Raw genomic sequence first — 288,358 nt, forward strand, 5'->3', positions numbered from 1 at the left:
CACTGAAGAACAATATTCATGAAGGTGAATCTCCTCTGCAGGTGGCCTGCAGAACTGAGATACGGTCCTTTAGGGTACAACTGGGTCAGGGATGTGCCCTAATTAGAGAAAAAGGAACAGGTTCCCATAAAGGCTCATGCTGCTCATTATTTTCTCTAGAGAGAGCACAGATGTCTACTCTCCTGAACAGGTTGGGAGTGACTAATGCACACCATGGAGACCTGGCAGGTAGTAGAGCTGAGATGACTTTTGCCATAGTAACTGACAGTGACAATTTTGGGAAGCGCTCCAAGCAAGTTAGGAAGTATAAAACAACTGTTGGATGCTTCTTTCCACATATCTATGTGGAACTTGTGAGGGAAATTTCCCCACTGTGTGTATTCCAATGTACGAGTTTCAACTTCAGGAACGTATCTCCCTCATAAAGGTTCTCCTTCAGTGTTATTATATTGAATAAGGAGAGAACATGTTCCCTGCATGTCTATGGCTTTACTTCATGTGAACTTTCCTGTGCCCAGGAAATGAATCAGCTGAAGGCTTTCTCAAATTTACTGCACTCTTAAAGCTTATCTGCTTTGTGAAGTTTGTTTTTAAGATTTATTTATTTGAGAGACTGTGTGCTGCCTGAGTGGGGGGAGTGGCAGAGGGAGAGAGAAAATGCTCAAGCAGACTCCTCTGCTGAGTGCAGAGCCCATCCTTGGTCTGAGGACCCTGAGATTATGATTCTTGCTGAAACCAGGAGCCGGAAGCACAACCAACTGAGCCACCCCCTGCAAGATGTCTGCCCTTGCCTTGTGAAGTTTTTAGTGCTGAACCAGAGCAGACCATTGGCTGAAGACTTCCCCGTGTTTGCCCAGCACAAGATGCCTTCCTGTGTGGTAGTGAATTCGGGTGCTGAATGAGGTTAAACCTTTAGCTGAAAGCTTCCTCATATTTGTTGCACTGGTGAGATCTTTCTCTGGTATGAATTTTTTGGTACTGAGCTAATTGGGCTCTAAAGAATTTCCCACATTCTCTGCACTCATGAGGGCTTTCTCCCATGTGGCCTCTTCTGTGTTGAATGAAGTCACAATCACCAGTGCAGGGTTTCCCATGTACTCTGCACTCACAATGCCTTTCTCCAGTGTGAACTCTTCTGTACAATAAAGTTGGAGCTTTGGCCAAAGAATTCCCCACATTTGCTACACTTAACAAGGCTTTGCCTCAATGTGAATCCAGTGTTGAAGGAAAATGGAGACAAGAGTGAAGAATTTTCCACACTAGTTGCATTTATAAGGATTTTTCCCAATGTGGGCTTTATTTTACTTTTTATTTACTTATTTTTCAAAAAAAAATTTTTTTTAGATTTTTACTTATTTGACAGAGACAGACACAGCAAGAGAGGGAACACAAGCAGGGGAAATGGGAGAGGGAGAAGCAGCCTTCCCGCCCATCAGGCAGCTTGACTCAGGGCTCAATCCCAGGACCCTGGGATCATGACCTCAGCCGAAGGCAGAGGCTTTAACCCACTGAGCCACCCAGGCACCCCAGGTTTATATAGCATTTTCAAGGCACTTTTTCATAGCTACATAGATATCTTGCGCCCCACTTTGACAGTTTAAACTTTAACTTTTTGCCACCCTGGCGTCGCCCTGGCGATTAAGTGAGATTTAGGTTTAGAAGAAATTTAACTTTACTTACGTTTCCTTCTGCCTCAGCCTCCTTCAGTTTTACGGTGGGGAGGGCGACCTTAGGCCATGAGGAACTGAGCCATTTGTCTCTGGAAATTGGGCCATTGAAAAGATGGCTTTTTTGTTGTAAATCACCAGGACTTTGGAAAACCAAGGGAGACTCCTGTCTTGCAGGATTGTGATCTCTGCAAGTTAACTATTTGTTTTTCTTTAACATTTGGTCCCCAAGGAGCCACTGTCTAACGGCCCTGGTGGTATATGATTAAGGTGGGGTTTTTTTTCTTTTCTTTTCTTTTTTTTTTTTTTTTTCAGATTTTAGCTAGTTCCTCTTATCTCAAATCATGTATGCCGGCCTTCAGGATGGCCATTCTTATGCTAACCCACTCTTACAGTGCAGGGTGCCAGCTTTTGCTTTGTCAAGATGGTTGTACTTATGTCAGAGCTAGACTAGAGGTGGGTACAGCCTTGTTTTTCTTGGCCTCCACACCTGGAGCTGGTTTCCGGGACTTGTTTTTAAGTCCCCTGGAGGAAGGGGAGCAGGGACAGTTTAAGGGTTAAACAACAAAGTTCTTGTTTAACCTCAATGGAAGCCTCTGGCTAAAATAAAAATATAAACTAGGTCCTTACAGGAGAAAGCTAGGGGTTAGGGCAGAAGGAAGGGCGAAGGAAGAGAGGGAGAGATGCACACTTCCCGCTGAGCAGGGAGCCTGAGGTGGGCTCAATTCCAGATCAGAGCAGATTGCCTGAGCCACGGCAGACCCTTAGCCCCCGCGCCCCCACAGTGTGGACTTTCTGACTCTGAAAGAAGTTAAACCTTTAAGGGAAGTCTTTCCCACATTCACTGCACTCCTCCAAGACCTTTCGAAACCGCCATAGAAACGCAAAAATGGATGGAAATGAAGATATACACACTAATGCTGCAGTAAGACTTGACTTTGAACACCTTTTTTCTTCCTCATTCTTGAGCCTCCCCCTCCCCCTCCCCAGTTTTCCTGTAGAATCCTTTGTTCCACAAACTTGGTGTCAGTGTTGCCCTCTGGCGGGCTTGAAGTATATATACACTTAGAAATGAGGTTGAGGGGGCGCCTGGGTGGCTCAGTGGGTTAAGGCCTCTGCCTTCAGCTCAGGTCATGATCCCAGGGTCCTGGGATCAAGCCCCACATCGGGCTCTCTGCTCAGCGGGGAGCCTGCTTCCCCCTTTCTCTCTGCCTGCCTCTCTGCCTGCTTGTGATCTCTGTCTGTCAAATAAATAAATAAAATCTTAAAAAAAAAAAAAAAAAAGAAATGAGGTTGAGATGTCCTTCCCAGCGCCGGTCGTTGAGACTGTTAGGTTTCCCCCCAAAATGGGTATCCCAATAATGGGTCCGTGATTAAAGGAGCGAAACGGATACAAAGCGAAGGTCAAGCAAAGCTTTATTTCGCGCCAAGCGTCAAGAATCAGACCAAGAGTCAAACAGACCAGTCAGGGTCGCCCCTTAGAGAGGACCCCTCCCTGCTTTCCAGACTAACTCTGATAGAGCCAAGGCCATGTGGTTGGGCCCGGCCACACACAGGTGGCTAACTTAATTACAATTCACCCCACAGTAGCCACGGAAAGTAGCCCATCACCCCGGTAGCTAGGAGACAGTATGCACCCCCAGATTGAATACCCCCACCTGGCCTACCCACCCTTGTACTTGGGCTTTGTTACCTGGAGCTGGTTTCCGGAACTTGTTTTTAAGTCCCCTGGGGAAGGGGAGCAGAGACCGTTCAAGGGTTAAACAACAAAGTTCTTGTTTAACCTCAATGGAAGCCTCTGGCTAAAATAAAAATATAAAAGAGGTCCTTAGGAGACCGCCCTGAAGACTTGATGAGCAAGGCTGGCAGCTCGCACCAGATTCCTACAGAAAGGGCCCAGATCCTGTATTTTCCTGTAAAACCCGTCAGCCTTTTAAAATCCCCAGCGGGTCGGTGTCCTAACCCGACCCAGGCGTCCAGAGGTCGGTTTTCCACAACGCTTTGTGCGGCGCGCACTCCGGCGCCTGGCTCCGAGGGGCTGCCCAGGCGGGACTGCGGCGGCGGCTCGCGGTTTCTGCCCCCCACCCACACCGGATGCCAGGGGGTGAGGGGCAGGCTGCGGGGACCCAGCGCCCAGGACCGCGAGGACGGCGGGCGGGGCCGCGCTCTCAGAGCGCCGGAATGCGCCCCTCCCTTCCCCCGGGACTCGTTTCCTTCATGCCCCTGGCATTTGCCAGACACCTAGTTGCCTCTGTCCTCCTCCCTTCTCCTTTATTTCCTTTCCCAGTTGCTTGCTTCCTTCCTTCCTCTCCCCGGCCCCGACCGCGCCCAACTGAAACAGAACCCGGCCTGGGAGCCCACTCTGAAGCGGAAGGACCTCCGGCGCGCGGCGCCCCGCGGACCCGCCCACTCCCGCTTGACTTCCGCTCTTGCATCAGGCGATGCACACTTTCTCCCGACAGAGGGCGCCGCTGTTGGCGCGGTGGCTCTCCCTTTCCCCCCGGAAGAGGGTGGCCGACCAGGGCTTTGGTCCGGCCGCGCTCCCCCTAGTGGGGAAATAGTTTCTTTAGTCCTGAAGGTAGGTTGTGGTCGCAGAGCGCAGCTTCCTCGACGTAGTAACCACACTTTGCAGATAAGGCTGCCAAGAACGAGGGATTTGTCCAGGATCCCAGGGGAGTGTCCGTCCAGTTCAAACCCTCATTCCCGGGAACCGTGCCTGATTCATAACTTGTTAAAACTGTTGGCCTGGGTGGCTGTGTTTGCACCAACGGGCTTTCCGCGGTTTGGACGTCTTGGGAGAGCCGATCCTGAGCTAGTCAACAACCAATCAGATTCTCTCTACACAACCTGAGCAGTACTGAGGGATGGACGGGTTCCCTAACTGTAATGAGAGGAGCTGGGATCCCGAGATCATGCCGAGCTGACGAGGACGTTTCCTAGGTCACGGGAGTGTGCTGGCTTGGGATTCAAATCCAGCCCTATCTCATCCCAAAGTCAATTATTTTCCAGAAATAATAAGTATGTATATATTAGTAATTAGATGGAGGAAAAAAAACTCATAAGGAACCTGAAAATGCTACAGCTGCTTGCGGAAAACTAGGAAGACTTGAATAATGGGAAACGTGTTAGGAGAAGAAAGGACATAAAAGCACCCTGAGACCGGGACAAAAGTTAACCAAGCTCCTACACTGCATTCTTGACTACATTTGAGGCTCCTACTACCCAACATTATAACACGTTGTTTCCTTCCTTTCTTCACCTTTAGACTGTGAATTCCTCCAGGGCAGGAACTTGGTCTTTCTCTTTAATCCTAACAATAGTATGGCATATCGTAGACATTCAAAAAAGTTTGGAATGGATGAATGACATCACTCAAATAAGGAAGTTATTTCATTTCTGAGCCTTATTTTAGAACTTGAGAGCACACCCTTCCCAAAAGATGAATCATGAAAAGAAGAAAGATCACATTGTTGCTAAGAGGAATTAAGTCCTCAAGTTTCTTCAGTAATAACCAAATTGTCTAGGTGGGCCCAGCACTGTTGTTTTAAGATCTTGTTCAATCCATGTTAGGAAGTGTAGGCAGCCATGGACCCAGCTAGAGGCCAGGGATCAAACCAGGCCCTGACTCGTGCCTCCTGAGTATCAGTTGAGTTGCGCTTGAGAAAGAGCCTGAGCTATGGACCCTAAGACTCTCTGATGTGACTGCCTGCATGTATTAAGAGGCCAGACTGGGTTGTACATTTAACTGTTACAAGATTACCCGGTACTTGCACGGATTACAAATTGCACCATTGTAAGCTCACGAATTGCTAGTTAAAGATTAGCTAAGTAGACAAAATTACTGGCGTCGGAAGATCCGCTACCAGCGCTTGGGAAATGGGTTTCGTCAAAGCTTAAGGAGTTTCATGTGAATGCTACGTGTGTATGAACAATCAACCGAAAATAGATACTTCCTTATAGTTGTTTCTGTTAACTGTATAATGCTTCACAGCCTTGAATAAAATTGGCACTGCTTGGACATCATCCACTGTGTCCCTCCTGTCCTCATTTCTTTACAAGTCTTATTCTCCCTCCCTTCTCTTACCCTCTCGACCCTGCTCGTGTCGTCGCACCGGCTGCGACAAGTGGCACCCGAACAGGGACCTGAGCACATACAAGAGGAGCTCAAGTTTTTAGGTAAGTGGTTGCTGGTATTCAGGTAAGAGGAGCCCGGACTCTAAGGGTCACAACAGGAGTACAATAATATGGGGCAGTCGCAGTCTATGGAAATGGTCTTCTTTTTTTCCTTTTTTTTTTTTTAATATTTTATTTATTTATTTGACAGAGAGATCACAAGTAGGCAGAGATGCAGGCAGAGAGAGAGAGGGAAGCAGGCTCCCCGCCAAGCAGAGAGCCCAACGTGGGGCTCCATCCGAGGAGCCTGGGATCATGACCTGAGCCGAAGGCAGAGGCTTTAACCCACTGAGCCACCCAGGCGCCCTGGAAATGGTCTTCTTTATGACCGCTTTGCAGGCCCTTATGAAGCATAAAGGGTCCAAGGTCTCTAAAAAGGTCTTGCAGCAATTTTCCTACAGCGTTTCAGAATTGTGCCCATGGTTCCCAAAGGAAGGAACTGTAAGTTTGGATGCATAGCAAAAGGGACTCTGACTTTATCTCTCTCTGTTCCTCCTAATAGACATGGGGGGCTTCTCCCTCACTCATTTCCTGTGTTAATGGCTATAACTGAAGCCAGCTGAGGCTAGTCTAACTCGAGACAGAGACTGTAAGGAATATTCCCAAGCAGCTGCCGAAACTCTCTTTGTTTTGGGGAAGTTTCCCTGTCTTCTCTGGCCCGACTTGGACTGCTTAACCCCTCCCTCGTTCCAAGTGGAGTGGGCCCAGGTGGAATGTAAATCAGTATTGGAACTAAGTTAAGTTTGTTGGTTTAATTAAGATAGACATGTCTTTGAAATTACAGCAGTAAATGTGAAGCTTTGATTCTATCAAAGTTTATTGAAGGTCAAATAAGCTCGTGTTATTTGTTAAAATCTGTTAGCAAAGAAAAGACTAAACTGATGGTTAATTGTCTGTCTCAAAGTTTTAATGGGTAATTGCTGAAAATAGCTTTCAAGTCTTTAGTAACCTAAAAGTTTAAAGTTTTGGTTGGATGACAAATGGATTTAAATTATGGACATCTAGCTCTTAACCAAACAGGATAAAATGCTAAATCATTAATTACTAAACATAGGCTTGTACTTTTGATTTCTTACAGAAAAAAAAATTTAAATCTGTTGGTAAACATGTTTTACACTTAACTGATTCATAAATTTGCCATCTAAAAAATTCTATTGTAATAGTTCACAATTGGTTAATACTTAGTCTTCACTAGAGATTAAGGTGTTTCTTAAGTGATTAAGAGTACAAGTGATGCCTGGGTGGCTCAGTGGTTTAACGCCTCTGCCTTCAGCTCAGGTCATGATCCCGGAGCCCTGGGATCGAGCCCTGCATCGGGCTCTCTGCTCGGCAGGGAGCCTGCTTCCTCTCTCTCTCTGCTTGCCTGTCCGCCTACTTGTAATCTCTGTCTGTCAAATAAATAAATAAAATTTTTAAAAAAGAGTACAAAATTCTGCTAACTGTAAGACTGATAAAAATAAAGAAAGCAACTCTATGGAAAACTAAACAATATGTAAAAAATATTTTAAAAATGGAAATATATTTTATTAAAGATAAAAGATAATTTTGTCCTAAATAAGATGGTTGTTTAAAAAAAGAAAATGGCTTGGGACAAAACCTGAATGCAAAAAAAAAGAAAAAAAGGTTGTAGGTTTATGAAGGAAAACCTTCAGAAAAGGACAAAAAGACCAGATGCCTGATCCTGTTTAAATAAAAAAGAAAGAAAAACAGCTCCCAAGGTGATTTAACACTCTCCTAACATACCTCCAAATAGATTATACTTCCAAGTGAAAGGACCACTTGGCCTTGAGAGATTAGGAAAGCAGCCCGACCTTGAGGAACTGAGAAAACACCCCATTACCATCCCCCATTGCCTTTAACCATAGAGACTCACTCTTATTCGTAAAGAATGAAAGGGGAGACTGATCACCTCCCATTAGCCAGGAATACCCAGAGTGGGGGTGTCCAACCTGTCTGAATCTAAAAAGTGCCTGACTACGTAAATCTGCCTGTATGGCTCCACTGCCTCGGCTATGGAGTCTGAGTGGGCTGCACCCTGAGTCTCTTGGGGTATCATATGACATAACCGATCATCTACTCCATGGAGTAGCCTGGTCTGGGGCTTATATGGACAGACATTAGCTAAGACACTCCTAAGTTCCTACGAGGGATGCGAACAGGACAGCATCTAAAAGATCCCCCTCCCTTTGTCTGCGACATCATTCACAATGGGAGGGAAACCCAGTAAACCCACTATCTTAAGACTGTATGTGTTTAAAAGGACAAAGTTTTCTAAGGTTAATTGATCTGTTATGGTTTTCTCTTTGCCTGTCCAGAAAACCCAGTTTCTATGTTTTGTTTCATCAGGTGTTTAACATCCCTAATTATATTTAGGCATGTGTTTTAAAACTTTCTAAGGTTTTAGCAATTGTTGAGAAAATTTAAATTATAAATGAGATCTCTCTTTTTTTTAAGATTTTATTTATTTACTTGAGAGAGAGAGACAGTGAGAGAGAGCATGAGTGAGGAGAAGGTGAGAGGGAGACGCACACTCCCCATGCAGCTGGGAGCCCGATGCGGGACCCGATCCCGGGACTCCGGGATCATGACCTGAGCCGAAGGCAGTCGTCCAACCAACTGAGCCACCAAGGCGTCCCTAAATGAGATCTCTTTGACTCATAAGGCTTTCCCTTGGTGTACTAAATTACTCAGTAAATACTGCTAAACCAATAATAAACCTTGGGTTGCATTTGGGTAAGTGCTGTAACTACTCTAAGAGTTCTATACATTTCCTAAAGTTTTAATGTTTTGATAAGGTCATCACCTGGTAACTTAACCATATCTATTCTGAGTTTTTGTCATTTGTAATTGTTTTAATTCTCTTATAAATTCTGTCTTAGAGGAAATTGATATGGGAGACTTTCAGGACAAATAAATATATTTGATATATTTGATAACTGAAATGGGTAAGAATTTCCAGAACTAACTAAAACTGCATTCACCAGATTTAGTAACATGGAACTAAATAAACTAAAAGATTATAGTGTTACATCTCTTAATGTTTTGTCTTATTTTAAACATTGCTGGTTCTCTAATGTTTACTCTTCCAGACTAGGGATATATATATATTTTTTCTTAAGATATCTGTGACTTACAAAAATGTAAAAATGTTTATTTGCAAACAAATCAGAGCATTCAACTTTTCTCTCTATCTGAACCCTCTGAAACCAAAAGGTCTCAGTAAGTATTCTTTCTTCATTTTTCCTGCTTTTGGCCGTTTAAAATATATATATGTCTTTATAGACACCTTTTCAGGATGTGTGCACACTACTGCCCACTCAGGAGAAGCTTTTGTAAATGTGTAAAATCACCTCTTTTCTGCCTTCTCCCAAATGGAAACTCCTAAAGCCATTAAAATGGACAATACTCTGCATATGCTTCTAAGGCCTTTCAAAAATTCTGCCAAATTTTTCAAATTACACATTCATTGGGGATCCCTTATAATTCCCAAGGACAAGCTATTGTTAAAAGAGTTAATGGAATCCTCAAATTTTACCTCAAAAAATTAAAAGAGGGGGAGATACTATAGGGAACAGTGAAATATTCTCCTCATATGCATTTAACTTTAACTTTTGTTTTTTTTTAAGATTCTATTTATTTATTTGACAGAGAGAAATCACAAGTAGACGGAGAGGCAGGCAGAGAGAGAGAGGGAAACAGGCTCTCTGCTGAGCAGAGAGCCCGATGCGGGACTCGATCCCAGGACTCTGAGATCATGACCTGAGCCGAAGGCAGCGGCTTAACCCACTGAGCCACCCAGGCGCCCCAACTTTTTATTTTTTAAATTTTTTGAGTGTTGATGAAGGTCGCACAGCAGCTGAATACTTTTGGCATCTAGATTTATCTCCTCTCCCTTATACTAGGTGGAAAGACCCCCTGACAGGCACTTGGAAGGGTCCTGATCCTGTCCTCCGCAGAGGGCGCGGTTTGTCTGTGTTTTCTCTCAGGATGAAGATACTCCATGCTGGCTTCCAGAAAGGTGGTGCCGAATCCTCGCCTCTCCACCAGAGCATGGCTCGCCTCACGCTGAATGGCCAAGGCAGATGAGGAAGGAGAAGACGTCTCCCCACTACAACCAGGGCCTGATAGGGGTTCTCCTGAACCAGGCCCTGGAAATAGCAAATCAAACTCAACCCAATGAAGCATTGATCACTACAGTATTAACATTATTAGCTATGGTTGGCCTCCCTCATAGTGAGGCCACCATTCATTAGGCATATTTGCCTAATCCACCCACTATAAGGCCTGTCACTTGGGATGATCCCACTTCTTGGGTGCGTACTAATGGCCCTAGTTATCTTGAGGGAAGTAGTGCTGATGGTATAGAATCTGCAGAGCATTTTATTAATTGGACAGGCTTAGGGCTCAAGTACCCATATGCTTCCAGCTGCCCTTTTCTGGCTATGACCTCATCAAGGGACATGTTATAGTGCAGTCTAGGTCCCATATAGTTACTTATCTTGTAAGAGATATAGTAAGTGGAGTTAATGGGTCTAATCCTGTGATAGGGGTGGAAAAATGGATTGTTTATGGAGTCGTGGGAAATAAGACTCCTAATATGCCTCTGAAAGGTATGCGCCCTCCTGGTTACCCCTATTGCCCTCAGTGGTTGAATTATTCCTATGCAGGCCCTATTTGGACGACTTGTCTCTCAAAAAAAGGCCTATGATCATTTCTCCTCAAGGCGTTCCTGATTTCTCCATTACGGATTGGTCAAGGAAGACTAGAGAAGAACTGCGAGATACCGCCTTTCCACCTAATCTGCCAATGCATAATGTAACTATCCCAGGTGGAATCTTCTCTACTGCGGGAGGAATGTTCCATTCAGAACTGTGGAAGTTAGTTACTACTATGGGACCTCTTGGGGAGCAAGTAACTAGGAATGGCTACATCCTCACTCTGAACATCAATTTAACCTTACGGGCGTGCGTCCCAAGGCCTTTCTTGTTAGTAGTAGATTCAGGAACCATAAATTCAACCTCCTTTTCAGGGAAACACTTCTATAACATCCGATGTAACAATTGTGTATTGACTAACTGTTGACTTGTAACATTGCCTTTACCGAGTACTAGTCTACAATAGTGTTTGTAACTATGCAGCCCCCATATATGCTACTGCCTGTAGAAGTAGAAGGACCATGGTATGCTAATTATGGTTATCAGTTTGCTCTTGAAATGCAGCTACAACTTAAACGGATCAAGCGCTTTTTAGGCTTATTGATAGCTGGAATAGCTGCGTTAGTAGCCCTGATAGCTATGGCTACAGTAGCCCTCAGTAGCTCTGTCCCAAAGTGTTCATACTGCCGAACATGTAAACAATTTTGCAAAAAATGTCTCATATGCCTTAGCTACACAAGAACATATTGATAAGAAAATTCTTAGCCGCTTAGATGGGTTAGAAGAAGCAATAGAATATTTAGGAAGCCAATTGTCTATTCTCAAAACTCAAATGTTCTTGGTCTGTCATGGAGGATTTCAACTTATCTGTGTAACTCCGTTAAAGGCAAATAATATTACATGGGACCGAGTAAAAAGACATCTTCAGGGAATATGGTATCATACCAATGTTAGCCTTGATATAGCAGACCTGCAAAAGGATATTTCAAGCATCAGCCAGTCTCATTTGGACTTAGTCCTGCTGAAGTAGTATCACATATTTTAAGTAGCCTACATGGTTTAATCCCAGGAATTTAGTGAAATATTCATTCTGGCTCTTTTTTTTTTTTTTTAGATTTTATTTATTTATTTGACAGAGAGAAATCACAAGTAGATGGAGAGGCAGGCAGAGAGAGAGAGAGGGAAGCAGGCTCTCCGCTGAGCAGAGAGCCCGATGCGGGACTCGATCCCAGGACTCTGAGATCATGACCTGAGCCAAAGGCAGCGGCTTAACCCACTGAGCCACCCAGGCGCCCCTCATTCTGGCTCTTTATTGGACTTTTTATTGTTTTGTTTACTTTCATTTTGATTTGGTGCATTGTACAAATCCGTGCAAGACAGCACAGGTTTTGTATGAAGGCTCAAATGTATTTCCTAGATCTAAAAACAAAGAATGGGGGAGATGTTGGCAGCCACGGACCCAGCTAGAGGCGAGGGATCAAACCAGGCCCTGACTCGTGCCTTCTGAGTATCAGTTGAGTTGCGCTTGAGAAAGAGCCTGAGCTATGGACCCTAAGACTCTCTGATGTGACTGCCTGCATGTATTAAGAGGCCAGACTGGGTTGTACATTTAACTGTTACAAGATTACCCGGTACTTGCACGGATTACAAATTGCACCATTGTAAGCTCACGAATTGGTAGTTAAAGATTAGCTAAGTAGACAAAATTACCGGTGTCAGAAGATTCGCTACCAGTGCTTGGGAAATGGGTTTCGTCAAAGCTTAAGGGGTTTCATGTGAATGCTACGTGTGTATGAACAATCAACCGAAAATAGATACTTCCTTATAATTGTTTCTGTTAACTGTACAATGCCTCACAACCTTGAATAAAATTGGCACTGCTTGGACATCATCCACTGTGTCCCTCCTGTCCTCATTTCTTTACAAGTCTTATTCTCTCTCCCTTCTCTTACCCTCTCAACCCTGCTTGTGTCGTCACACCGGCCGCGACAAGGAAGTTGTGCTGGCACAGCTGAGAAAGTGTGACCATGGTGCTTAAAATCAGACACAATGATAATGTAAGAAGATAAAAATTTAGGAGGTTTCTTAGGTGTTGTCTGGAACATCTTTCCACTCTGATACTTCTCTGATGCTAAATCTGCTTTTAGGGATCAAAGAAATGTGAGAGGAATTCCTAATGCCAAAGCTTAAAGCCAAAGTCATGAGAGAATTCTCGACTTAAAGTTCCTATTTAGAAACCGAGAGAAAACAAGAATTGGAGTTTTTAATCTTAATCTCGTGTTCAAGATTGCATGGTTTGTTAGATGTCAGACCAGGGGACTGGCTTCCAGGCTGTACCCCAGAGGTCACTGTGCAGTTCTCTGAGGACAGAGGCTACGTAATTTTACTCAGCTTCATTCATGTGCTGAATGAAGGAGGGAATGAATGAATGTGCTCTACCCTAGGGGTGTAGATGAAAGGGAAGAGCACTGTCATTTCTCTAAAGATGGAAAGCTTTAGAATTTGGGGGAGGGGAAAATAAATATTTATTTCAAAAATAAACTTTATCAAAACAAAGGCAGAAAAAATGTTTTGGATGTCAGAAAGATCTATGTTAGGGGCACCTGGGTGCCCCAATTGGTTAAGCATTCAACTATTTTTTTCTTTTTTAAAAAATATTTTATTTATTTGAGAGGAAGAGAAAGAGAGAGAGCATAAGCAGAGGGAGGGGCAGAGGCAGAGGAGGAAAAAGCAGATTCCCCGCTGAGCAGGGAGCAGGACCTAAGCCAAAGGCACAGGCTTAACCCACGGAGTCACTCAGGTGCCCCAAGCATTAAACTCTTGATCTCAGCTCCATTCTTGATCTCAGGGTCATGAGTTCAAGACCCATGCTGGGTGATGCACTGGGTGTGGAGACTATTAAAAAAAAAAAATCTATGCTATGTTACTAAATAATTTGTCACTAATTTCAAGGGATAATTGAAAATTATCTTCTGGGGGCGCCTGGGTGGCTCAGTGGGTTAAACCACTGCCTTTGGCTCAGGTCATGATCCCTGGGTCCTGGGATCGAGTCCCACATCGGGCTCTCTGCTCAGCAGGGAGCCTGTTTTCCTCTCTCTCTCTTCCTGCCTCTATGTCTACTTGTGATCTCTGTCTGTCAAATAAATAAAATCTTTAAAAAAAAAAAATAAATAAATTTCTAAAAAAAAAAAAAAAGAAAGAAAATTATCTTCTGAAATGTTGACATGTCTGCATCAGAAACATCAGGGCAAAACGCTTGAGTGTGAAGTCTGCGTTGCCTGAGTCCTTTCCTACTCATCTGAATGACTGAGGAAGTTATTCAACCCATGCTGTGAGTCCATTTTGTATTTGCAACATGGAGCTATTAACAGCATACAAGGTTGTTGTGAGACATAACTAGTTAATATACAACTGACACAGTCATACATCTCATTTTCTGCCACCAAGTCCTGTCTCCCTAGTCAGTTTTGCCTTAGATAAATGTTTCTCTTTGTATTTGGTTTATCCCTCCTCCTCCACTTATGGTCCTTTCTTTTCCTCTCACTACCTTTTCTACTTTTTCTCTTTTTTTCATTATTTCTCTCTCTGCCTGACTGGATTTCTTCTTAATATTCAAATACTGCTCCCTCACTTAAAAAAATGACTGATAGCGGGGTGCCTGGGTGACTCAGTGGGTTAAAGCCTCTGCCTTTGGCTCAGGTCATGATCTCAAGGTCTTGGGATGGAGCCCCACATCGGGCTCTCTGCTCAGCAGGGAGCCTGCTTCCTCCTCTCTCTCTGCCTGTCTCTCTGCCTACTTGTGATCTCTGTCAAAATAAATAAATAAAATCTTTAAAAAAATGACTGATGGCTATGAACTTTAGTAAAACTTCAGAACAAAAAACTTAATAACTGTTAAAATTCTGTTTTCTTTATTCCAAACTATTTTCTGATCTTTGCCATGATCATCCATCCTTTTTTTTTTTTTTTTTCTTTTACATTTTAAAGTCAGTGAGTACTTTCACGTTATTTTAGTTCTGGTTTTCTTCACCTGATATAGCTTCATACTAAAGGGGATCAGCATATGCCACTTTGACGTAAGGATTATTTTGAGTTGAAGAAAACTGAGAATCAACAGATGCAGAAAGAAGCCTTTTTGGTGCCTCTGTTATCTCATTAAAAGCAGAAATTTCTGAAAAATGAGGCTGTTGTAAATCCCTCTTCAGGATGGGTTTACTCCCAGAAGAGAGAACAAGAGTAATCCTACCATAAATCAAATGGTTCGTGGCCGTGAAGAAGATGGAAAAGATCACTCACACATTCATAAACAGACGTTATCACAAACTTTTTTTTAAATCTCCAGTTTGTTCTTCTAAAAACCCATTTAGCTTTCCTAAAGAAACTTATTTTTTCTTCCCACAGAAGCCTTTCCTCCACTCTCCTCATTCCCCTACTAAGTTAGGTAGATAAATCTCTAACATACATATGGGTAAAACCTTTTTTCTCCTGTCAATCTGTCGTTTCTCAGTTTAATTTGCAGGTCCTCAGGAAGTATATCTAAAGGTTTACTCCCTAGACAGTTCATATGTCACGTATCCATCTAGACCATATCCTTACTAATTTTTGTGATTGTGATATCATATACCATAATTTATGTTGCATTCACTTGTTGTGGGGCATGTTGTTTCTAACTTTGCACTTTTTTGAACTCTTTCCTTCCCTTGTACCACTTCCCTATACTACTTTGCCTTCTCTGCCATGGAAGATATACCAAACATACCAATACATGATTATGTAAAAATATATAAAATTTGCTGTATTCGTTGTCCAGATCCTTAGACTTGTGGAAAGAAAAAGAAAAAGAAAAATCAGGCCGTGTTGCCCTCTGAATTGATTGTACGTACATTTGTCATTTTATAAACATTTACTAACAGCGGCACAAATGTCCCAGGCAAGGGGCGCTTGGGTGGCTCAGTGGGTTAAAGCCTCTGCCTTCGGCTCAGATCATGATCCCAGAGTCCTGGGATCGAGCCCCGCATCGGGCTGTCTGCTCTCTCTCTGCCTGCCTCTCTGCCTACTTGTGATCTCTATCAAATAAATAAATAAAATCTTAAAAAAAAAAAAGTTTAAAAAAAATGTCCCAGGCAATAAAGAGAGGTGAGTTTGGTCTGCCTAATAAAGACTTACTTTGATTTGAGCTTTCCTCTCCTAGAGCTTTTTGTGTCTCCAGTTCAGTAAATAACAAGTATGAAGAGTTAACAAGGACAGGTCATCATAGTTACTAATTTTTTGTTGTGCTGTATGGCTTTTAAAACTTGGAAGCAGGGACGCCAGGGTGGCTCAGTTGGTTGGACAACTGCCTTCGGCTCAGGTCATGATCCTGGATTCTGGGGATCGAGTCCTGCATCGGGCTCCCAGCTCCACGGAGAGTCTGCTTCTCTCCCTGACCTTCTCCTTGCTCATGCTCTCTCTCATTGATTCTCTCTCAAATAAATAAATAAATAAATAATAATTAAAAAACAAAACAAAACTTGGAAGCAGCCACTGAAGCACATTTGGCGTTTCAAAGTTCTGCTACAAGTGTGACTTTATTTTAGGTCATGTTTATAGCTCTGTTTATATTATCATTTGGTTTATAATGCTGATTATAAAGCCTTGATTTTAATAACTACTGTTTGAACAACCTCATATTGTCAGACTACAAAAACCTAGAATGAGGCCTCAACTCTCAGAAGTTTATAACTGGCAAAATGAGAAACCAAATTTGTAAGTGCTGAGGAACTTGTAAATAATCATTGTGAGCCTTGATGATAAAGATATGGAACACAGAATTTCATTGTTTTTTTTTTTTTTTAAAGATTTTATTTATTTATTTGACAGACAGAGATCACAAGTAGGCAGAGAGGCAAGCAAAAAGAGACAGAGAAGCAGGCTCCCGGCCGAGCAGAGAGCCCGATGCGGGACTCGATTTTAGGACCCTGGGATCATGACCTGAGCCAAAGGCAGAGGCTTTAACCCACTGAACCACCCAGGCACCCCAGAATTTTCATTCTTATTAAACAGTTGCTAAGTCTTGGTTTGCTTCTAAGCCTTAAAGGAAATTAGGAGGAACTTTTCCATACCCTGGAAAATAGAAATAGATAAAGCCTCTGCCTTTGGCTCAGATCATGATCCCAGGGTCCTGGGATTGAGCCCTGCATTGAGCTCTCTGGTCAGCGGGGAGCCTGCTTCCTCCTTTCTCTCTGCCTGCCTCTCTGCCTAGTTGTGATCTGTCTGTCAAATAAATAAATAAAATCTTTAAAAACAAAAGATTAAAAAAATAGATTATGGCAAATTTCTTTAGATTCCTTCTAGAGAATTCTGAAGATGCCATTATAAACCAATACAATATGGAAAACAAAAGTTTGGGATACCAGAAAAGGCCCTTTCATAATTTTTTTTTAAATAAAGATTTTTAAAAAGTTATTTATTAGAGAGAGAGCAGGAGCAGGGGGAGTGGCAGAAGCAGGCTGCCCGCTGAGCAGAGAGCCACACCTGGGATCATGACCTGAGCCAGAAGCAGATGCTTAACTAACTGAGTCACCCAGGTGCCCCAACCCTTTCATAATTTCAATGGCTAAGCAAGGAAGTGTTCTTTGTTACAGCCTCTCAGAGCCCTGAGGAATGGTTAAAGACGGGGAAATTGGACTGGCAAAATATTTATCTGTGAACCACATTCCCTACTACTCTTCCTTGTTAATTTGGAATGCATTCCTCTCCACTGCCCAACTATTGATTCTGTTAAAAAAGAATCACTGATAGCTAAAAGACTTCAACTTTGAAGTAGGGGATAATGCTGGCTGTTTCAAACCTTTCTCACTCTCTAATTCCAAGGATTTCAATACATGCTTCAACAAGATTGGGGATTAAATTCCATCTACACTCTTAGGGATATACATTTTTGGAAAGAAATAATGGAGGTCTTCAAGAATGAATATCCATTACTTTTGCTACAACTTCTCACCTTTGGCACAGTGCTGTATTAGAAATAAGGGACCTTAACTGGCCTTTTCTCTCTATAAAGAAATAGCTGGGATTTCACAGAGGTTCCAGGAATGGTTGGTTTGCTCCTTGTTTGCAAAATATTATGCATTGTTGGATAGTGTGCTAAGTCAATAGAAGGATTTCCATTCAATAAGCTTTTGTCCCATGCGTTCTACCTTAGTTTTCAGCCAGAAAATTTCAAATCTTGTTGCATAAAAGTCAGGAGGTCCTCAGGCATTTTATTCCAACTTTTTAGAAACATTTTTGTTTGTTTGAGATTGGTGATTATCTTTGATTATTCAATATATACAAAAATACATGATTATATTCTTGGGAAAAATTTATGACTTTACTAGTACATTTTATTAAGCATCTAAAGGTATACTAGGCACAATTCTAGGGACTAAGGATTTATTCACGAACAAAGCAAGTAAAAAGCCATGCCCTCATAGAGTTTACATGGTAGTGGAAGGAGAAAAGCAAACACAAGAAATAGGAAAATTATACGTGTCAAAAGGTGGTAAGAGCTCTCAAAAAAATAAGCAGATCAAGAATGCTAGTAGAACTGCAATTTTAATTTGGGAGGTCTTCTCTCACTGAGAAGTTACTATCTGAAGAAAAACTGAAAGGCAGTGAAGGAATGAGCCATATATATAAATAGGGGAAGATCATTCTGGGTAAAGGGAAGAGCTAGTGCAAAGATCCTGAGGCAGGTCAGTATATGTACGTTTGAGGTGCAGCAAGGAGATCGGTCTGACCACATTACAGTTAGCGAAGGGGAAAGTGATAGCAGAGAAGTTGGTGTGGAAGAGATAAAGGGCTTTGGCTTTTACTCTAAGAGAAATAGGAAAATATATAGATACACATTGGGAAATCTTTAAACAACAGAGGTGTATGTTGTCAACAAGCCATCCCTACCTCCTGATCTCATACTAACCAGAGATTGCTGCCATTTTGAGTCATGTTTTTCAAAAGTTTTTTCTTTTTTTTTTCCAGAATTTTTTTCTATGTGATTATACATTGATGGGTACATATAAAAACATGCAGTTTTATTTTATAATGTGTTAGCAACTTGTTTTTTACAATTAATGTATCTTGGAGATCTTTCTTTGTCAAGACAGTACATATATTTCTACCTCATTCTTTTAAACTGTTGTATAATATTCCATTGTATGCCTATGCTACATTTTATTTACATTTTATTTAACCATATCCTTACTGGTAAACATTTAGATTCTAATTTCTTTGCTACTTTGTTACTTTCCTTCCCTCAGTCCCTTGCTACCTTCCTTCTTTTCTTTTCTTTTTTTTTTTTTTACTGCATTACTTTTGTCTTAATATTATATTTAATAACATAAAATTATATTGCATGAAATACAGGAGAAAATATGAAAATTAGTTTGTGTTACTTTCTGTCAGAAAAGCAGTATTTGTTTTCTTAAATTGGAATCACTTAGTTTTGCCACAGTGGAAGAGAGGCTTTAGTTATTTCTTAAGCAAGCATTTATCTAATGTTTATCATTTTGGAATAAAGGGGAATCCTGAGAGCTTACCCCCATTACTCTGAACCTTGCTAGGAACTCACTGGGTCATCTTAGCCAAGTCAGCCAAAGGTCTACATCAGTGGAACTGAGGATCTAGGATCCCTAATCTATGCTCGGTCTTCTTTCTCCCCCTACCTGCTTTCTGAACCAATCTGACTTTCAGCCAGCTCTCCTGTTAGGGCACGTGTGTTAGTCTTGTCTGCCTAACCCATGGAGGACAGATACTGTGTCATGTATTCCATTTTTCCCGCAACAATGTCTAGGTGATTCTTAGAATCACGGTTTTTTTTTTTTTTTTAAAGATTTTATTTATTTATTTGACAGAGAGAAATCACAAGTAGACGGAGAGGCAGGCAGAGAGAGAGAGAGAGAAGCAGGCTCCCTGCTAAGCAGAGAGCCCGATGCGGGACTTGATCCCAGGACCCTGAGATCATGACCCGAGCCGAAGGCAGCGGCTTAACCCACTGAGCCACCCAGGCGCCCACGGTTATTTATTTTAATATGTCTTAATTATCCTTAAAATTGTATATGCAAAGTTAGCTCTATTTGGTTTAAAATAAACCTTGGAAATGGCAAGATGGAAGTAGAGGGTATTATGTTAAGCAAACTAAGTCAATCAGAGAAAGATAATTATAGGGGTGCCTGGGTGGCTCAGTGGGTTAAAGCCTCTGCCTTCAGCTTGGGTCATGATCCCAGGGTCCTGGGATTGAGCCCTGCATCGGGCTCTCTGCTCAGGGGGGAGCCTGCTTCCTCATTTCTCTCTGCCTGCCTCTCTGTCTACTTGTGATCTCTGTCTGTCAAATAAATAAATAAAATCTTAAAAAAAAAAGAAAGATAATTATCATATGATCTCACTCATATGTCAAATTTAAGAAACAAGGCAGAGGATTATAGGGGAAGAGAGGAAAAAAATAAATAATATAAAACCAGAGAGGGAGACAAACCATAAGAGACTCTTAATCAGGGCGCCTGGGTGGCTCAGTGGGTTAAGCCGCTGCCTTCGGCTCAGGTCATGATCTCAGGTTCCTGGGATCGAGCCCCACATTGGGCTCTCTGCTCAGCAGGGAGCCTGCTTCCCTTTCTCTCTCTCTCTGCCTGCCTCTCTGCCTACTTGTGATCTCTGTCAAATAAATAAATAAAATCTTAAAAAAAAAAAAAAGAGACTCTTAATCATAGGAAACAAACTGAGGGTTGCTGGGGGGGAGGGAGGAGGGGGAGTAAGGTAACTGGGTGATAGAATACACCTTGGAATAAAACTTCTGCCATCTGTACAGATTTATCAACATATCTTTTAAATGTACCATTGAGGGATATCGGGGTGGCTCAGTTGGTTAAGCATCTGCCTTTGGCTCAGGTCATGATCCCAGAGTCCTGGGATCAAGCTCCACATCTGGCTCCCTGCTCATCTAGAAGCCTGCTTCTCCTTCTCCCTCTGCTGGCTGCTCCCCCTGCTTGTGTTCTCTCTTTCTGTCAAATAAATAAATAAAATATTTAAAAGTAAGTAAATAAATAAATATATCATTGATTAGGAGGTTTGTAACTTTGCCCTGGTTGCTTTTTACCTTTAGGCCTTGCTTAATACAAACATTTGTGCTACTAATAGAATGTACACGTGCCTTGCTTAATTACATTCCAGGCAAGATACAGCATCTCTGCTTTGCCTATGTGCTTACATCACAGTAGAATGGTCAACTGTGCAATAACTAGGAAAATTATCACACAGGATTACAGTAATACCACATAAACGATTTCTCAGCCTTATTCATGTTTATGACAAAGAATGAAATGACGTTTGTATCCTCAGTGGTACTCAGTGGGTATCAATAAATGCTGGTTTCTCTTCTCTCTTCAAAAGGAAATAATCAGCTTTATAAATTTAAAAAGGAGGGGTGCCTGGGTGGCTTAGTTGGTTGAGTGTCCAACTCTTGATTTGAGCTCAGGTGATGATCTCAGGCTCATGGGATTGAGCCCCACATTGGGCTGCATGTTGAATGTGGAGTCTGCTTAAGAGTCTTTCTCTCTCCCTCTCCCTCTGTGCCTCCCCCTGTTTGGTCTCACTCTCTCTCTAAAAAAATAAAAATTATAAAAAGAAAATGTAGAACACATTAAATAGCAGTCCAGATATATCCACAAAGATGGCAGAAATTTTACTGCAAGAAGAATAATCTCGGGACACCTGGGTGGCTCAGTGGGTGAAAGCCTCTGCCTTCCGCTCAGGTCATGATCTCAGGGTCCTGGGATCGAACCCCACGTTGGGCTCTCTGCTCAGCAGGGAGCCTGCTTCTTCCTCTCTCTCTGCCTGCCTCTCTGCCTACTTGTGATCTCTGTCAAGTAAATAAATAAAATCTTTAAAAAAAAAAAAAGAAGAAGAATCTCATATATTTCAAATACTCAAAGATGTGTTATGTGATTAAAATGTAAATTTATTTAAAAGAGTTATCTATGTTATTCTTGGCCTTATATATTTTCTCTTCAGGGGTTCCTAAAGTGCAACTACAACCATGAGGGAGGAGGGATCCTCCCCAGATTAAAAACTGATCCCCACATTAAAAAACAACAGCAACAACAAAAAGAACCAACCGTGAAGGAGCTATTTCTTTATGATTACAGAGTTTCTGTTTGGGGAGATGAGAAAGTTTTAGAAATAGATAGTAGTGGCAGTTACATAAACTTCTGAATGCAATTCATGCCACTGAACCAAACATGTAAAAACGGCTAAAATGCATATTTTATTTTACCACCATTTAAAAAATAATAAAAATAAATAGAATTTCTTAACACATCCAGATTTTTTTTTTTTTAACTTTCATTTCAATCATTATTTATTGAATGCCGGAAGAAGGTGGAGGAAAACAAATATATTTATTGAGTGCCTGATTTGTGCTTAGGTATGAGCAAAAGCAGACTCAGAATGGTGACTTAAATATAAAGAGAACTTAAATCATGGTGAGCTCAGTCGCTGACATTTTGCACATCTCATATCATTGTGCCAGTCTCTGTAGAGACGGCATCATTGTGCTCAGCCTTTTGTAACTGGGGAAGCATGGGTGAAAAGACTTGTCAAGACTAGTGAAGAGAGAGGGACCAGAAGTTCTTAGTTAATGTCCTATTATTTCACTTAATACCATCACGTTTTCAGAAGATGAACTACTTATTTAATACCGTCTTACCTTCCTATTCTATTTCTGGGTTAGAAAAGGAGAACATTAGAAGACTAGCATGTTTGAAATATAGCTGCTCTCTCTTCCAATTGCTGGTGGGTCTTTGCCTTGAAACCTAACTCTTGTCTTTGCTTTGGTTTCTTTCACTTCCTTTCAAACGTGTTATCTTCTTGTTTGCACTTTTTTTGCTAGAAGGCAGGGCCTATGAGAGGAGACACCCCCCACCTCCATTTCGTCAGAGCTAGCGAAAGACAGGAAGTTTACACAGAGCACAACTATTTGCTAGGATTGGTTTTGATTCTTCCTCAAGTTGTCGCTAGTGTCGGAGATGCTGTTACCAGGTTCTGCTGCACAAAGAGAAAGATAAAACTATCTCTCTGACACGTGCCTTTTCTCTCTTCCCCATCCTCTTGCCAGGAACGCCGGAAAAGGATCCCAGACAGATTGGAGGCATTAGGTCGTCGGTTTGAATCTGAGTAGTCCAGAAAAAAATGTGGGTAATGCTGGGCTCCTGGGGGAGAAGGAAGGAAATCGGGGAGAGATGAGAACTGTTCATTCTCCACACACCCCCCCCCCCCCGGCTATTTCCTCAAGGCTAGTTTCTTTGGAAAGTCTTGGTCTTTTTGGTCCTTGCAGGACCTTGCTGAGGGGCTGCTACATTTTCTCCCTTGTTCTTTCCCTTGTGTCCCAGGGCTGGCAAGAGTAAGCTCCTGGAACTTTAAGGGACATGGATCTGGGGCTGAAGTCTCTATAGGAAAACCTACCAGGCTAGAAGTCTCCGTCTCACCGCTGCCTTCCTACGAAGGTTGGGCTGCTTTCCATCCAGCATCGCACGTCCTAATTGAAGTGAGTTGTCTGTTTTTATTTTTTCAAGTGTTCGGAGTAGAGAATCTTGGTTCTTTTTGGATTGCTCTTTAACAAACGTGTCACCTAAATCAGTACTTCTCATCCTTTAATGTGAATATGAATCACTTGGACATTGAGTTAAAAGGCAGCAGAATTCCGTGGGTCTGGTTTGGGCCTGAGACTCTGCATTTCCGACAGACTTGCAGGCAGCCTCAGATCTGTGGGTCCTTGAACCACACCTTGAGTAATAAGGGCTTCAGCCCTCTAGGTTTTTTTGCTTTGGGGGGAAAAGGATTGGGAGGATGCTGGTGGAATGAAGGTATTTAACTAGGTATGTGATTTACGAAGAGCACCTGAAAACAAAATCAGTCCCCATGCATTACCTTGGTTGTATCTGCTCAATGGACTATCTCTAAAATTGGGGGTTTCTGTTCAACAGTTCCTAGATGGGGTAAGCCAAGTCACTCCAAGTGAGAGAGAAAGTTGGTCTGCTCCCTAGATTGTGTGGGTCACTTTAGGCAGAGCCAGAAATCTTTTTTTAATTTTTACAATTTAGGGGATTAAGTGTCCTACCACACCTCAACAGGTACAGCTAGCAGTTACTTTGATCATTTCAGTTTCAGTTAAAAATTATGCATGCTCGAAAAATAACTGATGTCTTCCACCTACCATTTTGAGGTATAAAGATTGTAAGGCCTATGAATCTACTACAAGATTGAACATCAATTCAAGTAAGGAACATAAGTAATGTGTTTTGTTTTCTTCTGAGAGGCCTTTTATCTCTCCTGGTAGTAGCTCCCTCTCTTAAATGATTCACATTTATCTGATAGTCGAGTTTAGTCCAAAAGAGACAAACTAAGAAGGAAAAAAAATGAATAGATAGGAAGTCTACCTATTCTGTCCGTAGTTGAGGGGAGAAAATAGCAATGGGGAAAAAAGTAAAGAGTGTGGTGGCCTGGGATGTCATAGCTTCGGGAAATGAATAGAAGAAGCCCCAGCTTAGAAATAGAATTCTGACCCACAGACACATGGGAGTTCTTCCGGAATAGGAGCTCATCGCTTCCTCAGCCGGAGAAATATGCTTGAAACAGAATAAATTATAAATTGTGTTGTGATGAATGAACATGCCGAAACTATGTCATGAAGTCGGGGAGTAGGCACTGGGGTCAAGGGTCCGAGGAATGCGCTGGCCTCGTGAAGCGCAGTGGGAACCCATGAAACCATCCCTGAGGGAGAATTGCTTCTCTTTGAAATAAGCTTTGAATAACATCCCTTTCGAACACTGTGGTATCGCCAGAGGTGTTACTTAAAAATTTAACAACTGTGTGGCACAAACTTTGACCAGTCAGAACAGAGGTTTTTGTAAACAGCCCGCACAATAGCAACTGCTAGGCAGTGAGAATGTCTGGGACTGAACATTGGCCGAAGCTGTTACAGGTTTTAATTAAACTTTTCAGGGGGGGATAAATTGTAAAGCCACAGATGAGTTCAGATATATTAATGGTATTCCACCACCATCTGCCAAAGCTCTGGCGCCATTTTCTCAGCTGAGGCCACTTCCCTCTGTTCTCTCTAGTCAAGCCCAGAGCAACCTCTCCTTCCAGCTGTGTATCTCTTCCAACCTACGCTGAAGAGAAATCTTGAGTCACTACAAGACTCAAAATCCTACCCGCTTCCTGAGTAGAAGGGAAGATATATGCTGCAGTAAGGAGTTCCAGCAGGAAAACAAACTTTATCACCATGTTATCCTTCCATACAAAGCATCGTCACATATCTTATCCCACATGATTTTCACAACCATCATAGGGAGCAGGTCAAAGGGCTTATTATTCTAACTTGTTAGTGAAGAAATTGAGACGCTGGTTAAGCCATTTCTTACAAGGCACACAGTTGGTTAGTGGGAGTGCTAGATGTGAGCGCCAGCCTGATGGCTCCAAGGTCAGGTTTATCTTGTACTTTCTTCAACCTCTCAGGACCTTTGACATCCTGTAGTGATCTGTATAGGTCTGCTTTCTTTTTACGTCGGACTTAGAAAATTTTGTACGCTAAAAAGAGTTCTGTTTCTACTTCTTTGTCATTGGTGCTCATGCTTGTCTTAAGCTTTGCCTCCATTAAGGTCTTCACTCTGCAGGAATAAATATTTTAGAGCAAACTGTCTCAAACTCAAACTTTATCATGCTTAAAAATCACCCGGGGAGGGTGCATGGGTGGCTCAGTCAATGAAGCGTCTGCCTTCGGTGCAGATGTTGCTTCTCCCTCTGTTCTTCACGCCCATCTCATGCTCTATCTCTTTCTCACTCTATCTCTCTCCCTCAAATAAATGAATAAAATCTTAAAAAAAAAAAAAATCACCTGGATTGCTTGCTAAAACTCAGCTTCCTGGGCCCTACCTCCAGAGATTCTGAGTCAGTGGGTCAGGTCCCAGGTATAGAATTTGCATTTCTTTAAAGATTTTATTTATTTATTTATTTATTTATTTGTTTGTTTATTTGACACAGAGAGAGAGATCCCAGAGAATTTGCATTTTTAAATTTTTTTTATTTTTTATAAACATATATTTTGATCCCCAGGGGTACAGGTCTGTGAATCGCCAGGTCCACACACCCCACAGCACTCACCAAAGCACACAACCCCCCAATGTCCATAACCCCACCCCCTTCTTTCAACCCCCCTCCCAGAATTTGCATTTCTAATAAAATTCTAGATGAATCTGATGCTGCCAGCCAGTGGTCACCCTCTTAGACTATAGGAGCAGCTTGTCAGTATTTTAAAAGAATATATTTATGATTTATTGAAGGAGCACAATGTGCTTGATAACACAGATTATAGAGCCAGAATTTCTGGGTCTGAATATTGATGACCTCACTTAGGCAAACTGTGCAGTCCTGGGGAAGTTAACCTTTTGTGTCTGTTTCCTAATCTACAAAATGGAGACAATGGTATGACTTACCTTCGAAGTGAATTCTGAGGCTTAACTGACTCAGCAGCGCAGGGCTTTTGCTCTATGTGTTTGTTGTTTTATTACAGGTCTTGCTCAATTCATAATTGTACTTTATAACAGAGACACAAACAATAAGAATTCACATAGATATTAAATACCCTTCTTTAATGTAGGTGGTATGCAGGGCTTAATCATGAGTCAAACATGCTCTTGTGAGGGTTTTTGTGAGTTAATACCCCACGTCATCAGCTAGTACTTCCCACCAAGGGGAGAGAGAGCGTATGATGCTGAGAAGTTGGCAAGGGTCTGCTCACTCAGGGCCTTATGTATCATCCCAAGGGTTTGGACTTAACAGTGATAGAGTGGTAGTTTGAAGCTGGGGAGTGCAATCATAGTTACATTTTAGGAGTTGTCTTGCTGCAATGTGGGGGGTAGTTTCGAAGGAGGTGAGGCTATAGACAGAGGTGTTTGAACAGACTGTGGCAATCATCCTGGAGACAGTGAATAAAGGCTTGAACTAAAGCAGTAGGGTAGGGCACCTGGGTGGCTCAGTGGGTTAAGCCGCTGCCTTTGGCTCAGGTCATCTCAGGTCATGATCTCAGAGTTCTGGGATCGAGCCCTGCATTGGGCTCTCTGCTCAGCAGGGAGCCTGCTTCCCCCTCTCTCTCTGCCTGCCTCTCTGCCTACTTGTGATCTCTGTCTGTCAAATAAATAAAATAAAATAAAATTAAGCAGTAAGGTAAAGCTCTGAGCATCTCTCATGATTCATTCAAGTGAGGGAGTGGAACATAGGTCATGACTCAGGAAATATGATCTGTATTAAAACTCCTTAGCTCTCACTTCCCTATATCAGAAGTCCACGGAGGCTGAGGATGGAGTCTATGTAGTCCCAGCCCCTAGCTCCCAGAAGGTCCCTGATGGATGTTTGGTGAGTGAATGAGAGAGAGTAAGTCAAATTTTCCTTGTGTTCTACAGGTTTCTGTGATCTGGCTCTGACTTACCTCTCCAGCCTCAGCTCCTTCCTCCTCTCTAACCTTTATTCTGGTCACACAGGCCTTCCTTTAAGCCTTTGAAAATGCCCAAATGTGACTTCTAGTCCAAAGAGTGTCGAAATACTGCCTCTGGAGAGCAAATCTGTCCTGCCACCAATTAAGATAAAGTGTTTTTGGAACACAGCCGCAACCATCTGATTCTCCCCATTACTCCATAATGGCAGGTGGAGTAATTGTGACAGAGACCACATGGCCTTTGAAGCCCCAGGTATTTTCTATTTGGCCCTTTATAGAAAAAGGTCACCGATTCCCTACTCTAGTTCTTTCTAATTGCTGTGACCTCTGATCTAAAACTCTAACCTCAACAAAATTGTAGTAATCAAAAAACAGTGGTGGGGCACCTGGGTGGCTCAGTGGGTTAAGCTGCTACCTTCGGCTCAGGTCATGATCTCAGGGTCCTGGGATCGAGTCCCGCAGCAGGCTCTCTGCTCAGCAGGGAGCCTCCTTCCCTCTCACTCTCTCTGCTTGCCTCTCTGCCTACTTGTGATCTCTCTCTGTCAAATAAATAAATAAAATCTTAAAAGAAAAACCCAGTGGTAATGGCATAAACAAAAAATACAGACCAGTGAAATGGAATAGAGAGAATGTCCAATGGGGAAAAGACAGTCTTTTTGACCAATGGTGCTGGGAAAACTGGATATCCACTGCAAAAGAACTGTCAGACCCTTACCTTATACCGTATACAGAAATTAAGTCAAAATGAACCAAAGATCTAACCATAACAGCTAAAAGTATAAAACTCTTAGATGAAAACAAGGGGGAAAAGCCTCGTGACAGTGATTTCTCGGATATGACACCAAAAGCACAGGCAACAAAAGAAAAACCGATCTTTGAGCTTCTTCAAAATTAAAAACTCGCAAGTCTCAAAGGACATTATTAAGAAAGTGGAAAGCCAACCCACAGAATGGCAGAAAATATTTATAAATCATGTATCTGATAAGGGGCTAATATCTAGAATATATAAAGGATTCCTGCAGCTCAACAACAAAAGCCAAACACCCGAATTATAAAAGGCAGAAGGACTTGAGTAGACCTTTCTCCAAAGATGATCTAAAAATGGGCAGTAAGCATATGAAAAGATGGTTAACATCACTAATCATGAGGGAAATGTAAATCAAAACCATAATGAGATACCACGTCATACCCAATAGGAAATAATAATAAGAAAAAAAAAAGAGGAAAATAACAAGAGTTGGCATGGATATAAACTGGACCCTTCGTGCTTTGCTGATGGGAGTGTGAAGTGGTGTAGCCACTATGGAAAAGCTTGGCAATTCCTCAAAAGATTAAACATGGTGTTACCATACGATCCAGCAATTCTACTTCTGGGTATATACTGAAAGAATACAAAGCAGGCACTCAAATAGAGATTTGTACACTTGTGAGTAATACAAGTGTCTCATCAGTAGAAGAACACCACAAAATGTGGTCTATGTTTATAATGGAATATTTGTTTTAAAAATTCTAACACATGGATGAACCTTGGTAACATTATGCTGAGTGGAATATGCTAGTCATCAAAGGACAAATAGCATATGACAAACAAACCTTTGTATGAGGGACCTACAGGAGTCAAATTCATAGAAACAGAAAGTAAGATAGTGGTTACTACCAGGGTAAGGGGAGAATGAGGAGAATGAGGAGTGATTGTTTGCGGCTACAGAGTTTCAGTTTGGGGAAATGAAAAAGTTCTGGAGACGGGTGGTGGTGTTCGGTGTCACAAAACTCTACTCAAAAGTGGGAAATTTTATGTTATAGATATTGTACCACAGTGAAAGAACAAACGAACAAACAGGTCTTTGCATGGCTGGTTCTTACTCTTCAGTTTTCAGCTCAAGTGATATTTCCTCAAGAAGGCTCCCATGACTCTGTCACTTCCTTGTTTGACATACCACTTTCTGAAATGATCATATCTATCTATATCTATCTATCTATCTATCATCTGTCTTCATTAGAATGTAAGCTTCCTGAGGAGAGAGTCTTTGTCTAATTCAAAGCTATATCCTAACACTTATATCTTGGCACATAGTAGATGCTCAGTAAATATTTGTGGACTAAACTACAGTTGACCCTTGAACAACATGGGTTTGAACTGTGTGGGTCCACTAATACATGCGTTTTTCCAATAAATATATTGGAAATTTTTTTTGATATTTGCAACCATTTGAAAAAACTCACAGATGAACTGCATAGCCTAGATCTATCAAGAAAACTGAGAAGTTAGGTATGTCATGAGTGCATAAAATATATGTAGATATTATTTTGTCACTTACTACCATAAAATATATAAAAATCTATTATAAAAATTTAAAATTTATCAAAAGGTATGTGCACGGGGATGCCTGAGTGACTTAGCTGGTAAAGCATCTTACTCTTGGTTTTGATCCAGGTGGTAGTCTCAGGGTCATGAGATTGAGCCCTGCATCCAGCCCCGTACTCAGCATGGAATCTGTTTCAGGCTCCCTCTCCTCCTCTTATACCCCGTCCCCACCCCAACTCTCGCTCTCAAATAAATAGATCTTTTTTAAAAAAGTATCTACACAAATACAGACCATACGTGGTGCCATTTGTGGTCAAGACAGATGTAAACAAATGCAAAGATGCAGTATTAAATCAGACCTACATAAAATTAACTGTAATACATACTATATACTGCAAGAATTTTGTAGCCACCTCTCCTAGCTATGGCAGTGAGCTCAAGTGTTGTCAGTATCCACTTAAAATGCCGTGTTACAGTAATAATCTCCATATGACCCATTTGTCTCTCCAGTATATCGTGTGTCACAGTAAAATGTGTTCTCTCACAGTTCTCACACATTTTTCATGATGCTTAGTGCAACACTGTAAACTTTGAATAACACCATGCCATTAGTGATGCTCAAAGCGCTTGCAAGAAACAGAGGAAAGTCATGACATTATAAGACAAAGTTGAATTGCTTGATATGTACTGTAGATTGAGGTCTGCAGTGTGGTTGCCTGCCATTTCAAGATAAATGAATCCAGCATAAGGAGCATTAAAAAAAAAAGAAAGAAAAAGAAAAAGGAAATTTGTGAAACTGTCACTGTAGCTACACCAATGGAGGTGAAAACTTTGCACTTCTTTGCAAAATACATTTTTATCTCATATTGAAAATGCAGCTCTTTTTTAAAAAAAAGATTTTATTTATTTATTTGAGGTAGAGAGAGAGTGAGCATCAGCTGGGAGGGGCTGGAGTTCAGAGAGAGAAGGAGAAGCAGACTCCCCGCTGAGCACATAGTCTGAGGGACTCCATCCCAAGACTCTGGGATCATGACCTGAGCCAAAGGCAGACGCTCAACTGACTGAGCCACCCAGGTGCCCCTAAAATGCAGCTCTTATTTGGGTACAGGATTAGTGTAAGAAAGGCATATCAGTAGACTCTAATATGATTCTAGAAAAAGTGTGGTATCATTTTATGACAGTTTAAAGCAAAAGGAAAATGAAAGATCTAAAGCTGGAGAACTTAATAATAGCAAAGGATGGTTAGATAATTTTAGCAAGAACTTTAGATTAAAAAATATCAACAGGAGAAGCAGCTTCCACCAACCAAGAGGCAGCTAGAGAAGTTCTCAGACCCATTAAGAAAATCATTGAGGAGAAAGGGTATCGCCTTAACAGGTTTTTAATGCAGACCAAAGTGACCTGTTCTGAAAAAAAAGTGTCACAAAGGACATTTATTAGTAAGGAAGAGAAGCAAGCCGCAGGATTTAAGTCCGGAAGGGAGAGGCTGACTCTGTGATTTGGGTCAATGCAGTTGGTTTATGATCACGACTGCCTTATGTATAAAGCTGCTAACCCCTGAGCTGTGAAGGGTAAAGATAAACACCAGTTGCCACTGTTTTGTTTGTCTAGCAAGAGAGCCTGGACAGGGAGAACCCATTTTCTGGATTGGTTCCATCAAAGCTTTGTTCCTGAAGTCAGAGAAGTACTATGCCAGGAAGGGACTGCCTTTTAACATTCTTTTGATTTTGGACAATGCCCCTGTTCACCCCGGACCCCAAGAATTCAACACCAAAGGTACTGAAGTGGTCTGCTTGCCCTCAAATGTGTCTAATTCAACCTCTAGCTCATGGCGTCATAAGGACCTTTAAAGCTCCATACACACAGTGCTCTGAGGAAATGATTGTCAACATTGTGAAAGAGAATTGGAATAGAGAGAACATCATGAAAATCTGGAAGGATCACACCATTGGAGGTGCTACTGCTATTATAGAAAAAGCCGTACAAGGGGTGCCTGGGTGGCTCAGTGGGTTAAAGCCTCTGCCTTCAGCTCAGGTTATGATCTCAGGGTCCTGGGATTGAGCCCCACATCAGGCTCTCTGCTCTGCAGGGAGCCTGTTTCCCTTCCTCTCTTTCTGCCTGCCTCTCTGCCTACTTGTGATCTCTGTTTGTCACATAAATTAATAAAGTCTTTAAAAAATATTTAAAAATATTTAAAAGAAAATAAAAAGCCGTAAAAGCCATTGAGCAATGGCTTTGTAAAGGCTTTTTTTTTTTTTTTTTTTTGAGGCTTTGTAAAAGCCTCAAACAATGAATTTGTGCTGGAAAAACTGTTCCCAGATGTTGTGCATGACTTCAAAAGATTTACAACAGAGCTAATCAAGGAAATTATGAACAAGATTGTGAATATGAAAAAAAAAAAAGTAGAGGGTGGTTGTGATGAAGGGTTTCAAGATATGGACCTTGGAGAAATTTAAGAGCTGATGCCAGAGGAATTAACAGAAGATGACCTGATGGAGATGAGGGTTTCCAAATCAGTGCCAGCCAGTGAAAAGATGATGAAGCCTTTCCAGAAAACATACTGACATTAGACAATTTGGCAGAAGGGTTCTGATTATTCAAGACATCTTTTGTTGTGTTTTCTTTTTTAAAGATTTTAATTATTTGTCAGAGAGGGGGGGGAGGGAGAGCACAAGCAGGGGGAAGAGCAGGCAGAAGGAGAAACAGGCTCCCCGCTGAGCCACCCCCCCACCCCACCCCCCACCTGTCCCTAGCATTTGAGCTGAAGGCAGACACTTAACAGACTGAGCCACCGAGGCATCCCTCAAGACTGCTTTTCAGTTCTTTTACAACATAGACACTGAAAGAAAAGCAAATGGTGAAAGGATTGGTACTGGTTAGAAACATATTTAGAGAAAGGAAAAAGTAAAAAAGTCAGACAGAATTACCTGTATTTCTGTAAAGTTACACCAAGTGTGCCTGCCTCTCCTGCCTTCCCTTCCACCTCCTCCACCTCTACTGCCTCTGTCACCTCTGAAACAGGAAGACCAAACCCTCCCCTTCTTCCTCCTCTGTCTACTCAACATGAAGATGACAAGGAAGATCTTTGTGATGGTTCACTTCTACTTAAGGAATAGTAGGGCGCCTGGGTGTTCTCAGTTGGTTAAGTGACTGCCTTTGGCTCAGGGCGTGATCCTAGAGTCCCAGGATTGAGTCCCTCATCAGGCTCTCTACTCAGTGGAGACCCTGCTTCTCCCTCTCCCACTCCCCCTGCTTGCTTGTGTTCCCTCTCTCGCTGTCTGTCTCTCTCTGTCAAATAATTAAGTAAAATCTTAAAAAAAAAAAAGAATAGTAAATAGTCATCATGCTGTACAGTTAATAAGCAACTGTTGTCTATGGGTGTGTGTCTTTGTGTGAAAATCTAATAACTGTACAAGAGCTGTATTGAGACACTTTGTGTCATTATCACCATCATTGCCTGAGTGTTCATCACATAGAACACTGTGTGCAAGAACTGTATGGAAGTGGATAACCTTTCAAAGACATAAGGTGAATGATATTTAATGTAAATTTAATATTGTAGTAGTTGTCTTTTTTTTAAGATTCTATTTATTTATTTGAGAGAGAAAGTGAACAAGAGAGAGAGAGAATACAAGCAGGGGGAGTGGCAGGCAGAGGGAGAAGCAGGCTTCCTGCTGAGCAGAGAGCCCAATGTGGGGCTCTATCCCAGGACACTGGGATCATGACCTGAGCCAAAGGCAGATGTTCAATTGACTGAGCCACCCAGGTGCCCCTATCTTTTCATTTTTCAAGTCTAATTTTAGTAATACATGTAATATCTATAGTGTTTTGTTTCAGATAAGACAATATGGAAGTGCAGTCACTCTGGAGAACAGTATGGAGGTTCCTCAAAAAGTTAAAAATAGAGCTACCCTATGGCGCAGCAATTGCATTACTAGGTATTTACCTAAAGGATACAAAAATACTGATTTGAAGGGATACATGCACCCTGATGTTTATAGCAGAATAGCCAAATTATAGAAGGAACCCAAATATCCATCAACTGATGAGTGGATAAAGAAGATGTGAGATATCTATCATCTATCATCTATCTATCTATCTATCTATCTATCTATCTATCTATCTATTACTCAGGCATAAAAAGAATGAAATCTTGCCATTTACACCAATGTGAATAGAGCTAGAGAGTATAATGCTCAGTGAAATGTCAGAGAAAGAGAAAATATGACTTCACTCGCATGTGGAATTTAAGAAACAAAACAACTGAGCAATCAGGAAAAAAGAGAGAGAGAGAGACAAACCACGAAACAGATTCTTAACTATAGAGAACAAAATGATGGTCACCAGAGGGGAGGAGGGCCTGGGTTAAATAAGTGATGGGGATTAAGGAGAGTGCTTGTTGTGATGAGCATTGGGTGCTGAATGGAAGTGCTGAATCACTATACTGCTCACCTGAAACTAATATTACGCTGTATGCTACCTAACTGGAATTTAAATAAAAACTTGAAGTCAATATTGATGTAGGCAGTGAGAGAGGATCTTGTAATCAGACGATGTAAACTTATAGTATCAATAACAGTAAAGTGCTATAAATGTATTATCTCTTCCTTCTGATTTTAAAAACATTTTCTTTAGTTCACTTTATTGTAAGAATACAGTATGTAATACATGTAAACATATAAAATATGTGTTACTTGGTTGTTTCTTGTAAGCTTCTGGTCAATAGTAGGGTATCAGCAGTTAAGTTTTTAGAGAGTCAAAAGTTGGATTTTCAACTGCACTGATAGTTGGTACCCCCAACTCTGGAGTTGTTCAAGGGTCAACTATAATAAAAACAGTTTAATGAGAAAAGAGAAAGGACTCCACCTGGAGGTTGTATTAGTAAGTGTATTCTGTGGGAGTTTTAAACGTACAATATTAAAGTCAAAGCCAAAGGGAAAATGTAACTTCAGTAGTATTAGTTGTGATGGTGGAGCAGGAAGACATGAAAAGAAGTGAATCAGACATATTTGTATAAAATATTTCCATATGAAGTCCCTCCTTTCCATGTAAACTCCTTTCTCAGCCTCCTAATTCCCAAGACTTGAGCAATTCCTCTGCTTCCTCTCCATGTATCACCCGTTCATTTACTTACTGTCTATGGCTGCTTTCATGCTACAGTGCCAGAATGGAGTGGTTGCTATAGCAGCATGACCCACAATCCTAAAGTGTTTACTCCCAAGCCTTTTACAGGAAATGCTTGCCAACCAATACCTAATGTAAAGACAATAGGCTGGAGATACTTGCTAACTATTCTCCAAGAATTTTCATGACATTCATTCAGGTCAATTTAGAAATAATTGCTGAGCACCTACTATGTTTCAGGCACTGTCCTAGGCATCAAGGATAGAACAGTGAATGAAATAGAACCTGCTCTTGTAAAGCTCATCTTCCAGTGAGAGAAGACAGATAATAAACAATAACCAAATAATGTAGTATGTTAGGTGAGAAGGGCTAGAGAGAAAAGCATAGTAAGGGAAGGGGTAATTAGGAAGGCAAAGGGAGGTTTCACAATTTTGATTTTTTACTTATTGATTGATGGACTGCACGTGTGTGCCCACCTAAGCACTGAGGGAGGGACAAAGGGAGAGATCATCTTTTTTTTTTTTTTAAATTTATTTATTTGAGAGGAGAGTGAGAGAGAGAGCATGAGGTGGGGGAGTGGTGGGCAGAGGGAGGAGGAGAAGCAGACTCTCCACTGAGCAAGGGGCCCAATACTGGGCTTGATCCCAAGATGCTCAGATCATGACCTAAGCTGAAGACAGATTCATAACTGACAAGCCACCGGGCACCTCTGAATTTTCATTTTTTTTAAAAAGATTTTATTTATTTATTTGACAGAGAGAGATCACAAGCAGGCAGAGAGGCAGGCAGAGAGAGAGGAGGAAGCAGGCTCCCTGCTGAGCAGAGAGCCCGATGCGGGGCTCGATCCCAGGACCCTGGGATCATGACCTGAGTCGAAGGCAGCGGCTTAACCCACTGAGCCACCCAGGCGCCCCTGAATTTTCATTTTTAATGAATTTCTAAGTGAAGTGAATGGTCACTGGTCCAGGGAAACACCTTAAATAGTATTGCCTCAAAGAGATTTGCTTGGTGACTATACACTAGCTGAAAGGAAATACCCAGTGATTCTGGGAATTATTAAATACTGCTTCTGAAATGACACTGACTCCCAGGAACACAAAACACCACCAACTTCAAAAATTCAGCATAGCGGAGCACCTGGGTGGCTCAGTGGGTTAAGGCTCTGCCTTCAGCTCAGGTCATGATCTTAGGGTCCTGGGTTCAAGCCCCGCAGAGGGCTCTCTGCTCAGACGGGAGCCTGCTTCCCCTCTCTCTCTGCCTGCCTCTCTGCCTACTTGTGATTCTCTCTCTGTCCGTGTCAAATAGATAAATCACACCTTTTAAAAAAATTCAGAGTAGCAGCTTATGGAGATGAGCAGATAGAAGAAGTCTTGGCCTAACTTAGTCTAACTTTGGGGCCCTGCATGGAGTAACAGCTATGATGGCAGGAAGCATCACATGGAATCCCCTGGACCTGCCCTCCCACTCCTGCTTCCTATGTACCAAGACATGAACCAAAAAGTAACAACACATCCTCTGAGAGGATTGTGGGGATTAATGACAGCAACAGAGATGTAGGATACTGGGGTGGGGATTCCTCTAGCCTTTCTGTGTACCTCACCTGTTCAGCTGGTACAAAAGTCAGATGGATCATACAGGATGCATTAGATTATTCTAATTTTTTAAAAAAGATTTTATCTATTTATTTGACAGAGACAGTGAGAGAGGAAACACAAGCACGGGGAGTGGGAGAGGGAGAAGCAGGCTTCCCACGGAGCAGGGAGCCAGATGAGGGCCTCCAACCCAGGACCCTAAGATCATGACCTGAGCTGAAGGCAGCCAACTGAGCCACTCAGATGCCCTAATATTATCTTTTTTCAAAAAGCTTTTATTTATTTATTTTAGAGAAAGATAGGAAGCATGAACGGGGGAAGGGAAAAGGGAGAGGGGGAGAGAGAATCATAAACAGACTCCGTACCAAATGTGGAGCCCGACACGGGGCTCGATCCCAGCACCCTGAGATCATGACCTGAGCCTAAATCAAGAGTCAGTCACTTAACTGACTGAGCTACCCAGGTGCCCCAGATTATTATGATTCTAACTGGGTGGTGATTCCAATCTCAGCAGCCACTCAAGATGTTGTATCTTTAGTGGAGATGATCAGCACAACACCTGGTACCTAGTATGCAACTCTTGACTTATCAAATGTTTTCTTTTCCTTTCTAATCAATAAGGAAAATCAAACACAATTTGTATTTATTTAGATAGCAGTCACAACAGTATACATTTATGTTCATGTCCCAGGGGTTTGTCCTCTCTCTCTTTCCTCCCATCCTAATTTAGTTGAGAGGCACCTTGACTGTCTTGATATCCCAGAGGACATCGTGCCGATCCTATACATTAATGTCATTATGCCAGCTGGATCTGGTAAGCAGAAAGAAGCAAGTATCAAAAATACCTCATTTACATACCTGATTTCAGCTCAGGTCATGATCCCAGGGCGGTGAAACTGAGCCCTGCTTTGGGCTCTGTGCTGAGCGTGGAGCCTGCTGAAGATTCTCTCCTTCCAAGGTGCCTGGGTGGCTCAGTTGGTTAAGCATCTGCCTTTGGCTCAGGTCATGATCTTGGGCTCCTGGAATTGAGCCCCAAGCAGGGCTTCCTGCTCAGCGGGGAGTCTACTTCTCCCTCTTCCTCTGTCCCTCCCCATGCTCAATCTCTCTCATGCTCTCTCTCTCAAACAAATAAACTCTTAAAAAGAAGAAAATTCAGAGACATTACCCTATGGGGTACCCAGTCCACTAAGTCAGAATCTCTGGGAGTGGACCTCAAGAATCCGTGTTGTAATAAGTTCTCAGCACATTTAAAAAGGCACCGGCTTAGATCAGTAGTTCTCAACAAAGAGTGATTTTGATCCTCAGGTTAGGGTTGACAAATAAAATATAGGGGATCACAGTTAAATTTGAATTTCAGTAAGAAACAAATAATTTTTTTAGTATAAATATACCCTAATCAATAGTTTGAATCTGAAGTTCAAATTTCATCTGTGTTTTTATTTCCTAAATCTGGTAACCCTACTCTCCAGAGGATATTTGGTAATGTTTAAGCAAACATTTTGATTGTCCCAACTGGAGAAAAGGTGATGTGTGTGTGCTACTGGCATCTTATGGGTAGAAACTAGGTTCTGCTCTCGAACATTCGACAGTATACAGGACAGTACCCTCCCCGCTGCCACACCAAAGAAATACCCAGGCCAAAATGTCAGTAGTACGGAGGTTGAGAAATGCTGGCTTGGAGGAGGATTTATGATATACCATGCCTATGGCTGTGTTGCAGGATCTTTTCTCAATCTCCCAGATTTTCCCTCTTGTTGGGGCTCTTAGTCTCTGAACTGACTTAGGTCTGGGTATTGGGTACAAGGCATCCTTTGGCAACTTCAGTTAGGTTCTGCAGACTTAGATTTTTTTTTCTTTTTTACTTTGTCCTTTTTAAAATATATATATATATATATACATAAGATTTTATGTATCTATTTGAGAGAGAAAGAGAGCACAAGTAGGGGAGAGGGGCAGAGGGGGAAGGAGAAGCAGGCTCCCTGACCCAGGATCACGACTCCTGCCAAAGGCAGAGGCTTATCCAACTGAGCCACCTAGGCCCCCCTAGGTTATTTTTTTTATATATACATATGTCAAGCAGCATATTATTATGCTGTTGGTTTATGATTTCTTGGAAATCTGTGCCCCAGTGGCACAAACCAGAGATGGTAAAAAAATGCCCCATCTGTGGTTTGTTGTAGTCACTGCCCCCTATTCTCTCAAGCAGCCCAGTGCTCTGCGGAGCCTTTCCCATGCGGAATCCCTATATTTCCACTGAAATAAGGGCACATTTTCACCAGAGCCTCATCTGCCAGTATCTCTGAGCTGCAGAGCTCTTCAAGGATGCTGAGGCCTGCCTCACTCATGCATATCCCAATATCTTGGTGAAAGGGGTGTCCTTTAGACCTTCCCAGAGGGTTCTAGTCGGGAGGTGGCTGGGACAGTTGCACGTAATGGAGCCATTCCTATTTTCCCAAAACGTGCATTCCTTTGCCTACAGGATGCTGAGAATATCTGGCATTTCAGTTTCGTTAACTCAGTGTTATTGTGGAGTCCCAGCTTTCATTAGCCAACCTTTTCAAAACTGTTAGCACTCTCCCCATTACTCCAGCCAGCATGTTATATTCAAACCCTGGAGGAGGGTGCCCATGTCAGTGACCTTGGCCTAACTGAGTATATTTTATCTCCATTGGCTTAACACTTTTAGAATCCATACCTTCAGCTGCTCCCTAGGCTTCTGCTGATACATGTTGGCAAAATCATACAACTCTGTTGGGGAATAGGCTGCCTCCTCCTGGGGCAGGCTGGTGTGCTCTCTCAGAGGTATGGCTCCAGTTTCTACTGGTGCTTAACAAAACTCTAAAACCGAGAGGCCTAAAACAACAACAATTAAATGGATTTGAGAGGGAATGGGAGAGGGATCGCTGACGCAAGTATAGAGGACTCCTTTGAAGAGTTTTGTTGTATAAGAAGGCAGAGCTATATAGCAGTGGTCATAAGGTGTGAGATGAAGAGAGATGTTGAAATGAAAGAAATAAAAAATAACATGGCTGCATGCCATTGGAAATGATCCAGTAGTAAGAGATAAATATGGTAGAGACATATCGATATATCAGGATATGGTAGATAGATACACAGATACAGATAGATCCTATGTATAGATCCTACCTATCTATATCTATATACTATATCCATATCTTATCCATATATGTTGATGTATAAGAGAATTTAAGGGATTTACTGCAAAATGGAGACACTGTCTTAAGCCTTAGACAGAAGCATAGACATTCATCTAGGCCAAAGTAAAAGGAGCAAAGGCAGAGTATGTTGGTACGTGGGCAGCCATGGTAGAGAGAATCTAGAAGTCTCTTTTGCTTGCTTCAGTTTTCTCAGTAAAGTAAGAAATAAGGTTATCAGCTGAGGATGACTATGAGAGAAGGTACTGAGCAGGAAGAAGACATTGTGACATATCAAAATAGGGAAAAAAGAAGAATGAATGGTCTAGGGAAGTAAAGTATGAATTGCTGGGCACTACTGAGCACGAAGATTCTTCTTCTTCTTCATTTTCTTCTTTTCTTTTCTTTCTTTTTTTTTTTTTTTAAGATTTTATTTATTTACTTGACAGAGAGAAATCACAAGTAGATGGAGAGGCAGGCAGAGAGAGAGAGAGGGAAGCAGGCTCCCCGCTGAGCAGAGAGCCCGATGCGGGACTCGATCCCAGGACCCCGAGATCATGACCTGAGCCGAAGGCAGTGGCTTAACCCACTGAGCCACCCAGGCGCCCCCATCATCTTCTTCTTTTCTTAAAGAAAGCTCCATTAAAAAAAAAGAAAAGAAACTTTCAAAAAAAAAAAAAAAAAGAAGAAGAAGAAAGAAAGAAAGAAAGCTCCATGCCCAACGTGGAGCCCAGTGTTGGGCTTGAACCCATCACCCTGAGATCAAGACCTGAGCTGAAAGAATCAGCTGCTTAGCCAACTGAGACACCCTGGCATCCCCCAGCGTTAAGATTCTTGATCATGAATTGAAAATCAGAAGAACCACTATTCTTCTCTGTTTTCCTCTATCCACATTTAGTGTTAGGCACAGAGTCGGGGAGATGTGGATTTAAGGGAGTTTGTAGTTTAGTCAAGCAAATGACAATGCAAAAGAAGAGCAAGGGAGTTTGAGGGTGTTTGCTAGGCTGTTACTATAATGAATAATTGGGTTTTCATCTGGTATGGAGACTAAAGTGAACAATGGGGGATGAGGCACAGTGAAATACTAGCAAAATTAATGGATTATATATTCTTATAGGGGTCAAAGATTTGTTGGGATCGGGTTCCTAGAAGAAGCTGGGCGGAAATACGAAATTTGGTGGTCAGAGAGCAAAATGGTACTAGTGTGACAGTGTCTCTGGTGACCTGGGAGTGCACAACTGGAACAGGGTGGAGAATAAGGGCATTGGAGGAGAGAAGGTCAAGGTAGTAAGAAGCCAGGGTGTCAGGAAAATCACTTGTATGTGTATTGATTTCACCAGGAAGCAAGACAGAAATAGTGTTCTAGAGAGTGATGGTGTACCAGGAACTAAAGTTACTCATAAATGGAGCAGGAGGGTCCTAGAGTTTAGAGTTAGCAGCAACCGTAAGAGGCAGGCAGTAATAAAGTCTGATGACATGAAATTCAAAGCTGCGATCTTAGTGGGGAAATTAGTAGATGATCCACTTTGAGATGTTCACATTTTGCGGTGGTTTCTCCTCCCAGAATAAGCAATATCAGAATGTAAAATTCCCCAATGTCACCTTAAGTAAAATGCATTTCCATAAAGACTTTTCATGCTTTAGGGAGACCTGGGTGGTACAATCAGTTAAGCGTCTGCCTTGGGGTCTGATCATGATCCCGGGGTCCTGGGATCGAGTCCTGCATCGGGCTCTCTGCTCAGTGTGGAGTCTGCTTCTCCTTCTACTTGCTGCTCCCCTTGTTTGTACTTTCTCTCTCTCTGTCTCTCTGTCAAGCGCCTGTGATCTCTCTAACAACCCCTACCCCGCCCCCCCAAAAGATTCTTTCATGCTTCAAACACAAGAGGGCGTCAGAGTCTACCAAGGGATTATTTTTGCTTCTCTAAAGCTAGGACAACCATAGTTACTTTTGAGAGTGAAAGGGGACCAAAAAACTCAGTATATTGCAAATATCATATTCTTTTGCATCTAAAATTCATCACTTTAGGGGCGCCTGGGTGGCTCAGTCAGTTAAGCGGCTGCCTTCGGCTCAGGTCATGATCCCGGGGTTCTGGTATCGAGCCCTGCATGGGACTCTCTGCTCAGTGGAGAGCCTGCTTCTCCCTCTCCCTCTGCCTGCTGCTCTGCCTACTTGTGCTCTCTCTCCATCTTTCTAATAAATAAATAAAATCTTAAAAAATAAAATAAAATAAAATTCATCACTTTATTATTATTTTATATACCAACATTATAATCCCTGTTAATTAAACTGAATATAAGGTTTCCCATTTACATAAAGTTTTTATTTTCTACTTATTAAACTTTGATTAGAGGTTTTCATTGAGGGTTTATGTTTTAATCATATGTTGCTTTGTACATACCAAAAAAGAAAAAAATAATAAAATTAAATGGTTTGGTTATTCCTAAAACTTCTTCACCTAAAGAGATGAACTCTTCTGAATCACATTTGACTCAGTCATGGATGTCTTTGGTTCTTCACACAACAGTGACCTTTGTGCCTTCAAGAGTGTTGGGAATACAGCTACTTCAAAGAATCCATAAACTGAAAGCCACTGTTGCTGGGCTGGGCAGCTTTTGGCAATTATACAGAGCTGGCTTAGACTAAAGCCCCAGGGACATTGCTAAATATATCACATCACCTCCTTCTGAGGTTTATATGATTGCTAGAGGGAAAGAGTGGTCCTCTACTGTTTCAGCAATTTTCATTCAAGTTACTGATGACCTTTCTATAAGTTTTGACCTACAAGTTTTTGACACTTTGAACATTCAGGCCCATACAGACCATGACAGCAACTATGCCATGACTGCCACCTGGCAAACAGGAATGAAAGATACCATTGATTAAAAATCTCACAGTGATTTTAGTGATGTTAAGATGGAAGAACAATGAACATCTTAGAATCAACAAGTATGGTAGATGATTTTTATTAAAGTTCAATTTAAGCCTCCTCTTTCTATCTTCCCCAGGGAGCAAGAGAGTTTCCAAACTATTAAAAGTAAAAATAAATATTGTAATGAGCAAATGAAAACCAAGGTAGAAAAGGGAAGAATAAAAGAATACTAAACAAACAAATGATGATGAGCTCTAAGCATAAATGTTACCGCTCCCTGTGAAGCTTCCACCCCCACCTCTGCTTACTAGGAGGGAGAGGAGAAGGAGCATGGGCTCTAAGTGCTGGGACTTCCCAGCTGTTAGTGCCAGAGAAATTGACCAAATGCCTTTGATCCTGTTTCCTTCCCTGTAGGCTAGGAGTAACGGTGTTCACCTTTCCTAGTGTTGGTGAGGGTTAACTGTGATTATGTCTCAACAAAGTTTCTTTTTCTTTTCCTTTGAGCTACTAAGCTTGTGTGTCACCCATGAGGCATATATTTCACCTACCTGCTTTGCTTGTGTACTTTTATCTCTTTGGCTTGTACTTCAAGTTTGCCCTGTTCATTGTACTGGTTCTCATACCTACTATTTGCCTATCATCCTTCAGTGTCTCAACCATGTTGAGACTGACTACCCAGCACCTCCCCTTCCCCCAACGACCTCCACCTCTGAGTTCCAACACCTAGTTTGTTGGGATTGTCTGTCAGTATAGTTTCTGGTGGTAACTCTCAGTCTAGCAGTCTCTACAGTTTGATCAGCCTCCTGTCTGATGCTGTCTGCATCTTGTGTAAGTCCTGATGTCTTGCTGGACAAAGCCAGGTGTTCTTGGGGATCTAGAAAGCAGAAGAAGAACCAGGAAACTAGAAATGGACAAGTGTCTCTGTACAGTAACTGAGTCAAAACTGAAATTCAGATTTAGTTTATACACTTGAAGGGTGGGTATGGCAAGAGAGGTTGACATAGTATCTGGACCTCAGCAGGACCTTCTAGGCTAAGTCTGAACCTTGGGGAAAGAAGACCTGTGAGTAAAAGCTGATGGTCTGTGTTCAAGAGTGACATGTAAAACTTGGGTGCGATACATTAAGAAATAGATATTATGTCTTTGTCCCTCGTTCCTGACACAGCTTCTAGAACATTGCAATTTTCTGACTGATAAGGGTGATAGAAATATTTGTCTGTGTTTCATAACAAGCCCTTTTCATTCATGTCTGAGTTTATGCTAATAAGATGACTTGTGGTGGGCCCCAAGAGGATTCAAGATGGAGGCTGGCTGCCTGAGAAACTAACCAGGTGATTAGAGGGTTGGAACCTCTAGTCTCACCCCCTAACCTCCAGGGAGGGGAGAGGGACTAGAAATTGAGCTCAGAAACCAACAACCAATGGTTTAATCAATCATGCCTACATAACAGAACTGCTATAAAAACTGCTAAATGATGGGGTTTGGAAAGTTTCAGGTTGGTGAACACATCACGGTATTGAGAGGGCAGCATGCCCAGAGAGGGCGTGGAAGCTCTGTGCCACTTCTTCCATACCTTACCCTATGCATCTCTTCTATCTGGCTGTTCTTCCTGAGTTGGATCCTTCACAGCAAACTGGTAAATAAACTGTTGTCCTGTGTTCTGTGAGCTGTTCTAACAAATTATCAAACCTGAGGAGAGGACTGTGGGAACCCCTGGTTTACAGCTGGTTGGAAAGAAGTACCAGGATGTGAAACCGGCCTCAGTAGTGAGGGCAGTTTTGTGGGATTGACCCTTAACCTGTGTCATCTATGGTAGTTCTTGGTAGTCGGTGTCGGAATTGAATTTAATCATAGGACACTCAGTTCACATCTGAAGAGTCAGAGAATTGGTTGGTGTGAGGAGAACAAGACCCTACATAATTGGTGTCAAGCGGGTTCTTTTTGTTTGTTTGTTTTTGTTTTTATGTGTCAAATGTTTTGAGTAACAAGCAAAGTATGCTGTCTCTCTCCAGTTCTGTGGGTTCATGCAGTGTTCTGGCACAGTAGGGGCTGAAGGAAATGAAGCCTTCTTCTGACACTTTCATTCAGATTTTGGAGCCCTGGAAGATAAGCACCGCTGTAGGGCATGTCCCTGTTTTTATGTAAGTCAGCTGCAGTAGTGAAGCTCTACTGTCAACTGCTTTGTGGACACTAGACATTGAGGGGCCCCAGTAGAAAGGTGTTAGGAGATTTATATCAAAATGTGATCCCAGGGGCACCTGGGTGGCTCAGTCGGTTAAGCATCTGCTTTCGGCTCAGGTCATGATCCTAGGGTCCTGGGATCCAGTCCCATGTCAGCAGGGAGCCTGCTTCTTCCTCTGCCTGCCACTCTCCCTGCTTGTTCTCTTTCTCTCTCTGTGACAAATAAATAAATAAATAAAACCTTAAAAAAAAAGGAATGTGATCCCAGAAAGTACTTGGAAGCTGGAGGTCCTGCATCGTGGAGGAAAGGGCATAAATCAGCAATAGTCAAGTACTCCCCATGCATGTGTTCATTTTTACCCCAAAGCTGGTGCTTCTTGGAGAAATTTCAAGTCATGCCAATAACCAAGAGTACATGGTCCAAACAACAAAGCTGATAAGCTTGGCCTGTCAGAATTCTGAAATGGTTATTGAAGAGACAGTACATCGGTACATGGGCACATAGAAAGAAGGAGAACCAGGATAAAGATCACAAGAACCACTTGTACCAAACTAGTTATACTTCTTTTCAGAATAGTGGTTTTACCTTATTAAAGGAGTTTAATCTGGAGTATAGTTTCCATAGACTATCAAAGAGACAACCCCAAAACAGTGAGTGACATTAGAAATAAAATATAAAATTACAGGGGTATTTTCTCTTTCTTAATATAGTTGAGATTTATGTAAAATTCCTAAAAAAACAGGGTAGTCAGTCATCAAATGCAATCATTCATTAATGGTTTCTTCCCTAGAGGGTGCCTTTGGAAAGGCTTGACTTTGAGAATTGTTAGTGAAAATAGATGCATTTCATTTCATCCTGGCAAATGCTTCAGGAAATTGCACCTGTTTGTTTGTTTTTTTTTGTTTTTTTTACCAAGCCATGGGCACATTAAGCTTAAATAATTATGACTTATTTACAAAATGATGACAGTAGGCATTCCTCTACAGATTGACTCAAAGACCTAATACTTTACTTCTGTTTCCCACCTCTACCCTTTCCTGACCAACACAGAGATTTTTTTTCCTCTTCCCTCATTACAATTAAGAGTGAATTTAAGTTCTCCTCTCTGTGTAGCTCACAGTTACTCACCATTTAGTGTTGAGACCTTTTCATGGACGTCAAAGAAACCAGACCATAGAAGGCCCAGTCAATTATTTTCTCAGGCAATTCTGGGCCCACTGTAGCACACTAAAGAGGAGGGAAATATTGATCAAATCTACCCTGTCTTACCCTTACACATTGCTTTTCAAGGTGTGGTCCACAGATTACCTGTATCAGAATCAGAATCACCTGGTGGTGTTTGTTTAAATCTAAATTTCTCTCTCTTTTTAAGTAATCTCTACATACAATGTGGGGCTCAAACTTACTGAGATCAAGAGTCACATGCTCTTCTGACTGAACCAGCCAGGCCTCCACCCACCCCATCACTGTCGAAATCTAGATTTCTGACTTATTGTGTACTGAATCAGAATCTCATCTGAGGATGTATTTGTTTAGGATTCTTAATTTTTGAGAAGTACCCCAAGTGATTCTGATGTGCCCTGAGCCAACTGTTATGGTTTTATAATTAGGTGTATCAGTTTAAGTTTAGTTAGTATGCCTAAAGTTATATTTAAGAATTTGCCAAAAGAGGCAAAGAGCACAGTCTAGGGATTTTGACCCAGAACTTTTTTTTTCTTCCAAGCTGTCTATATTAATTGCTAGGATCATAGAAATAGGTCTATAATGCTCTGTTTTAACGTACAAATTTTTTTGTTTGTTTAAACTTGTAATTAAAATATTGCCGCTTGCTAGTGAAATTAGAAGTTTGAAGGAAGAACAAAATGAATAGTGAATACATTGTTAATTTATGTATTTAATGCATTTAATTATGTATTTAATAATTATATATTTAATAATGCAACTTAATTAATTAATTAAAATGTCCACATATTACTAGAATTAGTCCCTAGATCTAGATTATCCAGTCACTGGACATAAATCAATTAATTTTTGAGTATGCCTAAGATAACAACTTTAATTTTAGAATATATAATATTGAGAATTCATCCTGATAAGAACTAGATAACCAGACTCTGTATTGAGACCACCAAAAGCAATAAAATTATCTTCCCTTTAAAAGAACAAAACAAAACAAAACGGGTGCCTGGGTGGCTCAGTAGATTAAACATTTACCTTCGACTCAGTTCATGATCTTAGGGTCCTGGGATGGAGCTGTGCATTAGGCTCTCCACTCAGCAAGGAGCCTGCTTCTCCCTCTCCCTCTGCCTGCTGGTCTGCCTACTTGTGCTCTCTCTGTCAAATAAATAAGTATAAGCTTAAAAAAAAAAAAAAAAAAGACCTAGTCAACAGTTTGAAAAGACTAGATGTTAAAGAAGCTGAATCAGTAATTACTAACCTTCTAAAACACTGAGTACATGGCCCAGGTGGGTTTACTGGGGAATTACACCAAACATTTAAAAAAGATTATACCACCTATCTACCATATCTTGTAGATAGAAGCCAAGGGAATACTTCCTAGTTAATTCTAGAAGGCCAGCATTATCCTAATACTAAGACCAGACAAAGACATTAGAAGAAAAGAAAACTATAGACCCATATCTTTCATGATATAAATGTAAAAATTATCAACAAAATATTAGTAAATTAAATCCAACAATGTGTAAAAAGAATTACACATCACTTGGAGTTATGCACCAGGAATTATACCTAATTGGGATTTATCCCAGATATGCAGGGTTGGTTCAACATTTGAAATGTAATCCATCACATCAACAGGGCTAAAGAAGAAAAAAAAAATCACATAATCATATCAGCAGAGGCACAAAAAAACATTTGACAAAATCCAACACTCATTCATCATCACAAACTCTCAGTAAACTAGGAATAGAGGAGAATTCTCTGAGTTTGATAAAAATATCTACAAAGAGCCTACAGCTTACATCATACTTAATTGTGAGAAACTAGAAGCTTACCCAATAAGATCAGGAACTAGGCAAGAATGTCCCTTCTCACCACTCTTTTTCAACATTATACTGGAAATCTTAGTGATGGATGCAGTAAGACAAGAAAAAGAACAGGGGCACCTGGGTGGCTCAGTCAGTTAAATGCCCGCTTTTGGCTCAGGTCATGAACCCAGGGTCCTGGGATCAAGTGCCACATCGGGCTCCCTGTTTGGCGGGAAGCCTGCTTCTCCCTCTCCCACTCTCTCTGCTTGTGTTTCCCCTCTCACTGTATCTCTCTGTGTCAAATAAATCAATAAAATCTTTTTAAAAAAGAACAAAAGTTAGGCCAATTGGAAAGGAAGAAATAAAACCATCTTTGTTTGCAAATGACATGATTGTCTATGTAATAAATCAAAAGAATCAACAACAAAAACCCCTAGCGGTAGTAAGTGATATAGCAAGTTTGCAGTTAATCTACAAAAGTCAACTACTTTCCTATGTACCAGCAACAACCAAGTGGAATTTGGAATTAAAAACAAAATACAATTTATATTAGCATCTCCAAAATAAAATACTTAGGTATAAGTCTAACAAAATATGAACAAAATCTGCAATGAGGAAAGCTGTAATAGTCTAATGAATGAACTGTAAGAATAACTAAATAAAAGGAGAAAAACTTCATGTTCATTGATGGAAAGACCAGTCATTATCAAGTTTCCAGTTCTTCCCAACTTGAACTGTAGATTCAATGCAATTGCAATAAAAATCTAAGCAAGTTATTTTATGGTTACCTACAAACTGATTCTCAAGTTTGTACAGAAGTGAAAAACCCAGAATAGCCAACATGGCATTGAAGAAAAAGAAAAAGTAAAAGGATTGATACTACCTGACTTCAAGATTTACTATCAAGCTACGATAATCAGGACAGTGTGGTATTATCAGTGAAAGAATAGAAAAATAGATTATGGAACAGAATAGAGAGCCCAGAAGGAGAACCATGTAAACATAGTCAGTTTATCTTTGACAAAACACACACACACACACACACACACACACACACAAACAAGGGCAATACAATGGAGCAAATAGTCTACAGACTATTGAAGATAGTCTTCAATAAATGGTGCTAACAAATGGACCTTCCCATAAAAAAATTAATCTAGATAAAGACTTTACACGCTTCACAGAAATGAACTCAAAATGGATCATAGACCTAAATGAAAAACAAAAAACTCCTGAAAGATAACATAGGAGAAAAGATAGGGGACACTGGATGTGGCAATAACTTCTTAGATATAACACCAAAGGCATGATTCATGAATAAAAGTCATTAATAAGATGGACTTGATCAAAATTAAAAATATGTGGCCTGCAAAAAACAATACTGGGCAGAGTAGAGGGTGCTTGGGTAGTTCAGTTGGTTAAGTGTCTGACTCATGATCTCAGCTCAGGTCTTGATCTCAGGATCGTTAATGCAAGCTCCACATTGGCCTCCATGCTGGGGGTGGAGCCTACTAAAAAAACCTCCAAAACCCCAAATCAGTTTCAAGAGAATGAGGAGACAGACCACAGACTGGGAGGAAATATTTGCAGAAGATACCTAATAAAGGGCTGTTATCTAAAATACACAAAAACCATTTAAAACTCAACACTAAGGGGCGCCTGGGTGGCTCAGTGGGTTAAAGCCTCTGCCTTCCGCTCAGGTCGTGATCTCAGAGTCTTGGGATCGAGCCCCGCATTGGGTTCTCTGCACAGCAGGGAGCCTGCTTCCCTTTCTCTGCCTGCTGCTCTGCCTACTTATGATCTCTCTCTCTCTGCGTCAAATAAATAAATAAAATCTAAAAACAAAACAGAACAACAAAAAACAAAACCTCAACACTAAGAAAACAAAAGATCTGATTTAAAAACACACAAAAGACCTGAACAGACACCTCACTAAAAAAGTTATACTGATGACAAATAAATGTATGAAAAGGTGCTTCACACCATATCTCATTATGGAATTACAAATTAAAACAGCAAAAAGGGGTGCCTGAGTGGCACAGTCAGTTAAGTGTCTGCTTTTGGCTCAGGTCACAATCTCAGGGTTCTGGGATTGAGCCCCACATCAGGCTCCCTACTCAATGGGGAGCCTGCATCCCCCTCTCCCTCTGCCTGCCACACCCCCGATTTGTACTCTCTCTATACATATATCAAATAAATAAATAAAATCTTTTAAAGATAACAATGACCACAAAAAGACTTTACTACACACCTATTAAAAAGACCAAAATCCAAAACACTGACAACACCAAATGCTGACCAGGATATGAGAAACAGGAACTCTCATTCATTTATAGGAATGCAATTGGAACAGCCATTTTGGAAAACAGTTGAGCACTTCCTTCCATACTCTAAACATACTTCCTAAACATACTCTTACCATAGAATCTACCAGTTGTGTTTTCTAATATTTACCCCAAAGGAGTTGGAAACCTGTTCTCACAAAAACTGAATGTGGAAGTTTATAAGAGCTTATTCATGATTATTAAAACGTGAAAGCAACCGGGATGCCCTTCAGTAGGTGAATGGATAAACTGTGGTACATCTAGACAATGGCATATTATTCAGTGCTAAAAAGAAATGATCTATCAAGGTATGAAAAGACACTGAGGAAACTTTATGTTTTAATTACTAAGTAAAGAAGGTAATCTGGAAAGGCTACATACCGTGTGATTCCAGTAGTTAAAGGCAAAACTATGCAGGTAGTAGAAAGATCAGTCATGGCAGTAGGATTTTTAGGGCAGAAAATCTATTCTGTATGATATTACAGTGGTGGATACATGTTATTATATACATTTGTCAAAATCTATAGAATGAAAAATAATTTTTAAAAAATAGAATAGACCAAGGACCAAAAAAAAAAAAAGTAGCATGTATAGCACCAAGAGTGAACTTAATTGGGCGCCTGGGTGGCTCAGTGGGTTAAGCCGCTGCCTTCGGCTCAGGTCATGATCTCAGGGTCCTGGGATCGAGTCCCGCGTCAGGCTCTCTGCTCAGCAGGGAGCCTGCTTCCTCCTCTCTCTCTGCCTGCCTCTCTGCCTGCTTGTGATCTCTCTCTGGCAAATAAATAAATAAAATCTTAAAAAAAAAAAAAAGAGTGAACCTAATTTAAATGATCAACTTTGGGGTGATTATGATGTGTCAATGTAGGTTCATCAATTGATCAACAAATGCACCACTCTGGTGGGTTATGTTAATAGGGGAGGAGAGTGTATTTGTGAAGGGAGTAGAGAATATATGGGTAATCTCTGTACAGGCATACCTTGGAGATATTGAGAGTCCCTGACCACCACAATAAGGTAAATATTACAATAAAGCAATTTAAATGAATTTTTTTGCTTTCCAGTGCATATAAAAGTTATGTTCATATTACACTGTAGTCTATTAAGTGTGCAGTAGGATTATGTCTTAAAAAAGCACAACAAAGGGCTGCCTGGGTGGCTCAGTTGTTAAACATCTGCCTTCGGCTCAGGTCATGATCCCAGGGTCCTGGGATCAAGCCCCACATTGGGCTCTCTGCTCAGCGGGAAGCCTACTTCTCCCTCTCCCACTCCACCTGCTTGTGTTCCCTCTCTCACTTTGTCTTTCTCTGTGAAATAAATAGATAAAATAATCTTCAAAAAAAAAAAAAACACAAACACAACAAAGTACATACCTTACTTATCATTACCTTTTTGTTGTTGTTGTTGCAAAAAAGTAGTTTTATTAAAGCCCAGGGACTGGATCCGTAGGCTGAAGGATCTACCCAGTACATACCTTAATTTTAAAAAATACTTTATTGCTGACACACCTGGATGGTGCAGTTGGTTGAGCATCTGACTTGGTTTCAGCTCAGGTCATGATCTCAGGGTCATGAGATTGAGTCTTGCATCAGGCCTCATATTCAGCACAGAATCTGTTTGGAACTCTTTCTCCTCTCCCCCTGCCCCTCCCCCCCCCATGCTCTCTCTCTCTCTCTAAAATAAATAAATCTTTGGAAAAAAATACTTTATTGCTAAAAAAATGCTAATCATCATTTGCGCTTTCAGCAAGTCCTTTTTGCTGGTGGAGGGTCTTGCCTCAGTGTTGATGGCTGTTGACTCATCAAGGCGATAGTTGCTGAAGGTTGGGGTAGTCATGGCAAATTCTTAAAATAAGACAACAGTCAAGTTTGCTGCATCAGTTGGACTCATCCCTTCATATGACATTTCTCTGTGGCATGCAATGCTGTTTGGTAACATTTTACCCCTAACAGAACTTCTTTCAAAATTGAAGTTAATGTTCTCAAACCCTGCTGTTGTTTTAGCAAACAAATTTATGTAATATTCCAAATCCTTTGTTGTCATTTCTTTTTTTTTTTTTTTTTTAAGATTTTAGTCATTTGACAGAGAGATCACAAGTAGGAAGAGAGGCAGGCAGAGAGAGAGAGAAGGAAGCAGGCTCCCTGCCGAGCAGATAACTGGATGCAGGGCTCTATCCCAGGACCCTGAGATCATGACCTGAGCTGAAGGCAGAGGCTTAATGCGCTGAGCCACCCAGGTGCCCCCTTTGTTGTCATTTCAACAATCTTCACAGCATCTTCACCAGGAGTAGATTCCATCTCAAGAAAACATCTTTGTGGCGCCTGGGTGGCTCAGTGGGTTAAAGCCTTTGCCTTTGGCTCAGGTCATGATCTCAGGATCCTGGGATGGAGCCCCTCATTGGGTTCTCTGCTCAGCAGGGAGCCTGCTTTCCCCCGCCCCCTCCTGCCTCTCTGCCTACTTGTGATCTCTGTCAAATAAATAAATAAAATCTAAAAAAAAAAAACAAAAAAAACAAAAAAAAAAAACAAACCAAACCACATCTTTTTTGCTATCCATAAGAAGCAACTCTTCCATCTATTCAAATTTTATCATGAGATTGTAGCAATTCAGACACATCTTCAGGCTCCATTTCTGATTCTAGTTCTCTTGCATTTTCCATCACATCTGCAGTTAACTCCCCTCCCTCAAGTCTTGAACTTTTCAAAGTCATCCATGAGGATTAGAATCAACTTCTTTTAAACTCCTGTTAATGTTGGAATTTTGACCTCATCCCATGAATCACAAATGTTTTTTGTTTGTTTGTTTGGTTTGTGGTTTTTTAAAAGATTTTATTTATTTATTTGACAGAGATCGAAAGTAGGCAAGCAGAGAGAGGGGGGGGGGAAGCAGGCTCCCCGCCGAGCAGAGAGCCCAATGTGGGGCTCGATCCCAGGACCCTGGGATCATGACCTGAGCCAAAGACAGAGGCTTTAACCCACTGAACCACCCAGGTGCCCCGAATCACAAATGTTTTTAATGGCATCTAGAATGGTGAAACCTTTCTAGAAGGTTTGTAATTGACTTTGCCCAGATCCACAGTGGAATGACTATCTATATGGCAGCTATAGCCTTATGAAAAGTATTTCTTAAATAATAAGACTTGAAAATTGAAATTACTCTTTGTCCAGGGGCTGCTGAAGGGATGTTATATTTGTAGGCATAAAAACAACATCAATCTTATTGTGTATCTCCATCAGAGCTCTCAGCTGACTGGGTACTTTATCAGTCATGGTTTGGAAGGAATCTTTTTTTTCTGAGTAGTAGTTCTCCACAGTGGACTTAAAATATTCAGTAAACCATATCATGAACAGATATGCTGTCATCCAGTTTTTGCTGTTTGATTTTAGAACATAAGCAGGTAGATTTAGCATAATTCTTAAAAACCTTAATATTTTTTGTGAGCATTGGTTTCTATTTAAAGTTATCAGTTAATAAGAGAATCAGCCTGCCTTTGAAGATTTGAAGCCAGGCATTGACTTCTCATTAGCTATGAAGATCCTAGATGGCATCTTCTTCCAGTAGAAAACAGTTTCGTCTACTTGGAAAATTTGCGGTTTAGTGTAGCCACCTTTATTAATTATCTTAGCTACATCTTCTGTAGTTTCTATTCATCTTGTCCTTTTATGTTATAGAGATGACTTCTTTCCTTGAATCTCATGACTCAATCTCTGATACTTCAACTCTTCTTCTGTAGCTTCCTCAACACTTTCAGCCTTCACAGAATTGAAAAGAGTTAGGGTCTTGCTCAGGATTAGACTTTGGCTTAAGTGGATACTGTGGCTGGTTTGACCTGTCCAGACTACTCATACATTCCCCATATCAGCAATAAGGATCTTCCACTTTCTTATCATTTATGTGTTCACTGGAGTAGCACTTTTTGTTTCCTTCAAGAGGTTTTCCTTTGCATTTACAATTTGGCTAATTGTTTGGCACAAGATGCCTAGTCTCAGCCTATCTTGGCTTTTGACATCCTTCCTCACTGAGCTTCATCATTTTTAGCTTGATTTAAAATGAGAGATGAATGACTCTTTCTTTCCCTTGAACACATGGAGGCCATTGTAGAGTTATCAGTTGGCCCAGTTTCAGTATTGTTGTGTCTTCGAACAGAGAGGCCCAAAGAGAGGGGGAGAGACAGAGGAACAGCGTCGGTGGAGCAGTCAGAATACCACATTGATTAAGTTTATGGTTTCATATGGGCATGATTGGTGGTGCCCCAAAACAATTGCAATAGTTTTATCAAAAATCATTGATCACAAATCAATAGAACAAATATAATGATGATGAAAAAGTTTGAAATATTATAAGAATTACCTAAATGTGACTCAGAAGCACAAAGTAAGCAAATGCTTTTGGGAAAATATTGCTGATAGACTTGCTTGACCTAGGGTTGCCACAAACCTCCCCAATTTGTAAAAATGTAGTTACCTGCAAAGCACAATAAAATGAACCTGTAACTTCCACTCAATTTTCTTGTAAACCTGGAACTGCTCTAAAAAATAAAAAACTCTACTTTAAAAAATACAAAATAAGGAAAAAATTACTTTGAAAATTGTGGCCACATAGATAAAACTATAAACAAATATCCATATTCAATCTGATATCCTTTTTGTATCAGAAAAAGTATGGTCCTAAAAGCAAGAATATGAAAGAATAAAGAATTTATTAAATTTTAAAAGCTTTAAAAATAGAACCAAAATGACAATTACATTAAGGTTACCTCCCACGATTAAAAAACAAAGCAAAACAAACAAACAAAAACGGCAGCATTCTATCAAGGCTAGAAAAAATTGCAGACTTTGGTCGGCAAGCGTAAGAATTAGCTAATACATGAGGTAAATGCATGGATATCACAGTAACTCTCTTGAAGGTACCAAATAAATTACAGATTAGGGCCAGGGCAAGAAATCAATCTGCAGAAATCTCTGGTTTCCAAATTAGGTTAGATCAACTAGTTGCTAGGGTATCTGCCAACAGTGCTCAGGGGTAACATACAGTTTTCTTAGTGTTAAAGCTTGAATGTGAATTCTTCCACTTGAAAAGAATTTGGGATTAAAGAATGTTCACCACCTCTTTTTTTTATTTTATTATTTAATATAATTTGGCCTATTAAAGTATGAGACTAATTTTGTCAATCTAATTTTAAATGTGTAATTAAATAAGTGATCTAAGCTTTTGATTTAAAGTTGAAACTTTACTCAGTTTTTAGAAAGTAATAGAACACTGAAAAAACTAAGGTTAACTGTATTATGACCTTTATGCACACAGTCTATTATGCTCTGTGGTTTCAGGTGTGCAATAACTTGCCCAAGGGTTTAATCCCAAGAATGTGGGATTAAAATGTGTTTTTTTTTAATATAGTTCCTTACCTAATAAATATGTAATATAAATTTAAGCAAACTTCTATTTCATATATTTATAAACTCTAAAGTAAAAAAATGAACATTTTGTGGAGTTTGTATTTTGCATATTCAAGGTGAGAATGAAGTTTCAAATAAAACTGTAATATTAAAAAAGAAAAAAGATTTTAGTTAATAAGTAGGAGCCTAGGATCCAGCCCTGATTATACCACTTGGTAGTACACCATATGACATCATCTTATAGAATCTGTTACCAATGGTGATATTAAAATGTGATTTCTATAAAAGTATCAGTAGGTAGGAAGTCCAGTTGAATTCACGCAGCAGCTAGTAACTCTATACTGTTAAAGACCCAGGAAAAACTAATAATATTTATCAGCCTGTTAGTATTATTTAATGCACTTGGCAGATTTCTCCATTGGATGCAGAGTGTGATAGGGGTCTTCAAAAGAATAGTCATACCGGGGCACCTGGGTGGCTCAGTGGGTTAAAGCTTCTGTCTTCAGGTCAGGTCATGGTCCCAGGGTCCTGGGATCAAGCCCCGCATCGGGCTCTCTGCTCAGCAGGGAGCCTGCTTCCTCCCCTCTCTCTCTGCCTGCCTCCCTGCCTACTTGTGATCTCTGTCTGTCAAGTAAATGAGTGAAAAAATCTTAAAAAAAAAAAGAATAGTCCTACCTTAAAGCTACTTGTTATGCATTTAAAAACAACACTACACTATAAAGAGAAAAGAATGAGTTTCTCCCCATACCTAGCATAGTATCTGGCATTTAGTAAACCTCGTATGTATTTGTTGAATGAATGGAATGATTTAGCTGAGGGATTAAGATGTAAACATCTCAAAGTTAGATGATACTATGAGATGGTGGTTCTGGAAGCGTGTAAGAAGGAATAAGTGATAAATTGCCAATGAATGAAAGTGAGAATAAGTGTTAAGAGCTCAAAGTTCGGAGAGACCACTGGGGGCTGGAGTGGTCAAGGAAGGCTTCATAGAGTAGGTTAGTCTTAGAACATGTGATTTGAAAGTGTAAGAGTGGGGAATGGCATGGGATGCAAGACGACAAGCAAAGGAACGGAAGTGAGAAAATAAGATGCACGTGGACTCTCTAGCATGGCAGCCTGGCTGTCTTAGAAAAGAAGAGGCAGGAAAGGCCTCTTAACACCAGGGTGTGGTGGTCATGCTTCTCAGGCTCAGGAGTTTGGACACGATGCTTTCCGTAAAGAGGAGAACAAATGGCTTTTCAACAGGCAATGGTAATACAGAAAGACTTTGGTGGTTCTGGAATAAAGGTAATCCTGGGGTCAAGGTGTAGGGTGGTTTGGGTGGGATTAGAGGAGTGAGTGCTGTTGGCAGAGAATACTTAGAACACAGATATAAGGTAATAAAGGGCTAAGCCACAGTTAAGGTCAGAGGTTATGGGAAGAGATTCCTTCGACATTATAAAGGAAGAAGTAAAGGGACTGATGACTACATAAAAAGGAAGGACAAGAGTGTATGAAAGTGGAAGACAAGGGTAAATTTTCAAAAGAAGCATACATCTGTAGGTTGTTTATATTTTTAGTTTTGTTGTTGTTTATTCCAAATGTCTTGGAATCAGCCTCTATAGCAGAAGGTAGTGTGGAGAAAGGTTGACTTTTTCAACAGAGAAAAGAACTTTTTACAAATCAACATGTAACTGGAATGCATTACTCCTAGGGGTTTAACTCTTAGGTATTTTAATATTAGAATCTTGGCTTTCCAAATAAATGCAGTAAGAGTTAAGCAACGCGTACGGAGCGGGATAATGTATATTCTGAGAAGCTGGAATGTCGCAGTCTGCTGGGGTCTTTGGGAGACTTTTCAACCATTTTGTAAGGAAGAGCCTGAGACACAAACAGGTTGTGCTTCAGCAAAGAGGATAGGAAGTCGAGTTCTCTGCCAGTGCAACTGAAGGGAACAACTACAGGAATTTTTTTTTTTTTGGCATGTTTTTTAATGTGTCACTGCTGGTAAATATGCTTTAGGAAAGGATGAGTAACTCCTGGCCAAAGAGGAAGCAGCTTTAAAGAAAGCAAAGACAAAACAAAGAATTGGCAGGACTCTTCAGAGGCTGGCTAGTATTGTTCAGGCCAGACTGGCCTTCCTGTTTTGTGGGATTCTCAAACAGCTTTTGTTTTTAGCTGACAAATATTGTAGCAGCTTAGGACCTGGATTCCCTGTCTATTTCTTTCTTTCTTTCTTAAGACTTTATTTATTTATTTGACAGACAGAGATCACAAGTAGGCAGGGAGGCAGGCAGAGAAAGAAGGGGAAGCAGGCTTCCCACTGAGCAGAGAGCCCGATGCAGGGCTCAATCCCAGGACTCTGGGATCATGACCTGAGCCGAAGGCAGAGGCTTAACCCACTGAGCCACCCAGGCGCCCCCTTCCCACCTATATCTTAACTACAGGGGAAACAATGAACTTAATGAACTCATTGTTTTTTAAGTCTTAGTTTTAGTCCACGATTGGCGGGGTCCAACAGCGGCAGCATCCACCTCTGGGGGGCATTCTCGTCCTCTGCTCATTTGGCGTGACCTGCGTGAATCCAGGCCCTGATGCCTTCTACTTTTATTGCCATGGGGGTGGTCAGAATGACACCTCCCTTCCAGCGAGGCTCCGGGTTTCCCACTTGGTGGCGGTGTATCCAAACCAAGTCCCTGGGTTGGTAAGGATGTGGCTCCACCTCCGTCTCCGTCTCTGCATGGGCAGTCCGGATCCCTGAATGGGCTCTTTTTAAGACAGACCGTAATGCCTGCAGTGACTGGAGTACAGACTGAGCAGTCATTTCTGCTATAGCAACCTCTTGTAATCAAGGGCAGAGGGGTGGGGTGTCTCCCGAACATTATTTCAAGTGGGGTCACCTTATTTAAGTAGGGTAGGGTGTACATCGTGCCCTGAGGAGGGCAAAGGGAAGGAGATCCACCCATTCACCACCAGTTTTCAGAATTAACTTTGTCAAGGTCACTTTAAGAGTCCAATTCATTCTTTTTACTTGGCCAGAACTCTGGGGCCGGTAAGCACAATTTAACCCCCAACTAGTGTCCACAGCTTTGGCCAATGCCTGCGAGACTGAACTCACAAATGCAGGGCTGTTTTCTGACCCGATCACAAGAGGTAACCCAAACCTCTAGTAGCTTTTTGGCTATCACTCCTGCCATCCTACTGACTATGCCATGACAGAAAAGTCTTTACCCAGTCTGAAAAGTTATCTGCAAAAACTAAAATATACTTGTGCCCATATTTTCCTGGTTTCATCTCTGTAAAATCTATTTCCCAATAAATTCCTGGTTCCTTACCTCTTTCTCTTTTCCCTCTTCCCATTCCAGTTCTTTCCTCATTTACCACCTGACATTGAGCACATCTATCAACCACATCTTGAGCCAACTCCCTAATTTAGAAACCTGGAACTGCTTGTCTATAAGCTCTTTAAGCTTTGCGTGTCCCCAAATGAGTGCCCTAATGTATTTGGCTTACTAATTTCTTCTAGTTTTTGAGGAAGAATTAACTTTCCTGTTCTAGTCTTAGCCCAATTCCCTTTTTAGTCTAATTTAGTCCATTTCTGTAAATATACTTGCATCCTTGACCAGGAGGGCCATGGCAGCAATTATGATGTTACAAGGGGGAACCCAGATGCTACTGGATCTAGCTTCTTGCTAAGGTAAGCTACTGGCCTTTGCCAAGGCCCCAGAGTTTGAGTCAAAACTCCTTTAGTCACCCCTGCCTTTTTATTCACATACAAGTGGAAGGGCTTGGTAACGTCTGGGATGGCCAATACTGGGGCACTCAGTAAGGCCCAAAATTCCCAAAATTCTCCTTCTGCCTTAGTTGTCCACTCTACCATAGTGAGTCTTTCCTTAGCCAGTTCGTAGAGAGGTTGTGCCGTCTCTGCGAACTGTGGTATCCATAACCTGTAGTAGCCCACCATCCCAAGAAACTCCCTCATGGAGAACAAAGCTTAAATAAGTGGTGTGGCTCTGACAAAGCTGTGCTTTTATTGCTGACACCTGCTACCCTTTTTCCTGCAGGATCTGTAAGAGAGTTCTCGTCCCCCACAAGCATGACCCATAGTCCTCAGCGGCTATTTCCATTATTCTCACTAACTCAGTCAGATTCTTCCTTTCAAATCCTTCAATTTTCTGAAGTTTTCTCCTTATATCTGGGGCTGACTGACTGGCAAAGGCAAGATCGTCTACATGAGTTATCATGCAACTTCTCTGAAGTTTACCTCAAGTTATCTAGTTTAGGTAAATAAATATTTAAAGACAATCAAATCTAGAATTTAACATCCAGAAGGGTGTGTTATTAAAACCTAGTTTTTCTCTCTAAAATAACCTTCATTCCCAGAGATATCCAAATCAGGACTAATTCATTTGAAAAACAAGTCCAGTTTTACCAAACTTGGCCTAATTATTTACATAAGCTCAGCAAGAACAGTAAGTAATCATATGGGTCTTTTAGAATCTGCTTTGCTGGAACTTCTTATAAGGAATCTCTAGGTTGAACTTTTAGTAGTCTCTCCGGGCCAGAAGCCAAGCCACGTACTTGCCATTGGACATGCCTGCAATACCTGTCAGATTGGGCGAATTACTCTTCCTGAGGTGCGCAGAGTATACTGAGCCTCCAGCTCCTACCAGGAAATGACATTCTTTACTCACCTGGTGAGGCTGCTGGGAACTCTGTAAGCAAGGTATCAGGCCAACAGTTCCAAAGGGCTTTATGGCTCTAGGTTTTATAAAGTCAACCTTAGTTCCTTCAAGTTGTCTGGTTGTATCTGAGTCTTTTCAAATATGGTATTCCAGTCAAAGCCCTGGTAAAATAACCAGAGTTTCCAATGGTGTCCTGTTACAAGGAGAACAGATTCTTATTGAACTTATGCAAATGACTGATTGCCAAGGAAGAAAGAATACTTACTGAGACCTTTTGGTTTCAGAGGGTTCAGATTGAGAGAAAAGTTGAATGCCTTGATTTGTTTACAAATGAGTACTTTTACATCTCTGTAAGTTACACATAACTTAAGAAAAAGTTTCCCTAGTCTGGAGGAGCAAACATTACAGAACCAGTCATGTTTAAAATAAGACAAAACATTAAGAAACACAACATTACAACCTTTCAATTCATCTAGTCCCATGTTACTAATTCTGTTTTAGTCCGATTGCAGCCCTTACTTCTGTAAATTCTTACTCATTTCAGTTCCCAGGATTTTAACGTATCAAAGACCTGTATTTGTCCTGAAAGTCTTCCCATACAAATTTCCTTTAAGGCGGAATTCATCTTACAAGAGAATTAAAACAATTACAAATGACAAAAACTCAGAATAGATATGGTTAAATATCAAGTGATGACTCTTATCAAAACATTAAACTCTAGGAAATGTATAGAACCTCTAGAGTAGTTATGGCATTTACCCAAATGTAACCCAAGGTTTATCATTGGTTTAGCAGTACTCCCCTGAGTAACTCAGCATATCAAGGAGAAGCCTTATGAGCTAAAGAGATCTCATTAAAAACTCTGGGCAGGCAAGGATAAAACCATTTACATTTTTTAGCAGATCTATTAACCTAAGAAAATTTTGCCCTTTTATTAAACAGAGAGAAAACCAGCTTTTTGTTTTTGTTTTTAATATTTATTTATTTTACAGAGATCACAAGCAGGCAGAGAGAGAGAGAGAGAGAGAGAAAGAGGAGGAAGCAGGCTCCCCGCTGAGCAGAGCGCCCGACATGGGGCTCTATCCCAGAACCCTGGGATCATGACCTGAGCAGAAGGCAGAGCCTTTAACCCACTGAGCCACCCAGAAAACCAGTTTTTTATACCACTGTCTTTCCTTTTTATTTTTAAGCATGCAGTCTTAAGATAGTGAGTTTTCTGGCTTTCCCTCCCATCGTGAATGACGTCGCAGACAAAGGGAGGGGGATCGTTCCGATGCTGTCCTGCTCGCGTCCCCTGTGGGAACTTAGGATCGTCTTAGCTAAGGTCTGTCCGTATAAGCCCCGGACCAGGCTACTCCGTGGAGTAGATGACCGTTATGCCATATGATGCCCTGCGAGACTCAGGGTGCAGCCCACGCAGACTCTGTGGCTGAAGCGGTGGAGCCATACAGATAGATTCACACAGTCAGGCATTCTTCAGATTCAAACAGGTTGGACAGCCCCCCCCCCCCCATCCCTGGCTAATGGGAGGTGATCAGTCTTCCCTTCCATTCTTTACAAATGGATTTAGCTCAGACAGTGGCCCTGGGGCTGTTTTCCTTTCTTTCTTATTCAAACAGGATCAGGCATCTGGTATTTTCCTCTCCTTTTACTTATCTCCTACTTTTCTACATACAGAGTTGCTTCCCTTATTTCCTTCTATCTTAGTTACACTTAGAATTTTGTACTCTTAGAAATACCTTAACCTCTACTGAAGACTAAATATAAACCAGTTGTGAACTGTTACAACAGAATTCTTTAGATGGCAAATTTATCAATCAGTTAAGCACAAAACATGTTTATCAACAGATTTCAAAAGCACAAACCTAGTTCCAGCAACCAGCACTCTAGCATTTTACCCCATTTGGTTTAAAGTTTCAGGTTACCAAAGACTTTGAAAGCTACTTTAATAATTACCCATTAAAACTTCGAGACAGACAATTAACCATCAGTTTAGTCATCTCTTTGCTAAGATTTACTACTGTTAACTCAAAAGACATGTTTATCCTAATTAACCCAACAAACTTAACTTAGTTCAAATACTGATTTATGTTCCACCTTGGCCCACTCTACTTCAAATGTTTACCTGAGACCTGGGTGGGAAGACCCAGAGTGGGGGGCGTGTGTTAGGTCCAGGGGGTGCTCTTCTTGTTTTCCCGACAGTGAAGAACAGAACAAAGTGCCACCAGAATGCAGAGAAAGGGTTCCTAGTTCTAGGGCTCATCAGCTCCAAGAGACAGCTCCAAGAGAGGAGCAGACGCCATTCTTTCCCGCCAGCAAGTGGGGGAGGGGCTAGGCAGTCCCCGTCGGGCCAGAGAGGGCAAGGAATGTCCCCGAAACAAAGTTTGTTTTGGCAGCTGCTTGGTAATATTCCTTAAAGTCTCTGTCTCGAGTTAAACTAACCCCAGTTGGCTCCAGTTATAGCCCTTAACACACAAAATGAGTGCGGGAGAAGCCCCACATCTATTAAGAGGAACAAAGAGATGAAAGTCAGAGTCCTCTTACTCTCTGCTTGCCCCATTCCTTCAAACACAACAAACAGCACAGCAGACAGCAAAAAGACAAGACAAAGACAACCGAAGGCCCAGTGGTTCTTACCCAGAACCTGCTGCTGGTGGGAATTTTCTCCATCCCCTGCAAACAGAATGAACAACAGGACAGACAACAAAAAGACAAAACAAAACCACAGGCCCAGTGGTTTAGAACCAGAGGTGACCACCTAGGGAGACTTGAGCCCCCTGACTGTGACCACCTAGGGGGACTCTAAATCCCCAACTGTCTAGGGGGACTCGAATCCCCTGGTGATCTACCAGTGGAGGGAAGGGGCATCCCCGCATCCTCTCCAGCTCTAGGGAGCATGGCTGTGTCCAGCTTCTCCCCGGTGGGCTATACCTGGAGCTCTGCAACCAAACAGACAGACCGGATCCCAGAGTAAAATCTGGAGATCAACCAGACTGACAGACCTCCGGAGGCTTTTCCCAGAAATTCAGATGCTGGCTCAGTTCTCATTTAATCCTGGCAGAGCCCCCATATGATACGGCCCCCAATAATGGGTCCATGATTAAAAGAACGAGACTGATACAAAGCAAAGGTCAAGCAAAGCTTTATTTCATGCCAAGCATCAAGAATCAAACTGAAAGTTTGGGGCTGAACCTCTTACAAGAGAGGGCCACCTTTCTCTGTTTCACAGACTAGCTTTTTTTTTTTTTTTTTTAAAGATTTATTTATTTGACAGAGAGAAATCACAAGTAGACAGAGAGGCAGCCAGAGAGAGAGAGAGAGGGAAGCAAGCTCCCTGCTGAGCAGAGAGCTCGATGCAGGACCCGATCCCAGGACCCTGAGATCATGACCTGAGCCGAAGGCAGCGGCTTAATCCACTGAGCCACCCAGGCGCCCCCACAGACTAGCTTTTAAGGGCAAAGGCCATGTGGTTGGGCCTGGCCAGGCACAGGTGGCCAATGAGATTGTAACACACAGAGGAAACTCCACAGTCATGTTAGGTCACACATAAGTGACCAATTGAATTACAATTCACCCTATAGTAGACATTTGACTTAGCCTATCACCTTGTTAGAATTGGTGCCCAAAAGGCTCCCAAAGAGCGGGGCCCATACTCCTTGGTAGCTAGGGAGACAGTATGCAACCCCCCACTGATTGGATGTCTCCACCTGGCCTGACCCACCCTTGTATCTGAGCTTTGTTACCTGGGGCTGGTCTCCAGGACTTGTTTTTAAGTAAGTCCCCTGGGGGAAGTGGGGGCAGGGACAGTTTAAGGGTTAAACAACAAGGTTATTGTTTAACCTTGATGGAAGCCTCTGGATAAATAGGTCCTTACAGATACCACCAATAACATTTAACTGTCCTTTCTCAAGTTTAAAGGAAACCTAGTTTCTTAGGTGTAGCTCTCAAGTTATTTTGGAACTCCAATTTTGAAAGACTACAATTAAACCACTTTGAAGCAATAGTCCTACCATCTGTTAACTACAGCCTTCTTGAGGAACCAGCCGTGCTTCTCCTTTTGCCCCTCTGTCCCTCCCCCTGCTCATGCTTGTTCTCTCAAATAAATAAAGCCTTAAAAAAAATCTCTTTTGAAATTTGGCTGAGTTTTAAGTAGCCTATGGAACTTTAAAAAACCCCAAAGTCCAGGCCAAACTTATGTAGGTTAAACCAGAATTTCCAAGAGATTCCAAAGTGCAGAGGGGTTGAGAACAAGTTCTCAATCCTTGATTTGCACATAAGTCACTGTAGGATTTTTAAAAAAATATTTTGTTTATTTATTTGAAAGGGAGAGAATGAGAGAGCACAAGAATGGGGAGGGTCCAAGGGAGAAGCAGACTCCTGGCTGAGCACAGAGCCTGATGCAGGATTGACCCTGTGACTCCAAAATCATGACTTGAGCCAAAGGCCGTCCCTTAACCAACTGAGCCTGAAGAGCTTGATGAAAATGCTGATTCTAACTCTGCAGATCTAGGGTCGAGCCCAAGAATCTGCATTTCTAACCCACTTCCCAGATGACGCCCACGCTCTTTCTTCTCTGGCCTCTCAGTAGCAAGGGAGATTAGACAGATGGTCCAGATCAAACCTGGGTCCAGATCACACTCACCTGAGAGTCTGTTAAAACAGCAAAGGCCTAGGGGCGCCTGGGTGGCTCAGTGAGTTAAGCCGCTGCCTTCAGCTTGGGTCATGATCTCAGGGACCCGGGATCGAGCCCCGCATGGGGCTCTCTGCTCAGCGGGGAGCCTGCTTCCTCCTCTCTCTCTGCCTGCTTGTCATCTCTCTCTGTCAGATAAGTAAATAAAATCTTAAAAAAAAAAAAAAAACACCAGCAAAGGCCTAGACCTCTTCCTGCTTCCAAGAAGCAGCGCCTCCGTGTTTTTTGTTAGCTTCTAGGTGATTCTGATGCAGGTTAAGACCCAAGAACTGTGGGTCTGAATTGCTGTCTGATCACGGCCCTGCCTGTCTGAACTTCCTTGTTGCCTCTCTTGTTTCCTTTTCTGTACCTTCTGAAACCCTAGAATACAAGTACCAGAAGAAACAAAAAAAACCTAAAATAATGGGTTTTAATGTAGTCTAACATTGGGTATACAAAATACATTACTCAGTTTGAAAAAAAAGAATAGGTCTTGTGGCAGATAAGTCCTGACAAACAACTGTCTAAGGAGATTTAACATTTTATTTGCAAAACCTCATTTGGACTCATGGTATGCAAGAATCTTTATCTCCCTCAATTTTCAGTCTTTGATCTCCTCAATTTAAGCTCAATCTACTATATTTGGTGTTTTCGCATATTTTAAGGACAATTCTACTTAAAACTATAACAGTATCACCAAATAGCCTTATTTAAATAAGTATATCAAAATAAATTTTCTGGGGTGCCTGGGTGGCTCAGTGGGTTAAAGCCTCCACCTTCAGCTCAGATCATGATCCAGGGTCCTGGGATCGAGCCCCACATTGGGTTCTCTGCTCAGTGGGAAGCCTGCTTCCCCGCCCCACTGTCTGCCTGCCTCTCTGTCTACTTGTGATCTCTGTCTGTCAAATAAATAAAGTCTTAGAAAAAAAAAGAAATTTTCTGGTCTCTAGATCATATTTTGTCATAATATGCTCTTTCCTACCATATCTTAGGGCCCACACTTGTGATGTATTAAGAAAATCTGTAGTTTTCCCCCTCACCGACAGATATAACATCTCCAGGCATGATGGACTTTATAAAATATTGTGTTGATTTTTTGTTCTTTTAATATTAATAATAGTAGCTTACATTTATTGTGTACTAACTACCTGCCAGATGCTTTTCTAAACACTTTATATGGTTTAACTTACGTTGGGCTCCCAGCAACCTAAGAGATGGGTGTCCCTTTTTTGACAGATGAGGAAACCAAGAAGTTGACCAAGGTGACAAACTGTGACAGAGTAGGACTGAGAGCTGAAACCTACCAGTCTTGCTGACAATTTCTGTGTCATATTCATTTTAGTGTTTTTGTTTACCTGCATGTGTCTTTTCATTAGAAGCCTGTATGTCTAACTTTCCCTCTGAATAGGCTTCATTTTTGGGGAACAGTTTTAGATGCACAGCAAAATGGGACAGAGGTCAGAGTGTTCCCACATATAACCCCTGCCTCCACATGGGCACTGCCTCCTGTCCTAGTGATATGCCCATCCAGAGTGGCACATTTCTTTAAGTGATGGATAGGCCTTGGTAGCATTATCACTTATCATGCAAAGTCCTGAGGGTATTTTAGGGTTCACTCTTGGTGTTGAAAGTGACATGTATCCACCATTATAGTATCATGCAGAAGGGTTTCACTGCCCTAAAAATTCTCTGCACCTTAACTATTTCCCTCCCTATCCCCTCCCTCTGCCAATCACTCATCTTTTAACTGTCTGCACAGTTTTGCCTTCTCCTGAATGTCATATAGTTGGAATCATACAGTACGTAGCCTTTCCAGATTGGCTTTTTCTTTACTTGGTAAGAGGCATTTAAGTCTCCTCCACATCTTTTCCTGGCTTGATAGCTCATTTCTTTTTAGTCCTAAAAAAATATGTCATTGTCTGGATGTACCACGGTTTATTCATCCATTCAACCTACTGAAGGACATCTTGGTGGAGGCTTCTAAATTTACACATTGCGAATAGAGCTGCTACAAATTTCTGTGTTCAGATTTTTGTGAGCTTATATGTTTTTAGCTCATTAAAGTGAATGTCAAGGAACATGATTTACTGGACCTGTGGTAAGAGTATGTTTAGTTTTGTAAGAAACTGCCACTGTTTTTCTTAACCCACTGAGCCACCCAGGCGCCCCTGCCACTGTTTTGCAAAGGTGGCTATGCCAATTTGCAGTCCTAGTAACAATGAATGAGAACATTGGCATCATCTGCATTTTAGATTATGACCTTTCTAATAGGTGTGTAATGGTGTCTTATTCTTGTTTTAATTTACAATTCCATAAAGACATATAATGTGGAGTATCTTTTCATATGCTTATTTGCCATCTTCATATCTTCTTTGTGTGGTATCAAGGTCTTTGGCCCATTTTCTAATTGGGTTGTTTGTTTTCTTATTGTTGGGTTTTAAGATAAAAAGCAGTGGTAAAAGGGGACATCCTTGCTTAGTTCCTGATCCTAGTGAAAAGGCTTCTAGTTTTTCAAGATTAAGTGTAAGATTAGCTATAGACTTTTGTGGATTTTTTTTTTTTTAACCAAATTGAGGGAGTTCTGTATTCCTAGGTTGCCGAGAGTTTGTAATCATGAATGGGTGTTGGATTTTCTTGAAAGCTTTTTGTGTCTCTATTGATGTGATTGTGACTTTTCCTCTTTAGTTTGTTGATAGCTAGATGATATTATCCAAATATATATATTCTTTATATACATATTTATACATTGTTGGTTTCATTTTGTTATACTTTGTTGAAGGTTTTTGCATCTATACTCATGGGAGATATTGCTCTTTTTTTTTTTCTTGTTTTGTCTTTTCTTTCTTTTTTTTTTTTTTTTAAAGATTTTTTATTTATTAATTTGACAGAGAGAAATCACAAGTAGGCAGAGAGGCAGCCAGAGAGAGAGAGATAGGGAAGCAGGTTCCCTGCTGAGCAGAGAGCCCGATGCGGGACTCGATCCCAGGACCCTGAGATCATGACCCAACCGAAGGCAGCAGCTTAACCCACTGAGCCACCCAGGCGCCCCATTGTTTTGTCTTTTCTTTCAATGTTTTCTTGTAATGTCTTTTTCTGGTTTTGGTCATAGGGTAATGTTGGCCTCATGGACTGAGTTAGGAAGTATATTTGACTCTTGAACAACACAGGCCAAGGGATGCCTACTTTCTGCACAGTTGAAAATCTGCATATAACTTTTGACCCTTAAAAACTTAACTACTAATAGCCTATTGTTGACTGGAAGCCTTACTGATAACATTTTATACTGTTTTCTTACAGTAAAGTAAGCTAGAGAAGAAAATGTTATTAAGAAAATTGTAAGGGGGGGGCGCCTGGGTGGCTCAGTGGTTTAAAGCCTCTGCCTTTGGCTCATGTCATGATCTCAGGGTCCTGGGATTGAGCCCCACATTGGACTTTCTGCACAGTGCAGAGCCTGTTTCCTCCTCTCTCTCTGCCTGCCTCTCTGCCTACTTGTGATCTCTGTCTGTCAAATAAATAAATAAAATTTTCAAAGAAAAAAAATCGTAAGGGGTGAACCTGTGTGGCTCAGTCAGTTGTTCAAGGGTCAACTCTATTCTCTTGGCTTCTATCTTTTGAAAGAGATTGTGGGGAATGGATATAATTTCTTCCTTAAATGTTTTGTGGAATTACCCAGTGAACCCATCTGGGCCTGGTGCTTTCTACTTTGGTAAGTTATTAGTTATTGATTTAAAGTCTCTAAAGATATAAGCCTATTTTAGATTTTCTGTTTCTTCCTGTGTGAGATTTGGAAGATTGTGTCATTCAAGGAATTGTTATATTTCATCTAGATTATCAAATTGTTGGCACAGGTTGTTTATGCTATCTTTTCTTATTTCCTTAATGTCCATAGGATATGTTGTAATGTTCATACATTCCTTTTGATATATTGATATCAGTATTAACATTGTATAATTTCTCTTTATTTTTATTTCTTAGCTTATCTAGAAGCTTATCAACTCTGTTATTCTTTTAAAAGAAGCAACTTTTTGTCCTTCAATAATTTTCTCTGTCAATTTCCTGTTCTCAGTTTCATTATTTTGTGCTATAATTTCATTATTTCTCTTTTTTGCTAACTTTGCATTAATTTTCTCTTTTTTTTTGAATTTCCTGAAGTTGAAACCCAGATGACTGATTTTAGTTCTTTTTTTCTTTTTTAATATATGCATTTAGTGCTGGAAATTTTCATCTCAGTATTGCTTTTGCTACATTCGACATGTTTTTATAAGATGTATTTTCATTTTCATTTAGCTCAAAATGTTATAAAATTTCTCTTGAGATTTCTTCTTTGGCTCATGTGTAATTTGAAAGTATATTTAATCTTCAAATATTTGGGGATTTTCCATTTATCTTTATTAATTTCTAGTTTAAATCCATTATGATTTGAGAGCAGGCATTGCATTTTATGACTTTTTTCCTTGAAAATTTTTAAAGATGTGGTCTAACTTGGTGTTTGTTCTATGTGAGTCTTAGAAGAATGTGTAATCTGCTGTTTTTGGAAGAAGTAGTTTATAGATGTCAGTTATACCCTGTTGATTGATGATGTTGTTGAGTTCAACTATGTTCTTATTTTCTATGTGGTGAATGTGTCCATTTCTGATAGAAGGGTATTACGGTCTCTAACTAGAATTGTAGATTCCTCTGCTTCTCCTTGCAGTTATATCAATTTTTCCTCATATATTTAATGCTCTGTTGTTAGGTGCCTACTCATTAAAGATTATTATGTCTTCTTGGAGAATTGACCCCTTTATCATTATTTAATGCCCCTTCTTTATTCTTATAATGTTCCTTGTTTTGAATGCTGCTCTGTCTGAAATCAATATAAGTAATTTGTCTTTTGATTAGTGTTAGCATGATATATCTTTCTTTGTCCATTTATTTTCAATCTATATGTATGTTTATATTTAAAGTGGGGATGCCTGGGTGGCTTAGTCGGTTGGGCCTCTGCCTTTGGCTCAGGTCATGATCCCAGGGTCCTGAGGTTGAGTCCCACATCAGGCTTCTTACTCAGTGGAGAGCCTGCTACTCCCTCTGTGCTCCACTCCCCCTGCTCCTGCTCTCTCTTTCTGACAAATAAATAAATAACATCTTTAAAAAATAAAAATAAATAAAAATAAGGTGGGTTTTTTAAAAAAGACACTGTGTAGTTCTTTTGACCCAGTTTGACTATTTTTATCTTTTAATTATTATATTTGGGCCATTGATGTTTAAAATGATTATTTTATTGTTGTATTTGGATTAATGTATAACTTGTTATTGTCTTATCTTTATTGCCTCTTTCCTTTTTTAAAAAATATTTTATATATTTATTTGAAAGAGAGAATGAAAAAGAAAACATGAGCAGGGGGAGGGTCAGAGGAAGAAGGAAGTAGGCTCCCCGCTGAGCAGGGAGCCCTAGAGGGGCTTAATCCCAGGAACCTGGGATCATGACCTGAGCTGAATGCAACACTTTTTTTTTTTATAATTAAAAAAAATTTTTTTTTAAAGATTTTATTTATTTATTTGACAGAGAGAGAGATCACAAGTAGATGGAGAGGCAGGCAGAGAGAGAGTGGTGGCAGAGAGTCCGATGTGGGACTCGATCCCAGGACCCTGAGACCATGACCTGAGCCGAAGGCAGCGGCTTTAACCCACTGAGCCACCCAGGCGCCTTAAACTTTTTTATAAACATATAATGTATTATTAGCCCCAGGGGTACAGGTCTGTGAATCGCCAGGTTTATACACTTAACAGCTCTCACCATAGCACATACCCTCTCCAATGTCCATAACCACACCACCCTCTCCCTACCCTCCTCCCCTGGCAACCCTCAGTTTGTTTTGTGAGATTAAGAGTCTCTTATGGTTTGTCTCCCTCCCGATCTCATATTGTTTCATTTATTCTTTTCCTACCACCCAAACCCCCCACATGCATCTCCACTTCCTCATATCAGGGAGATCATATGATAATTGTCTTTCTCCGATTGACTTATTTTGCTAAGCATAATACCCTCTAGTTCCATCCACGTCATTGCAAATGGCAAGATTTCATTTCTTTTAATGGATGCATAGTATTCCATTGTATATATATACCACATCTTTTTTATCCATTCATCTGTTGATGGACATCTAGGTTCTTTCCATAGTTTGGCTATTGTGGACATTGCTACTATAAATATTCAAGTGCATGTGTCCCTTCGGATCCCTATGTTTGTATCTTTAGAGTAAATACCCAGTATTGCAACTGCTGGGTCATAGGGTAGCTCTATTTTCAACTTTTTGAGGGACCTCCCTGCTGTTTTCCAGAGTAGCTGCACCATCTTGCATTCCCACCAACAGTGTAGGTGGGTTCGCCTTTCTCTGCATCCTCGCCAGCATCTGTTATTTGCTGACTTGTTAATTTTAGCCATTCTGACTGGTGTGAGGTGGTATCTCATTGTGGTTTTTAGTTGTACTTCCCTGATGCCGAGTGATGTGCAGCACTTTTTCATGCGTCTGTTGGCCATCTGGATGTCTTCTTTACAGAAATGTCTGTTCATGTCCCCTGCCCATTTTTTTGATTGGATTATTTGTTCTTTGGGTGTTGAGTTTGATAAGCTTTTTATAGATTTTCGATACTAGCCCTTTATCTGATATGTCATTTGCAAATATATTTTCCCGTTCTGTCAGTTGTCTTTTGGTTTTGTTAACTGTTTCCTTTGCTGTGCAAAATCTTTTGATCTTGATGAAGTCCCAATAGTTCATTTTTGCCCTTGCTTCCCTTGCCTTTGGCGATGTTTCTAGGAAGAAGTGCTGCGGCTGAGGTTGAAGAGGTTGCTGCCTGTGTTTTCTTCAAGTATTTTGATGGACTCCTTTCTCACATTGAGGTCCTTCATCCATTTTGAGTCTATTTTCATGTGTAGTATAAGGAAATGGTCCAGTTTCATTTTTCTGCCGGTGGCTGTCCAATTTTCCCAACACCATTTGTTGAACAGACTGTCTTTTTTCCATTGGACATTCTTTCCTACTTTGTCGAAGATTATTTGACTATAGAGTTGAGGGTCTATTTCTGGGCTCTCTATTCTGTTCCATTGATCTTTGTGTCTGTTTTTGTGCCAGAACCATACTATGAATACAACACTTAACAAACTCAGCCACCTAGGTGCCCCTATTACTTTGTTCTTTGTTCCTGTTTTTGTCTTCCACCTTTCTCCCCCTTACCAGTTATGACATTTATGGTTTTAATTAGGCATTTTATATGATTCTATTTTCTCTCCTTTGTTAATATATAGATTATGTATTTTTTTTTCTTTTTACTTTTTTTAGAGGTTGCCTTCAAATTTCTGACCTATATCAATTTCCTTTTCTCTAAAGTACTTCTTTTAACATTTCTTGCAAGGAAGGTAAACAGGCAACAAATTCCCTCAATGTTTGTTTGAGAAAATATTTCTTGTTCACTTTTGAAGGATGATTTAATAGGATATAGAATTCTAGGTTAATGTTTTGGGTTTTCTCTCTCAATAATTTTTTTTTTTAAGATTGTATTTATTTGAGAGAGAGTGAAGGAGAGAGAGAAGGAGCAGGGGGAGGAGCAGAGAGAGAGAGAAAGAAGCAGACTCCTTGCTGAGCAGGGAGCCTGATGTGGGGCTCCATCCTGGGATTCTGGGATCATGACCTGACCTGAAGGCAGACACTTAACTAACTGAACCACCCAGGTTCCTTTCTCTCAATACTTTAAATATTTTCCTCCACTCCCTTCTTGTTTGCATCGTTTTAGAGAAGATAGATGTAGTTTTTATCTTTGGTCCTCTATCTATAGCTTCTTCCTTCTTTTTCTTTTGTCTTTTATTTATTATTATTATTATTATTATTAAAGATTTTATTTATTTATTTGACAGACAGAGATCACAAGTAGGCAGAGAGGCATTCAGAGAGAGGAGGAAGCAGGCTCCCCACCGAGCAGAGAACCCAATTTGGGGCTCGATCCCAGGACCCTGGGATCATGACCTGAGCTGAAAGCAGAGGCTTTAACCCACTGAGCCACCCAGGCGCCCCATTGTCTTTTATTTTTATAAGACTTTTTCTCACAAGACTTTTATTTTCTGCAGCTTGAATATGATATGCTAAGTGTAATTTATTTGGCATTTATCTTGCCTTGTGTTCTCTGAGTTTCTTGTGGTTTTGTGGTGTTATATGCTGAATGTTTGCATTCCCCTCATTATTAAGAGGTGGGGGGGTCTTTGGGAGGTGATTAGGTCACAAGAGTAGAACCTTTATGAATGGGAATTAGTGCTTTTATGAAAAGGTACATGAGAGCTTGCTCTGACTTTGTGAGGATGCAGTAAGGAGACAGCCGTCTACAAACTAGGATGCTGGCTCTCACTGGAACCAAATCTGCCTGCACCTTGATCTTGTATTTCTCTGCCTCCAAAACTCTAGAAATAAACCAGTCTGTAGTAATTTGTTGTAGCAGACAACTAAGACATGTGGTTTGACCTTAATTTGGGGGACATTCTCAGTCATTATTGCTTCAAGTATTGCTTTTGTATCTTTGTCTCTTTCTTCTCCTATGGTATTCTTATCATGTGTATGCTGTGTGTTTTATATATGTACCACAGTTCTTGGATATTCTGTTCCCTTTTTTTCCCTTCAGTCTTTTTTCTCTTTACTTCCAGTTCCCATTGACATATTATTTTTTATTTTTTTTTTAAAGATCTTATTTATTTATTTGACAGACAGAGATCACAAGTAGGCAGAGAGGCAGGCCGGGGGTGGGGGGAAGTAGGCTCCCCGTTGAGCAGAGAGCCTGATGTGGGGCTCGATTCCAGGACGCCAGGATCATGACCTGAGCTGAAGGCAGAGGCTTTAACCCACTGAGCCACCCAGGCACCCCTCCACTGACATATTCTTAAGATCAAGATATTCTTTCCTCAGTTCTGTTCAGACTACCAATGAGCCCATGAAAGGCATTCTTCATTTCTCTTACAGTGTTTTTATGCCCTAACATTTTTTTTTGATTCTTAGAATTTTCATCTGTTTACATTATCTATCTATTCTTTCAGGTTTACTTTACTTTTATTTTATTTTTTAAAAAAGATTTTATTTATTTATTTGAGAGAGAGAGAGAAAGCATGAGAAGAGAGAGGTCAGAGGGAGAAGCAGACTCTCTGCCGAGCAGGGAGCCCCATGTGGGACTCGATCCCAGGACTCCAGGATCATGACCTGAGCCGAAGGCAGTTGTTTAACCAACTGAGCCACCCAGGCATCCCTTAGTTTTATTTTTAAAAATATTTTATTTATTTATTTGAGAGAGACAGAGAGGCAGAGAGAGAGAAAGAGCATAAGTAGGGGGAGCAACAGAGGGGAGGGAGAAGCAGACTCTTCGCTGAGCAGGGAAGACCAATGCAGGGCTTGATCCCAGGACCCTGGTATCATGACCTGAGCCAAAGGCAGATGCTTAACCAACTGAGTCACCCAGGTGCCCCATCAGGTTTACTTTCTTCATGAGAACACTTACCAATTGGGGTGTTTAGGTTTCAGCTCAGGTCATGATCTCAGGCTCATGGGATCAAACCCCACATTGGGCTTTGTGTTCAGCACACATTCTGCTTGAGATTCTCTTCCTCTCCCTCTATCCCTCTCCCTGCTCACATACACTCTCTAAAATAAATTAAATCTTAAAAAAAAAAAAAAAAACGCTTACTGTATTAATCATAAGTTGTTTTAAATTAATGATCTGGGGACACCTGAGTGGCTTAGTCAGTTAAGCCTCTGCCTTTGGCTCAGGTCAAGAGCCCAGGGTCCTGGGATTGAGTTCTGCATCAAGCTCCTTGCTCAATGAGGAGCTTACTTCTCCCTCTTCCTGCTGCCTTCCCTGCTTGTGTTTTCTCTATCTCTGTCTCTATGACAAATAAATAAATAAAATTTTTTTTTCCAAAAGATTTTATTTATTTACTTGACAGATAGAGATCACAAGTAGACAGAGAGGCAGGCAGAGAGAGAGAGGAGAAAGCAGGCTCCCTGCAGAGAAGAGAGCCTGATGTGGGGCTCGATCCCAGGACTCTGGGATCATGACCTGAGCTGAAGGTAGAGGCTTTAACCCACTGAGCCACCCAAGTGCCCCAAATAAAATCTGTTATGGTTGCAGAAAGCCTCTGAAGTAAACCTATTTCTGCATTTGCTTTGGCTGTACATATTGAGAAAAATAAGATTTGCAGACAAGTAGTGAGAAATGGTTTCAGGTTTTTGTATTGTTTGGGCCATCTTAATAATTTATGATTTTTCTTTGATTAAACAGATGACAAGAGAGGATGTATTCTGAAATATACATAAGCACCCATAAGTTAGCACAAGGGCTTCCAACTTGTTAAACTTTGGTAGAGAGCAGATGAAAGAGCACTGCATATTTTTGTACACTTTCTTAAATGTTTTGAATAAATAAGGAAATACTTATCTTTATATTTAAGATAAATGCATTTATTGGCTTTTTAAAAAACTGCTTTGTTGAAATTTAGATACCATAAATTCTAACTGTAAAATCCAATGAATTTAGTAAATTTACAGACTTGTGTAGCCATTACTAATCCAGTTTTGGAATCTTCCTATCACCTCAAAAACCTAGCTGCAGTTCTATGCTTCCTGGTGCCAGTTACACCTCCTGTACTCCCTTCCCTTATTTCCCAACCTTCCAGTGAAAAGGGTAGTTGGTCTCCTGGAAGCTGATGTGCTAGTGTCTCGGTAAAAATATCCATGATCTGTGTTCCTGTAAAAGTGACCACTATAGGGATGCCTGGGTGGCTCAGTCATTAAATGTCTGCCTTCAGCTCAGGTCATGATGCTGGGGTCCTGGGATCGAGTTCTGCATTGGGATCCTTGCTCAGTGGGGAGCCCACTTCTCCCTCTTCCTCTGCCATTTCCGCCTGCTGTGCGCTCTCTCTCTGACAAATAAATAAAATCATAAAAAAGTGTCCAATATAGCTATAGAACTTGTAGTGAGAGGTAAAAGCTAGAAGTGATTTTGTCACTGGGAGGCCTGTGAGCAAATTCATTTTATGCACTGTGTAATAATGTATAATTGGTGCTGAAGCGTGTTACATGGTGAACTGGAATGTTCCTGTGGTATCAGAGGACCATTCTTCTGATGTCCAGCATTTTCAACATCTAACGAAATCTTATTGATTGGCAAGTTGCAGGTGACATTGTCTATGGCCTTTGATGCCTACCAGAAGGGAGACTTAAAATCCCAAAGGAGGACATACTTGTCAGTTTTGTTACTGAAACTTCTGCTAGTGGTTTGACACACAGAATCCCATGTATAGTCAAAGAATAATTGCTGTCTTTCACAAACTCTCATAGTGTTTGTTTCTGAGAGAACCCTTTTTGCTCCTTTGAAACTGCTGGAAAAGTTGGCCTATTTGTCCCTCAGCAAAAGAGGCAACACTATCCAGGACTTTTGGCAGACTGACTTCCTGGGATTTAAAACTCTCCTTTTGTGGAGCTGTTAAGGTGACCAGGCTCTTTCAGAAAAATGCAGGTGACATCTGTCTGGTATGCTCACTAAGCCAAGTATGGAAAAAGCACTATAAGAGTAGTAGACCTTATTCATAAAGTGTTTGGTGACAATGGGGAGCTGGTTATATTGAAATGTACTATGGCCTACTAGTAAAGAAGTCATATGGATAGGTTTGGGTAGAAGTTTCTTGCTCAATTAGCAAATGAGGGAGACCTGCCAATTGTCTGGGAGGGCCAGGAGTGGAGATCACACAGTTCTCCATAGCTGACTCCATGTTGCAAGACCATATTGCTGAACAGGGGGATCAAGAAGAAAGACCCTCTTGCTGAGATCTGTGCAGTGTGGACTGCTGTCACCTGATGTGTTCGATACCACCTCCTACCTAATCCTTTATCCTTTCGGAACAAACAGGCTTAGATTCTTAATGTGCCCCTGATTTAATGCTGGCCCAGCCACAAGCTCTATTCCTTGTGTTGTCCCCCAAACATTCATGCCCTCAGCTCTGTCCCCCAGGGGCCTTAGCCAACATGGAAGGCCTGAGGGCAGGGGGCCAGCCTGGGCCCAGGAGTCTGAGGTTGTGTGCTTAACCCAGGTTCAGATCTCTGAGACTCGCAGGCCGGCACACTCTGACGCAGCTCTGGTGAGGCCAGACAGCCCTGGTCAAGTCCATAACATCTGCTTTGCTGAAGGTGCCACGAGGCAGACCCTCTGTCCCCAGGTCTTTAGGCCCCTTGCACACCGTCAAGCTTTGTCTCCTCCCCACCTCCCGTTGGCCTTCTCACTAAGTACCTTTTCCATGCTGCCATTTAGATGGAGGAAGACCTGGAAACTTTGAAACCTTGTGAGCCACCCCCACCGCTGCATCTGCAAACACCAGGACTGCCCCCCCCCCGCCCCTCAGGGGTGGGCAATGCTGATGGGTGATGCTGATGGCATCATCACCGCAGGAGCAATTAAGACAGGGACCACGCCGGTTACTTAGGGAAGGTTGGTATGTGGCATTACCACTTAACGAGGACCCAGAGCTTCTGCCCAACTACTGACCTTGATAAACAGTGGATATTGATTATTGACGTAAGCGGGTAAATGCAGCTGAAAACAAGACAGGAGCAACTACTTTCAGTGATGTGGTGCAGTCAGGCTACTGCAAAGTTCTGGAGAAAGGAAAGCTCCGAAGGGAGTCCGTTATCAGGAGGGCCCAATTCTTCACAGGAGAGCTAAGAAGATGAAGGTTATCTATCGGGGAGACTAGATGGGAGTGGGTGCTGTGTCTGGTAGCTTGAAGCCACTTTGGGGGGGGGGGTTCTTAATGCTAACAAAGGCTAAAAAGAAAAAAAAAAAAAGAATGAACGGACCTAGGGCAGGGATTCAACCCCCCTTCTCTAGCTGACACTGATCAAAGTTTGTTGGGAACTTGATGGAACTTAAAGTTGTCAGTACCATCAGTCCTTAGCGACAATGGGGCACAGGTTAGCGTGGTTCCTAGAGTATCCCACTGGCATAGTCCAAATCTAGTTTGGAGGTGGAGACAAATATCCGATTGGACCGTGGACTGATGCGAGCATCTGGCTGAGCTCTTTTGAGCCAATATACAGAAGATGTAACTGAAAATGCTGAAGGCATTATAGGAAGTAGATTTTTAAAAAATTCCTCAAGCCGATTTGCAGTCATTCCCCTTTCCCACCCCAAGCCCCAGACAACCCCTAACCTGCTTTCTGACTTTATACCTTTGCCTTCTCTAGGCATTTTGCTAAATGGAATCTTTTTTTTTTTTTTTTTTTGCCTGGCGTCTTTCACTGAGCATGTTTTTGAGGTCCATCTGTCTTATAGCATGAATCATTCATTTTTATTCCTGAACAGTATTCTATTGGGTGGATATACCAAATTTTGTCTGTCTTCTTGCCAGTTGACAGACATTCGGGTTGTTTCCAATTTTGGGGTATTGTGAATAATCCCCCTGTTTACAGGTTTTGTGTGAATATATGTTATTATTTCCTTTGCATAGATTCCTAAGAGAGAAGTTGCTGAGTTATGGTAAATTTATCTTTCACTTTTTGAGAAACTTCCAAACTATTTATCCAAAGTAATTGTACCATTTTACATTCCCACCAGCAGTGTTTGAGGATTTCAGTTTTTCTACATTCTCTCACTAACACTTGTTAATTGTGTCTTTTTGATTATAGACATTTCTGCTGTATGCAGTGGGATCTCATTGTGACTTTAATTCGTATTTCCGTGATGACTAATGATGTTGAACATCTTTTCATGTGCTTATTGGTCATTCAGATATTTTTACTGCAATGTCTACATAAATCTTTAGCCCTTTTTTTTTAAAAAAATATTTTATTTATTTATTTGACAGAGAGAGATCACAAGTAGGCAGAGAGGCAGGTAGAGAGACAGGAGGAAGCAGGCTCCCTGCCAAGCAGAAAGCCCAATGCAGGGCTCGATCCCAGGACCCTGAGATCATGACCTGAGCCGAAGGCAGAGGCTTAATCTACTGAGCCACCTAGGCGCCCTTTAGCCCATTTTTTAAAAAGATTTTATTTATTTATTTGGGAGAGAGAAAGCGGGAGACAGAGCATGAGCAGAAGGGGAAGGGCAGAGCGACAGGGAGAAGCAGACTCCCTGCTGAGCAGGGAATCCAACTTGTCTGCTAAAGGCAGACTGACTGAGCCATCCAGGCACCCTCTTTTGCCTGTTTTTAAAACCAGGTTTTTTGTTTGTTTGTTTTTTGTTTTTTATATTGAGTTGTAAGTATTCCTTATAAATTCTGGATATTAAATTATTCTTCTATACTACACTTTAAAAAATAAGCAACTCACTTCTACCCTCCATATCCCAATCTCCTCTGTGTTATTCCTTGTGCTCCAGAAGTAAGTGAAGCCATATGATAATTGACTCTCTCTGCTTGACTTATTTCACTCAGCATAATCTCTTCCAGTCCTGTCCATGTTGATGCAAAAGTTGGATATTCATCTTTTTTGATGGAGGCATAATACTTCATAGTGTATGTGGACCACATCTTCCTTACCCATTCGTCCATTGAAGGGCATCTTGGTTCTTTCCACAGTTTGGAGACTATGGCCATTGCTGCTATGACAATTGGGGTACAGATGGCCCTTCTTTTCACTACATCAGTATCTTTGGGGTAAATACCCAGTAGTGCAATTGCAGGGTCATAGGGAAGCTCTATTTTTAATTTCTTGAGGATTCTCCACACTGTTCTCCAAAGTGGCTGCACCAACTTGCCTTCCCACCAACAGTGGGAAGGCAAGTTGGTGCATTTCTCCCCACTTTCTCCACATCCTCTCCAACACATGTTGTTTACTGTCTTGTTAATTTTGACCATTTTGGCCATTCTAACTGGTGTAGGGTGGTATCTCAATGTGATTTTGATTTGAATCTTCCTGATTGCTAGTGATGATGAACATTTTTCATGTGTCTCTTAGCCCTTTGTATGTCTTCTTTGGAGAAGTGTCTGTTCATGTCTTCTGCCCATTTTTTGATGTGATTATCTGTTTTGTGTGTGTTGAGTTTGAGGGGTTCTTTATAGATCTTGGATATCAGCCCTTTGTCTGTACTGTCATTTGCAACAGTACAGACATTTTGCACAATACTTTATTTTTTGCAATTTTTAGTAAAAATTTCCAAAGTGAACAAAAAGATACTGTATAAAACACAGTGGACATAAACTGACAGTAGTATTAGATCTCATTTGTCTTGATCCTTTTGTTTTACCACATCTTGATTTGCAGTGGAAAGGGTTCAGTGCATGTATCTCTTGTCAGAAAACATTTAACTTAGACTCAAAATAAAATAGGGCAGTGTGTACCTGCCAAAACCCTACCACAGGATAACATTACAAGCAAAAAATGTATATGTTCCAAAGTCTACCACACTCAAGAAGTTACTAAGAACTCTTGCAGCCCTTTGTACTGTCATTTTCTCCCATTCCATGGGTTGCCTCTTTGTTTTGTTGACTGTTTCCTTTGCTGGGCAGAAGCTTTTGATCTTGATGAAGTCCCAAAAGTTCATCTTTGCTTTTGTTTCCTTTGCTTTTGGAGACAGATCTTGAAAGAAGTTGCTGTGGCCGATGTTGAAGAGGTTACTGTGTATGTGCTCCTCCAGGGTTTTGATAGATTCCTGCCTCACGTTGAGGTCTTTTATCCATTTCGAGTTTATCTTTGTGTATGGTGCAAGCTTAAGAGACCTTCAGACACCATCAAGTTGACTAACATATGCACTGTAGGAATATAAGAAAAAGAAGAGAGGAAAATGAACAGAAAGAATATTTCAAGAAAATGGCTGAAAAAATACCAAAATTTGATACAATATATAAATGTACCAATTCAAGGAGTTCAAGTCCGAGTAAAATAAATCCAGAGACCAGCATCAAGATCTAATTGTCAAAAGAAAGGCAAAGAGAGAATCTTGAAAGCAATTAGAAAGAAACAAATCATCACATGTAAGTGATCCTTTGTAAGAGTCTAAGTGGATTTCTCAATAGAAACCTTGGAGGCCAGAAGTAGTGTACTGATATATTTAAAAAGATAAAAGAAAAAACTGTCAACAAAGAATCTTATATCTGGAAAACTGACTTTCAAAAATGAGAGAAAAATGAGAATATTCCCAGATAACCAAAAGCTAGAGATTTGTTACCATTAGAACTGCCCTGCAGGGGGCGCTTGGGTGGCTTGGTGAGTTGGGCCTCTGCCTTTGGCTCAGGTCATGATCTCAGGGTCCTAGGATCAAGTGCCCCAGCGGGCTCTCTGCTCAGCGAGAGACTGTTTCCCCCCTCTCTCTGCCTCTCTGCCTACTTGTGATGTCTCTCTCTCTGTGCCAAATAAATAAATAAAATCTTAGAAAAGAAAAGAAAAAAAAAAAAAAAAGAACTGCTCTGCAAGAAATGCTAATTAGGAAATCCTCCCAGTAAAAATAAAAATGTTCCAGGGGCACTTGGATGGCTTAAAAAAAAAAAGCATATGCAGTGTTTACATTTTTAATTTCACTGCAGAATGGATCTATAAATGTATGAATGTTATTTATTGATTTTGGGGAAAAAAATCCCTGCTATGGATACAAGTTGTTTGTCAGATAGATTTGTAAATATTTTCTCTAAATGGCTAAAGTATCTTAAAAACAACATTTACATGAAAGGTTGTGGAGTCCCTGAAGCCTTTCCTTGGTACCCTAGGATTATCAGACCACAATTTGAAACCCTCTGCTAGTGAGCAAGCTGAGTAACTGATCTCCAGCTGAGTCAAAGGGACTTTACAACTAACCAGACACCTTTTAATTCTGTAAATGAACTCAATGACTTAGTTGCATTGCCTGTATGCAAGGTGTTTGGAGCACTGGAGGCCGAGCTTAAATTGAAGAAAAACAATACCATCGGGAATCATCAAGTTCAGGTAAGGCAACAGAACAAAGAGAGAAAGTCATTATTTCCTGATAAGATTGAGGTTTTATTTGCTGGCTCGTGATAAAGCAATTTAAACATCAAAGAGAAGTGAGGAAGAACTGAACTCTGCAGAAACCCAGGCTTTAATAATAGAAGTCTACCTCAAGGATTTTTGTTTTAAATAACAGCAGCAACAACAAAAAACTCTTGCTGTTAAGGGAATTAGATTGTTTGCAGTGTATAAGGGCGAACTTTGTACATTTCCCTCAAACCACCCCCTGCTTCCTTTGCATTTATGATTTACATACATTTCTTTTTTTGTATACCTTATTAAACTAACCTCATTTGTTCATTTAACAGTGAATTTACTAAGTACCCATTAAAAAGCTAGAAACTGGCTTTAAAATGTAATTCACAATGTTTTAAGGAAAATATTTAAGGAAGCATTTATAAAATCATGGACATATTTTATAAGTACGTATATTTATAAGTTTAAATAATACCGTGAAATAAAAAATTGTTTCTTTGAACAGATCAACAAAACTGACAGACCTTTAGCTACACTAACTAAGAACAAAGAGAGAAGATTCAAATTACTAACAACAGTTGGGACATTACTACTGATTTTACAGAAATAAACATGTTATAAAAGAAAACATGTTATAAAAGAAAATGCCCATCAACAAATTAGGTAACCTAATTAAGAGGGACAAATTCCCAGAAACATACAATCTGCCAAATGAACTCATGAAGAAATTGAAAAGCTGAGGCACTTGGCTGGCTCAGTTGATGGTATATGTTACTCTTGATCTCGGAGTTGTAAGTTCGAGCCCCATGTTGGGTGTAGAGACTACTTAAAAATAAAATCTTAAGGCAACCCTCTTGGGTCCCCTTCTTCTTCAGGAGTTTTGTACTATTGTTCAACAAACTTTGCTTTGCTGCCCACCAAAAAAAAATTTAAAAACAGAATAATAAGTAAACAAACAAATAAATAAAATCTTAAAAAGAAAAAGAAATAGAGAACCTGAATAGACCTACAACTGGCAAGGAGATTGAAACAGTAATAAAAACCTCCCAACAAAGAAAAGCAATGGACCAAGCTACCAAATATTTAAAGAACCAACACCAATCCTTCTCAAACTCTCCAAAAAATTAAAGAGAAAGGAACACCTCCTAACTCATTCTGTGAAGTCAGCATTCCCTGATACCAAAACTACATAAAGACACTACAAGAAAAAAGGAATGGTAGGCTACTATCCTTTGTGAATAAAGATGCAAAAATTCTTAACATAATACTAGCAAATCAAATTTAGCAACTTATTAAAAGGATCATAAACCATGACCAGATGGGATTTAACCCTGAAGTGTTAGGATGGTTCAACTTATGAAAAACGATCAATGCACTATACCACGTTATTAGAATGAAGGGAAAAAAAATTATAGGATAATCTCATGGTGCAAAGATATACTCAAAGTATCTTTACAAAGATACACCCTTTTATGATAAAATTAACACCCTTTTATGATAAAAAAAAAAAACCTCAATAAGCTAGGAATAGAAGGAAACTTCCTTAACATGATAGAGGCCATATATGAAAGATTCACAGCTAACATCATACTTAGTGGTGAAAGACTGAAAATTTTACCCTTAAAATCAGATACAAGACAGGGGCGCTTGGGTGGCTCAGTGGGTTAAGGCCTCTGCCTTTGGCTAGGGTCATGGTCCCAGGATCCTCGGATCAAGCCCTGCATTGGGCTCTCTGCTCAGTGGAGCCTGCTTCTCTCTCTCTCTCTCTGCCTACTTGTGATCTCTCTCTGTGTCAAAAAATAAATAAAATAAAAAAAAATCAGATACAAGACAAAGATGCCTCCTTTTCCCACTCCGATTCAACACGGTATTGGAAATTCTAGCCAGAACAATTAGTCAAGAGAAAGAAATGCATCCAAACTGGCAAGTAAATAAATTATCTCTATTCATATAGTATGATCTTTTCTTTCTTTCTTTTTTTTTTTTTCCCCAGAAGAGAGAGAGAATGTGCACACATGGGGGTGTGGGAGAGTGGAGGGTAGAGGGAGAGGGACAGAGAGAATCCCAAGCAGGCTCTACTTTCAGCATAGAGGCTGTTACGGGGCTCAGCCTTACAACCTTGAGATCATGACCTGAGCTGAAATCAGAGCTGGATGCTTAACCGACTGACCACATAGGCACCTGATGGTATGATCTTATACATAGAAAACCCAAAAGATTCCACACACAAAAAATGTTTTAGAGTTAATGAATGAATTCAACAGCGTTGCAGCTACAAAATCAACCTGCAGAAATCACTTGCTTTTCTATACCACATCAATGAAAATCTGAAAAGAAAATTAAGAAAACAATTTTGTTTACAATTGTATAAAACACAATAAAATACTTAGCGGTAAACCAAGAAGGTGAAAGACCTGCACACTGAAAACAACAAAATATTGCTGAAGGAAATTAAAGAAAACATAAATAAGTGTAAAGACATCCTGTGTCCATGGATGGACACAGTGCATGTTAAGATGACAGTGCTACCCAAAATGACTTACAGATTGCGTGTAATTATCAAAATCCCAAGGGCATTTTTTGCAGAAACAGAAAAACCCATCCCCAAAATGCATCTGAATCTCAAGGGACTAGCCAAAATACTCTTGAAAATGAAGATCAAGTTAGAAGTCTCACACTTTCTGATTCCAAAACTTACTTCCAAGCTAGTATAATCCAACAGTGTGGTGCCGGCATAAGGACAGGCATATAGACCAATGGAATAGAATTAAAAGCTCCAAAATAACTCCGTGCCTGTATGCTCAATTTTCAACAAGCGTACAAAGGTCATTTAATGGGAAAAAGATAGGAGGCGACATCATGGCTCAGAGGGTTTGGCCTCTGCCTTCACCTCAGGTCATAGTCCCCCGGTCGTGGGATTGAGCCCCGCATCGGGCTCTCTGCTCAGCGGGGAGCCTGCTTCCCCTTCTCTCTCTGCCTACCTGTGCTCTCTCAATCTCTTTGTCAAATAAATGAATTAATAATTTTTTTAAAAAATGGGAAAAAGAGGGACGCCTGGGTGGCTCAGTTGGTTAAGCAGCTGCCTTCGGCTCAGGTCATGATCCCAGCGTCCTGGGATCGAGTCCCACATCGGGCTCCTTGCTCAGCAGGGAGCCTGCTTCTCCCTCTGCCTCTGTCTGCCATTCTGTCTGCCTGTGCTCGCTCTCTCCCTCTCTCTCTGATAAATAAATAAAATCTTAAAAAAAAATGGGAAAAAGATACTATTTTCAAGAAATGGTGTTGGGAAAACTGTATATTCACATGCAAAAGAATAAAGTTGGATCTTTTCCTTACACCATGGACAGAAAACACTCAAAATGGATCACAGACCTAAAGGTAAGAGCTAAAATTGCAAAATCCTTAGAAGAAAACATAGGTGAAAGTCATTATGATATTGGATTTGACAGTGATTTCTTGGATGTGACACTGTTGCTTATTTCATGGGACACTTTTCATCCTTGGCTCATGACCATTACATGACAATAACAACCCTCAAACATGACCACAAAAAGGCTACTGGACATTTCTAAACATCCTCTATGTGTGTGGGGAGAACATTATGAAAATGTTTATGAAATACATATGATAATGAATGAAAGTAGTTGCTTTCTGAAATTTGTTTCAAAATAATTTGTGGGAGGGTAGCTGGGTGGCTTAGTCAGTTGAGCATCTGCCTTCAGCTCAAGTCATGATCTCAGGGTCCTCGGATTGGAGCCCCGCATTAGGCTCCCTGCTCAGTGGGGAGTCTGCTTCTCCCTCTCCCTCTGTCCCCCCACTTGTGCTCTCTTTCTCTTTCTCAATAAATAAATAAATAAATAAATAAATAAATAAATAAACAAAACTTGAAAGCATTCTTCAAAAAAATAATTTGTGGGAAAGGAAAAGAAAAGGGGAATATGAATAAAAATTAAGATTGGCCGCTAGTGGCTGATCCGTGCCTTGGGCCTCATCATATTTTTTCCTACCTGTGAAATGTTTGTAATTTTCCATAATAACATGAAAAAGTAAAAAAGATGACAGATATATTTGAGGACTTTTGTTTTTTGCATGTTTGCCCCGTTAGATGCTCTGAAACCGTGCAGTTATATGATATCTAAAAATACATCATTAAATATTAAAACCCACTTTAAATGATTAAGTCCACTAGCATCAGTAATAGAGCAAAGACCAAGCAGGTAAGCTAATTCTTGAGGCCGCTGGGTATCTGAGATATACACTGGTCTTTGTGATCTGAACTGCATTGCACAGAGGGCACAGGGCCAAAGCCTTGAGTTTGCATAAAATGGAAGCATAATGCCTAGACCTAGGAGAAGTATACCTTCAGAGAGGTCAAACTAGAAAAGAAACCCACCCTGCAAAGGCAGGCCACAAGAAAACATTGCTATCTTGGCCCACACTATGAATGGACATTTTAAAAAGAAGGGAAAAAAAAGTCCCCTGAGAATTTGTAGCAATGGGCCAAATCTTAAGCTACTTGAGAGCTGAATCTATATTCTTTGCTTGACCCCAAAACATGCACCTATAATGTAATTATGAGGATGGGTAATATCCCCAGATGTCTGAGAGAAGGAAATCCAGACTTTTCCAGATGACTGTACCCTCAACTAGGCCTCAAAAAATTCCTACAGGTAGATTGCCCAAAAAACTTAAAAAATTAGAAAACGAACATCAGTGAGCAAGCCATCGGTAACAGAGCCGGAACCACAAAGACTTCAGAGATTATAATTATCAGAATTAAAATGAAAAATAATTCTGCTTGAAGTGCTGTAAAATGTAAAAAAAAAAAAAAGATACTGAAAACATGAATAAGAATAGGAGACTATCAAATAATTAGGCCAGTTTGAAGAAGAACAAAATATTGCTTTTAGAAATGAAAAGAATCCCTAATCATTGAAGTTAAGAATTTGGATAGAAGATAAATACAACTGCACAGAGAACAGAGAAGATGTATCTGTGAAGAAATTATCTAAGATACAACACAGGGAGATGAAGATGTGGAAAACATGTGAGAGCTAAGAGACGTGGAGGAGTAGAAAGAAGGCCCAGCAGCGTGTACATGTGTCTCCCTATTTCCTATAAATGGAGCAGCCTTAGCCATAGCTTAGTAGTGACTTTTTTTTGTAGGATTAACATGATTTAATTGAATATCAGATTTTTTTAAAGATTTTATTGATTTGACAGAGAGAGAGAGAGCCCGTGCGCCCAGACAGTCAGGGGGAGGGGCAGAGAGAGGGAAGCAGACTCCCCGCTGAGCCAGGAGCCTGATGTGGGGCTTGATCCCAGGACCTTGCGATCGTGACCCGAACTGAAGGCAGAACTTAACTGACTGAGCTACCCAGGCACCCCCCAAATCACTCACAAATTGCTGAGTTTGGGAAGGCCAGGATAGTAACTTGAATCTCACACACTTCTCTTGAGGACATATGTAATTTAGGGAAGCCCTGTTACTGAGCAGGGAGCAGGGGAAGCACAGAGCTTATCCAGTAGTGTTGAAGACCTTCCCAGAGGCAGCCCATGAGACCAAGCACTTCCCAGTCAAAGAGCCACATCAGTGGCTCTCAGTGCCTACTGCCCCCTTGACTGTGGGGAGACACAGAGACCTCTGACAGGCACTAGGGAGGCAAGGAGGGCTGGAGGAGCTTCCCCACCAACATGCTGTGTCTCTGCCTAAGTATCCCCCTCACACAACAAAGCCACACATCCCTAGGCAGAGCTGAACAGCCCTGTCTCTCACCACCTCCACCCTTTTTTAAGTGGCCACCCTCATCCCTGACTCTGGCCCTCTGCTTTGTGTGGTTTGAATTCCATTGACCAAACTCCTTACCACCATTCCCTGCTTCTAGACCTAACTCCCTCAACCTGCAAGCTTTAGTACAATTCTTACCATTTGGGGTTTCTTTCATGGGGATCTCTATCTTGGATTTGCAACTGCCTAGACTTTCTTGTTTTTCTTCTTTTATGTTGATAAGTGTGGTTCAGGGGGACTTTGTAGGGTGAGCAAATTCATTCTACGTTTTTTGTCCAAACTTTTTTTCTTAGTAGTTTCTTTTCTTTTCTTTTTTTTTTAAGATTTTTATTTATTTGTTGGACAGAGATCACAAGCGGGCTGAGAGGCAGGCAGAGAGAGGGGGAAGCAGGCCCTCCACTGTGCAGAGAGCCCAATGTGGGGCTGGATCCCAGGACCCCGAGATCACCACCTCAGCCGAAGGCAGAGGCTCAACCCACAGGTGTCCCTTCTTGGCAGTTTCTATAGGAAATAATGGTGTAATTGTTTCTTATATCAGCTGAATGCAGAGCCAAAATGTGAGCCTAAGTTCTTTACTAGCTTTATCACCTGGGGTAGATTGGTTAATCTCATTATGCTTTAGTTTTGTCTGCAACATAGAGATTTTATTTATTTTTTTAAAGATTTTATTTATTTATTTGACAGAGATCACAAGTAGGCAGAGAGGCAGGCAGAGAGAGAGGAAGGGAAGCAGGCTCCCTGCTGAGCAGAGAGCCCCGACGCAAGGCTCGATCCCAGGATCCTGGGATCTTGACCTGGGCCGAAGGCAGAGGCTTAACCCACTGAGCCACCCAGGTGCCCCGCAAAATAGAGATTTTAATAGAATCCACCTAAGGGTATTATTATGAAGATACAGCAAGGTTTAAAAACAAAACAAAACAAAAAAGACCCTCACAAAACTTAAAGGCATTGAGAACAATCCCCAGCAAGTAGCAAGTACTTAATAAATATTAGCTGTTATGATTGGCATTGGGTAAAACATTTTCCAAATACGCATGATTTTATTTTTATCTTTATTTAACCCTGTAACATAGGTATTATCACCCCTAATATGAAGAAAGACATTGAGGGCACCTGGGTGGCTCAGTGGGTTAAGCCGCTGCCTTCGGCTCAGGTCATGATCTCAGGGTCCTGGGATCGAGTCCCGAGTCGGGCTCTCTGCTCAGCGGGGAGCCTGCTTCCCCCCGCCCCTCTCTCTCTGCCTGCCTCTCTGCCTACTTGTAATTTCTCTCTGTCAAATAAATAAATAAATAAAATCTTTTAAAAAAAAAAGATATTGAGACACAAAAGGGTCAAATAGCAAAAACTCTCAAGGTGAGATAAAACTTGAGTCCATCTAGATCGGCAATGGCTTTGTTACTCAGAGAATAATGGGTGTATGTTTCCTACTCTAATAAGGGTTATGGGCGAAGTGTTTGGCTTTGCTGACATCATCTATGATAATATTAAGCATGACACCCAGATGTGAAAAAATTCTAAGTGTAATGAATCCTGTGTCCTTTAATGCTCGTTACACTTTGACTTCATTCACAACCAAGAACAAATTCTTCCCTCTGCAGGCAATAAAGTGTTTATAGTACTCAGTAATGTATCATGTGAAAGGGGTCAGCCACTGATGAAACCCTCATCCAGTTTTATAGCCTGGCAGATTTAGGTTAAGGGTGGAGAGGCCCCTGAATTGCATATGATTAACTTGCTTTTATTATTAAGTCGATAAATTTTTATCAGTTAACTATTGTGTTCAAGACTCGGAGAGAGGCAATGTGTAGGACATACACAAAGGGGGAGGGGAGGAGGGCATTACTTTCTCACAATTTCCATTACTGACACCATAAGGTCTTTAGCTTCTCAGGTTCAGGGTCTGCAGTCAGCTCTAACTCCTATGTCTTTCACCTTCAATATTCTCTGTTACCAGGTACTGTAAAGTTCTCCTTCACAATGTTTCCCTCATGCCCCTTCCCTCAAAATTTTTTCCTCCTTTGTTCTAGCTCAGTGGTTTTTTGGTTCATTTCCAAACTGATTTCTCCCATAACCCCCATCCATTCTATATGTGGACAGATCAGTCTTTTTAACACTATTTTGACAATATCATCCCTTTACAGTAAACTTTCATGAATTTTTCACGCTCCGGATTCCCTTTCGACCTGTCCTTTCCTGGCTTCACTTTCCTATGACGAATCATTTCGCACACTGAAGTCCTTACTCCGTTTTTCTGTGCCTTGTCCACCTGGCCAAACCGTGTTTTCAAATTTATTCGACCTTCTAACCTCTCTCTCTTTATGAATGGGAATTCTTTGTGAATGGGAAAGCAATGCCCACTCGTGGCTTTGATCCTGCTACATTTGCAGAATGCAGTCTTCGGGGTCCCTGGTGTTGCTGTGCGCTCCTTCCAGGTCCCTTACTGCTATTGGGAGGACAAATTTTCCCTCCACCAATTCAGATCCCGTGGGGTGGGGGAGGAGCTTGAAAGTTACCTGACAACAGATTACAGTAGAAAAGATAAGGTTTGTGAGGTTTCTATACCAACTAATGGGGGCAAAGAGGGACAGGAAAGAGGACTTCCACTGGATAACCTAGGGCTTTTCGAGAAACAAATGAAAGTATGACTGTTTGTGATAGTGCTTGTTTATGCAATTTCTTATCCAGGTGTGAATGGTTGGTCTTTTTCCTAGCAGTGAAGCTCCCCTGAGAGGGGATTTATGGTGTTTTCCTCTCTGAAGTCCTTGCCTTTAGTCAGAAAAAGGAAACTCCAAGAAGGCTGCTTTCAGCATCAGTTGTCTCTCAAATGTCTTCGGTTTAAAATAATATTCATAAGAACTCTGTGGGGCTGGGTGGTGATGCGGGGAACAAGGGCAAAAAGAAATGTAGGTAAAAGTAAATTTTCTTAGAACCTGTAGCCCACTGACAAATACTCGGGGCAGGCCGAGGACAACAGTCCTCCAGGAACTCCCATGTGAATGCCTTGCTAGAGGGAAAAACCACCTTAGCTTGACAATAGCTAGGCCGCCAGGATTCTGTGAGTCTGCATGAAAATCCTTTTGGAAACTACCCCTAGCTTTACCTCCCCCAATTCCATAGTATATAATCAGTTGCTCCTCACAATCCCTTGGCAGTCCTCTCTGCCCGTAGCTCCTGTCCCCGTGCCTTAATAAAAATACCTGTTTGCACCCAAGACATCTCAAGAATTCTTTCTTGGCCTTTGGCTCGGAACCCCAACATTTCCACATTAGCTATTAGCATCCTCTTTGTTTTCTTAGGGCCTTGTATTAGGCAGAATAATGGCCTCCTGAAGATGTCATGTCCTTTTTTTTTTTTTTTTTAAAGATTTTATTTATTTATTTGTCAGAGAGAGAGAAAGAGAGAGAAACCAAGAGAGCACAAGCAGGGGGAGAGGCAGGCAGAGGGAGAAGCAGGCTCTCTGGAGCCTGAGCAGGGAGCCCAATGCAGGACTCGATCCCAGGACCCCACGCTCATGATCTGAGCTTAAGGCAGACACTTAACTGAGCCACCCAGGCAACCCAGATGTCATGTTCTAATAGTCAGAAGGTAAATGTGTTAGTTTGCCTGCTAAAGGAGAATTAAGTTTGACAATGAAATTAAGGTTGCTAATGAAATGACTTTAAGGTAGAAAGATTATCAGGGCTTATCCAGTGTGTCTAAAGTAATCACAAGAGTGCTGTCAAAGTAGAAGAGGGAAGCGGAAGGAAGATACGGTAACAGAAGCAAGGTCAGAGTGATTCTCTGCTGTTGGCCTGGAAGCAAGAGGAAGGGACCATGAGTAAGGGATGCATCTGCCCTTTAAAATCTGGAAAAAGTTCCAGAAAGGAATACAAACCTGCTGGCATCTTTGATTTTAGCCCAGTCAGGCCCAGTTTGGACTTCTGACCTATGGAAATGTAGAATAACACATTTTATTGTCTTAAGCCATTAAGTTTGTGGGAATTTGTTATGGCACCATAGGAAACAAATAGAGGTCTATTTCAGGGTTAAGTCCCTTGTCTTTGCTTTCACATGATACCTTCAGCAGATCCTCCAGCTTCAGAGAGAAAGTGTACTTCTTTCCATTTTCTTTCTTTCCCTTACTAAAACACTCATCTGCATGAGGACTCATCCTCACTCCCTTTCTTTCTGCCATAATTAAAAGAAATTTCCTTTTCTAATGCTAATTCCTCTTTCCCTTTGTAAGGGACCTGATCACACCAGTTAACTACCGTTTCTTCTCTGTGACTTCCTCTTGGTGTGCAAACATATTCCAGCCTGCCTAACTTAACCAAATAAGAAATATATTCTTTGAACCCCAAGATGGTTTTTTTTTTAAAGATTTAAAAAATTTATTTATTTATTTGACAGACAGAGATCACAGGTAGGCAGAGAGACAGGTAGGCAGAGAGGCAGGCAGAGAGAGAGCAGGAAGCCGGCTCCCTGCTGAGCAGAGAGCCTGATGCGGGACTCGATCCCAGGACCCTGAGATCATGACCTGAGCCGAAGGCAGAGGCTTAAACCCTGAGCCACCTAGGTGCCCCCTAAGATAGTTTCAAGAGACGCTCCTTTCTCTTACCTTCTTGTTATAGTGAAACCTTTGGTAAGAGTTATCTACACCCTGTTTCTACTCCTTCACTTACTCATCAGTGTTCAAGCCCTTTATAGGCTGATCTTTCTCTTCTGGAGTTCATCAAATGTCTCTAGTGGCTCTAAAAAGAGCCATGGGGGAACTCAGTGCCTACAGCCACCTGTACTGTTTTTTATTTGCTTTTTAAAAATGGTTTTTATTTGGGAGTAGTGAAAATAAATATACTGGACCCATTACAGGTGTTATACACAAATGCCCCCAGGTCCATAATAGGTTCTGTCTGAAACCTGGACTTGTAAGGGGAAAATTGACCCTGAGAAGTTCACCACTTGAAGTGCTGAGGAAGGTACTGAGTCCTTACCAGCTCCTCGCCCTTGGTGGTCAGGCTGGAGAATAGACCGAGAGCTTGGGGCAGCTGGGAAAATCTAGGATGGTATTAAAACTCCTATGAGAAAGAGGAAGAGAGCTTCTCGTTTGGTCTGTATGGGAACTTTGATAGTAGAGTGACTGTTTCATGGCGTTACAAGTCCAGGAGGTTTGCTCCTTTAATGAGAATACTGTTTTTGATTTGGCTTTGGTTGCCATTCTTACAAGAAGCCATACCATTTATCAGCATTAAGCGAATCTGTAGCCTTTGCCTGTGTCTGTTGCTGACTTTCCACCAAACATGAATACCTGGCGAAAACCACACAGGATGTGTATTATCACCTCCTCCTCCCCCACAAAAAGAAAAACTTCCCATTATTTTTGGAGTTTTCAAGAAGTGAGGCTTCATTGATTCCATGAAAGAGTCTGTCTGCTCCCTTCCCCTGAGGGCATCTTCCCTATTTGTCTGTCCTTACCTGTCACAAAAGCACTTGGCGACACCTTACTCCTGCCAGGGGCGCATTTGAGATCTTCAATGTGTGTTTCACAGGTATGGACTCCAGATGGCCCCAGAGCTTTCCATTAGGATTGTAAAGAAATCGTTACTTTTGATAATTCTGTGGTTTGATTGGAAGGCTTGTAAAATAGGACAGTGACTTCAACTAACTTGGAGACAGCCCAGCAGATCAACGTTCTTCAGAGAACCAGTCTCCTCCTTCCTTGTTCTGCAACCTAAGAACTTTATAGAGAGAAATGGGAAAAGGCCTTACATAGGAAATTTATAAATAAACCACAAATGATCATTAAACATTAAAAAAGTTTACTCTCACTAAATCTAAGAGATGTAAATCGAAACACTGCCATTTGTTATCAGATTTAAAGAGATTAAAATTATTACTCTATCCAGTTTTTTTTTTTTTTAAAGATTTTATTTATTTATTTGACAGAGAGAGAGATCACAAATAGGCAGAGAGACAGACAGAGAGATGAGGAGAAGCAGGCTCCCTGCTGAGCAGAGAGCCCTATGCGGGACTCGATCCCAGGCCCCTGAGATCATGACCTGAGCCGAAGGTAGAGGCTTAACCCACTGAGCCACCCAGGCGCCCCTCTATCCAGTTTTCGTGAGAGCTCAGGTGAACAAGTGACCTTTTTTTTTTTTTAAGACTTTTATTTATTCATTTGAGAGAGAGAGAGATCACAAGTAGGCAGAGAGGCAGGCAGAGAGAGGGGGAAGCAGGATTCCTGTGAGTAGAGAGCCTGATGCAGGGCTCAATCCTAGCACCCTGGGATCGTGACTTGAGCCGAAGGGAGAGGCTTTAACCCACTGAGCCACCCAGGTGCCCCAGGAAGGTCATCTTTATGTTCCTTCTTCCCTATACTCTGTGACATAAAACACTCAAACACTAAAAGAGAAGACAGGGAATTTGAAGATGATTAGCCCAAAATAAAATGCTAACATAAGCTAAAATGACGCATTTCTTAATAATGCAATGCATTCATGAAAGGCTGACTCTAATCTGAATTTATCAAACAGAATTTGATGGCAGTGATCAGCTGTAGCGAGTGTTAGAGTGAGAATAGGAATTAATGTAATTTTAGCGAGCATATACACTGATTTATCAATATGAAAAAATCAAACTCCTTTAAAAATTCTACTAAAAATAAGGTAGAAAATTTTTTGTTTTAGTGATTTTTAGCCCTATTTTAGGTGAGGTTCTGTCTTTAAGTATTGTCATATATTTTTTACTGACTAAAACACTGGCATTTTATTGATTTACTTTAAAAAAAACTTTTTTTTTTTTTTTTAAAGATTTTATTTATTTGCCAGAGAGAGAGAGAGTGTACACACAAGCAGGCAGAGAGGCAGGCAGGGGCAGCAAGAGAAGCAGGCTCCCTGCCGAGCAAGGAGCCCCATGTGGGACTCGATCCCAGGACCCTGGGGTTATGACCCTGGGATCATGACCTGAGCTGAAGGCAGCAGCTTAACCAACTGAGCCACCCAGGCGTCCCTGATTTACTTTTTTTTTTTTTTTTTAAGATTTTTATTTATTTATTTGACAGAGATCACAAGGTAGAGAGAGAGGAAGGAAAGCAGGCTCCCGAGGAGCGGAGAGCCTGACGTGGGGCTCAATCCCAGGACCCTGAGATCATTACCTGAGCCGAAGGCAGAGGCTTTAACCCACTAAGCCACCCAGGTGCCCCCTGATTTACTTTTTTAAAAAAGGTTTTATTTGGGTGGGGGGAGAGAAATAACACAAAGGGGGGTGGTAGGCAGAGGGAGAAGTAGGCTCCCTGCTGAGCTAGGAGCCCCTCTCCGAGACTCGATTCCAGCCCCAGGACCATGACTTGAGCCTAAGGCAGATGCTTAACTGGCTAGCCATCCAGGCATCTCTTACTGATTTACTTTTAAACAAAATTCTTTTTTCTAAAATAAAAGTTGTATATCTGCACTAAAAAATTTTAGAAAATTACACTAAAATAGAAGAAAAAAAAGAACCATAATGTCACAACCCAGAAAAAAAAATTTTTTTTCTTGTATTGCCAGCTATTTTCTATGCATAAGGTTTTGGTTTGTTTTTGTTTTACATATTACACAGTGCTATATTCAACCTATTGTCCTGTTTCTTTTCTAAATGTGCTTTTCATCAATTTTATGTATATGTTCCCCCCATTTTTACAAGTCCCCTCTTGGAATTGCCTTTAGAATTTGCTAGCAATTTAAAAAATCTTTACTGACATCAGTAAAATTTTGTTCTTTAGTGGGTGTTTTTAAATTTTGCAAGCAGTTATTAAAAGCCGTCTCTGAAAAATTTTTCTCAGTCCTGGCCTAAAATGACAAATATATTTGTATACAGGTCTTTAAATGTCTTTTAAAATTTATTAATTTATATTTTTAAAGATTTTATTTATTTTTTTGACAGAGAGATCACAAGTAGACAAAGCAGCAGGCAGGGAGAGAGGGGGAAGCAGGCTCCCTGCCGAGCAGAGAGCCTGATGCAGGGCTCCATGCGGAGGTCCATCCCAGGACCCTGAGATCATGACCTGAGCCCAAGGCAGAGGCTTAACCCACTGAGCCACCCCTGAAACTTACCCTTTTTAAAGTAGTCTCTGCACCCAACATAGGGCTTGAACTCATGACCCTGAAATCAAGGGTCACACACTTCACCAACTAAGCCAGCCAGATGCCCTGTGATTAAAGATTTCCTGTAAGGGGTTAAGAATTAACAGTTAAGGGATGCCTGGGTGGCTCAGTTGGTTAAGCAGCTGCCTTTGGCTCAGGTCATGATCCCAGTGTCTTGGGATCAAGTCCCACATCCGGCTCCTTGCTTAGCAGGGAGCCTGCTTCTCCCTCTGCCTCTGCCTGCCACTCTGTCTGCCTGTGCTCTCTTGCTCCTCTCTCTCTGACAAATAAATAAAATCTTAAAAAAAAAAAAAGAATTAACAGTTTAAAAAGAGTTAACAGTAATACCTGGTGTTGCTTTAAATAATTTGATTTTTGTTTGTAAACGCAAATCAGAAAGTAGATATAAGTATTAATTTTCAAGGGCATCTGCAACAGGCAATTTTTGGGAAGGTCATAAACACTCATAAAGCCTGATAACCAAACCCTTTCTTGAATATGCACACTTTCCAGCTTTCTCACATGAACAGTATTACAGAGAAGTATTTATTACAAGAGCGTGCAGGTACACATGGGTGGCTCAGGCGGTTAAACTGCTGCCTTCAGATTAGGTCATGATCCCAGGGTCCTGGGACCAAGTCCCATATCAGGCTCTGTGCTCAGCGGGGAGCCTGCTTCTCCTTGCCACTCTGCCTACTTGTGTCCTCTCTCTCTCTCTCTCTCTCTGATAAATAAATAAATAAATAAATAAAATCTTTTAAAAATGTGTGCAGAATACACTCAAATCGTTCGAAGTAATATTTTCATTCAACTTGTTCCTCGCCCCTCCCCCCCGTATTAGATTCAATTCCTTAAGTTATTGTTTTGGGGAGTAATCACCTAATTTCTCAGAAGCTCATTCTATAGAGACCTACTTGCTCTCGGGGTGGGCAACGTATTTGATAGGAAAAAAAAAAAAAAAACCCTCGGTGTCAGCGTCCCTCGGAGCTTAGGGCGCGGGACACAGACAGTGAGCAAATCCGTCCAGGTTCGAGCTCGTATCCATCAGCCCCGGTAGCGTCCTGTGATTACCAGGGCTAATCACCACTGTCCCTTTCGTACAGACCCGGCAAGGCGGGATTTTGGGGTTTGTCCATGCGCGCTCTGGGTGAGTCAGCTCCGTGACCTGGGTCCCGCAACAGGATGGCCCTCGAGCCAGTGTCCTGTTTCGTTTCCTGGCCGCCCACCCGCGCGCTGCTCCGCGGCGGCCGTAGGGCGCTTTATCGCGGCCAGGCAGGCGGCGCTACTCCTCTGGTCGGACCCCGAGGGAGCCGCCGCCCTGCGCTCTCCCGGCCTGCGGCGGGGGGATAACGAAGGCGAAGCCGGCGTCGGCGCTGCCGGCGCTGCCGGCGCTCGCCTCTTCGCAGCCCTGGCCGCCCTGGCCCGCCGCTCCCGACAGTTACTGTGCCCCGGCCGCTAGCTGCGCGTGTGAGTGCGGGCCAGGCGGGAGCGCGCGGACACCGTGGGTGGGCCGTCCGCCGAGCCGAGCGCGTGGGTCAGGGCGGGTCGGCCGGCGCGGTGGGGGTGGGGTGCGCTGTGCGCGCCCGCGGTGTCCTGAGTCCCGCGCGGTTGGACCTGGAGTCCGGAGCGCGCGGGAGCCAAGAGGGAGTCCCAGACAGTCCTGCAGAGACTGGGAGTCGCGGGAAGAAAGCAGCCTGGAAAAGAGCCAGGGAGGTGTTAGAAAAGCTCTTCCCGATTTAGAAAGCACGGTACAGATGCTTGATGCTATTTTTAAGAGCTGCTTCCTTAGGGTATTTGGAAGGTTTGGCTGACTCAGCTCAGCGTCTATATAAACAATTGTTAGGGCTCTGCCTCTGGACACACGGACTCTGAGATCGAAGACCTCGGTGGAACTGAACCTCTACTAAACTGAGTGAGTACATGGTGAAAGCCATTTGGGATGTGTGGCTTGAAAGATCTGGTGGGTATTGCACGGACATTTGATAGAAAATAGAAAACTTCAGTTGAGACGACTAGGTTTTAGTTAGTCCTTCCCAATTTCACTTGGAAATGACTGTGAAATCCAAATCCAGATTTCAGACCGTTTTTTTTCAGAAATCAGTGCCTTGGTGCCAGCTGATTTTGTTTCCGGTGGTGTGTCTTAAGAACTAGACGGTAAACTGGCTTTCTCCAAATGTGTGGAACAAGAGTTGATAGATAGTAAATGGGTAAAAACTTAACTAAGCACAGAAGTTACTACAAGGTAGGAGAGAAATTTGTTAATGTTAGTACTTTTAAAGGGATTAACCAATCATTTTGTCTTTTTTTTCTTAGCCCCAGGGTAGGTATGTGTATATATATGTACCTATACATGTATATATACTTTGAAAGATTTTATTTATTTATTTGACAGAGACACAGCGAGAGAGGGAACACAAGCAGGGGGAGTGGGGGAGGAAGAAGCAGGGTTCTGGCCTAGTGGGGAGACCATGTGGAGCTGGATCCTAGTACCCTTGGATCATGACCTGAGGGGAAGGCAGATGTTTAACCCACTGAGAGACCCAGGCGTCCCAGGACATAAAGTTTTGTCCACAACTTTTGAGTGGCTTGCTAAAAAGTTATTGAGCTCCCTTTTGTAATTGTGTGTGTGTGTGTGTGTGTGTGTGTGTGTGTGTGTATAGTTGGTTTTTAATGATTGACTTCAAAAAGTTAACCAGCGTATTACAGTTATTATTAAACATTGTACTAGAGCAGGGCACCTGGATGGTTCAGTTAGTTAAGCGTCTGCCTTTGGCTCTGGTCTGGTCATGATTCCAGTGTCGTGCTCAGCTTAGAGCCAGCTTCTCTGTCTCCCCCTGACCCCCACACATGCTCTCTGTATCTCAAGTAAATAAATAAGATCTTTGGAAAAAATAATTCTGAAGAAGTTAGAACAATAACGAAAAATACAAGATCAAAAAAATTAGATTGTAAATTTACAGTTACAAAAGTAACTAATGTTGCCTAGTTTTATTTTCTTGCCTAGCAGTGGAAATATAAAAGCTCATTCCACTTTTAGAAAGAAACAGATTTATAGTATAAATGTGTGTTGGTTATCTTTTTTCCAGCCCCAGTGCATTCAGCAACAACTCCCTTAGGAAACACGTTCTTTTGTATTAAGATGCTGTTAAAATACACTTAGAGCCAAGATCTATTTCTGCATTTATTTTTATTAAGCATCCATGAAACATTTGAGGTGAGCATTAAGTATTCCAAGTGGAAAATAAAATAGTGTAAAGGAAAGCACGTTAAAATGGACTTGGATAGATGCTGTGCAAATTAATGTTGCCTCTGGAAGCCATAATAAAAAGGTATGATCAGTCACACAAATCAATGAGCATAAAGGGGGAAACGTATCAGCTCCATAGAAAAGCTTTTCCTAACATTTACAAAAGATGCAAAGGAGACTGTAAATGGCATGGGAGAGCATCCTGTGTGCCCATCCATGTAGTACATGCAGTAGTGCATTTTCTAGGACCGTTCGCTGTAGTTGCAATTTTCCTTACCCTAAGGGTAATAAGAAACCCTTGTGGTGTCTGAGACCTTTGGTCACACATGCTGTTGTTTGATGGTTTGGGGTTTATTAAGGGATAAATCTTTTATATTTTATAGATGGATGATTTTATAGATGGATGGATGGATCTAATGTTCTTTAAATACACCGTATTTAGGGTGCCTGGGTGGCTTAGTCATTAAATGTCTGCCTTCGGCGCAGGTCACGATCCTAGGGTTTTGGGGTCCAGCCCCACATCAGGCTTCCAGGAGGCCTGATTCTCCTCCCACTCCCCCTGCTTGTGCTCCCTCTCTCACTGTGTCTCTCTCTGCCAAATGAATAAATAAAATCTTTAAAAACAAAACCAAAATACCCTATATTTGTCTCTGTTGGGAGTTTTTGATAGAAGTTTGGCAGCAGTTAAAGGTTATATCAATAGGGAAGGCTTAATCTGTGTTGCTTACTGGGGTGATAGGTTAGGGTTGAGATTTTTTTTAGTGAAAATTAAAAGAACCTGAATGACTATCGTCTCTATAGGATATAGGATACATGGGTCTACCCACAGGAAGCTAAAATTTGTCCTTTAAAATATCAGTTCCCAGCTCACTCTAGGTTGTGAATCAGTGATAATAAAGTGTCTGGATGGTTCGGACTTTATTTTTTCCCCCGCATCACAGAGCTCACATATCCCACAGTTCATCTACTTAAAGTATGGTGTGTAGAACCATCACATTTCTTCATCCTCTCCCCTCGAAACCTACGGGCAGGTACTCCCCCTTCTCATGTCAGGCTCGCCCCCATTGCTTTTTGAAGCAGGTATTCTGCGTCGCTGAGAGACCGTTAGAAAGTGGGTATCTAATTTTTGAGCCACACTATTAGCTTATTCATAGAGATGAATACTCATTCAGAGAGTCCTAATGTGGGACGTTAGTAGTGTCCTGGTTGTTTGGTTTATTAAGGGATAAATCTTTTATATTTTATAGATGGATGATGGGTTGTTTAAAAACCCAGGCAGGGGGTTTGTGAGTAAAGCCAAACTGCAGTTCTTTTTTTTTTTTTTTTTTTTTAATAAAGATTTTATTTATTTGTCAGAGAGAGCGAGCGAGCACAGGCAGACAGAGTGGAAGGCAGAGTCAGACGGAGAAGCAGGCTCCCTGCGGAGCAAGGTGCCCGATATGGGACTCGATCCCAGGACGCTGGGATCATGACTTGAGCCGAAGGCAGCTGCTTAACCAACTGAGCCACCCAGGCATCCCCAAACTGCAGTTCTTATCACGATTCCGAAGACCTTCTGTTTTTGATAGAAGGGCGGAGCAAAATCTTGGCCAGGTCCGAAACTCCACGAAGGAGGTTTCTTGCACTTTACTGATCACCAGCCCGATCTTTTTGGGTTTGCAACTGAAAAAAATCTTACTACTCTTCAGACAGGAGCTGGCTGGAGATTAGTACTTGGGGTCAGGTTAGCATTAGGTCGTTGTCATTTCACTGGTATTAAATTCTTCGAGGTAACTGGAAGGGTAAAATTGGAGGAATGTTCCCTGGAGCTACAAACCACCCATTGTATTCAGACATAGAGGTAGATACGCATCTCCCCACCCCTCAGGGAGATTTGTTCCATCTTACCTCATAGAGTGCTGTCCCAACCCAGAGGCAAATTAAAGTGTTTTGAATTTTTCAACAAAAAGCAAATTGCTGTTTTTCTCCCTTCACTATTTCCACCCATATAAGTGATGTGGTTTTGAAACATAGGTGAGGTTTGCTAGGATGAGGTCTGGAGCCAATGACCAGGAAAGAATTCTTGAGACATCTTTGGTCCAAAATGGCCGTTTTATGAAAGCAAGGGAGCCCCAGGGGCAGAAAGAGCTGTTCAGGGGTTGTGAGGAACAATTGATTATGTACTATGGGGTTGGGGGAGATAAGGAAAAGTAAATGAGGTTTTCAAAAGAACTTTCATCTACTAAAGAGGACTTACAAGATCCCGGAGGCCTTGCCATCATCAAGTTAAGGTTTTTCCCTCTAGCAAGACATAAACATTAAGAGAGTTAGGGCTTTCAGAAAGAATGTCACACAAGTCCCTCCATGAGTGGGGGGCGGGGGAGGGTTGTGGTTTGCAGGATGTCAGCTTGTGTTTTGTCCTCAGCTAGTCTGCTTCCTCAAGGAAGAGGACAAATCACTTCTGGAGAACAATTTTACACAAGGGAAGCTTCTTGCTCTTCCTTCTCAGTGTAAAGTGATATAGCCGTTGAAGCTTGGCTTTTAGGAGTCTCTCACAACCTTCATGTCATTTGAATTTCAGCTAATCATAAATATGCCAGAGTAACAAGAAAGAGATGTTATAGTTGTGTCTATAAAACACTATAAATGTGTCATAAAACACATATAACAAATGTATTATAAAACAATGCTTTCCAGAATGCCTACAGCGGTGGTTGGGTTTGTATAGCTCTTGTTGAAGTTTTCAAGAACACAGATGACATTTTTAATTTAATTTAATTTTTTAAAAGATTTTATTTATTTGACACAGAGAGAGAGACAGTGAGAGAGGGAACACAAGCAGGGGGACTGGGAGAGGGAGAAGCAGGCTTCTGGTGGAGCAGGGAGCCCCATGCAGGGCTTGATTCCAGGACCCTGGGATCATGACCTGAGCTGAAGGCAGACACTTAACAACTGAGCCACCCAGGTGCCCCCAGAGATGGCATTTTTTTTAAAAAAAAGTTTTGTTTTGTTTTTTTTCTGAAAGAGAGAGAGAGAGAGAGAGAACAAGAGAGCACAAGTGGGGGGGGGGCAGAGGGAGAGGGAGAGAGAATCTCAAGCCGACCCTGTGCTAAGTGCAGGGCCAGACGCTGGACTGGATCTCACAACCCTGAGATCATGACCTGAGCTGAAACCAAGAGTCGGATGCTCCACAGACTGTGTTGCCCAGACAGCCCCAAAGATGGCATTTTAAGTCTGACATTATGCTTCTGTTATAAATACTGAAAAAAGATTGGGGTTCTTTGATTACTGATTTTTATGTGCTGTTTTGAAGTAATTTTTTAGGCTTCCTGAAAAGTTGCAGAAAAATATGGTACAGAGAGTTCCCGTAACATCTTGTGAAACTGTAGTTAAATTGTCAAAACGGATAGATTCACATTAGTGTGAGATTATTTTACTGTTATTGAAACTATAGACTTCTTCGGAGTTCAGTGGCTTTTCACTATCCTTTTTCTGTTTAACATCCAGTCTATGAACTTGTGAAGAGTACTGGTCAGTTATTTTGTAGGCTGTTCCTCAATTAGTACTTGAGGTTTTCTCATGATCACATTGAAGTTACGCATTTGGGGAAAAAATACCGGAAGGAATCTCAGTGCGTCATGTCCGGGGCCTGTGATGTCTTTTTGCTGATGTAAACCTTGATTAAGGTGCTGTTTGCCTGGTCCCCAGTGGAAAGTTATTTTTCTCTTTGTAATTAGTAGATATCTTGGAAGAGAAGCTCGGGCTGTGTGAGTATTCTGTTTCTCCTTAAACTTTTATTCACTAATTTTGCATCCATTGGTAGAATTGGATGTACATTGGACTATATTGTTCTTATTTATTTAAAAGATTTTATGTATTTATTTGAGAGACTGTGAGCTTGAGCATGAGTGGGGAGGGGTAGAGGGAGAGGAGAGAGATAATCTCTGAGCTTAGCATGAAGCCCCTGACATGGGGCTTGATCCCACACCTGTGAGATCACCACACGAGTCGAAACCAAGGGTCAGCTGCTTAACCCACTGAGCCACCCAGGAGCCCCTGTAGTTTATTGTTCTGATGGTGGTCATACATTTTTTTTTTCTCATTCTTCTGTGTTTACTGATTAGAATTTTTTCCCCCATTTATTTGTTCAACTATTTGTATCAGTACAGATGCATGGAGAGTTGTTATTTTATGGGTTGTTATTTAACTTGCTGCTCAAACTCTTCCAGCTTTGGCCACTAGAACTTTCTTTCAGGTTGGCCTCTGTGCCCTTCTAACATTCCACTTGCCCCCTTATCCCAACTCTAAAAAGCTTTAATCTTACTTGCTGGTACCACAGAATGCTCTAGGCTCGTTTTGTATTTTCTGTGTCCTAACCCTGGAATCAACCATTTCTCTAAGACACTCTGGTTCTTTATTTGAGAAACCAAGATCTGGGCACTAAGAATGTTACTGGAGTTACTTTGGGCTTTTTAAGTTTAATAAATTTGTGACCTAGCAAGTGCATGGGTACAAATGGGATAATGCTTTTTATTTTTTTTAAGACTTTATTTATTTATTTGACAAAGAGAGAGACACAGCGAGAGAGGGAACACAAGCAGCGGGAGTGGGAGAGGGATAAGCAGGCTCTCCACTGAGTAGAGAGCCTGATGCAGGGCTCTATCCCAGGACCCTAGGATCATGACCTGAACTGAAGGCAGCCACTTACCGACTGAGCCACCTGGGTGCCCCCGGATAATGCTTTAAATATCAAACATTATAGAAGACCTCAGTGTAGTTGACAGTTTAGGGTTAGTCTCTTATGGGAAATAAATAAAATTGTCAGGGTTTCGAGTTTTTCTCAAGTAGTGACCTGTAAGTGCTTACAAAACAAACAGAATGAACACAAAACTTTAATTTATTAGGCTCTAAAAGGAAAGCAGGAATTTAATTGTTGTTGTTAAGTAGCTTAGTTAAATTACATTTTTGACTAATGGCTGAATATATGTAAAGGGGACATCTGCATAGGTCCTATCTTTGTACTGTGCAAAATGTCTTTAAATCATAAGGAGAGTTGAAGGTTAACTTTGGGTGCGAACAGAGGGAGTCCTGGGGTGTTGTCTTGAGATAAATAGAAGCAGTAGGCTGGAAGGATAGGAGATGGATAAAAGATGAAAAAGATAGGTGGGTGAGAAGACAGTTCCAAGGTTGTGTGTCTGCAGGACTTAGATAGTAGGGAGCACGAGATCAAGGGGCTGAGGAGACCAAGGACAAAGATCCTTAATTTGGATTTTTGAAATTTACTGCAGCTGCCAAGATCCTAAACTTTACAATTGTGTGTGACAGTGTAAATCCATCAGTGCCTCTTGGAAAGAGTTTACACTTGGGTGCTCCATCAAATGTGGGTCTGTAGTGTTTTTTTAAAAATCAAAAAGCAGTACGTTATCATATTAGGTAGACCCCAGGAGGGTGGGGTTGTTTGCAATCCTCAAGAGTCTTGTTTATGGTTCTGAGTTTTCTAACTGAAGATCTCTCTCTCTCAGATGTCTTACAGGCTTCTAAAACTTACCACATTGGAAGTGAGTCCTTGAGTTTTTTTTTTGTTTTTTTTTTTAAAGATTTTATTTATTTATTTGACAGAGAGAGAGATCACAAGTAGGCGGAGAGTCAGGTAGAGAGAGAGAGAGAAGCAGGCTCCTGCTGAGCAAAGAGCCGGATGCAGGGCTCGATCCCAGGACACTGAGATCATGACCTGAGCCGAAGGCAGCGGCTTAATCCACTGAGCCACCCAGGCGCCCCGAGTCCTTGAGTTTTTGATGTCCCCTCTGTCATTACCGAGGCTTATCCTCTTGTCCAAGCAGGTGAGAGCTGCTTTCTTCTAACTGGCCCCTGTGCTCTGCTTGCCATGTACCTGCCAGAACAGCAGTTTAAAAACTTAGTTCAGGGGGTGTCTGGGTGTCTCAGTGTGTTAAAGCCTCTGCCTTCGGCTCGGGTCATGATCCCGGGGTCCTGGGATCGAACCCCACATCAGGCTCTCTGCTTGGTGGGGAGCCTGCTTCCTCCTCTCTCTCTGCCTGCTGCTCTGCCTACTTGGGACTTCTGTCTGTCAAATAAATAAATAAAATCTTAAAAAAAACAAACAAACAACTTAGTTCAGATCAGACATCTTGCTTAAAAGGCCTGGGTGGCTTCTCACTGATCATACATGCCTTCCATGATGAGTTCTCTGTTGCTCTGTCTGGCTGACCTTGTGCTTCACACCATGTTTCCCAGATCACTCTGCCGCAATGCTGTGGGGGCCTAGACTGCCATTCTGGGCTTGTTTCCTTGTCCCGGAGACTTGAGCAGTCTGATTCCAACTCTGTTGCTGAGCAGACTTTAGACCTGAATATGGTGTCAACAGTGGATGCCTCAGGGTGGATTTGTCAAATCACAGATCATGTGAATACCCACTGATTGATAGATGACTTTTGAAATGCAGGGGGTAATTTATGGAAGTCAAAAGTCAGATTTTAAGTTCCCTTTCGAACAATGCTCTATACTCTTCCTGCTTTTGTTTTCTGTCCATAAGTTTTATAGTAATCACCAGACAGTGACTTGAGACCCCCTAACTCCAGTCAGGATTGTAGTCTCTTGGCATCGTAGTAAATAGTTGAAGGAGGTTTGCCTACACAGCGTGTCCTTGTGACTGCGAGGCAGTGTTGAAACTCTCCATTTACTCGTGTTAGCATTAAGGAAAGAATGTAAGAGGAAGGCCCTGAATTCTTGACCTGAGGCTCTCCTGGCTTCTTCTAGTGTGAGCATTAGTCATAATTGTGGGCAGGTGTCTGGCTAAGGACTTTAGAATTAACCTGTGAACTTTTCTTATCTCTCTGCAACTTTTATTGTATTATGCATTCTGTTTACAGTAGACTTTCAGATTGTAAGTATGGTGAAGAGTGACATAGAGGAGAAGGTCATTTTAAAATGCAGGTTATCATCCTTATAGTCAATATGGCAACATCTATGGCAGAAGACTGTTCGAACTTTTCAAAAAAGTAAAAATGTGGCTTCACTAGTAGAAAACAAGAAGAGAGAAAAGGTGGCATCCGTCCGATCACCAGAATAGGGACAGCTGGAAAGGGGAAAAGAATCTCATTATTTAAAGCCCTTCGATCATGCTTGAAAGGATTTTTCCAGCTGGCTAAGTGATATTATCAGGCCAGACAGCAGAGTAGGCTGGGTTCGAGTGACTTGTGAAGCCCTTTGTATGCTTCTCTTTACTTTATTATGTTATTGTACCCATTATCAACAGTGTATTCATAATTCAATTCATATTTTGTGTGTCTGATTATAAATTTTATAGCATCTGATTTGACATTTAATGTAAATCCATTTGATTTGAATACGGTGGTGTGTGTGTGTGTGTGTGTGTGTGTGTGTGTGTACGCGCGCCGTGTGTACAGTTTAGTTCCATTGGTCTTGGGAAACTAGCTCTACAGATATATGTAGACATAAATGTATAAGGGCTGGTTTTTTTTGCAAAGTGTCACATACTTGCCTCTTATTAAATTGCTGACTTCAGTGTTATGTAAAGATATTTACAGACTAATTTCAGAACACAGTTAAAATATTGTGGAAATTGCAGCTTAGTAAATGTTTTGGGAGACATCTGGCTGGTGTAGTCAGTTGAGCATCTGACTCCCGGTTTCAGCTCAGGTCATGATATCAGGGTCGTGAGATTGAGCTGAGCCCCGTATCAGGCTCCGCACTCTGCATGGAGTCTGCTTGGATCTCACTCTTCCTCTCTCCTTGCCCCTTCCCCCTCACACTGTCTCTCTTTCTCTCTCTCTCTCTCTCAAGATAAATAAATAAATAAGCCTTTAAAAATAAATATTCTTGCAGTAGGTCTAGGATACAGAAAGGGATAAGAACGCGATGAGGATCAGCAGATGTTCTGGGAGGAGGGAAGGAACAACAAGGTGGGAAGGCGGTTTTTGCGATAGGGAATTAAGTTGTTTTTGTTTTTAATACAGTTTTTAATAATTATTTGATACAGAGAAAGAGATCACAAGTAGGCAGAGAGGCAGGCAAAGAGTGGGGGGAAGCAGGCTCCCTGCTGAGCAGAGAGCCTGATTCGGGGCTCAGTCCCAGGACCCTGAGCTGAAGGCAGGGAGCATGACCTGAGCTGAAGGCAGACACTTAACCCACTGAGCCACCCAGGGGCCCCAATTTTGGTTGTTTTTTATGTACAAAAGAAGATAATGCTAATCCAATGTTAGCAACACATATGTCCAGAAAGCTTCTGACCATAGGGAAAGATTAATGTTTACTTGGAGGCAGTTTTGGTGATTCCTCTAAATGCAGTATACGGTCTTAACTGGAGATCAAGCCCTTTGAGGTTAATATGGTGCTATGGTTGTTGTATTTTCTTCTTTTGTAATTATTGCTGTATGTTTTTTGTTTCGTCTTGGAGTAATGCATTGTTCCATATTGGTGTTAGAAATAAAAAGTTGTCTTTTTTGTGTGTATGTGTATAATGTGCCTTAGCTGGATGGTGTGCCTTGGTTATAGCTATCTAATCTCTAGATGTGTGCCTCATGAATTTTTGAAGCCCTGCCATCTCCCTGAGGAAGACGGTTGGGATCCTCTTGAGCAGCTCCTACAAGTGTGAATCGCAAACTTAATCCCATCACAATGAAGGGACTCTTTGTATGCACACACTTCTGAAATGTGATCAAATGGGTAAATTTTAGCCATCTTCCTTGCATGGGCATGGGTGGTCTTTGGGGTACTTTAGCTCCAGTTGGTGCCTTTTACTAGCAGAAAATCTCACAAAAAAATCTTATTAGAGGATTTCATCTTGAGCCAATGTCCTATTTAAATTTGATTATGTTATTTGATTTTCTGTAGGAGTCTTAAGGATTAGTGGCTTCCTCAGTGCTAAACCTCCCGTGGAGATGGTAATAGAAGTGATTGCTGGTGTTAGAACTGGCATATTTTGGCTTCTGATGACATGGAGACATAGCTTAAGAAATTTATAAAATCAAGATGTAAGTGTTATAAATGACTTGAACCCCATATTTTTGTTTCCACTGTTTTCACCTATTTAAGAGAATAGGATTTTGGCTAATTATTACCATTCATTGTGTTCACAGATTAGAACTAACCTATTTAGGGGCACCTTGGTGGCTCAGTCTTCCGCTCAGGTCACGATCCCAGATTCCTGGGGTCAAGCCCCTCATCAGACTCCCTGCTCAGCCCTCTTCTCCTCACCCCGCTCTCATCCTTTCTTACTTTCTCTCTCTTTCAAATAAATAAATAAAATCTTAAAAAAACCACACACAACTAAGCTATTTACCTTTAATTTCCTGGGTGCCAATCTTTGGGTGGTTCCTACTTTTCCAGTTTCTAAAATTGAATCAAATGTTATACTGTGACAGCAATAGAGCAGGTTTTGGGTGCAAAAACATAACTTAGTTAATACTTTGGTTTCTAGCAATTTTACTACGAAATGCCCAGGTGTGATTTTCATTTATTTATCCTGCTTTGATGTTCCTAGAGCTTCTTCAGTTTGTGGCTTAATAACTTCATCAGTTTTAGAAAATGCATGCCAGGATTCTTAAAATTTGATTCTGCTTTAGTTTTTCCACTCCCAGGTTTCTAGTCTCATGTATGCCAGAATGTTTTCATCATATCCCGTTTGTTTCTTAGGCTCTTTTATTTTTAAGAGATTTATTTATTTATTTTAGAGGGAGAGAAAGAGAGAGCATGAGCTCCTAGGAGGGGCAGAGGAGAGACAATCTCAAGCAGACTCCATGCTGGGCATGGAGCCCAACGTGGGGCTCAATCTCATGACCCTAGGATCATGACCTGATCTGAAACCAGTAGTTGGATGCTTAACTGATGGCACCACCCTGGCACCCCTCTTGGGGTCTTTTGTGGCATTTTCATCCTTTTCAGTCTGGAGGACACCCCCCACTACCATGATGTTGATCATTTTCATCTATGCTTCATTCTGGATGCTCTCTGCATACAAGTCTCCCAGTTCCGCTGATTCTCTTTTCTAAAATGTGCCTAAATTGCTGTTAAACTCATCTATTGATTTTTTTTTTTTTTTTAAATATAAATTCTAGTTTTTGGTCATTATCTTTTCATTCATTTTCTTAAAGATAAAGATTTACATATCTATAAAGATATGTCAATGTCTGATTAGTCTGCATTACCTGTGGGTATATTTCTATTTTCCTGTTTTCGGAACATTAGGTCCTATTTTCTGGCATGTCTGGTTATTTTTTATTGAAAATTTGGATGATGATAACTTTTAAAGTGGATTTAACTTTTTTCTTGCACGCAAATCAAGTATGAATGGGTCACTTTGATTGTGTAGAAGTTGATCTGTTTCTGGGTTGCCGATATTCTCAGGGCATAGCCCTTCTGGGACTGCAAAAGCTTAAGGTTTCCAGTTGATAACTTGCAACTCCAAATTTCACATTTATAGGCCTAGGAGATGTTGAGGGAAAATGAACAAACTTTTTAAAAATTTGAAAGAGAGTCTTGTCTGGTTTTGGAAACAGGATAATGCTAGCCTTGTAGAAGGAGTTTGGAAGTTTCCTTCCACTTATAGTTCTTGAAATACTTTGAGAAGAATAGGTATTAACTCATTTAAATGTTTAGTAGAATTCCTCTGTAAGGCCACATGAAACCATGCTCAATTCATTGGCATATAATTTTTCATGACATTCTCTTATAATTGTTTGCATTTTTGTGATGTTGGTTGTTACTTCTCCTCTCTCATTTGTGATTTTATTTATTTGGGTCCTTCTCTTCTTTTTGATAAGTTTGACTACAGATTTATCAATTTTATTAATTTTTTTTTCAAAGAACCCAAGTCCTGGTTTCATTGATCTGTTCTCCTATTTTGTTTTTCTCTTTGCTTCTATATCATTTATTTCTGCTTTGATCTTTATTATTTCCCTTCTTCTGCAGGCTTTAGGCTTCATTTGTTCTTTTCCAAGCTCTTTTATGTGTAAAGTTAGGTTGCATATTTGATATTTTTCTTGCTTCTTAAGGTAGGCCTGTATTGCTATATGCTTCCCTCTGATGACGACTTTTGCTGCATCCCAAAGGTTTTGGATTTTCATATTATCATTTTCATTCGTTTCCATGTATTTTTTCTTTCTTCTTTAATTTTCTTATTTTTCCATTCTTTAGTTTGAGGTTCTTTAGCCTCCATGTATTTGTGGTCTTTCCAAATTTTTTCTTGTGGTTGACTTCAAGTTTCATAGCATTGTGGTGTGAAAATATGCATGGTATGATCTTAGTCTTTTTTGTACTTGTTGAAGCTTGATTTGTGACCTAGTATTTGATCTTTTCTGGAGAATGTCCCATGAGCATTTAATTTTAGTAAAATTTTTATTTATTTATTTATTTATTTATTTATTTTTAAGATTTTATTTATTTATTTGACAGACAGAGATTACTAGTCGGCAGAGAGCCAGACAGAGAGAGAGGGGGTAGCAGGCTCCTGCCAAGCAGAGAACCTGATGTGGGGCTCGATCCCCGGACCCCGGGATCATGACCTGAGGCAAAGGTAGAGGCCTTCACCCACTGAGCAACCCAGACACCCCCCCATGAGCACTTTAAAAGAATGTGTATTCTGTTGCTTTATAATAAAATGTTCTGAATATATCTGTTAAGCCCATCTTGTCCAGTGTGTCATTCAAAGTCATTATTTCCTTGCTGATTTTCTGCTTAGTTGATCTGTCCATTGGTGTAAATGGGGTGTTAAAGTCCTCTGTTATTATTATTATGTTGTTATCAATGAGTTTCTTTATGTTGGTTAATTGTTTTATATATTTGGGTGCTCCCAAGTTGGGAGCATAAATATTTACAATTGTTAGATCTTCTTGTGAGATAGACCGCTTTATTATATAATGCCCTTCTTTATCTCTTGTTACTATCTTTGGTTTAAAATCTAGTTTGTCCACTAAAAAGAGAACTACAAGCCAATATCTCTGATGAACATAGATGCAAAAATTCTTGACAAAATGCCAGCAGATTGTATCCAACAGTACAGTAAAAGAATCATTCACCACCATCAAGTGGGATTTATTCCCAGGTTGTAAGGGTGGTTCAATATTATAAATCAATCAGCATGATAGACCACATTAATAATAGAAAGAATAAGAACCACATGATCCTCCCAATAGACGCAGAAAAAGCATTTGACAAAGTACAGCATCCATTCTTTTTTTTCCTTTTTTTTTTAAATTGAATTTCTTTTCAGTGTAACAGAATTCATTGTTTATGCACCATACCCAGTGCTCCATGCAATATGTGCATTCCATAATACCCACCACCAGACTCCCCCATCCTCCTACCCCCTGCCACTTCAAAACTCTCAGATTATTTTTCAGAGTCCATAGTCTCTCCTGGTTCATCTCCCCCTCCAATTTCCCTCAATTCCCTTCTCCTCTCCATCTCCCTATGTCCTCCGTGTTATTTGTTATGCCCCACAAATAAGCAAAACCATATGATAATTGACTCTCTCTGCTTGACTTATTTCACGCAGCATAATCTCTTCCAGTCCCGTCCATGTTGCTACAAAAGTTGGGTATTCATCCTTTCTGATGGAGGCATAATACTCCATAGTGTATATGGACAACATCTTCCTTATCCATTTATCCGTTGAAGGGCATCTTGGTTCTTTCCACAATTTGGCGACTGTGGCCATTGCTGCTATGGAAATTGGGGTACAGATGGCCCTTCTTTTCACTACATCTGTATCTTTGGGGTAAATACCCAGTAGTGCAATTGCAGGGTCATAGGGAAGCTCTATTTTTAATTTCTTGAGGATTCTCCACACTGTTCTCCAAAGTGGCTGCACCAACTTGCCTTCCCACCAACAGTGGGAAGGCAAGTTGGTGCATTTCTCCTCACTTTCTCCACATCCTCTCCAACACATGTTGTTTACTGTCTTGTTAATTTTGACCATTTTGGCCATTCTAACTGGTGTAGGGTGGTATCTCAATGTGATTTTGATTTGAATCTTCCTGATTGCTAGTGATGATGAACATTTTTCATGTGTCTCTTAGCCCTTTGTATGTCTTCTTTGAAGAAGTGTCTGTTCATGTCTTCTGCCCATTTTTTGATGTGATTATCTGTTTTGTGTGTGTTGAGTTTGAGGAGTTCTTTATAGATAGTGGATATCAGCCTTTTGTCTGTACTGTCATTTGCAAATATCTTCTCCCATTCTGTGGGTTGCCTCTTTGTTTTGTTGATTGTTACCTTTGCTGTGCAGAAGCTTTTGATCTTGATGAAGTCCCAAAAGTTCATTTTTGCTTTTGTTTCCTTTGCATTTGGAGACATATCTTGAAAGAAGTTGCTGTGGCTGATATCGAAGAGGTAACTGCCTATGTTCTCTTCTAGGATTTTGATGGATTCCTGTCTCACATTAAGGTGTTTTATCCATTTTGAGTTTATCTTTGTGTACGGTGTAAGAGAATGGTCGAGTTTCATTCTTCTACATATAGCTGTCCAATTTTCCCATCACCATTTATTGAAGAGACTGTCTTTTTTCCACTGTGTATTTTTTCCTGCTTTGTCGAAGATTATTTGACCATAGAGTTGAGGGTCCATATCTGGGCTCTCCACTCTGTTCCACTGGTTTATGTGTCTGTTTTTGTGCTAATACCATGCTGTCTTGGTGATCACAGCTTTGTAAAGCTTGAAATCAGGTAACGTGAAGCCGCCAGTTTTTTTTTTTTTTTTCTTTTTCAACATTTTCTTAGCAATTCGGGGTCTCTTCTGATTCCATACAAATTTTAGGATTATTTGCTCCAGCTCTTTGAAAAATACCAGTGGGATTTTGATCAGAATGGCATTAAAAGTATAGATTGCTCTAGGCAGTATAGACATTTAAACAATGTTTATTCTTCTGATCCAAGAGCATGGAACGGTGGTTCCATCTTTTTGTGTCTTCTTCAATTTCTTTCATGAGTGTTCTGTAGTTCCTTGAGTATAGATCCTTTACCTCTTGGGTTAGGTTTATTCCCAGGTATCTTATGGTTCTTGGTGCTATAGTAAATGGAATAGATTCTCTCATTTCCCTTTCTGTGTTTTCATTGTTAGTGTACAAGAAAGAAACTGATATCTGTACATTGACTTTGTATCCTGCCACATTACTGAATTGCTGTATGAGTTCTAGTAGTTTGGGGGTGGAGTCTTTTGGGTTTTCCATATATAGTATCGTGTCATTTGCGAAGAGAGTTTGACTTCTTCATTGCCAATTTGGATACCTTTTATTTCTCTTTGTTGTCTGATTGCTGTTGCTAGTACTTCTAATACTGTGTTCAACAATAGTGGTGAGAGTGGGCATCCTTGTTGTGTTCCTGATCTCAAAGGGAAGGCTGTCAGCTTTTTCTCATTGAGGATGATATTTGCTGTGGGTTTTTCATAGATTTTATGAAGTTCAGGAATGTTCCCTCTATCCCTGTACTTTGAAGTGTTTTAATCAGGAACAGATGCTGGATTTTATCAAATGCTTTTTCTGCATCAATTGAGAGGACCATGTGGTTCTTCTCTCTTCTCTTATTGATTTTTTCTATCACATTGATTAATTTGTGAATGTTAAACCATCCTTGCAATCCAGGGACGAATCCCACCTGGTCATGGTGGATAATCCTTTTAATGTGCTGGTGGATCCTATTTGCTAGGATCTTGTTGAGAATCTTAGCATCCATATTCTTCAGGGATATCGGTCTGAAATTCTCCTTTTTGGTGGGGTCTTTGCCTGGTTTGGGGATCAGGGTAATGCTGGCTTCATAAAAAGAGTCTGGAAGTTTTCCTTCTGAAAAGTTTCCTTTTGAAGTTTTCCTTTTTGAAACAGCTTCAGGAGAACAGGTGTTATTTCTTCTTTGAAAGTTTGGTAGAATTCCCCAGGGAATCCATCAGGTCCTGGGCTCTTGTTTTTTGGGAGGTTTTTGATCACTGCTTCAATCTTGTTACTAGATGTTGGTCTACTCAGGATGTCAGTTTCCTCCTGGTTCAATTTTGGAAGTTTATAGTTTTCCAGGAATGCATCCATTTCATCTAGGTTGCTTAACTTATTGGCATGTAACTGTTGATAATAACTTCTGATGATTGTTTCTTTTTCTTTTTTTTTTTTTTTTTGATGATTGTTTCTATTTCCTTGGTGTTAGTTGTGATCTTGCCCTTTTCATTCATAATTTTATTAATTTGGGCCTTCTCTCTTTTCTTTTGGGTTAGTGTGGCCAATGGTTTATCGATCTTATTGATTCTTTCAAAAAACCACCTTCGAGTTTCATTGATGCGTTCTGCTGTATCTCTAGTTTCTATCTCATTGATCTCTTCTCTAATCGTGATTATTTCCCTTCTTCTGTGTGGAGTTGGCTTAATTTGTTGTTGATTCTCCAGTTCTTTAAGGTGTAGAGACAGCTGGTGTCTTCTGGATTTTTCAGTTTTTTTGAGGGAGGCTTGAATGGCTATGTATTTCCTCCTTAGGACTGCCTTTGCTGTATCCCATAGATTTTTGGGCCAAAGTGTCTTCATTGTCATTGGTTTCCATGAATTGCTCAAGTTCTTCTTTGATCTCCTGGTTGGTCCAAGCATTCTTAAGCAAGGTGGTCTTTAGCTTCCAGGTGTTTGAGTTCCATCCAAACTTTTCCTTGTGATGAGCTCCAGTTTCAAAGCATTGTGATCTGAGAATATGTAGGGAATAATCTCAATCTTTTGCTATTGGTTGAGCCCTGATTTGTGACCCAGGATGTGGTCTATTCTGGAGAAGGTTCCATGTTCACTTAAGAAGAATGAGTATTCTGTTGTTTTAGGGTGGAATGTTCTGTGTATATCTATGAGGTCCATCTGGTCCAATGTGTCATTGAATACTCTTGTTTCTTTATTGATTTTCTGCTTGGATGATCTGTCTATTATTGAGAGTGGCATGTTAAGATCTCCTACTATTTATGTATTTATATCAATATGACTTTTTATCTTGATTAACAGTTTTCTTATGTAATTGGCTGCTCCCATATTGGGGGCATAAATATTTACAATTGTTAGATCTTCTTGGTGGATAGTCCCTTTAGGAATTATGTAGTGTCCTTCTGTATCTCTGACTACAGTCTTTAGTTTAAAATCTATTTATCTGATATGAGAATTGCTACCCCGGCCTTCTTTTGAGGCTCTTTGGCATGAAAGATGCTTCTCCATCCCTTCACTTTCAGTCTGGATGTATCCTTACGTTCTATATGGGTCTCTTGTAGACAACATATGGATGGGTCCTGTCGTTTTATCCAGTCTGCAGTCCTGTGCCATTTTATGGGCACATTTAGGCCATTCACATTAAGAGTAATTATTGAGAGATATGTTTTTATTGACATCATGTTACCTTTGAAGTCTTTCGTTCTGTAGATTGTTTCCATATATTTCTGTTCAATGATATTCTTAGGATTTTTCCTCTTTTATAGAACCCCCTTAATATTTCCTGCAGTGTCACCTTGGTCATTGCATACTCTTTTAAACCTTGTGGGTCTTGGAAACTCTTTATCTCTCCATCCATTTTGAATGTCAGTCTTGCTGGATAAAGTATTCTTGGCTGCATGTTCTTCTCATTTAGTGTCCTGAATACATCTTGCCAGCCCTTTCTGGCTTACCAGGTTTCTGTGGACAGGTCTGATGTTATTCTTATGGGTTTTCCTCTGTACGTAAGGAACTTCTTTGTCCTAGCTGCTTTCAAGAGGTCCTGTCTACAATTATGATTCCTCATTCTTACTATCAGGTGTCTTGAGGTCTTTCGAGATTCTGTAATCTTGGGGGGAGACCATTCTGTCTCTGGTACATGAACGCTGGTTCCATTTGTGAGATTGGGAAAATTTTCATGGAGAATTTGTTTAACTGTATCTTCTAGTCTTCTTTCTTTCTCCTCTCCCTCAGGGATTCTAATAATTTTGACCTTGGAACGTTTCATGGTGTCATTTATTTCCCTAATTCTGTTTTCGAGGCTTCTGAGCTGTTTGTTCCAAGCTTCCTCCTGATCCTTTCTCTCTGTTTGTCCTCCAGATCACTAATTCTATCTTCTGTCTCAGTTACCCTAGCTTTTAGAGAATTTAGATTAGATTGGAACTCATTGAGAACATTGTGAACATCATCCCTGGTGGCTTTCACTTCTGCCGTGATCAATTCCATTTAGTTATCCATGGTTTTCTTCAACCTAGCTATTGCCCAGATAATTGTTAGCCTGAATTCCCTTTCTGACATATTGTCTATGTCCATAGCCATTAGCTCTGTTGCAGAAGGCCCAACCTCTGAATTTTTCTTCTGTTGGGCATTCCTCCTCCTAGTCATTTTGGTGAGAGATGGCTGAATGGATGTAGCTGAATGTATCGATCGTGGTGCAGGCAAGGTGCACCCTGGAACGCTTCTGAGCAATCAGGAGTCCCCACCCAAAATAAAGAAAAAAGAAAGAAAGAAAGAAAGAAAGAGAGAGACAGGAAAAAAGAAGAAATATAAAATAAAAGAGAAGGCCCAGCCCAAATGGGCTCCAGGGTAAGATTTATGAAGTATACAAACAAAAAGACTGATAAAGTAGATGACAAGAGAAAAAAAATAAATACGTAAAAACAAAACAAAAAAAAGAACCTCGTCAAAAAGAACCCCAAGTATAAGATTTATATACTACCAGGACAAAAACAAATACACAGAAACACTGGTGGAAGAAAAAGATGGGAGAGTGGTTATAAATTCTCAGTGTGGGTGAGGAAGGTTATTTTGATTCTTCCTGGATGTATCTTGATATATTTGTTAAAGGACTCAGCTTTCCTAAGATAAAGGGGGATTAAAAACTGGTTTACCTATAGGGGTAGCATTGACTGGGGAAAGGGGATTACCTTGAAGTTTAACACTACATGAATATTTTAAAATAAAAACAAAAAAATAAACTAAGCTAAAATTAAATTAAATTGAAAAAACTTAAAAATAGAAAAGCAAAAGAAAAACACAGGTATATGTATCAAAAAGTTCAGGTTAAAAGATTATTATGAATTTGATGTACTGGACATCTCACAGTGATGGTAAATAGATTAAAAAATTATCTATAAGAAAAATGAACCAGAATAGTGGGAACAAATTAAAAATAAAAGTTGTATCTATGAAGTAGTGGTGGTTGTTCTCTTGTTGTTGTTGTTGCTGTTTTTTGGCTGGCTTTCTGGAGGAGAGTCCTGCCATGTGGTTTTTCAGGCAATGATGTTCCCTGTGTTAAGTCCTGCCCCCATCAAGGGAGTGGGCTCTGAGGAAACCTGTTATTCAGGCTTTGATCTCTGGAGGGTTTTTTTGTTGGTTTGTTGGTTTGTTCTTTTGTTTTCTCTTGCCTTGGCACCTTTTGATAGTTTTTGGAGGTTTAGAGGAAAACAAACTGCCCCCAGACCTCCCTTTCAGAAAGAAGCCTCAGTCTGGTCCCCTCTGGGTGCTCCAGAGCACGTAAATTCCCCCTCGGCTTCTGGCAGAGCACGTTCCCAGTCACGGTCTCTGGGGTCACAGGAACTCCCGCTTGTATCCAAACCATGATAGCTGCTGCTGTCTGGGAAGCTCCAGACCTCCAGAGGGGTTCCAAGCAGCGAAAGCACGCTGAGGTTTTCCCGCTGGCCCCGGGCTGGGAGTGCTCAGACTCTCCAGGTCTGAGAGTGCTGGCTGGCACCTGCATGCACCTCTCTTGGGTGTGTGTGTGGGGGTGGATGTGTGGGGCACGACTCAGCCTCTGGTAGCATGGTGCTCACACGGAGAGTGCAAAAGGCTGTGGTTCTGCTGGCTGGTGAGGCTCCCTGCCCCCCACAGGAGCCGCCACCCAGATGCTCTCCGGCATGCTGGTGGCTCAGGGACCAAGACCTGGCTTCTTCGCCCACACTCTCTCTGGCTCAGTGCCAGGGGTGGCTGTCCTGGGTCCGGGGACTCAAGCCCCTATCCCTAACTGCCCCGATTCCCACAATTTCCCCCCACGATCCTTTGCTCTTTTTGAGTGCTTTCAACCAGTCTCCAAGTTAAAGCTGGTCCCCAATGGCAGGGCACTCTCATATTGAGGTATTACTTTCCAATGGGTTTTTTCTGGTGGCTCCCTCCCCCTTTTGCCTATCTTCCAATATCAGTCCAATGTTCCCCTTCTGCTTTACCTGCCTACTGGCATCTTCTGCCCCCGTAGAGATCCAGAAGTGTATAACTCTAATCTCAAGCTGATTTCATGGTTGATCAGAGTTCTTTGGTAGGTAATCAGTTCACTTTAGGGTACAGGTTGAAATGGCTCCTCCTCCTGCTTCCCCACCATCTTGTCTCCCAAAGCATTCATTCTTGATAAAAGCCCTCAGCAAAGTAGGGATAGAGGAAACAAACCACAACATTAAATAAAGGCCATATATGAAAAACCCACAGCTAATGTAATCCTTAATGAGGAGAAACTGATAGCTTTTCTTCTTTGGTCAGGAACAAGATGAGGATGTGCACTCCCACCACTGTTTTTTTTTTTTTTTTTTTTTTTTAAGATTTTATTTATTTATTTGACAGAGATCACAAGTAGGCAGAGATACAGGCAGAGAGAGAGAGGTAGAAGCAAGTTTCCTGCTGAGCAGAGAGCCTGATGCAGGGCTTGATCCCAGGACTCTGGGATCATGACCTGAGCTGAAAGTAGAGGCTTTAACCCACTGAGCCTTCAAGGCTCTCCTCCACCACTGTTCTTTAATAGTCCTGGAAATCCTAGCCTCAGCCATCAGACCACAAAAGGAAATAAAAGGCATCCAATTCAGCAAGGAAGAAGTCAAATTTTCACTCTTTGCAGACAGCATACTCTATATAGGAAACCAAAGACTCCACCAAAAACTTGCTGGAACTGATAGACAAATTCATTGAAGTTGCAGGATACAAAATCAATATAGAGAAATCTACTGCATTTCTATATACCAGTAGTGAAGCGGCAGAAAGAAAAATCAAGGAATTGATCCCATTTACAACTGCACCAAGAACTGTAAGATACCTAGGAATAATTGTAATCAAAGACCTAAAATATTTGTACTCTGAATACTATAGAACATTTATGAAAGAAATTGAAGATGGCACAAAGAAATGGAAAAACATTCCATGCTCATGGATTGGAAGAAAAAATATTGCTAAAATGTCTATATTATTCCAAGAAATTTACACATTTACTGCAATCCTCTTCAAAATACCAACAACATTGGGCGCCTGGGTGGCTTAGTGGGTTAAGCCGCTGCCTTCGGCTCAGGTCATGATCTCAGGGTCCTGGGATCGAGTCCCGCATCAGGCTTTCTGTTCAGCAGGGAGCCTGCTTCCTCCTCTCTCTCCCTGCCTGCGTCTCTGCCTACTTGTGATCTCTGTCAAATAAATAAATAAAATCTTAAAAAAAATACCAACAACATTTGTCACAGAACTAGAACAAACAATCCTAAAATTTGTATGGAACTACAAACACCCCAAGTAGCCAAAGAAATTCTGAAAAGGAAAAGCAAAGTTGGAGGCATTTTGATTCTGGACATCCAAGTTATATTACAAGGGGATAGTGATCAAAACAGTATGGTACTGGCACAAAAACAGACACAGAGATCCATGGAATAGAGTGGAAAACCCAAAAATGGACCCATAACTATATGGTCAGCTAATCTCTGACAAAGCAGGAAAGAATGTACAATGACAAAAAGACAGTCTTTTCAACAAATGCTGGTCAGTAAACTGGACAGCAACATGCAGAAGAGTGCAACAGGACCACTTACTTACATCAGACACAAAAATAAATTCAAAATGGATGAAAGACCTAAATGTGAAATAGGCAACCATCAAAATTCTGGAGGAGAACATAGGTGGTCACTGCTTTGCATTGGCTATAGGAAATTTTCCCTAGATGTGTCTCCTGAGGCAAGGGAAACACAAGCAAAAATAAACTATTGGGACTACATCAAAATAGAAAGTTTCCGCATAGGGAAGGAAGGAGACAACAAAACTAAGAGCAGCTTTCGGTATGGGAGCATGTATTTGCAAATGACATATCTGATAAAGGGTTAGTAGCCAAAATAAATAACTTACCAAACTCAACACCCCCAAAAAACCGCACAAACAATCCAGGTAAAATATGGGCAGAAGACATGCATAGACATTTTGATGCATGAAAAGAAAATTTCAAAGAGAAAGGAAAAGAGTTTTATTTAAGCCCAAGTTAGGACAGCTGCCTGGTATATGTAATCTTCACAAAGAAGATAGTGCCTTGGGGAAGAAACGTTTGGTGCGGAGTTATATATGGGTTTTACATAAAGGGAAACAAATCATGGCGATGAAGGATATTCCTTAAATGTTACAGATTCTATGTTTTTAGCATGTGCATGGCCATATGATTTTATAATCTTATGGGAATCAGGGAGGTTTGTTTTGTTTTTCTTGTTTTTATGTTTGGAATACTCCTTGGTAATTTTTTGAATGATGCAGATACACAGTGTGCGCCTCAGGCAGAAAGGGAGCCTATGCTTTGTGATTTTGCTGAGTCATTTTGACCTTGGTGGCAAATGTTAAAGTGTAGCTTCCTGGAAGCCTAAGAACAGGGCCAGCAAACAATAAAAGGTGAAAATTTCCTTTATCATTTCTGCCTTTAAAAAGATTTTTTTTTTTAAAGTGAGCTCTACACTCAATGTAGGGCTTGAACTCATGACCTCAAGATCTAGAATCATATGGTCTACTGGCTAAGCCAGCCATGCACCTTACATTTCCCCCTTTGATCAATAATTTTTCCTCAGGAATCACTGGATGGTCAGCTTTATATTTTTATGTCTCTTGGTGCCAGGGTTCCTAGCTTGTCTGTCCTGGGTCCCTTAAGTCCTTTGTTGCTAGGTATGAAAAAATAATTATATATAAAGTAATAATAATAATAAATAAAAATAATATATATATTACCCCCCAAGGGGTCCTTCTTGCAGGGAACTTATTGTAAAGAATGGTGGGAAGGCTTGAAATTTATGTATGTTCTCTATTAAGTCCAGTTAACAAGCAGATATAGTAAGTGTGCTTGGCTTAGGTTGTCTGGTTTTGCACTTGGTATAGCATTTATAACAAAGATACATGGACAGTAAAAGAATTCACTGAGTACAATTTGAAGGAACCAATGGGACACATTGTCAGAGAAAGCTAGTGTGCACAAGCAGGTAGAGTGGCAGGCAGAGGCAGAGAGAGAAGCAGGAACATGTGCACTGAGGAAACACATGTGTAAAATAGATTCCCATGTTTACTTTGGGGGTGGGCAGTTAACTTCAGAACGGGGAGAAAATTCTGTCCCTCACCAGGAGGTTATTTTAGGGCTCTGGGTATGCTCTGAGAGCTGGGGTAACCTGGGTGGACCCATTGTCTCAGGAATGGAAGGTAGGGCCTTGTTCTACATAGGCGGGAGCCACACCAGTTGCCCTTGAGTTGGGGCTTCTGCAGAGACGGCTAGTGAGTTTGTTAGAGGGGTCTGAAAAGACACGACAGCTGATTGGGGTAACAGTTCTCTGAAAAACAGGCTTTAAACTTAATGCTAGTTTTAACTGCATCAGCCCTATGGGGAACAGTTTCAATTCTATCTTGAACTGAGGTCATTTCTCAACCTTGGATTGGGACGATGAATTGTTTGGGTAGTTGATCTCCTCAGGTGAAGTAAATTTCTGATAAGAGAGCACTTCTGTAAATCTCAGCTGTATTATGCTTGTGTGCAGGGTTGAGCAGAAGTTTTTTGTTGTTGTTGTTTTGTTTTGTTTTGTTTTAACATATGGGTCACAGCAGCATGAGAAATAGAAGCAACATGGATTCAGACACGCTAAATTTTTCTCTGTTGTAATTCCCCATTGTCCATGTTTTATTTCATTTTTATGGAGCATGGGCAGAGGTCTGTAACTGCTTCAGGCTGATAGAGGGCACAGTAGGGCTTTGGAATAAAAGGATTTGACATGGTGTAGTATGTAACTTGGTTTCTTGTTTTAATGGAGGGGATATTGGAGGTAGTTGGTCATCTGAGAACTTCGATGTTTTCCTGCATTTTTTTGGCACTATATATAACATTGTTGACTTTATCCTGAACTATATTCCAAGCTATAGTAACAGTAGAGTTAAACCCAATGTTCTCATTCCCTCTAAAATTGATCTGATACCTATGGTTATCCAAGATAATGTCACTAAACCAGTCCCAGCCACCTTGAAACAAAAGTTGGTGGGAGGGGGTGGGGAGTGGTAGTCAAGAGCCTGTTGTGGCCAAGTGGTTCCCTGTTTGATTCTATTTATATGGATTCTTATTTCTGAGGAGGAGCTAGTAGAGGTGTGACCATTGGTATTGGCTGCCAGGTAGACTTTGCCTTGTTTAGCAAGCAATCAGGTAAATTACCAAGAGGCATTTCTATGGAAACCAGAGAAAAACCCAGGTTAAGGGTTGGAACAACTTCGAATCCCAGTGTCTGAGTCCTGAACACCGCTAGTGAGATTTCTAGATATCAGGCTCAAATGGAATGAGAACAGGCAGCAGCAATCTGACGGATTTTTCTGCTTTGTTGTTAGCATGTGTCTGGTGATCCTTCTGTGTGGCCCATAAAGCAACAGGCACTAAGATGGTCTATATATGTTATAGTGTATATATTATACTGTACAAATACAGCAACTTCTTTAAAGTTTATCTCAAGTTGTCCAGCTTCAGTTTGCCAAGCTTCGGGAAAAAGGGCAATTTTCATTCCTAATGATTTTAAGGCTAGAAAATGGGAGGAGATTAGGAACCTTGGTTTGGAGAATCATAGCCAGATGTTGGAGGAAACCAGAATCAAGCCCAGTTTTATAGGCAAACAACAAACACTCAGATATTTAATCAGAACTAAATCTAACATTCCAAGGTGTGTTGTTAAAGTACAGTCTCGAAAGTGATCTTCATTCCTGTCAAAGATAGCCAAATTAAGACCAATTTGTTTGTAAAGTAAGTCCAGTTTTAACAAACTTGGCTGAATTATTTACAGAAGTACAGCAAGAATAGTAATCGAACATATAGGTTCTTTTAAATACATACATCTGCTTTTTTGGAACTTTTATAAGGAATTTCAGATTGCACCTTTAATACTTTTCAAGGCCAAGAGCTCAGCCAAGTGTTTGCCATCAGATTCTACTGCACTGTCCATTGGTATCAGTGAGTTCCTCTCCTCTTGAGGTTCTCTGAATATCCTGAGGTTTCTTGCACCTGCCAGGAGTGGCATTCTTTACTACTTGGTAAGGCTGCTAGGAGGTCTGTAAGCAAGGTGTCAGGCCAACATCTCTAAGAGGCTCTGCTGGTACCATTTCAGTCAACTGTACTTCCTTAAAGTTGTCTGGTCATATCTGAGTCTATGCATGTGTCTCTCAAATAGGACATTCCAGTCAAAGCCTTGGTAATATAACCAGTGTTTCCAGTGGTGGCCTGTAACATGGAGAACAGATTCTTACTGAACTTATATAAATAACTGCCATGAAAGCAAGGCTCATCACTGAGAGTTTCTAAATTCTGGAGTTTTCGGGTAGGGAGAAAAGAGAAATGTTTTAATATGTTCACGAAGGAATATTTTACCCTATTTTTGTAAGTCATAGGTATCTTAGGAGAAGTTTCCTTAAATCTGGAAGAGCAGAGAACCAGCAGTTTTAAACCAGAGTTATAAAAACCATAATTATTTTTTCTTAATTCATTTAGTCCCTTTTAATTAATTTCAGTTTTGTCTGAGAGCAGTTTCTTTGTTAGTGCTGGAAATTTAGTTGTGTTCTGTGATCTTAAGGGTATCAGAAACTTACATTTGTCAAAAGTCCTTTTTGTGAATCTTCTTGGAGTTGAAACACATTCTGCAAGAGTATCAGAATAATAACTGTCAATGACTAAAGACTCAAAAATGGATAGGGTTAAAGATCTGAGGAGAGCTCATTATAATGCAGTCAATAAGTAAATCTGGTTATTTTTGAGACGCCTAAAATTTTAATATTTCAGTAATTGGAATTTAAAATGATGTCATTATTCTGCGTCATATTAAAGCTTTAGGAATTTCATATAATTTCTGGAACAGTTATGTAGCATTTACCCACATAATATAATCTCAGAAGGTTATGACAGTGTTTCCCATGTAACCTAACATAGCAAACAAACAAGCCTAATTAGTCAAAAAACCTTTATTTAGAATTTTAAAGTTTTGGAGAGTTTGTTGAGAATATAAAAAAATTTTAAAGCACATGCCTAAATACAATTGGAGATCATTGCAAAACTTAAACTTTGTGATCTGTTTAACTAAAGTGGCAATAAAAGCTTCTATACAAGGTTTATCTACCTCTTAGCAATCATCAGCTCCTTTAATACTGGCACATTTTAGTTTTCTCAAGTAATTAAAGACCTGATAAAAACAAAAAAACTTGGTTTTACAGGGCAGATTAAGAAAAAAAAAAACTTTGTAATTTCTTATCAAGAGCAGACCAACAATCCAAGAAAACCTTGTTTTTTTAACAGAGAAAAAAAACCAGATTTTCATTTTATACCAGTGTATTTTTTTTTCATTTTACATTTTTATTTCAATTCCAGTTAGTTAACCTTCAGTGTTATATTAGGTCTCAGGTGTACAATATAGTGATTCAGCGCTTCCATACATCACTGGGTGTTCATCACTAGAACTGAAGCCCTTAATTCCCATCACCTATTTAACCCAGGCCCACAGCCTTTTTCTTCTGGTGACCATCAATTTGTTCTCTATAATTAAGAGTCTGTTGCTTGCTTGCTTGCTTGGTTTTTTTAGATTTTAGTTTTAAGTGCTCTCTATACCAATGTAGGGCTTAAACTCTCAATACTCAGATCAAGAGTCGCACACTGCACTGACCAAGCCAGCCAGGATGCCCAAGAGTCTCTTTCTTTCTTTTCTTTTTTTTTTTTTTTAAAGGAATTATTTATTTATAAGAGAGAAAGAGAGAGAGAGGGAGAGAGAGAAAGAGAGAGCACGAGCAGGAACATGAGCAGGAGCCGGGGAAAGGGTAGAGGGAGATAATATCCAAGCAGACTCCCGCCGAATGCAGAGGCCGATACTGAGGTAGGGGGGTGCTCAGTCCCATTCGTCATGAGATCAGGACCTGAGCTGAAATCAAGTGTTGGACACTTAATCGACTGAGCCACCCAGGCACCCAAGAGTCTATTTCTTGGTTTCTCTCACTCTTTTATTTTTTCCCCTTTGCTCATTTGTTTTGTTTCTTAAATTCCACATATGAGTGAAATCATATGGTATTTGTCTTTCTCTGACTGATTTATTTTGCTTAACAATACTCTCTTGCTCAGTGTCATTGCAAATGGCAAGGTTTCATTTTTTTTATTGCTGAGTAATATTCCATTGTGTACATTTATCCATTCTTCAATTGATGGATACTAGGACTGCTTCCATATCTTGGCTATTATAAATAATGTTGCTGTAAACAGAGAGGTGCATGTATCCCTTTGAATTAGTGTTTTTTTTTTTTTTTAAGTATTTATTTATTTATTTATTTGACAGAGAGAAACCACAAGTACACTGAGAGGCAGGCAGAGAGAGAGAGAGAGAGGGAAGCAGGCTCCCTGCTGAGCAGAGAGCCCGACACGGGACTCGATCCCAGGACCCTGAGATCATGACCTGAGCCGAAGGCAGCGGCTTAACCCACTGAGCCACCCAGGCGCCCCCTGAATTAGTGTTTTTGTATTTGAGTAAATACCGGTAGTGTGATTTATTGGGTCATAGGGTAATTGTATATTTAACTTTTTGAGGAACCATACTGTCTTCCAGAGTGGCTGCACCAGCTTGCATTTCTTTCAACAGTGCACAAGGGTTCCTTTTTCTCTACATGCTCGCCAACACCTGTTGTTTCTTCTGTTGTTGATTTTTAACCATGCTGACAGGTGTGAGGTGATAAAGTATTGTAGTTTTGATTTGCATTTCCCTGATGGTAAATGTTGATGAACATCTTTTCATATGTCTGTTGGCCATCTGTATGTCTTCTTTGGAGAAATGTCTGTTCGTTTCTTCTGCCTATTTTTAAATTGCATTGTTTGTTTTTTTGGGTGTTGACTTGTATCAGTTCCTTGTGTATTTTGGATACCAACTCTTTATTAGATATATTAGTTGCAGATATCTTCTCCCATTCTGTAGAATTGCCTCTAGTTTTGTTGATATTTCCTTTGCTGTGCAGAAGCTTTTATTTCAATAGAGTCCCAATAGTTTATTTTTCCTTGCCTCAGGAGACATATCTAGAAAAAGGTTGTTATGACTGATGTCAAAGAGGTTACTGTCTGTGTTCTCTGCTAGGATTTATATGGTTTCAGTTCTCGCATTTAGGTCTTTCATCCATTTTGAATTTATTTTTGTGTCTTGTGTAAGAAAGTGGTCCAGTTTCATTCTTTTGCATGTTGCTGTTCAGTTTACCCAACAGCATTTGTTGAGGAGACTATTTTTTAGCCATTGGATATTCTTTCCTGTTTTGTTGAAGATTAGTTGGTCATATATTTGTGGGTTCATTTTTGGGTTTTCTATGCTATGTGTCTTAATTTTGTGCCAGTATCATACTGTTTTGATTACCACAGCTTTGTAAATATAACTTGAAGTCTGAATTGTGATGCCTCCAACTTTGCTTTTCTTTTTCAAGATTGCTTGGACTATTCAGGGTCTTTTGTGGTTCTATACAAATTTTAGGATGGTTTGTTCTTTGAAAAATGCTATTGGTATTATGATAGAGATTGTGTTAAATGTCTAGATTGATTTGGGTATAGACATTTGAACAATATTTGTTCTTTTTTTTTTTTTTTTAAAGATTTTTATTTATTTGACAGAGAGGGGAGGGACACAGAGAGGGAATATAAGCAGGGAGAGTGGGAGAGGGAGAAGCAGACTTCCTGCTGAGCAGGGAGCCCAATGTTAGGCTTGTTCCCAGGACCCTGGGATCGTGACCTGAGCTGAAGACAGATGCTTAACTGATTGAGCCACCCAGGCGTCCAGTATTTGTTCTTCTAATCCATAAGCATGAAGCATGGAGTATCTTTCCATTTCTTTGTGTTGTCTTCAGTTGTTGTTGTGTGGTTTTTTTTTTTTTTTTGGTCAGTGTTTATAGTTTTACAGTATAGGTCTTTTATCTCTTTCATTAGGTTTATTCCTAGATATCTTATTATTTTTGGTGCAGTTTTAAATGGGATTGTTTTCTTAATTTCTCTTTCTGCTGCTTCATTATTGGTGTATAGAAATGCAGCAGATTTCTGTACATTGATTTTTGTATCCTGTGACTTTACTGAATTTGTGTATCAGTTCTAGGAATTTTTTGGTGGAGTCTTTTGGGTTTTCTACCTAGAGTATGCTGTCTGCAAATAGTGAAAGTTTAACTTCTTCCTTACCAGTTTGGATTACTTTTACTTCTTTTTGCCATCTGATTGCTGTGACTAGGACTTCCAGTACTATGTTGAATGAAAGTGGTGAGAGTGGACGTCCTTGTCTTATTCCTGACTTAAGGGGAAAAGCAAACTGGTATAGAAAAAGAACAACAAACAAAAGCTAAAACCAGCATAAGGAAGAAGATAATAAAGATGAGCACAGCAATACATGTTATAGTAAGAAAAAAAGAATAGATCAATGAAACCAGGAGCTGTTTCTTTGAAAAAATTATCAAAATTGATAAACCCATAGCCAGACTTACCAAAAAAGAAAAAAGAAAGGACCCAGATAAGTAAAATCACAACTGAGAGAGGAGAAATAACAACCAACACCACATAAATAGAAACAACTATAAGAGAATATTATGAAAAACTGTAAGTCAACGAATTGGACTACCTAGAAGAAATGGATAAATTCTGATGTTTAGTCAGTGCTGACCACGCATGAAATTCTTTTCCAAAGATTCCCCTTCACAAACCTTCTACAACTTTCCTTTTCTTTCAGACTTTGTTGTAAGCCTTTCCTTTTTTTTTTTGTTTTGTTTTTGTTTTTGTTTTTGTTTTTGAGAGAGAAAGCAAGAGAGGGAGAGAGAAAGTGTAAAAGTGTTGCAGGGGAGAAGTAGAGGGAAAGAGAGAGAATCTCGGGCAGGTTCCATGCGTGCAAAGCCCTTTGTGGGACTCAATTTCAGGACCTCGTGATCATGACCTGAGCTGAAATCAAGAATGGGTCGCTTAACTGACTGAACCACCCAGGTGTCCCCCCCCCCCCCCCCGGGCTCTGAGCCTTCCCGTGTAAAATAATCAGTCTTTTTGGGACAAAATTATTTTCTTTTCTCTCAATAAAAATATATTTTCATTCTGTATACATTTCTCCCATGTCTCCTGGTTTCCTACATACAGAGCTGTTTTATCATTTTTAGCAGTCTCAATTACATTTAGCAGTTTTTTGTTTTTTTAAAAAATATTTTATTTTTAAATAATCTCTATACCCAACGTGGGACTCAAACTCAAAACCTCGAGATGAGATCAAGAGTTGCATGCTTTACTGACTGAGCTAGCCAGGTACTCTACATTTTGAAATCTAACTTTTTTCTTTTTTTCCTTAGAGAGTGGGGCTGGGGGCTGGGAGAGAAGGAGAGGAAACGAGATAATCTTAAGCAGGCTCCACACCCAGTGTGGAGCCCCACTCAGAGCTCTATCTCATGACCCTGAGATCATGACCTGAGCAGAACTCAAGAGATGGACACTTAATTGAGCCATCCAGGTGCCCTCAGAATTTTAACTCTTAGAAATCTTATTCTCCAGTGAAAGCTAAGTAGTAAATAGGTGTGAACTGTCTATTACACTAGAATTCTTTAGACTGGCAAATTTATGAATACATTTCATAATTTTTAGAAATTTTTTCGTGGTATGTTTTTAATAAAGTATAAAACATGTTTACTGACAGACCCAAATATCTTAGTTTCTCTGTAATATATAAGACAAAAGCAAAGAGATCTTATGTTTAGTATTAAATGTTTCTGTATTTTATCTTATTTGGAAAAACTTAAATATCCAATGAAGTCAACCCAATTTATCATATAGATGAGCAAAACTTCAAAGTTTTAATTTACCAGAGATTTTGAAGGCTATAAGCTTTGTTTAGCCTATTTGCTCTTGACAAGTGCCCATGAAAACTTCATGAGACAGACAAGTTTAGCTATCATTTTAAGTTAAACATGAATTTAATAAATTCAGGTAGAATAAAGGCTGATTTTCTGCTTTATATTTGATGTCGACAACTACAAAAATGTCCATTTTAGTTAAGCCAACAACTTTGAATTAGCTTTAATACTCAATATGTTGCACCTGTGTCCACTCAACAATTTGTTCCCTGCTGTCAGTTTTCCCTGGGGTTCCTGCGGAGGAAATATGAAGTGAGTGGTTTAAGTTCAGGAGTTACCTCAGGCCTCGTCATGCTGATGTAGGTTTTGCTCCAGTTTGAACTTCATAAGGAGGAGGCCCAATAGCCTGGGGGGCTTCGGGCTCCTGGAGAGTGAGGGTGGGAGGAGCAGGAGTTGATGGTGGGGGAGGTGCCGGGGATGGTCTAGGAGCTGCAGCTTCAGCGGCCCAGGTGGTGGTACCGGAGCAAGAGGAGAGGTGGAGGCAGAGGTGTTAAGGCTGCTGCCTGCGAGGCCAGAGACGGATTCCAAGTCTGGACTCACTTGCTCTTATCTTCATTTCCTGTCTCTCACTCCTGCAGAAAGGGCTTTTTCTCTGCTTGCTTCTCAGGTCCCTGAAGGAGGTGGAGGAGCTGGCAGTGGCTTGGGCATTGGTCCTTGTGTCTGTGTCTGGCCAGGTGGTTGTAGGATTTCCAGGGTCTGCCTCTCTTCCTCCCCCATTCCTCATTATTTTGACTCCTTGGGAAGGGGGTCAGGTGTCGGAAATTTTTGTCTACTCTCATCTCTTCAGACCATCAGTTGGGTTCCTTCCCGTGAGGTAGCTTTATTATGGAGTAACATAAAAGCCTGAATGTATGGAATTTTATCCCAGATTGATGTGAACCTGAAAAGCATTAGAGTTGTTTTTACCTTTGAGTTTTAGAATGCCCATTTCTACAAGCTCTTGCCTTTAAACTTCATGAAATAGAGCTCCTTCACAAATTAATTCTAGCAATACCATCTGGAAGTAGAGAAAATAATCTCATTGGTAACAGATATGGATATACATACACAAAGGAGCTGCAAACAAAATTGAACTTCTGTTTCAGTAATCTGTGTGGAGAGGACATGAAATTCCCACTTTCCAAGTACCCTCCTTTTATTAAAGCAAGTCTGATGGCGAAATAGCACTATTTATGATCCATTAAGTAGTTATTTTCCACTGCCAGTTAGAACCTGGTCAGTTTTGGCCACAGGTAGCAACAGAGAAACCAAATGAAGCTCAGAGGGAAGAACAAAACAGAACAATACAAAGCAAATGAAGCCCAGAGTACCTTCTCCAGCATTGGTTCCTCCTCAAAAACCAGGAGCTTTGCTGATTCAACCAGATGGCTTGTTAGTTTCTGCCTGCTTAGTCTTAGAGCTGGCTTTCTTTAATTTTGTGCACAAGAAAACTAATCCTGACATATCCAAAGAACTGCACTTGGGATCTGAGACTCAGGTTATCCTTAAATTTTCCCAATAGTACGCACTTGCAAGTACACGATCTACATGTATTGTACCTCTAGCCTGCCGGAGTTTCCTGTGGGGGATGATTGTTTTTCCAGGGGCTGGGCAGCTTATGAAGCATGGTTCCCCATTCCTTTTGGTTTCAGTTTTATTTCTAGAATGAGGCTTGAGTAAGAGCTAAGAGTATTAAGTGTGGTGCATTGAGAGGGGACTGCTTGTGAGAGATACTTTCAAGACTTGTGATACACCCTCTGGTGTGTCTTGGATTCTCTCAGTGAGGTCTAGGACTGTTAAGGGGGCTGGGATCACTGAATGATCAGTCTTTATGGGTGTGTTCTTGGATTAGCCAATGATTAATTACCTTATGAGACAGGACATTTCCTATGGGACCCCTATAGTTCTCTCTCTCTCTCTACTAGGCTTTCTGTCACCTGAAAGCCTCATTTGGCCACAAGGGGGAAATGTCCCTATTCTTCAAGAGCTGAGTGAATCAGTCTCTCATATTTCTAGCCAGAAAATTTACTCAAGCCTTATGTTAATAGTAAATCGATAATATAATGCCAAATTAAAACAGCCCACCCATCAACTCCAACTCCTCTAGATTATGCCCACCTAGAGAACATTCCCTGTAACCTTCAACAATTTGAATAAAAGTCAGGACTATCAACTCAAATTAAGGAGGTCCAGATATCAGGAGAGCTCATCTGACACATTTGTGAGCTGAGAAGTCAGAGGGCCATAAACCCAGCTGGTACCCAGGGCCAAGTTACAGAGGACCCCCCAGGTGATCTCACGAGAGTTGCTCTCATATCCAGTTGAGTGCACCAGGAAATGTCAATACAAAATGAATAAACCTTTTACAAATTTTTAAAGAGAAAGGAAAAGAGTTTTATTTGAGCCCAAGTTAGGACAGCTGCCTGGGATATATTATCTTGACAAAGAAAAGAGTACTTAGGGGAGGAAACGTTTGGTGCAGGGTTATGTATGTTTTCTACATAAATAGTTACAAATCATGATGTTGAAGGACATTACAGAAAGTTCCAGACTTTATCTTGTGACTTTAGCATTTTAAGGCTGTATGACTTTAATCTTATGGAAAGCAGGGAGGTTTGTTTTGTTTTTCTTATCTTTTTGTTTGGAATACTCCTTTTGGTTATTTTTTGAACACGCAGACATATGTGCTCCAGGCAGAAAGAGAGCCTTTGCTTTGAGGTTTTGCTAGTCATTTTGACCTTAGTGGGAGATGTTTAAGCACAGATAGCTTCCCTGAGGGTCCACAAACATTAAAAGTTGGGAATTTCCTATATCGCTGGCTGCTTAAATATTTGCTCAGCTTTTTAGCCTCTAGCACCTTCTTTCTGTCTGTTTTTTCTGAATTTTACCCCACAAATTGTGCGGAATTTGCCTTGATAGGAAAGGGCACAGAATGCTAGGTTTGCCTTTGTGTTCCCTGCTTTCCAGGAACGTGGCCCTGCAAGTTCTGCTTTGCTTACTCTCATCAGAGAGAAGTTTTCAAATAGTTGCCCCTTGTATTTTATTTATTTTTATGGTTGTTCTTAGGAGAATGCTTGGTTTGGAACAGCTACTCCATCATAGCCGGATAAAAAGTTCTTTGTGGATAACTCTGATTTTTTAAAAAAATTAAAGCTGGGATTATCAATTATACTTCAATTAAAAAACAAAACAAAACAAAAACAACTGAAAACAAAAATGAAGTTTATGGACATTTCACATTTCAAACCTGCTTCACAAACTATTAAGTATCTAAATCTTTTATAACTTGTCCAATGAAGCATTTTTAAACTCCTTTTATAAATTTAATACTGTTTTTGTTTTAAATTCTTTACCTGCTTCACTATTAGTTTGATTTTCTAAATCATTTTTATACCTAATTCTAAATCTTCGTAGAGTTTAAATATATTCACCCATTATGGAAATGATTATGTCATCCTGAGCAATTTTGTTGGAGATTATTTTCTTGGCTAATTGAGGGAGTATAACAACCAGGGGTATAAAGTCTGGAGCTATAAATTCAGAGAAATTTCTCTTGTCCTTGACTGTCAGAATTAACCCCCTTTTTTGTAATAACTATGTCTAAAACTTCTAAATAAAACAAAAACAAAAGCAGGATGATGGTGATCATGTGGTCTTCCCCTAATCTTGAGTTGTCTCGTAATATGCTTTTCAAACCAGGCAAGTTTGTCTCCCATTCATCTTTCTTCTGCTTCATGAATTTTGATTAATTTTCATATTCTATATTTACTTACTAAATGTTTAATTGACATTGAGGAGTTTATACATTTAATTGACATTAGGGGAGTTTATGCATTCAGAGTTGTGTCTGCTTCCCTAATATAGCTCCCATGCTTGTTCTTATCATAGCAAGATGGACTGTTCATTGCAAATGGAAGCATATATTGCATTGCAGTTTAAAACAGACTTATTTTTTAAAAATGCTTAATAACATTTTATTGAATCTACTGTATCAAAAAAAATTTTTTTAAAGATTTTATTTGTTTATTTATTTGAGAGTGTGTGAGCACATGCATGCATGCTGGTGGAAGGGTCAGAGGGCAAGGGGGAAGGAGAGAATCTCAAGCCAACTCTTTGCTGAGCACAGAACCCATGAGGCTCCATCCCAGGACCACAAGATGATGACCTGAGCCAAAACCGAGTCAGATGCTTAACTGTCTGAGCCACCCAGGTGCCCCCAAAAAACATTTTCAAAATTTTTATTTATTTGTTTTTTATTTTTAATATATGATGTATTGTTTCATGGGTATAGGTCTGTGATTTATCAGTCTTACACATGCCCTCCCCAGTGTCTATTACCCAGTCACCCCATCCCTTCCACCCCCCTCCATTCTAGCAACCCTCAGTTTGTGTCCTGAGATTAAGAGTCTCTTATGGTTTGTTTCCCTCTCTGGTTTCTTCTTGTTTTATTTTTTCCTCTCTTCCCCTATGATCCTCTGCCTTGTTCCTTAAATTCCATATATCAATGAGATCATATAATTGTCTTTCTCTGATTGACTTATTTTGCTTAGCATAATACCTTCTAGTCCCATTCACATCATTGCAAATGGCAAGATTTCATTTTTGGTGACTGCAATAGATAGATAGATAGATAGATAGATAGATAACACATCTTCTTTATCTATTCATATATCCATGGACATCTGGGCTCTTTCCATAGTTTGACTATTGTGGACATTGCTGCTATAAACATTGGGGTGCAGATGCCCCTTTGGATCACTGCATTTCTATCTTTGGGGGAAATACCCAGTAGTACAATTGCTAGGTCATAGGTACCTCTGTTTGGAACTTTTTGAGGAGCCTCCACAACTGTTTTCCAGAGTGGCTGCACCAGCTTGCATTCTTACTAACAGTGGAGGGAGGTTCCCCTTTCTTCCCATCCTCACCAACATCTGTTGTTTCCTGACTTACTAATTTTAGCCTTTCTGACTAGTGGAGGTGGTATCTCATTGTGGTTTTGATTTGTATTTTCCTGATGCTGAGTGATGTGGAGCACTTCTGCAAATGGTCTGTTGGCCATTTGGATGTCTTCTGCCCATTTCTTGAATGGATTATTTGTTCTTTGGGTGTTAAGTTTGTTCAGTTCTTTATAGATTTTGGATACTAGCCCTTTATCTGATATGTCGTTTGCAAATATCTTTTCCCATTCTGTCAGTTGTATTTTGGTTTTGTTGACTGTTTCCTTTGCTGTGAAAAGGTTTTTGTATTGATGAAAAAAAAGCTCTTTGTATTGATGAAATCCCAGTAGTTCATTTTTTGCCTTTGCTTCCATTGCCTTTGGTGATGGTCTAGGAAGAAGTTGCTGTGGCTGAGGTTAAAGAGGTTGTTGTCTGTGTTCTTCTCTAGGATTTTGATGGATTCCTGTCTCACACTGAGGTATTTCATCTATTTGAGTCTGTTTTTGTGTATGGTGTAAGGAATTGGTCCAGTTTCATTCTTTTGCACATGGCTGTCCAATTTCCCAACACTATTTGTTGAAGAGGCTGTCTTTTTTCCATTGGACATTCTTTTCTGCTTTGTCAAAAATTGGTAGACCATAGAGTTGAGGGTCCATTTCTGGGCTCTCTGTTCTGTTCTGTTGATCTATGGGTCTGTTTTTGTTTCAGTACCATACTGTCTTGATGATGAAAGCTTTGTAATAGAGCTTGAAGTCTGGAATGGTGATGCTACCAGCTTTTCTTTTCTTTTTCAACATTCCTCTGGCTGTTCAGGGTCTTTTCTTGTTCTATATAAATTTTAGGATTATTTGTTCCATTTATGTGAAAAAATTGATGATATTTTGATAGGGATTGCATTAAATGTGTAGATTGCTCTAGGTAGCATAGATATCTTCACAGTATTTTTTCTTCCAATCCATGAGCATGGAATGATTTTCCATTTCTTTGTGTCTCCTCAGTTTCTTTCATGAGAATTTCATAGTTTCTGAGTACAGAGTCTTAGCCTCTGGTTAGATTTATTCCTAGGAATCTTATGATTTTGGATGCAATTGTAAATGGTATTGACTCCTTAATTTCTCTTTCTTCTGTCTTGCTGCTGGTGTATAGAAATGCAGGTGATTTCTGTGCATTGATTTTATATCCTGCCACTTTACTGAATTCCTGTTTGAGTTCTAGCAGTTTTGGGGTGAAGTCTTTTGGGTTTTCCACATATAGTATTATATCTTCTACAAAGAGTAGGAGTTTGACTACTTCTTTGCTGATTGAGATGTCTTTTGTTTCTTTTTGTTGTCTGCTTGATGAGGCTAGAACTTCTAGTCTAGACACATTGCCAAACTGCAGTGGTGATTGTGGACATCCCTGCTGTGCTCCTGACCTTAGGGGAAAGCTCTCAGTTTTTCCCCATTGAGAATGATATTCGCTGTGGGTTTTTCATAGATGGCTTTGATGATATTGAGGTATGTATCATCTATCCCTACACAGTGAAGAGTTTTAATCAAGAAAGGATATGGTACTTTGTCTCATGCTTTTTCTGTATCTATTGAGAGGATCATATAGTTCTTGTCCTTTATTTATTAATATAGTCTATCACATTAATTGCTTGTGGATTTGAACCAATCTTGCAGCCCAGGAATAAATCCCACTTGGTCATGGTGAGTGATCTGTTGGATCCTACTGGCTAGTATTTTGGTGAGAATTTTCGCATTTGTGTTCATCAGGGATATTGGTCTGTAATTCTCCTTTTTGGTGGGGTCTTTGTCTGGTTTTGGAATCAAGGTCTCATAAAATGAGTTTGGAAGTTTTCCTTCCCTTTCTGTTTTTTGGAATAGTCTCAGAATAGGTATTAATTCTTTAAATGTTTGGTAGAATGTCCCTGGGAAACCATCTGTCACTGGGCTCTTATTTGTTGGGAGATTTTGATGACTGCTTCAATCTCCTTGCTGGTATGGCTCTATGCAGGTTTTCTATTTCTTCCTGGTTCAGTTTTGGTAGTTTATATGTCTCTAGGAATGTATCCATTTCTTCTAGACTGTCTAATTTGTTGGTATTCTGTGCTCATAATATGTTTTAATTTTATTTTTAAAGAGATTTTATCCTTTATTTTTTATTTTTTTAAAGTTTAAAAAAAAATTATTTATTTGACAGGGAGAGGCACAGCAAGAGAAGGGATAAAAGCAGGGGGAGTGGGTGAAGGAGAATCAAGCTTCCCGCTGAGCAAGGAACACGATGCAGGGCTCAGTCCCAGAGATCATGACCTGAGCCCAAGGCAGCTACTTAATGACTGAGCCACTCAGGTGCCCCCATAATATTTTTTAAATAATTGTTAGTATTTCTCCAGTGTTGGTAGTCATTGCTCCTCTTTCATTCATGATTTTATTAATTTGAGTCCTTTCTCTTTTCTTTTTGTTTAAGTCTGGCCAGGGGTTTATCAGTCCTATTAATTCTTTCAAAGAACCAGCTCCTAGTTTCATTGATCTGTTCTACTGTTCTTTTGGTTTCTGTTTCATTGATTTCTGCTCTAAACCTTATTATTTCTCTTCTGCTGGGTTTCATCTTTATTTGCTGTCTTTTTTCTCTTGCTACTTTAGGTGTAGGGTTAGGTTGTATGTTTGAGATCTTTCTTGTTTCCTGAGAAAGGCTTGTATTGCTATACACTTCCCTGTTAGGACTGTCTTTGCTGCATCCCAAAGATTTTGAACAGTTGTGTTTTCATTTTCATTTGTTTCCATGAATTTTTAAAAATTCTTCTTTAGTTTTCTGTTTGACCCATTCATTCTTTAGTAGGATGCTCTTTAGCCTTCATGTATTTGAGTTCTTTCCAACTTTCCTCTTGTGACTGAGTTTGAGTTTTAAAACACTGTGGTCCAAAAATATGCAGGGAATGATTCCAGTCTTTTGGCGGTTGAGACCTGATTTGTGACCCAGGATGGGATCTATTCTGGAGAATATTCCATGTGCACTCGAGAAGAATGTGTATTCTGTTGCTTTGGGATGGAATGTTCTGAATGTATCTGTGATGTTCATCTGGTCCAGTGTGTTATTTAAAGCCCTTATTTCCTTATTGATCTTTTGCTTAAATGATATGTCCATTTCAGTGAAAGGGCTATTAAAGTCCCCTACTATTATTGTATTATTGTTGATGTGTTTCTTTGATTTTGTTATTCATTGGCTTATATAATTGGCTGCTCCCATGTTAGGGGCATAAATATTTACCCTTCTTGTTAGATCTTCTTGTTGGATAGATCCTTTATTTTTAAGTATGATGTAAGTGTCCTTCCTCATGTCTTATTACAGTCTTTGGTTTAAAATCTAATTTGTCTGATAAAAGGATTGCCACCTCAGCTTTCTTTTGATGTCCATTTGCATGGTAAGTGGTTTTCCACCCCCTCACTTTAAATATGGAGGTGTCTTTGGGTCTAAAATGAATTTCTTGAAGACAGCATATTGATGGGTCTTGGTTTTTTATCCATTCTGATATGATGTGTCTTTTGATTGGGGGCATTTAGCCCATTTACATTCAGTGTAACTATTGAAAGTTATTAATTTCATGCCATTGTATTGCTTGTAAGGTGACTGTTACAGTAAATTGTCTCTGTTCCTTTCTGATCTATGTTACTTTTAAGCTCTCTCTTTGCTTACAGGACCCCTTTCAGTATTTCTTGCAGGTCTGGTTTGGTGATTGCAAATTCTTTTACTTTCTGTTTGTCCTAGAAGCTTTTTATCTCTCCATCTATTTTCAGGGACAGCCTAGCTGGATAAAATATTCTTGGCTTCATATCTTTCTCATTTAGTACCCTTAATATATCATGCCAGTCCTTTCTTGTCTGCCAGGTTTCTGTGGATAGGTCTGTTCCCAATCTAATGCTTGTACTGTTGTAGGTTACAGACCTCTTGTCCTGAGCTGCTCTAAGGGTTTTCTTTTTGTCTCTGAGATTTGTAAGTTTTATTATTAGATGTCGGGGTGTTGACCTATTTTTATTGATTTTGAGGGGGGTTCTGTGTGCCTCCTTGACTTTGATGCCTGTTTCCTTCCCCAAAGTAGGAAAGTTGTCTGCTATAATTTGCTCCCATATACCTTCTGCCCCTCTCTTTCTTCTTCTTCTGGGATTCCAGTTATTCTAATATTGTTTAGCTCTATGGTATCACTTATCTCTCGAATTTTCTTCTTGTGATTCAGTAGTTGTTTGTCTCTCTTTTTCTCAGCTTCTTTAGTCTCCATTATTTGGTCTTCTATATGACTAATTCTCTTTTCTGTCTCATTTAGCCTAGCAGTTAGGGCTTCCATTTTTTAAAAAGATTTTATTTATTTATTGGACAGACAGAGATCACAAGTAGGCATAGAGGCAGGCAGAGTGAGAGGGGGGAAGCAGGCTTGCCACTGAGCAGAGAGCCCGATGTGGGGCTCGATCCCAGGACCCTGGGATCATGACCTGAGCTGAAGGCAGAGGCTTTAATCCACTGAGCCACTCAGGTGCCCCAGAGCTTCCATTTTTAATTATACCTCATTAATAGCCTTTTTGATTTTGACTTGGTTAGATTTTATTTCTCCAGAAAGGGATTCTCTAGTGTCTTATTGCTTTCTTTCAGGCCCAGGTAGTATCTTGATAATCATTATTCTTTACTCTATTTCTGACTTACTAATGTCCATATTGATTAGGTCCCTGGGAAGCTGTTCTTTTTTTTGAGGTGAGTTTTTCTGTTTTGCCATATTGTCCCGAGAAGAACAGATGACTGAGAGAACAAAATACTAGAAGGGAAACAATGACCCCTGAGAAACATTCACTAAAAAGATCAGAAGAGACATGAAACTGGGGGGAAAAGGAAAAAGAATATGATCAGGATAATGAATAGAAGAGAGCCATACACTAGATTTTGGGTGTGCTTTGGTCTGTTAGAAGAAACTGCCTCCCAAAATTTTAAGAAAAGAAAAAAAATACATATATACACATATAAAAATAAGGTGAAATACTATGAGGGGATGGAATATGAATGTAGAATGAAAATTTAAACAGATTTTGAAAAAGAAATTGATAAGTTGGTTGAAAACAGAAAGAAAATTTTTTGAAAAGGAGAATGTGATCAGGTGGGTGAATAGAACAGAGCTATACACTACACTTAGGATATTTTGGTCTGTTAGAAGAAATGTGAATAGAACTGTACGCTAGACTTTGGGTGTATTTTGGTCTGTTAGAAGAAACTACCTCCCCAAATTTTAAAGCAAGAACAAAAGATACGTATATATTTGTCTTTTTTCTTTATATATATATATACACACACACACAGATATATCTCTGTATATATATCTGTATATCTATCTGTATATCTATCTATATCTATATCTGTGTATATATATATATCTATATTTCGAGTATATATATGTAGATATACAGATATACTGTATATCTATATGTATACATCTGTGTATCTATATATCTATACATATTGTATAGATATATACACTCAAAATACAGATATAGATATAGATATATATACACTCAAAAAATAAGGTTAAATACAATGAAGAGAAGATATGACATAAAAATGGAAATTAAAAAGATTTTCTAAAAGGAATTGAAAAGATAAGTTGGTTGAAAAAGGAAGGAAGAAAATTTCAGAAAAAATAAATTAAAAAAAGTTAAAGTTGAAAAACTAAAGAATCATGGGGAAAAAGCCATGAATTCTATGTGCTATATTCCCCTAGTGCTGGCATTTTGCAGTTCTCATTGAGTGGTAAACTTGGTCTTGGCTGGATGTTCTTGCTGATCTTCTGGGGAGGCACCTGTTGCACTGATTCTCAAATGCCTTTGCCAAAGGCAGAATTGCACCACCCTTGCCAGGGGTTAGGCTTGGGGCCCCACTCCTCAGTGTGCCCTCTGAGAAAAGCAGTCAATCCCTCCTGTCTCCTGGGTCTGAACACTCTGTGCTCACCTTGCCTGTGACCCAGCAATTCTCTCCCTGGTACATAGCCCTGTTTGGAGTCTCCAAACCCAGCAGATTGCTGCAGTGCACTCCCAGGGGGTAGTTGGGGAGTCTCCCCAGATCTGCCGCTTGTTTAGCCCCTGTTTGAGGAGAACTGGCCCAACTGTGCCATGATCACGCTTTATAGCCACCCCGAGCTGAGAGCCCACTCCTCAGCTCAGTCTTTGCAGTTGGCTTCTCTGCTCTGATTCCTGGGAGCTCTGTCTCACTCAGGCAACCCCAGTCTTTCTGTGACCCCAAGTGTCCTCAGACCACACTATCCCACTGTCCCACCAAGGGCTCCAGCCCCCCACTCCTGCTTACCTACCAAAGGAATGTCCTTCACTGGAGCAAACTTCTAAAAGTTCTGATTTTGTTCTCCTCTACTATCACTTGCTGGGAGCCAGCTGACGGAGGCTCCCTTCCCCCATGGTCTATCTTCCCATATATCACCTCGGATTCACTTCTCTACACATCCTACCTTGAGGAAAGTGGTCACTTTTCTGTTCATAGAGTCGCTGCTATTCTTTTCTTTGATCTCCTGTTGAGTTCATAGGTGTTCAGAATTGTTTGATAACTATCTAGCTGAATTCCTGGGACCAGACCAAATTAGGTCTCCTACACTTCTGCCATCTTGGACCACCTGTGCCCCCCAAATATTTTTCTTTAAGCATGTAATCAGTGTAAAAGTGACTAATGAGGTATTTTACATTCTTTTAAAGTTTAGATCTTCATTTTTTTAAATTGTGATATAGTTGACATATACCATTATATTGTTTCAGGTGTGCAAGATAATGATTTAATATTTGTATATATTGTGAAATGATCACCACAATAAGTCTAGTTAACATCTATCACACACAAAGTCACATTCTTTTTTCTTGTGATGAGAACTTTCAAGATCTGCTGTTTTAACAGCTTTCAAATATACAATGCAAATTATTATCGATAGCCACCATCCCAGGACTTACTTATTTTATAGTTGGAAATGTATACCAAAATGGACTTGTTTTAAGTGTCCTGTTACTGGTGTTTACAGTCTCATTTATCTAGACTATCAACTTACTATTGCTTTTCCCTTTGCAGAAAGGCGGAAACTCTCCAGATGTCTTCCGAAAATGACCAAGTTTTTATCCCAATGCCACGAAGAAACACCAGTGACCTCTCCAAGATGACCTCCAACAACCAGAAGACCTTTACTGAAGTAGCGGTGTTAAGTTTTCATAACATTTACTATCGAGTGAAAGTGAAGAGTGGCTTTCTTTTTGGTCGAAAAACAGTTGAGAAGGAAATACTAACAAATATCAAGTATGTGCATGAACTTGTATTAAAATAGCCTTATTGACATACAATGAGCTTTATAGGTTTTGCTTATTGCAAATAAAGGTCTTACGAACATTTGTGTACAAGTCCATACAGACATACAGACAAATGCTTTTATTATTGTGTGGCTAACCTCAGAGTGAAATGGCTGGGTCACATCTTAGGTATATGGTTAACTTTAAAGGAACTGTCAAACTGTTTTTAAAGTGGTTGTTCCATATCCATCAACTTTTGTTTGAGAGACCAAACAATGTGTTGTTTGTTTTTTTCTGGGTATGAGCTCGGGTTCTCTAGAAAGCGACTGTCTGTATGATTTACTAGTTCTTGGTCGTCGGGATATAATTGTCCTCTCCAAGCTACCGTTTTCTGATATGTGAGGTGAAGAAAAATATGGCTGTACCTTACAAGCCAAATATTTTTAGGTCCTTATGCACTTTATGTCCTTTATGTTCCAGATGCTAGAGTGAGGTAGTTGAAATGACAGTTGAGGTAGTTGAAATGACAGTATGTTGTAAAAGTACCTTGGTTTTCAAATACACTTATTTCAAATGAGTGGTCTGTTTATGTAGTAGTTTATGCCATGTACTTAATGCTTCTCTCCATTACACAGGCAGAGATTATTTAAATATAAAGACAACTATAACTTTGCTTAAGCTGTGTAGCTGAAGTCCAAAGTGATAAGAGAAATCAGGAATTGAATCAGGTCTTGATTAGAACCAACTGACCTTTCTGAAAAGCTGACAAGTTCCTTGTGAAACATATTAATCAAGAAAATATTGGTCACTTTGGATATTGTGCTAATGAATGGAAGATAAAGGATTTGAATACACACAGGTGGAATAGATTTAATCATACTATGCGAGTGTACATTTCTCCTGCTTATGTTTTAAAGCTACTAGATTAGTAACTTGGTACAACACAAGTGTTATCTGATCAATGCTTCATAAAGTTTTATGGCCCCATGGTATGCATTTTAGCAACAGATGAGTTCATTCTAGGTTGAATGTGCATAGCTAGGTTCATAAAAACTCAGTCAAATCTTGCAGTTCTTTCTGATTCTATAGTTAAAAGGACAGGAGGGATTGGTTTTCTTGCTAACTCACATTTCTGGTTTAGGCATCTCTGAGAGAGGTCATCCCTGTTTTTGCTGCAGTATCTCTAATCTTTCCCCTATCTGCTGACTTTACCTAAGTAGAGTTTCTGAGATGGGGGAAGATTGCTCTCCTATGTGTGATTTTTTATTTGTGTTTGATAGTGCCACCGCCATTCACACTAATTACTGTATTTCAAAAAACCTGGTGAGAAGCTTGGTTTTTGTTTTTTTCTGTGGACATTTTGTAATCTCATTTATAGAACTGAGTAACTAGAACCTGATTTCCTCTTGTGGGGGGAGGAGTGAAGAAGATAAAACAAAATCTTTTTTTTTTTTAAAGATTTTATTTATTTATTTGAGAGAGAGAGAGAGAGCATGAGAGTAGAGAGGCCAGCAGGAGAAGCAGACTCCCTGCAGAGCAAGGAGCCTGATGTGGGACTCAATCTGGGGACTCCAGGATCATGACCTGAGCCGAAGGCAGTTGCTTAACCAACTGAGCCACCCAGGTGCCCAGATAAAACAAAATCTGACTATGAGAATTCAAAAATATGAGACCTTAATTCCTCATGAAAATCTTTCTGTTATACTTAGTTTGTCTCCATGCCCAGCATTTGAGCTTTCCCTCATCCATATGAGGATATATGGAAAATATGATCCATTCCAGTAGATGTGTGCAGTCATCATGGAAATTCAATATACCATTTGGGAATTTGTTAAATTGATAATTTATTTTGACATAATTTTAAACTTAGACCTCGTACTTTTCACCCCTATGCCTCACCTGTTAACATTTCACTGCATTTGCTCATCACATTTAGTTTTTATATACTCATTATCATTGGTATTTTTCTAAAGGCAAGCTCCCATATGATGTTTTATTATCCCTAACTCCTTTGGTGTATGTTTTCCAGAAATAAGAGTCCTCTTTTCTGTAATCACTCAGTAATCATTTTGGAGCAGCCGAGGGGGAGTGCAGCCTCATAGTGAATACAGTGGTGGGTGCTAAGAGACCCTCGGTCACCTGTGCTCTTAACACAGTTGATTGACCACCACATCATGTCTCCTTTGTCTCATCCAACCTAGTATTTCTGTCTCATGCCTTAACCTTGATTACTTGGTCATGTTGGTGCCTACCAACTTTCTCCACCATAATGTTACCATTTTCCACTTTGTAATTAATAAATGCTATGAAGGGAGATAAGACATTATCCCAAAACAGTATTCCTCGTTAATCTTCACCCCACCAGCTTCAGCTCCCATTGACTCTTCCCGCCCGAAGTGACAGTATTGATCACTATGATAGTTATCAAAGGGTGATTTTCTCTTTTCATTCATCTCTTCTGCATGGATCAATTTGAAGTCTACTGAAAGAAAAAAGCTTTATTCGCCATCTCATTCAGTATAGACTCATGGATTTCATATTCAGTGGTAATGCACTATTATCATTATTCTTCTTGACACTCCCATTGTTCCTGATTCGGTTAGTGGGAGACTTTCCTTTATTTTTTTTTAGCTCATTCTTTTGAGATGTCCTCTTATTTGAGTAGTTTTTGGCACAGAAAGAAGTTTCAGACTCCCTGAATACTTATCTTGCTTCAGACCTGGAATCAGCTATGGTTCCTTTTTGTGGAAGATGGTATTTACACACCATGAACTGGGTGCTTGGAATATTGGTTGCTGTTGGGATGCCATATGTTCTTAGCCCTTTCAGTGGGTAGACCTAGCGAGCATATGTCTATATATGTATACACACATATGCCTATACTTTTGCCTCTATATCTGTATATATAGATTAAAACCTAGGACTTCTCATTAATACCGCCAATTGTAATCTAATAGCCCATGGTTCTTTCCACATTTCTATGTTTGTAAAACATCTAAAAAAGTGAAAACCCTGGCTCTTGTTATCCTTGATACACTTACTGATTTGCTCATTTTTCTTATTCTTTAATACAAGGAATTAGCCTACCCTTCAGCTGTCACCTCTCTTCCTCCCATCTCCCTTCACAGCCTGTGTTCTGTTATAGCTGTTGAGTTTTTCCCACTTCTTCACATTTTTTTTTTGCAAGCTTGCCTTTTTGTTTTCCTGTAATTCTCATTTATAAAAATGCAGAGACTCATTTATTCAACAAATTTTAGATGCCTGCTAGGTGCTTGACATTGTGCAAGATGCTATGACATAGATATATCCTCTGCTCTCAGAAAACTTCTAGTCTAATGGATTCAGACAAGTAGAGCATGGCACTGTGTTATTCTACCATGATGGAAGCCCCTAAACTTAAATTGGAGGGCCAGGGGCATGAGAGAGAGTGTCTGTGAGTGCCTTTGTGTGTGTGTGTGTGTGTGTGTGTGTGTGTGTATGTCGGGTAGGGAGGAAAAGTGCACCAAGCAGTGGGAATGACATGGACTTCTCCATAAAATGAGACCAGAGGATTAACCATTATGCATTAAAATGTAATCGTTGGGACCTCAGTCCGTTAGCTGGGTTTCACCTGATGTGTTCAGCATTTAATAATCTATTTAATGATCTACCTTGTAGACTGCTGTGCTGCATGCTATGGTGTGGTGGGGGGAACCCGAGATGGCACCATTCTTGTTGACAAGACTTTATAGTACAAGAGTGAAACTTCCCTGGACGCAAATGCTGTAAAGCCATAAATAAGGGTGGAAAATGAGTTTTGAGGGATGATAGTAGAGTGGAGGGCGGGGTGAGGGAGCAAGGGCATTGTAGACCATAAACCAGGACAGAGGTCAACAGCCTTTCTGTAAAGGGACTGCTAGTAAATATTTTCCACTTTACGGGCCACTCTTCAGTGCGGCAGCTCCTTGGTCCTGTCACTGCAGTGTGAAGGCAGTCATGGATGTAGACGAATGAATGCGGCTCTGCTCTAGTAACACTTTATGAACAGAACAGGTGACTAGCCATTGGCCAGTCCCTGGCCTAGAGTGCAAACTCCACAAGTCCTAGGCTTTGTTTTATCCTCAGCTCCATCCCATGTCCTAGAAGAGTGTCTTACCACCTGTAGTAGTTACTGCTAGGTGAATGGAGGGAGAATTAGCCCCTTCTCCCAGCTGGAACTCTTTCTTGCATTTGTGACTGGACAGGACTGTTGTTTTCTGTAATGCAAGGGTCTAGTGCCAAAGAAAACCCAACTCAGGGAACTGAAAGATTGTCCTAGCCTGTTCACATTCAATTTTGGGTTGATCATTTAGGATTGTTGGTCTTTATTTGAGTAGATATTTTAAAAACCTGGAAAAGTTTCCTGACAATGACATGTTAGTGAATATCAAGCTGATTTTTGGTCATTTTAGAGGAAGTTACTTGGTAGCTATTAATATAGTTCCTGGGTAGCTTTTTTTTTTTTTTTTTAAAGATTTTATTTATTTATTTGAGAGAGAGGGGGAGAGCATGAGCGGAGAGAAGGTCAGATGGAGAAACAGACTCCCCGTGGAGCTGGGACTCCAGGACTCCGGGATCATGACCTGAGCTGAAGGCAGTTACTTCACCAAACAAGCCACCCAGGCACCTACTGGGTAGCTATTAATAAAGAAGATCCATCAAAAGCTACAGATAAATGCATCTTGAAAGTTCACTTAACCAGTGTGTCTTTTTATACTGTGGGGGGTGGGTGGGGAAGATAGCACTGAAAGCACAAGAGATCTTTCTGTTCTACAGCTTGCTCCCACTTTATCAAATTCATTTTTTTGTTGGGTCTTTCAGTGAGAGGCACCTCAGTTCATGAGCAGAGTGAGGGCTACCTTCTCTCTTAGCCTCCACCAGCCATTCTATACTTGTAACAGTTTAAGCACAAGAGTCAGTAAATGCTGAGGTCCTCTGTGGTTGAGGAACTGGGGTACAACTGCTGTGTGATGTTCAGCACTCCTGGTTATATAACCTTAGGATTGGCCTCTGAGAATCATTGCCTGGGAATGAAATAGATTTCAGCTTTGGAATAGATACTATTTTTATTTTGGGATAAATTTTGATTTATCTGTTCCAACAGAGATTGGGCATAGACACCAAGGTTTTGAAAAGGCTTTTCCAGCTTTTCCAGGTCTCTATTTTATCATGCCTGTTGAGCTGGAGAGACCCTACTTTTTTTTTTAATTTAATATATTTTAAAAATATTTTATTTATCTATTTTAGAGGGGAGATGGGGCAGAGCCAGGGGGAAAGAGTATTAAGTAGATTCCACACTGAGCATGAAGCTCAATGTGGGGCTCAATCCCATGACCCTGAGATCAGGCCCTGAACCAAAACCAAGAGTCAAATACTTAACTGACTCTACCCTGTGGGTGCCCCTGGAGAGGGCATAGTCTCCATTCTCCCTTTTCTAGTCCATTTTTCCTTGCCAGTTTACTGGTTACCTTCAGGATGAAATTCAAACTACTTACCTTCTTTTTGAGTCTTAGCACAGTAAACCCTGCCTTAATTTTTTCTACCTTCTTGCTCTCTATCTGGATATTCACTGCCCTTAAACATCGTGGTTTGTCTGGGACATGCTGTGTAGACTCCCATGCCTCTATATCCTTAAAGGTTGTTCCCTACAGAAAGCGGCATCTACCAGTTCTATGCTGAGAATTTTCCAGTCCACCTACCTGATACTTTATAAGGGAGAGAATAGTATATCCTGAGGGTACATATTTTACTTTTCTAATTCAGTAACAATTTTGTGACAGTTAAGAATTGGTATTTTGTATTTTACCCATGAGGTGCTTTATTCTTAGCCATTGAAATTCTACTTCACATATATTGTTTCTTAATCTGACGAGTTTTAAGTGGTGAGAAGGCTACTGGTGATTCTAGAAATCCCGTTGACTTATTAATTGTGTAGAACTTAGAGTAGGTAGCCACAGAGGTGACTTGAAGTAAATCAGTTAATGTCATCAAACATTAGTTAAGACTTGTTACATTCTTTACACTGTGTTAAGAGGGGTAAGTGTACAGATATGTTTAATCAGAATCTGTGACTTTAAGGAAACTTGAAATTTCTTGTGTTCTTTTTCAAAGACTATAAATGGTTTAGAGAAGAAGTGAAAGGAGCTTAGAGGGACCCAAGCCATTTTTCTTATAGGTCTTGACTAGTGATTAAGATCCTTCGTGTGGGGGGCGCCTGGGTGGCTCAGAGGGTTGGGCCTCTGCCTTTGGCTAGGTCCTGGTCTCAGGGTCTTGGGATCGAGCCCCACGTTGGGCTCTCTGCTCGGTGGGGAGCCTGTTTCTCCCTCTATCTGCTTGCTTGTGATCTCTCTCTAATGAATAAGTAAAATCTTAAAAAAAAAAATCCTTCGTGTGCTGGACTTATGTTAATTGACATACATTAATGGACATAACGTTAATTGTCTTTTTCCTTTCAGCATTGGTTTGTGCTTGCTTTCCGTCTATAGTTTAATCACTTTCATTGAGCATATGAGATACAGACTCTAAATTTATAGAACCGGTTTTGAAGTGGGCTGATAAACTGATGTGTTCTGTGCTTACAGTGGCATCATGAGACCTGGCCTCAATGCCATTCTGGGACCCACAGGTGGAGGCAAATCTTCGTGAGTATAATAGTAGAAGTCAGCTTTTCCTTTGGGGTTTTAATGTGCTTTTCAGGATGCCTTTCATGTGAGCAGGTATGTGTTGAGCGTTTGCTGCCTTTCTAGTGTGGTTCTAGGTGCTGTGGATAACATGCATGATGCCAGCTTGGGGCTGGTTGTCCCAAGGACTGGGAAATCTTGGTCAGCTTACTAACAGCACATGATAACAAGACATGACTGGCATACAGCTGTCGGCTATGATTTGAGCTAATGGGGAGGGAAAGGAGAGAGAAGAAAGTTGAAGGTGGGTAGATAGAGCCAAAGGCCCAAGTGAAGACTTACTTCTTAGACAAAGGAGCGCATTGTCTGACTTGAGAGAACCCCCCCAAGGTCACACGACCTGGAAGGTTGCTGGGGAAGTCTGTGCTGGAGCAGCCAATGGTGACTTGGTTCCATGTTTTTGAGTTATACTGTAATATAAACTAAAAAAGGAAGGTGAAAATTGAAAAATATAAGTAATTTTATGATGAATCATGAAATTCTACACCTGAAACCAATTTCATCATATATGTTGACTAACTAGAATTTAAATAAAAATTGAATTCAAGGAAGTACCTGAAAAAAACAGAAAACCATATACCTAATTTTAGGCAATCCATGGAATTTCTTGATCAGTCAATATTCTAACTTGAGCAGAATTTGGATTTAGAGTAGCTGAGAGATACAGCCTGAAATGGAGAAAAACAACAACGTAATATGTCCTCTCATAGGTTGTTAGATATCTTAGCTGCAAGGAAAGATCCAAAAGGATTATCTGGAGATGTTCTGATAAATGGAGCACCTCGACCTGCCAATTTCAAATGTAATTCAGGTTATGTGGTACAAGTAAGTATTTGTGGATTTGTATTTTAGCCTTCTTCTATTTCTGTATGGGCAAATGCCTTGGTTGATAGATCAGTGTACTTCCAGCTGACATGTTCATGGAACCAGTTTCCTTCACACCAGCTTTTCATAATCCCTTGTTTAGATTCGGAGTGGTGTTAAATGAAGAGGCAGGAAGAATCTGAAATCTAACCGCTGTAAGGGCAATGATATCCATTCTAGTTATGATTTCCACAAGACACTACTATTCTCCTTTTTTGCCCTACCTTCACCTCTCTCCTTCCCCTAACTTAGAAAGATGTTTTGCTAAATTTGTATAAAGCAGTCTGGACATGTCTGGTAGTAGTAATCGTAATTACAACCTGTGTCGACTTGGATGTACAGATGGGGAATGAAAATTATGCCATCTGCTTTTCCAGCTGTCTGTATTTGGAGTTACTGTCATTTGTCTACCTGCAAGATCACCATTAGCTAGAACTTTATGTTGGATATGGTATTCTTGGGGAGGAAGTTACATGTGCTTAAGTGTGATAGTACTAGAAAAAACCTAATATGTCTTGTTAAAATGCCATTTTGCTTCAAGGATGATGTTGTGATGGGAACTCTGACAGTGAGAGAAAATTTACAGTTCTCAGCAGCTCTCCGGCTTCCAACAACCATGACGAGTCATGAAAAAAATGAGCGAATTAACAAGGTCATTCAGCAGTTAGGTCTGGATAAAGTGGCAGATTCCAAGGTAATGTGGAAAAACCAGATGGGGTCATAGCCAGCATTAAGATCTCACCTGTGTGGATAGCATAACTCTTACTCAAAAGTTTTCTACAATGTGCGTGCTCAGAAGTGGCTGCTTTCTGTACTATAGAGAAATGCGACTCGTTAGATAATGTGAAGATGGAAATTAAAGAACAACCTAAAAATGTTTGGATCCTGGAAATGAAGTGTGGGAGGGTGGTCCAGTGTGTAGAAGTGCCTTTGCAAGGAACACAAGGCCCTTTCCCCATGATTATAGCTCTTGATGCTCTCACACTGTTTGTCAGGTCTCAGCTGTAGCTTTCCACTAACTTTCCTTCTTCCTGCTTTCTTTCCCCTTTTAGCTCTCCTTCCTCTTCCTCCAGGAGACTTTGTGCCGTTGCTTTTGAGGTATATTTCCGGAATTCTTAAATGACAAAAATCCAAGGGTTCTGGCTCTATGTTTCACTTTGCTGTAATTTGGCTTTCAAAATTCTATTTCGTCAAAGTGGAGTTTCTTTTTTTCTTTCTTTCTTTCTTCTTCTTCTTCTTCTTTTTTTTTTTTTTTTAAAGATTCTTTATTTATTTATTTGAGAGCTAGAGCAAGAGAGCACGAATGAGAGAGGGGCAGAGGGAGAGGGAGAAGCAGATTCCCTGCTGAGTGAGAAGCCTGATGCGGGGCTCTATGTGGAGCTTGATCCCAGGACCCTGGGATCATGACCTGAGCCGAAGGCAAACACTTAAGTGACTGAACTACCCAGGTACCCCAGTAGTGTTTATTTCTAAGTTGTGTAGCATCTGAGTTGTTTCTCTATAGACTTTTCTTTGGTACTTTTGTTTCTCATTCCTTTCTTCCTCTCTTCCTATCTTCCTTTCTTCTGCCAGTACTTACTTACAGGCTGTGTGTTATGTGCTGGGTTCTTAGGTTTTAGAGATACCAGTTGTGGGCAAGAGAGACAAAAATAACTCCCTTTTGTGGTTATGTAGAATCAGGAGGAAGAAACGAGATGAACAAGGGAGTTTTATAGTTGATGACTAAGGATGAAAGATTTGCCTGGAACTTTTGAAGCTTTGGGTGAAGATGAGCTTTTTAAGATTATGGTGACTATTGTTTAGCATTCTTTTTTTTTTTTTTTTAAAGATTTTATTTATTTATTTGACAGAGAGAGATTATAAGTAAGCAGAGAGGCAGGCAGAGAGAGAGAGGAGGAAGCAGGCTCCCTGCTGAGCAGAGGGCCCGATGCGGGGCTCGATCCCAGGACCCTGAGATCATGACCTGAGCCAAGGCAGCAGCTTAACCCACTGAGCCACCCAGGCGCCCTTAGCATTCTTTTTTTAAGATTTTTTTTTTAAAGTAATCTCTACACCTGAGTTGGGGTTCGAATTTGCAACCCTGAGATCAAGAGTTGCATGCTCTGCTGATTGAGCGTGTGGTGGTGATAGTTTAATTCCCCTGAATATATATCCCTTACTTGGAAATAATAAAGAATGGGGGTTTCTGCTCATTATTGCTTCATGTCATATTGTCTGACATTTTAGAAAAACATAAAATGTATTTTGCTTGTATTTTGTTCAAAGACATAGCGCTGAGATGCCACCATTTACCATTTATTTTTGTTTTAGAAGTTTATGAGTTTAGGTTTCCTTTGTCTTGGCTCTGTTATTTGATTTTGTCTTTTTCTTAAGGTGCATTCCAATCTTTGCCTTTAGGTTAAAGTTCTTTACCAATAGGCAGTCAATTGCCCTAACTTCCTTGCATATAATTCCAGGAAAAATGAGCTAAAGGTAGTTGTTGACTTCTTGGAATTTATTTAATTGACTGAAAATAAGTTTAAAATTTTTTACTTTTTATGAAAATTTAAATATAGCAGAAATATAGTGAGTAGTCTAATTACTATCATAATTACATGTTTATAGTATAATTAGTATAATGGTATGATTACAAATATTATTCATGTAGATTTCCCAGTTGTTAACATCTTATCCCATACTAGCTTTGGTGTTTTTTCTGAAATATTTTAAAGAAAGTTGTAAATATCATATTTTACTCCTGACTACTCATTTTGCATCTTTTTTTAAAAAAAGATTTTATTTATTTATTTGAGAGAGAGAGATCACAAGCAAGCAGAGAGGCAGGCAGAGGGAGAGAGCCATATTCATTCACATTTTCCCAGTTGTCTCCAAAATATCTGCTATAGCTCATTTGTTATAGGATCCAATCAAAGGCATGAGGAACACTTCCTTGTTATCTCTTTGAAGACTTTATTTTTTTTTTAAGATTTTATTTATTTATTTGACAGAGATCAGAAGTAGGCAGAGAGGCAGGCAGAGAGAGAAAGAAGCAGGCTCCCCGCTAAGCAGAGAGCCTGATGTGGGGCTCAATCCCAGGACCCTGGGATCATGACCTGAGCCGAAGGCAGAGGCTTTAGCCCACTGAGCCACCCAGGCGCCCCTGAAGACTCTTAATATAGGAATTCCTTTCTACTTCCTGCCTCCCCAAACCTTCTTGTTTTCCCTGCCCCCCTACACAATGACATTGACTAGTTGAGAAGACTGGGCCAATTGCCCTATAGAATATTCCAGCTTCCGGATTTGTCTGAAAGAATGGGTCAGGAATTCTGTAGTGAGTTGGGATACAGGCAGGGTCAATTTGGGAAGCCTTGTGGTCATTTAAGAGGTGCTAATGTGGTGTGATAGAAAGTGAACTTTCCCATTTGCATCCCGCCCACAGGACTATTAGAGGGTTGGTGAGGGAGGGTGTAATACTAATAAATTCTACATGCTTTCCCCTTTTCCTCTCCTACCTTTGTCTCCCTTCTGCTTTGTGATTTCATTATGCCAGGGCCATATGTTTTATTGTTCCAACTTAACTATCTTAAAACTAACTATTTGACTTGATAGGGAATGAGAAGTACTATTAAGCATGGTGTTCATATCAGGCTTGGCCACTTCCCGACCTGAGCCTCAGTTTGCTCATGTTATTAGAGAGAAACCTACCTCTTCTCCCATAATTTCATTTATTTGTTATTTGGAATAAGTGAGGACAATGAGATAAAGTGCCTCTTATAGGGCTGGCATGTTGTAGGACCTCAACAAATGGTAGTAGCTGTGGTTGTAATTGTTAATGATGTTATTTGTGCTTTAGGTTGGAACTCAATTTATACGTGGTGTATCTGGAGGAGAAAGAAAAAGGACTAGTATTGGAATGGAGCTTATTACCGATCCAGCCATCTTGTTCCTGGATGAGCCCACCACTGGCTTAGATTCAAGCACAGCAAATGCTGTCCTTTTGCTCCTGAAGAGGTAAATGCGATGGGAACATTTTTCTTCCACTCATCCAATATCAGATCCCCTGCGATGCACCAGGTAGTATTCTCAGTGCAGGAAGTTCAAGAGTGAACACAACAGACAAAATTGTCTTCCTTCTTTGTTGGAGGGGAGTAGTCAACTGACAAATAGAAGTGTTTCAAGAAAAATGAAGCAGGGTAAGAGTGTAGCAAAAGATGGCTGTGGTGGGAGTGGGGGTGCTCTATTATATAGCAGGGTGGTCAGGGAAGACCTCACTGATGTGACATGTGAGCTGGGAGCAAGGGAATGGGGCCTGGATGTCTGGGGAAGAGAGTCCTTGCTGGAGGGAAGAGCTGTGGGTCCTGAGCATGCGTGATGTGTTTGGAAACATCAAAAGAGTCGGAAGGAACTGAACCCCAGTGAACTAAGGGTAATGGAGACTGCTTACTGATTCGTTTGCTGGGGCTGCCATAATGTAGGACCACAGGTACACAGGTGACTTAAACAACAGAAGTTTAGTTTTTCACATGTTTGGGAGGCTAGGAGTCTAAGTAAGATAAGAGGTCAGCAGGATTATTTCTTCTGAGGTCTCTCTCCTTGGTGCAGGTAGCTGTCTTCAATGTGTGTCTTCATTTCATTTTCCCTCAGTGCATCTGGGGCCTCCTCTCCTGTTCTTATAAGGACAATGATCCTTATTAGATTAAGGGCCACTCATATGACCTTGTTTAACCATAATTACCTCTTCAAAGACCCTATCTCCAACTACAGGTATATTCTGAGGTACTAGGGGTTAGGACTTCAACATGAATTGGAGGGGAGGACAAAATTTAGTCCATAACAATTAGAATAGGACATGAGATGGAATTGAGAGGGTGGCTGATTATGCAGGCTTTGTAGGCCACAGTAAGAACTAGGGCTTTTATTGTCTCTAGGTAACATGGAAGCTTTTAGAGAGTTCTAGAACAGAGAAGTGGCAGCTGTGTAGAGAAAAGAACTGTATAACTGGGCAAGGTGAATGCAAGGAAACTAGTCAGAAGGCTGTTTGTATTAGCTTGGTTGAGATATGATACTGGCTTTGAGTAGGGTGGTAGTGGTGAGGTGGTGAGAGAGAAGTCATGGATTCTGCATCTATTCTGAAGATAGAACCAACAGGATTAGTACATGAATTGGACGTGAGGTGTGGTTTTATCGAGAAAACAAATTTCTAAATTTTAGGGCCTAAAAAATGGAAGAATGGAGAAAATAGTTGCATTTACTTTTATTCTTCCAGTGGGAGGAATATGTCGATAGGAGAAATTTCAGAGGCTAAATTTTGGGCATCTAAAAAAATTTAAAAAATTTTTTTGACCTTACAGAAGAGTTATAAGACTAGTACAAAGAAATCTCATGTCTTCTTACTGAGATTTCCCAACTTACTATTTATCTGCATTTGCTCTCTCTCTAACCCTCCACCCCACATAGTCTTTTCCTGACATCATATACCTTCACCCCTAAATACTCTGGAGTGTAACTCCAGGAGACAAGGACGCCCCTCCTACACTACCACGGTCCACACCTCCCAGCTGCAACGTCTCCATTGTTGCCATCACCACCATCCAACCCATAGACTTCAGTTGGACTTCACCAGTTGTCCCAGAACTATTTCTTTCTCCTTTCTGACTCACAATGTTCTCTAGAACCTCTTGTTTAAGTATTTTCTAATCCTGAATAGTTTTTCAGTATTTGCTGGCTCTCGAGTCCTTGTCTGTCTTCAAGAGTCCATTTCGTAGAGTGGCCCTCAACTTGGATGCCCCCAGGGTTCTCTCATGACCAGACTCAGGCCATGAGTTCTTGGCAGGGCTACCACAGAAACGATGCCGTGTTCTGCATATATCAGGGGCTAACTGATTTTGACTTCTTCCACCGTGGGTGATATTCATGACCACCACCTGGTCGTGTTGGTGTCTGCTGGGTTTACCTGCTATGAAGCAACTCTTTTTCCCTTCATGACTGGTGGGTATTTGAGATGATCAGATAATATGTCTGTACCCTATTCTTCAACAAATCTTCACCCACCAGTTTTAACATATACTAGCAATTTCTGCCTCTATCAGTTACTTGTATGATAGTTGCCAAGTGATTTTCTATTTACATCTTTCCTTCTACATATATTAGTTGGCATTCTACTGTAAAGAACTTTTCCTCCTTCCCCATTTATGTTTTCTCATATTCTTATTTTCGTTAATGGATCAGTGGATTATATAACTTACATATTTTATGATTAGATTAGCCCTTATTTAGCCATTAGAAGCCCTTCCAGTCTGACTTTTGTGTCCTTTTGACATGTTCCCTGATCATTCTTCAAACAATTCTTTACTTTATGGTCAACAAGGTGTTCCAGGCTCATCTTGTACTTTTCCTGTGTCTGGGGAGTCCTGGTACCTTCTGTTGTAGTCAGAATTTAGAAACCAAGATCTAATTACTTAGTGTGCTCACTGCTACTGTCACTTCATTGCTTCCAGACCAACTTAGCAGACATACCTAGGAAATACTTGTGTACATGTGTGTGCTTTATGTCTGTGCATATATAACACAGAAATATGTATCTGTATTTTTTTATTAAAGATTTTAAGCAATCTCTACACCCAGCATAGGGCTCAAACTCACAACCCCAAGATCAAGAGTCGCATGCTCCATGGACTGAGCCAGCCAGGCACTCCTAGTTCTATATTTTATATGGGAAATATTTAGAATATTATTTTATTATGTATTCATGTGTATATAGTTTGAATAGAATGATACATGCAAACATACATCTGTAATTATTGCTCTGTTAGCCTGTGTGTATCAAAAAACCCATGAGTGCATAATATTTCCAATCCAGTCTAACACTTGAATGTTCTTTTTAGTCTTTGCCATTTCCGTATTTGTAAATGATATTTTTAAAAGATATTATTTATTTATTCCACAGAGAGAGGGAACACAAGCAAGGGGAGTGGGAGAGGGAGAAACAGGCTTCCTTCCGAGCAGGGAGCCTGACGTGGGCCTCGATCCCAAGACCCTGGGATCATGACCTGAGCCGAAGGCAGACGCCTAATGACTGAACCACCCAGGTGCCCTGTAAATGACTTTTTAAACAGGCAAAAACTTGCTGCCATTATCTCAATACATTTACTTACTTTCTAAGCCAGGTAACTTAATTGTTAAATATAACTGATGATCTAGTCACGCTGGCCATGCTTTCTGCCCACCACCTCTGGGACTGCTCCCTACCACCCCAATTTTTTAAAAGCTACCACACACATTCTCTTCCTGTGGCATCCCCTCCTTGTCATTGCTGTGCTTTCTCAGACGCTCATGCCCTCCTAATCAGGTCTCTGTGCCAGGGTAAGAAGAAATGGGAAGATTTTAGACATCTTAAGTTTGAGATGGCAGTTACACAAAAAAGTGAAGATGCCAAGTAATGGGTCAGGTTCTGTTAGGGAATGAATGTTATCTTTCAGTGTGTTAACAGTGTTCATTAGAGGATGGTGGAATGCTCTGGGCTCTGTCATGTTTTATCCTGTTCTGCACTAGTTAGCACATAGGCATCTTTCCCTGGGCTGGAGGGCTTTAACCTAGAATTTTTGACACCACTGTGCACACTGATCACTTGGATCTTGTTAACATCAGATTGCTTCCATTGCTCTGAGATGGAGTTTGAGTCTTCCTGTCTCCCAGGAGATACTGATATTGATGTCATTGGTCCTTAGACCACAAAGCTCTCATGGAAGCACTTCTTTGCTTTCAGTCCTTCACTGGCTTTTTCTTGCCCTCTGACGAAAGCTGCAGCTTCTGAGTGAAGGGACTCCTCATGGACTGGTTTTGGGGGGCAGTCTCTTTTTCATAGCTTCTTCCCCTCCCCCTGGCCTCGATCCCCATGCACACATCCGGGCTTTGCAATGACACGGAAGTACTTGTAATCTCCTTAATAGACCTTGTTATTGCATAGTCTGTTTGCCGTCTTCCTTCCGCTTGACTACAATTTCTCTTCTTGGCTTACTCTGGTTGGCCCCATTGATGCACTACTTATGTTATCTTCAGAGTGGGTTACGGTCTTGCATTTAGCTTATAAGGAACCCTCAGCTTCTTTTATTCCACACTGTACTGAAATGGTTGAATCTACTGGCCTGATCCTTTTTAAGGCAGAGTAACCTTGTACCTACTGCTAACATGCAGTAGGTGCTTAGAAAGTGCTTAAATTGATATGATACCACTTATAAAATATTTTCAATAATGACAGGTTTTCAAAAGTGATTTTGGCCTTTTGTTTCTTCTATCCGTGAGTAGTACCTCCCATGTCAATGTAGTTTAGCAATGTTTTGGCCTTGGAATCAGACCAGGGATCAAATCCCAGCCCCGCCCCTTACTGTGACCTTAGGGTCAGTCGTTCAACACACTACATCTCATCCCTAACATAAAGGTACCTAACATACTGGTACTGCCTAGTAACAGTATTGTGAGAAGTAAGATAAGTATGAAAGTATATAATAGCAAAGACATTGTAAGTACTCAGTAATGTTAATTGTATCATTAGGGCAAAAGAATGAAAACCAATTCCTACAAAACGAGGAGATTTAAATGATCAGTGAAAATGGGGCATACATCCATCATTTTAACATTCAGTCCATGATATGTTTCCAAACTTGAGTTTTCTTTTTTTTTTTTAAAGATTTTATTTATTTATTTGACAGAGAGAAATCACAAGTAGATAGAGAAGCAGGCAGAGAGAGAGAGAGAGGGAAGCAGGCTCCCTGCTGAGCAGAGAGCCCGATGCGGGACTTGATCCCAGGACCCTGAGATCATGACCCGAGCCGAAGGCAGCGGCTTAACCCACTGAGCCACCCAGGCGCCCCCCAAACTTGAGTCTTCTTAAAGATTACCTGGGTGCCTGTTAGAAATATGGATTCATTAGGCCCAGTATGTCTGAAAAGACTGTCCAGGGATCTGCATTTTTCATGAATATTCTGGTTGATGTCAACTGCCCGTGGAACTCACTAGTGTTTTATGAAACCCTAGTGTTTCATAAAAGCACTGCCTTTAGGTCCCCTAACCATCAGATAATATGAAATGAGGAGTTAGTAAGAGAAAATCAAGTCAAACTAAGAATAGATGATTAAAGTTGCCATGATGTTCAAGTTTTAGATGTTTAATGACTTTTATTTTTTCGCTTTTAACTTAGGATGTCTGAACAGGGACGAACGATCATCTTCTCCATTCATCAGCCTCGTTATTCTATCTTCAAACTGTTTGATAGCCTCACCTTGTTGGCCTCAGGAAAACTAATGTTCCACGGGCCTGCCCAGGAGGCCTTGGGGTACTTTGCATCAGTAGGTATGCTTGACTTTTTCATACAATAAGATCCTTTACTAAAAGAAACCTGAAAGAGAGCAATGGAGGTCTCCAGAAGTGCTGTTTGGTCTTTGAGTAGACATACTATGGCTTCCACCACTCCAAAACATCTTTGGTGAGTTTGGTGCTAGAATTTTTCTTCACTTTACAGTGCTACCTTGTTCTTTAGTTCTCTTTCCTGTCTTATTCGAATATGCCTGCATACATATTTATGAATATTTCTACTGGGCCTATATCTGACCCTCTTCCCAGTTCTGGTGACCTTTCACTAACAGTTCAGTGAATGTGTTGGCCTCATAACCAGTTATCTGTCAGTCAAACGTTTTTGAAAAGGTCTCATAATATCCTCCAATATTTTGTCTTCTTGTCCAGATTATGGATCAGGCTTTCTTATGTCATTCCTTTTTACGGGATGTTGATCTGCTGTGGTCGGGATTCATGGAGATGCTACTTAAAATTTTCTAGTAACATTAAATTACAGATTTAGGCTTTGAGGGGGTATAAGAGACTTACCAGTCAATAGAATGACTCATTGTAAGTCTTACTTTGAGGGGCCAACACTTCTGACAGTTTTGGACTGCCTGGTTCTATTTAGAATGGAAATATATAATTTTTTTTTATGACTCATGCAGTCTGTTTCATTTTAGAGTTATTTGGATAGGATTACAGATGGTGCTCCATGACTCCAAATACAGTTTTAAATATTCAATAGCCATCTTCTGAGATTTTTGTTTAATCTCTCTCATTTAAAGTTAATAAGCACACAAAGTCTAGGGAGTTTAGGGGAGTTGAACCTAATAGACTACAGGTCAATTTGAGTCAGAGGATCATGCCACAAGGAGTTGAGATAAGCATTCACCTGTGCCAGTCACATTCTCTTGGGAGTGCTGCTCTGGGGATTTGTTCTCTATATTGGAATTATGACAGCACAACGCATGATCATTTGGCAGGTGAACTGGGAGAACCGAACACACCCCTGGCCTCTCCCAGGTGCTGTCTTGCTGTTCCCTGGCATTTTTGCTTTAAGGAGCATTTGTCCTAGCTACAGCCTTTTTTTTTTTTTTTAACTTAATTTTTCCCCTTTGACCAAATTAGATTTTTTTTTTTTAAAGATTTTATTTATTTATTTGACAGAGAGAAATCACAAGTAGATGGAGAGGCAGGCAGAGAGAGAGAGAGGGAAGCAGGCTCTTCGCTGAGCAGAGAGCCCGATGCGGGACTCGATCCCAGGACTCTGAGATCATGACCTGAGCCGAAGGCAGCGGCTTAACCCACTGAGCCACCCAGGCGCCCCCAAATTAGTTTTTTGAAGCAGTTCTGATAAGCATCAGTGCATACTGATAGCTGTTTCAGGTTTCATTTGAGACCTGATGAATTATGATGAATAAGGACCAGCTATTAACTTCAGACTTTTGGGGAGTCTAAGGTTGGCTTTGGGTATGTTGTTTTTCTGGAAGACGGAGCATTGTTGAAATTTCATGTGATTGAATGTATAAAAAAGAAAGGGTAAATCAGTGAAAGGAGAAGAGGGGAGAAAAGAAAGAGAGTTGAGGGAGAAGTTGTTCTCTTCCCCTGCCTCACCTCTCTCACCCCTGAAAGTGAGTTTTTACTTTCCAAGACCAAGTTTATATACCTGAGTTGCCTTCTTTTTGTAGGTTACCAGTGTGAGCCTTATAATAACCCTGCAGATTTCTTCCTGGATGTCATTAATGGAGATTCCTCTGCTGTGAAACTGAACAGAGAGGACCAAGAGGGTGAAGGTATGTGAATCTGTTGAGAGTCACAGATTATTGTGAATGGAATTGGCCGAAGTTTAACCATGTGGCAGCTCAGGAAAACATGGCTTTACATGAATTTACATTAATGCTGTCCTCTGGTAATAGTTGTCTTAGTCCGTTTGGGCTGCCTACCACAGATACCATACACTAGGTGGCTTAGACAATAATCATTTATTTCTCACAGTTCTGGAGTCAGAAGTCCGAGGTGAAGGTACTAAAGACTCAGTATCTGTGGAGAACCTGCTTCCTGGTTCAAATATGGGTGACCATCTTCTCGATGCCTCCTCACATGATGGAAGCAAGGAGGGGCCTCTTTTATAAGGGTTCTAATCTCATTCATGAGGCCTACACTCTCATACGACTTACTCACCCTTCAGATACGATCACACTGGGGATTGGGTTTCAGCATATAAATCTTGAGGGAACATAAACATTCACTCTATAGCACTGGTCAACATAGATTTTGTTTTCCGTGATTGGTATATTTTTGACTGAATGTATACATGAGTATTCATGTGATAGTGTCACTTTTACGGGGAAATTTCATTAAAAATACCCATTTATATTATGTTTTGAAATAAGAAACTTGGCAATTTATATATTTGCATATAGAAGAAAACAAGGACCAGGTTTGTATATCAGGAATTATAACTCCTTCTGGTAAGTAGTCTATTTTAAAAGAATTAGGGTTCAAGTGTTAGAGTTAGGAGAAGGCAGTAGGTTTGCTATATTCATAGGTTTATGGAAGCAGTCGGGCAATTAACTATTTTTCTAATATTGTAAAGCAATGACAGATCTAATAATTTTTTATACTCAAGCATTAGAATTATGATGTTAGGGAGGAACCAAAGAAAGGGGTTGCAGGAAAATGGACTAAATCAGTTGTTATTTTATTAATAATGTTTCCCTTCTTTATCCACCTTTATTCCAAAGTCAAGGAGACTGAAGAGCCTTCCAAGAGAGGTACTCCACTCATAGAAAAAATAGCTGAGTTTTATGCCAACTCTGACTTCCACAGAAAAATGAAAGATGAGTTAGATGAAGTCCTAAAGGGTCAGAAAAGGAAGAGCTCAGCCTTAAAGGAGATCACCTATGCCACCTCCTTCTGTCATCAACTCAGATGGATTTCCAAGCGTTCATTCAAAAACTTACTGGGTAATCCCCAGGCCTCTATAGCTCAGGTAACCTGGCAGATTCTTTGGATTATGCTGGGACATAATCATGTGGGAGCATTAGGTTCTGATATAATCTATTAAGGTTATGCTTATCTTCTACTCAAGCTTCCATTTATTTATCTCCACTCCATTTGGGATATAAAAATAGCCAATAGCATAAGTGAAACACCATGAAATTTTTACTTATGGAAAACTTTTTTGGTGGTTTTTTTTTTTTTTTTTTGACTACCTAATTAAGACTTCTTGTTGATTTAGACTAGCTGTAATGGGTAATCTTTGTTGAAAAATATTTTCTTCAAAGATGGTGAAATGAAGTGTTTAGCCACATTTAGGGTTTTCTGGTGGCTGCACACATTCGTTTCCTGACTCATTGTCTACGTGTACCATTTTGGGAGCTTGTATACAGGGGTGAACAAAATCGGTGAAAATAAAACTCCTGTTCTCATAGAGCTTGTTTTCCTATGAGGAGTGACAGGGGACAAATTCATACAGTAATGAACTAGATATAGATAGCAAGTCATATGGTAAAAGGAGCTATGGAGAAAGTTGAAGCACAGTGGGGGAGAAAGGAAGAGAAGAGAGAAAGAAAGGAGAGAGGGAGAGAGTGGAAGGGGGTTGATTGCATTTGAAGTCAGGAGGTCAGGGAAGCTGGCATCTAGATTCACTGAATGCAGCTGAAGGTCACGGGGGTCATCTGCTCTCTCTGGGAGGAGCCTGTGTGCAAGTGGTTTTCCTCATCATTGACCTTCTTCATTTAGGAGTTCTCATCTTAGGAAAGCACTAGGTACCTAAACAGTCGGCAATTAACACAACATAGTAAGCAGGCTTGAATTCTACTAAATAAGGCTATTTGCTTTCCCATTAACTTTCTTTTGATGAAAAGGAAATCATGTTCTTTTCCCCTTTGGCTGGCTCTGTTGGTAGTTGCTGATTAGTACCCCTTTATTGTTGTTATTCTCAGGTGCTCTGTTCTACAAACCCCTAGTATTACCAGTTTGTTGGTCCATCTTTTCTTTTAATTTTTATTAATATGTAATGTATTATATGCCCCAGGGGTATAGGTACAGGGCACATACCCTCCCCAATGTCCATCGCCCGCCACTCTATCCCTACCCCCCTATCCCCCAACAACCCTCAGTTTGTTACCTGAGATTAAGAGTCTCTTACGGTTTGTCTCCCTCCCAAACCCATCTTGTTTCATTTTTTCCTTCCCTACCTCCCATAAGCCCCACCCTTCCTCTCAAATTCCTTGTATCAGAGAGATTATATGATAATTGTCTTTCTCTGATTCGCTTATTTTGCTTAGCATAATACCCTCTAGTTCCATCTACATCATTGCAGATGGCAAGATTTCATTTCTTTTGATGGCTGCATAATATTCCATTGTGTATATATACTACATCTGTTGAAGTGGCCCATTCTTTTTAAGGAAATCAGTTTAGCCACCAGTTGGGAATGCCAACTGGTGAAGTCACTCTGGAAAACAGTACGGTGGTTCCTCAAAAAGTTGAAAATAGAGCTGTTGAGTACCAAAAGATGGCATGTTGTTGGCACTACACTAATAGAATATTACTCGTTTCCTGGGGCACTTGGGTGGCATAGTCAGTTGAGTGGCCGACTCTTGGTTTCAGCTCAGGTTGTAATCTCAGAGTTGTGGGACTGAGCCCTGAGTTGGGCTCCTTGTTCAGTGTAGAGTCTGCTTAAGACTCTCTCCCTCTGCCCTGTCCACCCCACCCCATGGGTGCATGAGATCTTTCTCTCTCTCTAATAAATAAATGAATCTTTAAAAAGATATGACTGACTTCTTAACCACATGAGCCGTAATTTTCGTACTTTGGTGCTGTTGCCTTTTAAGTATTAGTACTCAGAATCTCTGTCCCTCTTTAAGATATACTGCTAATTGCTCCAAACATTTTTGCTACTATAATTTTGTATTTCTCTCAGAATATGAACACTTCTGTGTACTATCAATCAAAGTTAGATTTTTCTTTTTTTAAGAGAAGATTTGATATCATTTGGAAACAGAGATCATTGATATCTGATAAATGAGGTTAGCCTTGTTTACCCATTTTTTTCAACAGTGAGATAATGTACTGGAGTTGATTCTTTAGTATGATGTATACATTATATTTTTTTACTTGGAAAATAATGTAAATTTCTCTTTTTTCTAAAAGTGATTTTTAAGTATCTTGTCCAAGTCACACATACAGTAGTGCTGGGCAGGATGTGATTAGAATGTGGAGTTCTTTCTTTCCAAGTTTTTATTTAAATTCTAGTTAGCTAATATACAGTGTATTGTTAGTTTCAGATGTACAATACAGTGATTCAACACTTTGATACAAACCCTGGTGCTCATCACAGGTGCCCTTCTTCAGCCCCATCACCTCTTTCATCCATCCACCCACCCATCTTCCCTATGGGAACCATCTCTTTGTTCTCTATAGTTAAGAGTCTATTTCTTGGTTTGCCTCTCTCTTTTTTCCCCTATGATTGTTTTTGTTTCTTCAATTCCACATAGGAGTGAAATCATATGGTATTTGTCTTTCTCTGACTTATTTTGCCTAGCATAATGCTCTCTAGCTCCATCTATGTTGTGCAAATGGTGAGATTTCCTTCTTTTTTAGGATGAGTAATGTTTCATTGTATATACGCCACATCTTCTTTATCCGTTCATCGGTCGATGGACACTTGGGCTTTGTCTATAATTTGGCTATAGTAGATGATGCCGCAACATAGGGATGCATACGTCCCTTTGAATTAGGTAAATGATTTGTAAATAATTACCTTTGGGTAAATAATAGTAGTGCAGTTGCTGGGTCATAAGGTAGCTCTATTTTCAACTTTTTGAGGAACCACCGTACTGTTTTCCAGAGTGACTTCACCAGTTGGCATTCCCAGCAGCAGTGTAACAGGCATCCCCTTTCTAGAATGTGGAGCTCTTTCTAATACAGCATAATTCTGCATCTTCTGTTGCTGGGCCTCCTTCAGCTGTAGACTCAGCCTAGTGCTGCCGGGCTGCGTGTTCATCCTGCTTGCCTCCTCAGTGAACTGTTTGACAGAAGGAGTCCTAACAGTGCTCAAATTCACGGAGCTCTTGTAAAACAAAGATAGAACACTGCATCTCTCTGAGCATCTGCTGTTCTGATTTGTACATACTGGCATGTTAGGATAGGAGCAGGCAAATCTTTTTTGTAAAGGGGTAGATAGTATATACTTCTGGCTTTGTAGGCCGTGTGGTCTTTGTCTCAGGTAGTCAACTCTGCCATTTTTGCAAGAAAGGAGCGATAGATAATACATAAACAAATGATCATAGCTATGGTCCAATAAAACTTTACTGATGGACACAAACCAAATTAGAATTTCATGTGGCAAGAAATAGTCTCCTTCTCTCACTCTTCGAGAAGAGTGGTAAAACCTGTTCTTAGCTAGAGGGCTGAACAGAAGTAGACCCTAGCTTACCGACCTTTGGTTTAGTGTTTTTAATCTGGTATGTATGGTTTACTTCTTTAAGTGTTTGAATGTAAGGCTATTAAACTGCTTTATGGCTTCCTGCTGATAAATCTCATATTTGTAATATTACAGCCATGCTTAGATTTCAAGTAGTCATTTATGTGGTTCAGACTTTGCTTCTGATAATGCCATTTAACTAAAGGTTGTGTTTGGATGACCTGGGAGTAAATGGATCATCTGTGTAAAAGGATTTAATGTTTGTTTAATGTGCCATGGGTTTTTCTCATCAAACCAATTTGGAAAACACTATCATAACTCTTAGAGATTCATCTTTACATTGCGATTTTTAATGTGTGACTATAGATCAGTTTTTTTTTTTTAAGATTTTATTTATTTATTTGACAGAGAGAGACCCAGCAAGAGAGGGAAAATAAGCAGGGGGAGTAGGAGAGGGAGGACAACCTGCTGAGCAGGCAGCTTGCTGTGGGGGTTGATCCCAGGACCCTGAGATCATGACCTGAGCTGAAGGCAGACGTGATTGAGCCACCTAGGTGCCCTCATTTTGTCAGTCTTAAAAAACAAAAGTGATGTTTATGTAGTGTTCTTAGGAGTCCCCAAAGCAAGTAAGTGAATGCAGGTAAGAATGGCTAAGCAGCTTAGTTCTACACTGTAGGTCCTTGGTCTAAGGTTGCTAGAGGAGCTGTGACATGAGAAAGGGCAGTGGCAGCATTTGAGTGCCCTCAGAGAGAGCTGGCTGAATGCTTTGGTGGCTATGACTTTGCACTTTTCCAGTGCAGGCAAGCCCTGTCCTCTAGGTCAGGTGGGTGGTCAGCTAACGCCTGTTTCCTTATCATGCAGAATAACATTGTTAGAATTTTTTTTATGTGTGCTCAAAAAATTGTATTTATTTATAATAGTAAGAGTAAAGATATCCTGTTTTTACTTGTACTTCTTGAAATATAAAACTGCATGTTCACTGGAACAAAAGGTTGAGAGTTCAGGTCAGAACTCTTATCCATTTGGACTTTACTCCTCCAATGACTTAGCCAGATGCTTCCATTGTTCTGCTGGCCTTCCCAGGCCTTGTAGCCTGAACTGGACCTTGAATTGGCCTGGTGAATCACTGGGAGGATCCTTGGCATTCAGGGGGTATTGTGTTCTGTCAGCCTCTCCAACATGGATCAGTTATTTTTTAATTTAGAAAGCAGTCTCATAACATACACTGTTTTATATTCACCCAAGGATTTTGAACCACTGGAAGCATGTATCTCAATGGAGAAATTTGATTACATATCTTGTAATAATAAATGGTGTATTAAGTTTTTATCTTGCATTAAAACTTGTTTTTCTTTTTCTTTTTGAAAAGATAATTGTAACAATCATCCTGGGATTGGTTATAGGTGCCATTTTCTATGATCTAAAAAATGATCCTACAGGAATCCAGAATAGGTAAGTAAATTTGGATCTTGATTGTGAGAAAGTGCTGTTACATCTTTCAAGTAATGAAAATTCATTAAGAATTTGGATTTGAGACAAGTACAGAGTCAACTGAGGATCAGGATAAGTCAGTGAATTGCAAGCTGAATGTGTAATTTGTATAAATATGTAATTTGTACAGATTATACAGGTTGTTAATTTTTACTGTCTTGACCAGTTTTAAGCATATAGTTCAGTGACATTAAATACATTCACATTACTTTGTAAAAGAATTTATTTATTTATTTAGAGAGAGCATGTGAGCATGGGGAATGGTAGAGAAAGAGAGAGAATTTCAAGCAGAGTCTGCACTGAGTGCAGACCCTGATGTGGAGCTTGATCTCATGACCCTGAGATCATGACCTGAGCCAAGATCAAGAGTCAGATATTTAACCGACGGAGCCATCCAGGCTCCTCAGTACATTCACATTATTGTACAACTATTACAACCATCCAACTCCAACTCTTCATCTTCCCAAACTGCATCTCTGTACATATTGAACAACAACTCCTCATTCTCCCTTTCTTTAGTGCCTGGAAATGGCCATTATACTTACTGTCTCTGAGTTTGACTACTCAAGGTACTCATATAAGTGGAATCATACAGTATTTGTCCTTCGGTGACTGGCTCATTTTCCTTAGCATAGTTATCTTCAAGGTTCACCCATATTGTAGCATGTCAGGATTTCTTTTCTTTTCTTTTTTTTTTTTTTTGTTAAGATTTTCTTTATTTATCAGAGAGGGAGAGAGAGAGGGAGAGAGAGCAAGCGAGCACAGGCAGACGGAGTGGCAGGCAGAGGCAGAGGGAGAAGCAGGCTCCCTGCCGATCAAGAAACCCAATGTGGGACTCGATCCCAGGACGCTGGGATCATGACCTGAGCCGAAGGCAGCCGCTTAACTAACTGAGCCACCCAGGTGTCCCAGTATTTCTTTTCTTTTAAAGGCTGAATAATATTCCATTGTATGGAATACCATATTTGTTTATGCATTTCTCTGTCCTTGGACACTTGGGTTATTTCAGCCTTTTGGCTGTTGTGAATGTTGGAGAGGAAGAATTTCCTCTGCCATTCAGAGTCCTTCTAGTAGGACTAAGCATCACATTAACATGAAACAGATTAACAGGAGAAAATCAAATTTAATAGTATGTGTACAGGTAATCCACACAAACATGCAAATTCCAAAAGCAGTGAGATAACATGATGCTTATATGATTTAAGGAGAAGGGTGGTTAGGGTAAGGGAAAAAAGACCTTAGCAAAAAGTTGGGAGATGTTTAGAAAACAAAGGTTGCCCTCTTTATGCAAATAAGTTTCTTAGGCAAAGAGGCATCTTTCTTAATGGCTCTCTCCCTGGTACAGGTTCTCCTTTCTAACGTAAATTTAGGCAGTTGAGGGGAAGATCCCGGGACTCCAGAATCATGACCTGAGGCAGTTGCTTAACCAACTGAGCCACTCAGGCACCCCGTAAGAAGTTTTCTTTCTTTTTTTTATTTATTTGACAGAGAAAGCACACAATTTCATGCACAAGCAAGGGGGAGAGGCAGACAGAAGTAAAGGGAGAAGCAGGCTCCCTGCTAGGAGCCATACTCAGGGCTTGATCCCAGGGCCCCAGAATCATGACCTTAGCTGAAAGCAGATGCTTAAATGACTGAGCCACCCAGGTGCCCTGAGATGAAAAGTTTTCCTGAGTCTGCAGGCCTTGAATGCTTTTTTTTTTTTTTTTTTTTTTTTTAATTGCTTTTAACTCAAAATAATTTTCATGTTGCTGTGACCCCCATCTTGGAGTGGCCTGCCCTTTGCCCCTCCTTGAGCAATGCTGCTATGCACGTGGTTGTACAAATAAATATGTCTCAATCTCTGCTTTAAATTCTTTTGGATTTATACTCAGAAGTAGAGCTATTGGATTATTTGAAATATTTTATCTTCCACAGCAGTTGTATCATTTGACATTCCTACCAGCAGTGCACAAGTGTTTAATTCCTCTACAACATTACCAAACAGTATTTTCTGTTCTTTTTCCTTTTCTTTTCTTTTTAAAATAATAATAGCCATCCCAGTTAGTGTCAGGGGATGTGGTTTTATGATTTGCATTCCCCTCATGATTAGTGATATTGAGAACTTTTTCTTTTCTTTTCTTTCTTTTTTTTTTTTTTTTGTTTTTAAGATTTTATTTATTTATTTGAGAGAGAGCATGAGAGAGGAGAAGTTCAGTGGGAGAAGCAGACCCCCCAAGGAGACCTCCCAAGGAGGGACTCGATCCTGGAATTCAGGGATCATGACCTGAGCCAAAGGCAGTTGTCCAACCAACTGAGCCACCCAGGCACCCTATTAAGAACCGTTTCTTGTGCTTATTGGCCATTTGTGTATCTTCTTTGGGGAAATCTTCTGTGGAGAAATCCTTTGCCCATTTTTTAATTGGAGATTCAAATTATTGAACTATAAGTGTTCTTTATATATTCTGGATATTAATCCTTTATCAGGTCTAAATTTGCAAATATTTTCTGACATTCTGTGGATCATCTTTTCACTGTTGAGTGTCCTTTGAAACACAGAAGTTTTAAATTTTGATGTAGTCCAGTTTATCTGTTTTTTCTTTTGTTTGTAAATAATTTTTTTGATTTGTTTGCTCGGGGGAGGTGGATGACACTCAGGTTTTTCTGTTATATGGTTAGTGCTTATGTTCATTTACCTTACCGAGTTTTAGTCATCATGTGCCCTTAAAAATATTTTTTCATGATGAGATTTGGTAATGGGCTCTAGCATGTTCTGAATGTCTATGCTCTGCAGTGTCAAAGACTGCAGACTTCTCCTTATACTTCATGTACAAAGCTGTTCTATGCCAGGCACTATGCTCTGTGTTTTAAATCATGGATACGGATTTCTGCCCCAAGAGATGGGGGTGTTATCCCCATTTTGCCAGAAGGATATGAGGAAAGTTGCAGTAGCTTACGTTGAATCTGTTTTGATGTCAGATTGTTTACAAAAGAAAGAATAAGCATAAAATTCAATTCCTCACTCAAGTAAAATAAATTATCTCCTGTATGGGATCAGATAGTGTTACTCCATGTTGAAATTATTATGGAAGCTTATTTCCAGAGTTATATCACTGCTCTTCCCTTTACTTTCTCTGAAGGGTGTGGGGTTCTCTCACTTGCTTCCAAGCTTTCTAGTCATTGATGATCTGTACCTATTGCAAATGCCATATTTTTACCAGGCACAGAATATAGGTCACAGGATCTATTGCCCATGGACCTTTTGTGTTGTGCAGTGGGAAGTATTTGGAAAAGTATTGAAAAACCTGTCCTCAACTGGAATTTTAAAGAGGAATTGGGTATCTAACCATTAGAATTCTTGGTAGAAGAATCCAGAGAAATAAAGAAGAGGTTTAGAAGTTTCTTCAAATGTTTTCTGGAGAAATAGTTCTTTGGATTTATTTTAATTTGTATTTTTGACATAAACTTGCTGCCACTTTTTTGTCATTTGAAATTGCTTAGGAGGCCAGTGGTTTGGTTCTCTTTGGGAATGAATTATCCCAAAGATGTGCTCTTGGCTCCTTTTCTTTCTTTCTTTTTTTTTTTTTTTTTAAGATTTTATTTATTTATTTAACAGAAATCACAAGTAGGCAGAGAGGGAGGAAGGGAAGCAGGCTCCCCACTGAGCAGGGAACCTGCTGTGGGGCTTGATCCCAGTACCCTGGAACCATGACCTGAGCCAAAGGCAGAGGCCTTAACCCACTGAGCCACCCAGGCGCCCCTCTCTAACTAACAAGCTGGGTTTAATTTGTATGTAGTATATGAGCTTCTGTGGCCTAATATTTACCTTACAGGCTTGTGGTGGTTGCTAAACAAATTAATATAAACAGAAAAGATATTTTAAAAAATATTTGGATCAATAAGTAGATATTACAGTCCTGGATTACCAGTGTGAAAAGAATTTGAATACCTTGCATTATTTAGCAATAAAAACTATTTACTATAAAACAAACCATATGATTTAGAAGTAATAGCAGTATCTCCTAGTTCAAAATCATGATGAACATAACAGTGTTATGGATATAAGGCTTAACAAATTGAGCTAAATTGTTGCGTGTCCCATCTTTCTTTCTTTCTTTCTTTCTTTCTGCATGTTTCTTGTTTCTGAAATTAGCTTTTACTTTGCTAGTAGACTTACTTGTGTGGAAAAAGTTACATAGCCTCCTGTGTACCAGTTCTGGCTATTTTCTGTTCATTAATTATTGTATAAACATTTACTTATAAAACAGTCTGTTCTCAAAGATAAATAAATAAATAAAAATAAAACATTCTGTTCTCTCAGTTCTTTCTTTCTTTTTTGGTGTTAAAAACAATTACTAAGTGTCTATGAGCTTTTTTTTTTTGAGAGGCTGTACACTTGGGTTTATATATTTTTATTTTTATTTATTTTTTAAGATTTTATTTATTTATTTGACAGAGATCACAGTAGACAGTCAGGCAGAGAGAGAGAGGGAAACAGGCTCCCTGCCGAGCAGAAAGCCCGATGCAGGACTCGATCCCAGGACCCTGAGATCATGACCCGAGCCGAAGGCAGCGGCTTAACCCACTGAGCCACCCAGGCGCCCCGGGTTTATATATTTTTAAAAGTGTTCTCTTGTATTCTTGTGTCATTTAAATGATGGGTCACTTTAGCTCTTTCAGTGTCAACTCATGTCCTCAATGTCAATGAAATGATTTGGTTATAAAGGGAAGCCCAACACCAGTTTTTAGAATGTTGGCATGCTTTCATAACACGCGTTTGTGTAGCAAAGTGTAGATTAACTGTGACTTTCCTTTTAAAGCCTTAATTATTTTACTGAGAAAGAAGCATTAGTAGTCTTCCTTTTCCTACAGGTACACAGATTTTTCCTTTATAAACATCATTTTGTTTTCTCTCTTTTTTTTTCTTTTTAAAGCTTTTATTTATTTATTTGACAGACAGAGATCACAAGTAGGCAGAGAGGCAGGTGGAAGGGTGAGGGGAGCAGGCTCCCCGCTGAGCAGAGAACCTGATGTGGGGCTGCATCCCAGGACGCTGAGATCACGACCTCAGCCGAAGGCAGAGGCTTTAACCCACTGAGCCACCCAGCTGCCCATGTTTTCTCTTTTGAGCATGTTGGAAACCATTTTGGTGTGGCTTGTCAAGGACAACATCAAGGCTCTCGACAGTTGTGGGCTGATATGATATGATGTGATCTCTGTCTGTCAAATAAATAAATAAATCAATCTCTTTTTTTAAAAAAAAGGTGGCTGATAGCGGTTTTTAAGCTTTTCAGGCTTTATTTGGTTCATTCTTTCTCCCTTCATACATTAGGAATGGTATTTGTTGCTGCTGTTGTCGTTTTTTTTTTTTTTTTTTAATGATTTTTTTAATTTATTTGACAGAGAGAGAGAGAGATCACAAGTAGGCAGAGAGGCAGGCAGAGAGAGGGGAAAGCAGCCTCCCTGCTGAGCAGAGCCTGATGCGGGGCTCAATCCCAGGACCCTGAGACCATGACCTGAGCCTGATACTTGTTGATTTGTTAGTTAAAATTCAAGATGATAATATTTTTATGACCTACATATTCATCAGCACAGACTGCCATCACAAAGAACCGTAGGCTGTGTGGCTTAAACAATTGTCTAAACAACAATTTCTTATACTTCTAGAGATCAGGATCTAGAGATCCATGGTCAGATTCCAATGAGAGCTATCTTCCTGGCTCACAGGTGGCTACCTTTTTGCTGTGTCCTCACACGGCAGAGAGAGTACACTCTGATGTCTCTCCCCTGTCTTTTAAGGGTGCTAATCCCATTGTGAGGCCTTACCCTCATGACCTCATCTAAATCTAATTACATCCCAAATACACTGTCTCTAAATATCATCACGTTGAAGGTCCGAGCTTTAACGTAGGAATGTGGGGGAGAACCCAATTTAATCCATGGCAGCCCAGGACAAAGACTTCCAGACTGTGCTTTGTGGACTCTGAGGGGTACCACTGTGGATACCCAGAGATGGTGGGGAGAAGGCTGATGGCGCGCATACTTCCTTGTTTTAACCAGAACAGTTTCTATTTAATGTTATGAGGTATCCTTTGAGGAGAGCATTTCACAATTAGAAAATTGACCTAAGAATGTTTCACTGACTGCAGTGCTTCCCCCCCACCCCCCACTTTTCTTTCATTGCAGGTCAGGGGTGCTCTTCTTCCTGACGACCAACCAGTGTTTCAGCAGTGTGTCAGCTGTGGAGCTCTTTGTGGTTGAGAAGAAGCTCTTTATGTGAGTAGGTCTCTGTTCCAGGAAGGGGACTCTCCGGTATCAGGGGCTGTTGGTCAAACTGGTCATATCCAGTGTTGGGCCACAGCTTGGTTCCTGGGGATTGCCCACGTTACTTGAGAAAAAGCAGCCAGAGGTTGTGAGGACAATCATTGAGCATGTAGAGCTTGATACTAAGGGGAAAAGGAGTTTAAGATTAAGGCAGAGCCAGCAAATCCAAATGCTGCAGAAAAAGCAAGCGATAAAGGGGCAAAAAAGGATTTTTTGTTTTTAAACAGATGAGAAGTCATGATGGCTCACACAGGCAAAGTCAGAGGGGCTTGGTAGAGAGAAAGTAGTAGGCTGAGCAGTAAACATAAGATGTGGAGGTCAAGCTGACAAAGAATGTGGACCCAACTTAGCCCTCAATGGAAGGGAAATGGAAGGAGCCAAAGGGCAGAGCCTTAAAATAAAGTAAGGGCTCTTTTGTTTCTTGTGTTTTTCAAAGTTGGACAAGATTTGCCCATATTCCCATACTGAAGAAAGGAATCATTCTAGAGGGAAAGAATGATATTGGTGGAGGAGTTTGGAATTACAGGAGGAAGATGCCAGGAAGAGGAAGGGATCTAAAACTGGAGAAGGGAAGGAAGCAGGATTTGACAGGGATGTGTGGTTGAAAGGTGTGATTGTTGAAGGAAGAAGTGCCATTTTCTTTTTGTCATGAGAGTTGAGTAAGTGATCCAGGGCTGCTTTAGGAAGCTTGGAGGATAGCAGAGCCGCCACCTTCATAATCAGAAGTGGAAAGAAAGTAAAGCCTCTACCATAACTGAGCTACTGGAGTGCTATTCTTCAAGGAGAGCCAGTGTTGGAAGAGAGGAAGGAGATGCAGATCTGCTCACTGGGAGTGGGCGCTCAGGGAGCGGAATGGATGGCATCCAGAGGGAGTTCTATAATGAGAAGAGGGGTATTGCACAGACTCGTGTGGGGGTGACAACACAGGTGAGGCTCACACCCAAGAGGGTGCCTGATGCTGACAGGATGGAGGTTCACCTCAGGGATGTGAGAAGCTGTAGTCATTTGACCCTTGGTGGTGGCGGAAGTCTGCAGATAAGCAAGCAGCCCAATCTGGTTTCTGCCTTCCTTAACTAATGTAGGATGAATTTTTCTTTTTTAGACATGAGTATATCAGTGGATACTACAGAGTGTCGTCTTATTTCTTTGGAAAACTGTTATCTGATTTACTACCCATGAGGATGTTACCAAGTATTATATTTACTTGTATAATATACTTCTTGTTAGGTAAGCAGTATGACAAAAGGTTTGTGTCTTTACTCTTCAATATGAGGGCAAGCCAATTTCTTTTACCAGCTTCATTTTGGTTCTCAAACTCTAAACCAAGCCAGTGAGATAAGGAGACATCTATCCACATGCATACTCTGAAATAACTGTTCGCTGAGGACATTTTTATCAAGACTTGCCCTAAACTAACTTTTAAAACTACTTATAAAACTCAATTTTACTGAAAGATGCTGTGTGTCATTTATCAACATGGAAAGAATTCACAAAACTATTTGAGACTATGATAGAGGAGCTGGGATACTTACTATGTATTTGTATTTTTATTATTATATTTGTCTGTGTGTTTACACATAAAGATAGTGAAAGACAGTGACTTTCAGGGCTTCCTGGTTTAATACAAATACTTGTTCGATAGGTGTAGTTAGATTCATTTGTGTATTAGGCTCATTGTATCATAATGTCCTTATATTTTCACTGAGGCAAAAACACACATCAGAAATAATCTTTTATTTAAAAAATATATATAAGTAAAGCACTACAGAATAAAACCAACTGATTGAGTTTAAACTTCCATTTTATAAATAAGAGGTGTGTCATGAAGAATTAGGCATACAACCTAGATCCTCAGAATTTTGACAGCTGTTCCAAAACCTTCAGATTGTATGATCCATGGTATTAGTCCATTATCATTTATAAAGTAGCTTTAGGAAATTTATTTAACCCCACCCTCAATCCCAGAATTAATATGGTGCTTTGTCTTGGGGAACTTGGAATGTGGAGACATTCCCCCCGATATTGAAACCACTGGGAGGTCACCTAATCTTCCCAGTTTCTTTACTCAATGCAGTGATAGCAAACAGACATGTGGTGATGTTTGAGTAAAAAAAAATATGCTCTTGACAAGTTTTGTTCTTAGAAAAAAAGGCAATAGAATTGGGGCCAGTTGTGTTGCCTGGAGCTCTTCATCTCAAATACTCAGAAATTGTTAATAATTATAAATAAAGGAGGAGCAGAGATGTTACACGGAAATGTGCTTATGCAACAAGTATAAAAAAGAAACTATGATAACTTTATACAGTAATATGGAGGGGGGGACTGGTAATGAAATTGGTGACCCAAGGTTGTTGAATAGAGGATGAATATTCTTCATTTTGGTATTAGTTTCTCCAAATATTATAGTGCTTTGCATAGGAAGCAATCCCAAATACACAGTTACTTTGGCAGGTGGATTCAACACCTTCTTTCCTTCCCAACTAAGGCTTGAAACCAGTTGTGGAGGCCTTCTTCGTCATGATGTTCACCCTTATGATGGTGGCTTATTCGGCCAGTTCTATGGCACTGGCCATAGCAGCAGGCCAGAGTGTGGTATCCATAGCAACACTTCTCATGACCATCTCCTTTGTGTTTATGATGGTGAGTAGGAACTGTGCTTCTCTGAGAACTAGTTATTTCCCCTTGTTCCTTCCACAGATTTGCCTGTTACCTAAACCTGCTTTGAGGATTCTGTAAATGGGATCGTGTGCTTTAAGGAGACCATGTATTGAGGGATAGCTTATATTAGAGAATATACAGATTTTTCTTGGCATTACCGAGCCTTTTTGGCTACTGTTCTAATATAATTGCTATAACTTTAGTTAACATTTTGTTACACATGAGTTCTTAAAAGAAGCTTCTTGGGTGACATATAGTGAAACCTTGATAAACTTAAACTTCAAAAACCAAACTGGACTTTAAAACCAAAGACTGTAATAGGAGATGAAAGAGGACACTGTATCATGATAAAGGGGACAGTTCAACAAGAAAATCTAACAATTGTAAATCTTTATGCCCCCAATATGGGAGCATTCAAATATATAAAACAATAACAGACATAAAGGAACTTATTGATAATAATACAATAATAGTAGGGGACTTTAACACCCTACTTATAGCAGTGGACAGATCCATCTAAGCAGATAATCAACAAGGAAACAATGGCTTTGAATGACATACTTGACCAGATGGACTTAACAGATATAATCAGAACATTTCATCCTAAAGCAACAGAATGCACATTCTTTTCAAGTGCACATGGGACATTCTCCAGAATAGATCACATACTAGGTTATAAATCAGTCCTCAAAAAGGTTGAGATCATACCATATGAGATCATACCCTACATATTTCTGACCACAACACTATGAAACTTGAAGCCAACCACCAGAAAAAATTTGGAAAGACTACAAATACATGGAGGTTAAACAACATTCTACTAAATAATCAATGGGTCAATCAGGAAATCAAAAAATTAAAAAAATACATAGAAACAAATGAAAATGAAAACACAATGGTCCAAAACCTTTGGGATGCAGCAAAAGCAGTCCCGAGACATATATATAGCGAAGTATATAGCAATATAGGCCTACGTCAAGAAGGAAGAAAAAATCTCAAATAAACAATCTAACCTTATACCTAAAGGAGGTATAAAAAGTACAACAAATGAAGCCTAAAGCAAGCAGAAAGAAGGAATATTAAAGATTGGAGCAGAAATAAATGATACAGAAACTAAAAAAAAGCCCAATAGAACAGATCAGTGAAATCAGGAGCTGGTTCTTTGAAAAAAATTAGTAAAATCGATATACGCATAGCTAGACTCATCAAAAAGAAAAGAGAAAGGATCCAAATAAATAAAATCACAAATGATAGAGGAGAAATAACACCACTACAGAAATACAAAGAATTCTAAGGGAATATTATGAAAAACTATACGCTAACAAATTGAACAACCTGGAAGAAATGGACAGATTCCTAGAAACCTATAACCTACCAAAACTGAAAGAGGAAGAAATAGAAAACCTGAACAGACTGATAACCAGCAATGAAATTGATTCAGTCATCAAAAATCTCCCAACAAACTAGAGTCCAGGGCCAGAGGATTTTCCAGGGGAATTCTACCAAACATTTAAAGAATAGTTAATACCTATTCTTCTCAAACTATTCCAAAATATAGAAATGGAAGGAAAAGTTCCAAACTCATTCTATGAGGCCAGCATCACCCTATCCCCCCCCCCCCCACCCAAAAGACTCCACTGAAAAAGAGAACTACAGGCCAATATTTCTGATGAACAAGGATGGAAAAATGTTTAGTATAATACTCGCAAATTGAATCTAACAGTACATTAAAAGAATCATTCATCACAGTCCCATGGGATTTACTCCTGGGCTGCAAGTGTAGTTCAGTATTTGCCAATCAGTCTGCATGATTCACCACATTAATAAAGGCGAGGATAAGAACTATATGCTTCTCTCAGTTGATGCAGAAAAAGTATTTGACAAAGTACAGTATCCCTTTTTAATAAAAAGCATCAACAAAGTAGGGATAGAGGGAACATATCTCAACATAAGAAAGGCCATATACAATAAACCCACAGCCAGTATTGTTCTCAGTGGGGAAAAACAGAGCTTTTTCTCCATGGTCAGGAACAAGACATGGATGTCCTCACTCAACAGTGTTATTTAACATAGTACTACAAGTCCTATCCTCAGCAATCAGACACCAAAAAGAAATGAAAGGTACCTAATCAGTAAAGAAGAAGTAAAACTTTTACTGTTTGTAGACATGATACTCTATAGTAAACTCAAAAGACCACCAAAAATTGCTAGAACTAGAACATGAATTCACAGGATACAAAGTCAATGTACAGAAACCTATTGCATTTCTATACACCAATAATGAAGCGGCAGAAAGAAAAATCAGGGTATTGATCCCACTTACATCTGCACCAAGATCCATAACCATCCAGTAACTGCACTATTAGGTATTTACCCAGAGGGGGGAGAAATACTGGTTTGAAGGGATACATGCACCCCTATATTTGTAAACACATTATCAACAATAGCCCAATTATGGAAAGCGCTCAAATGTCAACTGACTATTGAATGGATAAAAAGATGTGAAGATGGATAGACAGAATGGAATATTACTCAGCCATCAAAAGAATGAAATCTTGCTATTTGCAATGATGTAGATGGAGCTAGAGAGCATTTTGCGAAGTGAAACAAGTCAGAGATACCACAAGATTTCACTCATATGTGGAACTAAAGAAACAGAACAAACGATCTTAGGGGGAAAAATGAGGCGAACCAAGAAACAGACTTAACTATAGAGAGCAGACCGAAGTGGTTAGGGGGTTGGGTCACAGAGGTGATGGGGATAAAGGAGGGCACTTGTGACGAGCACCAGGTATTGTATGGAGGTGTTGGATCATTAAATTGGGCACATGAAACTGATAGTACACTGTATGTTAACTAATTGGAATTTAAACAGAAACTTCTAAAAAAAAAGAACCCACAAAACCCAGAAAAATTTTGATTGTAAGATTCCCTCATAAAAGCATCAGGTTAATTGCCCAACTTCTTTGCTCGTGTTAGACTTATTTAAGCAGTGGCTTAATGGTTTGGCTGGATATACTCCCCTCCAAGGGAGTAGCTAAGCTCCATGAGAAGTGGAACAGTTTGCAGTGTGGGTAGTCTATCTTGGGTCCCTCCAGTATTTTGAAAAGGGGTGTTTTAAAAACACTGAGAAGGGGCACCTGGGTGGCTCAGTGGGTTAAGCCTCTGCCTTTGGCTCAGGTCATGATCTCAGGGTCCTGGGATCGAGCCCCATATCGGGCTCTCTGCTCAGCAGGGAGCCTGCCTCGCCTTCTCTCTCTGCCTGCCTCTCTGCCTACTTGTGATCTCTCTCTTCCTGTCAAATAAATAAATAAAATCTTAAAAAAAAAAAATAAAAACACTGAAAAGTTCCAAAGTCCACACAGTACTGTGTCTTCTCCCTTCTGGGTTCCTGACATTCTCTTATACCAATCTATTCCTGCCTACCTTTTTTTAAATGGTTACTGAAGCCTAACCTTACGTGTCCCTTAATTTTCCCTGTACATAGACGAATCAGTAAGCGAATCAGCTAGTTACCACCTTGCCCCTTAACGTCAAGTGAACAGGAACATTAGCCTGTTTACTTAATACATGTGTTTTTTTCTGCTAGAGGAGGAGAGATGTCCTTAAAAGGAGCATAATTAGCACAAATTTTTGCCAAAGTTTAAGTCTTCCATTTCTGAGTTTGACATCTACCAATCTAATCGTTATTGAGAAAGTGATAAACCTTCCCATATGTTTTCTATCATGTTATCCAATAAATAATGTGTCTTCAATTTATAAAAATGTTCTAGATAATGTATTAGATGCTTCATCTTATTGTTATTTAGAAGTTTGTATATAGATCCTTTAAAACCAGTCATAACACCACATTTTCCTCTGAGATGCAGTGTCTCCTCTGTTAAGCACCTGGTTAAGTTAAGTTCAGGAATACGTAGTCACTCCAACATTGTCAATGGTAGGTCTATCCCAGCATACCTACTGCCAGTTAAAAGTTAAATATAAACCTTCTCTCATGTAGCCATCTGTTGCTGGCCTCGGTCCTTCACCATAAGACGGCTTTTTGGTAGCTTTAAATGAAGGTATTCACCATATGTTAGGCTGTACTACTCCATGTTATTCTGTGTATCAGTTCCAGGCTTTGGGTTATTTTAAGCATGCATCCCGAACGCCAGATTATTTCTATAGTCACGCGGAGATAGAATGCAAGCCCTTGTAAATAACAGATCTTACTGTGTTAGGGAAGTAGAGAGGGGCAGGAGATGTTCAGGATCTGCTCTGGTAAGTTTCTTGGTGTGAGCATAGAGTGATGGTATCGCTGGGACAGTCAGTACTTTATTGATCTTTCATCGTGAGCAGTCACCAACAGTAAAAGCCTTGACAATGAAGGGTCTTCCAATTAGATGATATAGGGATTAGAGATATGTTGTCATTCATTTAGAACCACAAATAGCCTCAGCTCTAGCGGGGCATATGTAAGCAAAGGGAAGTCTTAGAAGAAATGTTTGTGAAGGTTGTAGGGGACTCAGAAATTATTCTCTGTAATTCGCCATGAAATCCCTTCACCAGGTCTGATTCTTGGCATTTTCTTTCCGTAGATATTTTCAGGGCTGTTGGTAAATCTCAGAACCGTTGCACCTTGGCTCTCCTGGCTTCAGTACTTCAGCATTCCTCGATACGGCTATGCGGTAAGTTTTCCTCATCTGTCCTTGTGACTGCTTCATTGTTCCCAAGCTAGGAACAACCAGAATAAAGCCTGCCAACGTCATTACCCCAGCCATGAACTGTGAAAGTCTCCCAGGGGTTTCATTTTCCGAGCGATGAAGAAGAGTTTCACCTCCATCATCCCCTGAGGTTTCCCTAGTCACGCTGCTGTCCGAGGGTGCTGAGGGGTGGAAGAGAACTCCACAGAAAGGAGAAAGATTGACTAATGGATATGAAAAACTGTCGTTGCATTTCAGTTCCACACGAAAATAGAGAAGGGGGGGCTAGAATATATATTTTATATTGAAATTAGAAGAAAAAGAGCATATAATACAGCTACTCTATTGGCTTTAGAAAAAGCTCATCAAGTCCACAGAAAACTGTGTCTTAGTATAGTACGATTGGGTTTCTGACTCCCAAGAATTAGCACTGGTTTTGATGAAAATAAACAGGAACAATATAAAACATTCTTAAATAGATGCTGTAAATTAACAACAGTCACTGACTACCGTTTTATGATTTTAATCCCACTGTTTGTGGGATTATAAAATTAGGAGGAGGAAGGAGCTATGGGTAGGATAGCCACAGGTCTCCCCTCTTTGCCAAATACTTTTTAAAGCCTTTGTTTTAGAAGCCAAAAGCCCGACATAGGCCACCCAGTTAGTTGCCAGGGAAAAGAATTTTGACTGTTCTGATGTGACCAAGACCATGAATGTGAGGCTTGGTTTGTTTTTAGGAATAGCAGTAAAGATTAAACTAGGAGGACATGATCATTCTCTGGAGACTTTTTGAAATTTAAAACCATTTACCTTGTCTCATCCCCCCTGTATTATAGGCTTTGCAGCATAATGAATTTTTGGGACAAAACTTCTGCCCAGGAGTCAACGTAACAGGGAATGATACCTGTAGCTATGCAATGTAAGTTTGTACTCAATGTCAGAATGGATTTGCTTACTCTTGGGGTGTCATGTAGAAAGGCCACTGGACCATGTGGCTCCTGAGGGTCCTTCTACTGCAGACCTGTGCACAGTGCACGTCTCCTTGATGTTCTACTACAGTCCAAGTTATAGTTAAGTTGGGGAAATGTTTCTAATGAGTTGTTCATTTGGGGCCTTTTTAAAATGCTGTTTTGAATTGTGGGTTTTAGCTTTTATTTTCAGAACACCTGAGTTTGAAATGAGCTGCTTTGATATTTTTGCAAAGCCTTAGGATATTAAAATTTATGGATTATAGCAAGTGTACAGATTCATGAACTTACAGCTTCTTGGAAGCCCAACCCGAGGCCAGGAGCAGAACATTTCCCTGGCACACTCAAGACACCTGCCCCTTCTTCCTGCACCTAAATAGGAGGCATGAAGAAATTGAAGTCTGCACAGCTATTTTTTTTTCTTTTAAACTGACTTGGAATACCCTTATTAAAGCATGTGCCTCTAAAGAAGGAAACACATTTCAGTCATGAGAAAGAATTTGCATTTATTGCATAGTGTCAATAAAACAGAAATGCAGATTTCCATAAAATCAAGAGGATGTTTTAAAAACTGAGTAACACTTTCCTTATCCATGATTGTTGTTAACGGTTTGACTTTGATACATTAACTAATGAAAGAAAAGAGGATGCTGGTATCCAAAATCTTATGGACCTTCATGAAATAATTCTTAGTAACAGGACACATTGCTAGTTTGAAGTATTTCTAGAAAACCTCTGCAAAGAGCAGCTTTTTTTTATCCTGCCCACTCTCTGTCTTTTGTCTGGCCATACCAATTTTTTTTTTTTGAACTGCCAGATTTCAAGAGTTGCACAAAAATGGGGAATAATTAAGGAATAATTAAGGAACAAGGACTAATTAAGGCTGTACCAGGTGTTTTAGAAAAGCCAGGTGCTTTTCTAAACGGTGCTAGGGCTACCCCACCCTGTTCTGCTTCAGCTGCCACTGAGGCTTCCCCCTCATAAAGGGGCCTGCTGGTGACAGCTTGCAGCCAGGCATCTGCTGGGCTCTTTCCAGTCCTGCTGCAAGAGTGGATGGAACTGCAACGGTGCCAGGAAGCCCTTGCTCACCTCTCTACCCAGTTGCAAAATTCTTAGCTTGTGTTCGTTTGCATGGCTGATTTGTGGGTGATGAGTTCTAGAAAGAGCTTTGACTGTCTTGGTAATAATGTCATCTGTTATCTGTTGATGCCTTCTGTTAAAACTGAGGTTTACCCCTTTAGGAGTGAGGGCAAATTACTTGATTAATGTTTCTGCCCTTCAAAGAGAGCAGCATCGTAGATCTGGAAACAAATGAATTTGCAGAGATTAGCAACTTGGTTCACAGTGTGAATCTGTGGCCTTGGACCTAAATTCCTTAAACCTTAGCCTCTTCATCTTTTACAGGTATATCCGAACCCCCACTGGGTTGTTTTAGGGATTAACTAAACTGTTACATGTGGGTTGCTCAACATAGTATCTAGCAGATTTGTAAGCACTCATTGTCTGTTACCTACTATATATAAAGGCATAGTTATTTGACCCTTGGAAACCTATGGGAGGAGTGAAATAATTAATTAATAATTAATTTTGGTTAAAGATTTTATTTATTTATTTGACAGAGAGAGAGAGAGAGAAAGAGAGATCACAAGTAGGCAGAGAGGCAGGCAGAGAGAGGGGGAAGCAGGCTCCCCGCTGAGCAGAGAGCCCAATGTGGGGCTCTACCCCAGGACCCTGAGATCATGACCTGATCCAAAGGCAGAGGCTTAACCCACTGAGCCTCATAGGCATCCCGGGAGGAGTGAATTTAATTGAGTAGAATTTGGCAAATGCTAAGAATGAAGTCATATTCTCTTTCTGTTGAATTTCAGATGTACAGGCGAAGAATTTTTGCTCAACCAGGGCATCGATATCTCCCCATGGGGCCTGTGGAAGAATCATGTAGCCTTGGCATGTATGATTGTTATCTTCCTTACAATTGCCTACCTAAAATTGTTATTTCTTAAAAAATATTCCTAAATTCCCCTTTAATTTACATGATTGATCCACACATTAAAAAGGGAGCATCTTTGACATTTTAAGTTTTCAGACGTGTTTCTGTTGTCTTTTCTTTTGGCATTGTACCGTTCAGCAAGAATTATTTTCAGCACAGACAACCACAGACACCACTATGAACTGAGTTATACACAAAAGAACCCAGGTCATAAACTAGTGCCGTGAGGAACTGCATATCAGTTCATCTAATCACACAGTAACTACGGGGGAAGCATCTAGGTTAATTTGACGACCTAATAAAGAATTGAATTCTAGGAACTAGTGACGGGTTCTGAACATCTGTGACACCAATTTCCTCATCTTTAAAACAAGTAGAGGTTCGTTGCCCTCCAGCTCCACCACTGTTCAAATCTAGGATCTGCCGTTACTTAGTAAACAGTAACAACAAACACAGATGCAGTGGTGGAAGTATGAAGTCTACACAGTGTTGGAAAAACCCGGTGTGATTGATGGGGTAAAAACAGCTGTTATGAGAGAAGCAGCTTTGCTGAGCCTTTGAAGGTTATGAGAACTTACTGTGATGGCTCTGTTGTGGAATCAGAACACAACAGGGGGCTCGGCTAGCCTCTGGACCAGGTGTGGAGGGCATGCGGTTCGCAGCCGTGCTGGGGCAGGTCAGGGGTCTGTGACCTGCGTGCGTGTCACAGCGGCACCCTGTGCGCCTGGCTGCGTCAGCGCTTCTGGGGCTGCTCCAGATAGAATGGTCTGCGCCAGGACCTGGGGGCCACCAAGATCCTTCCCGGCTCCGAAAACTTGAATTTAGAATACCCTGTCATAACCGCCCCCATGCAGATGTCTGCATTCCCACATAGACATCTCCTAGTCCAGATTCTCCCTTCATTCTAACCTTTATCGGTACCGGGGAAGAATTTCTTCACTTTTTTAATGGCAGGGTAACATAGGGAAAGGTCGAGTCCAGTGAATTATCGTAAAAGGAACACGCAGGTGCAACTACAGAACCTACGGGCAGAAACAGAACACGATGGGCCCACGGGAGTCCCCTCGCACCTTGTCCCCATCACCACTTCCTTCTCTCTGGGCTGTTTCTGAAATGACGCTGGCATACTCCTCTCTGTTGCTGTTATCACACATCGTGACAGCTGAGTTTTGTGGCCCTGTGTGCACAGTTACACCCTTATTTTAAGTCCCTCCTGCCCCCCTTTAGGGAAATGTTAATTTTGGAATGATCTTAGATTTAGAGAAAAGTTACAAAGATAGTATGGAAGAGTTCCCATGGGCCCTTTGCCCAGCTTTCCTTAATGGTAACATTTATAGACCACTGCATGTATCAGAAGAAAGAAATTAACATTATATGTTGTTACTATTTAAACCACTCTCTTTATTCAGACTTCACCACTTTCATACTAACATGCTTTATTCCAGGATCTGTTTCAGGAGATCACATTGCAACTAACCCCCCTTTTATAAAAAGTCAACACTAGTCAGTATCCCTAGGAATTAAGTGAGCCTGAGGATCACTGGTGCAGACTCGTCGTGACTGCTCATCTTCGAGTATCAGTCAGTGTTAGTGGGAGCCCTGCTATATTGGCGAGATGTCAGTCTAGGGACATAGCATATTTCTAAGAAACTTTTTAAAAATGACATTTGATTGATGTGTCTTGTAACATATGATAACACACTCTTTTATTATGTGACCGTGCGGGTTAATCAGTTTTTCCTGTTCTTGGTATAGAACCCTGACTTCTCAGACTTCTCTGTAAACACTTTTCCCTCATTTTACAGAGAATAATATATATCTGTATTTTATGAACAAAATACACTTGAAGAAGAAACAAAACAGCCAAATATATTGGTACCTCTTTTTAAAAAGAATTTAAAAATGCATCCTATTATGCTTATCTGTTTCTATTACAATATACTTTTCTACATAATTTTTTTAAAAAGATTTTATTTATTTATTTATTTGACAGAGAGAGAGATCACAAGTAGGCAGAGAGGCAGGCAGAGAGAGAGAGGGAAGCAGGCTCCCTGCTGAGCAGACAGCCCGATGCGGGACTCGGTCCCAGGACCCTGAGATCAAGACCTGAGCCGAAGGCAGAGGCTTAATCCACTGAGCCACCCAGGCACCCTACATAATTGTTTTTAATTACTATGATAAGAAACACATAACATGAAATTTGCCATCTTCACCATTTTTAAGTTAAGGAAGATTTTTTTAAAGTAAAAGTAAATGTAAGTCCTATAAGGCAGGACATATTCATTTAAAGATACTTACTTCAAACTATGTCTATATTTTGAATTTTGTTTTTATTTTCTTGGATGTCAGAAGGACTCATCTATAATGGAGAGGATGAATTAATTTGGTTTAAAATAAAAGAAACCCCAGGAATAAATGAAAAGTGTTAGCTACTACTTAGACTCCTTCCATTGCTCTCAAAGTGGCCTAAAGTGAGTTGTTGAAGAGGCCGTGTACCTGCTCATCTGTTTCTCCATCTTGGAAGCCATTCTTCATGGTCATAATAATACGCAAGAACTTTATGACTGTCCCAGAAATATGTGAGGATCAGCGTCTTGGAGTATGAGTCCTACTGGAGGTCTTTGTAGAAATTCTGTACTTTGTGTCTTATCTTGCATTTCAGGGAAGAATTGTACAGTGTCTTATGATACCTCTTGCTCTGCTGTGTCTAAGGAATTTTCCTTTGGGCGTAGCAGTAGAATTATTAGAAAGCCATCGGCTTGTGAGTACTTCTAAGTCATTGCAACATTCACACCTTTGGCCGGCATCCATAGCAAGTATACTTTGCTTTACAACCCATTGCTTGTGTATACACAGATAATCCAAACAAGCTTCATGGGGTGCATTCCAAAAGTTATTTTTGAAAATAAAGTTTGAGTAAAATAATTTTATAGGCCCACCAATATGATTCAATGAATATGCAATCAATAAATATTTTCAAAGTTACACAATTTTATATGTCCTTGTTTTTAGTGTCCTGGTTTGATCAATTCTGTTTTTATGGTGCTACTATTGCTTTACCTACCTTCGATAGAAATCATAAAGATTAAGTAATTCTTGCTATTTATGTTTCATTTTATGGGTTTTTTTTTCATACATCCTTACATTCTCTGAATTCCTCTGTCAGCTGTAAAATGAGAATTAGCTTTAGCATTTTAAATTACATGGTTGTTTATATTGAATTGTCCGTTTTCCAACTAGCTTCAAGAAGAGCAGCTATCCAGCTTGCTTTTTTCAACTTCAGCTATGTGCTTTGGTATAATACTGTAATTTCTTTCATTTGAATTGTTACCAAAATAATTGGAATCTTATTTATGCAGATTTATACTCAAAGTTGCTAAGATCGAGGAGGGCTTCCTTCTTTCTGTTTGAAAGGTTGGCCTTTGACCTGTTCTCCTGGTTAGCTTTGAGTATTTTCTTTTTACATTTCATTGGGGTAGGACCAAGCAGCGTGCTCTCTTCCTATAGACGAGGGGTGACAGGCTTTATCTGTGAAGGGATCCAATAAATATTTTGTAGTCTTTGTCTTTTTTTTCTTTTAAAATGACCTCTTAAAAATGTGAAAGTCGTTCTTGAAAAATGTAAAAACTATTCTTAGCTTGAGGCTATCCAATATGGGCAGTGTGAGCCAGATCGGGCCGCAGGCCAGATTTACGAAGAGCCTTGGTGTGAACAGTTGTCACTCCTGCGTCATGTGAAACCATACTTAAAAGTGTTGATGAACCAGATTTCTAAGAAATTTGCTGGTAATTTTGCTAAGATATTTTTCAAGGTATTATATTGAGACTCTGTTTCTGCGTGATAGGACAAATATATCGCTTCTTAGTACTTGGCTCTCCCTTAAGAGATCTAGCCACCAGTTGAGATCAGGCCTCACAGAGTCTGTGGGAGGGCCTGTTTTGCATGTTTAGGAATTGGGCTTTTTTTTTCCCACAGTGCATGTAAGTAGTAGTGTTATGCTCCGAGGAATTGATTCACACTGGCCATCCTCAGAAGGGGATTGATAAGCCAGAGGACTGATTCATTAATTTAAACAGTAAAATGTTATAATAGCTGTTTACTTGTGACATTCTTCTCTCAGGTGTGAAACTGAGATCAAAAGCTTCCTTGGACAGAATTAGGATTTCAGATTAATTCAAATAATGTCTACTACATTCGTAGGAATGTGTGTCAAGCTGAGCGGAATAGTTGTGAGAGCTCTTTGTCACCAAGACAATGCAGGAGACCAACTGTACCCTCCTCACTATCACATGTTGGAATAAAGATCCCAAGGAAAGAAAACCTGGAACCTCACCAAACCTGGTTCTCCTGTTTTGCTGTACCTCCTGGCCTTCTGTCTCTTGGTACATACATTTAAAAAAAAATGGTTGACTCACATATTGCAGCCTACTTTTTGTCCCCACTGAGGACTATGAACACAAGATACTTACATTCTAAGTTGAAGTAACTCTTTTTTTTAAAAGATTGATTTATTTGACAGAGAGAGAGAGAGCAAGCATAAGCAGGGAGAGCGGGAGAGGGAGAAGCAGGCTCCTGGCTGAGCAGGAAGCCTGATGCGGAACTTGATCCCAGGACCCTGGGATTGTGACCTGAGCCGAAGGAAGGCAGACGCTTAACCAACTGAGCCACCCAGGCGTCCCTAAGTTGAAGTAACCCTTGTTTCCTAGACACTGAGCTTCCACATTTCTTTGCTGTTACCTAGGATTTCCCAAGCTTGCCTGGTAAGAATCCGTGATCATCTGGGATGCTTATATGAGGAAGGAAGGCAAGGAAAGGCTATTTTTTCCCCCAGCTGTTGAGAAATCTTTGAAGATTGAGGACTGGGAGTGAGGACTGAGCCTGGGAATTCCAGGTGATTCTTTGCGATATACCAATTTAGGACTGTAACTGGGTAAGGCTGGGTAAGGTCACTTTAATTTCATTGTAATTTGATCTCAATCCAATCACTGTGAGAGCCTCATTCAAAGCCATCTATTTTGTATCCACCTATATATCGGAATCACATTTAGAACCAGGTGAGCTCATTAACATCATCTGATCTTCAAACCCTTTCTAACTGGCGGGATCGTTCTTCCCCTGGCAACCCCACATGACAGCACTGTGGGTCTCTGAAAACTGACAGCTGAAAGTGCCGTTGCTGATGGAGTGAGGGTTTGGCCTTTTTTCTTTGCCAGGCCAACAGACCCCAAGGCATCATTTCTCAGTAACAGAGGGCTTGGCAGTACAGCATTTGGAAGACTTCAAGCTGTTCCCAAGTTTTTCATTTTGCAGATGAGGAAACTTGAGTTTCAGAGGCCGTGACCTGCCAAAGGCCACATAGATGATTTTGTTGCTGAGATTTGGAACATACTGCACTGGTCCCAGGGTAGCCTGACAAATCACCTGTGGTGGGTCCCTCATGCAGATGTGCAGTAGCCAGGATGGGCACAGTGGGTCTCCGGTAGAAACCGGGGAGTTGTGCTTTATAAAAGTGTTTCAGGGCCTGTGACAACAACACGGGGCCTTTTTTTTTTTTTTTTAAAGATTTATTTATTGATTTGTCAGAGAGAGAGAGAGAGTGAGCACAGGCAGGAGCATAGGCAGACAGGCAGGTGGAGGCAGAGGGAGAAGCAGGCTCCCTGACGAGCAAGGAGCCCAATGTGGGACTCGATCCCAGGACACTGGGATCATGACCTGGGCCAAAGGCAGCCGACTGAGCCACCCATGCATCCCAACCCGGGGCCTTTTTATCTCTACAGTTACTCAGGTAGATGTCCTTCCTTCCCTCCTTGTCATGTTCCATTCACCAGGTTTGTGACTTGGATTCAGACTGACTTCACGTCATCTGTATGTAACTAACTCAGCCTCTTATCCATAAAATAGGGACCCTGTTAGTTACCTCTGTGGAGGTGTGACGGTGGAATAGGGGAATGCATGTAAAGGGCCTAGAAGCACCTGGCTCCTACGATGCCCTCAGTACACAGTAGCTATTCTTGCTACATCCCATAGGACATCAATACAGGTTGTTAGCATCATCTCAGTGCTGGTTCATGGATGATACCCTTGGTGGGGATGAGAACACCATCTTCTGGAGTATGTTCCATGCATTAAACCCAGGGTTGGCAAACCATGGCCTGCAGGCCAAATCCGGCCCACCACCTGGTTTTGTAAATAAAACTTTATTGGAACACAGTCACACACATTTGTATTTGTATTGTCTATGGCTGCTTTTGCATTATGACGGCCAAGCAGTTGTGACAGAGACTGTTATGACCCATAAAGCCTAAAATACTTACTCTCTGGCCCATTACGGAAAGTTTGCAGGCCCCTGGAGTAAACCAGGAGTTCTTGCTCCCAGCAGTGATGGTATACTGGTCCACACGCCAGTGATCTTGGGTTTTCTCAGCATCATTCCTTGGGACCATTTGCACAATTTATGCTTCCTGTCTACAGCTGTCAGCTCTACTGTAGAGGAGCTCGCAAATCCTCGGGGGGGGGGGGCGGGGGCGGACACTTCTACTTGGGAATACAGTGAGGGTTCCACCACACCTGAAACTGTCTGCCACGTACACACTTGGAGATTTGCACACTGGTGAACAGTAGGCAAAGAAAGCAGGTATCACACTGGTCATCTGTGTTGAGAGGCTAGACTTAACCGCTATCTAACAGGGCAGAGAATTCACAGAGATAACCTGGTGTTTCCATGCTCAGTGGTTTCCCTCAACAGGCAGGCAGAACCACCACAGCTTGATAAAGGATGAGGGCTTTGAACCCCCAACGAGGGTGTGATCACTGCACCAAACCCGCAGTGCAGTACAGGTGAAGTACTGGCCAAGAATGAGGAAACTCTAGGAAGTCTGGGAGAGGAGGTAAATAGTTTTGGACTTGTGAGCAGCAGCAATGGGGACCGGCAAGTTCCACTAACCCTCTTGAGTTATACGCTCTAGAGATTAGAGCGTATAATGGCCTCCCTCAAAAAAACCCAGGGTGGACTTAACATTGTCATGAGTGGATCTGAGTGGTGCCAGGAGTGGATGAGAGATGCGTTTGGTGCCCTGTGGCAGGTCTCCTCTGCACCTCCGATTTTGGCTGTGATAGCTGCGTGTGAGCTCGGATAATGCTGCCAACACCCCGCCTCAAGCCTGCACCACGGATCTCTTCACTTTTTGCTGCTGTCAGGCTTCCAAAGCTAAGAACCTGCTGGCCTGAGTGCAAGCATAGCCAGAGAGTGTGGGGAGTGTCTACCCTTCCACCAACAGGGACCAGAGCCAATGGATTAAACTCTGGCCTTAGGCTCTTCCGACATAGAACTATGGGAGGCATTCTGTAGTGCCCTCAGAGGTGGAACTGAGCTCCCGTTGCCTCCAGAGGCACCTTCCATAACACACCTGTACGTTAACTGGCATTTCCTCCTTTCCTGGCTCACTCTCCATCTCCTGCTCTAGTTGTGTAGTATCACCTCCCCGATAAACTACCAGGACTCAAGTCCTTTCTTGGCTTTTGTTTTAGGACACTAAAACACATTCCCATTAATACCAGAAACAAAATAAGCATGAATACTCTCACTGCTTCTCTCCAACACAGGACTGTCTTTACTTACAAATGAGCTGCTCTCCTCCCCAGAAAACCCAAAGAACCAATACAGAATCCATTAGAGTTAGTAAAGGAGTTCGACACGTGTGATGTATGTAAGATTAATTTACAGAACATCTGTAGTTTCTCTTCATATCAGCAATAAGCATCTAGAAAATATAATAGATTCTCATAGTACCAATAAAACTTTTAAAAATGCATAAGATCTTTAAGAAATTTTAAAAGACACTTAAAGGACACTAAGGAAGTTCCGAATAAAGAAAGAACAGTTCCTGATAGTGTTAAGATGTCAGTTCTCCCTAAAATAATCAATGAATTCAATGCAATTCTGGGGTGCCTGGGTGGCTCAGTGGGTTAAGCCTCTGCCTTCAGCTCAGATCATGATCTCAGGGTTCTGGGATGGAGCTCCGCACGGGGCTCTCTGCTCAGCAGGGAGCCTACTTCCCCCTCTCTCTGCCTTCCTCTCTGCCTACTTATGATTTCTTTGTCAAATAAATAAGTAAAATCTTAAAAAAAATAAATTCAGGGGTGCCCGGGTGGCTCAGTGGGTTAAGCCACTGTCTTCAGCTCAGGTCATGATCTCAGAGTCCTGGGATCGAGCCCCGCATCGGGCTCTCTGCTCGGCAAGCAGCCTGCTTCCTCCTCTTTCTGTGCCTGCCTCTCTGCCTGCTTGTCATCTCTCTCTGTCAAATAAATAAATAAAATCTTTAAAAATAAATAAATAAATTCAATGCAATTCCAATAAAATTCCAGTGGGAACTTTTTCTCTCTGTACACCCTCCACCTCCATAGGAACCCACCAAATCTGTCTGGGCACTTGCATGGAAAAATGAAGGTTCACAATAATAGCACAATTTTGAAAAAAAAAAGAAAAGGAAAAGATCTTATCACATACAAGCACATACTATAGAGTCCTAATAATAAAAGTTGTGCAAGAACATTCATAGATCAATTTGTAAAAGGCTAAAAAGTTAAAAAAAAAACCCACATATTTATACATGAAACAGAAAAGACATCATGAACTAACAAGGTAAAGTAACTTACTTAATAGAGAATATTGGCAAAACTGGCTCACTGTATGGAGAAAACACCTGTGGGCCTTACACAAGGTTACCTTTATACAAGGTATTAAATGTGAAAGGTAAAACTGTAAGTTTAATAAATAAAAGCTTTTCACCATACAAAGGTCTCAAAACTCCTAACACAATAAGGCAAGATAAATTGATGGATTTTTTTAAATATAAAAACCAAGGAAATATTGACAAAGTTATCAGTTGGATGAGAGATACTAGTAAGAGTCCAAAACTGGTAAGGGATTAATACTTAAACCATACAACAAGGAACTTGATTTGTTGATTGGCAAATCAACAAAAAGGCCATGACCCAGTAGAAAAATAAGCAATGAACAAAAACATAACGTGTTTCCCAGTAGATCAAAGTGTAAGATTTTAAAGTTTGAACAGGCAACTTACCAAAAGGGAAACCCAAATGTTGAACAATTATGTGAGGGAATGTATAACCTTAGGAATTAGGAATCAGAGAAATGCAAAATAAAATGAAACCTTACTTTAAAACCATGCTATTAACAAAAAGTAGGAAGCTAGATGATAGGGACGCTGGTGAGGGTATGCATAAAACTGGTTATCTCATGCACATTGTGGAATTGTAGACTGGTGCAGTCATTCCGGAGGGGAATCTGACAGTTCTGAATAAAATTAAGTATTTATAGGGGCGCCTGGGTGGCTCAGACAGTTAAATGTTCTACTCTTGATTTCGGCTCAGGTCATGATCTCAGGGTCCTGGGATCAAGCCCTGCACTGGACTCTGCGCTCAGTGCAGAGTCTGCTTGAGATTCTCTCTGCCCCTCCCGCCTGCTCACGCACTCTCTCTCTCTTTGCCAAATAAATATAATTAAAAAAAAAAAAATATTTGTAGACCTGGCATTCAACACTCCAACTCCTGTTCTATACCCATGGAGGAACTCACGAAAAGCCAATGAGGGAATTATGTTCAAAGTTTTCAAATATCAGAAATATTAGAGCCAACTCTTCACTACAGAAAAGCATTAAGTAAAATGTGGTAGCTGCACAGTAGGAAATACTACACAATTCTTAGAATAACCTCCTAGAAGCACATTCAGCAGAAGAAGTCATGTGTCAATCATAGAGTTCCTGGGATATAAAAAAACGAAGATGCCTTTTTCAAAGTCTAAGCCTTTACTAATAAGTCTCATGTGATACAAATTACCCAGATGCTTCTACTTAGGAAATAGACCACTATCACATCTGTTATTATACCAAGTCTTTATTGAGAAGTAAAGTGCTCAATATTACACATTAATGAAGTTCTCAACTGTCGAGAGACTTGCGTATGTAACATCTTAATAACACAAATACAGAGGGGAGGTTGATAGGAGAGGGATGAGAAGGGAATGCTCCATGACTAAAGAGAAAAAAATATGTAACTTACAGGTAAAAGGGATTTTGTAAAATCTTACAGGTGAAATGAGGAACAGTATAATAAGAAGTACATAAGAAGACTTTCTAGTAACCATAACTGACTTATGGCACATGGTCAATGCACATGGATACCACATAATGGCTGCACTTCAAACTGAAGTTTGTTTACATGTGACAACACGGTACACAGACATAAACACGTGCACTCAGTATCCCTGGAATGCAAACTTTAGTACCTAGTAATAAAGAACTTTGTGTAGCATATTCGAAAGAAAGCCAGGAGAAATCCTGTTAAAGAAACCCAATGTATATCACTTCTCTGGAAGCTAGCTTTAAAAGATTTGTTCGCTTATGTTTTCATTGAAGATTTGACTGACATATTCTACCCATTACATGAACAATGTGAGAATTCAAAACAAGGCACTAAAACGTGGGCCTCTCTTCTCCTGTTCTCCGAGTCGGAGTTAACTCACCAACGTTGCATTCTCTCTTGCTTGTCCCATTAGCTCACAGTCACCTCATTGAACACTTTTGAAAAATAAGATCTTTATTTTTTATTGAGAAATAGATTTCTTCTCCATTAATTTGGTGAGAGATCCTCTCTTAATGGGGGAAAAAAAACCTGCTGCAAACTCGAACTTTGGCTGATACGTTTTGTTAATGAAATTTTCAATACCAGAAAATTGATTAAACTGAGCTCCATTTAGATGAAAAATTCTAGTTCTGAGATGCAGGATCAAGAGTATTTGAGTTCTAAGGGTGCCTGGGTGGCTCAGTTGGTTAAATGTCCAACTCTCGATTTTGGCTCAGGTCATGATCTCAGGGTCAAGAGACTGAACCTTGTGTTGGGCTCTCTGCTGAGCTTGGAGCCTGCTTAAGGTTCTCTCTCTCCCTGTTGCTCTGTCCCTCCCTCTCTCTCATAAAAAAAAGAGCATTTGAGTTTTATATTCTCAAACTATCATAAAACTCAAACTTTAGTTTTATAATATTTATGTATGCATTTCAAAACTCCTTTAAATTTTTGTGTAAAATGAACATATCTGCTGAGCTAAAACCTTCCGTACATACTTAAAACATTTAGTAAGTTGGCCATCCCAGATTAGTTACAACATTAAAATCAGTTGCAAATAAGCTGGGCCACCTAGGAAGAGAATATATGGACAAACCTTCATATAAAACTAATTATTAGACTAAGTAAAACTCAGTGATTGGGCTCTTTCCAATTTTCCCACGTTATGGTTAGAGATGACATATTAACCCACAATCAGTCACTTTTGGCTTCCTGCAGTTCAGAGCAAAAATATTGTGAATAAGTCAAACAGTTATTCCCACAGACATCAGACACAGTAACAACAAAAAAAAAAATAGCACATTATTCAACATTTATCTTAACCATTCATACAAATTCTAGCATAATGACTACATATCCATTCTCTGGGTTGGAGTTCTTTTCCAGCTCATCTTTTAGAAAAGTTTACCCCAGGAAGGTAGTTGAAATAACAGGCTCCTTTCTTAAAAGAAAGTGTTATATTACGTCCATGAGCTAAGCCTGAGTGGGAAAGAATGCCCCTACTTTCCCTCCACACACTGGGCAAAAATACCAATACTGATTTCTGTGATTGGAAGTAAAACTCCGATAGGAGTTCCAACAGGTCTCCCCTCGCTTTAAAGGCTACTTCATTGTCAACTGAGAAGACTCACCCACGGGAGCAAGTAGGCATACCACTCCAAATACTTTACAAAGACTTTTTTTCTAGACTCAATATTTACACCCAGATTTCTTACATGAAGAAAAAAAATCTTCATTGATCCATGGGCAAGGTTTATCTAAAATAAATTAAAGTGCAAAAGCATTAACAGCTGGTCACAAAGACCAGCATTGCATGGTGGGCGGGGCATATAAATAGTGTACTTGTTCTGCCAACGCAACACAGCCCCTTTCTCACCAATTAGGAACACATCCTAACACACGTCCTAGACGTGGATACTGGAACTCCCATTTGCACCTGCACCTTCTAATCCTTCTGCAGACTGGGAGGAAGAAGGGCGGGAGCTTCTGGGGCGAGGTGGACCATTCGGTCCCAGGGGTGTGCCTAAACCATGACTTATCTGGGAAGCCGCATCATCCGATTCCCAGCGTTCCAGCTCTTCCCGCACCAGCCGCTCCATCTGCTCCCTGTGGACCTCACTGTCACGACCCAGTCTTTCATCCTAATAAAGGAAAAAGAGACCACCATGTTGGGTGTAGGTCGACACATATTTTTGTGCTTAGAGGCTGCCCTAGGAAAGTAAGGAGTCAAATTATCTCTCATTAAGTGACACCAGCAATTTAGAGCATACATAGCAATTCCCTGAGCTACTGGAGTAACTTTTTTGCTTCATTCTACCATTCAGGGAAGGCAGAAGCCTCAGTGCTTGCAGTATTACGTTAACAGCTCCAGATTATCATCTGATTGCCCTGATCTGCAGTTACACAGACATCTCAAAAAACGTCTCAGATTAAAGGTTACAAGATAGGATACCCTGATATTTTACTGAATCAGTGTTTCTGTGTCACATGACCACTTACCTCTGCTACCCCATCCAGCAGCCTTCCCAACACTTCCCTTCTCTTCAGTTTGGCCCGCTCCATGATCTCCAGCTTCACGATCACGGCATCTATCTTGGACACGATGCTGCCGATGGAGTGCTCCATGCGGTCCACTCGTCTCACCAGGCTGTGGGAAACCGCAGGGGAGCGGGTCAAAGCCACCCAGTTGGCTTTTCAGATGGACGTGCTGAGGTTTCTTTTCTTAAACAACATGATAATCTGAAACACATTCTAAGCAGTCTCAGACTTTAGTGATAAACTCACATATTGCTGATGGGAATGCTAACTGGCACAACTTTTCTGCAAGTCAACACTGTATTAGAAGTTTTAAAAATATATGCTTAACTTTTATTCCGATGTTCCATTTTTGGGAAAATTTCCGAAGGAACTATGTATATGTGTGATTTTTTTTGGGCTATCAGCATACTCATTAGAGTTCTGCTTATTAATAGTAGTTCACTGAAAATAGTTACATTAGGGGCACCTGGGTGCCTCTTGGTTAAGTGTCTGCTTTGGAATTAGGTCATGATCCTGGGGTCCTGGGATTGAGCCCCGCATCAGGCTCTTTGTTCACTGGGGAGTTTGCTTCTCTCTCTCCCTCTGCCCCTCCCCTCTGGTTGTGTTCTCTCTTGCTCTCTCAAATAAATAAATAAATAAATAAAATCTTTTAAAAAAAATGATCATAATTAACAGAGAATCATTCAAATATGTTCTTGTTCATCCATAAAATGGAATTCCAAGGAGACACCAGAAATTATATGGTGATGGAATATTTAATGAAATAATAATGTTCACAATATATTAAGTAAATAAAGTAGCTAGAAAACACTGCTCACTAATGATTTGAATAAAAAGTTATGTAAATGCTTTAAAAACACAGAAATAGGAGACAACTTCTGGAATGATGCCATGAGGGCTCTATAGGTACTCTCCCCAGAGAAACAACCATAGCTATTGAAAATTCTTTAAATTCTTTTTTCAAAATTCTGTAAATCTTCTTAAGAGTATACAGCAAATGAAGAAGCATTTATCTAAGAAAATCCACTGGATTTTAGTAAGAGGAGTGCGAGTCTATGACATGTCAACTACAGTCTGCTCCCTCTCTGTCTTCCCCAGTTCACTGTGACAGAAGTGTCACTCCAGTTTGGTTTGGCAATGGACACAGGGCCCCCACTCCCTTCAACTCCCAGTGGGGGGCTATGGGATCCCCCAGGGAGGGGCGGGCTGTTGCATTTCTCCTCTCCAAATCCAGGTTGCAGAGGATCTAATCTAAGGCAAGAGTGGCTGAGAGGAATGAGGTTCTCTTTTTCTACCCAACTGACAACTGTAGGGTGGAGTTTCCATGCCAGGACAGGAAAGCTGAGAAGACTGAAGGCTGCCATCCTAGCCCAGTGGCTTATTCATGAAACAGGGGTATCACTTTGGGAAGCAGTCCCTGCCCCTAGCTCTGAGGCTGTGGTACAGAGGTTTTGCCTGGGAGGAGAGTCAGGTCACAGAACACAGGGCTCCAAAGCTTCCTCCAAGAGAAATGCTTTATGTGGAACAAAGTGCTAAGCCTAAGAGTGTTCCTCCAAATGGAGATTGTTAAGACGAGGTTGGTCACCCCATGAGATAAAAAGGCAAATTGTTTACCAGCTAGTTTACCAGAAAGAACCAGGGAAAGAGACAGCTAAGAAGACTGCTAAAGACTGGCTTCAGTAACTACCCCTGCAAAGGGGCCTGGATTGAACTGGGTCAGAGTGTGGAACAGCTTATATCCTGAGGCATTACTGAAAACAGACCAACCAGCCAACAGTTAGTGGAAGCTAAGAGTTGGAAGTAATATCAACAGAGGTGGAAAGCTTCACAGAGAGATCGGGAACGACAATGAGAGGAGCCCTGCTAAAAGCACTGTCTTTTCAAGACGTGTCTGGTCACGTGGTCACGAATGTGCCCTCTGAGAAGCAACATCAGAAGTTTCACAGTGTGGGGTGGGGGGTACAGACTTCATTAAAAAACAAGCATGCAAACAGCAAATACAATAAGCCTGGGGGTAGGGGAGGAAAGAAAATTAGTATTCTAAACTGCTATAATATATATTTAATATCTCCAGTTTTCAATTAAAAAAAAAGGCATGCAAAAAAAAAAAACAACAGAAAAAATGTGACCCATACATATACATAAGAAAAATGAGGCAATAGAAACTGCCTATAAGGGGGCCCAGATAGATTTAGTAGACAAAGAGCTCAAAGTAGCTATTATAAATATATTCAAAGAACTAAAGGAAATCAGGCTTAAAAACATAGATAGTATGATGTCATTGGCTCATCAAATAGAGAATATCAACAAAGAGATGCAGATTATTTCAAGGAAACTAAGAGAAATTCTCGAGTTGAAAAGTACAATAAATGAAATGAAAAAGTCACTAAAGGTTGGGTTTCAACGGCAGATTTGAGCTGGCAGAAGAAAGAATCAGCACTTCAAGACAGATGGACAGAAACTATGTAATCTGAAGAGCAGAGAGAAAAAAGAGTGAAGAAAGACGTGGGACAGCAGTACATACATAGGATAGAACTCCCAGAAGGAAAGGAGAGAAAGCAGCAAAAAAATATTTGAGGACTCGGGACGCCCAGGTGGCTCTGTTGGTTAAGCGGCTGCCTTTGGCTCAGGTCATGATCCCAGCATCCTGGGATCGAGTCCCACATCGGGTTCCTTGCTCGGTGGGGAGCCTGCTTCTCCCTCTGCCTCTGCTGCCACTCTGCCTGACTGTGCTCACTCTCTCTGGCAAATAAATAAATAAAATCTTAAAAAAAAAATTGAGGATATAATAGTTGAAAACTTCCTAAATTTGATAAAAATATTATATATTCCAGCAGCTTAATGAACTTTAATCAGGATAACTGCAAAGAGATCCACATCCAGACAGATCATGGTCAAAATACTGAAAGACAAAGACAGACAAAATCTTAAAAGCAGCAAGGAAAAGTGACCCATCACATACAAGGGAACCTCAGTAAAATTAAGTTTTAGTCTCATCAGAAATAGTGGAGACAAGAAGAAAAGGAAGGGGAAATAAAATTATCCCTAGATAAAGAAAAACTGAGAGAATTCAAGCTGGTGGGCCTGCTTTGTTTTTTATTTTTAAAGATTTTAAAGAGAGCGAGAGAGCACAGAAGTTGTGGGGAGGGGCAGAAGGGAAGGGAGAAGCAGACTCCCTTCTGAGCTAGGAGCCCAACACAGGGCTTGATCTGAGAACACTGAGATCATGATCTGAGCCAAAGGCAGAAGCCTAACGGACTAAGTCGCCCAGGTGCCTCAGCAGGCCTGCTTTAGAAGAGATACTAAAGGAAGTTCTTCAGGCTGAAAGCAAGTGATCCAGATAATAATTAGAATCCCCATGAAAACCCAAAGAGCACGGGAACATGTTACTGTGTAACTGTAGAAGACAATATAGATGCATACTCCTTTTCCTTTTATTTCTCATTCACTGATTTCAAAAGGACTATGCAAGACAATATGTACACAATTGTATTGTTGGGCCTATAACACATAGAAATGGAATAAAATATTTGACAATACCAGAACGAAGGAGGTGGGTAAGATCAAAGTTGTACTGTAATACGAAATGACACCAGATGGTAACTTGAATCCACAGAAACAAATGAGGAGAACCAGAAATGTAAGTACGAAAAAGAATATGCTGAACTCTATAAATATATACTTTCTCTTCTTGTCTCAGCTCTTTTAAGGGACATAAATTTATATGAAGTGGTAATTCTAAAAATGTGATACTGGATTTCTAACATATATAGATGAATATGTATAATAATGGCATATAAAGGGGAGGAGTTAACAGAGTTAAATAGGAATTATATTTCTATATCTCCTCAGATTAAGTTAATATAAATCTGAGGTAGATTCTGATAAATTGATTTGTGTAGGTTAAGTCCTAGAGCAACCACTAAAAACATAACTGAAAAATGTAATGAAAAAAAAAACTATTAAAGGAATTAAAATGTTACATTAGAAAATATCCACTTTATGAAAAGAAAGCAATAAAGGAGAAAAAGAGAAACAAAAAAGACATAAGGCCTATAGAAAATGAAAAATAAAATGGTAGATGTAAGTCCAGCCGTATCAATGATAACATTAAATGTAAATGAAGTAAACATTCTAATCAAAAGGCAAAGACTATCAGACTGGATAAAAAGACCAGATCCAACTAAATGCTGTCTACAGGTGACACACTTGAGATTCAAAGATACAAACAGGTTGGAAATGAAAGAATGGAAAAAAATACATCATGCAAAAAGCAGCAATAAGAAAGCTGGAGTTGCTATAATAATATCAGACAAGAATGACTTTAAAACAACAAAATGACCAACAAAAACAACAAAATATCTTACTAGAGATAAAGTAGGACATTTTATAATGAAAAGAGGGTCAATCTATTAGGAAGAGGTACCAATTGTAAACATATATACACCTAGCAGCAGAGTTCCAAAAAACACAGAGCTAAAGCTTACAGAAAAGAAAGAAGAGGCAAGTTAATAATGATAGTTGGAGATTTTTTTTTTAAAAGATTTTATTTATTCATTTGACAGAGAGAGCACAAGCAAGGGGAGCTGCATGCAGAGGGAGAGGGAGAAGTAGGTTCCCTGCTGAGCAAGGAGCCTGACGCAGGTCTCCATCCCAGGACCCTGGGATCATGATCTGAGCCAAAGGCAGACACTTTAATGATTAAGCCACTCAGGAGCCCCAATATAGTTGGAGACATTAATAACCCACTTCCAAAAGTAGATAGAACAAACGGGTGGAACAAAAGGAAATAGGAGATTTGAGTAACACTATAAACCACTAGACCTAAAATACACCTATAGAACACTCCACTTAACAAGAGCAGAACACACAGTCTTCTCAGAAGCACATGGAACATCCTTTAGGATATATCATGGGCCACGGCAATAAAAACATATAAAAAAAAAACAACCCACATGTAAATAGAGATACAAACATCAAAATGTTAACTGGCATTTTGGTTTAGTGGGATTAGGAGAGATTTTAATGTTTTCTTTATTTGCTGATTTTCCTATAAGGAATTTCTTTAGTATGGAAAGGATCAAACTGAGAGGTAAGAGAAGCTGCTTGGTCTCCTTTGAACTTGTCAGCCCCAATTCTGCCAATTCCTTAATACTTACACTTGAAACTCTTCATAAGAAACCCCACTGGAAATGCTTCCCCTCCTTCTGGAGCTATGTCCACTGTCTTCATCATCATCCTCCTCAGAGTCATCCAGGCTTCGTGGGAAACTTCGGCTGCTCATGGGACGTGGTAAAGAGCTATGATCCAGATCCAGGTCCTCCTGAAGAACAAGGGGTCACTGAGTGAGGAGCGAGAACAGCGAGTCCCACAGAGCTTCACTGTGGGCTCAAGCAAATGGCAAATGGGCATGTACCATTTAGCACCAGACTGTGATTGCCACTCTTCTAAATTTCATGGACTGGCCAATTTTCAAAACAGATCTTTAATGACCAGCATGGAACTGCTAACTTGTTTGGACAAGAAAGAATATTAAAAAATAAAACAACAACAAAAGTAAATGAAGAAATGTATTATCCCCTTTTCATAAAAGAGAAAACACATTTAATAGCTACAAAGTAGGGAGGATATAATCTTAAATAAAAATTTTAACTAAATACAGCCTAGTGAAAGATGATTTTATTCACTGTCCTGTTCACATTTCACTATACCTGGTAAAGTTTCCCACCTACTGACACTATTCTGTGGAGCAGTTTGGAAACTGCTGTTCAATACTATCTCCTTATAGAAAAGGGACTTTTGCATAGAATATTATTCACCTATATTCTCTGTACCTCAATTACCATGGATGTTTTTGGTTTGTTTAGCCATTTTTTTTTTTTTTTTTTTTTTTTTTTTTTTTTTTTTTTAAAGATTTTATTTATTTATTTGACAGAGAGAAATCACAAGTAGATGGAGAGGCAGGCAGAGAGAGAGACAGAGGGAAGCGGGCTCCCTGCTGAGCAGAGAGCCCGATGCGGGACTCGATCCCAGGACCCTGAGATCACGACCTGAGCAGTGGCTTAACCCACTGAGCCACCCAGGCGCCCCTACCATTTTTTTTTTTTTTAGGATATTATTTATTTGACAGAGAAAGATCACAGGTAGGCAGAGAGGGAGGCAGAGAGAGGGGGAAGCAGGCTCCCCGCTGAGCAGAGAGCCCGATGGGGGCTTGATCTCAGGACCCTGAGATCATGACCAGAGCTGAAGGCAGAGGCTTAACCCACCAAGCCACCCAGGTGCCCCTGTTTAGCCACTTATTTTTAAAGTTAATGTTAAAAGCTTTTAATTATCCTTTCTGATTATGAAAGATCATTTCATGATAAGCACTCAGATGGAAGGCAGCTGCTAGTTTTATTTTAAGTGTTAATTTATAGAGCAACTAACTTTATATCTCCTGAGCAATCTTGTTTTCCTCACTCTCATGGACACTGTGAAGTATGTAACTCCTAGGTTTCCCTTTTCAAGCTGATGACCAGAAAGCTTATTAGGGCCGAAAATGTAGCTCAGTCTTTAACAAGCATATATGTATTTAAATTTTTAGCTTCATAGTCTAGTTTTAATTTCAGTTTTGTTTCACCTCATTTTTTTCATTTTGATTTTTTGCATTTATGCCAATCTAATCTAGTTTTACATATTATTACGTTATATATCCTTTTTGGAATATGCCGGGTACTACTACATAAACTGAGACAGAAAGACAGAGAAAGAGGCAGAGAGACAGAGAGACTCTCGGTAACCCGCCACATAGCATGGTGTCTGGAACACGGTGGGGGCTGAATCAAACCCGGCTCTAAACGAGACCCACCCTCTCTCTTTCCAAGTCGTCTCTCATCTGCTGATGTTCGTGTTCGGTCAGTTCTTGATCTCCATCTTGGTCATACTTTGTGAATATTGCCTCGATCTCTGCATCAGTATGGCCCTTCCTGAAATTATTGAGAGGTTACAGATGAAATCATTCATGTACATGGTCCAATGCAAGCACAGAGACATGATGCAGAACAAAAGGGAAACTGCTGAATCAAGGCCAGCCCTCCTCTGAGGATACGTTCCAGAAAGACACCTCCCTTTGAAAAAAAGAACATTTCTCTGAGTACTCAGACCAGATAAATCTGTGTCACCAAGAACTTATGTTTATATAGGAATTTCCCAGGGCCTCAAAATGTGTGATTCTCACCCTTTGAGATCTTGTCGAAGTTCATCAAAGTTTAACTTGCCTCCCCCTTGCCTCAGACTCTCAGAAATGTCATCCACAGTATTTTTTTTCAGTTTGAGTTTGACCAAGGCTTTATGGCAGCCCTGTTGAAAAGAAACGACTGGGTTTAGTTTATTCTCTTTTTTTGCATGTGCTTTCCCACTCATTTACACTAGTAACCACTAGTGTAGATCTTGCTTTGCACGGACATGCAGGACTGTCAAAATGATCACACAAGGCGAAACTGCAAGTGATGTTAATAATCAACAGGAAAACTTGTGACTGCTCTGTGACCTTTGAAACATCTTACCGGGGCACCTGGCTGGCTCAGTCAGGAGAGCATGCGACTCTTGATCTCGAGGTCATGAGTCTAAGCCCCACGTTGGGCGTAGAGATTACTTAAATAAATAAACTTTAAAAAAAACCAAAACCTTTTATTCAAAGCATTAAAAACTCCCTTGGCATTCGTTATAAATTTATAGGGAGATTAAAAAAAACATAAAATGAATATTTATTTAGTACACTGAAATTTAAAACACTAGAAACATTAAAAAATAAAATGTCTTATTTCTTTGTAACAATTTTACCCAGAGTAGTTTGAATAGTGCTTCCCTTCTTCCCGTGTCACAGGATATGCAGGAAGCCTCTTTTCTATCTTGAGGAGCTCTGATAATCCCTTCTTAATATGGATCAGCTCCGAACATTTTATCCTTTGCCCTTTTAATGTTGTAAAATATCTCCAGAGTTCCTTGTATGTGACGCTGTTTGCCAGCGTCACTTCCTTGGAGACGCTTCGTCGGAACTTTCCAACACAACCACTACCCTCATTCACATTGATAAATTTGCCTTTACTAGGTTATTAGACTCCATATCATTTTTTCTACAGATATTCAAGATTTTGAAGGGTAGCAGTGTCAGCATTCCCACAGCTCCCTATTCTAGAACTCTCTTACATTTGTTTTGAACTTCACTTTCCGTGTTACCAGTCTTGGTTTCTTTGCTCTGCTTTCCTCTTTGCTGGCCCATTCTCCCTTTGAGATGTTTTTGTAAAACATCACATGGGGGTGCTCACAGGGAGAGAGAGAGAAAGAAGCAACACAAGTACATGTTTTATGCCTGCACTGAAAGGCAGGTGCTCCTTGACCTAGCCTAGACTTTGTAAGAAGGGATGTTATTGCTCACTGATTATGATACACATCTGTTATTTATGTAACGATTTGTAGACTGAAGAGCTAGCCGTGAAGTTTATGTTATGCCAGTACAGTTAATATACTGTGATAACTGAAATGTTCTGTGGAAATTGGAAGTTTGCACTTTATAGTATTATTCACAGTCAAGATACTGTGACAACTGAAATGGGGAACTGTGTGGAGAGGCTGGCCATATTTAACATGAAATAATTGAAACCTGTGCATCTCAGAACCAAAGTGCAAAGTAAGGACTGCTTGTATACACCTTGGACATTTGCTAAGATGTCATAAACTGTTTTTGAAAAAATCTGGATAACCCAAATTTTAGGTCCCATCCAAGTGTTGTTTTGTTTTTTTTTGTGTGATCTGAAAAGATTTTCATAGTATTTATTTATTTGTTTAGTGTGTGTTATTTCTTTTTAAATTGAATTTTGTTTTTTCCAGTGTCCCAAAATTTACTGTTGAAACAAGGGGTTTTGTTTAAGAACTGGAAGTTCTCTGTTTCAACGTGATTCACAGACAGCACAGTCTTAGGATCTGAACCAACAGAAAAAGATCACACAGTCCAGGAGCCACTGGTCTCTTAGCAAAATGATGTTAGGGAACAAGCTGTGTGCTTTAGATGTAGTTATTTGTTGTTGCTTAAGTTTTATACTTTAAACCAAATAAAGAAATCACATTGAGAAGAACAAAGCTACCCAACTTTCCTGTCCTGCCCTTCCATTTACTTAACAACTTCCTGAGAAGGTGCGTAAGTGAAAGTTCTCAGGCCCTTACTCTGTGGCCTTTTTCCTTTGATTATTTTAAAACTTCCCTGGAAGGTCAAGGATAAAGGGTGAATGACAAAATATTCTCTTCTAAAACTGTTTTTTTCTTCTTTTTGAAAACTGTATGTGAGAAAGAGAAAGTAGAAATGTCTTTAGGTTCTTCCCTTCCAGTTGATTCTGAACTCTGGATCTGCACATGATAGCCTACCAGAGGTGTCCTCAAAACAATAAAGCTAAAACCAGCAGCTCAGCTCTCAAGAGTCAAAAGAGATTGTTGAGATTTTTAATTCTAGGGCAAGAGACTGTTGAGAATTTAATTCTAGGTCAATAAAAGATTCCCAGAATTTAAGTCCAAGCTAGCAGCATACCCATCTCTAGCTCCAAGACAGAGAACATTTAAATTATTGATGACATGTAGCAATCTACTCTTCACTTGAAACCCTTACAATGGATCAACTTTGATGTGGAAATCTGGCTGAAACAATGCTCATTTTATGTAGAAAATAAAGCAGTTGTGAGAATTAGGGCTTGTCATACCTTTCTGATAAGATCTGAGAGTTCCATTTCAGCTTTCTGCTGGGCCAAATCAGATTTAACTTCAGAGTAAGTATCATTGATGATAGCCAAAAACATATTCTGTTTGTAAATCAAAGGAAAGTTGAGATTAAAGAAAAAACTAAATATACTTTCTAAACATCAATCCGAAATTTGACATATGCATTTTTGTTTTTTAACAATCTGATTTCTTAAGAAGACATAAATTAATAGTTTTGCTACTATATACTTGGGGAAAATTATTTTTTTCACTAAGTCATGCCAAAGGAAAATGCAATGTATATTCTTATTTACAAACCATATATTGTGATATATTTTACAAAAAGAGACAAGAATGAAATACAACAAAATACTGATGTATTTACCTATGGATGATGGTATTATTTTATTATTTTTGCTTGTCTATGTTATCTACACTTTTTTCACCTGACAGAAATTAATAGAAATGGAGAACTCTACATAGCTCTTCAAATTTCAACAGTCAATACAGACAAGGGGAATTCTATGCTTCTTCCAAATACTGTTATATTTTATTATTTGAGATTTACAGAGTGCATTTTGAAGAGTTAAAAAGATCTCTGCAAATGGGAATACAGTAAGCTTCATAGAAGATAGTCAAGAGAAGCTTAGTGAAAAATACAGACTTTGGAGTCAAACACGCTTGGGTTTCAGTATTAGCCCTGCCAAGACTATATTGTTTAAATGTTCCAATCTTTAAAACTCATTTGTTCTTACATTAATAAAATGGGAGAAACAACAGTTCCTCCACTACAGATCTGTTGTAAGAATTAATGAAATAATCTATGTCAAGTGCTTAGGACAAGGCCTCACACGTGATAAGTGCTACATAATTTATAGTTGTTATTATTCAATAATGGTTAGTTCATTTTTCCTAAGTTTCCCCTCCCCAAGATAATGGTTTATATTTCCAACACCTGTTTCCCACAGTTTTTTTGTTTTTTTTTTTTGAAACACCACACCCAACCGATCAGTTCCTTCTTTAATACATTCTTTCTTTACTCCTCTTTCTGGTATACTGATATGGTTTGTGACTATAGTTATTTATTTATTTTTTTTTAAAGATTTTTATTTATTTGAGAGACAGACAGAGAGAGAAAGCATGAGTGAGGAGGAGAGGGATGAGCAGAACCTGCCTGACACAAGGCTCCATCCTAGGACCCTGGGATCAGGACCTAAGCCAAAGGCAGACACTTAACTGATTGAGCCACCCAGGTGCCCCCAGAGTTATGTATTTGACTAGGTCTGTTGTCTCCACAAGTTTGTGGAATCTCCCTGAGGGCAGGGCTGGTCTCTTACTTTCCTTACCACCGCACCCCCAGTACCTAGCACCCTCCCTGGAATACAGTGGAGTGGCTCAGTAAATACTTATTAAATGGGGAATGAATGAAAGAGAGCTCTATTATTTTAGTGTGCTACTAAATTGCTACAAATAAAGGAGGAATACTATTTAAGATCCTGTAGCAAAAATGAGAATAAAATATAAAATGCACGAAAGTTCCTGGCTTAATGCTCAATTCCAAAGGCAGTCAGAGTAATATCTCCCACATTTTTCCTCCCAACCCAGGCAATTAGTGTTCTCTTTTTAAGTTTCCAAATGGCTGGTAGCTAACACCTGTAAATATCTTAGTTATAGGATTAAAGTGTGGATTCTCTGAAGAGATTTAAAAAAATTAAACGTGGCTGAGAAAGGCTATTGAGGATGTGGGTAGAGAAGCTCCCCCTCCTTTCCATTCTGTCTCAGAAGGTTTGCTTGATATGTAATCAGAAGGCCTTCCCTAGTGATGACGGACTTTTGCTTCCATTGGACCAGCTCACATCACAGTGGCTTCTTTCAAAGCCAGGGCAAGGCCACCTGGGTAGCTCAGTCAATTAAGCATCTGAGACTCTTAATTTTGGCTCAGGTCATGATCTTAAGAGTGATTGGGCTCTGTGTGGAGCCTGCTTGGAATTCTCTCTCCCTCTGCCCCTCCCCCAACTCATTTGCATTCTTTCTCTCTCTCTCTCTCCCTCTATATATATATAAATAAATAAAATCATGAAATAAATAAGTAAATAAGTAAATAAATAAATAAAATAATAAAAAAATAGAGTCTGGGCAATAAACTAACACCTTGCAGTCATCTCAGACAAATGGCCAACTCTGCACTTGGCTTGTCATTTCTTTAAAGAAAAATGTGAATTGACAGTAGCATCTTCCTCTCTCTCTGTGGGGTGCAGGGAGACCATTTCCTTTTTTGCAATAGCACGAAAAATTACTTTAGTATAAAGACAGAAGCTAAAAGCTTCTTTTCATGTTCTATTGATGGATTTGATGAAATGACCAGTTTCAGGGCAGAAAACAACCTTCAGACAAGTCCACATCTGACCATTTTGAATTGCTACAGGTCCGTCTCTCATGCAGCAGACAGACACACAAAGAAAACTTAGGCGACCTGCAGTTAACTAGAGGGTCTATGGTGGAGCTCTCAGTTCCTGGTTTTTGTTTTCTTAGTAGAGATTCAGGGATTCAGGAGTTCCAGAATCGAAAGTGCTACCAGTGTTAGAACTGAAAAAGGCTAACTGTTCCCTCTATGTTTCCCTTAACATATGACCAGAAAAAGAAACTAGAGAGGTTTCACTTTAAAACTAATGCTATGGGGGCACCTGGGTAGCTCAGTCAGTTGAGCATCTGACTCTGGGTTTCAGCTCAGGTCATGATCTCAGGGTCATGAGACGGAGCCCTGCGTCGGACTCTGCGATCGGCAAGGAGTCTGCTTGAGAGTCTCTCTCTCGCCCTCTGCCTCTCCCCTTGCTCATGTTCTCTCCCCTCTCTAAAATAAATAAATAAATCCTTTAAAAAAAACTCAATAAAACTAATGATACATACATATAAGATACAAATGGACTTATTTGATATTCCTGACTCTTTCCATCCTACTAAAGTAGTTCTGATACTCAGTCTATAAATAGTGCTTAACCATATACAAAACCACTAAATTCTTGGAACAACTTTGGGGATAGTACACTGAATTACTGAACTTTACACAAAGCATCTTATAAAATCTATTGAAAATGGAGACAATTTCGTTGTTTTCTTACAATGATGACTGATGTAAGGAAAGACTTAAGTATTTTTTTAAAAGATTTTATTTATTTATTTGACAGAGATCACAAGTAGGCAGAGAGGCAGGCAAAGAGAGAGGGGGAAGCAGGCTCCCCGCAGAGCAGAGAGCCCCATGTGGGGCTCCATCCCAGGACTCTGGGATCATGACTGGAGCCGAAGGCAGAGGTTTTAACCCACTGAGCTACCCAGGCGCCCCAGGAAAGTCTTAAGTATTAGTGTTTAGATGAAAAATACCCACTGCCTAGATTAAGCTAACTTACTTGAATAATTTCTTGGTAATTTTTTGGTAGACAAATGAATGTGTAAATGTTAAGATGAAGAACAAAATGCCTCCTAAAAACTCTTAATTAACTTAGGGTCAAAGTGTTAAAAATGTTAATTTGCACAAAATCAAGAGAATGAAAAATTATTTTTGAAAGTAACTTTTTTTTTTTAAGATTTTATTTATTTATTTGACAGAGAGAAATCACAAGTAGATGGAGAGGGAGGCAGAGAGAGAGAGAGAGGGAAGCAGGCTCCCTGCTCCCTGCTCCCGATCCCAGGACCCTGAGACCATGACCCGAGCCGAAGGCAGCAGCTTAAACCACTGAGCCACCCAGGCGCCCCTGAAAGTAACTTTTAAAGCAATTTCTACTCATTGTTAGATTTAGTTTTATTTTGTATTTTCTAATTTTTAAAGATTTTTATTTATTTATTTAGAGAAAGAGCAAGAGCTGGGGGTGGGTGGGAGAGAGAGAATCTCAAGTATGCACTGAGTGTGGAGCCTGACACAGGGCTCAATCTTACAATCCTGAGATCATGACCTGAGCTAAAATCAAAGAGTCAGTTGTTTAACCAACTGAACCACCGAAGTGTCCCTACATTTAGCTTTAAATTTAAAATCTGAATGTTCTTTGCAGGCAGTCTCTAGATGTGTTAATATTTTTTTTTTTTTAAGATTTTATTTATTTATTTGACAGGCAGAGAGGCAGGCAGAGAGAGAGGAAGGGAAGTAAGCTCCCTGCTGAGCAGAGAGCCTGATGCAGGGCTCAATCCCAGGACCTGAGATCATGACCTGAGCCGAAGGCAGAGGCTTTAACCCACTGAGCCACCCAGGCACCCTATTTTTTTTAAAAAAGATTTTATTTATTTACCTGACAGAGAGATCACAAGTAGGCAGAACAGCAATCAGAGAGAGAGGGGGAAGAGGCTCCCTGCTGAGCAGAGAGCCCGATGCAGTGCTCCATTCCAGGACCCTGAGATCATGACCTGAGCCAAAGGCAGAGGCTTAACCCACTTAGGCACCCAGGGGCCCCAGGATGTGCTAAATATTATTAAGTTAAAACAAAAATATCTTAACCTTTACAAGCAATAATTCACTCAAATATTACTCTTGACATCCTGGATCTAGCTTGCTTTGTCAGTTCCTTTTTTCTTTTTAGAAAAGAGGAAAAAGATGAATGAAAGTCATGCTAGCAAGTGATCACGAAAGTGCTGACATCTGTGTTTTAAAAAAGCAGGGGCCCCTGGGTGGCTTAGCCGGTTAAAGCCTCTGCCTTCAGCTCGGGTCATGACCCCAGGGTCCTGGGATTGAGCCCCACATCAGGCTTTCTGCTCATCGGGGAACCTGTTTCCCCCTCTCCCTCTGCCTGCCTCTCTGCACTTGTCATCTGTCAAATAAATAGAAATCTTAAAAAAAAAAAAGCACATACACGTGTAAGCATTCTACTTTTTCGGCAAAGCACTATTTTAAGTGACTTTATAAATTTGCATGTAATCTTATTTTTTTTTACACTGAACAGACACTTATATGTAGATGAATGAAAGACCATGGAAAAGGTATTTGGTGACGACTTAAACCTGAATCAATGGGAAGTAAAATAAAAAAATGTCTTCTGGTATCTACAGTTATTCCTGGGTCTTTTAAAAAAAATGATAAGGACCCTAGAGAGTGACAGAAAAAGGAAGATGGTGATTTTACAGTGGTGATTTATGAAGTTAAAATCACCTCATTATAAACAAAAGTGTACATACCAAAAGAATGAAGAACATAAAGAACACAAATGTAGTGAAATAAATTGGTCCCAAAACTCGATTAGCTTCCTCAATCTCTGCGAAGTTGATATCACCCAAAATGATACGGAATTGAGTGAAACTATAAAAACAAAACAAAACAAAACACCACAATACAAAAACAAAGAATGGCCAGCATTGACGTAACTTTCCTTAAAGATGATCTCACACTTTTGGACCTTTTATATATAGATAGATATATATGTATAGATATATATGTATAGATAGCTGCCAAATAATAGAAAATTGTCAATCCCTTTGGAAAACTCCTGCTACTTATATGACCAATTGAAGCCTCTGGAATAAAAATAATATGCTTTCATGCTAAATATGTTATTTCCATTTAATTAAAAGGAAAATAATAATATTATTATTAGGTGACACAAAGCAATCAGCTATAAGAACTTAACACATAATCTGGCTAAAACATGGTAACTCTAAACTTCACAACAGTTACCCTGGTTCTGAATTTAATACCTCTTTAAAAGAAGACTTGAAGGACAACCAAAATTGTGTGCATTCAAAGATCCAATATCCCCACATGTACTCAAAGTGGTACTGAGTGGCCATGGGTTGCCAATTCTGGGTCTTAATCAGCAAAATCATTTCCATTCCTGACATCCATCAAACAGTGACATTAATTAGCTGTCCTCCAGTACAAAGCCCTATTAACTTCTATTACCATAATCCTCTTCTTTCCTAACTAACTCCTTTCTAAATGGTATGTAAATCTAATAATGTTATTTATTTATTTAGTTTTCATATCATATTTGAGAACTCTGGATGACTGAAAATTCCTGTACCGATTTGAATTGCTCTTAGAATATTAGAAATACTATTTTTTTCTTAGAAAAAAATCTCCAAATTTAAAACATATGGCAACCACATTGAGTAAGAATGAAAATATAGGCAAATGTCTCTTAAAAGCTGCCATCTGCACTCGGTGCTGAGAAGCCCTCCGTCTTTGTAACAGTACTGGTTCACCATTGCTGTTCTACTATGTCTTATTACTTTAGAGCTGCTCTCTGAAGCTTTTTGGCATTATGCACTGCCATCTCTGCATGGGTGGGCCATTGCTTCCGGGAAAGATAATAAATTCTTATTTTTAAATAACTATTTTAAAATACTTGTTGATTAAATAGCACCCATGAAGATTTCTTTAAACTTCAGAACACAGTAACATCTCTGATTAAATTTTTCTTTTTAATTTCATATATACTTACATACACTCTTGGAAAGTACTGAAGTCATCAACCTGAGTTCCAAAGACGAGGTAGGCCAACTGAGCATATGCTAAGAAAATAATGAAGAACATAATTGCAAAGCCAAAGAGGTCTTTGGCACACCGAGACATGGTTGTGGAGAGCTGACTCATTGTCCTGTTAAAGTTGATGAATTTGAAGAGCTGTAACAGAGAGAAGGTATCAATAGATGAATAGGTAAACAAAATGTGGTAGATATGCACAATGGAATGTTATCCACCCCTACCAAGGAATGAAATTTTGATATAGGCCACAACATGAATGAACCCTGAAAACACTATGCTAAGTGAAATAAGCCAGACACACACAAAAAACCCAACTATTGTATGACTACACTAACACGGAGTAGCTAGAATACGGAAATTCATAGAGACAGACGAGGTGACCAGGGCCTGGGGTGAGGGGGGAATTTGGAATTAGTGTTCACTGGATACAGAGTTCAGTTGGGATGATGAAAAAGTTCTGGAAATGCATATGGTGATGGTTGGACAACACTGTGAATGTAATTAATGCCACTGACGTGATCAGTTTTATGTTATGTTATTTTACAACAATATTTTTGGATGAGAGAGTGCTTTTTTGACTTGCTTCCCCTGCCCCCCCCCAAACCCAGCAGTTTCTATTTATTCGTTCAAAAAGTATTTGTTGAGTGCCTACCATGTGCCAGGCACTGTTCTTAGAGCTGGGAACAGCAGAGGACAGAACAAAGGCCTGCCCTGATGTTGCTAACATTTGACATGATGGTGGCAAGTAGAAACAGGTTCAAATAATAATTAAGAGGACTGGGGAATCCTCCCCTAAGAAAGATTAAAATTAAAGACGAAAAAAAACCTCAAAAAGAAAGTTAGTAAAGAAAAACAAAAACCTCCTCCAGGAAATACTTACTGCATGTTATTAACTATCATTCATTGTTTAGTGACTATGTGCCAGACATTATGGGAAGGGCTATGTATACTGACTCAAATCTTTGCAATGACATTGAAATACTGGTATCCTGTCTCTAGGAGGCAGCAAGGACTCAGAGCTAGCAGTAGAACCCAGCTCTGTTCGATGCCAAAGCCACAGTGAACATTTCTTTCTTTCTTTCTTTTTTTTTTTTTAAAGATTTTATTTATTTATTTGACAGAGAGAGATCACAAGTAGGCAGAGAGGCAGGCAGAGAGAGAGGAAGAAGCAGGCTCCCTGCTGAGCAGAGAGCCTGATGTGGAGCTTGATCCCACTACCCTGGGATCATGACCCGGGCTGAAGGCAGAGGCTTTGTCACTGAGCCACTGAGCCACCCAGGTGCCCCCACAATGAACATTTCTGTAGGCAAAACACTAAGGATGGCTGTTCAGGTTGCTGATCACAGCCCAGAGGCCCGACAACCTCAGGAGCTCTAGCGCGAAGTCCTGAGGGAAGACCATTAGGGGGATACGTTAGAAGTCGAGTCACAGGCCCTGCCCTAAACAACTTTAATGGTTCTTCAAGTTTCGGAAGCAGAACAGTTACAAGCAAAGCACTAAGTAAAATTCTTAGCCTGAGGCACAAATTGGAAGGAAATCTCTAGAATTTTACGTAAAGAGCTCTTATACATTGATTCGGGCCACAAGAAACATTTTTTGAAGGTTGTTGCAATCACATTACTTAATTCCTATTGGACTTGGATTATTATTACTATTTTGTGCTAAAGGTTTGGTGTGCGAGCGGTGGTTTTTCCCGAATAAGAATGTACCTAAATAAACCGCACGAGAGATAGAGGATGAGGCCTGCACCCTCTGATAGACCGCAGGCCTTCCAGGTGTGAATACCAATTCAGGGGGAAAAGTAACTGTTGGTGAGTAGCTTCTAAAACAGTGCTGTTTAATAAAACTTTCTGTCACGATGGAAATGTTCTTTATTTCCACCGTCCAGTATAGTAGCCATCAGCCACATACAGACGCTGAGATCTTAAAATGTGGCTAGAGTGCCACAGGAACTGAATGTTTAATGGTATGTGATTTTTACTAATTAAAATTTCAATTTAAGAGCCAATTGTGGCTCGTAGCCGCTGCCTAGATAGCAGAATCCTAGATCTTCACAGGTGACACGCTGGCAGATGCCTCGTGATTACTAAAATTTCCTGCATATCCAGCACTGAGGCTCATTTGCATATGAGATGCCCTAACCTTTCACATACATGGAAATGCACATTATGTTTCAAGAAAGAAGGAAACGAGTAATTAAGGTACTACTTGGAAGAGTATGTATCTGTCCCAACCTCAATTCTAGGTAAAACTTCCGTATGGCCTCCACCCAGGAAAGAGGGTGACCCCTCTTTTACCCCACTGTAGACCATTTCCATTGCATCTTCCCCTCCCTTCCCATCTGTATTCCTCATTCTTAGTTTCTTTTCCTTCCCTTGGTCACACCACATCAGGTGAAACTCAGACCAGTCCCTGTGTTAGTGTAGCCGAGGGCCCCAGGCCAAGATGACCTTGAGAAGGGCTCTTAACCACATCTGTTAAACAAACCTGCAGGGACAGGTCTTGCAAGATAGCAGGCCAGGTCATTCACAATGAGAGGAAGGATGACATGGATTCTGCTAGTTTACTTGTAAGATATGAAGCGGCTACAGCTGGCTGTCTGAATTTGGCCACAAAAGCAAATTCAGGTCCTCCAGCATTTTGTGTTAACTCTTGTTAGTAAAAAGAAGAGAAAAACATTATCGAAAATCCAGGACATGAAATTTGTAAATTACCTTAATCCAGACAAAAAACACGATGACAGCAGCTATATTGTTATACTGTATTTGCCAGTATGCCGGATGCTCAAAGTTGGGGAAAGTATTTTGATCTTCTAGAAACTGTAGCAGCACCTCCACATTTGATGCTCTATGTATGTTAATTCCTATAGCTACCATTGACAGCTGGAAAACAGAAGATTTATGTATCATTACAGTGTTTTAGAAACATGTAACTTACCTTCAAACAACTATTTTTCCTCACCCATGTATTAGTCCTAGGGTTCACCCATCTACTTATCCAAATCACTCATACAAGTGACAGGTGTTGAGCACGGCCCAAAACAGGTATAACAATAAGCCACTTACATTCCCTTAGCTAGGAAGAGAAATCCAGTGAGTGTACGTGTACGTGTGTGCACCTATGCGCGTGCGCGCGCACACACACACACACACACACGATATGTTGCTCTATTACAAAATCAAACAGGAATGCCTTGTTTTTTTTTTTCTGCCACCCTCATCCAAATCACTTTCCACCCTTCTGCTTTCTCAGCCTCATCTTGCTTTGTTTTTGTTTGTTTTCAACCACCAGCCATACATTCTTTCCACTATTCAACAAATATGAGTACCTACGTACACAGTACAGTGCCAAGGCTAAGATATAAGTAAGTAAGAAGTAAGATGCACAAGCTGTTCTCAAGAAACTCATGCTCTGGTTCAAGACGAGGCACACATGCAAAAATAAGTAACACAAAGACCTAGGAAGGAACTGACATCACACTACATAAGATGAAGGGTGAAATAAGACATAGCGAAAGAGGCCCTTAAGAGGAAAGATCCTTGGTCTTGAAAGATGGTGGGGATGATGGGTGTGAGAGAACTCAAGATTTACTGTGGGAATATATGTGAGCCAAGGGTTTCCCTCCTGCTCACTTCTCTCCCTTAATTTATGACCATGCAACTTTTCACATTGGCTTTAGTTCTGGGTTCTAAAACCACATCTCAGGAGAACATTGGGCCCTACTCCCATCCATTGCCACTGGATTAATGTGTAGATGTGGAAACTGTTAGAGGTTCACCATTGCAACCTGGGCCTCCTGTGGGGCCTGAAGCCACAGCAGGTGGGCTGTCACAGGTGCTGAGACCTTTGCTGTTCATTCCCTTTCTCTCCTCATGCATGATGGTCAAAGGTCACTTCACTAGTCCTTCTGGAGATGGCTGTCCAAATCATGGCTCCGGGTGGTTATCATAGCAAAGACCTGCCTGGCTACCAACCACAGCCGAAAAAAGCCAACCTCACCACCTTTTCTTTTTCTGTGAAGGATCCCCAGAGCAAATCTTGGATTTCTGTGCTGGTGGTGGGAATATTTGGGGTTCTCTGGAATACACCAAAAATATTTTGTTATGTTAACTTAGTTGAGAGGGGAAGGGTTGACTGACTTAAACAACAATAACCCTTTATCCAACTCTCACGAGGGACAACTGCCTTGTACCCAAGATGTGGTCATTTAAACAACATTAATATCTTATCAACACACTGAATTTCCTACAAAATTCATCATCAAAATAGAGAATGAGAGAAAAGAGATGAGGAAAAGAGATTCTGTAAGCACTTGAGTGATGTCCTCCTGAGTTTTCTTTGGGATTCTCCATCCCCATCTACCAAAGAACTTCCCTTCCTTAATGTAAGCTTCCTAAGGGCAGAGGTTTGGGTTGTTTTGTTCAGTCCTATATCCCTAATGCCTAGAACAATGCCAGGCACATAGTACACACTCAGAAAATATTTGCTGAATAAATGAATTAATCATTTTCACCCCTGAGCCTACCAATCAACAAAACAATTTGAGTTTAGACCTTTTTTTTTTTTTTTTTTAAAGATTTTTATTTATTTGAGACCGAGACAGAGCAAGAGACAAAAAGCACAAGTTGAGATGGAGAGAGAGAGCAGGAACTTTGCTGAGCAGGGAGTATCCTATACAGGGCTGGATCCCTGAACTCTGAGATCATAACCTGAGCCAAAGGCAGACACTCAACTAACTGAGCCACAAGGGGCCCTGATTTTTAGACTCCTTAATAGTCTTCTTTTTATCAGTAACTCTGATAGAAAGACTGTTTAGGTCAAATAGGTTGACTAAAGTAAGTCCAGAGATTTCAGAGCCTTTGTTAAAGAAACAAAAGGATGAGGGTTGGGGGGGGGGAGTAGGGAGAGGGTGAAGGGGTTGTAGACATTGGGGAGGGTATGTCCTATGGTGAGTGCTGTGAAGTGTGTAAACCTGGAGATTCACAGACCTGTACCCCTGGGGTACAGGGGTAATAATTTAATAATACATTAAATGTTTATATAAAATTTTTAAAAATTATTTAAAAAAAAAAGAAACAAAAGGATAACAGGGAAAATGATTTCAAAGTGATTCCAAGATGTTATATTTATATTTAGGGTAGAATTAATTTTCAAGTTTCAGGTGTGCCTTAGCCTGATAAAAATGCCTTTGCTTTTTTCATGGGATTGAAGGTCCTGTGCATAGGGCTTATTTTGGAGGGTGAGCAGAAGGCGTGCCCTTGTTTCTGCTGGGTCTGAAGGTTTCAAAGGAGAAGGAGGATTCCAGTAGCCTTTCCTTATTCTTTATAAAAGCACACTGTCTGAATTGTTGTCTTGGCAGTACAGAGAGTTAAAAAAAAAAAAAAAAAAAAGAAAGAAAAAAGAACAATAGAACAATAAAGCAAGTTTTCAAAGAAATACTTGCAAAACTGAGCCAAAAAACTACCCTCAAATTCCATGATATTAACAGCTATTTTCTCTGAAGTGGGTACAAGGCTATTCCCTAGGGTGTGAAAAGAAAATATGAAAACTTCTATCCAAGTAAAAAGAAAGTGTTAAGAGTTCTATTTGTATTTTTTTAATCCAATCTTTCAAATTCTATGTTGTGTGTGTTTTCACAAATGTACCTATTATACCACACACACACGCACACACACACAAACACATTTTATGAATAAATGGAATACATTAGGGTGTGTTATTAAAGTTTTCACTGATAGGTACATAATCGAAAAGGCGGATGGCCACCGACTGACTATTTTTTTGCTGATATTGAAGGTATTTGGCTAAAACCCAAACAAACCTGCCATTAATTAGCATAATATCACACTCACACTCACCTTTTCACCGTTATTCTCAATGACTTAACTATAAATACATCCATATAAACTAAAAAGGCAGTTAGAGTTCCGAACGTTAATTGTCTTCTAGAATAATTTTCATGTGTATGGACCCACACTCTTCCATCATGCTGGATACTGGAAAATTACTTCCAGTATCCTTGCCTTCTTTGCCTCCCTAAATGGTGAAATTGCTTTGCTACAGTTATTAATATACTGAGAATTTGGGGATGAAGAGTTTACCTCCAGGAACGGCGTGATGTTACACAGCCATCCTGAGAGAAGGGACGCCCTTCGGAATGCATCCGGGCCAAATGGGTTCTACCCAATATTCTATAGGAACTTTTACTTTAAGTAAAAGCTCTTTCTGAATTACATAGGCATGTAGCTTGAGAGGCAATGACAGAGTGGTTAAGGTTACTCTGAGAACTCAGTGTACATCTGGATATGAAAAGCACTTGGAACTGTGTCTGACACACACCATTTCTAAAGCATTAGCAATTACTTAATAGTAATTAATAGTACTTAATAGTAATTGCTAATGCTTTAGAAATGGTGTGTGTCAGTTAATGTTATCGTCACGCAGTACAGATCTGTATAATTCTCTTCAATGTCTTGAGCATTCTTTTACTCACATGTAAGTAACATTTTCCTATATTTAAAACATCTCAATAATATATTTCAGAACACATTTTCTATATTTTGCCAGCTAATTCTAGTGATGATTTGATAATGGCTTGATGTAAACGCTTCACAAAGCCCAGATGAATTTTTGGTTGTTAAGGGCAGGAGAAGAGTAATGGCCAAGAAGTAGGGTGACAGAAGACAGAGACCTGATAGGGTAATGCACCCCTTATTGAGACTTCAGGGGGCATCTCTGTCAGCGGACAGTGGGGAGGATGGACTTTGAGGCATGTGACAATTAAGCATGTCCTTATGTGCTTCAGTGTGTAAGAGAACTCAGCAAAAGATTATGCGTTCTTGGTCAAGGGAGAAAGATTGGCAAAAATGCATGTCTGCAGTGGGGACCCTGGAAGAAAGTGACGAGGATGATGCGGAAGGCAAACCATGTTGAACAAGTGTAAGATGTTATAATAAAGTCAAGGGCAGATAGCGGATCTACAAGGTGTCCTAGTCTCGGCTCTCTCCTCACTGCCTTCTGATTTCTTGTACCTGATACAGAAAACCCTGATGGTCCCTCACTGGTATTTTGTACACTGGACTATTTGCGGGAAATTTCAAACTGCAGAGAGGCGTTCTCTGCCACCCCAAATATCTTCAAGATGTTTCTTCTTACTATAACTTTACACATGTGCAGAAACATACAAAATGATTTTTGCTAGTAGTTGGAAAAAAATATCATTAACAATAACAAAAAAAGAATAAACAAAACATTCTTTTCTCCCTGTCTCCCATGGCATGCCAAAGACAAATATGAATTTCTAAGTTCTTCTTCTTTCTTTTAATGTCTTAGAACTCCTGCTGTATCAGCACATATGGATCTGTCATTTTTAAAAAAAAATAATTAGTTCATTAATTTTTAAGTAATCTCTGCATCCAACATGGAACTCAAACTCATGACCCTGAGGTCAAGAGTCACATGCACTTCCAACTGAGCCAGCCAGGTCCCCCACTAAGTTATTCTTGTTATTAGTGTGGCTAACTGACAACTTAACGTAAACAACTCTCTGCTTCTATATTCAGAAGGGTTACTCTTGTGCAAAACGCAAAAATAATTAGTAACACTGAAATTGAAACAGCAGAGCAAAACGTTCAGATTCTCCTTCAGGAATATCAGGATCCACAGTACTGAGGAGACACATCAAGGACTCTAGTTAACATGTTTTTATAACAGAGGAGGGAATTCGGTGGTGTTCTCAAACCTACCACAACGATCACAACATCCAGACAATTCCAGAAACTCCTGAAATAGTGTAGCTTGTGAATGCGAATTTCCAAGATCTCTTCCACCACATAGTAAAGGATAAAAAAACAAAAGATAATCTCACAGGCTGCCAGGAAGAAATCAAAAGTTGTGACATATCGGGTCAGCTTTACAGGCTGAAATTGCCAAGATGGAATCACACCGCCTGTTGCTGGGAATTCAACCAATAACCTGCGTTGCAATAAGAACAATTAAAACAGTAACAACAACAACATGGACGCAGCCAGGAAGGGACAGCTGTCTAGTCTGTCCCTGCACTCATACGGGATTCAAACTGTAACCACAAGTCACCCCAGGCTGGTGGCAGAATATTTTTTATCACAGCTAGTAACTACACACTTGTACAATTCTGTGCCCCCAAAGGGAACAAGGCTTCCCAAATCCTCCTAAAGAGATTATTCCTTCTCACTCTCGCCTTTACTTTTCTGGTATTTATACTGCTCAAAATGCTCTATAGGTTTTTTTTTTTCCTTAATGTAGAAGCTAATCAACAAACAAGCCTTTCTAGGACTTCTGTTAAATGCAAGTAATTCAACTAGGCAATGAAGAACATAAGAAATCTAACTCGTGCATTCAAATGTGTATGGCCTATTGAGAAGCAGGATATGTGTTTGTGTGTGGATGTGTACATGTGTGTGTGGATGTACATGTATGTATGTGTATGTGTATGTGTTTCTATTACATTCATTTGGTATCACCTAACTAGCACTGAATGATTTGTCCTAGGGGATATTCTTCTTACCCTTCCCAGAGCCTTATAGTTAATAGGTGTTCAGCAAACGTCTGACAGTCTGAAACAGTAACATATTTTACATTCATTCTGATGGCACTGATGTTTAGTGTTTTTAGTATAGTTGAAGTGAGGATGTTTCTTGACAAATTCCCATTTTGGAGGTGTCACAGTGAGAAAGTTAAATGATTCATTTAATGGTACAGCTTCCCTATCAAACTAGAAATAGACTACCTAGCTCCTTCACTTTAAGACTTTCAAAAGACCTTCAGTCAACTAGTAGGTATAACCGTCTCTCTCTCTGCAGGACTGGTAGCTGCACCTGGAGCCCGAGTGTCTAGGACCAAAGCATGAGCAATAATCAGGTCCAGGCAGAGACAAGGGCAAATTAGAATTGGTCAAGGAAGGGCAGAAAGTAGCCTCTGTGCGCCAAGTCCTCTCTCTGTCCTGCTCTGGCCCTGTGTCTGTCAGCCCCTCCAGAAACATAGACAGCAGCATCGAGAAATGAAATAATCGCCTTGACGATATTGACTTGTAAAGTATGGGGAGGACGTGGAAGACATACTCAGGGCCTTCTACAGAAATTCCCTGAAATGTCAATCACAGTTGAGTGCCTGTTTTTATCCTCTTTCTATTCAGACTGAAATCACGAAGAAAAGTTCAATAATAATTGCAATCGGTTTTCATTCACTTCTAGTAATAACTCTTATTTGACTTATGATGATACTATTTCCTTCAAAAGTTGTTAAATACATGGTCTGGAAAAATCCAACTGGCCATGTAAAGCTGACTTGCGTTTAGCCTCAAAAATAATCACAAAATAAGGAAAGTATGAGAATTTATACTTCTTTTTGGTTGGTAAATATATGTGCAAGAAATTCATGCCAGCTACGTCTGGGTGTTGCTGACACGTTCACCAGGAGGAGTCAAGGGGGATGAACTCTGGATCCCTCTGGACCTGTTCTACTTTTTTCCTTTTTTATATTACCTTATTACATATACCTTCTAATATACCACTTTATTAATTCGTTTCTTTTGCTTATTGTCTAGTATCCATCTCCTCCTGGTTGAGCACAAGCTCTGGAAGACGAGGGATCTTTACTTTGTTCACTGCGGTGTCCCCAGAGCTGAGAACTGTGCCTTGCACATACTAAGGGTCCAATAAATGTTTGCCAAATAAGTAAATAAATGAACACAAGGCTCCAGACAAGTCCGCAGGATTTTTGTCAGTTTTCTCATTGCTAACCAGAGTGAGCAGGATGGCAATGTCACAGGATCTGAGAAGGAACTTTATGTGCCTTTGCTGAATCTTGTGTGTAAGCAGATACCTGGGTATCCTCCTGAACCCAGGCATAGCCCCTGACGGCTGTGCTTGTGTTCTTAAACAGTATCATCTGAGAGTGGGAAACTTGGAAAGGAGCCAAGGCCAGAGGTCATGGTAAAGGAGCATAGAGCACCCATCATCTTACAATAAGTAAGAATAGATACGAAACACGGTGCTTTTTCTGGGAAGGTTTCAGCTTTGGGATGAACTTGGACCAGACTTACGTTTCTTCCCAACTCATAATATTCTAGGATCCTAACTTACTTGCACCAAATATATTTATCCCAGTAAGCCTTTTGTTTCCCCCTTCACTTGCTATTGGCTCTGACCCTCGGCATTCTCTTTTAGCCAAAAGCAGCAATGGTTTCCTGGTCTCTCTCAGGACTGAGATGTACCTACAAGTACACAGACATGGGAGGGATCAGTGCCCTTGGTACACACCTGATGACACAGAACAGGTTAATGTTGGCGTTGTATACCGAAAAATCAATAAAAGTGGCCCTGGTTCCTCGGTCCAGCCAGCCGTTTTTCTTGAGGCTGGCAATCTGAGCCGCTGTCTCCTCTCTTGTTCTTGACAAATCCAGGTAATAGCCAGCTCCGCTATAGGTTGCAATCATTCCCCAGTGGCTACTCCCATTCAAGTCTTTTTCACTTGTGTAGATCCAACTAATTAAAAGACAAAAGGGAAACAAAACAATCAGTGGAACACTTAACGGCAATTACAAAGACAGCTGGTTCCCCGCATAACTGAGTATGTAATACATCAAGTTAAGTCTTATCAAGTTGGGTAATATGCTCGGTGGGGGGCTTTGTGTTTTTTATTTAACTCTCATACACTTATTATCTCCATTTTAGGAATGAGGGCTCTGAAGCTTAGTGAGGTCCACTCAATCTCACAGCTTCTGAGGTTATTGTCAGGAACCCACACCAAGTCAGAGTCTCTAGAATCTGTGCTATTAGCACTCAGTCTATGTGGGTAACTATACTTAGAAGCTAGATGACTCTAGGCTCTCAGAGAAAATTGCAGACAAGTTCATCAAGTACCACTAATGGCAACTGAACCAAACAAGACTCCACAGGGCATTTGGGAATTAATTAATTAACTAAATAACTTGAGAGGGGGAGAGAGAGTGGTAGGGAGCAGAAGGAGTGGGGGGAGACAGAGAGAAATTCTTAACCAGGCTCCAGGACCAGTGCAGATTCCAACATGCAGCTCGATCTCAGGACCTTGAGATCATGACTGGAGCTGAAATCAGGAGTTTGACACTAACCAACTAAGCCACCCAAGCTTTCCAGGGCATTTGGGAATTTAATCCACAAATATTGGCAGAGGCTCTCTTGGGAACCAGATGCCTCTCTGGCATTAATGAGGATATAAAGATGAACCAAGTTCCATTCCTGCTCATTTATAGGAAGCGGGGAGAGAAAAGACATGAAAAAATTCAAATACAAGGTAGATGGATGATGTTCAAGAGAAGAAAGGGAAATTTCTCAGGCAAATCAGAGGAAAGCTGTTCTTGTCTAGGCATCCAGTGATAGGGAAGGTGCATCAGAGAAAGCTTTTGGAAGAAGCTGCAGTGGACCTGGGCTGTGAAAGGTAAACAGAATTCAGGCAGGCACCAGTGGATGGGAAGGGTGTTTTCAAGCCTGAGGCAGGGGGTAGGGGGTTGGGAGAGGTGAAGGAAGGGGGGTAGTACAAGGCACCCGGCTAGTAGCTGAGGTCGGCTCACATACATGAAGAAAGAAGGCTGAAAGGTAGACAGTGATCAGACTGTGGGGGAAGGGGTTACGGAGGGAAGGTTTCTGAGAGGCACAGAACAGAGTTCCTTTGGTGGCAGCAGGAAAGACTGGAGTGGTGAGAACACGAGGCTCACATGTCGAAAAAAAGTGGCCACAGCAGGTCTAAGACCGCTTTTCCTTAGGAAGGCCCGCTGGCAAGGCTGCACCTTGGCTGGCATCTGCAACTTGATAAAAGGCTCCCTACGCTGATACGAAACTTATCTGACCAACTTGTCTGACCGGCTGCTTCTCCCTCTCCTCTGCCTCATCCCCCCACCCCACCCCAACCAGCTCATAGGTGTGTGCTCTCAAATAACTAAAATCTTAAAACAAACAAACAAACAAACAAAAACAAAAACATTAAGTGACTAGGAAGAGTGATTATGCCTAGACCATCAGCACAAACACAGTGGCTTATGCCCAACGACTGCCTGCCTTCTGGGAGTCTGGTATTCTGCCAGGCAGTGGCCGCCTATGTGACCAGCAGCCGGAGACTACCTCGGGCACCAAGTCTCTAATGAGCCTCTCTGACACACAACAGTTCATACATGTTGTCACAGCTTGTTCCTGGAGGAATTCAGCGTGTCCTATGTGACTCCGCTGGGAGAGGGCTTCTGGAAGCCTGCGTGTTGTTTCCTCCAAACCTTCCCCCATGTGCCTGGACCCTCTGCTGCTTTTGCTTTTATCCTTTCATTGCGTTGAAGCTAGCCATGAGCATGACTGGATGACGAACACTGCGAATCCTTCCGGTGCTCCCCTGAGCCTGGGAGTGGTCCTGCACACTGACACAGCTCAGTTAGCAGTGGCTGCAACTACTCAGAGGAGCCGATGAGGCCTGAGCCAGAGCAATGAGAGGAGGACAGGATGACGGACAGGAAGGATGGACAGACTGTCAGCAGAACGTGGCCTCTGACTTGGAAGCTGGAGCGAGGGAGAAGGGACTTCTGAAAAAATGGAGATTCTCTTTTTGGATAACGCAAAGGAGCTGGTAGGACAAAGGTAGGATATAGATTTGGCTTTTGTTTCCTGTCACTAGAACATAAGCTCTGTAAAGACGGGGAATTTGTTTCTGTTTTGTTTCCTGCTGCTTTGTTACCCCAGCCAGCACCAAGGGTGTTTCTAGAAGAGGGAGACTTCACTGAGAAAATGCTGGCACATGTTAACACTCTGTATACTTGTTGAAGAAACAATAAATTATCAAACGGGCATGAGAGAGGAAGTCACTGGAATGCCAAGGGCAAGAATGTGAAGAAAGCAAATCTAGAGATCTGAATACAGAACCTGGGAATAAGAGATAAGTGGGAGAGTTAAGAGGGGCATTACAGAATGAAGGGAACCCCAAGTTTAGTGTCACTCTCAGAAGTCAAAAAAACGAGCAATCAACATGGCCGAGTTCTGCAGAGGTTGGATGGGGTGAAGATCAAGAACTGGTCACTGGGGGGCGCCGGGGTGGCTCAGTCATTAAGCATCTGCCTTTGGCTCAAGTCATGATCCCAGGGTCCCATCCGGCTCCCTGCTCAGGGGGAAGCCTGCTTTCCCTCCCCCCACTTCCCCTGCTTGTGTTCCTGCTCTTGCTGTGTCTCTAATAAATAAATAAATAATCTCTAAAAAAAGAAAAGAATTGGTCATTGGGTTGGCAAATTCAACAAATCCACTGGTGGCTTCCAAGAGAGATGTCAGAAGCACAAAGTTTAAGCTTTAAGGAGTGAATCAGTGGTAAGGGAATGGAAGTGGCAAGTGAAGGCTACTCTTTCCAGACACTTGTGGAGTTGAACGGAAGGAGAAATGGGAGTAACTTGAGAATAGGGCAGAATCAAGGGGTGGTCTGGATCCACGGTGGTCCATCCTGTAGTGGAAATCACACACCCATCTATGCCCCGGTGGGTATTTACGGAGCAGTGTTAGACACCAGCCAGCGGTCAAGGCTGTAAGAATACAGCAGCGAATGGAATATAGTCCCCGTGGTCCTGAAGCCTGAATACTGACGAGGAGCTGAGGGAGACCAAGAGACACCTCAACAGTGTAATTGCTATGGAAGGAGCAATGTGGTTTAGTGGAAGAATTGCGGGTTTTGGAGTCAGGCTGGTTAAATCCCAGCATGGTTCCGTTTGTGAGCTGTGACGCTTTGGGTAAGTTAGCCTCAGTTTTTTCATCAACAACATAGAGATGACACGTATTTCAGGTTGTTTTGTGAAAGCAGATGAGACAATGCATGAAATCCCTTCTTAAATAGCATCTGGTAAGTGGCTGCATCTACTTCTCTTATTAATGATATGAAATAAGTAAAATATTAAACCTGGACAAAACATCTTTTGGGATGATTTGATCCCTTTATGCTGAATCTTCTGACCTTTACTTAGTGTGTTCCTTAGGGACTCTGGTCCTAAATAAGATATCCACTGGATGACAAAGAAATCTGATCACAGGAAGGCTGGCTGCCCCACTGTCTATGAACAAATCTGGGGTCTGGCTGTCTCAGTTCAAGAGAGGGATCTAGATGAACTGACAGAATTAATTAGTAAAGTGTAGAAGACAATTCTAACCATAGTGATTCCCCCAGGGGCAATGACCCTAAGAGGTCCACCTTGGGACAGCTCGAGCATTCTTCTTATTTCTTTATAATAACTGCAGTAATTCTAAAAATAATGACTATCCTCCCTTAATACACAAGATGTTATAGGTGTGGTTACGAAAGAACATCCAAAATCCGTGCCAATATGCACAGGAACAATACCTACTCAAAATCAGAATTCACACATTTGAGGGGACAGGCTTTCAACCAGACACAAAACTGCCTCACAAGCTTATTATACACTTTAAATACCTGTAACTTTGAACCAAAATGTATTTGTAAATGCTAGTAACATGAGAATTTCCACACCAGACCAGTTCTCAGTAACAACCCAGTGAATGTCATCCCCGTATCTAGAAAAAAAGGATTCAGGCATCTTCAAAGAAACCTCCAAAGGCCCAGGTAGCTGCCTTCTTAGGGGCCATATGGTCAACAATTTAGCCTTTTGAAAAATACGTATGCAGGAGCCAAAGGGGGTAAAAAGTAGAAAAAACCTGAGAAACCAAAGGCCAATTTGGCCATGGTCTTAAGTCTAAGCACTGAAGACTCACTTAAAGCACGTTCTCCTCGGTTAAGGGGTTAGAGGATGAATGAATGAACAAAGGAGTGAATGAGAAGCCAGGGCACTGATACTTACGCAGTTCCATTTCTTGGACCGAAAGGAGCCCTGTCTTCACTACTGACCGAGTAGACATCATAGCACTCTTTAATCTCATCTCTCAAGTCCTGGGGGATCGAACAGGACCCATTTCTGACTTTGAGTTGCCGGATACGTGGCACCCCTAGCAGGAGGTTCTCGTAGTAGATGAAGCTTCGGTTGTCAGCTTCCGTTCTGTTGCTGGGCTGAGTCTTCCAGTAAAGCCCATCCAGTAAGGCACCTTCTGTGAACTGAAAGTGAAGGAAACATTGTGGAAAAGTTTTTTGAAGAGCCCCAAGCTTAATGGCTGTTTTGCTCTTTCCTGGAATGTTTGCATGACCAACAGTCTGGGAACTCTGTAAACACGGCAGAGTGACAAGTGACAGTTCTGTCACTTGCCAGCTGTGAGGCCTTGAGCAGGATCTAACTTTGAGCCAAGGTTCCTGCATCTATAATATCCATCCTCTGCATGGCTGCTAGTCTGGTCACCAGTAGGTGCTTAACAAAGGGCAACTCAGATTTTTATGCTAGGACTAAAGGTGTGTGTGTGGGGGGATTCACATAAGTCCACAAGTATGAACAATTTTACTTTCCCTTATTAAAACAGCATCCTGGGGGCACCTGGGTGGCTCAGTCGATTAAGCGTCTGCCTTCAGCTGGGGTCATTATCCCAAGGTCCTGGGATGGAACCCCGTACCGGGCTCCCAGCTCGGTGTGGAGCTTGCTTCTCCCTCTCCCTCTGCTTACCACTCTGCCTGCTTCTGATCCCTGTCTCTCTCTCTTGGATAAATACATAAAATCTTTAAAACAAAACAAAACAAAACAAAACACCGCACAGCGTCCTACATAATCCCGGTTCCAAACTTGTCTGGAGAGGAAACACTAGCTTTGGTTAACAGTCTGCCATCTGGTGGATCATTTAAGTGTCTGGATTATTTTTTTATTTTTATTTTTTTTTTATTAACATATATTATTTGCTCCAGGGGTACAGGTTTGTGAGTCATCAGGCTTACACATCTCACAGCACTCACCATAGCACATACCCTCCCCAATGTCCATCACCCAGCCACCCTCTCCATAACCCCCCCACCCCCCAGCCCTACCCCTCAAATTCCTTGATTCAGAGAGATCATATGGTAATTGTCTTTCTCTGATTGACTTATTTCACTCAGCATACTATCCTCTAGTTACATCCATGTCATTGCAAATGACAAGATTTTGTTTCTTTTGATGGCTACATAGTATTCTAAAACACACACACACACACACACACTTTTTTTTTTTAATTTTTAAAGATTTTTATTTATTTATTTGACAGATACACAGCGGGAAAGGAAACACAAGCAAGAGGAGAGGGAGAGGGAGAAGGAGATTTCCTGTGGAGCAGGGCGCCCTGGGATCATGACCTGAGCCGAGGACTCTTAACCACTGAGCCACTCAGGTGTTCCTACCACATCTTCTTTATCCATTCATCTGTTGATGGACATCTAGGTTCCTTCCAAGTGACTGGATTATTGTGGCCTATAGTGAACTCTGTAAGTGCCCCCCACCCCTGCCACTGCCCCTGCTTTTCGAGCTTGGCATTCATTACCATGGAACTGTACATATTGGAGAAGTCTCTCATTAGTTTGCCTTAGGGGAGAAGAAGCTGTTTCTCAGTGTCTTATCCTTATTAGATAATCAGTAGAGAACAACTGATTTGCTTTGCTGAGGCTGGGAGAGGCGGGGTTTGGATGCCAAGTATTTTTAGGTGTCAGCATTAATGGGTTCATATGGTCCGGTTTCCTCTATCTTTACAACCACCAGCTCTGACCCCAGGGTTCAGTAAGAGCTTTAGAAAGCATCTCTGCTGGAAGAAACAAGTCTTTCCTCTCCAGTTTCCCTTTTGATTTTCTTAGGTTCTGAGCACTATACCTCCCAGATCAGTCTAACATTTCTCCTACAGTATCACTCAAAATTTACCCTTGGTTACCATGTTGGATTTTCTGACAATCTGGGAAGGGCCTGGGTTGAATTTCACATTAACAATCTCTAAAAGAACGTGCCTGCCTTGTATCAGGCGCTGTTCTAGGCTACATGCCAACATTAACAAAGAGACAAAAGACAAAAAAAAAAACAAAACCAAACCAAAAAAACAAAAACCCAAAGCAAGACAAAACAACCAAATCTTGCCCTTAAAGGCCATACAGCCTAGGAGATACTCAACAGACACTTACTGAATCATGAATGACTGAGTGAATTACATACTAGGGAGAGGAAGTGCCTGTCAGGCTGGAAACAAGGCCATTTTTCTCCCTCGCTGATCATGTGTAAGCAAGCTGAATGACTCCTCGTCCCTCACCTACCACCAGTGTGTAATGTGAGCCCTTGCCTCGTATGGTTGCTTGGGATTAAAGGCAGGAAGGTACGAAACACACAACAGGGTGCAAGACACACACATGGTTCTCAGCCTAACACCTCGCCATAGCCTTCACCTCATACAGCATCACAAAGTAGGTCCTACAGATGGATACTGCTGACTTAAATTTATGAAACTCAATGAACAATTTTCAACAGTAAAGAGGTACGTTGAAAGCCATCTGCAAATACCTTCCAGAAGTCTTCCATCGAAGAAAGTGTTTTAAAATTTGTTTTCTCTGTTTTGGACACTGGGGTATCCAGGAAGAGCTGTGACATTGTCCGGGTATAGTAGTACGCACTGGAGCTCATCATCCCATAGGTCACTGGAACACAGAAAAAGCCATGTGAACCCTGTGGGGAAACCCGCACACTCACTTGCACACTCCCAGTGGGCAGGTGGGTAGCCACAAACATTCTGCTGTGTCCCCTGCCTTCCTTCCTTTTACCATTCTTCTAGGATCTCTCCCTAGCTCTTCTTTCTTTATTTATAAAAGAAATAAATTCACATTGGCTTATGGGAAACAAAACTGGCTCACTACAGGGAATGAAGTTAAGATCAAGCGCCTCTACTTGACATCTGGGATAGGCCTATTCAACCTCACCCCCCACCCCCCACTAGCCCCTCCACGCAGTGAGGCTGCTCCTGGATCAGCCCCTCCACACGGTGAGGCTGCTCGGCATAGGCGCCTACAGAGGCCATGCTGCACTCCTTGTCCTGCGGCTGGGCACACACTGTTACGCTCCCTACAATAACGCGGGCGGCTGCTCTCTGTTCCGCATCACTTCTCCATTCTTCTCTGCTCTGCACCTTGAGGCTGACCACTACCGACTGTACCACATGAGCTCCCTTGCCCTTGGATTGCCCATGTATTTGGCCCAGAGGAGGCTGAGCGGGAAATCCGGGGACCTGAGAAGAGCGAGGCTGGGTTTGCTTCCTCTACCTGTACTCTATTCTCCACCACCTGGATGCAGTTTGGCAGGGCACCCTCTAAGCTTGGCCATAGCTGCTGGGGGAAATCTCCCCTCCCGCAGCCACACTGGGTTCATGCCATGCCATTCGCTCCCTTGTCCCCTCAGGTCTGGCGGTGGTAACTGTTTCGAGGGCCTCACTCCCCTTGCAGGTTCCCATAACCCTCCCACTAGGGGAAACAGTCCCTTCAGGAAATGTTCTTTAATTGCCACTTTGAGCTTTCCATCTCTTTCCTTCCAGAATGCTAACACAGACACATCTGCCTCCCATCTACCTATCATATCTTCTACAGAACCCTCTAAAACCAAGCTACACCCCTGCCATGAAATTTGCTGATTACATCAGCCCATTCTGGTCCCAGAGGGAGATGGGAAGATAATTTATAGGCATAGTGGGTTACAGGAGATCAGAGGTTGAATCTTGGCCGTGTCTGCTACTTACTATGTGGCCTGTGCAAGTTGTTTAAACTTTCTTTTCTTTCCGTTGCTTTTTATTAAGTAGGGGCTTGAACTCAACAACCCTGAGATCAAGACCTGATCTGAAATCAAGAGTCAGATGCTTAACTGACTGTGCTACCTGGGTGCCCCAAGCTGCTTAAACTTTCTGAGCTTTGGTTTCCTTTTCTGTAGGATGGGGATAACTAGCTATCCCATTGGAGTTTTGGGTGCGTACATAAGAACAGTAACTAGTAGGCGTGCCTGGGTGGCTCAGTGGGTTAAGCCTCCACCTTCAGCCTGGGTCATGATCTCAGGATCCTGAGATCAAGCCCTGCATCGGGCTCTCTGCCAGGCAGGGAGTCTGCTTCCCCCCCGCCCCCCGCCGCCTCTCTGCCTACTTGTGATCTCTCTCTCTCTCAGATAAATAAATAAAATTAAAAAACAACAACAACAACAAACTAGTAACTAGTAACTAAAAATTGCCCAATATAGTGGTTGAAATTTACGATTCCAATAATGATGGTTCTTTCTCCTTAATCAGTTGCTCTAACATATCTATTAAAAATTTCAGTGCTTTTATCAGGGCTGTCTTACACTGGATGCTAACGATTGCATGTACAATATGCTATGATCCCTCTCACTGACAAAAAGCTTCAAGGGAAAACACTTCTCTCTTATACTTCTGTCGACCACAGAGGTTTTACTCTTCTTTTAACCATTGTTCTCAACATCCAGTGGGTAATTAATACTTAGCTGACTCTGTAATAATCTTCAAGCATCATAAAATGCATTTTAAAACCTTGTATTATATGATTTGGAGATAAAGTGCTACTGGGTGAAATCTCGTCCCCACCTGTGCAGCAGAGAAAATCACTTAAAAAGAGGAGTAGACAGTAGTGATTCAAACCCAAGTGTGTTTTAGAGTCTACCTTGAGCAGTCAATGGATCAAACACACAGTCATGAGGCTTCTGTGCTCTATCAGGAGGGGAAGGAATGTTTTCCAGTCCCCTTAGTTAGGCTCTCTTTCCTCCCTGTCCCTAGGACCCACAAATTAGGATAAGAACATTCCTCTTCAAGTGTTACATGACCTGCTACCTCTCAAAACTAAACTGGGCCAGAGTTAGGGGCTTAGACTTAATCCATTCACATTTATGAGACAAAGTACTTAAGAAGATAAGCAAGGTGTGATCTCCATCAGTAAGAAGAAAAGCCAATAAGCTTCCCTGGGAACAGCACTGCTCACTCAGCTCCCACAGAGGGATGGGCAAGGAACAATGAACTCTAGGAAAGCTTTCTGTGGATCCAGAGACAGCTGAGGGAACAAAGCTGATATCATGCAAAAGAGGACAAGGGAAGGATCCCCAAAACCTAATAAATAATTACTAAGCTGATTTTTTCAATTAACTTGAAATTAAAATTTGCTTTGGATTGATTGATTCCAAATGTTTTACCTGTGTGGTTTTTTTTATTTGTTAAAAAAAAATTATGACAAATGATTTAAAGATTTTGCTTTATAAATTATGCTAGTTCTATCTATACACAAATGTAAGTATTTGAGCCACTGATTAAAAATTGTAACTCTTTTGTTTTCCTATATTTATAGTTTTGATTGCTTTTGAAATTCTCAGGACCTGTATGAAATTTCAAGGCTTCACTAAAAGGGAAGTGATGCACTCCCTTGGCTATTTAGCACCATCTGTTGGGCATCCAGAGAAACAATGTCATCTAGCTTTGAAGGGATGATTATTCTAATACATTCAATCAGTCCCTCAATATTAACTCAATCAATATTAACTCAGTCCCTCCCTTGTGCTAAGTCCTGGGTTGGTCCATGGGATATCTCTGAGTGCCAGTGCCACACATTCCAGGCATCATCTGCACCATGAGTCCAAGTAGGTTGTAGCTAAAGCAGCCCCAGGATTTGGAAGCAGAATGATCTGGGTTTGAGTTTCAGCTTTGCTTTATCAAGAATGTCTGCCTCTGTGGTTGTGATAGTAGGCCTTGGTGTTTTGGGATCTCAAATACTTCTCTGAGCTTGAGTTTCACCTACAAGGAAGCAGGTATAATAATATATAGGGCAGGATGCCTGTGTGGCTCAGTCAGTTAAATGGCTGCCTTCAGCTAAGGTCATGATCCCAGGGTCCTGGGATGGAGACTTGCATCCCATGGGACTCCTTACTCAGCAGGGAGCCTGCTTCTGCCTCTGCCTCTGCCCTCCCCCCTGCTTATGCATGCGCTCTCTCTGGCAAATAAATATCTTAAAAAAAAAAATAATGTCTAGGGCTTCTGCATAGTTTAATGGGAGAAATGTATGTGAAGACATTTTGCAGTAATACACGACTGTTAAATTATTTTCTCTTCAGTCCCAGATGGAGAAAGCCCACTTGGAAAATAGCATTCACTCTTTAAATGATATGAATCATGAAGAAAAAAAATACAGGATGAAATAGATAACCTTAAATGAGGAATAGAAAGGAGGAAAATGTTAAAAAATATAAGCTAAAGGAGAAATATATGTCCAATGTGTATATATTTCTTCTACTATATAACCCTTGTCTTAACTTCCAAGTTCCCTTTGCCATAAAATAAGGCGAATAAAAAATATTATTACAGCATCATCAACTAATCAGCATGCACTATAAGTAAAGCTGTTTTAAAAACGTGCCTCAGATCAGAGAGGCAAGATGGTGGAGGAGGAGCAGACTGAAATGACATCAGATCCCAGGAGTTCAGGTAGATAGTTATCAAACCATTCTGAACACCTACAAACCCAACAAGAGATCTAAGAGAAGAAGAGCAGCAATTCTAAGAACAGAAAATCAACCACTTTCTCAAAGGTAGGATGTGCGGAGAAATGAATCCAAAGCAGCGGGAAGATAGACCATGGAGGGAGGGGGTGGCTCCTGGCAAGTGGCGGAGCAATGGAGCACTAAATCAGAACTTTTAGAAGTCTGCTCCACTGAGGGACATCGCTCCAGAGGCTAAGCAGAGCCCTCGCAGGGACAGTGTGGTCTCCGGTCCCATGGGGTCACAGAAATGTCCGGGGTGCCTGAGTGTGGTATCAGAGCAGGGAAGCTGGCTCCAGAGATGGAGCTGAGGAGTGAGCTCTCAGCTTGGGGTCACCTTAAACCGTGATCCAAGGCACAGTTGGGCCACTCACTGCTTTTTGAGCACAGACCCCACAAGTGGCAAGTCCAGGGAAACACCTTTCTGCTCTAGGAGGAGCTGCGCAGCAGGGATCTGCTGGATTTGGAGACTCCAAACAAGGCTGTGTGCCATAGATAGAAATGCTCAGTACCAGGCCAGGTGAGCTTGGAGTGCAGACAGAGACCAGGGAGACAGGAGTGACTGACTACTTATCTCTGAGGGTGCACTGAGGAGTGGGGCCCCGAGCTCTTGGCTCCTCCAGGCCAGGGACTGGGAGACTGCCATTTTCATCCCATCCTCTAAAGCGATACAGAAAGCATTCAAGGAACAAAAGCTACCAAGAGTGAACCCAAGCAGATTACTTAGCCGGTCCCTGGTGAGGCGGTGCAATTCTGCCTTGGCCGAAAACATCTGAGAATCACTGCAACAGGCCCCTCCCTCAGAAGATCAGCAAGAACATCCTGCCAAGACCAAGTTCACCTATCAAGGAGAACAGCAGAACTCCAGAGCTAGGGGAAAGCAACGCATAGAATTCATGGCTTTTTCCCCCGTGATTCTTTAGTCTTGCAAAGTTAAATTTCTTTAAATTTTGCTTTTTTCCTTATTTTTTAACTTCTCCTCTTTTCTCTTTTAACATTTTTAAGTAGTTTATCTAAATAAGACCTTTCTTAAAAAAAAATATTTTTTAAACCTTCATTGTCATACTCATATTTTATCCCTTCACTGTATTTAATCTTATTTTTTATATACATATAGGTTTTTTTTCCTAAAAAGTTTTGGGATACAATTTCTTCTAATAGATCAAAATATACCCTAATCTACCACATGGCTTTGTTCTAGTCCCCAGCCTGAGCACATTCCCTCCTCTTTTTTTTTCCTCTTTTTCCAACCAACTTATCTTATCAATTTCTTTTTTAGAATTTTTAAAAAATTTTCACCTTTACAGTCATATTCCACCCCTTCATCGGGTTTACCCTTATTTTTGTATATATGTAAGTTTTCCTTTCTTTAAAACTTTGGGAGGTAGTGTCTTCTAAGAGACCAAAATACACCCAAAATGAAGTGGATGGCTCTGTTCTATTCACCAGTCATATATATATATATATATAAAATTTTTAATTTTTTAAAAAGATTTTATTTATTTACTTGACAGACAGAGATCACAAGTAAGCAGAAAGGTAGGCAGAGAGAAAGGAAGGGAGGCAGGTTCCCTGCTGAGCAGAGAGCCTGATGCGGGGCTCAATCCCAGGACCCTGGGATCATGACCTGAGCCGAAGGCGGAGGATTTAACGCACTGAGCCACCCAGGCGCCCCTATAACTTTTAATTTTTAAATTTTTATTTCTTTTTCCTCCGTTCTTTTCCCCCAAGTTTTGGTTCTCTTCTGATTTGGTTAGCATACATTTTTCTGGGGTCTTTGCCACCCTTCCAGTATTTTATTCTCTGTCCATATATTCTTATCTGGATAAAATGACAAGGTGGAAAAATTCACCACAAAAAAAAGAACAAGAGGCAGTACCAATGGCTAAGGACCTAATCAATTCAGACATTGGTTATATGTCAGAACTAGAGTTTAGAATGACGATTCTCAAGGTGCTAGCTGGGCTCAAAAAAGGCATGAAAGGTATTAGAGAAACTCTTCTGGAGAAATAAAAGAACTAAAATCCAACCAAGTTGAAATAAAAAAAGCTATTAATGAGGTGCAATAAAAAAATGGAGGCTCTTACTGCTAGGATAAATGAGACAAAAGAGAGAATTAGTGATATAGAAGACCAAATGACAGAGAATAAAGAAACTGAGCCAAAGAAAGACAAACAATTACTGGACTGCAAGGGGAGAATTCGAGAGGTAAGTGATACCATAAGATGAAACAATATTAGAATAATTGGGATTCCAGAAGAAGAAAGAGAGAGAGAGAGACAGAAGGTATATTGGAGCAAATTATAGTAGAGAATTTCCCTAATATGGCAAAGGGAACAAGCATCAAAATCCAGGAGGCACAGAGAACCCTCTTCAAAAATCCATAAAAATAGGTCCACACCCCATCATTTAATAGTAAAACTTACAAGTCTTAGTGACAAAGAGAAAATCCTGAAAGCAGCTCAGGAGAAGAAATTTGTAACATACAATGGCAGAAATATTAGACTGGCAACAGACTTATCCACAGAGACCTGGAGGCCAGAAACAACTGGCATGATATATTCAGAGCATAAAATGAGAAAAATATGCAGCCAAGAATACTATATCCAGCTAAGCTATCACTGAAAATAGAAGGAGAGGTAAGAAGCTTCTAGGACAAATAATAATTAAAGGAATTTGCAAACACCAAACCAGCCCTACAGGAAATATTGAAAGGGGTCCTCTAAGCAAATAGAGAGCCTAAAAGTAGTAGGCTAGAAAGGAACAGAGACAATATACAGTAACAGTCACCCTACAGGGAATATAATGGCACTAAATAACGCTGAATGTAAAAGGGCTAAATGCCCCAATCAAGACAGAGGGTAAGAGAATGAATAAAAAAAAAAAACCCAAACCCATCAATATGGTGTATTCAAGAAACTCATTTTAGACCCAAAGACACCTCCAGATTTAAAGTGAAGGGGTGGAAAACAATTTACCATACTAATGGACATTAAAAAGAAAGCTGGGTGGCAATCCTTACATCAGATAAATTAGATTTTTAAGCCAAACACTATAATAAGAGAAGAGAAGGACACTAAATCATACTTAAAGGGTCTGCCCACAAGAAGATCTAACAATTTTAAATATCTATGCCCCTAACATGGGAGGAGCCAACTATATAAACCAATAAATAACAAAATCAAAGAAAGACATTGACAATAATACAATAATAGCATGAGACTTTTAACACCCCCCCCTCACTAAAATGGTAACCCAAGTAAAAGATCAACAAGGAAATAAAGGCCTTAAGATGGACATCACAGATATATTCAGAACATTCCATCGCAAAGCAACAAAATATACATTCTTCAAGAGTGCACATGGAACATTCTCCAGAATAGATCCTGTCCTGGGTCACAAATCAGTTCTCAACCAGTACCAAAAGATTGGGAGCATTCCCTGCATATTTTCAGACCACAATGCTCTGAACCTAGAACTCAATCACAAAAGGAAAGTTGGAAAGAACTCAAATACATGAAGGCTAAAGAGCATCCTACTAAAGAATGAATAGGTTGGGGCACCTGGGTGGCTCAGTGGGTTAAAGCCTCTGCCTTTGGCTCAGGTCATGATCCCAGAATCCTGTAATGGAGCCCTGCATCAGGCTCTCTGCTCAGCAGGGAGCCTGCTCCCTCCACTCCCAACCTGCCTCTCTGCCTACTTGTGATCTCTGTCTGTCAAATAAATAAATAAAATATTAAAAAAAAAAACAAAAAGAATGAATGGGTCAACCAGGAAATTAAAAAAGAGTTGAAAAAATTTATGGAAACAAATGAAAATGAAAACACAACTGTTCAAAATCTGTGGGACACAGCAAAGGCAGTCCTGAGAGGAAAGTTTATAGCCATACAAGCCTTTCTCAAGAAAAAAGGAAGGTTTCAAGTACACAACATAACCCTACACCTAAAGATGCCAGAGAAAGAACAGCAAAGAAAGTCTAAACCCAGCAGGAGAAGAGAAATAATAAAGATCAGAGCAGATATCAATGAAATAGAAACCAAAAGAACAGTAGAACAGATCAATGAAACTAGGAGCTGGTTCTTTGAAAGAATTAATAAGACTGATAAACCCCTGGCCAGACTTATCAAAAAGAAAAGAGAAAAGACCCAAATAAATAAAATCACGAATGAAAGAGGAGAGATCACAACCAGCACCAAAGAAATACAAACAATTATAAGAACATATAATGAGCAACTACACGCCAGCAAATTTGACAATCTGGAAGAAATGCATGCATTCCTAGAGACATATAAACTACCACAACTGAACCAGGAAGAGATAGAAAACCTGAACAGACCCATAATCAGTAAGAGGATTGAAGCAGTCATCAAAAATCTCCCAGCAAATAAGAGCTCAGGGCCAGACAGCTTCCCAGGGGAATTCTACCAAGCATTTAAGGAAGAATATATACATATTCTCCTGAAACTGTTCCAAAAAATAGAAATCGAAGGAAAACTTCCAAACTCATTTTATGAAGCCATCATTACCTTGATCCCAAAACTAGACAAAGACCCCACCAAAAAGGAGAATTACAGACCAATATCCCTGATGAACAGAGATGCAAAAATTCTCACCAAAATACTAGCCAACTGGATCCAACAGCATTAAAAGGATTATTTACCTCGACCAAGTGGGATTATTCCTGGGCTGCAAGGTTGCAAATCAATTAATGGGATAGACTACAAACATAAAAGAAAGGGCAAGAACAATTAATGTGATAGACTACAAACATAAAAGGAAGGACAAGAACAATAGATGCAGAAAAAGCATTTGACAACGTACAGCATCCTTTCTTGATTAACTCTTCATGTGTAGGCGTATTGGGTACATACCTCAATATCATCAAAGCCATCTATGAAAAACCCACAGCAAATATCATTCTCAATAGGGAAAAACTGAGAGCTTTTCCCCCAAGATCAGGAACAGAGCAGGGATGTCCATTATCACCATTGCTATTCAACATGGTATTAAAAGTCCTAGCCTCAGCAATCAGACAACAAAAAGAAATAAAAGACATCCAGATCAGCAAAGAAGTAGTCAAACTTTCACTCTTTGCAGGTGATACAATATGATATGTGGAAAACCCAAAAGACTCCACTCCAAAACTGTTAGAACTCATACAGGAATTCAGTCAAGTGTCAGGATATAAAATCAATGCATAGAAATCAGTTGCATTTCTATACAACAAGAGCAAGACAGAAGAAAAAAATTAAGGAGTCAATCCCATTTACAACTATACCCCAAACCATAAGATACCTAGGAATAAACTTAATCAAAGAGGCAAAGAATCTGTACTCAGAAAACTATAAAGTACTCTTGAAAGAAACTGAGGAAGACACAAAGAAATGGAAAAACGTTCCATGCTCATGGATTGGAAGAACAAATATTGTGAAAATGTCTATGCTACCTAAAGCAATCTATAGTTTAATGCAGTCCCTATCAAAATACCGTCAATTTTTTTTTTAAAATGGAACAAATAATCCTAAAATTTATATAGAACCAGAAAAGACCCCGAATAGCCAGAAGAATGTTGAAAAAGAAAGCCACAGTGTGTGGCATCACAACTTCAGACTTCAAGCTCTACTACAAAGCTGTCATCATCAAGACAGCATGGTATTGGCACAAAATCAGACACACAGATCAATGGAACAGAATAGAGAGCCCAGAAATGAACCCTCAACTGTATGGTCAACTAATCTTCGACAAAGCAGGAAAGAATGTCCAATGGAAAAAAGACAGTCTCTTCAACAAATGGGTTGGGAAAATTGGACAGCCACATGCAGAAGAATAAAACTGGACCATTTCTTTACACCACAAAAAAAAAAAAAAAAAAAAAAAAAGACTCAAAATGGATGAAAGATCTCAATGTGAGACAGGAATTCCATCAAAATCCTTAGGAAAACACAGGCAGCAACCTCTTTCGACCTCAGCTGCAGCAACTTCTTCCTAGAAACATCGCCAAAGGCAAGGGAAGCAAGGGTAAAAATGAACTATTGGGATTTCATCAAGATCAAAAGCTTTTGCCCAGCAAAGGACACAGTCAACAAAACCAAAAGACAACTGACAGAATGGGAGAAGATATTCGCAAACGACATATCAGATAAAGGGCTAGTGTCCAAAATCTATAAAGAACTCAGCAAACTCAACACCCAAAGAACAAATAATCCAATCAAGAAAGGGCTGAGAACATGTACAGACATTTCTGCAAAGAAGACATCCAGATGGCCAACAGACACATGAAAAAGTGCTCCATATCACTCGGCATCAGGGAAATACAAATCAAAACCACAATGAGATACCACCTCACACCAGCCAGAATGGCCAAAATTAACAAGTCAGGAAGTGACAGATGTTGGCGAGGATGCAGAGAAAGGGGAACCCTCCTACACCATTGGTGGGAATGCAAGCTGGTGTAGCCACTCTGGAAAACAGCATGGAGGTTCCTCAAAAAGCTGAAAATAGAGCTACCCTACAACCCAGCAATAGCACTACTGGGTATTTACCCTAAATATACAAATGTAGTGAATCAAAGGGTCATGTGCACCCAAATGTTTACAGCAGCAATGTCCACAAGAGCCAAACTATGGGAAAAAAAGCTAGGTGTCCATCAACAGATGAATGGATAAAGAAGATGTGGTATATATACACAATGGAATACTATGTAGCCATCAAAAGAAATGAAATCTTACCATTTGCAATGACATGGATGGAACTAGAGGGTGTTATGCTTATCGAAATAAGTCAATCAGGGAAAGACAATTATCATGTGGTCTACCTGATATGAGGAATTTGAGAGGCAGAGTGGAGGGTTTGGGGGGTAGGGAAGGAAAAAATGAAACAAGATGGGATCAGGAGGGAGACAAACCATAAGAGACTCTTAATCTCACAAAACAAACTGAGAGTTGCTGGGGGAAGCAGGGTGTGGAGAGGGTGGTTGGGTTATGGACATTGGGGAGGGTATGTGCTATGGTGAATGCTGTGAAGTGTGTAAGCCTGATAATTCACAGACCTGTACCCCTGGGGCAAATAATACATTATTATTTAATACAACAATAATACATTATTATTTAATTATTTATTATTATTATTATAAATATTATTATTATTTAATAATATTATTTAATAAAAATATTAAAAAAAAGAAAAACAAAAATGAAAAAAAAAAGCCTCATTTCAAAATAAGCAATGGACACTATTTTATCCTTAATATTGCTGAAAAAAAATGTAGGCTCAAAGACTAAAAACAAAGAGGACTGTACTCCCAAAACTCCAGGTCATTAGAATTAAAAGAAGCAAAGCAAAGGAAAAAAAAAAAAAGAAGAAGGAAAGCAAAGAAGAATTTTCCAGTGTAACAAGACAAACAGAAACACGGAGAATAACAAAAAGTCCCCCACAGGGGCGCCTGGGTGGCTCAGTGGTTTGGGCTGCTGCCTTTGGCTCGGGTCATGATCTCAGGGTCCTGGGATCGAGCCCCGCATCGGGCTCCCTGCTCCGCAGGAAGCCTGCTTCCCTCTCTCTCTCTCTCTGCCTGCCTCTCTGCCTACTTGTGATCTCCATCTTTCAAATAAATAAATAAAATCTTTAAAAAAAAAAAAAAAAAAAAAGTCCCCCACAAAAAATGAAAAAGCAGTATTTTTAAAACCACAAATGCAGAAAGTTAATTTTAAAAGGATTAAGCAAACACAGAGATAAAACCAAGCCATCTAGAAATGAAAAAAAATTTTTTTTTCTCTTCATAACTCTTGGGCCAAAGACGAAATCAAAATGCCTCCATAATTATAAATATGCCAGACGTAAAGACAGTAGAATCCAGTATTCCAAAGCCATCTGCCATAAGATGAAGCCATAATCCTGACCGGGCAGCTGATGTCCTTTGCTAGCTCTGTGCTGTCCCACATCCTCACAGAAACACGGTAGAAATAAAATAAGAACACATATTTGAAGAGACTCTATAAACAAAATGTACCAAATACAAAGCGATACACATAATTCAAAGAATGATTAGGCTTGAACTCTTGCAGTTGTCCTATTAGGAACAGTTCCGGGATGGTGAGCAAGAAGGACTAAGAAACAGAAAACGAGAAATGTTAACATTTAGTAAGAACATCCATGTGGCATCTCTTGAGATGCACCTAACAGGACCCCTTTTTCCCTCTCGGTGCTGAAGGACACGGATGCATGAGCTAGCCTGACAATCCTGGGGGAGGAGTGTGGTTGGCTGAGGCGGATTCGGGATTTCACCACAGCTCAGGGGAGGGCTTGGTGGATAAAACTTCTCGATGGATCTGCCTCTCCAGCTCATCTTGAGGGATGAGGAAGAGCTGAGCAGACCCAAGAAAAGGGGACAACCAAGTAGGCCAAGGCCTTTCTGAGACCCAGAGTGGACTGATGGGGCTGAAGTTAACACGTATTCATTGGAAATGGCTGGTGTGAAGAAGTAAGCCAAGACGGAATAATGAAGTGCGCTTTATTATACAATGGTTTTAAACTTCATCTTGAAAGGGAGGGGATTATAGCATGTTCAATAGAAGAGTGACCTGGGTTAATCTGGTCTCAGACAGCAGTTTGGAGGCAGTGCCTGGGAACCCTACTAAAAGATCTAAAAAGATGTCAAAAAAGGTGAGGGGGGCACCTGGGTGGCTCAGTTCGCTAAGCATCTGCCTTCGGCTCAGGTCATGATCCCAGTGTCATGGGATCAAGTCCTGCATCCAGCTCCTTGCTCTGCAGGGAGCCTGCTTCTCCCTCTGCCTCTGCCTGCCACTGCCAGCCTGTACTCTCTGACAAATAAATAAATAAAATCTTTAAAAAAAGAAAAAAAGATGTCAACCAATCTGTGGTCTCATGGCACTGAGGCACTGTAGTTTTGTTCAATTTCAAAGACAGCTTTCTCGCCATAGGCAGTCTTTAAAAGTTACTTTCCATGGGCTGCAAGCTGTGATCTTCAGACTAAATGTGCTTGCTGTGGGAAGCTGTTGGAATGTTTGTCACCGGAAATTGAATTAGCTTTCCACCAACGTGATGATTAACTCCCGGACTTTGACTTTCTTGACCTAGTTTATCAACAGTTCATCTGCATGAATTCTCTTGCAATTAGGGAAACTATCTTTAGATTAGACAATCATCTTCGCAAGATTTTTACAAGTAAAATAAAATATTCATTTCTTTTTCATTGCAATATAACTGACATATAGTATTGTGTAAGTTTAAGGTATACAATGTGTTGATCTGATACTATTCATTTCTTTTTTTTTTTTAATACAAAACAAAGCCTCCTTTTTTCATAAATAAAAAGATGGAGACATACAGATCTCTTCTTATAAGAGCTCTTCCCGCCCTAGGACATACCATGCTGTATTATAGTATTATGACTGTGTTGTTCATTTCTCCAGTTTCATTACTTCTTTGGACACTAGTGAGTTTAAGGTTAAAGACATTCTTGCACTAATTGATTATATTTGTTACTCTGTACAATATTTAGTGGGGCCGTGATATTTTTTTCTCAGTGCTTTGTGGGTTATAAATGTGTTAAAATATTAATCCTTTGTAATATTTTTTTCTAAGGATTCTTTAGAGTTGTTTTCTGCCTTTTCATCTTATCTATTTCTTTGACATGTAGAAATACCACATTTCTATGATGCTAACTCAACCAACTCTTAGGATTTCCATTATTATGTCTAAACAGGAAATTTGAGAAAATTTAATGTAGAGCGCAAAAAAAAAAAAAAAAAAAAAAAGAAGAAGAAGAAGAGGCAAATGTATTTTTATCATAGATTCACCAAAGACTTTGTTAGGCTTTTCCAACGATCTTTAGCAATACTACTAATCCCCTTCTTTAAGTTCAGCATCTAAGTCACACCAAGAAATACTGTTGCTATTTTAACAGTAACCATATTTATGAATGTACTTTGATGGTGATGGTGGATTCATGGCAGTTTATTAGGTTTCACGAAAGAATAAATTCTAAACTGTAGAGGAAGTGGGATTACCTAGTTCCCATGTTATTTCTCTCCTCTGGGTTAATCAGACTAATTTTAAAGACAAAGGGGTTTAGAACTAACACTGATAAGATTGAAAATAGGTTTTGATGGGCACTTAGTTGCTTCAAAAGAATGCCCAAACAGTTTGAACCCACAAGTTTTTAGAATCTACTGATGAAACAATTCAGCCATTGTCAACTATCTCTGGGAGGAATTCTGCTCTTACTATTCTTTATATGATAGACAGTATCACTAGGGTCTTTTGGTATATTAATCCCAATCTTCAGAAAATATATATATATATATATTTTTTTTTACAGATTTTATTTATTTATTTGAGAGAGAGAGAGAGACTGAGCAAGGGAACAAAGGGGCAGAAGGAGAGGGAGAAGCAGACTCCCAGTTGAGCAGGGAGCCGGACAACTCTGGGCTTGATCCCAGGACCCTGAGATCATGATCTAAGCCGAAGGCAGACGCGTAACTGACTGAGCCACTCAGGTGCTCCACAAAATCTTTCAAAATAAGTATTTCACAGATGGGAAAATAAGGGCTCAGAAAGGTTAAATAACTTGCTCAAGCTTACCTAGCACATAAGTAGTTGAGCTGGGATCTCTGTTGATGCAAAAAAGTCTCTGCTTTTCCTACTATGCCAACTGCCTTCCTGAACCTTATCTATTTTGTGTCAAGAGCATCCAATATGCAAGGCATACAACTAAGTACATTATCTCATTTACCCACAAAGTAATGGGCTTGACATTATTGGTCATTTGATATTGATACTGCTGACAAGATTTTAAAACTGGTAGTTAAAAAGATGGTTTTTGAGCAGTGGGCAAGGGCTCAACCACTAGAAGCCAGTAACGCTTTGTTAGGAATAAGTCATGTCTGCTTATCCACACAATGTCCATTTTTAATTTGGTCAACAGCTGTGACAGCAGAGGAAGGCAGAGTTATTCCGACAAGCTTTTGAAAAGGTCTTTCTTATCCTTCTGTTTCTTGAACATTCTGAGCTAGATGAGGATCGAATTCAGTGAACTCCACTCAGAGAGCTTTGACTAATTCATGATGTTCTTTGACCAATCTTTTTTTATTTATTAATCAGAATAAGGACATGGAGATAGTATTAACTCTGTTGATCCAGTGAAACCAAGAGGAACAGATGAATGAACCTTGATCCAGAAAAATTTCAACAGATGGAATGAATGACATGAAATTTAACAGAGCTGAAAGGGCAGTCCTTCACTCTGTTCCAGGAAAAAGTGTTCATATGCTAGTTGGTGGGACGCAGTACTTTACAGTTTTTGGTGAAGAGACTGAAGAATCATTTATGTGAAGACTTAGGGACTGGGAAGAGGAGAGACCCACAGCCGTGTATCTGACTGAGGACACCCACCCATGGCACCACTTTTGCACTCTTTCCTCATGAGGCTCCTACTGTGCTTTCAAAGGGACCTGATAAACACAACAGGTGCTGGAGAGAGTTTCTGTGACATGGGTCCTCAAATGCATGTCTCCAATTACACAACCAACAGTTAAAGGAACTAGAAAGATTTAACTTGGAGAAGACTTAAGGGAGACTGAGTGTTGGTCTTCAAACTTCTGATGGGCTAAATTGGAGAAGAACATGGGCTAAATTGGAGAAGAACATGTACTTGGTATATGTGGGCTTGGAGGGGGGATAGTTAAGAGAGGAAATTAGACAGGATAGACTTGGCTTCATATAAAGAAGTACTTTCTGACATAGGCATGGAAAAACAAAATGAACTATTTCAAATAAGTAAGTCCCTTAACTTCGACTCTTGCTCAATCACACAGGAAGACTGACCATTTGAGAGGGATGCTGCAGGGGAATTTTACCATTCAGTGGAGGTTTGATCATATGGTTGCTAAGATCCCTTCCTAGCCAGAGATTCTACAATATCCTGAAAATGGCCTATGTAAAATATGTAGCTAATGATATAAGAAAAAAAAGTGACTAGTGTGAAAAAGAAAAGCATTAAAAATTCCAAAATAAACAAGAAAACACTAATTATATGACTTAAGGCATGTTTCCTAAAACTCTAACTATTTGGTTTATTTATCTGGCCTAGTTCCCAAACTTGTCAGTGTATGGGAACACTCACTTTCCTGGGCCACATCTGGAAGGCTCTGATTTAGCAGATCTGGGTAAACTATTTTTAAAAAGTAATTAAAAAAAAATTCTCTTGGTGATTCTGATCCTCAAGGAGTTTGGGAGGCCACTGAAACCTAAACTTACTATAGGGGTACTTATATTTTGCATAAGAAATATGTATGTATGTATGTGTCTGTGTCATGCTTGAAAAAAACTTAATAACGACTTTAACCAATCTGTTAATATTTAAAGTCACTGTAGTTTAATATTCAAGTGCCTATGCAGGGAGCAAACTCTACTTCAGTATCCTAAGCTCTAACAGCTTAGGACATAAAAATTAAAAATACCACAACTTTTAATATTATGAATAGATCTTTTGTATTTTTTTAGCATTTCTATCTTAGATAGAATGTTGTAAAAAGTAATGACATTCCTTCCTAAACAAGTAACAGAAAAAAATAAAGAAAACAGATATTATTCACTCATACATACATTCTAGTTTAAATACCTACTTTTTTTCTTAAGTTCCCACTTGGATTGGCAAAGTCTCAGAAAATGCAAGAAGTCGTCACTCCCTGTTAAAGCTCGTTAAGAGCTTACTAGTATTAATAAAAAAAAAAACCCACAACTGTGGGTGGGATAGTAAACAAATCAATACTCAGTTTCTTGAAATTATAAATATTGAAACTTAAGTGTTTCCTCAATATTTTATGTTACACTTACAAGTTTATAGAAAAAAATTTTTTATAAATCTAATACATTTTTAAAATGTTTTTAAGGAAGCTTTCTTTACCTAGTCAATTAGATTCAAGGTGATCAATTTTAATGTATTACGAATAACCTTATTAAATCATCGATTAAATTTTGATTCTCTCCATAAAGAAAAAAGAGGACTCTTTTTCAGATTGGTGTTAATTTTTTAAGCATTTCTAAGTGTACACTATGCGAATGAAGTCCTTTCCCAGACGTCTGGGAAGAGGTCCTGGTTGTCATAAAGCTGCTTCCTTGTCTGTTTTCATAAAGGGCTTTAGCAAGAATGTAACAGAACTCCCATCATCCAACAACCTTTGATTCAGGACATTAATCCACTATCTAAGACTTCCTGGACTTGGAAGTAAATGGTTTCTAAGACTTGTCCTGGCTAAGGCTTGACTCCCCTCCCCTCGCAGAGGATGCAGGGACATACCGAAAGAAGAGAGGAAGAAGAGATGAGTCTGCAGTAAGTTTCCTGTAGAGTACAAGACCGGTGATTACCGCAGATTTGGAAAACTTTAGGAATCAGAATGAAGGAACCCCCACATACGGGAACAACAAACATATCCAGATCCAAAAGAGTGGGACTTATAAGTAGGTAAGTAAATAAATAAGTTAATTAATTAATTAATTAAATCCATAAAAGCAATATTAGGAGATAATTATTTGTATTTCCTGAGTGTTAAACTTTGAACATCATTTTGCTAAAAATAATTCCTACATTCAACTTTATGTTGACGGATGTAAAAAATAGTGACAGTATATTTATTGGGAAAACTAATAAAAAATTCTTTTACTTGGTTTTTTGCTACCTGGCAGACTGCCCTATGCATCTCATAGTGAAAAAGGGTCATGGTAACAATGAGCTAGCCAATCAGGTTAAGGCTGAATTTTCATCGGTGTTTGCCAAAAGAGAGAGGAGAGCTTTATCAAATTCTCAACTGAAACTGAGAACAGAGAGCTTCTGAATGAATCCCTCTGATGCACGTACAATTCCTTTCAATTATGGTTTGGACAGGTCAAATATTTTCACATCTTTTCCTTTAGTAGAAGGAAATGTTCTACTTACAGATGCACAAGACTATGAGAAAAAGGAGGTACGTGGTCAGCTCCCGTAAAACACTTTTAAGATACTTCTCTCGGTTAGTGCTGCTTTCTTCCATGAGCCTTGTCCCCCAGAGACCTTTAAAAGAATAATGAAAAGTATGAATGGCAAAGAAGAAACATAAAATAAATATCACCTGTTAAGGGGGATTCTCCTGTATTTTTTTAAAAAATAGGCATTCTTCACCTTTTTTTTTTTTAAGATTTTATTTATTTACTTGAGAGAGAGAGAGAGCATGAGAGGGGAGAGGGTCAGAGGGAGAAGCAGACTCCCTGCTGAGCAGGAAGCCTGATGTGGGACTCGATCCCAGGACTCCAGGTCCATGATCTGAGCTGAAGGTAGTTGCTGAATCAACTGAGCACACAAGTGACCCTGTATTTTTTTTTTTAAAGCAGGAGTGCCTTTTAAGAATACATCAGCATCTACTGTCCCCCCATATGCATCACATACAAGATGACAATATGATCATTGTCTAAACGCCCCATCCCATCAGAAAATGTCTTAGTAAAAATTTATAAAGAGAAAAGGAAATAAGGGCGCCCCAGAAGAATGTATTAAATAATTGTGCACACACACATGTGCTCTTCCTGGATGGGGGAGGACACAACCTGTCAATTATCCTCTCCCTAAACCTAGTTAGGACATGTGTAATTCTATGACACAAGACACCTTTTGGATCACCCCTGATGAAAAGAAAGCCTGGTTGGAGCATCATTTCACTATGGAAATATCCACCAAACTTCTAGCACACTGGCCCCAAATTTTGCTACTCTGTAACCCTCTTTCTCCTTTAAGAAACTCCATGCTGACCGACTACTCTCAACCTGCATAGCTTAACAGATTTGAAAAATGCTAAGTAACATTGCATCTTTAAGTTAAAAGCAGCAATCATCTGATTTCACTCTCTTTGGAGAAAGAAGAAAATCAGCAACCATGTTTCATATTTTAGCAGATGGAAAAAGTGCTGGGCTGGCTGAGCGGGGATGACATAACCCTCTGTGAGCTTGCTGGAGGCCGTTACCGCAGTTTTGGACTCACTCAGCAGACAGACATGGTAGCCATCCAAAACCCCCATTAATGAACAGTGCAGTAAAATCACATTGCTGGCTACTTGGAAGAGCCTTAGCGTTTGCCAAAAAGGACAAACTTCTCAATCCTTTCAGTTAGATTAAGTCGGCTGTGGATGGCAGTCAGCCTGGCCCTGGCGTTCTGCCTCACACGTTTAGTCCGCAGACTTTAACGCCATCCATCACTGAAACTCACATAGCTACTTAAGCTACCAACAAGCCACACAGAGGACAGGGAAAAATGGCATCAATCCTTTTACTTCCCGGAAATGACTCCATCACCAGTGTTTATGTATTTTTAAAGTCTAATAATAATACATTAATTCTCCTCCTAAATTTCAGTATTCCGTGTCCTTTTCTTTTTTTCTCCCAAATTTCCTTTAGGAAAAACAGCAACTGAAATCAAAGACACCATGTTACGCATCACAGGTTTCAGCACACGGAAAGTGGAGCAGGACTTATGACCAGGTCTGCTTCTGCCAAGATCTGGTAGTTGTCAGGGAATTACTCACTCAGAAGAAATGCAGCAAGCAGAATGTTTGTTCGCTGAAACTCTATCATATTTAAAAATTATTACAAATTTAGACGACATGGAAAATTACAACTCAGAATAACATAGAGGCAGCCAAACATTAGGCTCAGTAGCCCTGGACACAATCACGCTATTTCTTCGGTTGTATTTCTTTTGGAGACCAGGCCTAAAATATACACATAAGTGGAAATTACTAGTCTTTTTATCATCAGGAAAGATTGTTGTCTTGCCTCAGTCAGTGATTTCACTCTTTCCCATGCTTTATAAACAATTATGCACTAAGGAATGGTCATGGTTCTTAATATTTACAAATGGTACTGCTTGACCTATAAGCAGAAAAACAAACTCTCATCAAATTTTATTTAAGTAAATGTGCAATGGTCTACTGCAATTTAATTCAAGCCCTCAAATGAAACATTTCAAATAAAAAGAAACAAAGTCCCCCATTATATTTTTATGTATTATACTTCACACATTTCATTGACTTTCTAAATTAGTCTATCCACTTCCTCAAGTATTTATCACTTTCAAAATTTCATCCAGTTTTTGCACTGGGTGCGTATGTAGGGTCTGTCTTAGTACATGGGGACCTCTTTACATTCTGATGAGTGAGAAGTGTTTGTTTTAACAGATAGAAAACAATTGCTGTCCTATGGCTAGCTACTTCCCATGTTTAGCAGAGCTGACAGACTGAGAACGGTTAAAGACAGAGTTCTCGTCCCAAGTGTCAGCATTCTTCAAAATCAACTGTTGTCTTTTCCCACAACTGTCCTCACCCTGGAGGGAGAACATGCCCAGCATTTAAGGCACTCACTCACACGTAGTACATAAAGTGTCCCCGGCTGTTAGGAAGAACATGGTATGAGGGGGACACCAGACAATATCCAGCTTCTCTCGTGTTTAAGAAGGTGCTTGGTCAATGCCAGAGCCCAAAGTTGGAGTATGTCATCTCAACAGTGTGTATTCCCCTAGTCAGTGGTACTTACGCATATGAACACAGGGAAACTGCGAGATAGATCATCCAAAACACGAAAGATGTCTCAAACATAAATAATTGTGAAAAAACGCCATTTTTGCAACTATCTTATTCACCTACTTCCCAAAGTGTTATTTTTGCAATACACAACAAATATCACAGAGAGAATGATATAATGATGTCCTATGTATCTCCCACTCAGCTTCAACAATTATCAATTGAACACCTGCATTCATTGAAACCGTCACTCACTTCTTCCCAATTTTGAAACTAATTCCAGCTATCGTATCATTTCATCTTGAATATTTCAGTTCCATGGTTAAAAGATTCTGTGTGGATCATTTGCCTCATACTAACCCTGCCTCTTCTGATGGACACTAAAGCCCCATGACTCCTTGATCATGACAGGGTGCAATGTGGAATTTCGGAGTCAGTTGCGTTCAACTGCGGGATCAGTCACCTATGAACTGGGGGACCTTATTGAACATTATGAGCCTCCATTTCCTCAGCTGAAGATGGGATAAAAGTATCTCCTTGTGGGGTTGCTCTGGGAATTATGTAATTGCATAAAGTACTTGAAATTATGTAAATTGCATAAAGTACTTGAAAGAGGCCTGTCTATATCTCCAGAAACAGGTGCAACTCTGAAAAATATCCTACTTCTTTCTGACTCCTAGTTGGCTTAAATTTCAGAACAGTGTAAACACCCTAATCCAAACGAACCTCAATTTCACTGTGAACAGCCTAACCAAATTCTCACTGCATTTCTATCATGAAAGGAGTCTGGTTTTTTGTGCCCAGACACATGGGGGCCTTGTTGAGGAAGACAAACACAATCTTTCCAAGTATTTATTTAACTGCAGGCCCAACTTTAAAAAGGGAAGTGACCTTTTCCCTACTACTGGCCCATTTAATATAGAATATTCGGTTGCTACCTTATATGTTATTGACTCCTGAATCTTCAGTTCTCAGTCAGGCCTCTCCTGAGGTACACACAGCCACAGCTAACAGCCAGTTCTACCTGCATATTCCACAGACAGCTCGTACTCGCAGGCCCCATACTGAGAGCTTTTTCTTTCTTTGTCTAGAAACCTACTTGCCCTTATGGGTTAATGATACCAAGTCAGAAACATGGGTTTCATCTGAGAAGAGGCCCTTTTCTTAACCCTCATATGGAGCTGGTCCACAATTCTGATGGCTTCTGTCTGTCTCCAGTCCAGCTTCCCTCTATCCCAGCACACACACCTTGGTTGCAATCGTTGTTACCCCGTCTCTTGGTTAGCCCTCTCCAGACCTATTCTCCCACCAACCAGCACCATGCACTTCACTCCATTCTCCACATTCTCGCTAGAATCATCTTCAGATGGGCACGTGACCCTATCAGCCCTCTTCCTGAAGCCTCTATGAGCTCTAACTTTTTAGAGGGAAAAACTTACCAATAAGCTCAAGGTTTGCCTCATCTTACTTCTACTACTTTTCCCTCCTTAAATTCCCTCCTCATCCTTCAAGATGTTAACTCTACCTCCTCCAATAGAGTTGGTCCTCTCTTCTTTGGGTCCCCCCCAACCCTGGGACCCCGCATTGCAATTATTTACTTACACCTGTTTCCCCTACTAAGCTGAGCTCCTTGAAAGCTGGGACCTTGTCTTATTGATCTTTGTATCTCCAGTATCTACCACAAAGGAAACTCTCACAAATGTTTGTTGACTGAACAAATTCTGTTACTAGCATAACCTTACCACATACCCCACAGTAGCAACACTCCCTCAAAAAAATCCCCACAGCTACAGAAATACAAAATCTTGTTTGTCCAAAATTATAGTGCAAATAAAAAAAAGGAAGAAGTGATGGAGTGAGGTTTGGATTTAAAACCAAAAGGTGGAAAGAACCCCTGTGTTCATCAACTGATGATGGATAAAGCTTGAAAAATTATGCTAAGTGAAATAAGCCAGATGGTAAAGGACAAATAAAAAAAAGGAAGAAGTGATGGAGTGAGGTTTGGATTTAAAACAAAGGGAAACTCACAACAGCCAAAAGGTGGAAAGAACCCCTGTGTTCATCAACTGATGATGGATAAAGCTTGAAAAATTATGCTAAGTGAAATAAGCCAGATGGTAAAGGACAAATACTGTATGATTCCACTAATACAATGTACCTAGATTAGAAAAATTCAGAGACAGAAAGTAGAATAGAGGTTGCCAGGAGCAGGGGAATGTGGTAATGGGTAGAGCTTCTGTTTGACATGATGAAAAAGTTCTGGAAATGAGCAGTAATGATAAAACATAGTGACTAGTAGAGGAGGTATGTATTTGTTATAGCAGTTTAGCCCACCCTACCAATTCAGCTGATACTTTAGGATTTCTACAGGAAAACAAAACCCCAAGCACAGACATTTAAAATAACAGGGGATGATTTTACCAAGTTGATTCATCCATAGAACATACTCAATTCTGGAAATTCAGATAATTTGATTACTCATGTAAAGTGTCAAATTTTATTTTTGCACTAAGAAGAGGGTACTAAGGAAAAAGTAAAGATTACTGGGGCTATCTTTTAAGTTTGGGTGCAGTCTTTACATCCTTCAGCCATCCATCACTTTCTTTGGTCCAGACTGCCTACATGGTCTTCCTGCCTCTCTGCTTCTCTGCCTCTCTGCGTCTCTGCGCAAGCTTTTCTGCGTAGCACACTGCCTACTGATATCCTCTATTTCTGCATGTTTCTGGTCTTATTAACAACTTGCAACTGCTTCCTAATATTTAGGGCTAAAATCTCAGTTCCTTGGTTGGACATAGTATTTGCCAATAACCCTGCCTCAAACATTTCTTCTTTACCATCTTACTCCTGCTAAGAAGATAGATCGAATTATTGTACCAAGAGCAAAAAGGACCCTTTGTTGTCTATCTTGGATTCATGTCATTAAAGAACATCACAGAGTATGCTGAACCCAGAAAAGACTTTGGAGATGAGATTATGAGGAACGGAGGCCCAGGAAATAAATGAGTTGTATAAAGTCAAGGAGGAAGGCAGGAGACCTCCAGGGAAGCTCCTGACCACTCCAAGCTTGAGGAATCTTTCCTACCTTTAGAAATTGCAAGTTACTTTCTGTTCCAATCCTAGGGTACTATTTATACAATGCATGTAAGATTTTTGTCATTGGTATCTCATGAGGGGAAAAAAAATCACAACTCATTGATGGTTATTTATTTTACTTTACTTGGTTTCTGTCCATAGGAAAATGGTGATGGTGCTATTTTAGTTTTTCGGGTTTTTTTGTTTTTTTTTGGTGGTGGGTGGAGCACCTGGTACAGTGCTACAGTGCTAATTTCATAGTAGGTGCTAATTATTCAATGAATGTCACTTATTTAATAAGTGATAAGTATATGTTTAATTTTTGATATATTTAATAAAGTAAAATTTATTCTAATATTTTCTAAGCTTAACATTTTCCTGAGTGTCTTCCCCTACTAATTAGAGCATTGATAAGGTTCGACTAGAAGTTCACTATGAGCTTATATGCTGTAAATTTTTTGAAAAAAAAATTTTTGAAGAACTACACTTATAAACTCATATAAAGATACAAATTTCATTTCATTACATTCAATTATTGAATTTATTCAAAAAAGGTTAAAGGATTATTATACTTATTCACTAACTTGTAAAAAACTTCTCTTACTCCAGTGAATATTTTTTAAAGCACATTTAAAACAACATAAAATAATAATTTGTTTGCATAATTTTGAACCTTAAGAAGCACAAGGGTTTTTTACTAACTTATTCACATAGGTTGCTCAAAAAGGACCTTTTGTTCTCCACCATGCCATGAATCAAATTTACAGCATAAACACTTATATAAAAGAAATACAAAAGTGTACACTATTAAAAATCTATCATTTACTTTATAGTTATAAAGCACTCACATGTCAGACATGCTATGAATTTCACAGGTTTCATCTCATTTAATTCTCCCCACTCAGGAACAAAGTATCATGATTCTCTCTTTTTAAGAAAAGCAAAAATTGGGGATCAGAGAGATTAAGCAATTTGCTCAAGGTCATAGGGCCAAGGTGTGGTAGAACTGGAATTTGGGTGTAGGGCTGACTTGGTCTTAATCACATTGCTATTAAAACACCTGGCCTTTTTTTTTGTACAAGATTTGCAAAACTGACAGGAAGAGTAGGGAAGGGAAATTTTCAAAAGAACTGAGAATGGAAATTCTTAAAAGTGGAGATTAAAATAATTTGAATGTGAGAGCAAATGCAACTCTTTTCCAAGGATGCCTCTGACAAAACCTTCCAACACAAGATCCTCTCTGCTCCTGGAAAATCTGTGTCCTCTGAATAGGCACTGGCAAATCTGAAAATTCCTTTCCTGCCTTTGGAAAGTTGGGTGCACCGAACTCTGACACATGTACACACAGCTGGTATCTGGTGACTTCACTGTTTTGTTGGAATTTCAAAGAACGTTAAGTTAGCTATTTAAAAACATACTACCAAGTGTTTAAACAATGTTACTTTTTCTTTGCAATTGTTTTAGAAAAATACCTAGATTAGAAATGGCTAAATAACTGTTTTCGAAGACATTATTTTCTTCTATTTGTGGTATTCTAAACAGCTCTCTCTCCCCAAAACAACCACACACATCACCAAAACAACATCCGTGACAACTCACTGACACTTCTCCCACAACTTGGATAACAGTACAGATACCCTTTCCAGAATGGAATGCGGGGTGAGAGGGCATCCAGACCAGCGGAAGACCCGATATACAGGTGCAAATACCTTCAGTTGTATTAGAATATTCTTCCTTTTTTCCCCTACAAGAAAAAAAAAAAAAAATCTTCAAAGGCACCCTTTCATTTTAATACGGCTTTCACTGAGATATGCAGAGGTAAAAATATGCTGACCCATGTTCTTCTGTTAGAAGGAGGTATCCCATAAATTTGCACAAACAAGGGCGCAGTGGAATTCCGCCACGGGTACCGGAAGTAGAGCGCAAGTAGCAGAGGTGGAGACGCGCTTCTAAGGGACGCAGGGACACAGGGACACGAGGGCGATGCGAGCTGGAGCCCCGGGAAGCTGCCCACAGCGGGCGACGGCTCTGGCCCGCGCCCGCGGTTCGGGTTTGTGCATCAGCCGCTGCGGGTCGCGCTCTTACCTCGCAGCCCGCGAACCAGCCTCTCGGCCCAGGCCACTCGGGGCGGCTGCCCGTCCAGGGGGAGGTGGCGATGCAGCGGGTCCCCGCCGCCGGCCGGGCTGGGACTCGGGGGGCCCTGGTCCTCTCGCCTACGGCGCCTCCCGCTCGGGTGGCCAGGGTCGTGGTAACCCCCCAGCCCCCGGCCTCGGGCGCCCACGGAGCTCACGGCGGAGGAGGCGGCCGACCTCCGGCTGCCCGGGCGCCACTCCACGTCCATCTCCACCACCATTCCTCCTTCCTCTCCTTCCACCTCCTCCTCCTCCTCTTCCTCCTCGGCCTCGAAGCCCGGGTTGTCACGGCTCCACGCCTGCCGCGAGCACGACGAGAGCGGAGGCGAGGGGGAGGCGGAGGCTCCGGCCGGGGGGTCCCGCGCGGCCGCCTGCCGGATACGCTCCATCTCGATCTCCAGGCCCCTCTGTTCGCGGAGGCCGCCCGGAGCCGCGAGGCCGGCGCCCACGGCCGCGCCGCCCGCCATCAGCCGGCCGGGGCCTGCCGCTCGGGATGCGGGCGGCCGCTTCGGGTCCCCCGGCTGCTGCGGCTGCACGCGGCTCGAGTTCACCATCGCGGTCACTGGCGTCCGGCGCGCCTCCGCCCCGCGCCGCGGTCGGCGCAGCCCGCCGCAGGAGCCATGTTCTTTTCTTCCCGGGGCCCGCCGCCGCCTGCTCCCCGCCCCCGACTCCCCGCAGACCCGCGTCCCTCGCCCGCCCCCTCGGCCCGCCTCCCCCTCGCCTCGCCTCGCCTCGCCCAGCCGCTGGGGCGCGCTGCCTGCCGGGGGAGGTGCGAGGAAGCCGCCCCCGCGGACCGCGCGGTGGGCTAGCGGCGCCCGGGCTCGCGTTCCCAGTGGAGCCGGGGGCCGGTGCGGGCGCCCACGTTCCGTTCGGGTGCAGGGGCTCCGGCAGGAAGGGTTCGCTGCCCCGCCCGCCCGCCCGCCCGCTCGCGTGCGGGGAAGGGGCTTCTGGTGCTGTCCCTGCCTGCGGGACCCTGACATAATGGTTGGGTCCCAGTTAACCGCCAGGCTCTTCTGCCTCGACTTCCCGAAGTGCAGGGACAGCGAGAAAACCATTTTGTGGGATGGTGTGTACTAGCGAAATCCAGCCTGCGCTGGTTTGCCGCAGGGGCAGAGAAATCTTAACTTCATCTGAGAACTACCAACAGGCTGCTCAGGCTGCCTTGCTTGGCCTTTGGCGGCCCCCTTGTCCCCACTTCTGCTGCTTTTTGGATGGTTTTTTTTTTTTCAACGTCTGGTCGGCTCCTCTCTCCACACACTGTGGGGACCCCAAGGATTCCGTCCCGGAGCCTTCAGATCGCGGGTGCTCTGAGCTGGAGCTCGTCCCCGGCCCCCTCCCGCTGCCGGCTCCGGCTCGGGCTGCCGAGGCACAGCCCCACGTCAGCCCCGGGGCCAGAACTTTATTCCCACTCTGCGGAGCGCATCCGACTGGATGTTCTGCAGTTGTGTCACACTTAACCTGTCGCAAACTAAATCTCCGTCCCCTTCCTCTTTTAAGTCTGCCTCACCTCCTGTGCCCCCAGTTGAAATTTGAGGCAGGCTGTCGTCCTTCTCAAGCTAGGCTTCTCCGTGATACCCTCATCTGTCTGCTCGTCTCCTACGCCTCTTCTCCCCAAATCTTGTCACTTCTGCCCCACAAATCTCTCTGATAGAATCGTCGTTTCTCATGCCTGTTGTCAGCGTTTTCGTCCAAGGCCGTTGGTGTATGTTAGTTTTATTCCTCATTGGAACATCAAACCTATCAGTTCCACCTCCATTCGCCACTTTCAAGATCCCCAGCGTTCCCCAAATTGTATTCAGAACCAAAACTGCTCCTGTCACATTGATGCTTGGATACTTCTGGGGGTTCCTGACAGCTTAATAGATAAAATTTAGTTTCCTTAGATCTGGTTAGTAAATTTTCTTCATCCGCCCTTGTATTTATTGGTTTGCTTACGGCTGCCATAATGAAGTGCTCCAGACTGGGTAGCTTAAACAACAATTCACAATTCTACAGGGTGAAAGTGTGAGATCAGGATATTTGCAGAATTGGCTTCCCCTGAGGTCTCTCTTCTTGCCTTGTAGATGGTGGTTTTTCCACTAGTGCCTTCACATGGTGATCACTTTCAGGGGTCAGTGTCCTAATCTCATCTCATAAGGACACCAGACACATTGGATTCAGGCCTATTCTAGTTGCTTCACTTTAACTTAATTACCCAGAAAAAAAATAAAAAAAGATAAAAAAAAACCCAACCCTGTCTCCAAATACAGTCACATTCTGAGTTGTTGGGGATTAGGACGTCAACCTACGAATTTTTGAGGGGGACACAATTCAGCCCATAACGGCCCCTGCTCTGCTTTTCTAGCATTGGTTCCGGTCTTGTATGTACATCAGAGCAGCATCCTTTGTTGCTTCCCTATTTTATTCAGGTAATCATGGCCACCTATCATCAGTTCTGTGGTTTATTTATTTACTTATTGGTGTCATTTGCCTAACTTTGAGCTTTTTTTTAAAGATTTTATTTATTTATTTGACAGAGATCACAAGCAGGTAGAGCGGCAGGTAGAGAGAGAGAGAGGAGGAAACAGGCTCCCTGCCGAGGAGAGAGCCCGATGTGGGACTCGATCCTAGGACCCTGAGATCATGACCTGAGCTGAAGGCAGAGGCTTAACCCTCTGAGCCACCCAGGTGCCCCCTAACTTTGAGCTTTTTTAAAGACAGGTCTTGTTTATCCTAACCTACTACCTCAGCCCAAATTCCACTTAGAATTCTTTCTTAATTAAAGCTCTCAAACATCTGTTGTCTTTATGTCTGTCAGTTCCTTAGAAATTTACTGTCTCTTTGTCTAAAAAATATGAAAACTGCCTGCCTCGGTCATTTGTTTAGGCCCTAATTTCATTATTAGCCCTCTGTGTGCACATAATAAAACTTTAGGGTTTTTTTTTCCTCCTTATTAATCTGTCCCATGTAAATTTAATTCTAAGTTCAGCTGGAAGACCTTGAAGTGTAGAGGAACAACTTCCCTTCCCTACAGTACTAAATTTATATTCTCTTATCTGTTGTTATTTAGACTTAGGGTATGTATCTCGCCAATGACATAACTCCCTACAGTTATGACCCAAGAGTGTTTTATCCTGCATATTCTATTAAAATGATAATGTTACTTACTATGCATAGCGAAAGCACAGAACTTGAACCCAATAAATAAATAGTAATTGAATTAATTCTATTATTCCTTGGTATTATTGTTTTTCCACTCAGTATTCTCTTCCCTGTATCTCTAGACTATAGACTTGCTAGCAAAAAAAAAAAAAAAAAAAAAAAAAAGTAAGAACAAAAAAGAAATGGATAAACTAGGGTAGTAATTTGCTGTGTTCTCAATCTTGAACTGTGGAAAATCAAAACATCTTTGGGAAACAAATATCACAAAACTGAAAATAGCATTTGAACAGTGACTTAAGAATGGTTTCACCTGGGGGACGTCTGGGTGGCTCAGTAGGTCAAACATCCATCTTCAGCTCAGGTCATCATCTCTGGGTCCTGGGCTCCCTGAGTTAGGTTCTCTGCTTGGCAGGTAGTCTGCTTCTTTATCTGCCTCTGCCCCTCCTCCCTGCTTGTGATCCCACTCTCTCTCTCAAATAAAAAAATCAAATCTTAAAAAAAAAAAATGTTTCCTGGGGGCATAAGCTGTTCCAAGGCCCCTTATACCTCAGAGGAGAAATGGTGGCATGTGAAGGTTAGAAAGGCCTCTACACAAGGGACACCTGGGTGGCTTAGTGGGTTAAAGCCTCTGCCTTCAGCTCAGGTCATGATCTCAGGGTCCTGGGGTAGAGCCCCTCAGCCACCTCCAGCTCCCTGCCAAGCAGAGAGCCTGCTTCCCTTCTTCTCCCTCTGCCTATTTGTGATCTCTGTTTGTCAAATGAATAAATAAAATCTAAAAAAAAAAAAAAAAAAAAAAGAAGAAGAAAGAAAGAAAAAGAAAGGCCTCTATGTGAAGAATTAGGAAACCCCAGTTGTTTGTTTGTTTTTAAAGATTTTATTTATTTGACAGAGATCAAAAGTAGGCAGAGAGGCAGGCAGGGGGACTGGTAGCAGGCTCCCTGCAGAGCAGAGAGCCCAGTGCAGGACTGGATCCCAGGACCCTGAGATCAAGGGCCTGAGCTGAAGGCAGAGGCTTAACCCACTGAGCCACCCAGGCGCCCAGGAAACCCCAGTCTTAACCAAAGGTGTAATGGTGTGACTGAAAATGATGCTGCCTGACTAGGCTCACACAGTCCCTCAACAATTACACAGGGAATTCAAACTCCTTAAGGCTGGACTTTTGGCCTGCTGAACTGATTGCTTTCTTTCATAGTGTTGTGCCCCGGCACATAGCAGGTGTTCAGGAACTATTTGTTGTAGGATCCTCTGGGCTAGGCAGGGAGTGTCTGGCCTTAAGAAGCTCATAATCCAGTTGTGACAAAACCCCAAAGCCACAGAAGTTATTGTAATAGATGAAAATATTTACCATAATTAAGACAGAGGAGCATGGGGCACCTGAGTGGCTCAGTCAATAAAGCATCGGACTCTTCATTCCAGCTCAGGTTATGATCTCAGAGTTTTTTCTACGGGTTTCTCAGCTTTAAAGATCCTGTCTGGTGATAAGGATATCTTTGTACTTCTTAGGACAGGAAGGATGCCTTTCATACGAGAAACTGATTTCTTGCTGGAGGGGTTTGGAGGTGATTATAAGTATACTTACACCGTAAGTAGATTTGATTTAAAATAATCAGTATGCTTAAAGTGCACTTTTTGGGGTGGCTTGCCCTTGAGCCCTATGGTATCAAGTCAGTATGAAGTCTTTCAACACAGGAAGGGGTTGAGGAGAGAGACTACTCAGGCTGGCATGGGAGGGGAAGGTAGGGCTAAATCACAGAAGGCCTGAGATGCATGTTAAAGAGTATTATAGCCTTTATTTAATAATAATAATAATAATAATAATGTACCTTCTTTTATAGTGTCAGTGATTTAAAACAAAATCTTAAACATTCTTTTTAAGACTACACCATTGTCTCCAAAAGAATTTGGACTCACCAAAAATGTATCCACATATACATAATTCAGAATTAAATGTATGCTTGCTCAAAATTTTAATTACAAATCTTCACAAGCCATGTGATTTTTAAAAACTTCAGAGAAGTACTTGTGTACATGGATAGTATTTAACGTACCACAGCCTAAATCTTACATTCCAAGAATTTCACTAGCACTTCCAATCTTAGTTTTCATAAACCCATCACCAGCCATGCAATGTATTTCCTGTTCAAGTACCTAGTCATTTTTTCTGGCTTCCTAATGTTCTCCCTTGTGCTTTTACCTTGGCATGTTTTCTTCCTTCGGAGCACCTCGCTTTTCCTCAAGTAGGCCTTGAAGCTGTAAATTTCTCTCCCTTCCCACAGAATTCCTTCCTTTGATATTCATCTTATTATTCCTATTTCTCATAAAAAGTATTCTCTTATTAAATAAATGAGAGGCACAAACTCATATTTTCCTTCACCTGGTTACCATAATCCTGTGACCATACTATAAATTTTGATAATCTACAGGGCTTGAAATACTGTGTGGGATAGATAACATAGCTGGATGCTATTTAGTTTTATTTCAACTGTGTGGTAAGTTTTTCTGGAACAAGCTACACAAACCCCATCGCTTTGTCTCAGTGCCATGGTGGATACTCCGACAAACCCTTCAAAAGGCAACTTAAAAACTGTCCAGTCTGATTTAAGACTTTGTATTCTCCATGCTTCTGGCTTCTGCATTATTAAACTTGACTGTTTGTTTCCTGTTTTGCTTTTATTTTCCCATGTGAACAGATGAAGCAGACACAAGCAGAAGGACCCATCAGTCCTGCAGATTCCACCTTCTAAAGGAAATTCAAAAGGACTCTCTGGCTTGTGTGGTGTTGCTTAGCAACCCACCCAAACAAACATGTTTCCCTCTCATTTTTTTCCCAGTCCTTATTTATTTAAGAACATTGTAAAATAAATTATTACCACTTGACATCTGAAATCATTAGAAAAAAATTTGGTGTTTTGGGCTTTGTAAGAACTGCTAACCGTACTAAAATTTTTACTTGTTTTTATTTCTCAATTTACTACACTAATAATGCAAGACCAAGATTTGTGATATTCTACCTTATGTCTAGAATTTGGTTTGGATGTGTCCCTGCCTCTGTGGGAATTACCCTGGCACTGTTGTTGGCTGGCACTGTGATTTTGATGACCTAACCTCTGTCTCTCAGTTTCCTTCTGTGAATAATGTGGTTAAATATCTACCTTACCAATTCCTGCAGGATTTTTGCTGAACACATAGTGAGGGAATATTAACAAATTAATCAAACACAGTGTCCACTAGACACCAGGTTCCATGTTGGATTCCAGTGGGGCAAGGATAAGACGTAATTCCTACCTGTAAGGGGATCAATTTGAAAATGCCTGGAAACATTGTTACATCATCCCCAAGCCCATTTCTACACCTCCTAAAGACTTGGAATCTTTCTAGACTCCAGCATCATCTTCTTTTGAAAAGTTACTTAGCCACATCCCTGGCCCCTAGCTTGAATTTACTTGCCTCTCCTCCCTGTCAAATTTTATCACAACATTTATCTTTCTTTTTAAAAGATTTATTTATTTATCTGAGAGAGGGAGTTTGAGTTAGTGGGGGGAGGGGCAGTGGGAGGGAATCTTCCAGTAGACTCCCCACTGAGCGTGGAGCCTGATGAGGGGCTCAATCTCAGGATCCATGAGATCATGACCTGAGCCAAAAACAAGAGTCAGATGCTTAACCAACTAAGCTACCCAGGCATCCCAACATTTATCATTTCATATTAAAAATATCTGTTAACAGAATTGTCCTTCTGAGTAGAATGTAAGGCAGAGAACTTGGCTTATTTGGTTTATTGTTTAACAGTTCAGTAGCCATTCTCCTTTCTTACCAACACAAAAATGAGATTTTTGTGGGGAACCACCCTCTCCTGTTCTGAGTCCCTGTGTACCTCAGATGTGGCTGACACCACCACTAGTTCCCAAGTGATGAGTGTGGAACTCAGGGATGGCCAACCAGAGCATCACGAACACTTGGCACCTGGGAATGGTATTTACAAACAAGTGTGGGCTCTGGTTCTGTTCAGTGGAAATCAGGACAGAACTTTTTTTCAAGTTGTGGAAAAGAAAAGTGTTTCTTCCTGCTAGATTTAGAGTCAAAGGATGTGAGTCTAGACAAGCTGGCAGCCAAAACGTTGATGCTCAGGGGTAAAATGGAGCCAACAATATATATATATATATATATACACACACACAAATGAGTATAATGTGAGGACTGGAAGAATATCAAAATTGATCTAGTGGTAATGTTTGGGTGGCCATGCTATTCAAGAACATTGTGGAATACATTTTTATCATTTGACATCTCCTGGTTTTGTCAATTGCAGATAAGATATTTATCATCTATATCTTTATTCAAGTTTAAAAGAATTTTGAACAATGCAGGGCCAAGAACAGAGTGCTTTGGAATACTGCTCTTTACTAACTCAAGTTTATTCACTAATTCCATGTGGATGTAGATGTTCAAAAATTTTGAATTCAACTGTATTTTCACGAGCCCAGATTTTTCAAAAGAATGTCAGATTTCTTTTCAAATGCCTTCTGATGCTTATAGCATTAAACTTACAGCATTCCTTGATCTACCAGATTCTACAGAATATCTTTCTAATATCCACTGAGCACAATCTTAGATATGATTAGGGTGCAGAAGAAATTTTCCTTGCAGGCAAGAAGCTTATAATTAGCTTGCAAAGACAAGCTGTACACAGATAAAGCAATTAACTGATAAGGGCTTTATGGTACTCATCTGGAAAGGGCTTTCTGTTGTTGGTTATAAGATTCTGGAGTCTGACTCCTAGGGATTCTGATTTATTAAGTCTTAGGTGGGTCTTAGGAGATGAAGAAAGATCAGCTTCTGATGATATCATTTGAGTCCCTCAGCCAGCACTAATTGAAGGCAGATCTACCCCTGGACTTCATTAGCTCTAACATTTCCTTTCTAGTTAATTTATTTTAGGTTAGGATTTCTGTCCCTCCAATTAAAATAGTACTAATAAATTTGAATAGAAGTGAATCTACAGAATGGCAAAAAGTTGTGTTAGTTACGTGCATAAGAAGCTATATGGCCACGGGATCAAGGCCCCTTGTCTGGGCCCATAGGGTGGCTGGTTTGGCTTCCCAGTCTCCAAGAATTAGGAGATCAGAGACTTTAGAGGATGCTGAGCCTTACTTTACCTTTTTTATGTAATTAAGTTACAGCTTTGAAATCTTTGCTTTAATATTCCAGAAGTCCTTTTTAAAGTGGACTTTCTGGAGTGCCTGGGTGGCTCAGTGGGTTAAAGCCTCTGCCTTCGGCTCAGGTCGTGATCCCGGGGTCCTGGGATCCAGCCCTGCATCAGGCTCTCTGCTCACAGGGGAGCCTGCTCCCTCCTCTCTCTCTCTCTCTCTCTCTCTGCCAGCCTCTCTGCCTACTTGTGATCTCTGTCAAATAAATAATAAAATCTTTTAAAAAATGTTTAAAAAAATAAAGTGGACTGGGGCGCCTGGGTGGCTCAGTGGGTTGGGCCGCTGCCTGTGGCTCCGGTCGTGATCTCAGGGTCCTGGGATCGAGTCCCGTATGGGGCTCTCTGCTCAGCAGGGAGCCTGCTTCTCTCTCTCTCTGCCTGCCTCTCTGCCTACTTGTGATCTCTGTCAAAAAAATAAATAAAATCTAAAAAAAAAAAATTTAAAGTGGACTTTCTTAGTAATTTTTAGTAGAAATTCTTAATTTTGACAAAGTCTAATTTATGAATTTTTTTCTTTTACAAATTATACATTTGGTGTCATATTTTTAAGAATCTCTTCTTCACCCAAGGCCATGAACATTTTCTCCTATATTTTCTTCTAGAGGTTTTATAATTTCAGGTTTTACGTTTAGGCATATAATCCATTTTGAGATAATTTTAGCATGGTGGGTGGTATGAACCAAGGTTTTTTTTTTTCTTACCCAGTTGCTCTGGCATCATAAGTTTCTCTCTGGAATTATCTTTGCACTATTTTTGAAAATCAATTGACAATGTATGTGTGAGTTTATTTCTGCATGTTGTATTCTCTTTTTTTGATTTATGTGTTTAAACTTTTATTAATACCATCCTATTTTGGTTGCAATAGCTTCCTTCATACTCTTGCTCACTGACTACATATTTTAAATTCATAAATTTTAATGGTTTAATTTTATTTAATGATTCTGTCTGGTCATAGTCCTTACTTTGGCCTGACCTACCAAGGGCTTCTCATCAGTTTATTAGAGAGGATCAGTGAGCTATGTTGAGTTTTTGTCTGAATGTTATTTAGAAATTATTTACAAATGTAAATTTTAATATCAGCATCAGTTTTCTAAATTAAGCAAGCAATTTTGTTTTGATCTGTCAATTTTTTTCAGTAGGTTTTGACTCTTCTGAAAAATAAGGTATTAACAAATATGTACTCCCGACCAACACTTTTAAAAATTAATAACTTTGCCATTGTCAAATTCCTTAAGCCTTTATTTTCCTCTAAAATAATTAATATAATATTTCATCTTATATTTAGATATATTCAATTCTCATAGCCCATACTTTTTAAACATGAGTTCCCCTTCCCTGAGTCTTCTTGATTCAATCCTTTTTTGGGATAGATTTTTTTATTAAGTGTTCTTTTTTTCCCTTTTTTTAAAAGAAGGACTCATTAATGCCTCATTACTCCCAGAGTCTGTACAAAATTGAGAGTGTCTTTCTGTTGCCATAAACATAAAACAAATGGACTGGGCATAGTATTCTTGGCTCAATCTTGTCTTCCTTCTTTTCAAGATTCTGAACACATTGCCCTCACCTTCCTCTGTCATTAAATGTTGCCATGGAGAAGTAAAGTTCAGATTAAACCCACTCTTTTCTCTCAGCTATGGCAGATGACTTGATTTTTCTGCCAAAAAGTTACCTGCTTAGTAAATTTCTTATTAACCTGCTCTAGAATACATCATTGTGTTGATTATTGTGCATAATTATTTTTCTGGGAAAAATTATATGGGTTGAATCAGCAAATTCAATTTGTCATTTATTTAAGGTTTTTTCCTTTGTAATATTGAGATATTTTAAATTTTGCTTTCTTAATTCAAGAATACCAATTTTGCATACTTTGGAGCTACTGTGTTTGATTTCTGTATTATCTTCTTTCTAATTATTTCTTTTTATCATTTTCTTTTTTTTAACAGAATTTTTACAAATCCTGCCTTCCATGTTACAGTATCTTTCAATTTTTAAAAAATGTACTTGGTGGGAAAGAACTGAAATTAACAACAGATTAAGTTGATGCTAATTATCCCTGGAAATTGAACATACTGTTTCACAAGATCGGTGTAAAAGATCTATGCATGCAGATATGGCCTTTAGAATCAGACTTTTTATTCTATAGGATGCTGCGTATATAAGGAAATGAGATTGGATTGGTGAAAAAAAATATATATATATATAATTTTTAATTACCTTAACTTGGGCACTCAAATGAATGTTGTCTATGAAGCAAGGGTATACACTTACCTAAATGTTATTATTGATACAGAGTATGGATATGGAAGTCTTTTGGAATAAAAGTTATCTCTCCTACCCTTGAAAAAAATTAAGATTTTATTTCTTTATTTGAGAGAGGGGAGGGTAGAGCACAAGCAGAGGGCAAGTGGGGTATAGAGGACCCCAAGATCATGACCCGAGACACCGAAGGCAGAGGCTTAACCATCTGACCTGCCCAGACACCCCTGTATCTTTTTATAGTTTCGAATGTGGCTTTTATTTCATTATTTATTTATTAAGATTTTATTTATTTATTTGACAAACAGAGATCACAAGTAGGCAGAGAGAGAGAGAGAGGGAGAAGCAGGCTCCCCGCCAAGCAGAGAGCCTGATGTGGAGCTCATTCCCAGCATCCCGGGATCAATGACCAATGGAGCAAAGGGGATAGATATACCCACTTACCCTCAGTTTAAAAAAAAACAGTGAAGTTGTTTTTTTTTTTTAAGAATTTATTTATTTATTTGACAGACAGAGATCACAAGTAGGCAGAGAGGCAGGTAGAGAGAGGAGGGAAGTAGGCTCCCCTCTGAGCAGAGAGCCCAACGCGGGGCTTGATCCCAGGACCCTGAGATCATGACTTGAGCCGAAGGCAGAGGCTTTAACCCACTGAGCCACCCAGGTGCCCAAACAGTCAAGTTTTATAAAGAATGGTTTGCAAACATCAATCAGCAGTGATGAACAGTAATCCTTGAAAGAAGATAAACAAAGGAGGTGAACAGAAGATGACAGTTCTGTAGTTTCCCAGTACTTCCCTAGAGAGGGTTCCCAGGCTGTAGTGCAGTCTCTCCCAGTTGAGAAGACTAAGTTGAGAATTTGGGAAGGCCAGGGTGGCCAAGGAGGCCAAGGTGCAAGGGAGGCCAATTTACAAACAGAGTACCGCAGGGGAGAGAACTGCAGAAAGGGCTCCAGAGATCTCCAAAGCTGCCCTTGGGTCTTCAGACTATGCACGTGAGGAATATGCCTGAGGACAGAACTGCCTACCAGGAAATCTGCAGGGGAAGGAACTACCCCCAAAAGAGCAAGTGGGAAATTTTCTGATGCTCTCACAGAGCAGGAAAATTTTCTAGTTCTCAACATCCAAAGAGGGGAAAGTTTATAATAGATGGGGCACTGAGTAGAAGACTCAGGAAGATAATGCCTCAGTTGTGGGGCCAAATTAGCCTAGAATAAAAACTGGCCCATTCTATATAACTCCTAGTCAGATCAGCTGGTTGAGTATGCTATCTGTTTCCTAATTGAATCTAAGTGACCTTAGATGATATGCTACAATTTTTCACTACTATTCCCTCCCCCATATTTAAAGACTGTTTTTTAAAAGCAGTTTTACATTCACACAAAATTGAGGGAAAGGTACAGAGGTTTTCCATGTACTCCCTGTCCCCTGCATGCATGGTTTTCCCCATTATCAACATTTCCCACCAGATTGGTACATTGGTTATGTCTGATGAGCCCACATGAACACAACATAATCACTCAGAGTCTACAGTTTACATGAGAGTTCACTCTTGGTGTTGTACCTCTGTCGGTTTGGACAAATGTGTAATGACATATATCTGTTATTATAGTAACACTGGCCTTGTAAAATGACTTTGGAAGTGTTCCCTTCTCTTCAATATTTTGGAAGAGTTTGAGAAAGATTGGTATTAGAACTTGGCCTTAGAGCCACAGAGCCATTTCGGCCTGGGTTTTTGTTGTTGTTGTTGTTGTTGTTGTTGTTGTTATTGTGGTTGTTGGGAGATTTTTGATTATTAATTCAATGTCCTTACTTGTCATCGAACAGTTCACATTGTCTATTTCTTCATGATTCAGGCTTGGTAGGTTGCATGTTTCTAAGTATATATCCATTTCTTCCAGTTTATCCAATTCATTGGCGTAAAGTTGTTGATAATAGTGTCTTATGATCCTTCACATTCCTGTAGTTTTAATGTCCCCCTTTTCATTTCATTTATAGTTTCACTTATAGTCTTATTTATTTGAGTCTTTTCTCTCTCCTTCTGTCGGTCTAATGAAAGGTTTGTTGATTTTATCTTTTCAAAGAACAAATACAATTTTGTTAACTTTTCTATTGCCACCTACTCATTATTTCATTCATTTCTGCTCTAACCTTTCTTATTTCTTTTATTCTGCTAATTTTGGCTTAGTTTTTTCTAGTCCCTTGAGGTGTAAAGTTAGGTTGTTTATCTGAGAGCTTTCTTTTTTCTTAATCCAAGCATTCTTGTTATAAACTCCCTACTTAAAATTGCTTTTATTGGATCCTTTAAGTTTTGCCATGTTGCCACTCCATTTCAAGATTCTTTCTGATTTTACCTTTAATTTCTTCTTTGACTCATAAATTGTTGAAGAGTGTGTTGTTTAATTTCCATATATTTGTGAATATTCCAGCTTTCCTTCTGCTACTGATCTCTAGTTTTGTACCATCATGATTAGAAAAGATTGATATCATTTCAGTCTTCCTAAATTTGTTAAGGGTTGTATTGTGGCCCAACATACAGTCTATCTGAAGAACGTGCTTGAAAAGAATATATATTCGGCTGCTGTTGAAAGTAATGTTCTATAAATGTCTGTTAGATTCATTTGTTCTATATGTTATACAAGCCCATCATTTCCTTTTTGATTTTCTGTCTGATGATGTATCCATTGTTGAATGTGGAGTATGAAATCCTCTACAGTTGTTTCACTGATATTTATTTGTTTGTTCTTCTTTGTTCATATTTGTTTTAAATGTTTAAGTGCTCCAATGATGAGTGGATATTTACAATTGTTTTATCTTTCTGATGAATCATTAGTGATTTTGGATAAATCACTTCCTTATCCAAACTTCTCTATCCAAACTTCATTTGGCTAAATACCCAGAAGTAGAATTGCTAGGTCATATGGTAGCTCTATTTTTAATTTTTTGAGGAGCCTCCATCCTGTTTTCCCTAGCCACTGCACCAATTTACATTTTTACCAATAGTACCCAAGAGTTCTCTTTTCTCCATATTCTTGCCAACACTTGGTATCTCTTGTCTTTTTGATAATAGCCATTCTAACAGGTATGAGGTAATATCTCCTTGTAGTTTTGATTTACATTCTCTTGATAATTAGTGATGTTGAGCACCTTTTCACATCCTAGTTGGCTATCTGTATGTTTTCTTTGGAAGAATGTCTATTTAGTCTCCTGTCCATTTTTAATTGGATTGTTTGGGGGGTTTTTTGTTGTTGTTTTTGTTGTTTTGTTTTGTTTTTGCTATTGCATGGGGTGAATTGCCAAGTATTTAATTGGATTGTTTGGGGGTTTTTTTGCTATTGCATGGTGTGAATTCCCAAGTATCTTTGTGTGTGTGTTTCTTTTTAATCACCATTTTATAACTTTTATCATACAGATCTTATACCTATTTTCTTAGATTTATACCTAAACATTTCACTTTTTTTTTTAGCAAGTTTAAATGACATCATTTTAATTTTGGTTTTACCTTGTTCATTGTCAAATATAAGAATTCAGTTGATTTTTCTCTGCTGATCTTGAATCCCACAATGTTATTGGACTCATTGTTTAGTTCTAGGAATGTTTTGTAGGTTTCTCAGAATTCTTTACATACAGAATCATGTCTAAAAATAGTTTTATTTTTTCTTTTCTAATTTGTGTGCTTTTTACCTTTTAAAATCTAATTTAATTTATTTTTTCCTTATTGCAATGACTAGAACTTCCAGTGCTATGTTGGATAGAAGTGATGTAAAGGGACATTCAGTTTGTTTTGCTCTTGTTTGTCGGTTTTTTTGAGGTAGATTTGCTCACTGTTTTGACAGCTCCAGAGGGGCTCTGGAAGCACTGCCAAGAAGAGTCTGCTTGTGTTTTGGTGCATTTCCAAATGGTTTAAGGCTGGAAGGTAGGTGCTGTAGACTAACTCTTTGTGTGCCCCTCTCCTTGCCCAGATTCATATGTTGAAGTCCTAACCCCGATGTGATGGTATTAAGAAGCGGGGCTTTGGGACATGGTTAGATCAAGAGGGCACAGCCCAGAATAACCTTATAAAAGAAGTTCCAGAGGGATCGCCAGTCCCTTTCATCCCATGAGGACACAGCAAAAGATGACTGTCTATGAACCAGAAAGTGAGCTTTCACTAGACATCAAACCTTCTTGCACCAAGATCTTGGATTTCCCAGGCTTCAGAACTATGAAAAACAAATTTCTGTTCTTTATTAACCATCCGCTTGTGGTATTTTCGTTATAGCAGCCTGACCAGACTGAAACAATGAGGGCCTTCTTTAGAAGAACATGTCAGCATCAGCTCTTAATCCCCTTCCTCTCCATCATTAGTGTCTGGAATGAGGAAGAAGGTGATGTATGGGGAAAGTCAGGTATTTGAGCTTTACTAAGGTGAGGCCTCCCCTCAAGAAATCGGATGTATTATTTCCATGCAAAACTTCTGTACTTTTACTCAATAATTTCTAAATAATAACTTCAAATTAATTTCTAAATAATAACTTCAAAGTAGTACCTTGATATGTTATAAACAATATTAGTAATACTCAGGGCACCTTTTGGATTTTTCTTTAGGTCTGCCCCACATTCTTTTGGTGGTTGGTTCCTCAGAGGCAACTGGTCTTTTGCCTGTTTGGTTGCCAACCTATCCTTTCAATTTGACCAGATGAGTATATTCAGCCACATAGTTCTCCCAGATTTGTTTGCATCTTGGGGGTGGGGGCATCTAGAGATTGGGATCTAATATGCAATGTGTAGCTGCACTTCAGATTAAAATAACCACACTAGTCAGACATAAGTTTTTATGGTATCTGGAATAAAAGAGGTCAAGTCAAAGAGACTGCAGGGAACAATATTGCAATTGAACATGTAACATGTTACACAGTGTGTGCTTTGGGTCTGGGTGTTGCAAGTGGAGAACATAATTCATAATACTTCAATATGGGAATTCACTAAATTGAGGAAGCATAAAAAATTGCCTCATGATGTTGTGCTGTAGAAGATAGTTCTTTCTTCCTCTGCAAAACAGCGTTTTTAAGTCCTTTTCTGCATGCTCAGTACAGATCAAGAACAGAACTGCTTATTTTATTTTATTTATTTATTTTTAAAGATTTTATTTATTTATTTGACAGAGAGAAATCACAAGTAGATGGAGAGGCAGGCAGAGAGAGAGAGAGAGAGAGGGAAGCATGCTTCCTGCCGAGCAGAGAGCCCGATGCGGGACTCGATCCCAGGACCCTGAGATCATGACCTGAGCTGTAGGCAGCGGCTTAACCCACTGAGCCACCCAGGCGCCCCAGAACTGCTTATTTTAATTATTTGCTTCTCCCCTGCTGCACAGGCAACACTAACGCACAGGGAAGTTTTGTTGTTACTATTATAATTGCAATCAAACAATCTTTGGAGCCACTGTTACTAGAAGCCTGAAATATTAGGTGTGGGAGAGGGGAAGAGGCCATGCCAGCGACCAGTAAAAAAGGACTCCGAATCATGGTTAGGTTATACTACTACCAACATGGAAAAAGGATGAAAATATTGTCAGATTGCATCTGAAGTCAGCAGCTACAGGATCATTAGGAGATACTAGGTGACGGGTCATAATTTAAACATTATTTTTTGTTGTTGTAAAAATGTATTAATTCTTTCTTCTTGATTTTATATAAGAAGTGAACCATAAAGGAATTGCTCTGAGACTTTTATATTAATGGATGAGACATTATTTTAAGGACATTATTTATCATACATTCTTGTATTCTGCCAGCCCTTTCTTTCTACTCCCAATTTTGGGAACATTTCCAAACCTTGAGAAAAGTTGAAAGAATAATACATTTTGCCACATTAGTTTCTCTCTCCTTGTGTAACCTGTGTTTTCTGAATCATCAGAAAGCAAATTACAAAAGCCATGGCACATTACTCCTAAATATTTCTGAAGAACAAGGACATTCATTTCATAAATATGATGCCATGATCACACTTAAGAAAATTAACTGTAATTCTGCAATATCATCTAACATACTGTGTATATTCCCATTGTCATAACTGTCCCCAAATGTGTTTTATAGTCTTGTTTCTTTTTCAGTCCAGGTGCCAGTCAAAGTTCATGTTTTGTCCTTGGTTATGCCTCTTTAGGCTTTTAATCTAAATAAGCTAACACCCTTTTTTTCTAGGGTTGAAAGATTTAAAAAATAAAAATACAGTTAATTTGAATATCAGATAAATAATGACTCATACTTTAGTATAATACATACCATGCTTACGCTAAAAGAAGATTTTGTTGTTTATCTGACATTCAAATATAACTGTGTCCTTTATTTCATCTGGAAACTTTTTAGAAAGTTCAGGCCAGTCGTATCATTGAGTAACTCAATGTCTGGGTTTGCTTGTTTTCCTAGGACTTGATTCTGTTAAACATCTTTTTACAAAAACGTTTCATAGGGGATGTTGTGTGTTTCTTACTGTGTAACATTAGGAAGCAAATGTCGAGTCATCCCATTTGTGAAGCTAAGTTTGATTACTGGATGAAGATGACGACCACCAAAACTCTCTAGTTAGAAGCATCTTCTTTTGGAATCACTAATTCATGGAGGTGATCTTCTTGGACAAGGTGAATATTCTGTTGCCAATAACCTTTTGTGCAATTATTTTAACACTCATTAGTGGTCATTCCCCGAGTCAATATTATACTGTGGGTTGCAAGTTGATTTTCTAATTTTATCATTCCTTCTACATTTACTATTACCTGGCATTTCTCTGTAAAGAAGACCTTTCCTTCTTTTATGCCCTCTCGTATAGTATCACTATGTAGCAGTGAAACTAAGAAAAACATTTAATTTGTTATAATTCATTATTGCCATTATTCTTTTTATTCTCACATCCCTCCAGTTTTGCTGAATGAAAATCCCCTTCAAGTTTGGTTTTGGTCCTTTGGTTATGACCCTCTTTTGTCTTTGAGGGCTTCCTTGCATTCTATCGTTAAAGAGATTTCCCAAGCCCATTTTTTACTCGTTTTGCCCAAGGAGTGGGAATCAGCTTTTTTACCCACCTGTGACACCTGTCAGTTTCCTGCTGTCCTGCTTCATGGTACTGGCATCAGACCTGTGCACAGGGCCAGCTGGAATGATGGTCAGCGTTGTCAGTAGATGGCACTGGAGGGACGCTGCAGGAAATGGGCTCTTGCTGTCTGTGTCCTATCTCTCTGCTGTTTCAATGGGTCCGCCCCTAGGCCAACACAAGAACACCCAGGGTCCCTCACTCTCTGGTGAGCTTTCCTGACTCCTTCCTGACTTCTTGCTCTGCAGTCGTGGTGCATGGTTTCCTGCTTGCCAGCCTCAGCCTCCCGGTGCCCCAATGGGACGTGTCCCGTTTTGACCAGCGTCCACCCGCCAGCTATAAACCGGCTACGGCCCAGGATAACGTGACAAACTTCTCTGCCATCCCCTGGGCTACCAGCCATTCTCTCTCACGAAGTCTGAACCTTAGTTTTGAGGATTCATTGGACTAACCTGGAATGTCCTTGGCTTTGAGTCCAGTGTGGAGCTGCTTGCCAGGAGGAAATGGGATGCTTGTATTCTATGGCAGGCAGGGACAGTATAATTAATAAAGCTATCGCCTGTGGCTGATTGTGATGAAGTGGCAAATGAAGCAAATATAATGGGAGCCCAAGGGGCAGCCCACTAATGATGAGTTCAAGAATCGGGGTGTCTTAGCTTGTTTGAGCTACCATAACAAAAATACCAAAAAGACCTGCTGCTTTATATAAACAACAGACACTTATTTCTCACTGTTCTGGAGGCTGAGAAATTCAAGATCAAGGCCTCCATAGAGTTGGTGTCTGGTAACAGCCTGCTTCCTGGTTCATAGACAGCCATCTTCTTACTGGGACCTCCCATGGTGGAAGGGGCCAGGGAACTCTTGGGGTCTCTCTTCTAAGGACACTGATCCCATTAGTGAGAACTGCACTCTCATGACCTAGTCACTTCCCAAAGTCCCTGACACTAACACCCTTGTTTTAGGGGATTAGGTTCCAAATTACAAATTTTGGAGGGACATGAACATTCAGTTTATAGCAGGTGATGTGGGATTGAGTCTTCCCATAGTTAGGAAAGCTTCCCCACACCCAAGTTATAAAGTAACTCCTTCACGTATTTCTCTATTGTTTTTATAGTTTCCTTTTAAATTTACATCTCTGGTCTATTTGGAGATTCTTCTGTTGTGTAGTGTGAGATATGGATCCAATTTTACCTTTTTTCCAAATGAATATCCAGTCACTCAACACCATTTATTTAAAAGTCCATTTTTTCCCCCAAATTATCTTGGATGCCCTCTAGTAGTTTCCATATATATTTGGGTCTATTTTTGGAATTTCTATTCCCTTCCCACTCTATTTGTTTGCCCGTACCACAGTGTTTTTATTAGAGAGGCTTTATAGTCTGATTTAATATGTGTTAGGGCTAGTCCTCTCTTATAGCTTTTATTTTTCAGGATTTTTTCTTCCATTATTACATATTTATTTTTCCATATAAACTTTAGAATTAGCTTGCATCACTCTAGGAAAAAGTTTACCTTTATTTTAATTGGAATCACATTTATGTATTACTTGGAGAGGATTGTCATCTTTATGGTGTTGAGTTGTTTTATATGAGAACAAATGATGTCTTTCGATTTCTTCAAGCCTTTTTTAGCTTCAAGCTTTTTTTTTTAGCCTTTTCACTTACTGAAGTTTTTCTAATATAGTTTTGGCACATTTCCTTAAGTGTTTTATCCTTTTTTGTTTCTATATTGAATGACATTGTATCTTTTATTTTATTTATTTACTTTTTTTTAAAGATTTTATTTATTTATTTGACAGAGAGAGATCACAGGTAGGTAGAGAGGCTGGCAGAGAGAGAGAGAGAGAGGGAAGCAGGCTCCCTGCTGAGCAGAGAGCCCAATGTGGGACTCGATCCCAGGACCCTGAGATCATGACCTGAGCCGAAGGCAGCGGCTTAACCCACTGAGCCACCCAGGCGCCCCTGACATTGTATCTTTTAAGTGGTTACTGTTTGCATTTTTATGTATATGTTTCAGGTAAACTTTATTATTATGGTACTTTACAGAAATTGTTATCTTTAGTACTGATTCTTTGTTTTCTAAGTGTAGTATTACATGATCTACATAGAGATATAATTTATATCTCATCTTTCTCAAGTTTTATGCATCTGAATGTTTATGATTATTAACTTATCTCTAATACTTTGCTACATATCAAAGTATATCAAAGGACATAGAGGACATCAGAGGACATAACTGCTTTGTCCTTGATCTTAATGAAAATGTTTTCTCCATTAAGTAGGATGCTGGTTTTTAAACTGAGGTATAAAATATTTAATTGTGTTAAGAAAGTGTATCTTAATTTTTATGTTATTTTTCTGAAATTAAGAATGAGTGTTGAAATTTGTCAAAGGCTGTGCTACATTTTACTATGTGTTCACAGTTGTTTCTTTTTTCCCTTCTTCTATCATGATTTATTGTTGGGAGAGAATACTTCACCTGTATACTGGTTTTGGGTGTGAGCATGTGGCTTGCTTTAAATGATCAATAGTTGTAGTGTGTCAAGTTCAGAGTCTGAAACAGCCTATGTTTCTGCTCACCCCTCTTGTATTTCCACCTCTACCATCTGAAAGGCCCCTGATGGTTGCTGATCTCAAATGGAGAAGCATGGGGCGCAGACCTGAGTCCATCCTGAAGCCGGAAGCATAAGCATCCCTGATAACCCACAGACTGGTGAGTGAGAACAAGAAAAGTATTCGACCCTGTAAGTCACTGAGCTGTTGGGGCTGTTAATTACTCACTATTTTCATCCTGGTAAAAGCTCATTAACGCAAAGTCCTTTTTGTCATCTCTACATCTATCTAGTTGCATAACATCTTTGTTCTTAGATCTAACTACATGATGAACTATAGGAATGAATTTACAAATATTGAAGCTTCATTGTCTGGGGATGAGCCCCTCTTGATTATGAGGCAGTCTTTAAACTTGATTTTAGATTCTGTTTGCTGACGTTTTATTTAGAATTGTTCCGTTGCTAGTCATGAGTAAGACTGCTTTATAATTTTCATGTTGTGTGCGTGTTTTTGTAATCTAACCAGGTGTGGGTGTCAGAATATATTTGTTTCTTAGAGATCATTTGAGAGTTTTCCTCTGTGCTACAATTTAAATGGGATTGGGCTTTTCTGGTCTTTGAAGTTTTCATAGAATTTCCCTGTAAAATCATTTGGATCTGGTCTTTATAGTTAGTTTCTTGGTAACTTTTTCTCTTTCCTCTATGGAAATCTGTCTATTTATACTTTCTACATATAGCAAGACCAATGGTGATAAGTTGTATTTTCTTAGAAAATAATCCAACTTACTTAGGTCTTCCATTTTATTTGTATGGAGTTGTGTAAAGTAGTCTCTTTTAATATTTAAAAACTTACCAGTGTCATTGGTTATCTTCTTGCTTGTATTTCTTGTTTTTTTCTGCCTTCCTTCCTTTACTAGGTGAGTTAAAGGTTTATCTATTTTGCTGTTGTTGTTTTTACAAAAAGCTAGCATTTTCATTTATTAGTTTCTACTATTTTTCTCTTCTCTGCCTCATTACTTTTGCTTTTAAATTTATTATTTCCTTCCTTTCCTTTTATTTTGTTTTACTTATTTTCTCTACTTTTTTTTTTTTTACTTGTTCTTTTAATTTTTAAGATGGGAGCTCAATTTATTTCTTTTCTTTTTAAAGATTTATTTATTTATTTGACAGACAGAAATCACCAGTAGGCAGAGAGGCAGGCAGAGAGAGAGAGAGAGAGAGAGAGGGAAGCAGGCTCTCGGCTGAGCAGAGAGCCAGATGCGGGTATCGATCCCAGGAGCCTGAGACCATGACCTGAGCTGAAGGCAGAGGCTTAAACCCCTGGGCCACCCAGGCGCCTCTTTATTTTCATTTTTTAATGTGCTTGTTGCTGCAGGAATTTAAGACCATGGCTTTTCTGTGATCACTGATTTAACTATAATCAATTGATTCTGTGTTTTCATTATGATTCTTTTTAAGAAAATCTGCCCCTTAATTTTTCCCTTTTTGTCCTAAAAGTTACTTAATAGAGAATTTTAAAATTTCCAAGTGAAATTTCTAGTTTTAGAAAGAGCAGAGGAGTAAGACATGGAAGTAAAGATTCTTGTCCCACTTCAGGCTTCTAGAACTTTCAGTTTTGAATGAAATTGAAAGTCTTGCTTATTACCTGAAACTGCATTTTAAAATTTTCCAATACAAGAGGACTGCTTATTATCTAAGGTTGATCAAAATAGCTAGGGAAAAAACTGCTATGGGACCTATCAAATTTTCATCCAAGGACAAAAAAGCAATAGATTTACTGAGCAAATTAATGATGAGTGATGAAAAACAATAAAATTGATTTGTGATTGCAGCTAGGATTTCGTTAGCTTTTATATCAGCTTTGTAAAAATGAGAAAAAGGTGTTTTCCTGCGTTAAAGAGTCCAGCATGGTTGGAGGATTTCTGGCTCAATATCAACCCCAACTTGAATTCTCTTTCTGTAACTAGGAACTTTAACTCAGCCAGAATCTGTACGGTTGAACCGTCAAACCCCAGATCGCTCTCTACTAAGCTTAGTCGGTTCACTAAAGTAGTAAGAGATTGCTAAGACAGTATATCTTGAATGCTCTCAGCACAAAAAAGAAATGATGGTTATGTAACAGGACTGAGAAAGTGACAAGTTAGAGGTGTTAGCTAGTGCAATGGTGGTGATCATTTTCAGTACGAGTATATCAAATCGTCATGTGCTATACTTTACACTTACACAATGTTATAAATCATTTATATTTCAATAAAGTTGTGGGAAAATAAAAAGAGGAAAAGAAAAAGAAAAAAAGAAAAAGATACCACTAAACTCATTATATCTGAGACTAAGATTTATTCACACACACACACAAAAATAATCACAACCAAATATATACTAATTTAAAAAAGAAATGTTATAGTGACGTAAAGTTTTATATTCTCTTTTTATAAGTGTGTAAAAGTATTTTGTTTGTTTCTACATAAATTTCTATTCATAAAAGAAGAGCAAACATTACAATGCAGTGACAGCTTGCGTTTCTTCTATGAAAAGAACATAGACCAAACCCTGAAGCTTTTAGTTTACAAGGCTGTTACCATGAAGCCACACACTAAACTAATGATCAAAACTGGTATCTCTTTCCAGATCCATATACATATACCTTCACCAACTAAGCTGAGAAATAAGCATTTCATATTGTCTCCCATCCTGCTACAGTGTATTTTTTCTTTTTACTAAAAGCAGAGTAAGAAATTTCATTTTCTCCATCTAATTGACCTCAGTAGATGCACTGTCTAGTTCATGAGAGATGTGAAATTCCAGGTGCTTATCTTCTTCCACACTCCCGGAGTCTAGGACTTGCTCATTTTCGTGGCTCTTAACAATATAGATGCTGAGTTCACTGCTGACTTCAGAATTTTCCTGACTACCAGTCTCCTGGGAATGCTTACTGCTCTCATCACTTGCTCTCAGCTTATACTCCCTGGTTTGCCTGCGGTCCTTGGTTTCCATACTATGGTCATCCATCTGACTGGTTTCCTGACTGTGTTTTGCGTGGCTGTCCCTGTCAGAAGTTCCTTGCACTGTCTGGGAAAGAAGGTCAGCATTGAAGTCCTCTTCCGTACTCTCACTTTTCACAAGTGATGTCAAGTCCTCCTCTGTAGAATCAGGATACTGAATCACAGAACAAATGGAAGAAGAATTAAATGAAGAACCAAGGATGGGGACAGTCTAATTCTGCTTTCTAACTTTTAGACCAATTATACTGAAAATTGTCTAAATTTGGCTGCAGCAGAAAACAGGACTAGCGTGTTACTTTGTTTTTAACCGAGTCTTTTCACATATTCATCTCCTTTAGTTTAATAGATACATCAATTATGCATATGATAAAGACTATGATGTAGGTCTCATGATCTCTGTTTTACATAAAGGGAAAGTGAAAAAAGTGAAAGAGTAAAACGATTAGTAAGTGGCAAGGCTATGTGTCAAATTCAGATCCTTCAACTATGGATTAAACAAAATTTGCAACCCTACAGTTCATCTCAGGTATTTAACTTCAAAGCATGACCATTATATTGTGAAAATAGTTGCTGTTTTCCAAAGTTGTTTTCTTTAATCTAAAAAAGTGAATAGAATAAAATGCTTTAGAGCCAGGATTTGGGAAAAGATCATTGTTATTGAGAGACAAAAGTAGGGAGAAATTGCATGAACTTAAATGTAAAATCACCAAATGAAAAAATGTTTCGTGTTCAATAGTCATAAATTAGAGGCACTTGGGTGGCTCAGTCGGTTTAGCGCCAGACTCTTGATTTTGGCTCAGGTTGTGAGCTCAGGGTGGAGTCTATGTGTCCGTCTCCCCCCCCCCTTCCCCTCCTCCTGCTCTCTCTCTACAATAAATAATTTTTAAAAAACTTTAAAAAGTCATAAATTAATAATTCCTACTGAATGAATGAATGAATAAATGAATGTGAATAGACACACTCTGGTTTCCTAGAATAGGGCTCAAGTCATCGTCTGTGTCTGTTTAAGGATTTACCTGGACTTCATATGTGTGGGACATCTTCGATCTGGACCTCAGTCCATGAGCCATACTATCACCTCGGCCATCATTTGAGTCTCTTGTGGGGACAGATGGAGTGAAAAATTGGGTTGCTGGAATGTCAGTGGGAAAATCAGTGACCACTTCGTCAGACTCATCAGACTGCTTAGAGTCATCATCTACGTCATCGGAATCCACAGAATCCTGACTGTCCACATCATCTCTGTCATCGTCATCCACATCTTCATGGCTTTCATCGGACTTGCTTGAGAGGGTCTGAAAAACAAGATGGCCAGAAAAATTGGGGTAATAGTTTTTTATTTTCCCTTAGTCTTTCCTGGTGCATTTGTCTTACAGACTAATTTGGTTTCAGAATCTTTGCATTCGCAACAGTGTATTCAGTGGTTTCTAGGAGCAAAGTGAGTATCTTCCAACTTCTTTTTTAACACCAGGATGAATGGAATCATAATCTGAGGTATTTTTCTTGCTCTTCCACAAATAATTACTTTCATAGACATTTTCAAGCCATATATGTGAGTATAATGTTTCCATGGATAACATTGCTTTTCCTTATTCATATTAGATATTATTTAAATTACCAAATTCAATGATGAAATGAATACAGATACATAATTGTGATATTACTTTTTATTTGAAATGATAATTCTCAGGAGATTGGAGCATCCATGTATTAATGCATATACTAAAACCTAAAACCACCCCCTTATCAGCATGCATAAGCAAGAGGTGACTCCATTATGCTTGTCTGTCAACTGCAACTCAAAGCTGTCAACCAAATTAATCATTGAATATCTATTAAACTTCTGATTAGCAAATAAACTGGATTATTTATCTAACTTTCCTAGTTAGAAATTCTTTGCATATTTAAACAGATGTTAAGGAGAACAAATTTAACTTATCTCTTTGTTTAGCAAATATATCAATAGTCTTAATAAAAAACAATAGCTGTCACCTAAACCATTATGTTTAGGAACAGAAATGTTCCCCTGAGATTAAAATCTTGGCTTTCCTAGGCATTATTCGATGCTTATCAGATAGTAGATAAGACATTTACAAAATACCTTAAAGAAAATGTTAAGAGGCTTACTATTTCAAATAACAGACATTAGTAAACATTTCCTGCTACACTAAACTTATCTGAAGAAACCTGGTATTTCTTTCTTTTCTTTTTTTTTTTAATTAACATATAGTGTATTATTTGCTTCAGGGGCACAGGTCTGTGAATCATCAGTCTTACACAATTCACAGCACTCCCCATAGTACATACCCTCCCCAATGTCCTTCACCCAGCCACCCTATCCCTCCCTCTCAACCCCCCAGCAGCCTTCGGTTTGTTTCCTGAGATTAAGAGTCTCCTATGGTTTGTCTCCCTCCCAATCCCATCTTGTTTCATTTTTTCCCTCCTTACCCCCAATAGCCCCCTGTGCTGACTCTCAAATTCCTCATATCAGCGAGATCATATGATAATGAAACCTGGTATTTCTAAAGGTTAGTAAATACATTTTTTGGGGAGCAGGTTTTAAATTGGCAATTTACTGTAACATTTGCTAATAGAATATTGTCGGAATCAAACTCAGGCCTTGTCATTAGGAGAAAGAGTGGCTTCTTTCATCTCTCTATGGCATGGACGGCTTCTGACTCACGGTGAGGACTCACCTTTTGTTGAAAATCATCATTTTCTTGAGAGAGCACAGTGTACTGGAGAAGGAGGGACACATATCAGTTTATATCAAACATATCTCATATTTTAATTCAAAAGTTAGCCTTTGCTATCCAAAGCAGGTCTTATTTTTCAGCCTCATAAGTGGGTGGCTTGAAGTGGGGAAAAGCTGACATAAGCAGATCAATTGCTATCTTAAGCTCACATTTACTGTCAGGCAGGAAGGATCCGTTTAATTGGCCTGAATGTTGTTGTTCTTTAATTGTGAGAAATTTAATTCTTAAAATTAGTTAAAATTAAAAATACCTGTAGCGCTAGGAAAGTCTGCTTTTTGAGATGGGTCAGGCTTTAGCCATGTAGCTATAGCACCTGGGTATTTGTGGTAAAGCTACAAAAAATGTTGCATATTTGTCATTATTAAAGAAAGAAACATAAGGATCTCTAAGTGATAAACTGAAAAAACAACTGTACTTCACTGATCTTGATAGATAAGTATAATATGCCTCTCTATGGTCAACCAGAGCCTGAGACACCTCACATTTCCTTTCTCCTGCATATTCATTTCATACACTCTTATATAGTACTGCCTTAGATCAGGCATCCTTTCAAAGGGATTTACAAATATTCATTTAATCCTCTCAACCCCCTGTGAGATAGGTATCATTATTCCCATTTTATAGATCAAGAGAAACTCAGCCACAAAGAAATTAAGTGGCAGAGTCGGGGTTCAAACCTATGCAGACTAGCTCTTCTCAATGAGGCATTGTGTGCCTGCTGGACACCGGGCATTCCTGTCCTGTGCTTACTAGCTTAAATATCCCCTCAGATAAAGCATGTCTAAAGCAGAGGTGCCCTTAATTAGTGGTGATCTTCACTGTTCCCTCTATGGAACAAGGAGGAACTCTCTGAGGCTGGTTGTCTGATACAGTATCCTCCGGTCGTGTAGCATATGGTTGTTTAATTTAATTAAAATGGAATATAATAAAAAAGTCAGTTCCTCAGTTGCAGTAGCTACGTTGTGGGTTCAGGAGCCACATGTGTCTAGTTGCGTTCTGGGTGGACCATGCAGAACTATAATATTATTATAATATTAACATCATGGCACAGAAGTTCCATTGCTCCATGGTGTCAGAGGTGTGAGTGGAATGGTCTTTCCTTTAGCCAAGTTATTTATCTGGAAAATGACTATCCTAGGACAGAGAATGGAAATCGCTCTGAGTAAGTGTCATCTGATAGGCTGTATCACCCAGAGCCAATCCCTTCCCTTCCCTGTCCTTGAGAATGAGAGCCCTGGCCAGTTCCATGGGTCCCTTTCACAGCCAGCCACTGGGTGGGGGAGGGGCAGGGAGGCAACCAGTCAGCAGCACTTGGTCTTTTCTCCAGGGCTGGCTCCAACTGGAGCAGTGTCATAGTGGGCTTCTCTGAAATCTTTTGCTGGAGGAAAGGGTTCCTTGCCTTAAAAGAAGTGAAACTAGAGTTCTAGAGGAGTTCCAAGTTTCCCCCCACCTCTCTTTTAAATTTAAAAATATATAAAGAGGATATGTAAATATGTTATAATTTATATATATTTAATATATATATTTCCTGCTGCTACATATAATATGCGCTCAGAGAGAAGGCATTTGTAAGTTAAATTTATGATTTAAAATAAGGTACCATGAGGACAATATAGGTGAACAAAACAAATAGATTAAAACCCCCTGATAGTCGTAACACTCGCAGACAACAATGCTCATCTTCAGAGGGATAGCCTTATAACTTTCACATATTTCCGACTAGCTCTAAATTTCTAGGATGCTGGAAGGTTGAGCTCTTCACTTATCTCCTCAATGGAACTGAATAATTTTATACTGTTATAGCTTTATGTGCCACATTAATTCTATGAAAAAGTCACCAATTCTTGCCTCATATAGTGTGAACTCTATCTTCTCTGTAAATGTTAATTTTTCTGTCCTATTGTTTTCTCAAATCAGTTGGAAAACAGACATGCCTCTACCTACCTAGTTGCACATCCAAACACATGCAGCAAAGTTCTCCTAATGACTTCATTTAGCAATCTCTTTTCAGTGACCCCAGGCAACTCTATACAGGCCTTTATTCTGTTTATCTGGGATTGAACTCTGTGTGCCTTTTAGCCTGAGCTTCTCAGAACAATGCCCATTTGTTATTTGGCTGGCACAGTTTCACCCATTTTGGAAGGACATGTACATCTATTGATTTCATCTTAGGTTTGGTTAGGAAATTGTTAAAGTCAGCTGACAAGCATAACAGATCCAAACAGCATAAAAACCTTTCTTTTTATAATGGGTTCCTTAGCCAATATCTTAGGAGATATTATGAATCATACAAACTGTCCAATGTGTGAGACAGATTTTAAACTCAGTAAGCAAAGGATGGAATTTTTTATGTCTAGTACAGTATGTTGACTCATGGAAAGAAAAAGTCATATGACTTCATAGAATTCCTTTTACATAAATGATAATGGCCCAAAGAACTAGTTTGGTGTTAAGAATGTGTATTTACTAAAGGCTATACAGATCCTCCTCAACTTGCAATGGGGGTATGTCCCAGTAAACCCATCACATGCTGAAAATAAGGTAGGTCAAAGATGGATTTATTACACCTAACCTGCTGGGCATCATAGCCCCTCTTAGGGCTTAAACATGAGCTTAAACATGCTCAGAGTGTTTACATTAGTTGGCAGTTGGGCAAAAGGCACATAACACAAAGCCCATTTTATAATAAAGTCATGAACATCTCATTTAATGTATTGAATACTAAGAGTGAAAAATGGAATTGTCGTGTGAGTACAGAATGGTTGAAAGCATATCGGTGTTTACCCTTGTGATGGCCTGGCTGATTGGGAGCTGTGACTCACTACTGTTGCCTAGCATCCCAAGAAAGTATTGTTCCATACATCGGTAGCCCAGGAAAAGGTCTAAATTCAAAATTTGAAGTATGGTTTCCATTAAATGCATATGGCTCACCCACCATGATGAAGTTGAAAAATTGTAAATGGAACCGTCGTTAAGTCGGTGACCATCTGTAACTGTGCTTAGTACTGGCCTAGGTTGAAAGCCGGTAGTCAATAAATACTTATTAATTAAAAGCATGACTATGAAAATAAGTAAAATGGCAACAAATATGTATGTAGTGCCTCTCATGCAGCTGCATAAATCATCTGACTGCATGATAAACCTGAAAGATGCTTACCTGCTTTTCCTCAGAGCTCCCAGAATCGGCCTGCTTAATCTTTGAAACAGAAAAGATCAAGAGAGATTACAATGTGAATGTGTTCCTAGCACAGGGGAGCACACAATTTATTTATTTTGAGAAATATCCTTTAAGATTCAGTTGTACTCACCGGAATCGCATAGGCAATGCCTAAGAGGCAAAAGCAAATCACTGCAATTTTCATGGTGATTTTTCCTGCAAAATATTTTGTAAGGAATATTTGATTTCTTTGTAGGGTAAAATGGTGATACCTGTTTATGCTAGTACACTACAAAATTATTACAAATAAAATATATTTCCTGTAGAATATTTTCTACTTTTTGGAGAAAACATATGTTTTAATCACCATGGCCTTTTGAGTTGCTATTTGTAATGCCTCCTTTTTACTCCATCTCTCACTATTAGGCAAGGGAGAGAGGAATCTCACAAGGCTATATTCAACTTTAAGATTTAGAATTCCAGGGACACCTGGGTGGCTCAGTCAATTAAGGGCCTGCCTTCGGCTCAGGTCATGATCCCAGGGCCCTGGGATGGAGTCCCACATGGGGCTTCTTGCTCAGCAGGGAGCCTGCTTCTCCCTCTTCCTGCTCTGCCTGTTCCACCTGGAGCTCTCCATGTGCTTCTGCTCTCTCTCTGACAAATAAATAACTAAAATCTTAAAAGAAAAAAAAAAAAAAAGATTTAGAGTCCTAGGGATTATACCATTACTATGTGACAGCTCAGCTACCCTAACCTAAAAACAGATCATTAGTAATTGAATTAAAACAATAAGCTGCTGTTGGAATGTTTATTTCTCAGGAAAGAAAAACACAAAGAGAGAGAAAATAAAACTATAGAAAGCAACTTGCTTTCTTCACTTTTCCAGCATGTATTTTAAGTGTGATTTTTAACTTAAATTATTAAAAAGGTACTACTTGGGTAAAATGAAGCTGTCTCAATGCTCAGTTATTTAAGAAAGGCATTCTAGAAATTTGAAACAAAACCCAAAACACTGAAAAAAGTCAACAGCTTTTCTATTCATGATAATAAGTCTGCATAGTGTCATACAGGTATCTTGGTGAGGAATTTAACAGCTAAATACAGAAGTGAAATATTCAGAAAGTTTTTTTCCCTTGCAAATAGGATGGATACATTTTATCATTGAAACATAGCATAATTATTAGTTCACATTGCCACTAAAGATCCTTTTCCTTTTAAATGCTTCCACAGCCATCTACCCATTAAAAATAATATATATATAGTCATTCAAAAGGGGCATAGAATTTTTCTTTTTTTTCTTGTTTGGAAGAAATCTTTTACTTCTTTTGAGGACTTCCAAGCATTTTTGAGTTATATAAATGACTGGCTTTCAAAATTCCCAGTTACCTTTCTTCCAGGAAATCTGTAATACATCTGGCGTGCTCAATTAAAAGACTAAAACGGCATAAGTCTGCTTAACAGCTTTACAGTTCAGCTCTTTTCCTTACAACTTGCCCTTCCCACCCTGAAATGAAGTAGAATGCCTCGGACAGCGAGGTGCGGGCTTACCTTGCTCTGTGGCTGGCTGAGAAGAGAGCCCAGTCCTGGATGATGCTGCCTTGCTCGCCTTCTCCTCCTGCTGCTGACAGTCAGGACCTCCCAGAATTTAAATGCTGCTGCAGACATTCTCCACCAACACAGGGAGGCGGAGTAATGTGTCATGAGGTTTTTTTGCCACTGCCCAACCCACTTGCTCCCACACTTCCCCCTCTGGTTTTTGTGGTTAAAAAACAAAGAAGCAAACACAGAGAAACTACTCTAGAGTTCAAACATTACTGATGTACAATATCATTAACTAGGTGTTTCATTTATGGGATTAGCATTCAGCATCATGGAAGGGCATGTAGGGGTCCTGTAAAAAAATGGGGAGGAATGACTAGTTCTTTGGGGTTATAATGTTTGAATTAGAAGGAAAAAAAAAAAAAAGAACATAAATCAGTCTTAAATGAAATGGAATAGATTTTGGTTTCTTTCAGGTTAAATAACAGATAAGGTAATATATGCAACCAAATTTGCTTAATTTGCTTAATAGGTGCAAGGCTTTTGTTCAGGTGGAAGAAGAGTTTAGAGAGGCTCCCTGCATCCTTTGCTACTCCAGGCTCAGTGTTGTGATTTCAAGTATGTAGCAGTTTGTCATTTAGACAAATGACATTACTAACACTAAATTCCATGTTTATGCCCCTTAAGTTGGATTTACAATGACCTTTCAAGGACACGGATTTTTGTCGCAACATTTGAATTGTGTGGAGGTGGTGAATCGGGTAATTTGCTATATAAGACAGAAGAATGATAATTTACTCTATATGCTGCGGAAGTAAAGCAGCTTCTGACGAAGTGTTACTGCTTGAGAAGGCTGCTTCTGGGGCCAGAGTGTGGCTCTGAGTCCCACTAAGTAAATCTCTTAGCCTGCCTGTATTTGTTTCTTCTTCTGTCAAATGAACATGATATTACGTTGCTCATGGGGTTTGTGAAAAGTTTAAATGAATCATGTGTAAAACTAACCATGCTATTACATGCATATTTTAAGCACTGTGTATGTTAACTATTCCTGAAATTTTTAGAAGAGCATGTTTTCACCATTTGTAGTATCTTTAAGTGGAATAGGTTATTAGGATGAGGTTAGATTATCAAGAGGGTAATTTGCACATCTGTATAGGAATGGATTGATTTACGAATCATCTTTTTTTCTAGTTTTTCTACCAAATATATATAAAGTTTGTTAATAAATAAAATGAAAAATATTTTTCTATATCAAAAAAAGCTTTACGGGGTATTTAAAAGGTATTTAAATGAAAGAAAATTACAGATGAATTTTGAGTATGGGACTAGAGAAACTAGGGGTAGCAAAGCTCTGAGTCCATTTTAAATATTTAATATTTTAAATATTTAATATTTGATATGTAATATTTAATACTGTTTTGAGATTACTTAACTTACTTAACTTCATCTACTTCTCTTAGTTGTGAAATGGGGGGCACACTATTCATTTACCTCACATCTCACAGTGTAAGAATTATATGAGATTAAAGATAAATGGTTTTATTTATTATTAGTTCTATCTATGGTGTCAGCTCCTGTGTACTAAACGCTGCTTTTAATAGAAATATGGATTAAATAATTTCTTGCAGTGTAATCCCATAGGTTTTGGGACATTTGGTGGTGGGGGTAGGTCTATTATGGATCCATTCCAAATGAGTTGGTATTGTTAATCGGTGGGACCTAATCACACATTTTAATAATTCAGATGGGGGCACCTGGGTTGCTCAGTGGGTTTAGCCTCTGCCTTTGGCTCAGGTCATGGTCTCGGGGTCCTGGGATTGAGCCCCACATTGGGCTCTCTGCTCAGCAGGGAGCCTGCTTCTGCCTCTCTCACCTTCTCTGCCGAATTGAGATCTCTCTCTTTCAAAAAAAAGAAAAAAAATTAACTCAGATGGCAGCTATCTCTATAAAACATAAAGCATACAGGTTATGAAGTTTCAAAATAGATTTCTTAGTTTTGCTTTTAAAAAAATTGTTTTTTCCCTTTAAACATATTACCCACATAAATTTGTCATGTCCATTTAGTGTGTGTGTGGGGGGAGTTCACAAATTCTAAAAACAAGATTTCCACAGGACTCACTATGGTTTACTTTGTGCCCACGAGAATGACTTAATACAAATTTAGAGAGTTATAGGAATAGGTTTTGCTGCAGTGGAGCCATGTTGAGATGAACCCTATGACCCACTCCAGGACTCTTCTGGTCATAGCTCCACAGTGCCACACGATGGCAGCATTTCTGAAAGGGATTTCGGACCATAAATCTGGTTCTGTTTTCTCATTCCGGCAGCAGGATAAGACCTGTCACATATATAATGACAGAACTGTAAAACAGCTGTGGGGCCTTCCATTTCTTGGAATGCCAGGTGAGAAAATATTTCCCAACAATGCTCCACTACACAATAATAAGGAACACAGAGGCCAAGAGAATGAAAGCATTCCTGTTTTGCTATGTCATAGCTTACAGCAGTCCCAGGTAGACGCTATTGTCTCCTTCCCCACTTCCCACACTCACTCAAAACGTTACTGATTCCGAGATCTCACTCAGAGGAAACACTTGCTACTTCACAGTTGAAGAATGTGTCTGGGATGCTTCAGAGATGAGAGGATAAAGTGATTTGTAATAGAGGCAGTTGTGCAAAGTATGAAATGGATAGTGTGTTCATTCTGACTTTTTAAAAGGCTCCTTCTTCTTGCTTTTTGTAATTAAATATGCCACTGACACTAATTGTTTTCTGAATAAGATTTTCCAGCTGTCAGAATTAGTGTGTTAAATGATTAAGGTCAGAAAGTCTTAATTGGGGGTGCCTGGGTGGCTCAGTGGGTTGAGCCGCTGCCTTCGGCTCAGGTCATGATCTCAGGGTCTTGGGATCGAGTCCCGCATCGGGCTCTCTGCTCAGCAGGGAGCCTGCTTCCCTCTCTCTCTCTTTGCCTGCCTCTCTGTCTACTTGTGATCTCTCCCTGTCAAATAAATAAATAACATATTAATAAAAAAAGTCTTAATTGGGAGGTTTGATCTATTTCCATTCTTGTTTAGGCTAATGAATGCTTGGTTGTTAGAGTCAAAATGTTAAATCCATCAAATTCCTTGTAAATCTTGTACGGGGAAAGGAAAAAGTTTAGTTGTTAAGCCGCAATACAAAGAGGGATTTATGATTGTAAAATATAGACACTATAAGAAGACATATGGGACATATAAAAAAGTGTTTTTTTCTTGAATGACGTAAAAATTCTCAAGTGGAAAAATTGAGGTTCCAGATGTCACTGTTTTGTGGAGATTTGTGTGTGTGTGTGTTTGTTTTGTTTGTTTTTCTTTTTTAAAGATTTTATTTATTTATTTATTTGACAGAGAGACAGAGAGAGATGCAACCCAAGCAGGGGGAGTGGAAGAGGGAGAAGCAGGCTTCCCGCTGAGCAGGGAGGCTGATGTGGGGCTCAATCCCAGGACCCTGGGATCGTGACCTGAGCTGAAGGCAGACAGACACTCAATGACTGAGCCACCCAGGCACCCCGTTGTAGAGTTTTTAAAATACCGACTTCCAGTTTATTTGGGTATTTCTAATCACATTCTTGGTAAGGTATAATCAACTATTTAAACTT

The 288,358-nt window shown here is 40.3% G+C and overlaps 3 protein-coding genes and 5 long non-coding RNA genes across 12 annotated transcripts; 2 read left to right on the forward strand and 6 right to left on the reverse strand.

Annotated features, from left to right (window-relative positions):
- Positions 1-3,060: 3,060 nt before the first annotated feature.
- On the reverse strand, positions 3,061-4,520 carry LOC309862599. The gene is made up of 2 exons (XR_014310603.1): positions 4,437-4,520; positions 3,061-3,580 (listed from the first exon to the last, which is right to left on the reverse strand). It is a non-coding gene; the product is annotated as an uncharacterized lncRNA (long non-coding RNA).
- Positions 4,521-22,439: 17,919 nt separating this feature from the next.
- Positions 22,440-182,085, forward strand: ABCG2 (ATP binding cassette subfamily G member 2 (JR blood group)). Of its 4 annotated transcripts, none has more exons than XM_082726607.1 (17): positions 22,440-22,695; positions 22,894-23,048; positions 140,380-140,601; positions 147,191-147,250; positions 148,000-148,114; positions 148,695-148,847; positions 151,986-152,143; positions 157,329-157,480; positions 159,154-159,258; positions 160,210-160,457; positions 165,268-165,350; positions 171,555-171,644; positions 172,795-172,919; positions 174,178-174,332; positions 178,928-179,017; positions 179,869-179,951; positions 181,869-182,085. In XM_082726607.1, exons 3-17 carry the CDS (start codon positions 140,399-140,401, stop codon positions 182,014-182,016), a joined length of 1,968 nt encoding a protein of 655 aa, XP_082582733.1. In that variant the 5' UTR covers positions 22,440-22,695; positions 22,894-23,048; positions 140,380-140,398; the 3' UTR covers positions 182,017-182,085. The 4 variants fall into 4 exon arrangements, with proteins under 4 accessions (XP_082582733.1, XP_082582735.1, XP_082582734.1 ...); XM_082726609.1 differs by having other exon boundaries at positions 22,485-22,699; XM_082726608.1 differs by lacking the exons at positions 22,440-22,695; positions 22,894-23,048 and adding exons at positions 96,272-96,546; positions 96,923-96,991.
- Positions 23,056-29,043, reverse strand: LOC309862597. Its single transcript, XR_014310601.1, has 3 exons — positions 26,991-29,043; positions 25,999-26,098; positions 23,056-25,173 (listed from the first exon to the last, which is right to left on the reverse strand). It is a non-coding gene; the product is annotated as an uncharacterized lncRNA (long non-coding RNA).
- Positions 90,326-96,225, reverse strand: LOC309862596. Its single transcript, XR_014310600.1, has 3 exons — positions 95,959-96,225; positions 92,435-92,697; positions 90,326-90,908 (listed from the first exon to the last, which is right to left on the reverse strand). It is a non-coding gene; the product is annotated as an uncharacterized lncRNA (long non-coding RNA).
- On the reverse strand, positions 122,116-129,953 carry LOC309862594. Of its 2 annotated transcripts, XR_014310596.1 has the most exons (4): positions 129,691-129,953; positions 128,659-129,260; positions 123,095-123,142; positions 122,116-122,729 (listed from the first exon to the last, which is right to left on the reverse strand). It is a non-coding gene; the product is annotated as an uncharacterized lncRNA (long non-coding RNA). The 2 variants fall into 2 exon arrangements; XR_014310597.1 differs by lacking the exons at positions 122,116-122,729; positions 123,095-123,142 and having other exon boundaries at positions 128,105-129,260.
- A 9,802-nt stretch (positions 182,086-191,887) lies between the features above and the next one.
- On the reverse strand, positions 191,888-254,743 carry PKD2 (polycystin 2, transient receptor potential cation channel). Its single transcript, XM_082726575.1, has 15 exons — positions 254,013-254,743; positions 246,248-246,361; positions 228,292-228,425; positions 225,703-225,953; positions 221,156-221,380; positions 218,603-218,831; positions 213,572-213,739; positions 210,814-210,995; positions 209,552-209,672; positions 204,397-204,495; positions 201,885-202,006; positions 201,516-201,633; positions 199,828-199,991; positions 194,630-194,777; positions 191,888-194,271 (listed from the first exon to the last, which is right to left on the reverse strand). The coding sequence occupies exons 1-15, from the start codon at positions 254,611-254,613 to the stop codon at positions 194,035-194,037; spliced, it is 2,913 nt and encodes a 970-aa protein (XP_082582701.1). The 5' UTR covers positions 254,614-254,743; the 3' UTR covers positions 191,888-194,034.
- A 13,746-nt stretch (positions 254,744-268,489) lies between these two features.
- On the forward strand, positions 268,490-277,187 carry LOC309862598. Its single transcript, XR_014310602.1, has 2 exons — positions 268,490-268,570; positions 274,329-277,187. It is a non-coding gene; the product is annotated as an uncharacterized lncRNA (long non-coding RNA).
- Positions 276,585-284,863, reverse strand: SPP1 (secreted phosphoprotein 1). Its single transcript, XM_082726618.1, has 6 exons — positions 284,731-284,863; positions 283,334-283,398; positions 283,183-283,221; positions 279,966-280,007; positions 278,286-278,564; positions 276,585-277,423 (listed from the first exon to the last, which is right to left on the reverse strand). Exons 2-6 carry the CDS (start codon positions 283,385-283,387, stop codon positions 277,019-277,021), a joined length of 819 nt encoding a protein of 272 aa, XP_082582744.1. The 5' UTR covers positions 283,388-283,398; positions 284,731-284,863; the 3' UTR covers positions 276,585-277,018.
- Positions 284,864-288,358: the final 3,495 nt, after the last annotated feature.

This window comes from Mustela nivalis (assembly GCF_964662115.1).
Source record: "Mustela nivalis genome assembly, chromosome: 4".
NCBI lineage: Eukaryota > Metazoa > Chordata > Mammalia > Carnivora > Mustelidae > Mustela > Mustela nivalis.

What these genes read in the sequence shown, in the direction of transcription:
- ABCG2 (XM_082726607.1), top strand. Translation starts at nt 140,399, where the DNA reads ATGTCTTCCGAAAATGACCAAGTTTTTATCCCAATGCCACGAAGAAAC. An exon ending in ATAAAGTGGCAGATTCCAAG is followed by an intron (nt 148,848 to 151,985) that starts GTAATGTGGAAA and finishes TTTGTGCTTTAG; the next exon opens with GTTGGAACTCAATTTATACG. An exon ending in GTTGAGAAGAAGCTCTTTAT is followed by an intron (nt 171,645 to 172,794) that starts GTGAGTAGGTCT and finishes TTTCTTTTTTAG; the next exon opens with ACATGAGTATATCAGTGGAT.
- PKD2 (XM_082726575.1), bottom strand. Translation starts at nt 254,613, where the DNA reads ATGGTGAACTCGAGCCGCGTGCAGCCGCAGCAGCCGGGGGACCCGAAG. An exon ending in AACCTGTTCTGTGTCATCAG is followed by an intron (nt 218,832 to 221,155) that starts GTGTGTACCAAG and finishes ATTGCAACGCAG; the next exon opens with GTTATTGGTTGAATTCCCAG. An exon ending in TGTTTTTTGTCTGGATTAAG is followed by an intron (nt 210,996 to 213,571) that starts GTAATTTACAAA and finishes TCTCTGTTACAG; the next exon opens with CTCTTCAAATTCATCAACTT.
- SPP1 (XM_082726618.1), bottom strand. Translation starts at nt 283,387, where the DNA reads ATGAAAATTGCAGTGATTTGCTTTTGCCTCTTAGGCATTGCCTATGCG. An exon ending in GCATTGCCTATGCGATTCCG is followed by an intron (nt 283,222 to 283,333) that starts GTGAGTACAACT and finishes TCTGTTTCAAAG; the next exon opens with ATTAAGCAGGCCGATTCTGG. An exon ending in GGAGCTCTGAGGAAAAGCAG is followed by an intron (nt 280,008 to 283,182) that starts GTAAGCATCTTT and finishes CTCCTTCTCCAG; the next exon opens with TACACTGTGCTCTCTCAAGA.